Raw genomic sequence first — 280,333 nt, 5'->3', positions numbered from 1 at the left:
AGCCTGTTTAGCTCAATAGAAGTGGCGTTTGCACTCTACGACGCTTGACCGCACAAAGAAAGGATTTAGTGCGGTCAAATCTAGTCGCCGACTAGAGGAAATTTCTCTAAGCCTTTTTTCGACCGGGTTCCCGAGTTAGTCGATCTCTGGCACGGGCTAGCTGGTTTTTTCTCCCGGAAACTCGGGTTTTTCGTCCCGTAAACTCAAGAAAATCGACTGTTGAACCCACACTATTTTCAGACATTAAAAATATTGTGTTAGGGTTAGCGACCACGAGATGGCGGCACTAGCTTACTGCCTTCTTCACTGCGTACCGATAAATCAGTGATAGCCTTGGGGAGGCTATATCTCTGCTTGGCTATCAGTGGAGATTGAACTGCCCATTCAGTCTCCAAAAATTAGATAAGCCCTGCCTAATTCCTATACAGGAACAAATAGGCGTTAGCTGATTTATTTATTTATTTATTTATTTTTGATTTATGAAAGGAATTCATCCAAAGATTATCAGTGAATAGTTTTTCGATTAACTGCTTTTTTGCTCTTTCGATTAACTGTTTTCGATGAATTTTCATGAAACAAACTAATTCACTCACTTACACCTGATAAGTCGACATAAAGGTTGTTTGTGTGTTGGACGGAATTGGAACATTATGAAGCCCAAAGAATTGATCTGAAATTTTTTATTCACTGATTCTTTGACTATGAATTTTCTTTATCAAGTCGTTGTACCTTTTCATAATTGCTAATGGCAGTAATTTAATTTGCCATTAATATTCTTTTTTTACACAAAACAGAATAACTTATAAGTTCTAACGATAAAAAAAATGACAACACATGCATGAGGTCCAATAAAAATTTCCCAGCTCGCACAAAGAGCGTGTAAAGCTGAAACTACATATTGTTGAATTCTTCACTGAGCTAATCCTTTAAGCGTTGCCTTTATTATTTATTTATTTATATTAATCCTGCACACCAGAAGTCACACGGTATATAACACAACAATGAGGAATGTGGGCAAGTGATTAAGGAGAAAGATGGAATCTGTTAGTAAGTTTCTGAAATCTGGGGGTTATACTCATTGGGTAAAATGGTATAGTGAAGTCTGTTCAAAAGAAGAAAAAAAAAGAGGCGGATGGACTTAAGGAAGAAAATGAAGTCGATTCCATATCTTTGAATTTCCCCTGTATATAGATGTTGGACATCAGCTGTTATAGTTCTTACATGATTGTAAAAGGCAAGCGAAGGAACGGTAGTGATCAGTTCAGTGTGACAATGCCCATAAAGAAGGCATAATTCATACAGTGCCTATGAGAAAGTGACTGAACGGAGTCTCTATCAGAAAGATTTCACCTATTAGGTAGATTGTGCTCTTCGGTATATAATCAAGAATTCTCAAGGAGGTTTTGGATGTATATATTTGAAATTAAAGAGAAGATCATTAATGTATAGAGGAAGAGTTTGAGGGAGAGTACAGAACATTGGGGGTACTCCAGCATCAAGAAATGTGAAGAGTGATAGCCGACACCGTGACACGCAATGAACAGGAAGCTGGCAGGTCAATTACAAAGGACAAGAGGAAGACCATAAGATGGTTGCTTGTTGAGAAGGTCTCAATGCTAAACATGATATCAAATGCCTCGAAGAGACCACATGAGTGTCTCCCTGTTTTTCCATGGCCTTTTCGGCAAACCATTTCCGTTAATTATGCTATTGGATGTAACTTTTCCTTGCAGAAAACAATTCGTAATGCCAGTAGTGTAGAAAGACGGGTAGGTTTGCGAGATGGTTCTCATATTCCGCTATTCTAGTACTGTAGAATGAAAATAGCGGAATCCTTATTGGCAATCACCAATTAAGTGGAGGATCTGGTCTCTGGGTAGTGAAGAAGCTAGATGTTGATAGTTTGATTACTGACTTTTATTTTAACATTGAGTATTTACACATTTCTTGCAATGTTCTTCTCCCTTTTATTTGCTTGTGTGTGTGTGTATGTTCTACGATTTTCAAAATGGATTCTGTAAAAGAGGAAAGAGAGTTTGCATCAGATTTTTTTAACCGAATAAAACTTCTTTTGGAACCACTGTACAGGTTGTACTACAGCACCACGATTTTTTATAGCATAGCAGTGAAGGAACTGTGCATTGGAAATTGTTTTTTTTTCAGGCTATGTATATATATATATATATATATATATATATACATACATACACGCACGTACACACACACACACACACACACACACACACATTCACTCATTCTAATTCACACGGTTACTTTTTTTATTAGTCTATCTATCTATGTTTGCATTAAATTTTTCTGTGCTTCTTCGTTTTATAAACAAGTATTTTCCTTACTTGAATATTTACCTACTTCGCACATTTGTAAATTCAAGAAAAAAAGATTCTTATTATAAGATGTTAATGAGATATTTTTGTCCGTACAGAATGTTATTCATTTAAAATGTATTCATTTAACCTTCACAATCTGTTTAATTCGTGTTTTTTTTTTTAATTCCAGTTTAGAGATTTGATTAACTCTGCATTATTTCTATCTTTTTTTTTTTTTAAGTATTTGCCGTTCATTTTTCAGCCATTGTTATCTTTAATAAAAAGTTAATTAACTGAGTAGTTTAAAATAATACTTTTGTGAAGAATTGTTCAGTTTATTTTTGCAGGCTTTATGCAAAACTAGATGAGGTGTTTGTTTGTGCGTTCTTAAACAATGGAAGTGTTTACTCGTACAAGAGTTGGAATCGTCAATAGTATATATAAAATAAATTAATGATTTTTTAAAATATTTTTTTATTGATACCAGCGTTGCTTTTCATTACCTTTTTTTAAATTTTAGTTTACTTGAATTGCATAATAATGCCAGAGTATTAAGTCCTAATGAAAAAGGGCATACCTCAAAAAAATTTCATGTGTCATTAAATGCCATTCTAGTCTAGTCTTTCGTCTAAAAAGGCTCCGTAAATATTGTATGCTTCCGGTCATTTTCAAATTGTTTTAAAACAAGTTTTGACATACGAATGTTGAAGGAAACTCTTGTTTTGTTTTTGCTTTACTCTCCTTTATTTATTTATTTATTTATTTAAACTCTACCACTACTTTTTAAGAAGTCGGGCCATTTTATTCCCGCGTCAGTACTGACAGCAAACATTCCACATTAAAAACACAAATTGCGAAATATCAACAGTCACGGTTGATTACAGATGACCAACTGAAATGTTTCTCTTTTTGCTTATTATAGTATATCCTCATTCTTGATAAATTAGAAAAGTTTCTAGTAAGAATATCAGAGTTATATCACTACAATAATTTGTGTAATTCCGTTTGGTTATATAATTAGATTAACCTATAAGTTTGCCATTTAAATTTCAAATCAAGGGGAAAAAAATATGATGAATGTATTGAAAGACAGACTAGTAATATATTTCCTATTTTTACTTCACTGATTGATCAGAAAGCGGGTTGTCCAAGTAATCTTGGTAACTGTACGTTTCTGAAGGTTAAAACTTGTGCATGCTTTTGAATAACAGAAACTGTTGTTAATTTACATTATTTTCTGAATCACCCTAAAATTAAGCACTGTAATATGACAATAACCGAAAAGAATAAACAGTCGGATAGAGCGAATTAATGACGTAACTAAAATTACTTAAGGAATATCTTCCACGTGATTTTTAAAATATTACATTCATAGTATGTTGCGTTACAGCGGCGCACTCAGGATTTAATCTTGGGGTGGGCGGGGGGGGCAGAGTTGAGTAGACGATTTGAGAATACACACTACGCATTGCATACGACCTATGACTGAGCAGGGATCGCCAATACATGATACCCGTGATCTCTGGCCCTGCAAACAAAGTATCGCCCGAGTATTACTTCGTTCGCCTTGTGTTCAAAACGGCCGTGATTCCCGAGAGCCAGAGGGTATTCCCACTTTATGTGACCATTAATTCATAAGTAGTATAGAAATAGAAGACACGACACAATATAAATTAAAAAAAAAAAAAAAGAATTTTAATTAGGAAAAGATTTTTGGAAAATTTTCTAGTCTTTTTACCTTTTTCTTTTGGGGAAACATGCCCCTTGTCCCCCTCCCTGGGCGCGCCAATGTTATGTTATTACAATACCACACATCTGCGTGCTTCGGATCAATACTTGTATTTTCACACTCCGAGCAATGAAATTATTTTGCCGTCCAAGGACAATCAAAAACATCCAAGAGTCTGGATTTAAATCTATTGATCGGAAAGCGAATATACTAACCACTTACTACTTTTAGCGAAATAAGCTATTTAGAGGATTTATTATTTATTCCAAAAGGCTTGAACTGCATAATCATAATGAACGTTGGAAGTAACCATTAGTTTGTTTAAAAACACAAGCAAGCTTGATATGACATAAGATGGTCAGGAGTTGATTTTTTGTGCGTATATGTTTTAACCTCACGGATACTAAACGAGTGATCATTATGGGTGACTTTAATTATCCAAACATTGATTGGATAGAAGAGAAATCTCATTATAAGAATGAAGAGGAATTTATTGAATTGTTGCAAGACAACTTTCTCAAGCATCATGTGAAAGAAGGAATTCAAGGTCAAAGACTGTTAGATTTGATCACAGCATCAGAAGGGGGATCTCTTAAGAATATGACTATTTTACCACCAATTGGTGAGAGTGATCATCCTGTGCTTTCTTGGTAGGTATCTAATTGTATTGAGGTTCCCATCAGAACAGGTTACATGTTGAACTATAAAGCTGGAAATTATGATTAACTTAGGAGAATACTATTTTTGGTCCCATGGTATCAGTTACTAAATGGGAAAAATGTCAGCAATACATGGGAATCTTTGAAAAATTGCTTAAATGAGGCGGTATCTGAATGTATCCTAAGTGTTCGAAGAACAAATAGGTTGGGAGTGAAATGGATGTGCAACCCTATTAAGCAAGAGATCCACAAGAAGAAGATGATGTGGAAAGTATCGTGAGAATAAAGCTCAGGCTAGAAAAGTAATGAGTATGGTGCCGAAAGCGAAATCGGAGTATAAAAAGAAATTGGCCATGCAAGCTAAAGGCAATCCAAAAGAATTTCGGATTGCCTTTTAGAATTTGCCTCGTGGAAGAATAACTTTATTGTATTCAGATGGTATTCGTGTTCAGAAGCTAATGAGATTGTCCAATTAATGAGTGATCACTCTGCTAAGATATATCAACCAAGTGCATGTAACCTGGTGCGCAGTGTTACTGCTACATTGGATGAAGGGTGAGAGTTGCATGAAAATGAAGTTGAAGAGCCGTTGCATAATCTGGATAAGAATTTGTCAACAGGGACAGATGGAATATCAGCTCGTTTGCTAAAGGATTATTTAACCAATTGGCTAGCCTTTTGGCTAAATAATGAGTCTGCTAGGAAATGATACCACAAGAATGGAAGGAATATATGCAGTTCCATTGTACAATGCGAAAAGCGATGTGTCAAACTATCGAGCTATCAGTATATTTGGTGTAGTGGTGAAGCTTTTTAGAGAAGTTCGTAAAAACTCGCATACAAATATGTATGGGTAGACAAATATGCTACACTCTGCAAGGGGTAGCATTGATTTACTAAAGGAAGGTCACGTTTTAGCAATTTGCTCATATTTTATAACAATGTTACGGCCGAGTTGGATAAAGGGAATGGATACGCTATGATAATGTTGGGTTTTGCTAAGGCATCTGATAGGATACCACACGAAAGGCTGTTGCATAAACTGGAGAATATGGCATTGAAATATAAGCTCTTGCTTGGATCAGTAGACAGACAGATATCAAAAAGTGGTATACGGTGAGTGTGAATCTGCCCGATTTAACTGTACCTTACGGTTCACTCCTTGGGTCATTGTTGTTCAATCTATACATTAATGATATTAGGATGGTATAACAGGAGATGTGCAATTGTTTGTCGATGATGAGAAGATAGGTAGGACAATCAGGGATGTTACTGATATCCAGCATTTACAAAATGATTTGAATAGACTTGAAATTTGGGCAAACAAAAATGACTATCAGTATAATGCGAGTAAGAGTAAAGTTACGCACTTTGACTTTATGAGATTTACAGCGGCATATTATATTAACGGAGTTATGCTACAAAAGAGTGATGAAGCTAGGGATCTCGGCATAATGGTGAATAGGAATTTGAAGTTCAAAGGTTACAAAAGTTGCAAATACAACTCAGAGGATAATTGCGATGTTCAAGCGAACCTTGACATGTAAGGGTAAGGAAGTCATTTTGTTTCTTTATAAGGCCTTGATAAGACCACACCTGGATTACCGTGCGCAAAATTGGTCTCCCAGGTTCCGAGGGGATAACGAAACTGTGGAAAGGGTGCAAATAAAGATTTTATCCAGATTATGGGATTTAGATTATGAGGACAGAGTGCGAGTATGTACAGGGTGGCCATAAATTAACTTTCCCTCTTTGGAGGTATCTATAGCTAAAATTAATACACGGAATGAGACCACATTTTATATTGAGATTTTCGAAGGCATGGGGAGATGAATTCCGCGAAAAAAGATTTAGTACCAAAAGTCGCCGATAGGGGAATTTTGGCGCTGGTGGAGCCAAAAGCAGTCAAATATTTGCAGTAAACGCAGGTAAAAAGGATTATGCAAATTTTACTGTGCGTACGTGAGAGCAGCGCCACAAATTCCACTTAGAAAGGGATTGGGAACGTTCAGGCAGTTATTCGAATGAATGACGAATTGTGCTCAATATGCGTCCTACCTTGTCTCAGCGTGCGTTACTTGTTAAGTTGTTTTACCTTAAACAGTGCAATGCCGCAGCGGCCCTTCGGGAAGTTAGAAGGCTTCATAACCTGCGTGAACGTCCTATGTCAGGTGTAGCACTGAGAACTATGATTAAGAAGTTTGAAGAAACTGGATCACTAGGAGTTAGACCTGGCAGAGGACGGAAAGCAGTGCAAGAAGAGACAGTACACAGAAGTTGCTTCTGTGGTGTTCGACGACACAGGGACCAGTACTGGTCCAAGCGCTCGTGCCATATCTCGCAAACGTGATATGGCTTATGGTACAGTCTGGAAAATCTTATGGAAAATACTTCACTTTTATCCGTATAAGTTCAGTTGTGTGCAAGCACCAACTACCATAAATTATGATTAGCGCATGATCTTCGCGCTCTTATGAAATCGTCCTCTTATGAAATCGTCTTCACAGCCGATTTCATAATAGGACCATACTTTTTTGAGCATATTACCCCTACAGGTCCTGTAACCTGCTCCATTACTGGAGAGATTTATCAACGAATGCTGGAAAATTTTGTCATTCCTGAATTGCAGCAAAGACAATGTTTGGACTCCATATTTTTTATGCAGGATGGAGCACTGCCACCCATTGAACGTTCAGTACAGCGCCTTCTATGCCAGCATTTCAGTAGTGAGGGGGTTATCAGTCAGTTCTTTCCAACGCATGGCCGCCTCGATCTCCGGACATCACTCTCTGTGACTTTTGGCTGTGGGGGTATTTGAAATCCGTTGTGTATGTTGGTGGCGTTCCCAACTTGCATGTCTTGAAAGAGAACATAAAACGAGCTGTTATGAACATTCAATCCGACCCCTTACGCTCAGCTGTAGAGCATGTCGCATACCGGATGCAATTTGTTGTACACAAGAAAGGTCAGCACATTGAAAATCGTGTATGTGGTCTAGGGGACCCTGATTCTGATGAATAAAACATTATTTCCTGTGAGTTCAATCACTACCTTAATTTCTGTCTCTCTAGTAAGTTGTTGCTTTAGTTTAATTATTATTATTATTATCATTGTAACGCGCCACATATCCAGCTGGAATAACATTTTGACGGTGTCGCTTACACCTTCGAAATGTTATTATTCCATTTTATCTACCTTTAATGTAATTATCCGCTTGTTTTCGTCTCCGCCAGCGCCAAAATTTCCCCTACCGGCCACTTTTGGTATTAATTTTTTTTTTTTTTTTCGCGGAAATCATCTCCCCATGCCTACAAAAGTCTCAATATAAAATTTGGTGTAATTCCGTTTATTGGTTTTAGCTACAGATGCCTCCAAAGAGGGAAAGTTAATTTATGGCCACCCTGTAGTATATCATATCACCCCTCTTTCTCGTATTAACTCTGCGTATAATAGGAGAAAGAGGGGGTGATATGATAGAAGTGTATAAACTTTTAAATGGGTGTTATAGGCTGATAAAACTTTTCCTAATATGAAAGGTGGGGAGAGAACAGGGGACATCCATGGAAGTAGAGTTTGTTCGCAGTCAAGAAAGGGGTGATAGCTATTTTTCTTTCACAGAGCAGTGAGGTGAATGGAATAGTTTTCCTTTAGGGGGTAGTGATTTTATGGAGTGTGAATGAATTTAAGAGACGGTATGACAGCTGGTTTCGGTGATTTATAACCTCTCTCGATGAGTCTTTGACTCCCTGGAGGTATCAGATAATAATAATTGTGCGACTCATTGATAACAATATTTTACTTAATACCATACTTTATTTTCCCTATCTGAAATTAAATGGAAATTTAAATTTTGAGATGACGGAAATATAATCTGAAAATTATTGCCAAAAATTTAAATACTGTACCATTAATATAAATTGTATCTAGAAAGTGACGTTATTCGAACTGCTTTTCATGGTATCTGTACAGTGACGCCACCTGGTAACAAAGCAGGTAACTAAAGAACAATATAGCGACAATGATGCTGCAATTTCAGCTTTACATGTTTATTCGCCCTAAAGTAGTGTGACTTTAAAATAAAAATTAAAAAAAAAAGAAAAAAGAAAGAAAAGATGGTTTAGAAATGCTCACAAGATAAGAATCAAAAAATTAAAATGACCTTTGTTGGAAGAACTGTAAAAATATACATTTGCTACTATAAAATATTTAAACTAAAATCAACAGAATAATAATAACAACAATAAAGCTGGATAGAACACGTAATTTGAATGAGAGATATTCGATATTCTAAAGAATTATATTAAATTATAAACCAAAGGGAAACAGAAGACCTTATAGATCTAAAAAAGCAATTAGATGATATGAAACAGATGAAAAAGCATATATCCGCACTAGTGTTATGAAGAATGTAAAATGCATATATTATAATTATATTTATTTAAACTAAATTTTATATTTTTATGTTTAAAATAATGTTATGTCTGTATGTGTGTATGAGAGAGAGAAATTGAATTATTGGTGGGAAGCGAAACAGCTGTTACGATAAAAAATACTTTGGTTTCAAGTAAGCCTAATTGTTATAATGATAGGATAGATTATTTATTTTCATAATTTCCTATGTCTGTAAATGACGTGTTTTCTCAGGTGTCGCTTTGGTTGTTTTCCGAGTGGAAAACTACGCTTTATGAAACTGGTTAATTCACCTCAGATGTAAAGTGATAATGTTTATCTTATTATCACGAGAATCGAAACTAAGATCTTTCGAAACCAAAGAGAATCATCATCACAAAGGCACAAATTGATATAACTATTCTTCCATATTAGTTACAATCCGGGAATGCATATTAAATGCATTTTAAAACGGTAGACATGAATTATGATTTCATTAGTATCTCATAAATATTCATTAAGAAGCTACTTATTCTGAAACATTGCAGTTTAATTATATCTTGTAATTTATCTATGTAACTCCGAGAAGTTCGGTAGTCCAGAAGGTAATTTAGTTATCTCATCGTTTAATAAACAAGCTGCAACGTCAAGTTCTCATGTTACAATATGCAAACAGATCACACTAACTGTAATAAGTTTTACTCTTTTTTTTTTTAATAAAAACTTTTCGAACATTTACGAAGAAAAACATATTTAATTAAAGTATTTAAAACTAAGCACCATGTTAATTTATTTTTCTGTGGTATAATTTATATTAGCTACTTTGTTAACCACATAACAAGAGATGAATAACTTGTAAATTACTTTTTAATTTTCAATGAAATTTGAAAAAAAAAAATTATTTAATTTGGCAGAATGTATAACTAACCTGTCCAATCCTAACTAACAGCTGTCTATCCTTTTCGAAATAAGAGTCATATTTAATTTCTAGTGAACAGACTTGAGGTAAGCTGTTCGTGTTGAAGATTAGTGTCTTATGATAACATTTTCCGCTAGTTTCACAACGAAAAAAAATCTTAATAAGTGAATGATCCTTTCAGGCCCCTGGATATCCACGAAGCAGTTTAGTTGTAAAGACCACTGTTAGAAATCAGTCCAGGACGTGAGGAAAATACAAATGATTTTGGAATGAGGGATAAGATAGCTGGTCTCATACTGAAGTATCAGTGTTTTCTTACGAAAAGTTTAGTTTTTATTTCTAAAATCTGCCTAGAGAAACACCCCAGTTAACAGAACAACACACTGGTTTTGTACACTTGAGGGTACTGGCTGTAATTACAACTGAGTTACACTTAAACATTCATAAACATCATGAATACTGAATGACTTCGAATGGATTTATTTACAATTTGATATAAAAAATAAGGGGGAAGGCTGCATTGTATATAAGGATGATCATTTAATCTCACAATGGAAATTATACTTCAATCTAAGAGAGAAATGTAACCTGGTTTTATAACAGCAACGCTTTCGTTATTCCCACATCATTATAACGCTCTGTTTTGATTTACACCAGCGAGTGTGACAAAGTTATCCACTATATTACTAATTGAAATACGGAAAAATCTTCTGACAGTGTATACAAATGTCTTATATTTTGTTACAGAAATTTTAAGAACATAGTTTTGCTCCTTTTGTTTTCTTGTAATATTTATATAGATTTTCTCTCGATTGTATTATTTTAAGTACTTTGATGCTTATGATGAGAAGAATTGAGTCACTATGCAAACATATGTAACCTTCTTCTTCCTTTTTCCTTCTTTTATCTTGCGATGTCGACGGTTTTCTATTTATTTAACCGCAACAGTACACAAAGATAAGGTGGTTAGCCTATGCCTCCCGGTGTATCCTATATTTGTAGAAGCGTTGAGGTCTCAAGGCCAGTTTTCCTGCTTGTGGGGAAGAAACACTCCAGATAAACTGGGGAGAAAAACCTTGCACTCCACGCCCAAGACCGGCTGACTTGGCTATGGCTGAGAAATATCCTAAGCTCCTGACGTCAGCGACGGGAATCGAACCCAGGACATTCCTTTCCCAGGCATATGGTTGCGAAGCGCACAGCCACTCGGACTCATATATGTAAACTGAACATTAATAGGAAAGAAAAGCGTGTGGAAGAGATTCATAGTGGTGACCAGCAAGGTCATGAGCAGTATAAAGCACAGGCCAGAAGAGTGACTGCTATGGTAAGGAAGGCAAGATCGGAGTATGAGAGGAGATTAGCCGAACGAGCCAAGAGTAATCCAAAAGAGTTCTTTCAGCATGCTGCAGGTAAAAAAAAAATGACCACAGTAGAATGATTTTGAAGAATGTACATTAGGGAGATGACTGAAGCATGTGAACTAGTTGAATTATTGAGTGATCATTTGCAAGAGTGTATCATTCGGGTGAAGATATTACAGCAATAGATACGACAGGGATTAATGTTGGAGTAAGGATTGAGGAAGTCGAGGCACATAGGATATCACAGAATCTGGCTGTTAATACAGCTATGGGTTTGGGATGGATATCAACTTCTGTATTACGAGAATATGGTAGAGACTGGTAGTCCCGTTGACTAGATTGTTTAATCTGAGTCTCGGCTAGGGAAGAGTCCCACGGGAATTAAAGGAAGAGTAAATAGTTCCATTGTATAAAGGTGGCTCAAAAACTGAAATATTAAATTATCGACTAGTTGGCATGTTTGGAGTGGTGGTCAAAGTATTGAGAAAATTAATCAAAGGCAAAATTCAGGAATGGCTGCATAAGAATGGTATATTGTATGATAACATCATTACGTTTTTCAATAAAGTGACAGCTGATGGATGAAGGTAATGACCACACGGTGATACTGTTGAACTTCGCAAAGGCGTTTGACAGGATGCTGCATGGAATCCTGATCTACTGAATGGACGGAAAGATGATAGATAAGAGGGTAGTTGTTAGAGAGATTCTAGACAGTAATTTGTACAGGAGCAGGATCCTGGTAGAAGGCATGTGACCAGTTGCATGCCACAGAGCTCTGTACTTAGGCCACTATTATTTAATTTGTTTATTAATGATATAGGTAATGATATGAGGGGAAATATTCAGTTGTTTGCAGATAATGCAAAATTAGGTAGAGCAATAGTCAATAAAGTTGATATTTTACAGGATGATGCAGTATAGACAAAGAAGAATGGATGTCAATTTAATCTAGCAAAGTGTAAAGTAATGTATTTTGAAGTGAAAATATTTCCAGCTGTGTACTATATTGATGGAACTGTATTCCAGGGAACTGATAAAGCCACGGATTTTGAGATGTTGGCAGATAGGGAGTTGAAGCTCAGAGGACATATTGCAAAAGTGGCTAAAACAGCTTATAGGATTACCTGATTATTGAAGAACATCCTGGACATGCCGATATATTCCTTTTTACAGGACTTTGATAAGACCTCATCTGGATTATTACACACAGGTCTGGTAGCCTGGGTTTCTTGGAGATGTGGACGAGGTGGAGTAGATTCACAGAGTGACCAAGATGGTGGCAGATCTGTGTGATGTTCTTTATGAGGAGAGATTGAAGATTTTTAGGATGGAGAGGTTGGTTGATCAGCTGTTAAGGATGATATGATAAGAGACATATAGATTTGCTTAGGTGAGGGAGGATTATAAGAGTGATGTGGAGGAAATATTTCAGTACATGAATAACGTGCGGAAAATTAGAGATCATCCATCGAAATTTAGTAAGAATGTGGTAAACAAGGCAGTATATTCACATTAGATTTTTTGTCTGGAGAGTTGTGAACGTTTGGAATAGATTGCCGGAGTCAGTTGTGTGTCATTGAATAATTTCAAGGCAAAATATGACAGGTATTGTTTAGATACTTTTAATTGATAATTAATATATTTGAAATGGATTTCCCCCGATGAGTGTATGGACTCTATGAAGGTGCCCATATGTGATAATAATAAATATTAACAGTAATAAAGATGCATTAATTTCGCTGATTGCTTCCTAACACACATCGAAATATGAAGCATAGTTTACATATACGCCATTTCATAAAAATTGCGTTTCTGAAGTATCATGAAATACCATTTAATTAGATTAAAAGTGATATATTTTATGTATGGATAAAGATGCACGGCACAGTTTTCTAGAAATCTCTGATAAAATAATTATTTTCTTTGTTAATTATGGTATATCTAAATTTCTCTTATTTTAAATTACTTATGACAAATATATTCATCGAACTTTACGACACTTGTGCTATAGACTATGAGCGGCTAGTAGATTATTTTGTGAATTCTTAAGTCGCTTCGTTAAAGAAGGGTCGCGTCTTTTCCAGGTTAGCTCAAGTGGGTAGTCAGATATTATGTAAATATTGGAGAGATACTGTATGAATGCGCTCATACAGTTTAGCGCACTGTTTTTTTTTTTTTTTTTTGTCCATAAAAGTAGTTTATCATGCACGCCCTCCATAAATTTTGTAATAATTTATTTTTCGATAAAAACTAATCATCAGTAATTTTTAATCAATCTTCACAATTAGCCATAGCACTGGACGGGCGAGCGTTGCCAACTCTGGCGGTGAATCTGTCTGCAGCGTGAATGTTATCACGCATCCGATATACTGGACAACCTTCTCGAGTATTCCATTTGATGGATATAGTTATCAGCAAGGTCAGAATTTTTATTATTATTATTATTCAGAAAGAACTGGCTCACATTAGCAGTCCTTCCCTCCATTATAGTTAGCCAGTATGTTTTTATTACTTCAATAAAGATTTTTTTTCAATTGAAGTAATTCACACAATGTGTGTTTATTGTTATAGATACATCGCAAACAGGTAGGATTACTAGTACAAGCCATTTACTTAAAATTACCAAATTATCTAGAATTTTTTCGGAATATTAACTCAATAAGGATTTTTATATTGAGACAGGTTACAAATTGTTTATTGAGGGGAAAAAATGAACAACAGGCTAAGAAAATTTTGGGATTGTAAATTCTTATAACAAATAATCTAAGAGACAAAGACGGTGCGAATTATATTATATATACTTATAGATAAAAAGAAAAAATGGTGAAATATAAGTAGCTAAATTAATCTCGGAAATACATTTAACGAAAAAAAGCCCTCTTTAATCTTCTGTCTTTTTTAACAATTTTTTTCTAACTGTTTATTCTAATTATATTTTGCTACTAAAAGTTATGGGACATATGCATATGTGTATATAAACGAAAGATGTTTTGGAGAACATAATTTAATAATCTTCGCCATAATTCTTTCAACACATAGCAGAAGAATTTTTGCCAATTTCTTTAACAAAACTGATGAGGTATTGTACTTCACTCATCCTTGTAAAAGCACAAATTCCACTAATGCAAAAGGCAGCTTTATATCTACCTTAATAGTTCATTCAAGTTCATCCAGCATATATTCGAGTTCAGGTCGAAGGATTTGTACTGGCTGCTGCAATTTACAAAACATCAAGGTAGAAACAATGAATCGTGATTTTTATGCATTTTAAAGCACTATTTTCTTCGTTGAGAGACAACATACTTAGTTAAAAAAACATTCTAAATGCATTGTCCATCACTCCAGCAAGAGTGGGAGACCATGTAGTGAGACATATCGCTGTAAGAGAGCGAGTGTATACTGTCGTGTGTAGGAATGCATACACACGTTTTGTGTGTATGCATTCCTCTGTTAGCAAGGGCAGCTTATGGGCGGCAAGCATTGTTTGACGAAAATTTATTTCGTACACGCTTGCGGTTGCTAGTGTCTAGCAGTTCTTGACATGACGTTTAGGGCCTCCCTCGATGAGTCTAAGGACTCCTTGGAGTTGCCCATAATAATAATAAGTTGGCGTCAAACCCTAGTCAGACGCGATGCCGATGGCAAGACTCATCGGCTCAATAAGTTAGGCCTACCAATTTTGTGCTTGGTAAAACCTGCGCATTTCTACTTCTTCAGTATGTTGCCAATTTATGGACTTCGAAATGCATAATTTCTGCGCAACAGCTCGCAGACATTTCCCCCAAATGATAGAATATCATCCCCTTCCTATTAACCGAGTCTTCAGTCGATATCCCATCCTTCTCATCTGTCTAGGACTGGTTGAATCCCCCCCCCCTAATGAGGGGTTACTGGCGTATTAATGCAGCCGGTTCGCCACTCCTCTGCTGCATCCCCTAAAGGTATTCATGACTGTATCCGTGTGTGTTCACGGTGCCAGTTTGACCGCTTGTGGGATGAAAAACCCTGCTGTTCACGCCCAATACTGGCTAACTTAGCTATGGGTGAGGAAGATCCTTAAGCTTCTCACGTCGTCGACGGAATCGAACCTAGGACACTCCTTCCCCAGGCATATGGTTGCGAAGCGCATAGCCAAAAGACTAACCGCGCGGACTCAGTCAGTATTGGACCGAAAAACGGTGATCTCCTTTGTAAGACATATTAAAACGGAGGATGTTAGGTAAAAATGAAGGACATTACAAAATTTGCATACATATTTCAATCGTAACTATTTTTCTATAACTGAAAAATGTTCCATGACTTTTTAGGGATGGTATATACTAGTATTTAACTAGACAAAATGGGACCTTTTTAATTTTCGCTCAGGTATATTTAAAATATAAATTTTCGTAATTTGCGGGGTTAAACAGAAAAGAACTACTGGGATGACTTTTGTTTTCACCATAACACTTTGATCGTTATCCCCAGAAGCGGATGACAGCAGATGCATGCACCAAATATATGACCGAAATAATCCTACTGGCATAGAAACATGCATTTTCCACACCATTCTGAACAGTCATCCCATGTTTAAGCCTTGTTTTTTCAAAAAGTATGCCAATGCAATGCAGTACAAGAGAAATATAGCAGACAACTCGCTTTCATCAAGAACTCTACCTTCCTTGTGTTTATACTCGAGCCCGAAACAACTGCAAGTAAATAACCAATCTTCCAATACATACTTTGAAAAACAAAAAGCAAGAAACATGCGCATTGTTCAACTGACAGCCAATCCTTTTGGTCTCTTGTTGCCCGAGTAATTAGTCGAAATTTTTCGTCCAACACTTCTCCCATCCTGTCGTACCCAAATAGTTCTATTCACGTCATCAACCGCAGAAAAAACATTAGCTTTACATTTTTTTTCACCAATACACTCATAACTCGTAAATATTCCACAGCCATTCCAAATGTATACTATTTAATGGCTCCTCTGTACTTTTACCAGAAAGAGATCGGAAGAATGTGTCAAATTAGACACGAAAAAGTCTTCTGGTACTAATGGTATTCTTCGATTGTCTTCAAGGTTTGTGCGTCAAAACTGACTCATATGTAATCTGTTTCTGCGTCTTGCTCTATTACCATAGCCTAGAAATTGGCCTATGTTCAACTAATTCCCCGACGAATTACTACCAATCTCTCTCTATCTCACCTCTGTCCTCGTTAAAGTAATAGAGAGAACAATTAGCACCAATTTCGACTCTATTTTGAAGGCTCGAACTAATAAATGACCACTAGTATGGACCCCGCTGTTACCGACCAACAGGAGATACGTCACCTATCTCTGGATAAATACCAAGAAATTGTTTACTGAATCTCATGTGGTTGCGCTCAACATTTCCAAAGCTTCTGACCGAGTCTGGTATAAAGGCCTGTTAAGCAAGCTCTCATGATTTATTTAATTTTCTGAATTATCGCACACTACGTGTGATGGTTGGGTTACTTGTCCTCTAACTATTCAACTAATTCAGGAATTTTACAAGATTCTGCTGTCTGACTCCGTCTTCCTTCTGTAACCTATTCTAGTTGATCGCCAATCCAATATACAACTTTTGCTGACTACGGCACACTGCACCCTCTCTTTCATTTAGACAAACTTTGCGCTACGGAGATCAGCACAGGTTACAGAGCATCAGCTTCTACTTCCTTCACTTCTGATTTCCAAGCAATTCATTAATGGGGTTCAGATAACTTTGTCAATTTATAATATATAACCAACTCATTCCACCGACTTTCTGCACTCTACTAAATCCGTTGAATCAGGAGCGAGTGTCACCCAACATTCCGTAACAGTTTAATTTCAAACTCACAGAAGCTCTTTTACTCCTCTTTCCGCATCTCTGATGCTGGTACATTGTGGAAAATTATCTCTCTCTCTCCATTTATGTTTCTTAAGGAATACAATATATATATATATATATATATATATATATATATATATATATTGAAACTACTGATTTTAAAGATAGTATCTCCATCCCATACATTAGTTCAGTGTCCAATAAATTGGCTAAAGTTCTTAAAAAATACAACATCAGGACGTTTTTCACTACACTCCCTAAAGTCCGTTCTCGTTATAAGCCACCCGAAGCCTATTCATCACAACCTGAAATATCCAGGTGTATGCAGGTTATGGTGCGATTGTAATATTCCTTATTTTGGACAGACTAACAAATCTGTTGAACTACGTATTGAGGAACATAACAGAGACATCTCCTATAAAAGATCACATGCATCTGCGCTATCCAGTCATGTTCTTTAAATCCGAAAACATTTTTCTCTGCAGTGAAGAGTTTGAAAGGAAAATCGTGGAGCCCAGGGAAATCCTCCTTAATCCTGAACATTTAAACAGCAATTTGAGTTACAACATTCCTGATGGCCATGTTGCAGTTCTTCAATACTGGCGTTCACGAGAACTTGCAAGCACGCATGCAACAAATAATAGCGCGTTCGATAGAACGACTTGAAAAACACGTTTTCTGTGTCAATTATGTATTGCATTTTTTTGCCTGTAATTCTCAGTTTTTTTGTAATTCAATTTTTATTATTGTGTTCTACCTTTAGTGAATACCTGATGAAGGCTGTAAAAGGCTGAAACTAGTTGTATCATTTTCATTAAAACTTAATATTTTATCTCGGTTTAAAGTCATTAAATATTTATTTTTTTAAAAAAATGTACCATAAAAGCCGAGTAGAAGCTCAGGAATACACACACACACACACATATATATACACACGCATACAGGCCTTCAAATTTCCTTTGAAATTTGAATTCTCTATATTTTCGCTGTAATAGAAGCCAATGTTTCTATTCTTCTGAAACCTATGAAGAAATACGGAACTTGAAGTATCATAATTTTCACTGGATTAAATCAGAACCGTTTATTTGACGTTTTGTTCATATTAATACAGAAAAATTTTCTGGTGTACTTGACAATATGCAAAATTTTGCTGTTCCTTCTTTAAAAAAAAAAAAAAAAAAAAATCTGGTATATACTGACTTCTTGATTGGTTGCTTTTCTGATGTTATTTAGGGTCTGCTGTTCGCTTTCTGATCGAGTCTTTTCTTAAACATAATCATACTTCCTGGAAACAAAAATAAACGTGAATGCAGTGCAAGACTACAAGGACACAGAAAAGGAGGGACTATTGTTTGACTCAGTTTACAGATTAAAGAAACAAAGGAAGAATAAAAACTAATTAATGCGCAGAAAAAATGTAACGAAATTTGAGAGAGGAATAAAGAAACTGAAAATTACGAAAAATATCAAGGCTTAATGAAACTTCATTAAAAAAAAGTATTTATTTTTATTTTAAAATATCGTATGTAACGAGTAAAAGCTTTCTGAAAAGCTTTCTTATGCAGCTTTCTAAAAAGTTCATGGTCACGAATATTTTATTAGGTAAGTTCCATGTAATAATGTGAATACAGGATTTTTTTGTTTGTTTGCTAGAAGGAGCTCCCCCCGTTAAAGGAGCATCTTCGATCATTTTTCCTCAAATGCGCTAATAATACATCTGCTTCTATGGAGAAGAAACGCAACATGGATTGCTGATTGATAAAGTTGTCATGAAGTATCGTCCTAAATCGCACCCGTTGACTAATCGCTTTTAATACGTCTCAGCATGTTTCGTTTTCGATGTTCATTGATTTTCTTCGAGGTTCGCCCATGATGCCAAACTACATTGAACGGTCATTCTCGATAGTGTACTGATTTTTTTCTTCTTTTTTAGCCTGCTTGGAAATAACTTTTATTGCTTACAATAAATATAACAGTGTCGAATAAGTACAAAGGTCGTTCCGATAATAATGCTTCTATTATGTGTGGTGATGTCAAGGGCAAAAGCACAGGTTTCTCCGGACCTTTCCATGGAATGGGTACAAATTTATGTGAGTGATGTAGGACAGGAGATCTCCTGTGGATCTGATTAGTGATGAAATCCGTACTGGTGGTCCCTAAACAGATGGCGGTTCTTAACGTGTTGAAAAAGCTGACTGTGGATAACCTTCTCTGTTACTTTACACGAAACCAATGTAAGAGCAATAGGTCGAAAGCTTGAGGGTAATCATTTATCGCCTTCTTTGGGAGTTGGTTGTATGTGAGCTTTTGTCCATGCTGGACGTTATTTCAGGAACATATCTCTTGAGCAAAATGGGTGGACTTCCATCAGGACAGGGTGCTTTTGTGGTATCTGGTTTAGCAAGAACAGAGAATATAAATATCAGGAAGATGGAAAAATATTCTATAGATATAGATAAAAAAAAGCTTAGAAATGAAGCAGAGAGTATTACAAAATTGCACAACTGAAGATAAAGTCATTCTAGCTGTCTTGGAGTAATTGCTTTGAAAGTTTGCTAAATGGAACAAGTATTGACAGCATGATGACAGAAAACACTCAACATAATGCAATCAAGAATATATAAAAATACTTTAAGTAGAAAATTATCAAAAAAAAAAAAAACACCTGAAACTTGGAAAGCCAGCTGGAGTGGGTTACATCGACCAGAAATGCTCGTATATGAAGGTATAAAGCTTTACTATAGCTATACCGCATGATTCAGGCTTGGTGAGAAGGTCAAATTCCAGGTGATTGTAGTAGACGAATACGGAAGATTTATGCAAGTATACTTGAGAAACGGCTAAGAAATATTGCGAAAGGGAAGCTTGGAGAATATCAATGGGTTTGGGGAAAATAGGCAGATATCAGAATGTGGTATACAGTGGGTGTAAATCTTCCGTATTCAAGGTGACCGGTTGTGTATACCTCAAGGTTCAGTCCTTGGGCCATTACTGTTCAATCTATACATTAATGACATAAGGCAGGGTGACACATTATGTGCAATTGTTTGCCGATGATGCGAAGATAGGCTAAGCAATCAGTGATTCTACTGATATTCGGCACACTTACAAATGATTTGAATAAGATTTGAATAGGAGCTATTTTCGTTTGCACGAAATTCGGGCAAACAAAAATGGCTATCAATTTAAAATTAGTAAGTATAAAGTATGCACTTTGACGTCATTAGAGTTTCAGCTGCCTATTATATTAGCGGGGTTATGCTACAAGAAACTGAGGAGGCAAGGGATCTTGGCGTATTGGTGGATAGTAATTTCACGTTCAAACGTCACATAGCAAAATTTGTAAATATAACTCAGAGGATAATTGCGATGTTGAAGCGAACCTTGACATCTAAGGATAAGGAAGCCATTTTGCCTCTTTATAAGGCTTTGATAGGATCACACATGTATTATTGTGCGCGGATAAAGAAGATTTACAAAGATTATATCCAGATTATGGAATTCAGATTATGAGGACAGATTGCGAGTATGTGAATTGCAGACTGTTTAACAGAAGAAAGAGGGGTGATATGATTGAAGTCTATAAACTTCTTAATGTGTGTTATAAGATAGATTCTGATGATAATTTTCGTTATATGGGAAGTGGGGAGAGAAAATGGGGGCATCCATAAAGTTTGTTCACATTCAAGAAAGGGAGGGGCAAGAGGTAGATTTTTCTCATTGAGAGCGAGTGAGTGGAATTGTTTGCCTTTAGGGGAGTGAGTGCATCTAGCGTGAAAGAAATTAAAGGAAGGTATGACAGTTGGTTTGGGTGATTTATAGCCTCCCTCAATGAGTCCATGACTCTCTGTAGGTCTCAAATAATAATAATAATTATTATTATAGTTCCTCATCCTAAAAATATCACTTTAATGCTTCCTCCGCTGGGTAATACTTTTTTTTTAAAAAAAAAGTCACCAGAATAGAAATATATCTGTTGATTTCGGAACTATTTTCTCACTTCTGCTTTGATCCATAACCAGAAGTCCGGCGGAGCCAAATCCGCCGAGTTGAATGTTTTACAACTTCAAATCCGATTTCATTATGCGCTACTATTGTCCAATTCTGTAATGCATTCACTCCTGGTAATCCAATGCTCAATTTCAACATTAGTGTTTCCTGACTTATTAGTCAATTTTCAATGAGTAACTAATCATCGTTCTGCTTATGGAAAAAATCAGGTTGCTTGCCGCAGCCCATTTCGTCATCAAATCTTCTCCTTTAAAAAACATTGTAATCGGTAATAAATTTCAGTAGCACTCATATTTCCGATCATTTTAATCGACAGCCACATAAAGTTTAATTTTTCTAAATTAGTTTCAATTTGTATCTATTTTTATTATTATTTAAAACTTTAGATAAGCAAGCCCACTGTAGACTAATTGGAACCAAATATGGTTGATAATAACTAACTTCAAATCACCAATGTGGCAATAAATATAATTATTGGTATAATACGCACTAACCATTCCTATATCTAGAGGGCATATCTTAGACTTTATTATCGCCCTTCTACCAGGAAACTTATGTCCATTTAGGCTGACAACGATATGAACTCCATGAAACACCGAAATTAATATTTATGCAAATGACAAACCAAAATGTTTTTAAGGTCAGTTGTAAAGGTAATACGAGCATCCGGCAGAAACTAACCCCACAGCCACGATTTGAGTCCGATCAACTCAATACCGAAAGAAATCAACATCCCATGAACCATACTACTAACTAATCGACCACTGTGGCCAAACCGATACGAGTACCAAGAATTTCTCCATCGATAAAAATGACTTATCCGTTCCTTCCTCTCTCGCCTTTATTTTTAACACGTTTGTACACAGCATGTTCATCAATGCTAAATTAGCTAATCATAAATAAAATAGTCCGCGCGGTTAGCCGAGTGACTATTCGCTTCGCAACCATATGCCTGGGAAAGGAGTGTCCTGGGTTTGATTCCCGTCGACGACGTGAGGAGAATTAGGATCTTTCTCAGCTATAGCCAAGTTAGCCGGTCTTGGGCGTGGACAGCAGGGGTTTTCCTCCAGTTTATTTGGGGTTTTTCATCCCGCAAGCAGACAAACCTGCCCCAATGAACCCACACGGATACAGTCAGGAATACTTAAGACAGTCCCTTCAGCGATAGATCTGAATTGTCAGCTAATAAATAGGAGGGATCGAGTCTGGTGCCTTACCTCCCCGTAAAAGTGGCTCACGGACGTTGAATCACCATACGAAATGAATGAACCTATTAGCCCAAATACTGAAATCTTTGTATTCGTCAACTTTTCCCGAAGATGGTCCATTCAGTTTACATCCACCTAATATTATCTTCTTCCGAAACGAAAATACTTGCATTTGTTCGCACTAAATTTTAAATAACATACTTTCCTATCTACGATTCCAATCTTTTTTTTTTTTTTTTTTTTGCTTATTCTATAAAGATCTTAGGTCACGCGAATGATTGATCCAACTTCACATCAGGAAAAGGAGAAATTCCGCTTATTTTGTGAACGTAGATCATTTATAAATGTGTTAAAATAAACAAGAAGGATCCTAAAACTAAATTACGTGGTATCCCCCCACCTAACAACGTGGCACTTTGAAGCCTCTCATCATATAATCAACAAATTTTCCACACACACACATCACTAGAATATTAATACCTATTTGGTACGTTTTATTCAGCAGCTCACATACTGAAAACTATTAATGGATTTACCAAAATTCAAATAAATCGTATGAAATCCATTATACTTTATTCTATCCCTCGTGACCTCTACATAAAAAATTAAGCCAGTTTGTCAATCTCCTTTTAACGAAACTATACTGTGCCATACTCAACAACTGATGGCTCTCAAAAATATCCTGAATACGATTCCTAATTGTTTAGTTATTTTGTGAATAATACTAAGTTTATAATTCTCCAACTTTGTGCGATCCACTCTTATGAAATTGAATAACCTTGCAAACTTTCAATCAAGATGAATTATTCATAATCTCATCAACTCACTGAAGATGATTACAAGTGGATTTATTAACCCTATCGAGATATGTAAATAGAGTTAATAAATGAGAGATATCACCTTATCAATCCTAACCTTACAGATATCCTTACCTCATCATTTGCCAACTGATTTAAGATATCGAAAATTTCTAGTAGTTGAGTCTGCTGATATATGAGGTAAGTGTTGATAAAGGTGACTGGACAAGGTCAAGTGTGGTGGAGAAATTATTCACAGCCAACAGGTGGCTTAGGTAGGACTGAATTTATTGACCTAAAAGTGAACTGTTGAATTTATTTACAAATAAGGGAGATGAAATTGGTTTCACTGAATGAGCTTGTTCACCCAAAATTGTAGGAATACGTCAAACATGCTTGAATGAGGATGATATCCAGATGGGAATAGAAATGGAAGGCCACAATAGTTTTGCAAGAAGAGAAAGAACAAGGTGGTGTGTGTGTGTGTGGGGGGGTGCTACTCATGTTGACCAAGGAATTATGTCCATATAAGGTACATATGCGACAGGGAAATAGTGGAAATGGTTTTCATGCAGTAGGATTTGAAATGAGATATTTAGCTGGATGTTACTATATAGCCATGGCATGAAGACGGTGGTGATGAAAAAAAATATATAAGCAACTTACTAATTATCACTTTCCCCCTTTAATTCCCCTTTCAAGCACAAATGTTCGCTGTCACAAAGGGGTTCAAACTATTTCAAGGAAAAAAATATAACCAATCACCAATTCCTCTGATGTTATTAGTAAATCCTAGACCTATCTTCTCTAGTATCTTTTTGCACATGTTGCATTCAATTATTTCAATTATTCCAAAGTTGTGTAAAATGTATCAGTTGTATGATCTCTTTAATTAGTCAGTACTCCCATATTAGAATATCTCATCAATAATACTTCAGTTTTCCACCCTCTGTAGTTCAGATCCCATACTATCTGAAATTCCTGTCCTGAAAATGATACACTGAATGAGAATTCAGTGTATCATCGATATGACAGTCTAAATCTACCCTGAAAAGCAATAATATGCTCTACCTCTTTTACATCTTCATCCTCTTCTGATCAGCAACAATATAACTACTATTATTCACTCCTTGATATCATGAACGTAATTTAAGTCAAGGCTCAGAAATTCACACAATATCCGACTTAATTTCTCATCATCATCAAATTCCTGATATATATCATCAAGGGGCGTACAGGATATGATGGTGCTTAAGGATCAAAGCTATATAACTGAGAGGAGACCTCCACATAGCCTTTAAAGGAATGCGGAGAACCGATCAGGGCTTCTGACATAATGTTCAATCCTCACCTACTCGTGGTGCACCCTGTTAGGTATCTACCTGGATACTGAACAAACGAAGATGGGCTGGCAATTTGGGATTTAGCCGACCAAATTGTATTCTTATTGGCTTAAACCAAAATAAAAAATGACGGTACAACATGACTTAATTTCTTCTGTTACTAATTTAAACCATACAAACTTAGGTCTTTAAACTGCGTACATTCATATGTAAAAGTGTAATATCAAATATACCATTAAAATATACTTTTAATGTTATATTTTGACGTCGCTGTTCCTCTACTTTTAATGAACAGCCATCCTTTATTATTTGGAATGTCCTTCATATCTGCATCGTCACTTGCCATAAATTTCTTTAGGTCTCGTTTTTAAGTCTCATTACGAATTTTATGGCCTTACTCAACTTGACGTATCCATTAGTATTTAGGCGGACGCCAACTACACCAACGCACTTCCCATTTTTTGTAAAAACAAATCTGTTAATTAATTAATTTATGTGATCTGTTATGTGCAGCACATAATTAATCAGCTGCCATTACTCTAACCCTAGATTATTCACCATCAAATCTAAACATATTAATAAAATTTCTCATTTTACTCGACACAAAAATATTCCTGTAGTCTTTTAAACAATCCAAGTTTTAGATTATTCCCATTGACAAAAACCTCCGAATTTTTCGTTTAAGTAACTTTATTTAGATCACTTTACGCCCACGACAAATATACTCCAGTGACCCTCTTGTGATTAACCTGCATAAAACATTCTCGACATTTCTTACCACAGAATATAATGATAGACAAATTCTAATTTAAAAAGTACTAACTTATCATCAAGAAACGGATCCTGATTATTACAGATCTCTTACCCTCCTACCTATCGATTAGTCTACTAGAAATTAACTAGTCCCACGCAATTTGTCATTAATATTATTTATCCCCGAGTTTCCTCATTCAATACCGGAATGCATATCTACTACGCCACTTTCTACAGAATTTGTAAATTCTCTAGATGATTCATCCGCTGTTTCTCTTGTCCCCATGCAATTTTCAGCGGCGAAACAATCCCCACATTGACGGTGTATCCTATTAGCTAATCCAACACCGGATTAGTTAATGGAATATCCAAAGCCCGCAAAGTTTACATTTAATATATTGCACTATCCCAGACTTATTGTCTGCAGTAACAAATAATTTTGAACATTGCTTACAAATAAACCTACCTTTTACTATCTTCTTGCTTCACGCAGTCGGAACTCAACTTGCATGTGAGTTGTCACACTTAGTCAAGACTTCTAGTTCAAATTCCCAGTTACTTACCTCCATCTCTTTCTAGGTTTTCTACCTTAAGTAAATAACACAACTGCAACCATAATATACTGCTTATTTCCAGTCAAAGTTACTCTTGATTTTTTTCTTCTTCTTTTTGTGCTTAATTGGGCAAAGTTGAACAATTTCTGCATTACACTGCAACATTACAGTACGACAGCGAACAAACAAATTATTCAGGAACTTAGCAACTTGTTTCCACGTCCACGCCACCTACTGTGGGAAAGCAAAAAGTCTCTAAACTTAATGCTTTTAAAAGACAACTGAACTTGGTATAAGGCATAAACATTTATTTAATCGTATATCCTACTATCGTTTCATAGAATTAACTGCTGCATTTTGGGAGTGCATTTTTAGAAAAGGGAAACATGGCTGCATAAAATAAACATATGGCAAAGTCTACCCGTTATTTACCAGTCTTATTTGACATAACTTCAAACTGATTCTTAAGCGCAGTATACAATCTTAGCTGGCAATCTTTATCAAGAGGCACTATACTTCATACTCTTTATTCTTTTACACTCGCATTTGTTTCTGTGTAATAGCTTGGCTCGTTCATCTCATTCTAAGAATAGTACTAACAGTAATATACGAAACATTTAATTGCTATTTTCAAGAAACATGTGATCTTTAGGTAGGATTTTGCATTTAATTTTGTTGATCAGGAAAATAAACGATAATGTCATCGCAGAGCACGAAAAGAACGATTTTTAATTGATCTAAAAGTGGTCTAAATTATAAATGATGAGATTCACGTAGATCACTTTGAGCACGGGTCATACAGATAAGATAAAAGGGACATCGTAACAGATCTCAGTATGAAGCCTGTGTTTCCACTTCCCACCCCTTGATTTTCGGTACTGTCAGTAGAAGTGGCGTAAGAATCGTGGGCTTGGTCTACCTGAATGAGTTTACATTTTTAGAAGTCGGAAACAACCGAAGACCTATGAATAGTTGTCTTGATTGTAGTAATAACTGTTAAAATATTATACGACTGTCGTCCTTCTATGAATGACCAGGGCTGGGTCCAGGAAATTAACATGCGTTTTTTTTTTGTGTGTGTGTGTGTGTGTAACCGCTACGTGTGGGTAGCGGTTAATCTCAATTTTTTGCAAATTTGTGGGTAAATATCCTTTTCCCCACCCCCTACTAATTTATAAATAATGTCAAAAAATTAGATAATTTTCGTTTTGCTTTCTGTAGTTCTTAAATATAGAGTTCTGGGACTCATTATGTAAATCTCATTTAAAGAAGTTTACACAGAATACAAGAAAGATATTTTACTTGCTTACTCGTATAGTAAATTTTTCCTATAAAATGTTTAGCTTTAGAGCATTTCTGTTTTAATACTCCCAAGTGTCTGCAATTTATTATTGATATTTCCATTACCCTGTACATGAAGCACCGGCGGATGGAGCAGTCACGTATTTGTTTACGATCACTTGTTTTATTTTAGTTTCCATAGTGAGTTATGGCAGCAGTCTGTTTTATGATATACAAATTCTTCGAATATTCTTGGAGGTTAAGTTGCACATACGACTTGTGCATCTCCCGTTTATGCATAGGATATTGCCTGAAAATATACGAATAGCCACAAGTGAGGTTGGTGAAACAAGTCGGCATAGAATATTATAAGCGATATCCCTAGAAGATTTTTGACTAAACACCTATCTTTTATTTAAAATAGCTATACTGTTTGCAGTATATATGCGTGTGTGTGTATAAACATCGCTGTTTCCAAACTTTTATAATTACGTGGTACATCACTGTACTAATTTTCCCGATTTTAAATCCTCGTTTAGTGTAGTGCAAGTGTAATACTGAAAACAAAACTGGTTTTTATTGTTCGTTTAACGAATTATTTGTTATTCGTTTAACGAATCCGAAGATATTTTGCTGCTTGTTTTCGTTGAGAGCTTTTCAAGGTAATCGACAGGTTATCAACGAAAAGAAAACTTTCGACTGAAAAGCACCAATAAAGGTTATTCGTATCTTAGACCGGATTCGAACTCAGGAGTTCGAATCCGGTCTAAGATACGAATTGATCTTTACAACTGATCCCTTTAGTTGTAAAGACTCAGGTCTTTACAACTAAAGGGATCAGTCGAAATCCACCAGCGCTACGGAGGCTTCCGAAGTAGTTTAAGACCTGTTAAATAATAGACTTGAAAGCGTTATTCTCTTATGTCAGGCTTAACCGATGATTGTTGGAATAGAGGTACGAAGTGTGGCACAAATCTGATTACTTCTTTAAAGATGTGTTGAATAAAGGCTATTATGGGTGCCTATATGAGAAAAGGGAAGGAATTCAGATTCTTTTAAACACACAAATTCTGTTCGAAACTGGTCTATATAAATTACGATGTTCTATCAATGGAATGGTGTCAAACTGGACAGACCTTGATTTTTCTTTTAATGCATCACTGTACTAATTTTCCCGATTTTAAATCCTCGTTTAGTGTAGTGCAAGGCTTCCTGCATTAGTGATTTTGTACATCCCTGAATGTTTTTGTAAAGGACTGATGTCTTTGGGAACTCTTAGGAATCTTTAATAGTTTATAAGCCACCTTGATGTTAAAGTCTTGTAATAAAGATGCACAGAGCAAGTGTAAATACCATCTAACAATGGTAGAAGAATAAATCACGTGTATTAGAACAACTATGACTTCTACATAGCTTTTCGGGGTAACCATTATAAATAGATTACACCAAATCGTCAATTTTTTTCATGTAAGTTTGCTGCAAACTGATTCAAAACAGGGAAGATTAAGTTTTATAACAATTCTTAAAGATGCCAATCCTTTAGATGTGGAGTCTATACAAAGCCTATTTTACGTGGGAAAAGAGTTGCTCATAAAAAGACATGAAAAGTCCAATCTAATTGGACTAACATCACCATATATCTATGGCATATTTCATAGAAGTTATGGCCTGATTCTATAGGAAGTTTAGATATCACAGTCCTGATCCTGTGTCACTGCATCTGTTCCAACCAGCAGTGCGTCACAGCTATATGCTACAGGTCTCTTACTTAAAAACGCATTCCATTAAGAATAATGTCATTTTCCTTTTAATCTTTTTGCATGTATCATTTTGTTAAGCGTCTGTTATTAACTTATAAAAAAGGGACCAGTCTAAAAAGTCACGAAGCTGTCGGTTTGATGAAAGCGTGAATAAATGTAGGCTAGTCACTGACTGTTCATCATTCAAACATTAGGGTTAACATTTGATCTGTTATAAATGAGGTTCTAAGTTGATTACAGATCCATCACCACTTTTATTCGATAAGAGTATTCAGAAGTATCTTACTTATTTGAAGTGATAAATTCAATTAATGGAAGAACCATATCATTTTGAAAACATCAAAAAATTTTATTCTCTGTAAGAGGAGCATTGCACCTACTGAGAATTGCTTAATTGGACTAAAATGAAGAAAACCTAGAATGACCGGAGTAATCCATGATTTGGTATTATTGTTATACATTTGTTCTTCCATGTACATGAAATAATAGCTACCGGGATTCATCATCCAAAGCTACCATTTTCCAGTCTTTCGGTATTCAATGTTGATGGACCTTTTAATGTCTCTCTCTGTTCGCTATAGCAATGCTGGAATGATGGTTTAAAGTGTGCTCTCCTGGCAAGGCCCCCTTGATAACAGAGCACAGTAATTAATTCATGACTATTTACCTTACATGTGATCGACAATTCTAACAGGATAACGCGCCATATCTCAAGTCACGTGTCGTATAGGAAACTGATAATTACTTTACCTTAATGGGTTGGCTCTTCGGTCACTACATTCCAATTCCATTGAACATTTGTAATTTTGGAATGTAGTGCAAAGATTCGTGACCGTTGGCGGAACCGAAGAAATCCATCTCAGCTTTTGGACTGTGTGGGTGTTTCTGGATCGATGCTCAGCAGTATTGTTGGTTCTGAAGGCGGGATAACTAATGAACTTGATTACACATTGTTTTTAAAAACTGCAGATCTGAAAATTAAGGTGGGTATCACAGATCTGCAAATAAGCCTTAATTTTTAGGTGGGTTTGCATATCATAGGGCATATCTTTTGTCTTTTTTAAAACTGTACAATTCGAAAATTAAATAAAGCAACAACAAAAAAAACTTTAGATGGAACACTGTGCATTGTGTTATTGTGTGCTTCCTGAATGCGTTAAAGAATTAGACAGAGCCAAATCAGGGATGAATAAATTGTTATTTGAAGAACAGATACATTCCATAACAATTCGAAATTTTCTCAGTAGTTAAAAGTAATACGAAGTAAAATCTGCATTGTACTCACGAGATCACTTAAAAATATTTAAATGCTCTTACAACCCAAGTTTGCAGGAAAGACTTCATTTTTGAATAAACTGATCATGATTTACTAAAATGTCAAATAGAATTTTGTTCACTTTATTCTAATACAATAAATACACAATTATATCACGAAAATACCACGGCAACAATTTAAGAGATCACACCGTCAGAATTATGTAAATTTTTATATTTTATTAAAATCTTAATTAGATCAGTTACTTGGTACGGTGATTACTTTGTCCACTATTGAAGGGAGTGAATCACTATCATTAAATAAGAGATCGTGTAGGTAAGTGATATTTACAGTGAAGTTGAATGTTTTATTTTGTTTCTACTTAATATGGAAATAAATCTTGCTTTAAGGTGCTTGACAATTAAAACTAAAACGTGTTTATAATGTAGGATTGTTAGTTGGTAACAACATTAGCGACCAAGATTTTAGCGACCAAGATTCTACCAACATTTTCAATGGAAACTTTTTGCATGAAGAAGTCAGTTGTTATGGTTGAAAAACGAATTATCTGTTTCTACGTTTTAAAGTATCTTATTAAAATTTACTGCAAGTTGAGTTGTACCACTGGATATAATTTCAAAAAAGATTGAAACGGTAATAAATACCACAGCTACTGTGCATACTAGTTCCTATAACCATTTTTTTTCTACTGATTAAAGTAAAATTGTGAAATAAGGAATGGTAAAGCCATTGGAGTTTTGATTAGATGCATATTAATGCATCTAATGAAATTACTGCCTTGTCTAAGCATGGTGATATTTACTACATTTATAATGTAATAGTAGTCTTACTATATAAATTATACTGAAAGAGCTAGACTTTCCAATGCTTCTATTTATTCTATGTGGGAGAAATCTAATTTATGGCGACTTTTTATTTCACCAATTTTTATTTATTTTCTTAATATTTCTTAATTATTTTCTTAATAAAACGATTTATTTTCTTAATATTCTATAATTAAGATCTAGCTTACGTTTTTAGGTCACATTATTTTCCATATACCATAAAATCATCTCATACTTTATTTCTGCACTTGGGAATTCTTATAATCTGCTGCATTTAACATGCTAATTATGGTTTGCAATTCAGCAGAGACCGTTTTGCTCAAGGCAACTTTTCCTGACCTTTTTTTTACATTCGCATTGCCGTCATCGTGTAACTACAAAGCCTAATTGTTATACTAATTATTGTGCACTAAGATAATGAGAATGGAAGTTTTTTTATTTCTTATTTCGCACACTTCAGAAATGTAAAGTAATATCTTCTACTATTTTATCTTTCATGTTTATCCTGTCAGTCAGGCTGATGATAGCACAGACCTCTGAAAAATATTTGCTGTTCTCTATACCCTATTCATTAATTTTACCTCCGCAAGGTGGCTGAACCCAAAAGTGTATTCAGAGATTTTATATCCGGAAGAACTTCCCCAGAATAGAAAACAAATTATAAAACAAACTTCTTGTTTGAATAATGGAAACTGATTTAAGCAAAGAATATTAACTAACCTGCTACGTATCTATATAACCAGAAGAAAGAATACTGACATAGTTAAAAACATTATGCACGTTTCAAGGGGCGAAAACGGAAAGACTAAGAATCGGAAGTAAGTTTCTCAAATATTCGAGATAGAAATACCAGATAGAAAGAAACTCTTATACCCACCACAGGGTGGATAATTCAGTTTATAAAATAAAATAACTTGTGTATTCTTATCACAATGCCGTATTTATACTTTTAGAAAAGTATAATTACAGAAAAGATAACTATACTTTTATACTTTTAAATAATTCTACTTTATAGAAAAAAAAAGATGCAGTTTTTTATCCTATAACCAAATTTAAGGACTCTTTCGTTTCATCGTCTCCTGGGTAATCATATAGTAATAATTTGTTACTGTTTTATTTTTAATGCATATTCAGAGAAGCCATTTAAGCACTGAAGTATTAAGAACAAGGTACAAGTGAAATTTTATCTTTGTTGAAAGTGGATAAGGTTAGGAAATTAAGTGTATTCTCCGAGTTTATTTCTTAACATTCAAATTAAAAAAAAAAAAGATTCCTCGCGTCTTGTCGAGATTTGACCCAGACTCGAATCTGAAAAAATGTACTTTCGCCGACGTTTATATGATTGACCGAAAGTTGCATTTCTCTAAATCGTTCTACTCAAGTGAGCATCTCAAATTAGTTTCAGAAAATTTACTTGTAGTTGTATTAACCTACATTCTTCGCAGAAAACAAATATTTCATGATTAATGTATGCTAGTGTAAAATTGTGGGATAAGAAAACTTTATATCTGGAATTAATATAAATTCCTTTAAAATATTAATTATTTCTAACTGATCAGTTCTAGTTTCGAACTATCTCCAAAATACTTCCTTCATTAAAACAATTTCCGCTTCCCGAAACTCGATTTACGAACTGGAAATGTTTCGTCGGTTGAATTTTTTATAGTCAGAATTACACTTATTGCCGGACTTCGCTTTTTACGACGGAGAGCTTCGATTCCATAGACACTTTCTATAGCTGTTAACAAGTAAACCGTGCATTTCTCGAATTGTATACAGTATTTCAACCACTTTCTTCAAAACCCATCAGAAAAATAGCAAAAAATAGTGACCACCTTTCTCCCATTTTCAAACTCACACCCTACTTTTCTTCCTGTTAAATTCATCCGTTATCAGATTAACTCAACTGCTTAGACACTTTGTAATATTAAAGTGGCATTATATTTTAATTTAGACAAATAAGGCAGATATAATTTAAATATTTTATAAGCATTCATTGTATCTATTCTCAATATTTTAATGGCTATTAGTTTTGCAGTAGCAATTCGAAATCAGGCAGATATACTTCGTAAATAATTAAGCTCAACTTTGCTCTCCACTGTGCATAATTTCAATTTAAATTCATTTCGAATTTTGCTTCAAAGAATACCGAGGGAATTAACTGAAATTGTTCATTTCTAGATGGAACTGGATTAACGTCATAGCAAGTTTAATACGACTAAATGCAAAGTCAGTCACAAGTGAATAAATCTCACAGGAGAATCTCGACTAGACTATAACACAAACTTACGAAGATATTTTATGACGCATTCTTATCAATAAATATTAATGTTTCGCAATTCGTGAATGTGTTTAACATTGTCTTAACATAATACATCTGAAAGGGAGACTTGAATTCGTCGATAGTGAATTTAGTAATATAATCAGACTAGAATGAAAGAAGTAAAGTGTAAAACTAACCAATCTATCTTCGAAATTAAACAGAGAATTTGTAATCTGGAGGAGCGAACGTCATTGTGAAGCAAGTTTGTTGAAGTTCATATAAAGGAGATTTTTCTGCAGAATAAATTTAATACATGTGAAAGTTACAATTGTCTGTCATTCTTTAGAATCTCCTACGCTAATCATTCAAAATAATATATATTTTTTCCTTTTCCCGTGGGCTTCAAAAACTTATTTTCTTCGCTGTTCGTTTAAAAAAAAAAAAAGTAACAATAGCCGGTCTCATGTGCATCTGGTAGGGCTCTCTCACCAGAATTCCTTGATAGGATTGAATTCCAAGTGTTTCCAGAGATACAGTTAACGACTGAGCTAATGAGGTTTTCCTTTTATACCGAATACCTATAGAAGACTGCTTAAATGATATTATAATATAAGCATTAATTCGCCTACCTCGTTGCCGAGTGGTTAACGTACTCGCTACAAAGCAACAAGCTGTGAGTTGGAGTTCCATTGTAGATATGGATGTTTATAATTATCTTCTCAAGATAATTACAAACATTGTAATTCACCTCTCAAGCTCATTGGAAGCCAGAAGTGGCTTGAAAAAGTTTCACGTTTGGTCTTTAAAGCAATATTTTCGTACGATGGAAAAAGTACAAATATATATATATATATATATATATATATATATATATATATATATATATATATATATTAAAATAAAAATTTTTATTCATCCGAGGTACTAACGTACTGTAAATTTACAATATTTCGTTAATGGAAATGAGAAAAAAAAGTAAATCTTTTCCTAAAATGTGCAGCAAAATTGTACTGTCAGTCAAGTGGAGAACTTTACAAAGTCTTTATAACGAGAACTTTAATTTACAATGCACCGAAAATTAAATATTCCGATAAAAGGATGTTCTTTTTTTCACCGACAACCATCTGGAATAACTCAAATGATGGGAAGGATAATGAAGAAAATCCTTTCGATAAAAAGCATCTGCTAAATATACCGAAGTCCCCACTCCTCTATCCGCGGTCAACCGAAAATGTTCAATGGAAAATTCCAGTAATAAACAATTTATAATTACATCGACAAAGTGGATATTAGATCCAACATTATTTCTATGCCGAATTTCTAGAAAGTTTCGTAAGTGGACCTGAGAGCTTACGAGAATACAATCATCGGCATCCCCGAGTTTTTTTTTTTTTGGCTAGATGGGTGAAGCAGGAATGCTTTTCATATTCCCTGTTATCTGTAGAAGAAATATAGCTCTGATCATGGCAGGAGTGTAACAGCAATAGCCGAGCCTCAGTTAAAACTTCATTGGCTACAGCATTGCCATCCATACCCTCCCTGGGTACCCATTTTAGCCGCCTCGTACGACATGCATGGGCTAAGTGAGGCTATACTTATCCCAGTCACCACACGGGGTGGCATCCCAGAGTTGCACTTCCTACTTGGCTTAAATAGCTAAGACAATTCGGGGATGCCGATGATTGTATTCTTGTAAGCTTTCACGTCAACTTACGAAACTTTCTAGTTTCTACAAACATTCGGCTTTGAAAGAATGTTGGATCTAATATCCACTTTGCCTGTGTAATTTTACATCGCCGAAATGAAGTCCTATAGCTGTTTCTTTTAGTAATAGACAATGCGGTTGAACCCAGAGGTAGTCCAACACCAGGACAACTCGTTGCAAAGGTGGAGAAAGCTACCCGCAGCTTACAGCCTTTGGGAAATCAGGAATAGCGCGTCGTTCGGAGTAGTTCTCGGGTATCAGATCGACTGTCACGGTATCACAGTGCTTTGTGTTCGAGTTACCCTTATTTTACTTAATGGCCCCCAAAGCGCAAGAGTACCGGATGCTGGCAATTCGGATATGCCAAAGAGAAGCCGTAAATCGCTTCCTTTTAAGTGAAAGAGATGCAAGTTCTCGACTTTATAAAATAATAAATAAATCATTAAAAAAAAAAAAAGTGTGCTGAGGTTGCTAGGATTCCATTTACATTCAGATAACTTTATTACAGTGTAGTTATAATTATTCTATTTTATTATTGGCTATTGTTGTTATTCTCTTAATGTGCCTAATTTATAAATAAAATTTTATCATAGATATGTATAGGAAAAAAACATAGTATAAAATAGGGTTCGGTACTATCCGCGGTGTGCCTTAGAACGTATTCCCCGCTGATTAGGGGGGGGGGGGGGGAGAACTACTGTACTTGAACGCATTTACTGAAAATAACAGCGTGCTACTTATTCTAGCAATTCATCTATTCAAGTTTATCACTCATACGTTATGCATCATCATAGGCGAGAGTAGTCAGTACAAGTGAGAATGAATGCAGGAATATGACGAATGTTGTACCGCATAATGTAATGTTACTACAATCGAATTCTTACCCATGATGCAACAGCAGATTTCGGACTATGTTGAGCGGTGGTGTTGCATTTCCGTCTAGCTTGGCGTATATTGCTAAGTCATTTCTCGGTCAGGTGGTGTATGAGATAAACTACAGCATGCGTTAGTTTTTTGGAAAATATAGCCTCTATAGCTCAGTCAGTAACAGGGATAGCCTTGGAAAAGATCGGATTCGAATCTCTCGTTTAGGACTGGGATATTATAAACACTTGTCAATTGCAAATGAGTTATTAGGATTGATGCAGTAGAGGAATAGCCTTCCCTGTAGGAAATATTTTTCATTCCCGGCCAGCGGAACATACAGTTAACATACACAATATCCTGACGTCAACCTTTAGTTATTTCAGTCGCATTTTCGAACTGCCAACAGAATATTATGAAAGACTTCAGGTATTTATTTAAATATAAACTTATTAAAATATATAACTAAAGAACGCTATTTATTGGATACAATAAATGCTTATATAATAAACGGATTATTTATTATCTAAATAGCAATTTTGTAAATGTGAAAAGACGCAGCGAAAAATGACTATAAAGCCAAAAATTTAAATGTCTCTGACGTGAAGATTTCAAACTTAAACACATTTGCATTTATTGTCACAGTTTTTAAATTTTTTAAAAATTCTTTTAAACTGCCAAATGCAGCAGACTATTTTAAACCTTTTTCTAGTTCTATGATATTTCATGTAAGACAAGCCATTTTCCTGCAAACTTAGTTCATCTTGAGTTATTGTCCGTTTCATACGATGATATTTACTATCACTAATTATTCAACATTACAAAATTTATTTCACGTTTCAGGATACAATCCACTCTCAAACTGCTGAAAGATAAAATGATGTAGAAACTTTTGGAGGAATACTGATTAGCGGAAGACGACAATGAAAATGACATTTCATTTATATAAAGTCGAGTGGAGTACGACAATTTAAGTTGTTCTCACAAACATTCATCAATAAAAACCTATTTTCCATTCGGAAATTTCCCATAAATCAACACCTGTTTAGCAGTGAATTCTAGTACTGTCGTTCAATGATCATCAGATTCATTCTTCTAGATATACATATTTCTTTTAAAACAAAAAAGCAAAAAATGCATTGTTTTCTGGAGTCAAAGGCTGTCTTCTGGTGATTATAATTTGCTTATTTGATTTTCTATAAGTATATCTTGAGAAGGGTCAGAGTGTTGTCTCCCTGGAAATATATAAAAAATTGAAACCTTAATTAACATTGATTATATATATCTGACAATAATGGGTGCTATATAATTAGTAGTGCTATAGGATTAAAAAAAACATCAAGTAAAAACGTTCAACTAATTTAAGGAAAAACAAGAATATGAACCAAAGAAAAAAATAGAAAATTATTTAATATTAAATTAACATTTTTAAACTTAGTTTTAATTTACTAAATTTTATCAAATAAGTAATACAAATATTTAAAATTTCATATAATCTCCTACACCAAAAATATTTATGTTTAACATTTTAATAATTATTAGTGTATTACACATGCATTATATATATCTGCCATGATCAGAGCTTTAATAGCTCAATAACACCCTATCCCTACACTGTCCTCTACAGATAACGGGGAAAATGAAAAGCATTCTTCCTTCGCCCCTTTAAGCCAGTCCTTATAGTCTTTATAAGGACTATAAGGATGCATTATATATTGGGAATTGAGATTAATCGACCGTGAGAAGTGGTGATTAATACCCTGGGAGGGTAATGGATGGCAATGCTGTAGTCAATGAAGTTTAACTGAAGTTCGGCTGTTGCTGTTACCCCCCTTGGGCGATGAGATTCAAGAGTTTTTGAGTTCGCTCTCTTAAGGTTTTTGCCTTAAGGGAGCAATTTGAGTCTCCGGGGACAGTGTTCTTCGGCACGGCCCGCTGAGGGGCTTTGTCGGTGAATTATTTTCTTCGGAATTTGAGCGGTTCTGCTTGGTGGTGGGGGAGGCCGTCTCTGAGTGGAAGCAACGCTGAGATATGGACGGTCTTTCGCCCACTATGGAGTGGCCTAGAGATCGTCCGATTTTTTGAGATTTCACCTTTACTTACATAGTCGGTGATTAATACCCTGGGAGGGTAATGCTGTAGCTAATGAAGTTCTCACTGAGGCTCGGCTATTGCTGTTACCCTCCTGCCATGATCAGAGCTTTAATAGCTCAATAACACCTTATCCCTATATCCCTACATTGTACTGTACAGATAACGGGGAAGATGAAAAGCATTCTTGCTTCGCCCCTTTAAGCCAGTCCTTATAAGGATAAAGATGCATTATATTATTTATATATATATATATATATATATATATATATATATATATATATATATATTATGGCTTAGTTTGTAATCGCTAAGCAGCGATTTTTTCTGAAATTTACGTTAATTGGATTTTTTTCTGAAAAATACGTTACGAAATGTTATTCACTCGTTTATTAAATCAAACATCACAGTTTCAAGAGTTGTTGGGATATTTTTAATTTGGACTCAGGATTATTTTCTGATGCTGCGACTTTGTTAGTCTTATATAAGTATTTTAACGATTAAAATGCTAAGCACACTAGTAGCATATAAGAAATAGGATAAAAAGAAATGCTTCTTAGCTAACTCTTGGAGAAAAACAAAACTGATATTTTCAATGGTTTGTATGCTGTGTTCAGGGCATTTTGAAATTCATGTCACGAAAATGGAGCACTTCGTGCAATAAGACAGGAGCGGCTGCCTTTGATATCTACTTTGTTTAGCATCACGTTTCACTGCTGCAATGTAATTACCAGTCGCTCTTATGTGATGAAGAAATTCGCTATACTTTCCAGAAAATATTTGTGTGTGTCTCCGAATAGTGAGGGGCGATTGTTTAAAAGATGAGTTGCCAAGTTTCTGCAAGGTGGAATTAATTATTTAATTAATTAATAATTAATGAATTATTCTACCTTGCAGAAACTGATTAAATAGATTAATTATTTATCAGTTATGATTTAGCTATTACTTCCAAATAACACATGTATGAATTGATGTGTTCCTGGGGAGATTAGAGGAACGATGTGCGTATTGAGGTTTAAAACACCCAAGTTCGAATCGCATGAAGTTTCTAGAATTTGTCAGCTAAAGCCGAATTATCAGGACTTGGTTTTATTCCACTATATCTATAATCAAGTACGTACAGTTGACATTCATGACAATATATTTGCTTCATGGCTTAAGTTTCCGTGAAATTAATTTCAAACCAACGAATGCATTAATCTAGACATTGACGAACATTCCAATTTGGAATCGAAATGAATGAGAACTTCAGTATGGAATGAAGTAGGAATTTAAGTGTACATGATAAGTGATAATACAAATTATAATTGTATTATAAAAAAAAGTGATAATACAAAAGTCGATGATACAAAGATAGGTAGGGTAATCAGGAATGCTGCTGATATGCAGTACTTGCAGAATAATTTGAATAGGCTGGAATTGTGGGCATGGGAAAATCGATTAGATATCCAATGTCATATTATATTGGTGGGATTAGGCTAGAAGAAAATGATGAGGCTATGGATCTTGGGGTATTAATAGATAGAAAGTTGAAGTTCAGAGGTCATGTGGCAAAGATTGCAAAAGATAATTGCAGTGCTGAAAAACGAACGTTCACATGTAAAGATAAGGATGTTATTTTGCCTCTATACCAGGCCTTGATAAGACCTCACTTGGACTATTGTGCGCAGGTCTGGTCTCCTTCGTGATTCTGATATATTGAAGAGAGTACAAAGGCGAATGTTAAAAATGATACCAGGATTGTGGAATACTGATTATGAAGCCAGATTGGGACTTTTTAGACTGCAGACACTAGCAAACAGGAGAGATATGACTTCTGAAAGGGTCATACAGGATTTCAATTGATGGAATTTTTCAATTTATGGAGGGTGGGGAAAGGACGAGAGGGCACCCTTGGAAGCTGAGAATGAAGCCGCCAAGAAGACTGTGAGGTCTAGATTTTTCTCTCAGAGGGTGGTGCGTGATTGGATTGCCGTTGGATGTTGTGAGTGCAAACTTGTGAATAAATTCAAGAATAAGTATGATAGCTGGTATGTGTAGTATGTGGCCTCTCTCGATGAGTCTGACTCCCTGGAGGTCTCTCTTAATAATAAATTCACTAATTTAAAAACTTAAATTTTTTAAGCATTTTAGTGTGTAGAGTAATTTTTTATTCATTAAAAATATATTTCAAATTTCTTTGTTCATGATATTATCTTGACTGTATTTTCGAATCAATTTTTTTTATTTAATTTTTTAGAGCCAATAATTTTTGCTTCTTTGGAATCTTTATTAGATGTGTATTAAGAGATAAGAAATTACATATAAAACTAAATAAAAAACAAGTTTTTGCAAAACACACATCACAGTGCCAAAAATACCATACGGATATTTTCTCATCACAGAATCGAGAAATTCTTCTTCTTCTATCGTCTTTAATTCTTTTAAGTGAAACAGATTTTATCTTGTTCAATCTTAAATACAGATGTGCAACTTGGTGCTGAACAATTGAAAATAGCTGGAAGAAACTAGCGAGATGAACGTAAATTTTTTGTGAGCACTTCCAACTTACAGAAGCAGTAAAATTGCTTCCGTGTTTTGAGAAGCATGATCATTTTAGTCTCAAAATTATGAATATTACGATAACTGAGAATAGTTCTCCTTTGGCAGTTCTACTCTTCGGTAATCGGCTGGATGTCTCCGGTTAAGCTTAATCATTTTCCTTTGTTAGAATACGAAACAGACAACGTTTACTGTTCTACCACTCCCAACATGAGGCAGTGAGAGAACAAACTAAGATGTGCAGATTAAGCCAGAGCATAAAAATACACTCGCGGGCATTGTATGAGAAATCACTTCACAAACAGTGAAGTGATCAGACAACTCCTTGCGTATTGTACATTTTCTGAAAATGTGCAGTACGCATTGCTGGTCTTTGATTAAACAGTCTTTGAAAACAGTTAAAGGATGTTGGGAAAACAAACCGACCGCCATGGTTGTTTGACAGAGATGTCAAAATTCGGTGAAACTTTAACATAGCTGTTGGATAACTTTGTTAAAGTTTGGCCGAAGAGCAACTTAAAATATTTTCATAAAGATATAGAAATATACAAAAGTTCTGCAAGCAAATAATGCGCTGCCTTCTCTTGTCAGCATGCAAGTTCATCAGTTTTGAAGTTCACGAACATAAGGACGAGGACCAAGCCTTATTTGGTAAATCTAAAAGGTTGAATATTTCAGTTATTTATCTGATTTATTAGCACTCTTGTTGGTAAGTTCGTACTCGCCAAACAAAAGGCAAGTGATTCAGCGTAAGCTGTATAGGTGTTTATATCATCGAATTGTAGCCTTTTGAATATATTAAATCCAGAAATATAACCGCTATACAGGGGGGTATTTCGGACCGGCTAGTTTTAAATAATCTGCTCATCACACCCAAAGGTAGCTGATCTCTCATCTAACTTTGGATCTGAAGAAATTAATGCCTTTGTGTGAACTGCTTAGGAGATTTTAGCAAAGTTTAACTAGGCCGATTTACGAGTGTGTAGGATGTTTGCATCAGGCAAATTAAATTTCCTGCTTCAGTATTATACAATCCAATACTATTAATCCAGCTTGCTAATAGTAATGTATTTACTTTGAATAGTATTAATTTTATCAAAACAATTTACGAAGGTTTTAAAAATCAGTTTAAAAAAACATTAGCAATAAATGTAGCTTGCGTAACCTTTTACAACTTTTGTATGCCGAGGAGCTAATGGTCGAAACAATCAACTTTATGTGATTAACTTTCTGGAGATTTGAAATATTATTTTCTTCGCAATGCCAATTCTCATACCCTTGGGCTAGTGAACCTTGCAAGCAATCAACGAACAAAATGGTACTTCAAGAAAATATTTCTTCCTTCTACCAAGAGAAATGAGTATTTTTTTCCTTTTAGTACATTTTGTATGAAAGAGCATCTAACTTTGCAGCAAAACAATTTCATCTTAACTTCACAAAGTTGTATTTTTATTGTACTGTATTGTATCCATTCATGGTGTAATATTTATGTATTCTTCATGATATTCTATGCACAACACGGAATTTAGCAAGGGATGTGATAAAACTACTTTAAATTATATTAAAGCAATTGTAAATCGGCAAATCTTCGTTATATCATAAAAAAAAGAAACAATCATTACAGAATTTGTTATCAGTTAGTACTTCATATACAATGCAGTATAAAATTCATTTGATAATTTCGTTTCATGGCAACTTTTTTCGTAGGCATTAAACTCCATCTAAATCATAAAATATAACAGTTTCGAGTATACTGCATTATTAAACAAATTACAGCAGATGACACCCTTAGAAATGGAAGAAAATATATAGTGCGTTTTATAATATAAAGAAAACAGAAATAATTATCTTTAATTAAAGGTTATAGATCATAATTTTTATTATTAACACGAAGAGATTTTTATGCATAAGTCTTAAAATCTCTGAAGATTATAATATTGCTGTTAATACCAGGAAAACTATTTATTTGACTAATTTAGAAAAGCAAGATATTTTGAATGATAAATCTCTATTCGAAAATATTAACTTCCATTATTTCCTATTTTACAGCCTTTTTTTAGGGCTATGAAACTCATTTTCGGTATGTAGTTTCCTCCACAAAATTCAGTATTTTCAAGAAAATGTATTTGAAGTTAATGTAATCACGTATTACCTCGAAATGTATTCGTGTAAATGGAACCCCGTCATTTCTGGCAACAGGCATGATATGCAAGCCTGCCTGAGCAATACTAAATAAACGCGCAATAGCAGATTAACACAGAACACGACTACAGAATTTTCCGCTCCCCATACATTGCATTGGTTTTCTGAATAAGGTCCAGCGAAGCGATACGCAACGACATCAAGCAGAAACAAATGAAAAATGAGAATTTCTGACGAAATGAAACATGTTTCCATGGTAACCCTGGTAACTGAAATCGTCGTTATTAACCTCTCGGATTATACCACAGAGCACTAAATAAATATCTAGTAAACAGGTTTTAGAATTCGCCTTAATCTTTGGAGGTATCTGTAGCTAAAATCAATAAACGGACTGAGAACAAATTTTATATTGAGACTTTTGAAGGCACGGGGGAGATGATTTCAGCGAAAAAAAAAAAACATTTAGTACCCAAAGTCGCCGATAGGGGAAATTTTGGCGCTGGCGGAGCCGAAAACAAGCGGATAATTACATTAAAGGCAGATAAAATGGAATAATAACATTTCGACGGTGTAAGCGACAGCCGCGTCACTAATTCCAGCTGGATATGTGGCGCGTTACAATGATAATAATTAAACTAAAACAACAACTTGCGAGAGAGACAAAAATTAATGTAGTGATTGATCTCACAGGAAACAATGTTTTATTCATCAAAATCAGGGTTTCCTGGACCACATACTCGATTTTCAATGTGCTGACCTTTCTTGTGTACAACAAATTGCATCCATCGTGCAACATGCTCAACCGCTGAGCGTAAGGAGTCGGATTGGATGTTCATAACAGCCCGTTTTATATTCTCTTTCAAGACATGCAAGTTGGGAACGCCACCAACATACACAACGGATTTCAAATACTCCCCACAGCCAAAAGTCACATGGAGTGATTTCCGGGAATCGAGGTGGCCATGCCGTCGGAAAGAACTGACTAATAACCCTCTCATTATTGAAATGCTGGCGTAAAAGGCGGTGTACTGAACGTTCAATGTGTGGCAGTGCTCCATCCCGGATAAAAATAATGGAGTCCAAACATTGTCTGTTTGCTGCAATGCAGGAATGACAAAATTTTCCAGCATTCATCGATAAATCTCTCCAGTAATGGAGCAGGTTACAGAACCTGTAGGGGTAATACGCTCTAAAAAATATGGTCCTATTATGAAATCGGCTGTGAAGCTACACCACACGGTTACTTTTGGCGAATGCGGTGGTACTTGCTTCGAATAACTGCCTGAACGTTCCCAATCCCTTTTTAAGTGGAATTTGTGGCGCTGCTGTCACGTACACACACAGTAAAATTTGCATAATCCTTTTTACCCGCGCTTACTGCAAATATTTGACTACTTTTGGCTCCACCAACGCCAAAATTTCCCCTATCGGCGACTTTTGGTACAAAATTTTTTTTTTTTTCGCGGAATTCATCTTCCCATGCCTTCGAAAGTCTCAATATAAAATGTGGTCTCATTCCGTGTATTAGTTTTACTTACAGATATCACCAAAGAGGGAAAGTTAATTTATGGCCACCCTGTATATATTCTATACATGGCTACACTGCAGAAGATGAGGTCAATAACAGGAATTATCCGTACACGATCAACTTTACAAAAATGGAAGCAAGTAGAAATTAATGTTATGTTGGCGATTAAAAATAACTTATCCAGGAATGTATATTAAAAACTAGTAAGGAAATTATTGAAAACCACCTAAACTGGTACATTTCGTAATCACATTTTATATACTGACATTCCTTCCTTTGCATGAAAAGTTTTTGTTAGCGTACTTCCTATAAAGTATTTGTAAGCACTAAATTTCATTAAGCTAGGGAGCAATTATCATCATCGCATCAGTATTTCGAAATTCCACAACTGGTCCTGTTTTGCGCAGCTATTTTATTTATGGTACTAGAATGATGTCAGACTACGAGAAATCTATCTAAAGAGGCCCTTCAGAGAAATTTGTTACACTGCATACTGAATGAATAACACGAGCGGTTTAGATATGGACCAAACCTTGTTAATGAGAATTGCTAATTTTAACCACTCTGATCAAAACTTGCCTTGAACGCTACTGGGAGAGCAACAGGCGTAGGATAATCAAGGCCAATGCTGACGGATAGTTTACGCATTTCGTAAGAAATTCATATCATTTCAGATTGCATCTTCACAAGAAATGAATACAGGATCCTGCCTGAAATGTAGGGGAAAGCCTGAAGCATTCCTTCTCAAAAACTCTGCTAATCCATAAGTAAGAACAGTGAAATTTATATTTAGGACAGTAAAAATCACTCTAAACAAATACCACAGGTTAAAAGGGAATGCTTCCATTCAAAAGAACCATTACTCATACTACAGTCTGAAGTTCTTCTGATTCATGGTAACACCGGTTACATACAGTTGATCCAGTTCACCCATAAACGATCATTCCCACAGAATGGAAGATCCATTCTTCTCCTTACTTCTAGTGATGATGCAACTTCCAGCGACTTTAGTTTGATACGACATAAAAGAACCTTCTGACTAACATCTCAATGGTTGCAGCAAGTAAATCGATAGTCCATACACCGAAGGCAGTAGATGGTAAATCATACTACACGACCATCGAAACATTAACTAATTAAAATGATGTTAAAGAATTTTCCCTTGTTTCGTAAACCAATGTGGTTGTAATACAACCTATCCAGTGATATTATATTATATTTGACATATTTAATACACATTTTATATAAAAATGAAACAAATAAATCATAATCATGCCACTAGTTAGGTTATTATAACACGTTAGGTTTATTCCATAATGAAGAATGAAAAAAATAAGCTAATTTAAAAGAAATGGGACTTTATCTTTAATTGAGTCCAGGAATTTTATTGATTTTAGTTTATTTTTATTTATAAATCAGCTAACGCCTTTTATTTCATTATAGGGAGTAGGTTTTACGTTTTTGAAAACAAGTTAAAATTACTATTTGAAACTGTAATATTTAGTTTTACACAGTTTAAAAAATTATTAACGATTTTAGGGAAACCTGATTATCTTGTGTCTATGGGTCATTTCTACAGATGCTTTTATTTCGTATCGAGTTATATCTACGCAGGCTTTTTAATAAGTAATAAGACTATATTTATACAGAAAACAGATTACCTTTAATCGTCATCATTTACATGGTCTTTTTCGAAGTAACTAGTGTGAGACGCGATGCATTTGTCCCAACGTTGCGTCCACTTCTTAAACACATATGAGAGTCCGTTTTTTGAGAGGTCTTTCAAAACCGCCTCCGCAGCTTTTACACATGCTTTGTTGCTTTCGAAATGGCGATCTCTTAGTGGTTTCTTGAGCTGAGGAAACAGCCAGAAATCGCACGGTGCGAGATCAGGACTGTATGGAGGGTGTGGTAGGATATCTGTGTTGTTCTTCTGCAAAACGTCCACTACACAACCAGCAATATGTGGCATTGCATTATCGTGGTGCAATAAGAAGCCATTCTTCAGCAATGGACGATTCCTTTTGACGTGTTTAATGATAATCGCTGCTGTATTGATCATTGTCTCTGTGATGGACGTTGAAGGTCTTCCCTCACGTTCAAGATCTTCCACATTTTGCCTTCCTTCCTTAAAAGTTTTATGCCAGCGAAAAACACATGCCCTCGACATTGCTTCGTCGTGGAAAGCTTCGCGTATCATGTTAAAAGTGTCCGATGCCGAATTTTTGCAAACGCACCCAAAATTTAATCGCATAACGCTGTTTCAAGGACGCTTCCATTTCGAAGACTGGTCGCACCTCGCAGGCGCGCCGATGAGCGCTTGCGTTTAGTCACGTGACACTCTGGCACATCAGCCCGTATACGCCATCTATCAACCTCTTTTGTTAATACATACAGCAACATTTCTTTATTCCACAGAAATTAATATTGTGATGAATGGTTTCGCCACACTAAAATTAGTCTTATTACTTATTGAACAGTCCACGTATATACAAGAGGATTTTATAGTCGTCACTTTTTGTGGGTTAAATCGGAGTGTATCTCATCAGTAGTGTCGAGGTCCCACTAATATTACTCCTCGTAAAATCGAATGCTGTTTATGAGATATAACGGAAATTAGCACTACTCAGTGTTGAACTGAAGAAGTTGCTCCTAACCTTTGCATGATACTTTTATTTTTTACAACTTAGGTTTTTGACCGATTTAGGGAATCCTACCAACCAAACTCTTTCAATGATGAAGGATGATCATTTCCCTATTGGACATTAACTTGTTGAATGTATGTCGAGTGTAGAGATGGACGGCTGTTTTGTTTCATGCTTTGTTTTTGCAGTGGTTTCTGCATGTAGGTTGGTGTGGTCTCTGGTGAATGAGAGAGTGAAGGACTTATACTAAAGAAGTTTATGATTCTGTTTCTGGGCAGCCCGCCCACTCGCCACAAAAATCACCAGATGAACGTACTACCAGCAATTAAAAAAGTGGGCTTGGAAAATGATACACTACAACAAGTTCCCAGATCATCAGAAGTACCTACATCATGACCCATGTATCCAACTCACCGGCCGATAAATCGGCTAGGCAATGTAGGCCTGCTTAGCTTGACAAAACTGAGTTCATGATGGATATCATGAACCCAACAAACGGATGAATGCAAAGGCATCTTTCCATTCACCACGGAAAGCTGCCTTTAACCGCAGTATCGGTAAAAAAAACAGCTAATTCTATACCATGAAAAGCACTGTCATCACATGTTCGATACCGTAATTTACAGTTAGTGTATGCTGCGTCTTGAGGTTCATAGTCGAAAGTCGTCATACATAGTCGCAGTTTAGCAGTTTATGTACCACCGAGCATAAACTCTCATGCCGTAAGCTGATAGACTGTTACGCTTATTTTTAATTTAGATTAAAGTAGTACATAGTGAGGTCTTCCTTACTTGCCTCTCTAGAATAGCATCATTAATACATTCTCATTACTTTTGGCAAAATAACCCAATAAATAGTCCTTATAAGGACTGGCTTAAAGGGGCGAAGCAAGAATGCTTTTTATATTCCCGTTATCTGTAGAGGACAGTGTGGGGATAAGGTGTTATTGAGCTATTAAAGCTCTGATCATGGCAGGAGGGTAACAGCAATAGCCGAGCCTCAGAACTTCATTAGCTACAGCATTGCCATCCATTATCCTCGCAGGGTATCCATTTTAGTCGCCTCGTACGACATGCATGAGCTATATTGGGGCTATACTTATACCACACCACACGGGTAATAACCCAATAAAAATATAGTGATTAAAATTTATAATAATTGATATTGGAAAAAACATGGTATTAGAACAAAAAAGTGAATTTTATTTTCATCTTTTGTTAAATAAATAACTGAAAAATGATTAATGAAAATGACTCAGAGAATTTTACTGTATAGTATATATATTTTGCTGACAAATATCAAAATAAAAATTAATTTGCTATACGATGTGACCATCATAAAAACCAAACCAGAATTAGATTAAAACGTTTCGAATGACAATTTCTTAACTGTCAAAAAAGCTGATTATTATATACTTTATATCTGGACTACACAGTTAAACTGGACTGATTTTTCCTGCTTGTCTAAATTAAAAAAAAAAAAAAAAGCTAAATAAGCGTTCTTTTCGTAAGGAAATGTAAAATACTATATATCTCATAAGAATTACTAAGAAGATAATGAAGTGTGTTGGTTAAGAGAAAGCAGGAAAGAAAAACAATGAGCAGATGGAAAACAAAGAAAATTTAGAGAGAAATAAAAACCAAATGTTAATTTACCACAATCTCAATAACTGCTGATTTACAAGACTTGAACTGAAACACTATTGAAAAATGTAAACCTGAAGTGCAGGGTTTTATTAAGCTCTTTATGACCTTCATTAAACTATTAACGGTGTAGCCGAAGAAACTCCAATGCGGGGATCCCATCAGAGAGATCTCAGATTTTGTACACATGTACAAAAGAGCACTGCAGGAGTATTACAGCAATAGTTATTTTCTGTTTAGGTCTTCGTATTCATTCCACGAAAGAAAAGTTTGAGGCAAATAAAGGAATAACAGTGTAAAGACTCACTTGTACTTTGTACAGAGTTATTGTATTAAGTTTTTCCTTGAATATAAAATTTGTACTAAAAATGAAGGCAACATCCCTTTCAGAGCTTATCAGAAATAAGTTTGGTTCAGAATTAAGTATTTTACATTAAAGTTCAAGTACAATTATTATGTTTCTCCTACCAAAGAATTTTTTTGTATTGTATCTTATTTTTTATATTATACAGAAACCCTACTCTATAGACCAAACATGGAACTTTTTTTCAAGCCACTTCAAGCATTAAATAAGCGGTGTTGTCTGGCACCGCGCGATGATATTCATCTACCACCTTGACATTCACATATATCCATGCTTATGGTAGAATACGAACTAGCAGCCTAAATGGCAAGGATTACATTAGTAATCCTCCTCAACTATGTTAAAAGCAGGATGCGTCGTTACTTAGTTTCCCTGATTTTTTTTCTGATACTTCACGGATCCTTTTGTCGATAAAGTATTAATTTTTAGATTTTTTTTTCTCTCCCCTAACTTAGCTAAACACTAAGTAAAAATGCCAAATAAAATAGATACATTCTTCGAGCAGAAAAATTAATCACATATTTGTAATATGTGGTTCAATTTATTTGAACCACATATTACAAATATTTCATTTTTTCATAATTTAGTCAATAATTCAGTTTTTATTAACCAAAATAATATATTGGTTAATAAAAAATTGTGCCAATCCTGTTTGGATTTCGGGAAGCAGATTTTCAAAACCTCTAGAAAGAGAATAACAACAACCTGCCTTGCACAATATTAATTATGCTGAAATTGCCTCATTATTATCTGTTAATATTTAATATCTGCACTGCAAAAACAAGCTTCGAAATTCGCGGTTAGGCAGGTGAACAAGTGAACATTCTTAAATTTATGATACTGGTATTCTCAGAAAGTTTTTTAATTGATGACTTCCAAAGATGAATTTATTGCAATACAAATATATTGGTTAATAAAAAATTACTGAAAGCAAAACAGGATAACCGAAGAAATTTCTTTCAAGGTAATAACGTTAATTTATAGCAGTCGCTAAAAGAAGTATTGCTTGGGCATTAATGTACCGCATACATAAAAACGTGTTAATAACTGTGTGCATATGTGATTCCATTCTAATTTACATGATATTAACTAACATCAGAGCTATTTTTATGACTAGCATTTCTAATGAAAAATGAATCAACCATACTGAACGGGAAAAACTTAAAAATAAAGTTTTGAAGAATAGATCGATATGTTTTTTTCTTTGTATGCTGTTATACGAGTCAGTTTTACGATCTGTTAAGGTAGAGATCATAAAAAAAATAAGAAAATATATTTAAGACCTGGATGCAACTATATAGTATTATACAGAATAAGGGGGCAAAACGAAACGCTTTTATCTACGTGATTTTGATGTGAGTGTGCAATTTCATATTTTCAAAGGATGTCGGCTTTATAACAAACACTATCTATATTGGTTTTGTACGCCAAGAAAGTTGTTCTAACAAATTGAGTTCAGAGAGCAATACACAGAAACCAAAAATAGAAAAACAAATGGTGGAAGATCTTACTTACCTAGACAAAGTCTTGGGACCAAGAGGAAACAAAATTTAGTTACCTATACGAGAAAGACAAAGAATAAGAATATCAGAAATACAGAATTGATCAAGACAATTTTCTTCAAACATGAAATGCTCAGAACTGAACTAAAAATAAAACTGAACAAATAAAATAAAAGCATCTTTGGGAAAAAAATGAGTAACTTTTCACTAAAAAGGAAATTTCAAAATGGGAAAAATAATAACCAACGAACTTTTCAATTCTAAAAACCTCACCATTTAATGAACACAAAATAAGAAAAATATAATTAATGGTTGTTTTTAAAACTTGAAACTTCTTTAATTATATTTATTACTTTCAATTATTTATGTCATAATAATTATATTTTACATGGTTTATAAATAAATGTGAAATTTTTGAATGCCTTTTTCCCTAAATTTCGGACCCATAAGAGTTATTTATATTTTATACTTTTGCAAATTTAAGTGACTATTTATATACTGCTAACTTAATGCTTTTGATTGAAATTTGTAATTAATTACCTGTGATATGGTAATCTCAAACACTGTAACACAATGGTAATTTCAGGTGGTTTGTAAAGCTGTTTGGTGATTTTTTTTTTTTTTTTTTTTTTTTTTTTTTAATGCACAGATGAGCAACATGCTATCTTGAATTTAAGAACGATAAGAACCTAGTGCTAGAAAATGATCTTCTAAAATTATATTTTCCTATAAAAGAAAAAAATTAGCGATAAGTTTTATCCTAACACTAATACATTTCCTCCTCTTCCCCAAGAAAACAAACTTTAGCAGTACCACAACAACGAGAGCTTCCAAATAAAACAGCTACTATAAGAGAGATAGTCGAAAGAAGTTCTCAAATAATGAACTCCTGCGGCCTTTGCAGATTGGCAAATCCACAGGGTGATCAATCATCTGTAGACTAACATTTTTTCTTACTAAGCGATCACGCTAGGGCAGGTTTTAAAGAGAAGCGCACACTGTTGCCTTCTGTAGTTGGTGAAATTCATGAGGTTATGCAGTGAAATAAGTAGTCCCTTTACGACATTGTCAGGCCATATACTCGTAGATTTATATTCATATGAAGATCAGTATTATTAATGCTGCGCTAACAGTACTTCATGAACTGCATTTGTGAACACAGTTTCACAATTTGCGAAATGCATCGCCTGCTATATATATATATTTTTCAACACAACTTAAATGTCAGTACCACTCGGTTGCTTCATTGTAAGCAGCTGAGAGCTTCAGACCACGTTCATTTTGTGCACCTATTCTATATAGTATCAATGTGTGCCAAACTTATGAGTGGAAACACTATTCTTCAAGAATAGAACTCCAGAGATATGAGGTGACTCTCGATATCTACAATTCGCTCTTTTCTAAGAAAGAATAATAGGATCGCTGACCTTTTCAAAACTGAAACGCTATCAAAAATTTGGAATTATGGAAGAATATGTGGAATGTATTTTATGACTTTGTGCAACTGTTTACATCCAGATATGGGTCATTCAGGGGATTATGAAGTTATTTAACGTGCTTTTCTTTCAGATTAGGATAAAGTTAATTGACATTTTCTGTCGACTTTAATAAAGTAAACAGAAATATATTTCGGATGAACACAACAAATTTTATACAAGGTCGATTTTCTTTTTATATCATAATTCTATTCCATTTTATGTTATAAAATAATGCAAGAAGGAAACACCAAGTTTTTGAATTATATACGGCTATTGAAATATGACAAAAACATGAAACAATCTAACAAAATATCAATTAGAAGTAACAAAAATTTAGACAAAAGGTATGATACAGACAAGTGCATCATAATATTAAGTTGAGTCATAAATGCGTCGAATATAGTAATATGGATGCTCACACGTGAAAGATTTATGTGGAAAAACAAATATAAGAGAAACTTATTCTTCACTCACGAGTTTTAGTTAGTCCTATAAATATTGACAGATGCTAAGTGAATGTGGAAAACGATAAGCTTTAATAAAGGTGAAGAGGTGAAGTTGACTAAAATACCATTTGAATTTTTGACATTCATTAATTACATTTTGAATGGCGAACTCAGTACACTGAGCTGTGCAACTATGCTGGTTGCTCATTGGCGTAAAATATAAGGCATTCTGCTCTTTCTTTCCAGCAGCAGCAACCATTTTTTGTCACCTTCTTCGCACTAGGAACCGCTACTACCGGTTATACTTTAACAAATCACTGAAAAAATTAATAAATTTCTTCAGCGAGTAGATGGTAGAACTTCCGTATCTCAGTCGGTATAGACTAAGCCCTTTGGTAGGAAAGACCTGGGTTCGATTCTCATCCAAGACGTGAGGAACCTTTATCTGATCTCTTTCAACTAAAGGTGAGTTAGCCGGTCTCATACAAGGTAGGGAGTTTTTACACCCGAAAACTCGGGTTTATCGTCACCCAGAACAGGCAAACCGGGAGGTATAGGGCCAATCATCTTACCCTCGGGACGGTCTCGGTTGTGAAGTCCACGGCTAAAGAATCTCAATGGTTCGTGAAAAGCTTAAGACGGAACAAGACGGAGTAGACGATCATGAAGAATAGTATATGAATAAATGAACCCGAATGGGTGAAAAATAGTGCTAAGATTGGCAAAGTGTCATAAAATGTGCCTATAAACTAAAGAAAAGTGCTTTGGCTTAGAAGCATGAACACTGTAAAGTCAGTTATATTTTTATGTATTCAAAATCTAACATTTTCAGACTATTATTCTGTATTCTGCAGTCTGCGAATGCAGAATCATATTCTGATGTGAATTCGTCTAACCCATAATTATGACGTACCAAAGAAGAAAGAATATGAATGATTATCGCCTCATCTACCATTAGAACTAATGGATAGCTCTAAAATTTCAATGAAATAATAAATAAATTAAGAATAAATTCTCCATTTTCACTAGTTGCCGGCCTAATTAGCTGAATGATTAGTTTATCCGTTCTCGAATAGGCCGCAGATCAGAATCTCGCGGTGTGCATAGATATTTGTATTTAGGTGGGAGGTGAATTTCACCACCCCGATTGTCGCAAGTTTCAAGTAGCTTGAAAGAGTTCCATATTTGGTTTTTAGAGCAGACATTTCGGACTATGTGAAAAAATAATCAATAAAATATAAGAAAAAATGGATAAAATTAATAAACAATGCTTAAACCACTCACGTTAATAACGTGACATAGGTTTACAACCTTTCGTGAGTGTAGGGATAAGGTGTTATTGAGCTATTAAAGCTCTGATCATGGCAAGAGGGTAACAGCAATAGCCTAGCCTCAGTTAGAACTTCATTGACTACAGCATTGCCATCCATTACCCTCCAAGGGTATTAATCACCGCATCTCACGGTCGATTAATTTTTCCTATCCGCCACCTTTCGTGAGTCGGAGTGGCAATGTAGGTTATCAAAACATTTTTGAAGTTTTTATATGGTGTAGGGTTGACTTCTTCATACTGATTACGTTTATTGTAGTTTCTTTTTGGTTTTTTGTAAATAGATTTTTTGAATCAGCTCAAATTACACTGTATACAATTTAAAATGAGCCCTTAAAACATTTCATAGTTAAGGGCTCATTTTTAAATCTGCTAACAGGAATTAAAAACAAAAACACTTTTATACCAGTAGAATAAAATATAACAAAATTAAACAAGTTTGTTATAAAACCCACCAAGGAGCTCATCCGTTTTTGTGTAATCATATATGGAAACAAATTTATTTCATTTTGAATTAGCTTCACTCCTCTTTTCTTAATGCGCTATTGTGTAGTGTAATGGTTTCAAAAATTTATATCGTTGGATCCAGAAGATTAAAATGTTAATTTGAAGAGTAACCATTTCGAAATGAAGCTATTCATCGGAATGGTTTATCATGACACAAAATCCTGAAATGCACAGCCGTTAACCGCACCTACACTGGTGGGAGATCAAAAGCCTTTTTTTAAATCTGACACCAATAATCCTTTTGAAGCGGAATGCAATTAATTTAACTGCACGATGATTAAATTAGTTTATAACACAACGTCTTTACTCTCCCTTCCAGCTTTCAGGTCATTGCACTAACGCATATAAGCTTTTTTTTTCACTTGTCTTTTATGACATTTACGCATTGTTTCTTTTAAATAAATACCGTCACAAAGGGTTGTTGGTACGCACTGTTGATTCTGAAACTCATTTAACTCTGGCATTATTCATAATTGCTTTCTACTCTGTTGTCTGTTATGTAAGCGAAGATGACGCCAATGAAGATTGTTCATCGACATTTTCTTGCTAGTATTATGCTCGGCTGACTTTTGTTTTCTGTTAAAAACAGCTTGTAAAGAGCATGAAGAACTGCCTTTAAATTTAATGATAGTTGGCATGCTTCCTTCTTTGTTGCTTTTATTCATTCCTCATCCTCGGTTACCGATTTTCAATTCTAATAGTTTAGATGAGAATTTCTTGACAAATAACAAACCTACTGTTGAACATTTGTTTCAAGGAAAGAAAAACTTACGAAATACAATATATTCCATGCGAAAATAATTCATCATTCAAGATTAATAATGCAATATTCTTATTCTTCTTTGATGCATCAATCCGAAAATTGGTAAATATAGCAGCACATCACAACATCCTGTCTTGTGACTTCCTTTTCCAGCGAAAAATAAAAGTAATAATAATAAGAAGAATAACCCTAACTAAAATTATATTGCACATTTTGTTCTGGAAATTATTATTGAAATAAAAATCCTAATAATTAACTTATCCAGGCTGATCCAAAACGCTTATTTACGATGAATATTTTTCATATACGATTAAAAATCTCTTATTGGTGGTAAGTTTACAACTTATGTCAACATTAATCAGTCATATCACGTTTTGTTAGTTTGATCTTCCTTTCTGCTGAACAGCAAGGTAACCCTTACTCTTCAAAAGAAAGGAAGGTGACGTGGTTACTAAGATGAATGATTTAGTTTTTGTTTTACGGCAGAAGCAAGAATAGAAGGCTACGAGACCTATGTACTGTGCCAATAAACTGCGTGTTTCTTCTAGTTGGTTTGCCTGCTTTGGGAATGACCTACTTTTTGATGTGAAATACCCTGCCTTCACGTTAAGGGATCGGCTAACTCACCTTCAGATGAAAAACTCTGATAAAGGTTTTTCGCGTCCCCGACGAGATTAATGTGAACAGGAAAACTACAGGAAGGAAGTCGACGAAGATATTACTATATGAAGGGCATTGAACAATGAACAGGTATAAGTACCACACAGATCTTTAGAGATGCACAAGATAGTAATCACTGGAAGGTCACGGCCCACAACCTTCGGAACGGGTGGCACTTGAAGATAATCCTATAAAAATCCGGTACTTTTCTAGCTCATCCGCTTGTGACGAGACTCCTTGGGTGACCATTCAGATAGAATCCTACTGTTCATTTAGTTGGCTCATCAGAAGTATTTCGGTTTAAAAGAATACCATATGGCATCTTTATAATAGGGTTTGCTAAGAAATGCATTTCAAGAAGTTTATATGAAGCTAATTAGCGAATGGTAATGAAACATCGACTGTCTCTCTAAGCATATATGCGTGATTATTTTGAAAATCAATAAAAACAAAAAATTGATTCCGATTCGATTTTTCTTCTGTTTTAATCTTTAATTCTCTTTTTGTGAACCCAGATGAAACTTTTACGCAAGCTAGAAAATTTCTGTAATCTTAATGGTCTTCATAACTAGGTGGAATAATACACGTCCAATATATATAGACAAAATATTGTAATCCCACATTTTATATATAAAATATGATCGCACCAATGAAAAGTTGTAAACATCGTATAATTACCACCGTAAACAGATTAATGGTTAAGTAATCCGGAACTTTACTTTAGAGCAAGGTTTCTGAATAGGAGCTGGAACCTTTTCCAACACATTTCAGGCCTTCAGTAAGGAGTCTTCACCAGATAAAAGCATCTCCCTCCTGAAAATATTCGCATCCATACTATCATTGTGCACAGTCGTTCGTATTCTTTTTCATTGCTTAATAAAAGCAATTCTTTCCTTCGTGTTCTTCAATGCTAATTCACTACGATAAGAATGATGAGATTCTATTAAAAGTGTTTAAATTTTCACAAATATTATGAGAAACTATAAAAGAGTTATATTAAATTAATATTTTTTTGTTGTTTTTGAAACAAACGTGATATAGTATTCCCATGGTAACCAGTTTCAGCTTGGATACCAGGTGGCGCAGTATGACGCGTATTTTCATTCGCTCGAAAGATTTTTTTTAAAATTTCGCTGTATGATAAGGAAAGTTTTATCGTATTGTAAACAGTTCTCGAATCATCCGTTGCTTTTTTACGGCAATACACAGCAGTAGTTATTTAAAAATATTATATGTCGATAGTCATAAATTCATCATTGGTATATTTATATGGTGATACTGAATTCTTAACCAAAGTAGTGAAGCAAGAGATCAAACTAGTGCATTGTTTGCATTATGCAAAATGTTATTTCGGAAGTCGGTAATCATGTAGTACCTTTTACATAATAAGCATTCTTCCAAAACAATTCGCTTATAAAAGCATTGCGAATGCTGTGTTTCTGTAGCAGCCTTTTCCAGCGTTTAGATTCTTATTTCACGAAACCTCTTTCTCCATCGATGCAAGCTGAAATAACCAAGACGATTGCTATGGGAATTACTGCAGACTCCAGATCACTGAGTGCAGTCACAGACAATGGTTTGAGGGAAGTCCTCAGAGAAGCTTTCAATTCTCCGACGTTAAAACTTATCCTGAAGGGAAAGTCTCTCAGATGGAATAGTAAAGAGATGAGAGTAGAAGATCTAAAATCAACGAGAAGATTGAAAAGGCATGTCGTTTTAGTTTTATTTATGAAAAAGAAGTTTCTAAGCAATGAAAGTTACCTAAGTCATAACTACGCGAAAAGATAAGTACATTTTTAGCTTTACTTCTATTATTTGACGAAGTGCCGTTTCTGGATAGAAAAATTAAGTTCTACATGACAAGTTCAAATTTTTATAGACGTGAAGAGTATTGTGTTGGATCAGATGTATACTACGGCCTGCTAATATACATCATTCTCTGTGGTGCTAAAAGAAGGCAGTTTCATGCTCCAAGAATCACTAATATCTTGCTTCAGAGCAGAAATATAACATTGTCGGATGCGGTGTTTGGAGGTATGTTGTCGTCCCTTCGGAGATATCGTTAGTCCCAGTCCATGACACATGAATGTTTCCCATACTAGTATTCCAGCTCTTGTAATTGTACGGTGAAGGTATCTATCGTTTCTGCCACAGGAAAGCCGCACGTTTGTATTTTGACTACCTCTATCTCCCTTCAACAATCCATATCATGTTTAATTTTCTATAAATATTTGTCATTTCAGTTTACAACGAGTGATTAACAGATAGGCTATTGATGAATGGGCCTCGTATTTGTTGGCCTGTATTTTGATCCAAAACAAATATTAAACTCCTTCCAACTGTTCATCAGCTGTTAGGGAGCTGTCGCTTTCCTTAAGTAATCAGAGCAAAAAAAAAAAAAGCTTCATTAAAAATTCACTATGTAATTCAAAATATACTTTTGAATTACATTACAAATTCTGGATATTATGGAATCATCAATAAAATTACATCGATTAAAAATGCTAACAATTTAAAAAGATAGTATTTATCAATTGTCCGAATCTCAATACAAAGAGTTCATCGTTCACTTCCCCCTCCCCAGGAAATTATATCCTGAATCTACTTCCAGTAAGCAAACAGTAAAGACTTCTATGGAGATCAGCATGTAAAGTCAGACGTAGATATTTTTTGCTATGTAGTCAATACATTGTAAAGTTTCTGGAATAAAGAAGTAGGTTATTGTGGTCAGTTAAAGATGATTATAATGCACAGGAATAGAATGGAAAAAAACTTTATTGAAATCCAGTAATAGTAATAAAAGTTGGAGGATAATATCTATACATCAAATGCAACGAAATGCCAGAGACGAAAAACGAACACTTAAAATTCATGAGAAAAACTACTGAAGGTCGTAGAAATATCTACGGCAACACTTGTATTTCTCTCAAAGTTTCAATAGCCACTACAAAAATAGATGACGTAAGCTGGAAGATTACAAGTGGAGCTGTTCGGTGTAATTCATGCTAACGATCACCGACAAGCTTTCAGCCATTATAGAATGTGGCGACTAACGGAATCCCCAGTTATTTTGGAGACAACTGCGGTGCAGAAAATGGGCTTGAAGAGCACACGTCTTCAATGTTTTGAATACGAGTTAATTCAAGATCTGCGGAATATATGCCCTAGACTAGGTAATTCTAAAAAAAAATCAAAACAAAATATGCATAACACATTTGACAAAAGTTTTTTTTTTTTGATAATAATGCGAACAATACCATCAAGCACGAGATCATTTAATATACAGAATCGCTCGAGATTTTCCAATTTTCCCTGAGAAGCGTCTAGAAAAATTTTCTTCGTAGGAGCTTGAGATTGTTTTAGTTTTTATGGAGTATCAATGCACCAAAGTATATATAAATAGGAATATTACCACACACACACACACATTTAGTGTATATCAATGAAATCATGTAGTCAGTTAATTTAAAGATTATATAAATTAACGTTTTAAAGACATCAAATAAATCTGGAAGATATGAAAAAATATCTTCAGCAACGAATAACATCAAACACAATTGTAAGATTGGTGAAAATGACTGTGCTGGTTAAAGTAATGGCGATTTATCTTAGAATATGGTGACTTATTGAAATTGAAAGATGAGTATAATCCTAATATGGAGTTGGGCAAAAACAACTTCTCTCTATGGACCCAGCGTAGAGTGGACTGTTAAAGTTTAACTTCAGGCTTAACTGGTAGAGTTTGTTATTGATCTCCATTCAGATTTTTGCCATTGATAAAATTATCTGCAATCCATGTAGGGAACAAGCAGATGATGGAAACTCGGGGTTCGAACTAACCCAGCTGCCGCATTTGTAGCCTCGTTACTCTTGATCCCGACTCGGACTGAGGTCCAGGCGAATGTCTGGATGCAGCCTCTCTTTGGAATGTTTAATCTGCACAAGAAGTTGCATAATTGAATGCGGCTGTGAAATGGTAGTAAAGCATTTAGTAGCGTCGGTGTAGTACTAGATGTTATAATGTCCAAAGCTTGTAGAAATGCTTTTATTCACACAACACTTACCTTTTGCTTTGTGAATAAAAGCATTACTACAAGCGGACAGAAACAACTTGCACATGCATGATGGTCTGATTTTTTTTTTTTTTTTGTACAGTAAAGACAGCTAATGATGTCGAAGGCGGAATAGGCATTGCTCGAAATGCCCCTGATGCAGTTCCGATAGCCTCAAGCCTGATTATACCAACCATCCACGTGTACTGCCTCTGGAAATAACCTAACCTTGAAAACCATGATTGAGTTTGATCTCATAAGTAATCGATATAAGCAGAGAAATGAACTTCTGTCAGCAACCTTAAATTATCTCGCTCTCTGGCAACCGATATACAAAAGGTAGAAATATCAGTTTGTCGAACCTTGCTTCTGCTGAAGCTGGGGTTATCATTTTTCGCAGTCTTTGCTCAGAGTGAGGATGAGGGCCACCTATGAGAAAAATATAGTTTCTGTTGCTAAAGATCTTAACAATACATTTTTTTAACAATGGAGGTAGGACAAATCCAGAGAAGTACAAAAGAATAAATTTGCTTTTCCCATCATTAAAATTATGCACAAAAACAACTGAAATGTAATAATGTGAATTATCTGACGAGTAACAAGTATTAAAATAAATTAACAATAAATGCAATGTTAAAGATTTAACCTCTTCACATGTTTTCTTAACTAAAAGGATTTGATTCAGTTAAAAGAATCGCATTAAAAATAAATATACCAAACTAAGTTTCAGAACTAATTACAAATATATACACACGCATTGCAGCTATAATAAACGCAGAACAAGAACAGACTGAAGAAATTAATAACGAAAGGAATTACACTAGGTGACTTATTAAGTCCCACCTTATTTAATTCAGTGATTGGTACAAGGTGTAAACAAATGAGAAAATGTGGAATGCAAATTAAAAATGAAAACCAAGAATAATGAATATGCAGATGATATCTTAGTAGCAGAAAATTATTTGTGGTGATAATTAAATGCAGTAGAAAAGAATTCGTTTTCAAAAGATTCAAGGTACCCGTGAAGTAACTGGCTAAAAACTAAAGTCTCACAAATTTAATAACGAAGATATTAAGAGAAAACAAGGAAACGACGACAGTTGCCCGAGATTCCATAAGATGTAAATTAGAAATCGACAACAAATCTTTAACCTAATTTCGTTATGGATCTGGAAACTGAGAAAAACGTCTAATGAAGGAAATATATAAATTAATGTATGATCACATCTGGCGTGTTTGTAGAGTCAAACAATACGAGGCAAACTGTTTACCAGAAACCTATTCCATAAGTCTACAGGTATGTGTGTGTGTGTGTGTGGTGTGTGGGAGATTCTTAATGACAAATGGTCACGACTGTTTGGCATAACAGGTAGAAATATCAGTAATTATAGTTATTTATTAATTATGTATTATTTGGAAAGTGTATTGCATTGCTGATAATCAATGTCTTCTGTTTAGATCTGTTCAAGTTGAATAAAGCAAGTCGGAGCCTTCGCAAAGAACGTACCGAACAGAAGAGATCCGCTTTTAGAAAAATTGCTTATTAAGGTTTTGACTGTGGAAAAGAAAACTAAAAAGGTGTCGATATTAAGATACTGAAGTGATAGAAGCGCCAATTTAGGTAAGAAATCTTGAGACTTGAATTTAGTCAATATTTTGACATATCAAAACACCATAAACTAATTCTCCATTGAAGGTGAAAGAATCCTGAAGGATGGGAAATTTGTGGAGTTTTTGATTAGTCAAGGAACTGCCAGTGATTAAGGATTGAAGTGCAAGTAAGTGACAAAAGATACCAACTTGATTGTGATTATAACTTCGGATGAAAGTATACTCGATTTCGGCGATTTTTTTCTTTTGACTTTTGTTAGAAAACTTTCATATCCGCAAAAATGTATTGGTTTTTCATGCGATTTAAGAAAAAAATTGTTACAATTATATGGAACACGAAATATGAGGAAATGTACCCTTGGCGTTTATCTATACAAAGAAGAATTCCTTTTCAAAAGATTCAAGGTACCCGTGAAGTAACTGGCTAAAAACCAAAGGCTCACAAATTTAGTATATTTGATTTAATCCCAACCTAACCAAGCATAATTACTTCGTTAACTATATGAATTTAGTCAAAACAGGTCATGATATTCATCCACTTAAACTAGAACAATCCTTATAATTTATTATTTATCTTACGTCCTTTTGATGGTACCGCCCACATTTAAGACGATCCTTCTGAATAGCAAGAACCCAAACATAAGTTAATATGAATTCACAAATTAGATTTCATATTTAGTAATAAATTTAATTACTGGATTTAATGAAAAAATTACACTTAAAACTGGTTATAAAAAAGTAACACACACAGTGCATGCATTTTTATCAATGTGTGTGTGTGTTCCCACAAACCCCTTTGGGGGGTGAAAAATTATTAATGAGTATGTTTAAATAATGTAATTTTTGTATATTAAATAATGAACAAAACGATTATAATAACTCAATTTATATATTATTGCAAATCAAAGAAACTCTGAATAACCAAACTTCACTGATCTAACTAATTCCAACACTCGTCCCTTTCCTAAAATTCTAGGTGGGTCGAAAGAGGATCCGTCCCTTATTGATCCAGTACTAGTCGAGTTTCACATACCATTTATCATTCCGCCAATGAATCTGATTGGTCGACAGAGGTGGTAACGTCAAAGAATTCGCAGGACGGCAGTGGATGGTAGCTATCCTTGCGACTCGGGGACCTTTTGTCGTCATCTGATGACCTAAAGAAAAATGATTCGCGAGTATAGCACATGTCGTCTTAAAGGCATTTGTTTAGTATATTCAGGGGTCTTCTATGCACCGTTTATGTGAACTGAGGATTGATTAATGATTTAATTCATACCGGATTCATTTTAAGCCATTTATTGGTCTAAATAAGATTACAGCGATTACCAAGCTGGTTTAGATTCTGAATTTAAATTTTCAATTTTTTTTTTCAATATTTCTTTGATAATTTCATTTATCTCTAGCAATAAGCGTTAATGAGTACATCATTGGCATCAATTAGTATAATAAGTTTAGTTCATGATTTTATTTGGAGTTCTATATATATAAATATAATATATATATAATGCTTTCCATATGAAAACTTTGAATTTTACACAAAGCATGATTTTATACCGATATCTTCGAACTCAATATAATGAACATACATACTGTGTCTGTGCGCACGCATGAAATCGCATCCTGAAAAAATAACCAAATCTCTCAATGATACCAAGACAGGCTTTTACACCTGAAAAATGACCAACGTTTTATTGACAATTGACATTTATGTCTGAGGGGTGAAGCAAGATGCTTTTCATATTCCCTGCTATCTGTTGTGGTTACAGTGAAGGCAAAATTTATGAGCAGTTTACTCCCCCTGAATGGGCTAGGAGATTATGCATCGCTACAGGAGGCTAATATAGCTTTTGGCCTTCTATATTTTATGTCCGTTGCCTCGTATGCTGCAGCTTGCTGAACCAAATCGTTGGGGTATGTGGATGTCTTTAGGAAAAACTTGGATGCTAAGGAGTGTAAAAAAAAAGGGAAAATATAGGGAATATTTGTATCTCTATGAAGTTGATTGTTTCTAACATACCACGGGGCGTTCAGAATCATTCTCAAGCACTTATTCTGCACTCGTTGTATCTTGATAATGTTAGTATTAGAGGTGCGGCTCCAGGCTGGAGAAGCATAGGAGATTATAGGACGAAACGTCATCTGGTATAGCTGCAATTTGATTCCGTTGCTGAGCTTGCTATTTCTATTAATTAGCGGATAGATCTGAGCTATGGCTTTAGATGCCTTTGTTCACGTAGACTTGATGTGTTGGTTGGAAGATAGCTATTTGTCGAGAATCACACCCAGGTAATTTGTTTCTGTCTGTCAGGGAATTTTAGTATTGAATAGTAACACATCTCCTGCAGGAGACATTGGCCTTTTTGAGAAAAGAACGGCTGAGCTTTTCTGGGGGTTGACTTCCAATCTCCATTTGGAGAACCAACCCTTCAGCTTTAGAAGGTTTTCGTGAAGTTTTCTGGTAATGAAATGGGGTCTGAGAGATGTGGTTAGTATTGCTGTATCGTCCGCATACAGGGCCAAAATGGAAGACATCGGATTGTGCGGGATGTCTGACATGTATACAGTAAACAGCAATGGAGCCAGTAGAGATCCTTGCGGCACTCCAGCAAAGATATGGCGCTGGGACGATGTAGAACCGTTGGACTTGTATTGATCTATTCTGAAGATATGAATGGCTTAGATGAACCATTTTTAGTGAGGTACCGGCTGAGATAAGTTTGTGCAGGAGTCCAAAATGCCAGATTTTGTCAAATGCTTTGGATAGGTCTAGGAAAACATCAAGGAAAATAACTCTCTTCATTTGCAAGCCAAAAATCATCATACATCATATCATACAGAAATCCAAAAATCACGATGATGCATAACTCTCTTCACTTGCAAGCCAAAAATCAACTTTGTAACGAGCTGGATAAGTTCATTATAAAGCACAGATTATAAGTACCAGTTATCAGTAGGATCCTTAGATCAAACGTTTTTTATTGACAATTGACATTTATGTCTTTAAGGGTGAAGCAAGATGCTTTTCATATTCCCCGCTATCTGTCGTGGTTACAGTGAGGGTAAAATTTACGAGCAGTTTGCTCGCCCTGAATGGGCATGGAGATTATGCATCGTTATAGGAGGCTAATATAGTTTTTGGTCTTCTATATTTGAATATGTCCGTTGGCTCATATGCTGCAGCTTGTTGAATCAAATCATTGGGGTGTGTGGACGTCTTTAGAAAAAACTTGGAAGCTAAGGATTGTAGATAAGAGAGAATATATGGAATATTTGTGTCTCTATGGAGCTGGCTGTTTCTAACATACCACGGGGCGTTCAGAATCATTCTCAAGCACTTGTTCTGCACACGCTGAATCTTGATAATGTTAGCGTTAGAGGTGTGGCTCCAGGCTGGAGAGGCATAGGTGATTATGGGACGAATCGTCATCTGGTAAAGTTGCAATTTGATTCTGTTGCTGAGCTTGCTATTTCTATTAATTAGCGGGTAAATCTGAGCTATGGCTTTAGATGCTTTTGCACATGCAGACTTGATATGTTGGTTGAAAGATAGCTTTTTGTCGAGAATTACACCCAGGTAATTTGTTTCTGTCTGCCAGGGAATTTTAGTATTGAATAGTAACACATCTCCTGCAGGAGACATTGGCCTTTTTGAGAAAAGAACCGCTGAGCTTTTCAGGGGGTTGACTTCCAATCTCCACCTAGAGAACCAACCCTCCAGCTTTAGAATGTTTTCTTGAAGCTTTCTAGTAACGAAGTGGGGTCTGAGGGATCTGGTTAGTATTGCCGTATCGTCCGCATACAGCGCTAAAATGGAAGTCATCGGATTGTGAGGGATGTCTGACATGTATACAGAAAACAGCAATGGAGCCAGTAGAGATCCCTGTGGCACTCCAGCAAAGATATGGCGCTGGGACGATATAGAACCGTTAATTTTAACTTGCATTGATCTATTCTGAAGATATGAACGGATTAGATGAACCATTTTTAGTGAGATGCCGGCTGAGATAAGTTTGTGCAGGAGTCCAAAATGCCAGATTTTATCAAATGCTTTAGATAGGTCTAGGAAAACAGCTCCTGTGTACTGGCGCCAGTTGTAGCTGGTGATGATATATTCCACAATTCTATGGATTTGCTGGGTAGTACTATGGTGTTGCCGAAAACCAAACTGTTCTTTAGGGAGGATGTTTAGGTCATTTATTGAGGTTTGGAGTCGTGAGAGGATGACCTTCTCTGCAATCTTACCCAGGTTGGAGATGAGACTGATTGGACGATAATTCTGCGGTAAGTGTGGGTCTTTGCCTGGCTTATGTATAGGAATCACATCAGCCAGTTTCCAGGTGGAAGGAAAATAGTGAAGTCTTAAGATTGCATTTATTATACTGGTCAGATGCACTATAGCTTTTCGAGGCAGCAGCTTGATCACCCTACGTTTTTTTATTTTCAACATCAATGTAATTCATATATTTCACATTAGTGAATTATTATGGTGTAGTTAACGTATATTATTTTTATTTATTAAAATTGCAAATATGTTAAAAGTAAAAAAAAATGAAATATTTATTATTTAATTAATAGTCCAGCATTGTTGTATTAAAAAACTTACGAATTATTGAAAGTAAAACATGAAAAAAACACTTTCAATATTACAATGAAATGATAAAATGAAATTTATTGTAAAATATTGATGTTTTCCACAAGATCCGTTTTAGGTTCAGTTTTTTTCCCTTTAAGTTATTTTGGATACCAACAAACTCAAGTAACATTACGAATTATATCTGGGGGATGATCAGTTTTTTAAACAGATTTATTTGCCCAAAAATGCATCTTAATTCCGATTCATTGTGGAAACATTTTATTCATAGTTATGTAATTTTTTAATTTATTATTATTATTATTATTTTGAGTTGTGTAATCTTATTCTGGTTTTAATATTTTATGCACACTTCAGTAAGACTATTTATATACAAGTTTGACAAATGCAGTACTTTCTTTAAGAAATGTGTCAATGTGCATATGTAGAATCATCCATATTTCTGTACGCTTGGCAGAACAGTTTTATTCTGTTAAATTGAATTGCATTTTCATTAGGTATATAGTGTAGCTTGTCTGTTGGTTGCCTTTTACTTGATTTCATATAATTTTAAAGCAGAGTATGAATTCTAAACCGATATTTAACATTAGAATGACGGAATTCTATGCTTTAAGCGATTTCTAAGTTAAAATTAAGAGGTAACTATGAAATGATTATTGGTGCGAAATTTGAAAGGATTCAAACATGAACTCGAATTGCCTCTAAAATTTGATAATTTTAAGTTATAAAGAACACGGCTATTAATAGTTAAATAAGTATGGTTAGTCTAGTTAAAAACAGTGAACAAGCAATAATAATAATAAAATAACTTAGCAGTCATTTTTCTCATAATTACGTCATCAAGTCCAGGAAGCATAACACTTGGAAAGAAATAACATGTCAGAGAATTTTTGGAATTAATATAATTAATCTTAACTATTTCTTAAACAGTAAGAAACCTTCAACAAATCGTTACTATTTTTCAGAACTTTCCAAAGATTAGTATTTTGAATACTGACTCTCTTGCTCTCATCCGGTGCATCCTCTGTGGCTGGTAAAATGGATAACATTTCCGTGTCTGAAACTTTAGATAAAAACGAACCGTCAGTTTATTATTATTATTACCTAACACCTCCAGGGAGTCCAAAGTCATCGAGGGAGGACACCTAATTTACAACTTTCTCTCTCCACAAGCCGCGCCTGCCATCATCTACACCAATGCCACCTACTGCCAACCACCACCACTAGCAGACAATTACAAACATCCATGTCCACGGCGGGATTCGAACCCGCAACCTTTTAGCTGGAGAGCGGATACGCTAACCACTCGGGCAATCAGGCCGACAATTATTATTATTACGTGACACCTCCAGGGAGTCCTAGGACTCATCGACAGAGGACATCTATTCCACAACTCTCTGACTCCACCACTCACTCCACCAACACCATCTACCGCCCGTCACTGGTATTTCCACAAACAATCATAAACATCCATGCTCACGGCAGGATTCAAATCCGCAGCCTTTTGGCTCGAGAGAGTAGATACGCTAACCGCTCGGCCAACCAGGCCGGCATTATTAGGAGGACAAGTATTTTAAAAGCCCTTATAGAATACATAAAATGAAATATAAATCAGTTTTATGAATAAATAATAAAAGTAACTCATTCTTTACGTCTTGTACGCTCAGATATTGTACATTACTAAATCTGTGTATAAGGACTATAGTCAGTGGTGAGCTATAAGGGGCTCGCGCAAGCCCTTTGTTACATTTTTCTCAAATTTGGGAGCCCCTTGTTCTTCTTGTTTAATAATCTTGTAGAACTAGAAAATACCATCGTGGAATGTATACATGCTACTATAATTGCTACTTTAAATTCATATGGATTTTCTGATAACTATATAAAAAATCATTTCATTGCATTTTGTTCTGATGGAGCTAGTGTAATGTTAGGAAACAAATCAGGTGTTGCAATCAAACTTCTACAAAAATTTCGTAACGTTGTGATTTGGCATTGCGCTCATCGTTTACACTTAGCATTAGACGATTCGATAAAAAAAAACATTAAAGAAATAAATCATTTTGAAATATTTATGGATAAGTTATATGCTTTTTTTCATCAATCACCAAAAAATCAACGAGAATTAAATACGATTGCAAAAGACCTTGGTATCGAAATTTTAAAGATCGGCCGTGTGTTTGGACCACGATGAGCAGCTTGCAGTTTACGAACACTCTTGCTTTGTGGAGAAATTATCCAGCTTTATGCAAGTTTTTCATCGAATGATAAATATAAGGGCTTTTTAAACATTTTATTTAAACATTCTCAATTTGAATTTTTAAAAGATCTGGCATTAATGATTGATATTTTACAGGAATTTTCATATCTGTCAGAAGCTCTACAAAGTTGCAATATAAGTATTATAAGGGCTAAGTTAGGCTTTTTTTTTTTTTTTTGCTCGACGATGCGAGCCCTTTGTTAAAATTTCCATAGCTCACCACCGACTATGTTCTTATAGTTCTTATAAGAACTGGGCGATGGACTGAGTCCTTGACTCTATCCCGTCATCTGAATGAAATAAATCTGTGTGGGTGGAGTGTTATTGAGCTAAAAGCTCTAGTCATGGCTGGGTAACGGCAATAGCTGAGCCTCAGTTAAAACTTCATTGGCTACAGCATTGCCATTTGTTACCCTGGTAGTCCTATAAAGGACTCTCCACCACCGACTATAGTTGGATATCGAAAGTTTATGATACGTCTATGTATGACTAGTGTTTCTTTTTAATAACTCCATATTGCACTCGAATCTTTCTCTCCCTTTAATTTTTACTTTCCCTAATTTCATCAAATGTATTTTATAGATGTTTTATAATTATTAAATATCACATACATAGCAGAATATTGAGGTTTTATATAATTTCCCAAATTGTATATCAGCTAAATGGACTATTTACTTTGTGTTTGATGAAAGATCAGTTATCTGGAAATTTATGATGTGGGTTAAACAGTATGCTTGTATACAGATTGGCGACTGTCAGAATATACTTATTCGCCCAGTTATCTAAAAGTAAATATGATTTGAAGTTGTCGATTCTGACGTTCTGTAAAACTTCAGTTATTATAAAAAGATATATTATATATTATAAAAAAGATACATTACGAGTATGAAGGAAAATTTTATAGATAGATTTATATGTGCCCAACGTATCTTCTCTTCACTTAAGCACTTATTTGCAAAACAAATACTCCGTGGGATAGGTTGTTATTGAGCTATGAGCTCTGATCATGGCAGAAGGGTAACAGCAATAGCCGAACCTCAGAACTTCATTGGCTACAGCACTGCCATCCATTTCCCTCCCTAGGTACCCATTTTAGTCGCCTCGTATGATATGCATGGGCTGCAGTGGGGCTATTCGTATCCCGGCAACCACACGGGAATTTTCTTATATCCTTATAAGGACTGGCTTAAAGGGGCGAAGCAAGAATGCTTTTCATCTTCCCCGTTATCTGTAGAGGACAGTGTAGGGATAAGGTGTTATTGAGCAATTAAAGCTCTGATCATGGCAGGAGGGTAACAGCAATAGCCGAGCCTCAGTTAGAACTTCATTGGCTACAGCATTGCCATACCCTCCAAAGGTATTATTAATCACCGCATTTCACGGTAATTTTCTTTTTCTAAGACCATTTTATACAGAAATATATTAACTCTGCTAATAGGTGTCTATATATTATTAGTTAATTTACAAAGTAAATTAAAAAAATATATACATAAAATAATTTTTTAACTTATATTTTATATTACTATTTTATGGTTTAGTTATTTTTATTTTCTTTTTGTGCTTTGATAACAAAATAGATTACAGAAATCCCACAGGAGCTGTAGAATGAATGGTAGAGTCACACTCACAGTGTGACTACCATTCATAACTGTTGCGAGAAAAAAGATTTTATTTTAACTGGATTTAAACTGATTGGCAAATTTTTATGAAGGGATGGTTTTAAGAAGTGAGATTGAAAGTGAATGAAGAAGAATTACTTCAACTTCGTATATGGAACAAATAATAGAATATACTGATATTTCGTATTTTTCTGTCTTTGGAAAAATCGAGCCAATTTAGATGAAAAATAATTAAAGGATATTATCCGTCAACACCGAGTATGCAAAATTGGTGTCTGATATCTAACCAACTTTTAACCTTAATTACATCCAATTTTTGCGTATATATACCGATTTCCCCTTAAGTTTTTTTCTGGAGAAAGACTGGAGAGTTGATGTACATAGTTTTATTAGCAGATTGTTACCACCATTTTCATTGATCCATTATTATTATCGTATGAAATTACTCTTTATCTAACTGATAGAATAAATTTTACCCGAAACTGAATAATCCATGTCGCGTTTCTGTTAGACAATTATAATTTAACTGATGTTCCATTCCAATTATCTGATGAGACCTGCAATTATTTGGAGAATTTATACTGCGAGTACCTCATGCATTTGTAGATTTCATAACATCCAAAAGATCTCTCATCTCTTATGTTCCAGGCATTTTGTCCGTATGTCTTCTCCATCGTATATTTTAATAATATTAGTCCCTTGTCGGATTCAATGGGACTGTTCATATTGCAGGTTTGCGTAGATTTAGTCTCTGGTGTGTCATTACATTCTCTGCTGTGTAATGTGACAGGAGTAGTTTTAGACATTTTATCCTGCGCAACATCATTAATTTTCGTCCATCGATTTGCATTCTCTGATGCCTTACTGCAATTTAAACATGCACACGCTTTAAAAGTGTCACTCAATTTTCAGAACTTAAAACGAATGGCATTACTTTTCTCAATATGGTAACGATGCAACAATGGTGCATTTCGCTGATTCGCCATTCTTGTAAGTAGTCAAGAGCTGTAGAAAAGCGATATATAATTTTATTGATTTAATAATATTTGTTATTTAAAAAATCGTTTAAGAAAAGAGTTAAAGTGGAAGAATTTTGCAAAGTTACAAACGTTTTGCAAACATTTTAATTAGACACCTATTAAAAGTAAGTATACTCTCTATTAATAAGGAAAAAATGCCTAGGTAAAGATTGTAAGCTAAACAACTGCAGTTCTTCAAGTTAGAAAATGGAATAGAATGGAACTTCATGCGAAAAATGATCATTCGCTGTCGTATTAGTCAGTCAGTCAGTACATGCAGTGGTAGCATAGAATATTTAGAATCAAATGTGGCTGATGTCATAAAATTTTGATACGTGCCAGTACAATAAAAGGAAGACTACACTATTCTGGAAAGGGATGTCGCAGCGTTAAAATGGGTTGTGAATTCTTTTCATCACGCATCAATGTATTCTCTGAACCATCTGTTTAAAGTGCACTGCTGAAAAGATTCATCGAAGGATTGTAATTCTATAGTCACGTGGCCGTATCCCCAACAATGCTCAGGTCTGACATGCGTGATGAAGAACTCGCCGTGATTAGGCAATACTGCAATCCAGTACTGCATTTTTCATGACCGCATCTCAAAAATCGAGTGCACTGGAACTGCCACGAAACAGCTTGAAAACTAACGGTAGATAACTCAAGCACGTTTTTGGCTTAAGTGATAATGTTACAGCTGAAGTACATTTTAAATTACTTTTTTCCTATTTATGCACGTTTAGGTATATTTTTTCCATATTTAGTGACAGTCTTGGTTAATAGTCACGTATCTTAGAATCGTTACTCAAAATATTCAAACATGCATAATTATTCACCAAAAAGTTATTCCATATATTTCATTCTTCTTTTGAAACTTCAACGTTCTTGATTTTTCTTCAACCAGTGATAATTTTAAATAACTAATAACGTAGATGGATATGCATCAAGCTATGAAAAAACACATGGATAAGATTTAGATCTGTAATTCCAGTCAGAACTAAGATATGCTATTTAAATGTCAGTTTATTTTTTCCTTGACTGAATTTTATTAGGTGACATTCACACACCTTATAGAAAAGGTATTTCGACACTTACAAAAGCACATGCAACATGCGGTGATTAATATCCTTGGAGGGTAATGGATGGCAATGCTGTAGCCAATGCAGTCCTAACTGAGGCTCGTCTTTTGCTGTTACCCTCCTGCCATGATCAGAGCTTGAATAGCTCCATAACCATATCCCTACACTGTCCTCTACAGATAACGGGGAAGATGAAAAGCATTCTTGCTTCGCCCCTTTAAGCCAGTCCTTATAAGGACTCCTGCGTTCTTGCACAGCTGACAAATGAACAGAATTTTATTTTATTTTTTTTAATTTTTGATTTTAGCGCAATTCTAAATATATAATGCATATTTAATATCAAAAAACAATCTTGGAAAAAATCATAAAAATGAAAAATGCAAGACAACTTGGAATTTCTTATTAAATTTGAAGTACACATTCTACGACACTGTCTTGATAAATTCTGACAAATAAATTTATTCATTTAATCATAATAAGGCAATGATATAAGGCGGTAGCAACCATAATGCAATTCAAAGGAAGCGTTTCCATGCTCTTATTATCTTTGCATCAGTGTGAAATAATTTCCATCATTATATATTTAAAGCTTCTGTTTACATTCAGCAGATGCATCGAAGCTCAAACTGTCATAGATTCAGAGTATCATAGTAATGCCAAGGGAAATTCTGCATGCATATAGAGTAGGTAAGAGGAAAATTGATTTTCTTGCAGTAATTCGAAATCCAATGAAAATTCAGGCCTTGTGATTTTAAAATATAAAGCGTAAATTTCCGTTTTTGAATCTGTATAAGACACCTTCATTTGATATTTGAATAAATTGTTGTAGAGCATTGGTAGTCACGTCCATTTTGTTTTAAGTTTTTCATTATACAAGAAAACGAATGTGTTCAATAGATAACAAATATTATCAGTAAAATCTATTCCATTCGCGATTGACTGTTTTATCATGACCATGACTGCGTATGAGGTGCGCCACCTATTCATAAAAACAAACATTTTCTCGAATAATAAAACCAGCCATTATCAGCATATACTCTTCGAAGCACTCACTAAGAATGCGAAGATGAATTAAGTTGGTGTGGAATTTCCTTCCTTCAATTACATCTTGAAATTGGTAAAGTTTTCTGAGTCTATCTCGGTTTCGTTATTAATTTAAATAAATTTATTTAAAGTAATTATCTCTCGACAGTAAGGTCACTGTAGGATCAAGATAACTTATTTTTAAATAATTTAGGATTTCTGTAATTATACCGCAAGGCGAATGCAACCTCTTCAGCATACCGACGCGAATCCACGAAACTGGGGTTTGTATGAAATTAAATTACCGAACATAATATCCGAGTTCCAAGTAATAAAGACCTTAATATTTCAGACTATTTCAACTAATTATATGCCATTTGCTTTATTAAAAATAATAGTCGACAAAAGAGATTATGTAGCATATTATCTTCGTATTTTATGAATTATTCCGAATTGAAATTATCTGTTTGCCTAATTAAAGACATTCGTGTCTTTGGACTATAATAAAATAAATGCATATCGGTAGTACTGCGTTGATTTTACCTTACGAGGTTATTCCAGAGGAAAAAAAAACGATAATTGTGGTCGCTAGATGGCTTAACTATAAAATGAACATATTAATTGATATTGTGGTAACCTACTGTATTAGATGCAGAATAATTAGCTTATTCAATTAATTCCATTAATTTTGAAAGAGAATGTTAAGTAACGCAAGAAAATAGACCATTTCTCCAACAATTATTTTAGTAGAACAAAGATACTTAAAAATACTGGTTGTTATTAGAAACATATATGATAAATAAAGAAGTATATAACTTCTTATCAGATATTATAATCAAATGAAAAATCTGTTATTTTTTCTACTTGAAAGTTTTAATAAGTAAATACACCTTTTTTATTTTTGTATATAAATAATATATGAAAACTGCATTAAGTTTCTGACTATTATATTCTTGATTTGGTATTTTTTGCTGCCTATCTTTGGTTTGGTGAAAGTGTTATTTTCTCCAACAATTATTTAAGTAGAACAAAGATACTTAAAAATAAAACTATTTCAATTTTATGCCCATTGGGCATTCTCTAATTCGCCAGACAACCTAAAGGCTATTAATTTTTCTACCATATAGGAAACGTGATAACATGAAACGCAATTTCAGAACCTCAAGAAATACTACAACTGAATATTGCTATTAAGTTTTTATTATATATTTTCCTTATTTTTTTTTTCTCGAAATTTCAGCTAATAATTATAATTTTTACTTAGTGATCATTGAAATTTTCAGGTGTGATTGTTACTACACTATGCAATTCACACTGTCAGTGTATAGTAGACCCCAGTGTAAACAGTAAAGAAAATATTTAGATAATACATTTTAAACAGATTGTGTGGCAAAGTAAAACTCATCTAGTACCGGATCAATAGAAACCGTTTTTAAAGAGGAAAAAATAATAATTCATCTACTTTACTACTTGGAAAGGCATGCTATAATTTGGGTAAGAAGGCTGCTGCTACTACTACAACAAAAAAAAAGTCTACATGTAAATTTTAATATTTACAAGAGGAAATCATACTTACTCGGCGAGAAATCAATGCTTTGTCAAATTTGAAAAATACTTACCAGGCGTAGTTTCTGAAAGAAATTTCATTTAAAATGGGGGAACAGTCATTTGGATATATAAACATTGTTTAGTATTATTTCAGTTTAATAGAATTAAATACACCGTGGTTTTGCGTTACAATATTATCATCCCTAAATATATGAACAGCAATTATAATTTATCGTTATTTTAATATCATGAGAATGTTTTTTTTCCCATTAATAGGTATCTTCGTTGAAACCTAAAATACAAATAAGAAGGCTTTGATACCAAATTGAAATTTCTATTTGGTTTGATGTTCAAAGACGAATTTGGTGTTAATACATCGTTTTGGCATGGTATTGTGAATTCCACAATGAACAAGCAAGATTCCTTATTCCCCCCCCCCTTTTTTTTTGTTTTCCAAAGACTAGCGCCATTCACTTTTAAGAAACTACACTGATAAATAAAATATTTAACATTTGAAACCTGTTATTATGGATCATCTTCGGACATTCCGTAGTAAGGTGTCTTCGGTCAGTACCTACAGTAGAGGAAAAGTGGACTATTTTCAATAAGTGCCAAATAAAAAAAAAAGCACCGAATTTAAGTGAATCAATTATTCATTAAAATAAATTAAATTGTTCATATTAAGAGTGCCTTTCATTTGCATAGTTTTCCATTTTACAGCTGGTCCTGAATAAAGCTGACTCCAAAATAGATCCATTGATTTACTAGGAATCCACTTCGAGATGGAAGAACCGACTGTCATTTGCTTGGACAAACTTGGTTATGAATCCGTCTAGGAATTAGAACTCAGGTATAGGTATTGAGAAAAGAGAAAAATCAGTAATATGTATATATTTCATACTATTTTATCAAAGTCGATTTCTCTTCAAATGATTTTGTACTGATTAGTAGTATTCGAAAACGAGGTATAATATTTAATGAACTCCATGAGTCACTAGACAAAGACATCCAGCAATGTAATTAGATTCTATTCCTAATTGATATCACCTTACGGGGAAACAAATGTTTCCTCATAAGGGAAAATGCAATGTAGCACTTATGAAAAATTACGTTTATTAAACGTATATTTCCATAGTGATGATATATCAAATCAACGACCGGACTATAGAAAGTATTTGTCTCGTGATGGTCCAAACGGAAAGAACTCCAAATTTTAGAGATCCTTAGATATTCCTTATTATCAAGTTGAATCCTTTTGTCAATTCATATAATTTATTATTTTACGCGAGAGAGAGATAATGGTGACACAAACTTACGCAACTAAATTCCTCCAACTGCAACGAATGTTCAAAACTTAGAGTGCATTCCTAAAAATCGACCCACTTTTGGCTAATATACTTGTTATCAAATATTTGCCTGTTATAATTGCTTACGTTTGGTACCATAAATTGTCAATTTCCGTTATAAAATAAAATGGAAAACTCGGGATAAATTTTAACAGAAATCCAAAATACCAAATAACTCAAGTCTAGCCACTACGGAATTATTGTCATTTAAAAAAAAAAAAAAAATATATATATATATATGTATACTAAATATTATCTATAACAAAGATTTAGTTAAAAGCCAAAATTTGATCACCTGAATATATTTTGTAGAGATCCAACATACTTTATTATTACATTCAATCCATCCAGAGCGGAGTTGAGAAACATATTTTCACAGCATTTTATCGTTTATTTTCCTAAGAGTAATCTATAGTTGCTTTTTTCTAACTTAAATTTATATTTGATAAATATTATTTAATTTACAATAAAACTTAATACAAGATAAATAGTTTAAAACTAAATCTAGCACCAAGAATTATTTGTAACTAATATGTAATAAATTAAACGGATGTTAACAAAAATCATACTTTCCGTGTGGTGGCCGAGATAAGAATAACCCCACTGTAGCCCATGCATGTCGTACGAGGCGACTAAAATGGGTACCCAGGTCGGGTAATGGATGGCAATGCTATAGCCAATGAAGTTTTAACTGAGTCTTGGCTATTGTTGATACCCTCCTGCCATGATCAGAGCCTATAGCTATATATTACCCTATCCATACATTTTCTTTGCAGATAACGAGGAATATTATAAGCATTTTTGCTTCACATCTAGCCTAAAAAAATATTCTGCTAAAAAAACTAAAATCATACTTTATATAATATAATTTTAACGTGTTAAGTTTTGACGCTTTAAGATATTGTTTACTTTGGAACATCCTATATTTTCAATTAAAAACAATAAGAATTAATGGTTAGGAGAAACAGTTCAATTTCGTCATGATTATCCTAAATACGACTTTATCTGAATAAATTTGCCACCCTTGGTCAGCAATAAATGGAATACGTGGTGGACTAGCATCAAGATCACAAAATGTCATATCATATGTGAATTTAAAGGAAAAAAAAATATTTAAAAAATATTTGTTTTTACTTCATTCAAAGTATACGGTATTATTTACTGAAAGAACAATATCAAACTACATTCGAAATGCAAGTGAACATCAGCCTAAAAAAGATTTTGATTTTCAAGATGCACAACATAGAAAAGACCTGTCTTTTAGTCTATTGACAATTGAGCTCGAATCTTCTATAAAAGGAAATTCATATTATGAGAGGATTAAAACTCTGTTCTCCATTATGTAGTAGTATTCGTAGTGCTTAATTATTGTACGCCAACAATTGCGAAACTCTTCGACACTTCTGCGCATGTCAAAAGAAGGCGAATCCATTTTGATATTAGGGTAATCAATGCGTTTCGTGGGATGATTGTTTATTATTATACGTCGGAAAATTAGCTTTTCTTTTTATGAAAGTTCTAATCCTTAAAGTGATAACTATTTTGCTTGTACAACAGTTGGAAAATTTACGTATAAAGCATGTGATTTCGCGTGTTGGTGACCAATTCGTACATCCTTTATTTCTTTCTCCCATTCGTCATGAATTGACTATTCTTGGCACAAAGCCAAGGTCAGCTATACGAAGTGTGGGCGTACAATACTTTATGAGAATTGTTTCAAGAATAACAGCTTGTGTCCAAGAAGTTTCTGAAGAATACTCGAACCATCTGCGCAAATTGCTAACCATGACACATTGCTTTTCCTTCTTCCTTCTGAGTAGTTGTTCTTCTCGATAAAAGACACTGAGCAAAAATTTCATTCAGTAGACAGAAATGCATTTTCAGATGGATTGTTATTCCATGAGTATTGATGGGACAGAACTGCAGTGCAGAATTGAGTTCATTTCGTTATACAGGGTGTCCCAAAATTCACGCAAGAAGTAATTTTGATAGAAAACACAGGTTTTTAATTTAAAATTGTAATTTCTTATTGATTCATGAAGTATATACAGTATAGGATTATGCATGGAATAGCATATCGGGTAAATGGTCTCCACGGCTTTGCTGGCACATATGCACTCTTTTGTCGAAATTTTCCATGACCGTTTTGCATAAATGTGGCTGAATTTCGTTGATACAGCGCTCAATTTCCTCCTTCAAGTCGTGGGCTTGTTGGAATAAACTTTAGACTTCAAAAAACACCAAAGAAAAAGGTCCAACGGCGTTAAGTCTGGGCGGCCAATTCTGATCACCAAAATGGGAAATTACACGACCAGGAAATGACTCATGCAGTAATTGAATTGTTTCTCGGGCTGTATGGCATGTGGCACCGTCTTGTTGAAACCACATGTCGTCCACATCCATATCTTGCAATTTAGGCACAAAAAACTGAATTATCATATCACGATAGCGAGCAATAATAGTTAATGGCCTTACCAGCTGCATTTTCGAAGAAGAATGGACCGATGATGCCTCCAGCCCAAAATCCGCACCAAACAGTGACACGTTGTGGATGCATTTGTTTCTCAAGAATCACTCGTGGATTTTCTGAACCCGAAATGCGACAATTTTGTCGATTAACGAAGCCATCAAGATGAAAATGAGCCTCATCGCTGAAGATGATTTGGTTCGAAAAATAAGCATCCACTTGTTGTTGTTCCATAATCCATTCAACGAACTCTCTTCGCTGTGTCCGGTCATTTTTAATAACCCTGAACTGTCAGCTGTCACGCTGTCTTTTTTTCTCTCGTTGGCAATACTTTACCGCACAAATGGCGCTAAATTTAAATCTTGCGTGAATTTTGGGACACCCTGTACAAACAAAAAGACAATTCAATAACCATTATCAAAAACCGGTTCACGAATATTGTTTTCCCGAATGATAAAATAACCAGTAACATGACTGAAATGAAATCTCTGGCAATTAAAATGTCTGATGATTACAGACCTTTCAAGAGTTAGTTTAAGGAAATTGCCACTCGTAGTTTGAGTACTTTGAGTTCTGTGATGTTAAGTCTTAACTGGATATTAGCTGACCATTTGGTACGATAAAGATGAACTTTATAAACGCGCTACAAGGAAGCTCTTGTAAAGACATTATGACAATGTCTTAACCCTTCAGTAACCCTAAAGTCTACGAGTAGTTAAATAGTAAAACTGTTGGTATCATACTAGAGTTATGAATGCAGTCTCCGAAGTGTATTTTTAGGTGCAAAAGACATAGGTGATTAGTTGGCTGGCTTCCCTCAAAACATGCTTGGATTGCATGTTTTGAGGAAAGGAAAGCCGTGAACTTTCTATGAAGAATCACCTTTTCGCTTACTTGTATGTTTGGAATAGGCCAAAGCAACTATGACTGAGGCGTTTGCACTATTTGTAATTAGGTGTGCATTCAATTTGCCTGTTTTATGGATGAAAAACCCTGTCGCAATTATAAGGGTAAAGAATCAAACAATTCTTCTAGCACAACAGGAATCGAATCCGGTATTTTTCTAACCTTAAGGCAGTGTTTCCCAACGTGGGCAATTTGAATATTTTTGAGGCAATTAGAAAATGACGTTGCACTCGTCACCGATATACTCAAAAAATTCGGTGATAAATTGTCGATGTTGCAACCCTGACTTTCCAAGAAAAAAAGCTGACATCACTAGTAAATCAGTCAACATAAATACACTATCAAGAACTCTCAGAAGAGCAAAATGATGAGTTCTATTAGAACTTTATTCAACATAAAAGGAACAATGTCATGACTTTCTGACGAGACAGAAAGGAAATACCGAAATTCAACTAGTTTTGCAAAAAAAAAAATTCTGTTGCCTTTCCCGTCGTCATGTTTAGTTGAAAGTGGCTTTAGTGCTGTAAATGACTTGTTAATGAAAAGTCATTTACAGTGATGTACCTCAAATAAAAACTCTTTGCAGCAGTCATCAAGCTCAAGGATCGCATTAACTTGGATTTTATTTTCCAGATTTCAGTTTTCAATTTATGTTTTATAATATACAAAGTGTAATATAAAATTTATATTAATTGTGAAGGTCAAATTAAAAACAGTTTTACCTATGTTCCTTTTTTATTTAAAGTACATATTTATATTATACTTTTTCAGAACTTGGCTGACTATTATGCTAGGTGGAGGGGTATCAAAATCTTTGAGGCGTTAAGGTGAGGCATGATCCAAAAAACGTTGAGAAACACTGCCTTAAGGGCATCTTCGCTTCATACAGATTCAAAGCCGTTCCATCCGTCAGCATATATACAGCAAGAGTCGCTTTAGTTGGAAGAATTGCAACAAAATTCAAAGTTTTTTTTTTCCCTTCTTTAAAAAAAATCTATCCCGACAATTTAGTTTATGAATGTTCGTTGTAAATCTAACTAAATTTTGCACACAATTTGGAAGTGTGTTTATCCTACACAATTATACGATATTTACGCAAAATATTCCTAACTTTTGTAATATTTTAATTAGAATATTAAAAGTTCATCTTTTTTATAGCCATATAAAAACTAAACTGGAAAGTTTCGAAATTTTACCAAATGATTTATGAGAATATAGCCTTCTCAATACAAGTCTTGGACTTGCATTACTTAAGATATAATCTCTGCCAGGAGCCAGCATTAGTCGTTGAGTAGGTTTCACTTGCATGACAGCTGTTTTGAACAGTTCGTTCCCAGGGACCAGCAGAAACCTACGAGAGCAAGGAACGTCCATTCAGTACTACTGGAAGCCCCATGTCAGATAGTTATATTCGTCGTAACTATACTCTCGGTAGGTGCGTAGTATAAAGTTTCATTTTTTTTTTTTGGTTATAAAAAGATGGATCTTTAATATTCTCGTCAAGGTGATTTGCCGTCTCTTTCGGCAAATTAAGATACTGCGTTATTTCATTTGCCGAACAGTAGCTTTTCTGGCTCCATATCTTGATTCTTAAAATTTGTTTTCAGCGATTTGACTATTTAAAACTATTATATTAATCAATTTTTAATTACGCGCTATGTAAAAGAAAACTAATATTTGAAATCGTCAACCAACCATATTTATGAAATTTTCCGGGTGTGACTCACAATAAAAAATTAAAAGTTGTATGCGCGTATATACAGCAATGAAAGGAGTATAGATTTATAAGTATAAGATCGCTATAATATTTCTTTTTTTTTTTTTAATTTTAAAAAATACTATAGCGATCGTTCCTTAAAAAAAAAAAAAAAAAAAAAAAAAAAAAAAAAAAAAAAAAAAAAAAACCTTGCATCCACTAGACTTTCATAAAACAAAATATTTTTCTTATATTTTCCTCTGGTTTTCTGAGCATGCATTTTATTTTTGTAAACTAAGAAGTTCTTAGTTTAATAGTAAACAATTGCATTTCAAACCATACAAAGTATAAAAGCACGCAGGTATGTATACTTGGAAGTTCTGTTTTTAGTTGTACTGAATTAGAGTACATGCGGACAACTTGTGCTCGAAAATAAACAATATATTTACCATTGCATCGGATCCACTACAGTTTGAAAACCACTAATATAAGGGAAGAAATGAAATTGAATTTCCAAGTTAATCAGTCGATATTAGCACAAGTTTTAAAAATACTGTTTGGTTTTCTTTTCTTTTTTAAAGCCCAACAGTATTTTCAAAACAGCGTTATTAATGGGAGAACATTATTGTAATATTTTACTATTTCTGAAAACTTACCGGGTTTGTTTGTTTTTGATTGTATTTAGATTGTTTTGTTATTGTTCTTATACCAGGACAGAAGAAACTTCATGCTAGTAATATTTTTCAACTCAGGTAAAAGACATTTTCAAATTTTACTAATATAATTTTATGTATCATAAAAATTAATATTTAAAATAAAATATAATAAAGTTCTTTACTTAATAATTTCCTTCAATAATTATAATTTTCTTTATACACCTATCTAGGTAATTCATCTAATAAATATATCTATTCATCATATGGCACATGCTTCAATCATTAGTAGAGGAGAATTCGTATTTTTCTTGGTGGTTATAACTTAATGTCGAAAGAATTGATGATTTGAATTTGATTCATGAATTCTGAGAATTGGATAGACTTTGATTTAGATGCAATTTAGGAAATGTAGTGAATTCTGAAAAAGAAAATACGTCATCATTGGATTTTAACGGTAGCTATCCCAGAAAGCAAACTTGTGGAAAACTTTACCAGTTGCATTCGATAGAAAGGAGTGGATTTTGATTGAGATTCGCTCAGCGAAAGGTAAGGTTTCGCTATTAATTTTCAGTTTTAGTAATTGACCAACCGCCCATCAAAACTTACTAGACATAATTATGACCGAAATAGACACCGACGCCCTGATAGAAACACTAGACAAAGGTCTGGCGCTAAGCCTACTCAAAATATTACTAAAAAAACTTTAAGTGGAATGGCCAGGCTACTTGAACCTGTACTCCACAACGAGGGACAATGAGGAAAGCGAGGATACTGCTAATACAGAAGAAAAACTGGATTTGGTGGTCACCCGTGGTCCTCATGACAAAAAGATCCTCAACAAACTGAACAATGAAATTAGAGAAGCACTTAAAGCTCACAGGAATGAAACATGGGAAGCCAAACTAGCCTCTATATCACCCGGCGAACACTCCATTTGGAATATTAAGAAGCCTCAGAAACAAAAACAAATCTCTTCCCCCACTCAAGTCAGACAGGGGCCTAGTACACACGGGCGCAGAAAAAGTTGAAGAGATAGCAAAGAACCTAGAAAAACAGTGTAGCCCTACATACGACAACTTGGACATCAAGCATGTCTATAAAATTCACCTCCATGTCAGACATGCACTAAAACTCACCGACACCTGCAACAACAAATCTACAAACACCTCACCAGCGGAAATCTATGAAGTTCTAAAGAAGCTAAAGCCCCGGCCCAGATGGCATAACAAATAGAATAATTAAACTGCTGTCCCGAAGAGCTGTCGTACATAACATATCATACATATCGGAACATACCATGTTCCGATTTAGCTATTTCCCCAGCTATTGGAAAGTCGTAGATGTGGTCCGAGTGCATAAACCAGGTAAAGATCCACACCTGCCTGAAAGCTATTGACTCATCAGCCTAATCTCAAACGTAGGCAAAATTTCCGAATAAATCATCCACTCCAAGCCTCAGTAAACGAGTTAAATATCCTTCCTAAGGAACAATTTGGCTTTAGACAACATCACAGTACTACTCAACAAATTCATAGGATAATTGAGTACATCACCACCGGCTACAATTGACACCAGCACACTGGAGCAGTTTTCCTCGACATAGCGAAAGCTTTTGATAAGATATGGAACTTCGTATTACTACACAAACTCATCTCAGCAGGCATACCATCAAGAATCGTCCACCTAATTAAATCTTACGTCCAGAACAGACACATACAAGTCAAAATAAACGGTACAGTTTTCGGTCAGAGACGGATCTCAGCGGGAGTTCCCCAAGGTTCCCTACTCGCACCGATCTTATTCTTGATATACATGGCAGACATCCCACACAACCCAATGTCAGCCATCTTAGCACTCTATGCGGATGACACAGCAGTACTTTCCAGATCTCTACAACCACATCTCGTCACTAAAAAACTGCAAGAAAACCTACTAAAACTAGAACAGTGGTTCTCCAAATGGAGATTACAAGTGAATTCCAAAAAGAGTATAGCGATACTTTTCACCAGAAGATTGGCAACTCCCAAGGGGAACCTTTTTCTATTCAACGCCAAAATCCCCTGGCAAACAGAAACAAAATATCTTGGGGTAATTCTAGACAAAAGATTAACGTTCAACCCACACATCGAAACCTTATGCGCGAAAGCATCTAAAACCATCGCACAACTTTACCCTCTAATAAATAGAGAAAGCAAGCTAAATACCAGAATCAAAGTACTCCTCTACCTGCTGACGATCCGCCCCATAGTGTCATATGCATCTCCAGCTGTGGTGTGTAAGGAACGTCCAACTGCATAGAGATACAAACATCCCCTACATCTACTCCTTCCTACTAACTACAGCGAAAAAATTCTTCTCAAAGATCTCTACACACCCCAACGATCTAGTTAAACAGGCAGCAAACTATGACGAAACTGACCTCTTCAAATACAAGAAGTCAAAAGCCATCCTAAATACTAGCAACAATGACTAATCTCCGTGCCCCCCCCCCCCCCGCCAGGGCGAGCTCACAGCTCATAAATCTTTCCTTAAATTCGTCCTCCCTATCAGACAACGGGGAATAAAAGCATCTTGCTTCACCCTTCTGGCCAATGTTATGTTATACCTCAATCAGTTCCTAAATGGTGCTATTTTTGAGCGTATTTGATCTTCAGTTTGTGACCACAACCAGTTATCAGTGAGTCAAGAGACCTGATAAAGATAAATATATTTTGTATGTTGTTCTACTACTTAATATTCAAGCTTTATCGATTATTGGACTGATGATACTTGGTATTCGACCTTTCTCGGTTACTTCATTGATATCTACACTGAAAAAATTCGACTTTGATTTCTACGAGGAACTACTGGAAAGGAAGTCTGTCTGAATCGTTCGATTATCATCCGATCCAGGATTGACAGGTGTTGAAAGCGAGCAGAATAGTGAGAAATAACTGCGGAATAGTTTTAAATTTATGTGGTGGATGTTACGAAAGCTTCGGAAGACAATATGATTATTTAGAATTTAGTTTAGTAAAATGTAGGAGATTATTGTTGATAGCAGTTGCCTCGATTTGTTTTCAGCTAAGTTTGTGGATGTGGAGAAAGCGGAAACATGCACACTAAAGTCACAGAGGAAGTCGACTTTACGTATCGGGAAGCTGAACTGCAGAAAAATCTATGAAAATCAAGAATGCTCCTAGTGATTTGTTGAGTTAGAGGTTCTAAGATCTAAGATAAAATAAAGATCACAACATAATAGAATCCACGTTAGGGACATTTTGATACGAAGAATCAGAGCACATTATCAGTGGTTGTCTAATAAGCAATATACTAATATTGTATTTAAGCATGATATTCTTGCGTAACTTCTTAGGTAGCGCAATGATAATAATAATAAAAAAAAAGATTTTTTGCCTATCCTTTTGCTGACATTTGCCAATAAAAATGTTTCCATTGTCAGCAGAATTAAGGTGAGTGGCCATTAACTTGCATTCTAAATAAGGAACTGCATTACGTTCGATTCAATCAGAGAAAAAATTTTCCATATACAATATCAAAACGTTCTGTTATTCCAATATTACCAAAGATGGTCCGAATGAAACAAAAACAAACTATCGACTATGTTTTGTAAGCATTTGGAATATCGAGTTTCGATAAAATGCATACAGCCGGAGTCTAGAAATAACTTGTGTGCAGACAGAAGAAATGAATTTAATAGGGAAGTACATTTTTTGAAACACACTTAAAGAATGGCTTAGATTCAATTGTTATGACGAATGATATCCCAATACAAAGAATGCGAATACCGACAACGTACATTTTTTTTTATGATAGCCTCCCATTCTTTACTTGTTCTTTTTAAGAGCAATGACAGACCTATCGTTTTGCTCTTGAAATTTATACTAGGGAAGAAGGACGAAACTAGCTGGCGTAGAATGCGAGTCTTTATACACCTCTAGTCCATGATTCCTGTTTTTTTTTTTTAGCTTTCTTCAACGGCAACTAATGATCTAGGAGTCAGTCTCACTTGGAAAATTTTTTTAACATTGATTTTCTTCATTTTTCATAAGTGGGATTTTGATTAAAATATTGAAGATGCTTGATCAGTACCAAACGGCAGGTAATTAAGAGTAAAGGAATTGAATTTAACTGTGTTTCTCCCCAGTTGATTAAGAGAAGTATTCGTAATCATTATTAATAATATCAACGTACGTATCACATTTTTGTGAATCTTCTCAGTTCTACGGTCTTCCACAACGCGTTTGCATATAGAAACTATACATTAGGGTCCAGCTTTGATTGTTCCAATATAATTAACCTTTCGACACTGCCAGTTGTATAACAGGTTTTGTATAACTAATAGCTATGATTTTTGTAATCAAATGATTCCATGTGTAGGCATAGTAAACAGTTAACGATTTATGATTATATTTAAACATTTCGGAATAAAGTAAAAATAATATATTTTAAGTTTTCTAATGATAAAAAATACGTTTCGTTAGCCTTTCTGCTGAACTCCTGATAGATGGGACAATTACTGTAAATGGCAGAAATATTTCTGAGACATCTGAATTTTTTATTAGAAAATGCACAAAGTTCTGAATATTTTCGTCTGACTCATTGCATTTGCATTAAAAATGAATGCAGAAATTCAACAGATTCAATGCTATCAAGACTTATGGAAGCACTTAATGTTTTCGTTTTCTATGTTAAGATTAATGCTAGAATCAGACGAACTAAAAATTTCAAAGACATTTGAATTGAAATATATACTTCTAACTCGGTCTAAACGCACACTAAAGGCTATGAGGCCAATATATTAATGGCGTGTGCGCGTTCTTCTGGCTGATATTTTCTGTTTTGCAGATGTTTTTATCCTATATAAAAAACCCGGCGGGAAATCGAGATCTTTCAGTTGAAAGTTTAGAGTCAAGGTTCGTGCAGTAAGTGTTAGTATCTTCACATTTTAAACTGCAACGAATTAGTAATTTAATATTTTAAAAATACCCTAACTTCTTATAGGCAAATGCTAGATTGTATTTGTAGAGAGGGAAGATTGGTCTAATATTTTATCCCTTTATTATCATAATTAGTATTATTCAAAGTTGCTTTTCTGCTACTAAAAATATACTAATTTTCTTTGCAATAAACGATCCTAGAGTTTCATTACACAAATTTCAAAGAGTTCCGAAAATCACTGTACAAATACTGTTAATTCAAAATTTACCTCTAGTACTTCATTTAGTTGAACGTTGTTACTGCTGGTAGATAGGAAAAATATTAGCAATTTGAAAGATATTTTTAATATCTTTCAGATTGCAGTAACATTCAGATTCCAGTAACATTCTGGAGTCTCGTCGAACGAGACTCCAGAATGTTACTGAAACAATCAGATATCTTAAAACGACTCAAGTAGATTGCAATGTTATTGATCAAATTATTTACAAAATGATATTTGACAAGAGATGAGCGGAAAGAATTAATGTCCGTTTACTGACACAATGAGAGCAGCAGCGCAACGAAAAACATCAATTTTAACTTTGCACCCAGAAAGCATTCAACAAGTTCGCATTAAAAAGAAGTGTATTGGGAGAAAATAAAAGTAAATAAATTTCAACTGAACAGTAAAATTTGACTAATTTCTAACCATTGATATAAAATTCAAAAATTTAAATCGAAATTTTAATTAATTATCAATTCCTGTTGGAAATCCTAGAGTTTTATTTGCAAATTCCGTCAAAGTCTATATCAAATCGCAAGCCTAGTCATCTCTGCAGTAAACCAACAGTTCATCTTTTACTGTTATGTTATATTACTCGTCCCACATCGATTTCAGAATGCTTATAATGCAGTAGCATTTGTAGTACTTGAATTTGTTAAAATCATTGCTTGTTTACGAAGTCAATACAGAAATTGAAGCTTAGTTATCCGCTTACATTTACAGTTAATTGGTTGCATATCACCACCTATGGAGAATCATCTTTTCAATAATAGCTTGGTTTTGGTAATTGATAACTGATGGAAACGTGAAGCACCCGTCAACGTGAAGAACGCCAAATGAATACAAAGGGTGCACAAATCCATCAATGTCTACTACGCAGATGTTGTTACGTCGTTCGGCTTGCGTCTTATCGATTAACTGAGGAACAAGTGAGTTCTAATGGATCAAAAGTTGGCAACTTTTTTTTCCTTCTTAAAAGAAGTGTCAAAAGTTTTTGCACCTAATTAATATTTATTAAAATCAGCATATTGCGAAATCCTCCTCAGCTGATGAACATGTGTGTGTGTGTGTACTGAAAGTTTTTTTTTTTTTTAAGAAAACATGTTTTAATTACACATTTTAAAGAATCTGCGCTGTGTATATGTATGCAGTTCGGATCTATGTAATGGATGAATAACAATAGTCATTATAAGGACTGGCTTAAAGGGGAGAAGCAAGAATGCTTTTTATCTTCCCGTTATCTGTAGAGGACAGTGTAGAGATAAGGTGTTATTGAGCTATTAAAGCTCTGATTATGGCAGGAGGGTGACAGCAATAGCCGAGTCTCAGTTAAAACTTCATTGGCTACAGCATTGCTATCCATTACCCTCCGAGGGTATCATCTTCAACCATCCGACAGGGGGGGAGATGCGGTGATTGATTCATTCAATCCAATACCCTTGGAGGGTAATGGATGGCAATGCTGTAGCCAATGAAGTTCTGAGGCTCGGCTATTGTTGTTACCCTCCTGCCATGATCAGAGCTTTAATAGCTCAATAACACCTTATCCCTACACTGTCCTCTACAGATAACGGGGAAGATGAAAAGCATTCTTGGTTCGCCCCTTTAAGCCAGTCCTTATAAGAATTATAAGGACTGGCTTAAAGGGGCGATTTTATAACTAAATAAAATTCGGATTCCACTTATTAAAAAAAAATGTCGAAATTGAAATGGTGTATATAGAAATTATATAGAATACTTTGATTTGTTTCGTAATATTCCTATCTTCTGTATTCAAAACCCATAAAACATGTATGTTTCTTCTATATTTCCTATATAAAATATTCGATGATGGTATAGTATGACAGATAGCTGCAATTTAAGAGGCAACTTAGCTATCATTGTTTTTAATCGTGTTTTTATTAAAGCATTTTTTTTCGATGCTGTTTTGTTGTGTGATACTAAAATTTCAAACGACTCATTTACAGCCTCACAAGCAAAACACATCAACCAATCAGAATTCTAAATTCTAGCTGACCTGGGTTTTCAATACTTGGCTCATTTTAGAAATAACTTTACAAAAAAGTCATGGATCAATAATATTCAGTCTGAAATAGTTCCTGTAAGAATTACAAATTGGATCTCTAATGATCCTTGTCAGTGCCTCGACCCTATCACTTGCTTTGCGTTACTGCATTGACTCCTATCTTAGGAGTCATTTCATGGAAATGACTCCTACGATATCCTTCCGAATGTTGTGTTTTAACCCCACACGAAGAAAATAGACTGCAGAACTCACTATTACAGACCGTAACACAAGCGTTAAGATTAGGACCACAAGATGGCGTCAGTTATCTACCGTACTCTCTTCTGAAGAGCATTGATTTATTGATACTTCGTACTTACTATCAGTGTTTTAATGAGCACGTTATTATCCATCTTATTCAAATCATTCATAGAGAAAAACTGTTCTTCTGATGGAACTATAAAGCAGAACGAGCTGGATCTAACAGCTGTAAAGGAAATGGTACATAAAAATATCTAAAATATTTCTAAAGAAACTGAATTATGTTTTATTGCGATTCTTTGAGTCTCTGCTGCGTATATCACAGTTCCGTCTACTTGTCAAGAGATGAATAAACGAAAGTAATATTGGATACAGGGAAGAAGAAACGGCGTTAAAAACTGGACATATTTTGGCCAAGAAACAGAGTTATGGCTGTCAAATCGCAACACGAAAAGCATACTCGCACACCTTTGTACGTCCATTTATATAAAGGAGAGGCTCGTGGCTCGTTCTCAATCGGCTTTTCTCAAATGTTGTTCACTTCAGAAGCTTCTCTTAATCCCCTTAGAAATGATTCTAAGTACATAGAAGTATCTGCAATTCCCAAGTGGGCTTTGTTTAGTGAAGTTTTTTTAGTACAAACTAGAAGGCATTTCGAGTACTTTTATCTTTCCGATAACGTAACACACAGGTGGGAAAAGTATTAGAAATTCTCTTCGAGCAGTTCCTACAATCGTTGACGTCTGGCAATTCTTTCACAAGATATTCCAAGAAACATCAAAGAAGAGTGCGCCACAAAGCAAAGCAGTACGGTTCTCTCATTCACTTTTTTTTTAAAGAGAAATGCCACGATACCGATTCTTTTTTTCCAGTTGTAGTGTTCGGCTTCTTGTGGAGAAGTGCACACATTTCTTTTTATCAAATGCTCTGTATCTACACGTAAAGGTACACTTACGAAAATACAATCTGTACGGATTTCGAAAACTAGGCTTGTTTAAATAATGTTAGCGAAATTTAAGTTGCTTTACAATTATTGATGATAAAAAATTGATGTTACTTTATTTTGAAATTTGTTGGTGAACAATTCACGAGCTTAAAGATTGAGTCTACAATCCATTAATAACACTTCCAGGGAATTTGTCAACGAGTTGTGTGATTAGTTATAATTAGCTGCATTTGAGTTAAGTAAAATAAGCAGGGATAAATATTGTTGGAAGCAGAATACTCGGCCTCTAAAGTATCCCGGATGAACCAGAAAAAAGAATATGACAAAATTGTTTAGAAACTAGGTTATAATAAAGCTTATAGTACTTCCTATATCTATGCATATCGGATAAAGCGAAGTAATTGATGTGACTGCGAATCACTAACATTTGTTATAAAACCTGCGAATAGAAAAACCTTAATGATTTATAAATAAGATTTTTTTATTTTAAAGTCATCGATGATACTCGACGCTACAAATGAAATGATAAGAAACATGACGGAGAATGATATGCAATTCTGATACGATTTCTCATGCAGCAAAGTCTAGTCTAGTCAAAGTCTAGACCACAAGAGAAGCTAGATTAAAAAATGGCTTTTGTCATGACAGTATTCACTTTGAATAGTACAAAATAAATAATGGCAATCTTCCATGAATGGGGAGGGAAAAATATCGATTGAAGACTAAAGAGAGTTCTATATACAAAAAAAAAACGTTTTATGCATTTTATTATTATTCGTCACCTCCAAGGAGTCCAGAAACTCATCGAGGGAAGGCACCTATTCTACAACTCTGTCTTCACAACTCAATCCACCAACCACAGCTAACTGCAACTATCATCATCACCTGCACGAACGCCATCTACTGGCCACCACCATCACTAGTATTTTCACAGACAATCACATCCATGCCCACTGCGGGATTCGAACCCTCAGCCTTTTAGCTGGAAAGCGGTCCACTCGACCAACCAGGCCGGCATTTTACGATCGCTTCCTTCCTAAAATTAATGTCTGGCTTGATAAGATTTTTTTTTCCAAACAAACTAAAAGAAAACGTTTGTATTTAAAGAACACTAGCAATATTAAATTAGTACTTGTTTTTCGTACTAACTTACCTTTCCATATCCCCCCCCCCCCAGTAGATAAGCGTTTCTCAAAAGTTCTTCAAAATTAAACACACACGCCAAGAGAGAAAGAGAGTTACCTAATCTTACATCTGGTATTACATGCAAAAAAAAAACTCCATTTCAGACGCAGAATTATAGAATTCGATCAGCATGAGTATAATGCAGAACCAGCTTTATTTAGCCGAATTATAATTTATTCCTCGACATCAATGTCTTTAGGCTCAACGAGAGATTCAAAAAGTCGAATATTTATTGGCCCGTCATTATTATATATAATAGATTAATGCCATTGGGGGAAAACTAGTATTCAAATTTATTTATGTATCAGAATTAAACGTAGTAAAAGAAATTTCCACATCAATATTTGATAAGTGAAGAGGAGATGAGATGGAAAATTTAAATATAAGTTCACATAATTTCAGTTATTTCCACATATGATTACACCGTCATGTTTCAGAAATGATTTGTTGAAGATCATATTCTTCATCGTATTTCTTCAAGGGATGAATCCCATTAGTTTTGCAAAATACTTCAATTATCAGTTTCCTAAATACAGTTGCTGAGTTACTGTACATATATAGAGGAAACCAACCAATATATTGGAAATTTGCAAATTGGGGGTGTGCAGATTGACAGTGATTTCAGTTTGTCAACGACCAAATGAAATTTTCAATGAAATAGACCACGCCCTTAAACTTGAAGGATTATAAAATAAACTCTAAAATCTGAAAAGCTAGGTTAAAGTTTCTCAATACTCGTACAGCATTGAGAAACACTTGCGGAAAAAATGAACCAAAATAAACTGTCTACTTAGCAAATAAGAGGCATAAACTAATTTACTAATTTATGCATAGTGTATATAGCTGACGGTGTTAGCGCTTCTTACATGTGAGGCAAATTTCATCATTGATTTGTTTTATATCTTTTTGAAGAGCAAGAAGATTTTAACAGAGAAAACGTTCTACGATTTAAAGAAAATTAAACTCATTTAATATTTATGAAACATTTTTGTTGCTTTCATTATATTGTGACGGTTTAAGTGCAGAGGTGCTTGACGTATACGTTTTTATTTTAGCTATTAAAATCAAATATTTGTGCCGTTCTGATGAACATACTTTGCAAAAATACACTAGTAATGAAACCCCACTCTTACCAAATTCATAACAGTACATAACCCACTGCAAAACCATCAGTTATTGTTCCAATTATTCAGGTTTTTAGATTTTGGTGTTTCAGTTTTAGGATTTCATAGGAATATTATACTTATCCTAATATAGAACAATATGTTTCAATTATATGTGCCGAAGTTGTGTAAAACTAACATTATATGTACCTTTATAGTTCATATTAAGTTCGTGTACCAATTTCTTGTAACACGAAATTAAAAAAAAAATTACATTGTTGAAAATAATTGATGCTAGCTAAAGTACGTGTTTTTCTCAACTAGGCTCATTACATAAGCGGTTGCGTTCCCTACATAATCTGAAAGTATTTCTTCCTTCGAATGTAATGGGTGCTTAGCAAACCTGGCTGTATTATTTATTCCTCTCTGAAAAGAAATTTGCATCTTGGATTGAATTATTTTTACTAATATTCCTGCTTTATTAGAAGTAGCTTGTTTATCGGTATAGAATCTTAGTGAAAAACAACCAAATTGGTCAATTTGTATCGTGTCGAATTCGATAATTTCAGCCAATACGATAAACATATCTTTACTGGCTCTTTCTTTTAAAGTTACACGGTGATCAGCATTCATATTTATGAATTTTGGGACACAAAACACACGTGTTGAAAATATATATTTTACAGATTAATAATAAAATAATAACTTGACGTTTCGACCCTGGGGTCATCATCAGAAGGATACATGTGTATAAGAACCAAGCTACACGCTGTTGCACTCTATACAGGTAAATTTCAACTACGTGGTTAACTCATATTTTTTCTTAGCCTGCCCTCTAGTAATTAAAAAAAATTACCAATAAAAACAACAATAAACTCTGCTAAAGTCCTCATGTACTAGGATTCTTCTGGAATTATACAGTTCATATTGTTATATTACGATTATCTTCTGGATTTGTACAGGTCGCTATTGAATGTTCAGGAGAGGAAAAAAAAAAACACTTCACCAAGACTTCTTGTATTGAAAATTTTCCTTGTGGTTGCTATGAAGGTTGCAGATGGGGCCTTCACATTCTTGGAATGGTTAGACCATCATTTTTATTCAAATTTTGATTATGTTTGAGCATTATTTCCGCTCGAGGTTCGAGTGAATATTCAAGGAAGCTTGTGAAATGCTCAAACATAATCAAATTAATCATAATATAACAATATGAACTGTATAATTCCAGAAGAATCCTAATACGTGAGGACTTTAGCAGAGTTTATTGTAGTTTTTATTGGTAAATTTTTTTAATCACTAGAGGGCAGGCTAAGAAAAAAGATTAGTTAACCACGTAGTTGTAATTTATCTGGGTAGAGTGCAACAGCATGTAGCTTGATTCTTATACACATGTATCCTTCTGATGATAACCCCAATACAGGGTCGAAACGTCAAGTTATTATTTTATTATTAATCAGTAATAATCTTTTCAACAAGTGTGTTTTGTGTCCCTAAATTCATAAATATGAATATCTTTACTGGGATAAGGGTGAGGAATGCGCTGATTGGCATACACTTCAGATGTGCCAATAAAATAATAATTTTCCAAATTTTTTTCCAAAGAAATTTTAGAGCCATTAGTTATATATATTTATAATATATCTAACAATAAAATTACAGCGTTAACTATTTTTTTCATGCTTGGTGCTCTTCTCCACCAACTTGGTTAAATACCAGCACACGTTGCTTTTTGCTGGCCTAAATTTGCTTGAAAAAGTTTCATATTTGGTCAGATAATCAAATAATCTCGAAACCAATAGGTGTGAAATGAAACAGAAGAACTTTAGTATTTCTGAATAACTTTCAGTGTTTAGAGATTTGCCTCGTACTTGTTAAGACAATTGGACGCATTATTACATAAGTACATACACTATCTATCAAGAATTGTCCGGACACTTTAGCAATTTACAATTGATACCAGCAGGAGAACTCAAATATCTGGTATGTCCACCTTTGGTTTTTATGAGGGAGGCTTTACACCATTGAGCGATAGACATTAGGTGGAATTTGTCTCCATTCCTTCATCAACACAACACAGAGTTCAGTGAGGTCGAGGAAGAGTTGCTCTGGACCTCATTCACAGCTCCAATTCGTCCCACAGATGCTCGATGGGATTGAGGTCATGACTCTGTACAGGCCAGAGCAGTCGTTTAACACCCATCTCTTCATACCATTCCGTAACAACTGCAGCTTAGTGGCATGGAGCATTGTCGTATTGATAGTAACAAAGGTCCGTTCCATAAAAACTCTACAGTATAAGCAACACCTGATTACCCAGAATATCAAGATACTGAGCTGTCTTCATGGAACCACGGACAAAGACAGTTGTCCCATTCCAAAACAGATGAATACACCCCACACCATTACTCCTCCACCATCAACTTTACTGTGGGTACAACCCTATTGTAACAAGCGTTTTCAACAGGCTGCTTCCACACCCTGCCATCAGACTGGAAACAGGTGAACCTTGATTTATCGCTCTAGAGTACCGTTTTCAAGCTAGTCAATTGTCCAGTTCATATGCTCTTTGCTTCAGCCCAGACGAGCCGCCTTGTTCGTTGTTGTGATGTTAGGCTTGTGTGCCGCTGCTCTCTTCCATGGAAATCCCAGCAAATGGAAAGCTTTTCCTACAGTATTAGCTCACCATGGTGTTACTGGTTCTCTGGAACTCATCACGGATGGTCTGTGGCGAATTTTTGCGTGCCACTCGTATTAACACATCATTTTAGGCAACCGCCTGGGTGTTTTCCTGCACTAATGATGCCAGAACGTCTTTGAATGCTTCAGTTGAACGGCAATGGCACGTATGGACATGCCACCAATGTGACAGCCCATGATGATATTTCTCTCCAAGTCACTGAGTTCACGTCATGTTGCCATACCACCTGTATTCAAATGTTACGATGAAATACTGCTTCCTATTGTGTACACCGGTTTTAATGTTATTAACAAACCTGGAATGTCCGGTCAACTATTGGTTGATAATGTATATCAAGCAGTTAAATTTAGGTACGCTGATAAGTGCGGTGCCAATTTATCTATTCTTATTATATGCTTGGCCTATGCTAATATAGTGGTTCTGGATACTAATGAATTTCTTTACAGAAAAGTAATTCTTTTCCAGGATTAAAAGATCCTTTTACGTGAGGAGCTAAAGGATCTTTGTCAGACATAGCCAAGTTAGCCGGTCTTGGGCGTGGACAGCAGGGTTTTTTCTCCCCAGTTTATCTTGGGTTTTCCCTCCAGCAAACATGTCCCGTGAACACACGAGCTACAGCCATAGGATATACCTGGAGGCATAGGGCAAGTCACCTTATCCTCGGGACGGGTACGACTTAGAAGGGCTCAGGTTAGCCTTGTAACAGGCCAGTAGGCTGCGTAGAAGGGAGAAAAAAATCCTTTTTGACTATTTTGCTGATAGTGAATTGAAATAAAAAAAACTGGAAGAAAGCCTTGAATGGAAGCGTTATTCTATAACCTCAAGCCAGTTAGAAAATAATAAGTAATTTCGAAAATAAGCATCTGGATATAAAATAAAGTGTTTTACTATATATATAACTCCACACCCATGACAGTGTGCTGTAGTCGGCAAAGTGGTTAGGGTGAAAGAAAATCTGTGTTCATGGCGCATTGGCCTCTGGGAACACAATGTGAGGAAGGTTTTATTGAGGACAGATTTAGATGGAGTGAAAGTAGAAGAAAGGTTGGTTCAGCAGGTGTGAAAGCAAGCATGCCTGATATCGACCAGCAGTGAATCGTCTGTTTATATGTTAAAAGGAACACTTGAGTTAAAAGGAATATCATCCAGTTCAGCAGCACCCTACCTATTACAACTTCCATTGAAAAGGAACTATGAGCAAGTGATGAGAGTGTTCATCAGGATTACTCCCTTTTAGGTAATATCGAGCATTCTTTGGGAATGTATGGGTGAAAAGTAACGTCTTGAACAGACGAAGACAAGTCTTTTGGAGTTTGAGATTATGAATGTGATGATGTGTTTGTGTAAGTAATAATTACGTTAGCCTAAGAAGCTGTGATCTTGAGTGGAGATCTGAATATTACTCAAATAAGGAAGAGAGATTTTTTTTTTTTTTGCGTGACCGTTAAATCAACTAGGTTGTCATCCCTACATGGAATATGATAAGGTCATCGTTTAAAAATAGTTATGGAATATCTTGAAGTATGAATGATTTAAATACTGCAAGGTCTGTGAAATTGACACCAACAGGGTATACCATGATTATCACAAACTATGGATATGATGTGTGACATGCGATATATAGGAAAAAGAGCGTGCGCAAAAGTACACAGCTCTGGGATTCCTGCGGCATCGATGGGAAAAACCAAAGAGCGAACACAGTTCCAGCACAGCAGAAAGTGAACGACCACAGAGGAACCTGGCGACAGTTGCAAAAGACGGAAGACAGACTGTGACATGATAGCTTGGCGGTAATAGTTGCGTTAGGCCTATTCTGCCCTGGAAGATTTGAGTGTCTACACAAGTTTCCTTAAACCATTTTCCTGGCTTGTGTGAAACGACATGTGATGTTGGTTATCAAATCTATGCAGAAGATCAAGAGTGCCGTGGATACCATATTCGTGGTCCCTGGTTGGTGGGCCTACAGGTGGCAAATAAGACAAATGACTTTCTGTATTGAGAGAGCAGATGAAGGATTAAACGACAATTTGATGCTTACTTTTCCTTTTTTTTTAGGGGTGGGGGATTTGAATAGCGATTGTGTTCATGTTGTAGGAGCAGATACCTATGATAATTAAATGACAGTGAAGATGATATAATTTGTGGACTAATTCTGGAGTATTTTATTGAGGCGAGGTCGGGGGGAGGAATGATATCAGAACCGGAAGAAATGTTAATTTCTAACTTTGGCTATTATCTTTTGATTTCGTGTTGATGAAAGACCAAAAGAAGTATGCAGTGAGATGTTCTTAGTACAGGTGAGGAGTAGTCTGGCCTGTAGTATGATTCTTCTGCCTATTGTTGCTTGTTAATTGGACATCGTATTCTTCAATTCTTAGACTTTTGGAAATAATCTGAGATAAATAGGGACATAAGAAAAGGTGTAGAAAAACTTAATTTTGAAAATATAAAAAAAGAATTTATCGAACCAGATTTATTAAAGTAAGATTACCTGTATAGGGATTCTTTATCAAGAGACTTCTAGGAATAACGTACTTTTTGTTTGTGAGAAATCAATGTAAAGTATGAACTGAAAAAAAAAGTTTCTTGTCTGGAAAATATGTTACTATTTACTGTAGAAGAAACTTGTTAAGCATTCTTCCGGCTGCAATTACTGGCTCCTATAATTTAAATTTCTCATCTTTTAAAATTGTGCTCAAATAATCGCCATCTCATCTCTTTCCTTGAGTGAAATAAGACCTGATCAACCCATTTAAGGTGTATTTTAAATATCGCCAATTGAAATTCATATCAGTGTCAGAAATCACGACCACACTTGGGAATAAACTAAACCGCACTTTGCAATTAAGAGCACTTAATGAAAACAGTGTAGAGTTTTAATAGGTGACTCGGAATCGTGTCGAGTTTTGTAAATGGCAATTAGATTCTCCAGAGTCAAATTTGTCAAAATTACCGCGAAATTAGGCTGAGAGCTCTCCATACACCGTTCCTACATAACATTTCGGGCATGACGGATGACTAGTTTTGTATTAGATAAGTCATTTATATTGAACTTTTAGATATTAGAAAATAATTCTACGGCAATTTCTCATTTTTTGTTAAGTACTTTTTGAAGATCAGGAACACTAAAGTAAAAGTAGAAGTTAACCGGCAAAGGTCGAAATTGATTTCATAGTATACCAGAGAACATAGCTGTGGGATGAAAAACTTATATCTGCCTCCGACCAATCACATTTATTAGAAAATGTCTTAAGGGTTCAAAACTGGATCTGAACTAGGTTTTTCATCCCAAACAGCTGCTCCGAATGGAAAAAATTTCCATTCTTTTTTTATTTATTCTGGAATTTGACACAATGTAAAACAATTAGTGAGCAATTGTTACATTGCAGCAAAGCCTGTACATATTTGTGTTCTCAAGGCTTAAAAACATTAAATCAAAATGCCATACAATCATTACATATTTCAAAATAAAGTAATTAGGCATGGTTTTCTTCATGCAGATTTAGTTTTCTTCCAAAATAATTATAACTTGGTACTTAAGTTAGCAATTTAGAACATTTTCGAGATTATGATAAGACACTTCAATTGATGCACTCCAGCTTTTCTATGAGTTTACAAACTTCAACCCATTCCCTCCAGCCTTAGCCGAGTTGTTCCAATATGAAATTTCGATAAATTTTGATTCTTTGTGCTTCTTCAAATGGTTCTAACGAAAACAAAATTATTATATCGAAATTTTTGTACGGATTCAGAAACACCAAATTTCAGTAACTTATGTCTAGCCAGAATACTGGAATAACTTTTGTAAATAAGGATGCACTGCACAGCTGCTTCCGCATTTTGAAAAGATAACTGATAAATATACAACCGATTAAGCAAACTACTCTTTATAGTTCTTTGAGTGGAATAAATTTGTCAGATATGTCACGATAAAGGAAATATGGAAATCGAAAAATTGTCTCTGATGAGTATAATGCTGGATTGTATATAAACAATTATAGGAAGGTTTAACCTTAATATCCATGTGGCTGAGTATCGAATGAGTATTCTGCAATGCAAAGGTTTTCATTGTTCCACTAAGTCCGAGGATAAAAATTGCTTGAAGTATTTATTTATTGTAATAATTCAATTTCATTAGCTGAATGATCTGAAATGTTGAGTTTTATTTTCTCACTATAACCGAAACTATTTTAATGATAAGTCAAACAACACAATACGTCTGTTGTCTATATGCCAAAAAACGAATCTAGATGTCGCTGCAGCAGAATGCCACTAGAAATTAAAATTTTGTGATTGCTTAAAGCACAAATCATTTCTGTTTAGTGTTGCTTATCCATGGACACTCCATGAAATTTTAATTATGAAGACAAGTCAGTTTCTAGACCGTTGCTGTTAAGGCTTTTGGAGAAGAAAATTACTTCTGATATGCAGTGAAGTAATGCTCTGTATACAGCTTTGTTACCTTATTGCAAAATGATAATTATTTGTCGAGTATTCTACAACATTCATAAATGCGACTGCTGAAACACTAATTAAGACTTACAATTTGAGTCATCTTCTCCCAAATACGATGCTCCTAATTGTATGCTAAGATTCTAACGGTTTTTCCATTGTTCATTGTACTTCTAGTAGGTTGTTTAATAATTATTTTCAAGCTCCGGTAGAAACCGTACTATTTTTTTTTTTTAAGTCTGAGCAAAGAGGAGATGCAGAGAATGCTCTAGTTAATTAATTTGGGAATATTTCGGGTCTTTTTTTACATTTAGGCGATGCAATCAAATGTCCGAAAATCATTTGAAATGCTTTTTGATGAACTGTATCCCAAGACGTGGGAAATTAATTCTGAATACAGTGATTCATGTGTGGCCTAAGACTTACCCGACATTAGTTCTCAGAATATGACTGCATTTTGTAGTTGTCTTAACAAATTAGCGGAAATCTATACGAAGAGATTAACGTCTACTTCCAACTTTGCAGTCATCGGAATGTGGGATCGAATTCATGACACGGATTTTAGTCGAATAGCGAGAGGCCATTTCTCTGCTTACCAGAAGTGGCTTCAGAAAGATAATAAACGCAATTTTGTCTGGCATCTATAGCAGCGTAAACCTGTTTTTTTGTTCCTTAGTCAGCGTACGGTATTAACCTGTTATTGTCTCTCAAATGTTTTGTGATAGGGATTAACAAACCATCTATTTAACATGCGACTGTTTCAAGTTGTAACCTTTGACGGTATGTGGCATTTGTAGGTGTTGCCAATTTACAGTTGTTATTCAAACCCTTGGAAATTACATCAATGACTTTTGTAGCATTCATAACGATGTTAATCTTTATCGTGCTTCCAATTCTTTCACCATTCGTATCCTCAATGCCCGCAAAAAATATTTGCAACTCCACTTTTATAAAAATGCTCTCCTTGACACCAATCGCATTTTGTGTTGCAGGACGAAAGAATAGCATGCATTCTAAGGAAACTGTTTGTCTGCTTGCGAAAGAAAAATCTCATAAGCATAGCCCCAGTCAGACTAAGGCGGTAATAATGAACTGAAAGCGCTCGCGAAAAATTGCTGTCAAGGCGGTAGCGTAAGCGAAAACAACAATTCTTCTAGTAGCTTGTTTGGAATTATTCTAAAATGAAAATAACTTCGTGTCTAGGCGTAATTTTTTTTTTCTATCTGAAGACCTTAGAACAAATGAAGAGGGAAAAAATGAATCTTTTTTTTTTTTTTTGGCTGTGTGTTTATTATTTGCCATCCATTTCATACGAAGACGTACTTAGGGATTAATTGAACAATTTTTCAAGAAAATATATTTCCTGCAAAATAAATTAACTGTAACTTTTCTAAATTATTACATGCTCTTCTAAACAATCTGGCTATATAATCAGCAAAAATTTAAAAGATTAATTTTTTTAAATTTATTTTTATAAAAAAGTAAACAAAATTAAATATATTACATTCATAAATTTTTCTAATTTTAAGTCTTCTAATTCAAATGATCGAACCTCCCGTTTATTCACGAAAAGCAAATGAAATCGTATATGAATATTATTTATAAATTTAATTAGTGATAACCTTGGAGGGTAATGGATGGCAATGCTATAGCCCATAAAGTCCTAACTGAGGCTCGGCTATTGCTGTTACCCTCCTGCCATGATCAGAGCTTTAATTTAATAGCTCAATAACACCTTATCCCTACACTGTCCTCGCCCCTTTAAGCCAGTCCTTATAAGGACTATAAGAAGACTTATATTTGTTTCTCTATTCTCCTCTTCTTGATGGGATCTCATGTTGAGATCCACGGGTCTCTTGACTGCTAACTCGTTGTGGATATTTCTGGCTGTATCCCGTATATATCCCGACTCTTTTCCAGAGGATTTCAGGTTTGTATTCATCTCCAAAAGGGCATTCAATCGGATTTAGTTTTATTTTATGAACCAGTTTGGGATTACTATGTCAGGTAGTCCACAGGGATGGGAATGTTTTTTAAGAATTCGGATAATGATCGTACTAGTTCATAGTTTGTGCCACGCTCTGCTCCTGGACAAGTGTGCACGTAGTATCAAAATGTAATCAAACTGGTGCCCCGATTTGTCAGTGCCTGATGCCAGGTATAGTTACGTCAAGGTTCACCTATGGGATTAATCCCATTCCTTAATACTTCTGTAATACAGGGTGTCTACAAATGTTTACCCTGATCATAATATATTATAACTCTTCAGTGGACACTCGAAATGGAACACAAAGTTAGACCTAAATGCATAACATATAGAAAAAAGTCAATGAACAGCTTTAACATGTGCACCGCCGGTAACACGTCAAAGAGGTGTAATGTCCGGTGACCTCGGGGGCCATGGGATTGGACCATCTGTGCCAATCCAGAGATTCGGGAATTCTCGATTAAGACAATTGCGAACATCACGAGACCAATGGGGGGGGGCTTCGTCCTGTTGGGAGATAACATTTGGTTGCATCTCCTGTAGCTGAGGAATGGCATAATTAATGAGCATGTCTGAGTACACATTTCCATTAATTTCTTTTTCAAGAAAGAATAAAGGGCCAATCACTCGATCATGCATTAGTCCACACTAACCACAGAAAACATTGAGTTTTGGACTAGCTCGAATGTGTTCTTTTATGGCATGTGGGTTTTCAGATCCCCAGATCTTTACATTGTGTCTGTTGACTACTCACGTGAAATGTTGCCTCATCAGAGAAACAAAACACGTTGCAAAAAAACCATTATCCTCATCGATGCGGCACAAAATGATTTAGTAAATTTTTTACGCCTTGGACAATCATCTGGCTTTATCTCCTGGACAATTTGGACTTTGTACGCAAACAATTTCAAACGTTTGCGTACCACAAACTGGTACGCAAACGTTGGCGCAGTAACTGGAGATTTTGTTTATGCTAGCCACAGAACACATTGGGCTTTTTCCTGAAGCCATTTTTAAAGAAAATCAGCAGCAGCGCTCCTGGTGGCAAAAGCAGTATACTGAAGATACCAGTATGGAAACTTTATGAGTGCCCAAGTTTACCTGCAACAAAATTTATTCAGTTAGTTTCATTGTTAAAATATTATAGCCAGTTGAAATCAGGGTAAACATTTGTGGACACCTTGTACATTCATGGTAATACTGTCCTGTATTGAAAATTATACTTCTCGAACAGGATGCTCTGCTTAAGGCCTGAAGATGAGTTCGATTATTCTGTGTGACAGTCGGAGCAACTATAAGCCCGTTATAAAGCACAATCATTAAGTTTTGGACGGAAGTCACGTGTGAAGGCTTTTCCGCGTTTACGTCATTGGAGTCGGTTATTCACTAGAACTCTCAGTGTCTGCATTATCTAAATTTAGATAATGTAGATACTGAGATAATGCCTGCGTTAGTAATGTTGATCTCTCTAGTTCTGTTTTAGTATCTAGAAAAACTTTAATAAAAAAAACCCTTACTAATTTCAAACAAGGTACAGTGGTATCTCGCTAATCTGAACCTCTTTAGTCCGAACCACAGTTTTGAAAGAAAAAAAAAGTTTCATTTATTACGTATTATTATTTTGTGTACTATTAATAATTAAGGATGTAGCGTTCTCAGTTGTTGCTGCTTGGGGAGCCGTGGAACATGAGGCAATTCGAGCGTCATGGAAAAAACTGCGGTCTTCTAGAATTTACCAAGATAACTACGGTGATACACAAAAAGAGGAAATTCAAAACGTGCATAATTTGGTTAAAAATATAAATCAATATGTTGGAATTTTACAAACAGATGTTACGGAATGGATTACAGGTAGAACCGAAAGTGAATTCGAAATCAAATCAGAAGCTGAAATTATAAATATGACGCTACAGAATGAATTAGAAGACGATGATGACGATAAAGAATTCGAAGAAAAAAAGTAAACTATGAAGAGGCAAATGACAGTCTTAATATGTGTAGAGAATGGGCTAAGCAGAATGATACGCCATTCCGCAAAATCTTGTTGCTAATGCAGCTCCGAGAAGAAGCATTCGAAAAATGTTTAGCTTCCAAGAAGCAAAAGAAAATCAATGACTTTTTTTCTAAGAAATAAAATCTTTTTTTGTGTTACTTTGTGAAACTTTTTTTTGTGTTGTGTACAAGAAAGTGATTTTTTTTACGCAAGTTAAGTTATGTACTTCAGTATGCAATTTTATTAAATCAGAATCCTCAACAATACAGGTACATACAAGCTAAATATTTTACTAAAATAATCTTGTGTACTGTATTATTTTTTGTTTTACATTACAGTACAGTAGTTTTTTTATATCAGTTAGTTCATTTATTTACAGAATTAAATTGATGCACCATTAGAATCTGATTATTTTTTTATTTTTGACGATAGTTATTATCGTCTCTTGGAGGAAAATTCACTAATCCGAACGAACACAATTAGTTCGGATTAGCGAGATACCACTGTACTATCGTTTCCTATTCTCAAGTAGTAGCAATTAAATTTAGGGGTGTGCAATTAAGAAGTTGTAATAAAATGTTTAGGAAACCATAAGAGAAAAATAACGCCAGAAGATCTGTATTTCACTTTGATTTGAAACAAATTGGATAATAAAACGTTGAAAAATTGTATTTCTAACTTTTACATGGAAACTTTAATTAATTGACTTTATTATTAATTGACCTTTTAATTAATTGAAACTTTTATTAATTGACCTGTAAATTAAAAATTTACAGGTCAATTAATATGTGGGCACCTAATAAAAGAACATACAGGATCATGTGAAGTTTCGCATCACAAATCGGAAACTAGACTACAAATAAATACTGGAAGAAATTTGATTCCCAACAATCTATTGAAGAAAACTCAAATTGTCAACCTATATCCACACAAAATCTGAATGTTTCCCTCTACGGATACAATATATAAGAAAACAGTACAGCGATTTAGGATAAACGTGTTTAGCTAGTTTTAGGGTCTTGGACATCAAGAGTATTTGTATAAGACCATTCATGACAACATACAATTACTGTTGACTATAGGTCGTAACATGTTTGTCCTTTCTCTTAATGAGTAAAGTGCATATCGTTTTTCTTTCACCGTCGAACGACCTTTCTGCTAAGAAATATAACGCGAATGACCTTTCTTTCTCGACCCATGTTTTCTGTTCTTTCATTTCTTACTTAATGCGCTATATTTGGATAAGATCAATAGGTGGCGCCAGATGGTTCTCTGCATTGCTTTCCCATATTTAGAGTTACAGATTATGCAGAAAAGGGTAGTTCTTTTCTGGTGTATTAATTAATAGTTTTGAAAGATTAATCGATTGTAATAATGGGTCTAGAAATATAAAATTACTAACAGTGACTGATTGGACCAAATTTCAGATAATGTGCAAAATAAAAATAAAGTAAAATGGAAAGGATGATTCGATTTAAAGAATTCATTTTAAATTAAATTTAAAGTTGAATTGAATTTATAAAATGTTGCAACTCTGTTAACTAGCTTATTTCTACTTAGAAATGTTACAATTAAAAAGGCGGTGTTACAGCAAACTGAAACTAAACTCGACCCAATGTTACTTTTAATGCGTAAGAACTGGAAATTTAAGTGAAAATTTGTCAGCGCTCGTGTATTTTTTATTTATTAAAATAAAGCGATTAAGTTTAAAGAATCTAACCCTCGGAAAATACACAAAAGATTATCTGTAAAAAATATTTAATTTAGCATTTCAGCAGAACGAAAGCACAGACATAAGAGCTATAAGCAAATATAATTCATTAAGCTGCAACTAGAAAAATAGAAACTTAAGGGTCATTTCTAAGATTACATAAACACTACAAGATTAAAGTAAAGAAAAAAAAAATTACACCGCTTCACGGGAATGCAGTTAAAGAACCAGTGAAATACATTCCTTTCATATTGCACAATTCAACATGAAACTGATTTTTAACATCTGGAAGTTTTATTTAAAGAATCTCTTGAAATAAACCGAACTATACTCCATCCAATCATCTCACGTACATACAATTCTAAAACCCAATATTCTTACTGAATGTCAACAAAGAGGGAACAGTCTCATAAAGCCAGTTTCTTTGTGAAGTGATCTCGGTTATAAAATCTTGTTACTGTTATCCTCTTTGTAGTCAAGCGGCGGGCGATCTTGTTTAGTGGAAATGAACAACGCTAGCGGTAAGAATTCTACCAATCAGACATAGAAGAGGTTAAATTCATACAATAAATAGTGCAACATTCTTCCGGAAAAGTAATCTAATAAAATGATTCTGTGAGTCAAACTATTATCAGTATGAAAGTAGAACTCGTATAGAGGAGTTGGTAGTCTTTCTAGCTGTGCTCTAATTTCAATATTTTCATATAATAGAACAAGGCAAATAGCGAATGAGGTGAGTAGGATGTTTTCTCGCTATAGCTTAATAAATTTACTTCAAATACTTGATCTTAAAAAAAATAATTAAGAGCTATGTATCAAAGAACACGCAGTGTTTTAAAAATTAATGTAATGAATTTATCTAAATTATTAATAAGCCCTTTTGGTCGGACAGACCTGGGTTCGATTCCCGTCCACGAGGAGGAGTGGAACCTTTATCTGGTCTCTTTCGACTAAAGATGAGTTAGCTGGTCTCATACAGAGGTAGAGGGTTTTTCGTCCCTCAGAACAGGTCAACCAGCCCTGTGAACACACACGGATCTACAGTCATAAACACTTAAATTCCCATTAGGGGGGTTCAACTCGTCCTAAAAAGGGGACGGGGGAGTCAAGGGAGGAAACTCCATACGAATAAATAAATAAACTAAAATCTCTATTAGAATTTCCAAAAAGATATTGACACTGCAAAGATTCCGGAAAATTCATATTCTAAAGAGCTTAATTAAAGATGTTAAAATAGAGAATAACTTTTAGAAACTAAGTTTCTCTCTATATTTGGCTATAAAATACAGCTGGGCTCATAATATTCTCCATTCTTTAATAATTATTAATAAAGCTTATGGAATACTTTAAATACAGTATTGCAATATAGTCTTTAGAATTGTGCAATACCAACAATATGACGAACGGTGCCAACCGCCGTTCGTCATAGTGTTGGGGAATATTGCACGGGGAATACCCCCCGCTCCCGAGGATACCCGAAACCGTGGATAGTACAGAACCCTATATATACCTATGATAAAGTTTAATTTATAAATTAGGCAAAATAAGAGCTTAATAACTATAATTACAATAATAAAATAGTACAGTTTAATAGTATATATTATTTAAGTTAAGGGATATTAAATCCCACATTGTTTCATAGCCGAATACTATATAAAGTTTGGCGAGTCCAAGTGTAAGCAAATACCTGGATAGTGTAACATCTCACCCAATTGGTAGTGCAACACTGAGGTATATATTATATAGTATATAGGTATATTAAGTATATATTATATTTAATAGTATATAGTTTAATAGTTATAATAGTATAATATACTGCAATAAAAGTCATTTGAATGTGAATGGAATCCCAGCAACCTCAGCATACGTTTTATTTTATAAAGTCGAGAACTTTCACCTTTTTAAAAGGAAGTACTTGACGGCTTCTCTTTGGCATATCCGAATTGTCAGCATCACTACTCTTGCTCTTTGAACCATTAAGTGAAATAAGGGTTACTTGAACACAAGCACTGCGATACCGCGACACTCGATCTGATAACCGATTACTACTTAGAACAACGCGCAATTAAAAACTTATTTCTGAAATTTGCCATTTAATATTATCGGACTGAGATCGACCGCGGATAAGGGGAGAGACTGCGGTATATAGTTATATTGCTATCACTTTCATCGACTTTGGTTTATTTTAGCGAATCTCCAGTCTGTTTGCTTGGTGGGAGATTTTATCTCCCTTAACCAAACAGTCATTAGTTTCAGTTGTTGTAATGAACTTATTAAACGCACTGCATAACTCAAATATCCGTAGATTTTGATTAACTTTAGTGATAGAAAAAGTTTAGTGATTGCTTTACAAAAAAAAGTATGCAACACATGCAAAAACTATTAGAGTTTAATTAATCAAGGCCACGGGCTGCTTTTGCCGAGTTTCACGTGAACGTCCTCGTCTTCAAAATTCCTTGCAGATCAACTTGATTCAAGCTTTTTAACCAGATAATCTAATCATCTAAGGAATATCTAAGTTCGTTCTCTTTTTAACAGGTTAAGCATTAAATGTTTGATAAAAATTAATTGCTATTAAGTTATATATCGTATATACATACAAGAGAAACGTTATCATAATAGAAGAAAAGCGACGATAGTAAACACAATGGCTTTAGGCTTAGGGCTTTTATAATATTTAATTAGGGCTTTTCTGAAGGAACAAAACTTGGGTTATTAATCACAACTTCTGTTCACAATGAACGGTTGAAATATTTCTAATATGCACTTAAAACCTAATAAACAAAATAAGCATGTCGTGATGCAGTTCACTTTTCTATTCTAATTTCATTGACTTTGCATTGCTAGGCGACAGCAAGTATTGCGATAGGTATAAAAGGTCGCCTATAAACAGAACACTATAGAAATTAAGCGAACTTTTTTTTACCACATATTAAAGAATTCAACTTCAGCTTAAAAGATTAATGGTTAGTCAGTTGTGGTCACCCATAAAACATCTAAACGGACCACGTCTTACAGCATTCGCAGTGTTCATTAAGCATTCACTTAATATATGAAATACGAACCTTGACTAGAATTTTTATAAGAGGGCTTTATCATCTAATATTACTGTAATCTATGTAGAGAAGCATTAGCAAAAAAAGAAAGTTCTTTCCATACCAATAAAGGTTCAGCTCAAAGTTGTTACTTAGAATTCACGTGCGCTTGAATAATGCATCTGTTATCTCCCATAAACTTTCACGCCACAATTAAGTTCGCGTGATTTATTTAGCTTCTATTTTAAAATCGTCTACACATTTCATTTGAAACAATCAATATCTGATTCATTAAGACCACATGAAAAGCGCCGAGCATATCTCGTGGGCTTTAACCCGGTTGGATATTTAACATTTGAATGAAGCCGAGGATTAATCGAGATGATGGAATTGTCTCGTTTTTTTAAACATCTTTATTAATGGCTAATTTATATTTCAGGAGAAATTTTCCTCATTCTTAAGATTCTTGCAAGTGAAGATGGAGCCATCGCAGCAAACTGATTTGTTACGTTTTTTTATTATACTTTACTCAATTTCAGATTACTGAACACAAATTGTAAAGGTCTTTTTCAGGGGGGGAGGTTAATACTATGTAGTATTTTTATGATGGGAATTCCTCACTTTTAACGATTGAATTTTGCTTGCCAGTTTGGTCAAGAAAATCGACTTTTGAATTTTCATAGGCGAGTTTGTTTTTCAAAGGAAAATAAAATGAGTATTTAGTATCTGAGAGATTTTTCCTTCCCATCTATTTTTGGAAACAGACCAATTATTCAAAGATAAATTCTTAGGGGAAAAAAGCGTACATGAAATCTTCGCAATTCTGAACACAGTGATCACAGAAATGTAGGAATATCACTGAAGAAATTAACTCCATGTACAGAAAATATCAGTTATGCAAAACCGTAAACTTTTTTTTTAAAAAAGGTCCCTGTTAGATTTTAAACTATAACCTGCTTTTAATTCTACACTTTTATTCGTGAAATGTCATGTAGGAACGTAAGTACTGATTCTGGTATCATTTGTTACTTTAAAAAACAAATATAGCGAGATTGTCAAAAAGCAGCACTGTTAAATTAATGTGTACAGAATTTTTCATGATTTTGTTCTTATATATATACAGGATAAAATGTGCAAGGAAAAATAAGCAAAAAAACTTACATATAACATCGGTTAAGTCTACAGGCTGGTGCGGCTTCATATGGAAGAGCGCTGAAATCAGGAGGAAACCAACACTGACAACAGGAAAAGTCAGCGGCCGCCTGTCTAAGTTCTCTATGCAGTACCAGAAGAAGAGTAGGATTAACAAAGGCATGGACAAAAGCCACATGAAGCGTAATCTCATAGGTAAAAGAGGGACTAGCCACTCCCGGTTGGATGAGGATGACTACAAAAAGAGGTCCCCAAAAGAGTATGTAAGCTACCAGGATGATCACAAACATCTTCACACGTCGGATTCCTTCCTGCTCTAAACGATGAATGTAGCTCTGAATGTGCTGCGATTCGCATAGCTCGCGGTCAGATCGCACGGATATCATGGTTGTCACCAATCCTGCAATGCGGAGCGCCTCCAAGTTGGATCGTGTCAAATCCTTGTACAGCTTCCGGAGGTGGACCCCGGTCAGCACAACACATAAGACATTCACGGTCACCCAAAGAACGTTGAGCACGTAGTGACGTACGGGACCGAACACCATCGGACATGCATTGACTTGACCTCCTCCATCTCGAGATGTTGACAGGGCTCCACTGAGGAATGTTGGTCCGAGGTTTATCGTGAAACTAGCAAACCAAATGATAAATAATCCAAAAACAATACACTGAGGGCTGTCCAGGACTGCATGATTGTTGTCGGAAGACCCCGTCCATAGTCCCTCAGAGCCGGTGATTGAAGCTTGTTCTTGATCTGGGAGCAAGGGTGCGTCGTTAATAACGGACGTTAGGATGTTGACAGTAGATACGGTGACTAGCAGAAGGAAAGCAGTTTCAACAATGGAACACCTTGGCAATCGTTGACACACTAGAACACTGACACCTAGTGGCACAAGAAGACTCGCTCGAGCACAATCCACCAACCCTTGATGAAATAGTAATCCTTGAGACCATCTGCATATAAAAACATTAAGTATTAATTGCTAGCGTACTTCACATCAGTGCAGTGAGACATAAAACTTAAAATAGTACATAACAAATCACATACACAAAGACATTTACAAAAGTAACGTGAATTTACTCCTTAATAAAAATATTGCCATATCTCCTTGCTTATGATAAAAGTCCAGTTTATACTCTTGAGAAAACATTTCGATAAGAGTTCCTCTTAAGATTTCAGAAGCGACTGAATTGCAAATGGTATGAGAACTTAATATTTTTAAATATCTTTAAAAATATACTATATTCACTATACTTGAGAAAATAACTTAGAGGTTGACTATGATTTAAATGGATTAACGCAGTTAGGAATGCTTTAGATGACTGATATGAAATGTACGACCTGATCAAACTAGATATTGATAAACAATAGATCAATTTGCAAACAAGTTGCTGATAGGAAACTGCACACTCGCCCTATGTGCAGATATATAAGCTATTATTCTATAAAACATTATTGGATCTCTAATAAAATCTATTATTCTTTATATATTTTTTCAAATATTCTCTTAAAAGCTTAGTAAAATATATTACCACTAATACATTTTTTATAGTTTAAATTTACTTAATTGCCAAACATTCAGCCTGGAATAGCAGAAACTCAAATATTAACGGAAGAATACTCAACTCTTATACTACTTCACGAAACATAGCAGTAATAGGACCCACAGAACCCACACACTACGGAGCAACCGGACGTCCTGATGTACTTGATATAGCTATATTAAAAAACATAGCGCACAGCTATCAAATACATGCAGTCAACGAATTAAGTTCTGATCACAATTCCATCATATTGCAACTAGGCACAACACAAGATTTAGCGGAAAATACCTCCACCTTTATTAACTGGAAACAACTTCCCTCAGCCTTCCAGGAAATTCTTGGCCCAGTACCACATATAATATCCACTGAAGACATAGAAAAAGCAGTAAAAACCTTTGAAAAGCAAGTACTAACAGCAGTATGACAGGTAACACGTACAACCAAATAAACTCCCAGAGGACATAAAATGTTTTATCTGAGAGAAAAACAGGTTAAGAAGAAAATATCACAGAACACTGGATCCCATAGATAAGCAGGCAGTTAACAGAGCTAAAATCCAGGTTCGGTATGCCCTAAAGGATCACCGTAACGAACTTTGGAATAACAAAATACACCAATTAAACAGAGGATCAATCATTGTGGAGAATGATAAGATCACTTCGTTCAAAACGTAACACGCTTCCCCCAATCCAAGGAGAATATAGAGTCGCCTACAGTGATAAGGAAAAGGCAGAAGCATTTGTAGACAGCTTAGAAAGACAATGCAGTCCCAATTATGTCAATGTGGATTTAAGCTTCATAAGAAAAATCCACAGTCAAGTGCGTAAAATAACTCAAAACGCCTCACTCCAATCCAACAACAAATCCGTTTCACCAACAGAAATATATGACATCATAAGAAAACTAAACAACAAAAAGGCTCCGGGTCCAGATGGTATAAGGAGCAAGGTGCTCAAGCTACTCCCACGTAAAGGGATTATACATCTGGTAGCCATCACCAATGCCATCCTTCGGCTAAATTATTTCCCAGAGCGATGGAAGCTTGCAGATGTCTTCCTAATTCCAAAACCTGGGGAAAATGCATATTCCACAGAACTATCGGCCTATCAGCCTTCTGTCATGTGTAGGCAAGATAGCCGAACGCGCTATACCAACACGGATTCAAGAAGCAACAGATAACAACCAAGTCATACAAGACGAGCAATTCGGATTCAGAAAACAGCATTTTATGACCCTCCAAATTTACAGAATCATTGAATACGTCACCCAAGGGTATGAATGGCACCAACATTCTGGCGCAGTCTTCTTGGACATAACACAAGCATTTGATAGAATTTGGCATCATGGTCTAATTTTTAAGCTACACCAAGTAGGAATTCCAATACCACTAGTTCTACTTATCAAATCATATCTCAGTAACAGAAAATTTAAAATAAAACTGAATGGAATCAGATCCACAGAAAGGAGAGTCATGGCAGGAGTCCCACAAGGCTCTCTGCTATCTCCCCTACTCTTCTCCATATACATGGCGGATCTCCCCAAGTTATCCCCCATCCATCACCGCTCTCTATGCCGACGACATATCATAGCCAGATCCCTCTGTCCACATCTGGCCACAAACAAGCTACAGAGAGCAGCCAACGAATTAGAGGCCTGGTACACCAAATGACGCATTGCCATTAATCCAGGAAAAAGCTCTGCAGTACTTTTCATCGGACATAAAGCAGAACCGAACAAAAGCATACAAATGTTTGAAAAAATCATCCCTTGTCACAACTCTACCAAATATCTAGGAGTTCATCTTGACAAACGCCTAAATTTCAAGACACACATAAATAGTATCTCCACCAAAGAAAGTTAGACAATAGCACAATTATATCCACCCTTGAATAGAAAGAGCTTCCTAAACATAAATAACAAAATCCTCCTCTATAAATCAGTAATAAGACCACAACTCACTTGAGCATTACCAACTTGAGGACACACAGCTAAAAGCTACATCAACAGATTATAGACGATCCAGAACAAATGCCTAAGAATGGCATTTAATGCCCCATGGTTCATGAGAAACCTCCAGTTACACCAGAAGCCAACCTTCGAGATATCAAGACCTACATGACAGGCATTGCAGAAAAATTCTTCACAGACAGATAATCACCCAAATCAACTAATTCAACAGGAAGCAGACTATAAATCCTCAGATAATTTCAAACATAAAAAGCCAAAATCCTCCATCGCAAGATAAAGCTAATACAGCTTACAATGCTCACAATGAGCGGGTAATTTACCCACAATAATCCTCTCATACGCAAGCTAAAATCAGATGAAGGGATAAAGAGTCAAGGAGTCGGTCCATCTCCCAAAGAAGTTCAGTTGTAATCGTTAATGTGCGAGCAATTTATTCACACAAATGCGGTATTTAGACATGTAATCTTAGTTATAGCGAATGTAGTATGAATTCATTGCTATTCTATTATACTGAGATGGATTATACCACTCGTTTATCTTGGGTATTATAAGGAAAACTGTTTCCGGCTGCTGTTAGCTGGTTATTTGGATTCCTCCTTTCTGATTTTGATAACACTACAAAAAACGAACGCTTCCTGTTCACCGATGTTTTAATTTTCGGAATTTACTTTTATTTTCAAATGATTTTAAGTATGCTAAATTATACGTATTGAATCATTAAGTATTCGTAATATTAAAGTGAATGTTACAGAAGCTCAGGGATATAATCCTTTCAATAATAGAAATCACTCAACTTAATTTCCTGTATGTATTACACTAAAAATATCGGGTTGAACAGGTAATACCAAACAATCCGATTTTATGAGCATTATAATGACATCAGCTTTTAGATGTCATCCTGAGGAAGTAGTTGGCTGTTAAAACTAACATTAAAATGTAACGTTGTAATCAATGCATAGGAAATTCCGTAGGCTCCTTTGTGCTCATTAATATGCAAATAAATATTTTACATTATTGTATCATAACAATATCTTTAACATCCATGTCGTTTGCTTGATGCTATGATTCCTCACCGAAATAATTATTCATAATTTGCCTCAACATTATTTTAAGTAATACACATATCGAATTTATGATGCTAAACCTAAGTAATTATATATATTAATCCTCCTTTATGCATGCACTAAGTGCACACACATTACCCATTTGTCACAGATAACTGCACTTAGCCCTGACCATTGATATTTGTATATATAGCAAAATGTCCATACTATCCCGAATTTGAAGCAATTTACATGAACTTTAAAGGTTAGTGATCCACATTATCGTGCATCTGCAGTCCTGATGAAGTAATCATAGTTGACGTCAATGTTTGATCATTTTTGAAACATGTATGGTGGAGCGTTGCATTTAATGCAGCGCTATGTTGTTTTGTTGAAGGATAACCTATATCCAAGAACAGTTAACAAAGACTCTAACGAAACATCAGTTTTTTTATCGTTTTATTTTTGCTCTGTACTATACAGGTATGAAAGTCAAGCTTAACACGCATGCGCAGGAATTGCCTGTTACGTTGTCCTAATGTTTCTATTTACAATTAAACTAATTCTCTTCTGATCAGTAAAATTAGCCACAGAATAAATTACATTAGTTATTTTTTGTTTTTTCAAATGAGCATTTCCGTGTAACGGAAAAGCAACAACGGATACAACTAATTTCCAAGTAAAGAATATGAAATCTTTTCTTACAAGAGAAATTAAAAGGTGATCGATACGACTTAATCTTTGCTAATGAGAAGCTATAGAAAATTCTGCCGAACACAACTGCTTAAAGAGGTATTCAACCGAAACTAAATGGGCAATGAGTGCCTTAAACAAGAGGACTTAATTGTGAAAATATGATAATTAAATTTGATTACAGTAAGCTGTTATTGATTTTCAGTTTAAGTAAGGAGAAAAACATAGTGCATCTATTGGAAAGGATGTTAAACTCGTTCAAATTGTAATCGTGACTGTTCTATTTTAGGGACTTCTTCCGAGAGTGCACGTCAACGCCCGCACCTAACTAATGCCTATATGAGATTTCATTTAACTAATGACAGTGGGTAGATAATTGTTTGCAACTTCTTCAAGACAGCAATATGTCACAGGTTACACTATTTAGTTACAATTGCTTCATGATGCACTAACTTGTCGTCTTAGTAACCACAATCAAGGAAAGAAATACATGTTTTGAAGCTATTTTGAAATTCGTTTACAACAGCTATCCCCTTGTTTCATAGCTATTGTAATGAACTTATTCAAAATTTAATTAGCTATCGTATTATTTCATACCATTCATATTATCGTACAATAAACTTCTCTCAAAATTTAATTAGCTAGCGTATTATTTCATACCATTCAAATTATCGTATAATAAACTTCTCTCAAAATTTATGTAATAAATAGATTAATTACATCGTTAACATTAACATTTCTGGCTAGATGGGTGAAGCAAAATTGCTTTTCATATTCCCCTTTGTCTTGTAATGAAAGAACTTTGGATGGAGTGTTTGTGAGATATATGCTCGTCCATTGAGGGCAGTGAAGTTAGTTGTGTTCAGCTGAACTTAATATAGACTTTGGTCTTTTATATATTTGTCCTTATAGTCCTTATAAGGACTGGCTTAAAGGGGCGAAGCAAGAATGCTTTTCATCTTCCCCGTTATCTGTAGAGGACAGTGTAGGGATAAGGTGTTATTGAGCTATTAAAGCTCTGATCATGGCAGGAGGGTAACAGGAATAGCCGAGCCTCAGTTAGAACTTCATTGGCTATAGGATTGCCATCCATTACCCTCCAAAGGTATTAATCACCGCATCTCACGGTGGATTCCTTCCCTACCTGCTCTTTATATATATATATTTATTGCATCTGGATCAAATGAAATTGATAAGAGTGTGTCGTCTGACATCTCTAGAGAACCAAAATTTAAAAATAAATCATATTTTTAATACTAAAAGAAGCCAAAACTCTAGGATTACGATGGATTTCGATCCGAGTTTCGTACTCGGCTGTAGAATAATACGGGATTTACCATCTCCTTTAAATCATATGTTTTGTTTACATGAACATATAAACCATATAGTCCCCATGGGGGCTTGTGACTTGCAGGCATGGGCATGGCTAACCCGGGGTCCCATTGCTAAGTATGATCTACTTCAAAGCTTTTGGTCATACTTTTCCCTAACTCTTCCACTTCCTGATTATACCCTCACACTAAAATTGTTCCTAATGAGGATTCTTTACTTAAAACTTTCTGTCTGTCTCTTTTCTTGTTTACTAACCTCAGGAGGAGGTCCTCCATTCTCCCTGAAGCTATTAGAGTACTCGAGGGCTAGGGGTGTTTCCTCCTATTTCAACTAACCACTAATAGTTATAGTAGTGGGCAGCAGCGCTACTTGTATTAACCACCACATTACATTCCCAAGTAAAAGCAGCAATGGAAGTTAGGAAACAAATCCAAAGATACAAACCAATAAGATGAAACCTTGAAAAATTAAAGAGTAAAGAAAGGATACCAAGAGGTAACTGAAAAAGGTTTAGAAACTCTAAAAGGTTTAGAAATCAACAAATTCTGCGAAGCCGAATATATGAGATTTTTGAAAGTCCTTTTTAGGACTTCCAGGGTAACAAATGGCAATGCTGTAGCCAGTGAAGTTTTAACTGAGGCTCGGCTATTGCCGTTACCCAGCCATGACTAGAGCTTTTTAGCTCAATAACACTCCATCCACACAGATTTTCTTCATTAAGATGACGGGATAAAGAGTCAAGGACTCAGTCCATCGCCCAGTTCTTTTAAGAACTTTAAGAACAAATTCTGCATTTTTCAATAATTGATTTGATGAATTTGTAATTAACTCTTAATCATATTCCATTGGTTTTAAATATTATTCTGACTATTTATGTTTTCTGGAATGTTATGATCAGTTGCCTCTTGGTATCCTCTCTTTACTTCTTTACTTTTTAATTTTTCATCTTATTGGTTTGTATCTTTGGATTTGTTTCCTATGTTTCAGTTCTGTTTTCATTAAGGCAAGGTTATGGTCACTACTAATGTCGGCACCTGGATAGCTTTTGCAATTTTTTATTTGGTTTCTGTATCTTTTCTTGACCAATATATAATCTATTTGAATCCCCAGATGTTTGTTCTTATAAGGACTGGCTTAAAGGGGCGAAGTAAGAATGCTTTTCATATTCCCCGTTATCTGTAGTGGACAGTGTAGGGATAAGGTTATTGAGCTATTATTAAAGCTCTGATCATGGCAGGAGGGTAATAGCAATAGCTGAGCCTCAGTTAGACCTTCATTAGCTACAGCATTGCTATCCATTACCCTCCAAGGGTATTGGATTCAACAATCAATACCCCAGATGTTTGTTAAGTTCTTAAAAGAACTGGGCGATGGACTGAGTCCTTGACTCTTTATCCCGTCATCTGAATGAAGAAAATCTGTGTGGATGGGGTTTTATCGAGCTAAAAAGCTCTAGTCATGACTGGGTAACGGAAATAGCCGAGTCTCAGTTAAAACTTCATGGGCTACAGCATTGCCATTTGTTACCGTGGAAGTCCTAAAAAGGACTAAGATCTTCCCTCTATGTTTGTTGATTTCTAAAAGGTTTAATGTAATTTTAATATCGATATTAAATTATGGTGTATTATTTTATTTAACAATTAATATTAAAAATAAATTAATTTTTTTAAACTTAATTAAAAATTTTATTTTTATAATTTAATTTAATATCTAATTTATACTATAAATATCAATGTAGCTTCTGTAACATCTCTACTCTAAATTGGCAGAAAATTATACATTTAGATTCCAGTCGCCAACCGAAGAAACTATCAAGATTTTCTTAAATCCCCAATTAGTCAATCTTTGGCGAAGGTATATAGTTTTTAGAGGAAACTTGAATTTTTTCTTAAAAAGAAAAAAAAAAACTATCATAGAATCTATTTCACATCTGTTAAACGCTAGATCAGGAACATAAAATGACAGTTATCATCTGAACAATTCTGGTTGCTTTTAAATGGACTGGAAATCCAGGGTTTTAAAAGATATTTCGGAGTTCCTCCTGCTACCTTTACAGAATATAAGTGCGAGTGCATTTATTTACAGCTTATTGTACTTAGTCTCTTAGGTGCTTAACTAGTCACTGGATAACTAGCTATAAATGTAATGTACTAAAAAAGAAACACCATGTTTTAAAAACTATAGGTTCATCTCTGATGCTGTTCCACTTCATTTCCTCACAAGCAATTTCTACATCCTGGCAACACATGTTGGTTTTATTTGGGAGTATGTTGAAGAAAACGTATAGTTTGATGTTAGGATCATCTACTCCCATTTAACTACATCCGACGTTTTTTTTTTTTTGTAATTTAGGGGGACTCCACTTTTAGATTTTAGATACTTTGGATACTTTCTTGTAACCATTAAAATACTATCCTAATGGACTCTCTCTCCTTATACAGAACTTTGATTTTATCTTTTTACATTTTATCGAGTCCTTATATATCTTCGTGTGTGTTGTGATTTCTGATCTTTTGACCATTCAGCACTATCGATTGACAATAAAACATTATTCGTATGTAAGAAGGAAAGAGTAAACAATGCAGAACAAGTATTTGCAGGTAATGCTGGCCATTGCCTCAATATGTAATTTGTTTTTAGATGTATTAAAAAGTAAAGTGTTTTTAATTATAAAAGTTATTTTTTTTTGTTACGGAATAAAGTTTTAGACCTCAGTGTATTGTTATGCAGCATCACTAAAGTGCACACACCCTTTGTTTCCACGAATAAGTCTGATATGTATTTATTACATGAAATGTTACTTAAAGATCGAATTGTGCTTTAAAACCATGTATATGATATAACAAGACCTTGACAATCCGTGACGTATACAGATTATGAGTTCATTTCTATGAAAAATGAAGGATGTTCTGTCGCTTCTGAAAAAAAAAAAAGTTTTACTTCTCCCTGCAAAAGCCGACCGTGTTGCCATGGTTACTTGCAAGAAGATAGTTCCCCTTTCGTCCTGAGTCTGTCTGTCTGGCGCCGCAAATAGTGTTATTAGTAGGTGGGCACGATATATGCATGTCCATTCGTCCCCACTGTCCGCTGTGCAAAGAGTGCCTGCATTCACCTAACTGGCTGCTATCCTGCTGTTCCAAAAACCTGAATCCTTGCTTATGGCCTTTTAGGTCCCTTCTGAAAGATTTATAGTCAGATAAATGTTGCAATATAAATGCATGGTGATGATCCGAGACAATCTTGAAAAGTTTATTTTGCAACAGAATTGTCCAGTGACGTCATTTGTTAACACTAATTCAGTCTTGAGCCATGTGGGCTGTGTCGTTTGTAAAAAAAAAATTGAAGAGACCCTAAAATGGTTATATATTAATATATATAGAAAAATATATTAATCACATGATGCTGAAAGCCCTACGTTATTTAATATCTGAATATTCTAAATCAAGATTTATCGATTACAACCGTCTTCTCTAACTGCTGCCAACAACAACAAAAAAGAAACTGTACTGGTTCAACTATGTACACACATCTGTCATTTAGTCAACCTACTTTTCTATTAATCCGTGTGATGTACGATATTAAAATGCAGTAGTTAACTCTATAACAGCATTTTTACTTGTACAGGATAGTCCATAAGTCACGAAGGTGTTTAAAATATGAATAACGTTTTTGGTTATTCATTTCTTTATTTTATTGTTTTCACGTAATCTAAGGAACATTTGAGAAATTAATCACGGAAAAGATCACAACCCAACAACAAACCAAAATCGTACAAGTTTACTTTGAAAATCAGTATATGATTATTATTAATTGGTCATCACGTTCTCCATATCTGACGGCTCCGACTTCTTATAAGGTTACCTGAAGGAGAAGATGTATGTGAACAAGCCCCAGACAATCTAATATCTGAAGAAGAACCGTTGGCAGATATTAGGGCCCTGCAGCCAGAATTATTAACTGTAATGGAATATGACGTAGAAAAGACAGGTCTTTGTGAAGCCGAATATAGAAAGCGTTTACATGTGGATTTTCTTAACTAATAAAAAATCTCTGGGTTCTGTATTTAAGGGTCGGATGATCAAAATTAAAGTATCTCTGTTTAAGGCCTTGTGCCATCTAATTATCCATATGCTGCGAAATTTTGGAGGAATGCATTGTGTCATACGAAGCAATATCTTAGGGGGGGGGGAAGTAGATCCAAAATTCACTATCAGGAGCGTTGCTAACACTAAATTCCCGTCTACAGTGATGGCATTAAGTTTGTTCCAACGTGCTTTGCGCGTGAAGATGTACTACCTAAACAATTGCAATGCTGTTGCTGCAATCTGCACATTTTGTCGCCTTAACAAATGTCGACGAGGTGCACTATCGCTATAGTGCACCTGCAACGAAGGAATAGTCGTTTAGTTAGACCTAGCAGAGGAGGCAAACCAATCAGTTTCCAACAAGTGCTGTTGTGGAGCAGGCCATGAATAACAGCATTGGTTCATGGAGTGCACGCGCTGTATCAAGGCACGTGGATGTTCCTTACACAACTGGCTGGAAAATTCTACATAGGATTCTGCATTTATATCCATTTTATATACTCCTAACACACGAGATGCGCCCGCAGGACTTTCAAAGTCGACTGACATTCGCTTAACATTCTTTGTCAGAATGAAGTTGGACGCTGCGTGGCCGTGGATGATTTTGTGGGGGAGATGAAGTTCACTTTCACCTGAACGGAGCTGCGAATACTCACAAATGCTGAGTATGGGTTACGAAAAACCCGCATGCACTCCAACAAATTCCTTTGCATTCACCCAAAGTTACTGTCTGGTGCGGGTTTACAACTTTGTTTATCATTGGACCAGTCTTCTTTGAGGACATTCGCCAGTCGAATCCTGTGACCTGCTCATTTACTGCCGAGAAATACGCGATATAATGAATAATTTTGTTGTCCCACAGTTACAGCAATGTCTACAAGGATTCAATCATTTTCAAGCAGATGTGGCACCTCCACACATCGCTCCGAACAGAAGGTTTTTCGAGAACGTTTCACGGAAGCCAGAGAAATCAGTCGTCTGTTTCCCACTGCATGGCCGCATCATTCACTTGATCTAACCCACTGTGACTTCTGGCTCTGGGGATTTCTCAAAGACAGGATTTATCGGGATCATCGTCATAACTTGTCAGCGCTAAAAGACTGCATAACGCAGCATATGGGCAACATCAGTCGCGAATAGCTAGGTTCTGCGGTTCAACACATTGTGCAAAGTGCAGTTTGTAGCATAGAGGTAAGGGCAGCTCATTAAACAGTACAAACTGTGAATGTATATTGGAAGTGAATAAGAATGTGTTATTTATGCCTGTGTCACTTTCTCCTTACACTCACAGACAAATTACTACACCTATATTCGTTACATAATACAACACCCCTGAGGGTACATTTTGGAATTTTTGTCATATTCGCTTCGGCCTGACGCATAATATATTCCTGCAAATATTTCGCAGCACACGAAGCAATAGGTGGCGCTTCAGAGGGCTTTAAAGAGCAATACTTTAATTTTGATCACGATGTATGTGTTAGCGGCAAAATTTGCACTTCTATACTCAATAATAAAACGATAACCAAAGAATTCTTACCGCTTACTATTCTTGTAAATCCTTAAAACAGTTATGTTAATTTCCTGTTAGTTAAAAAATTAAGTAACAAAGTATGTGAGCCTACTTGAATTTTTGTCTCACGGCATCAATTTGTTAAGAATTCTGAAGCTATTGTATTTGAGAGTGATGTCAGACAAAAGGGCCTATTCATGGCTTATGAAAGAACCCATTTTATTCCTAATTCGAATTCTAGTTCTTGTCTCCTCCCATGAAGGTCTCAATGATTTGGAAAGTCTGTACGACAAATAGAATTAAGAGACGGTGTGGTGTTGCAATTTAATTATTATTTGGTAGTTGCTATGTCGGCTCAGATCTTCATGGCCTAATCATTCAATCAACGGTAACTAGGCTATTTAACTGGAACTGATTAATCTGATAATTTCAGTAATAATGTTTCTTGCACACGCACATCATATAAATGAAATCCTGCTATAAGGAATAACTTCCTCAGTTCGCTTAGAATGAAGTTTTGTTAGGTTTCTCAGAGACGTTTGTTTTCTCTTCCTAAAGCAATATTCATGTTTTAAAAGGTTTTAGCGATGAAAGTTAGATTATTTTTAATGTTTTTGCTTCTTTGCAACTACTTTTGTATATATTAGTTTTTCGCAATCACGAAAGAAAATATACTACGGCTCTGTTTTGTGTTTTCTTTAAGAAAAAAACGAAAACGTCGATTTAAAAATTTATGTAAACGGAGCAGCCTATATGAAGCGTTATAAATAAAGAAAACACTTCTATAAAGGAAGAACAAGCTAGTATTGAACATCGATAAATGAATCGAATTTAATTACATTTATTTCGTGAACAACTGCACTTTCAAAGAAGACTTCGCTTCTTCCATCTTTTATTACTCTGAAATAGCCTAATGATTTATATAAAAGAAAACAGATTTTTGCGGTGAAAAATAATTAAAATTCAAACACTTCAAATGAAAATAGTTACATTTGAAAGTCTACATTCTTGCATACTAAACGCAGTCCATAACTTGTCATCTACTAATTACGTTTAGGAGAATGCGCACTGCGTTCATTCATTGATGGGATGAAGTTTGATATCACTTGACAAGGGAAGTAGAAAAAAATCATAATTCATGACCCCCATAATTTGGCTATCGCAATATATTTTAGTTGGAAAATTGTCCTCTTATTAAAAGAAAGTAGTAGTCTAAAAGGTCATAAGTGAATGGAAAAAGAGAACCTCAGTTTAAGTTCGTATTTTTAGTTAGGAAAGGTAGCGAAGTTTGTAACCCTCTCACGCAATGAATCCAATTGTTTAATGTTATGAAGAACTTTATAGGACGAAAATATTGGACGAAATTTCGTATTCGACAGGCGATTTTCAGTTGGTCTTATTTTATATCCTGTGACCGAGAATTTACATTTGACGTTGAATGATTTTTTTTTCAAACTTTTCATGAAAGTAACAAATAATCAAAGTGAACCATAAAAATTATGGTTTACAAATGTTGCTTTTTATACGGATTCTATTGATGATATATCACTATTGTATATATAACATTTAAAAAAAATTAAAAATATATATCTTATGAGTTAAAATTTAATTTAATTAGTAAAAGTAACTAATTTTTAAATATACTTTTACATATTAAACGATAAACGACTACTAATTAACGACTGAATTGCCTATTGCCTTCTTATTTTAGCAAGTCAGTACTTGCCGTCAAATTGGACTAAACAAAACAACTTAAGTACATTTCAAATCAGTTTTTTTTTTTTTTTTTCCGATGCCGTTCAAATTGGAGATGGCTTATTATGTAGTTAAGATTATCAGGAGAGTAGCTGCTCGACAGGATAGACAGACTTTGCTAATATTTGTGCAACAACGCTAAACAGAAGTTAAGTATCTGGTCAACACTGCGCTGTGAATATGTTCATTTGAGTCTGCAGATCAGCGGTGTCCAACTACGCGTCCTTTTGGAGCCATAATAATTCAGTAAGACTCAGAAGAGTCTTTCTCAGAAGAACCCTTCACCGATGCAATGGTATTAGGATGAGTGTGCGCATGGTGAAGCTGTAACGAGCTTGTAAGAACTGCTTTTGACTAATTACACACCTAATTTTAAAGAGAATACTAAGAAAATGGATAGGAGGGCCTCTACTAGTACACAACTAAAATTTGTTTCGACTTATTCTAATTGTTCAAAGAAGACTTCATTTAATGTGTTTCGAATCGAACTTTTTTATTGCAGTAAATTTTATTGACCCTGTTTTTCTCTCTCTTCTCTTTTTATTTTGTTCCTCTTTTTTTTTGTTGTCTCCCCTTCTCTTTTTATTTATTTTTTCCTGGTAGATCGTGAAGAGCCACGTGATGTATGGACGCAAGCCGCATGCGAACCACGTTGTGGCTACCCCTGCTATTGATTCAACAGCCATAATTGCAAATGCTCATGCAATGCATAGGGATCACTTAGGCATTATTCGTTAAGGCGTGCTGTGGATTTATATAAGTTTAGATGTACGCCATGGTGATGAATCTCATATTCAGTGGCTATGCTCTTCTCTCAGGACTGATTACGCTTATCATCATCTATCGTTCCTTTCCAAGCGTATATATCCCGCCACATTTATGTGATGATAACTGTACTATATATATATATATATTTTTTATTTTTTTTTATTTATTTATTTTTTTTTTTCGTGTATGGAAATTTATATGCAAGTCTGATGTGTGCTATAGTTACAACTATAACGCATGTAATTTCTACAGATAACTTCCGCTAATTGCAACACAAAGATAGCGATATTAATGCCTTTTTTGCCGAACTGATTTCCCACACTGTGAATAAGATCACTATATCCGTACACAACTCTCCACCGCGTGATAAGATAAAGAGTTATGTACAAAGAAAAAAGCAATAGTCCCAGCATTTATGGTTGACAAAATATTCGTGAAATACGCAAAAATACTTATAATCTCGTTATTAATGTCTTAACTGATTTGAAGTTAAGCAATTGAGATGTTTAGAAAAATATATCAGAAATGAACTTTGGCAATCTTTATCTGTATGCAGGTCTCAAAAGAAAAGACTGTTTTCATAGGTCTCATACTCAGATGGTGACCTGGGAGAGAGAAAGTCCGAAACATTTGTGATTTGTGTCTATAATTCCATTTTGTTGGAAGATCTAGGTTCGACTCCTCATCTAGATGTCATAATGACTTTTCAAATGAAAGTTATCCGTTTACTCCAGGAAACTGATTTTTCATCCAGTAAATCAGATAAACTGCACAAAAAATGCCCAAGTAACAGACATCCACGAGTTTTAGTCTTAATTGCTGAGACTGAAATTTCTAAAAAACATCAACATCGAAAACTTTTTTTTTCGGATCTCCAAAATATTAACTGGGTCCAAAATCATCTAAAAATATCGCTGATCTTCACTTAATCTTAATGACTATATATTAATCATCACCTTTGTATATTGACTTAACTTAGTTCTGTCAAATGAATATGGTCATTTAGTTACTCATATCTAATTTTACATCTATGTAATAATCGCTTTGTTGATATAGTATTTTTATAGAAATTTTTATCTACTGTGCCCAGGGAAAATATTGCCTCGAAAGCATTGGTGCTTTCGAGGCAATAGAATGATTTAAGAAACGTAAGGCTCAGGGCTGAGTCGTCACCCCCTGAAAATGGTGAGCACGCATTTGTCAATGCATGAAACCATTGTCAATAACTGCATCTTGTCATTTCATGAAATCATACATCATGATCCCAAGATGCATGTGAAATCCCAGGTAGATCTAGCGCTTAATGGTATGTATATATATATATATACACACACACACACACACATATATATATATATATACCATTAATATTTTTATTTTATTATTTTTTATATATATATATATATATATATATATATATATATATATATATATATATAATTATGTTTTACGTAATTATAAAAGGGTTTTGCAGAAAAATGAAATTAACTTTTATCCTCAAAATATCATTATTTTGAACCATCCGTGTCCAGATTTTGTTATTTCTTTTGCGGTACAAAATATAAGACACAATTAGCAACTGTCATACATTAATACTCAATTAACAACATAAACATTAATAAGAGACATTTTCACAATTTAAAATAGTTATTTAGAATTGACAATATTTATTAATTTGCTTCTTCCTAAGTATCTTTTTATTACTTAAAAATCTTAAAAGGCAAAATAAGAACGCTTTAATGAAAGTGGAAAAAATGAATAATGTCCGCTACTAAATTTTAAAAGCGCATCGGAAAAGCATATTCATGCGCATGCGCTATTGATAAGGTATTAATCATCTGTCAACTTGATCTTGAAGTAGTAGTTGTTTACAGCTCAATGGACTAAGTAGCTTGGAACAATATCTTCACATCGAGTTTAACGTGAGAAAAAAGGGAGAAGATAATTATTTATGGAAATATCGATGTTGTGGGCGTTAATGGCATACCAACACGATCTTTAGATATAAAAAATAACTTTTGACGCTTCTCTAACTTTTTTTTTTTTTTTTTTTTTGAAGTTGTAAATGGAGTTTTATATTCCTTTCTACCCATTTGTTTTTCTTTCACGAAAATTTTGCACTTGTATGTAATTCCAGTCATGTCTTGTAGTGTCTTCTACCGCTGTCAAATTTTTAACATAGAATGGAGCCTTGAGGTTATGCATGATCGACTTTCCAAAGCATAAAAGCTGGAGATATGTGTGTGTGTACACTATTACTTGAAGCCATTTTTCACGACATGGTAACTTGACAGTAGCGGAAATGGAAACGTTCTCGTCAATGATTATTCACCTGTGGCAGAAACGTAAGGCACAACTTGAAAAAATATTCAGACAGAGAGAGAAAGCAGAAATGGAGCAGTAGACAGTAATGAAAATAGTAACGATAACATAAGAAAATAATCGATAATAAACGTGACAGAAATAGTTCTGTATATTTGAAAAAAAAACTGAATGAAAACATGAAAAGAAAACCCAGATAAAGCTGTTTTTCTCCTTCAACTATCAGGCAGAGATGAATTTAATACAATGATTAGCAAATTTTACTCCATTTTTTTTCTTCTTTGGAGTGGCCAAATAATATATGATAAAAATACTGTTAATGTTTCCTTAAAATGTTTTCAAAACAATAAAATTAGGAACCAAATATGCCTTTTGCTAAATATGGCAAAAATGTCACCACCACCAAGCAGTTTTAGTTTTTCAAGTACGTTACTCATTAGAATCAACAAGGGACGAGCTCTGTGGTGTATTGAAAACGAGGGTGCAACGTTTTTAAAAGGGTAAAAATATATATTCCACCTGAAGACGTGACTAAGAACTGCCGATGATTCAGGATGTGAATAATCTGCCCAAACTTAGTACTAGTTTGCTAATTCGCTTCAAGATATGTTAGGATCTTAACAAAATACATAAATATACGCATATAAATGAATGTTAAATGCCTTCCTAGATTATCGATTATTTCTGAACTCTTAATTCTTTGTCAAGGGTTCAAAATTAGTGTGCTGCATTCAATATATTAAAACTCATCTTAAAAAAGACTCCCATTTCAAACGTTAAAGATTATTCTGAGAATCTGCTATGCAATAAAAATATTATCTGATGAAAATATACATTCAAAAACGTCGTAACTGCAATTCTACGTTTAAACGAACAAATTCCCCCATTCAGTTACCTCTGAATTGAGTCACGTTTGCTGGAAAGACCTTTGTTATAATTCCATCTAGGACGTGAAGAACCTCTATGAGGACTTTTCAACTGAAGGTAGGTTAGCCGGTTTCATACGAAGGTGGCAGGGATTTTTCTTCTGGGAAACTCCTTTTTTTCGTTCCGCAACCAGGGCAATAGAACCCACAATTTACAGATGATATAATACTTATAGGCATAGGGCTAACCAGTTTATCCTCGAAATACGGTTGCGAAATCCAATGACACTTGGAAGGTTGTGGGCGCTTAAATGCCATTAGAACCATTAACGTTTACCTTTGACTTCCCGTATTTCGCTCGATATTCTGTGTTTTTACTCAATTTACTTTTACCTAGCTATCTTGAAAATACCTTACGATTAGGTGAAATAATGGATTAAAATATTCAGACTTTGTATTTATGTGTTGTTAAGAGACCATTAAAGTTCTTTATTAACTAACGTTAACGCAACATTACTTGTCACACCTCTCAATTATTGATAAAAACTCAGATTTCAAACGCTTTCCACCCATTCACAATGCTCCAAGCAAAAAATAGTCTTGAAGTCCTAGTAACTACATTATTACACTCCCTTTCCTCTAGTCATGTACTAAAATATATACTCTATATTCATCTATAAACCTTTTAGTAATTCATATATTTTTCATATTCTCTCTTATTTGGCTATCAATCAAATTCTACATTAAACAGGCCACTTGCCATCTTCGTCACTCGCTTCCGGATCCACTCCATTTTCTCATTCGAAACCCAAGTAACTAGATCTGTGTCAAGATATGGCCTCAGCAAAGCCTCATGAAAATAAAGACCTTATGTCGGCTTGTCAGTATGTTCTTCAATAATCGAGTGATCATATAAACTGGCCACCTTTCCATTTTCTTATTATTATTATTTGACACCTCCAGGGAGTCCAAGGACTCATCGAGGGAGAGCATCTACTCTACAACTTAGTCTCCACCGTTAAATCACCAACTGACCGCAACTACACCAACGCCATCTACCACCGAACACCACTGGTATTTCCATAGACAATCACAAACATCCATGCCCACGGCGGGATTCGAACCCGCAGCCTTTTTGCTAGAGAGCAGATACGCTATGCATTCGGCCAACCAAGCCTGCTATTTCGTTACATCTCAAAGTACATAACATTAAAATTTTCCGCATTAAACTGCCTTCTGTCCTCCTTTGCCATACTTTTTGTCTATCTACTTGAATCCCTTTGAGGGTTATATATCGAGTTGAACGATTCCACTACCCAATTTTGCATCATCAGCAAAAACTACATATTTATCTTTGTTATTTCCTCTTCCATAATGAGCAAATTAAGTCATGTTTTTCTTATCGGCATTCAGTTTTTATAGTGCTTTATGTTTTTCAATTTTTTGTGTTTTATTCTCTTTCCATCGTTTGTCCATTACGTATATAATTTATTATTTTATACAAGGATTTCACATTACTGTTTTTCAGTAGTTTTTAGTAATGATCAATTTATGGTTATTTCAAGAATTTTCCGTTTTAAAGAGTTGTTAATTTCTTCTTGGTATAATGGAACAGTTTTATCATTTTAATTGCACTAAGTTCCATTTCCTTTGTTTTCTTATTTTCTTTCATTTTTATCGTTGACATATCTTTTAGAGATAATTTGATTTTTAAACTGGCTGTTGTGAGATATCCATGTGCGTTTGGCACTTTTTTGTTCTTGTTAGGTGCTGCATATAATTTATTAAATGCTCAATGATCTCATCTTTTCGTTTCTTTTCCTTAAGAAATAGTCTTTTAGCTATTATAAATGAAGAGAAAATTTATGAAAATTATTTCAAGTTTTCGAAATAATATTCTTTCATGAAAATAAAAAATAATATTTTTTATCTTCGTCATATTGATGAAGATAAAACGGCAGTAGTAAGCAAAGATTAAATTGTATGTGCACATCACAATGATTCAATATGTATACTAATCAGACAGTGTCATTAAAACAGGAATCAAAACAGAAATATATGGAGAGTATTCGCATTTTAAGTTGTAAAACCGTTTTTCAACTATTTTGCTGCTTGGATAAGTTAAGAGAGATCAGAAAGGCCATCCAAACAACAACAACAACAAGGCGAACTTGTAGTATGCAAGTAATAAGAAGGAAACTCAAAGAATGGTGTGTACTTTATATTTTTTTGTTATTGCACGTTTCTCCAAATAAACGTAGCCGAATCCTCGCTATTGTATTTTGTGCATCAATGCTTGTTAGAATTCAGTAATCCAATATATCGAGGCTCAAATTCTTTCTTTCTTTTCTCTCATTCGTTCGATACGCTACTCTTCATTTTTCCCGTTTCATCACAAGTTGTATGGATATCGAAATAAGTTAGTTTACAAGAGAAAACAAGGTCAATTTAGCAGTTATTAATATGAAAAGACCGAACCGGTGTTCCGGTTGAAATAGCAATCGATGTTCGCTCTTAGAATACAGACCCTTTATTCCGAATTTTTATCAGTTTATTCACATACATAAATTTAAAATATTTATTTGAATCCTCTGTCGCTGCATATTCAGCACCGTGTTAGGAGAAGGCAATCAAATTGATCACTCCTGAATGCATTGCTCAAACTGGACAGTCAGTCATATTCGAATTTTAAACAAAAAAGGGAATAAAATGGAAATCTCGACATTTTTGAATTAAATTTATAAGCATGTTATTCAAACAGTTTTAAAATGCTATACTGGTGTCACCGCTGATTTGGATGAAAGGCCATTCGCTTATATTAAGTACTAAATGAAAATACAGCAAACAAAGTAACTTGGTTGAAGAAACGTTTGATCTTGTTTCATGAAAACATTCTCACTCCCACTGATATTTCACAAGTATATGATTAATTTATTAATTATAGAGGTAAATGATCTTTAATTTACATCGCTGAACATTCTGCGTATAAATTTTGTATGATCTTTCGTCTCGTATCTTAGATACACTGAATCTTGAGCTTATACATAACTGACGCTGGTTTATCTATTTTTTTTCCCTTATTTGGGAATTACTGTAGGGATTCCTCCCCACAACGTACGCTAGCAATGGAATTATATATTAGTGTACATTAGTTTATAAATAAAACTAAACCAGTTATACAGATTGAAGGTTTACTTTTTAATGCCAATAAACTTCTCTAGGTTAGCGATTTACATTCGCTCCTCAAAAAAGCTTATAACTGAAACTGCTTTGATGGATCAACTGAGAAATACGTAAACTGTGATGAAATAAAGGGTAGTAACGTAGGAAAGATATATCTTAAATTTATCCTGTTGTATGTTAACAGAAAAAAAATTTCAAAATTAGCCATCTAACACGAGTCATTTAAAAAAAAAAAAAAACTTTTAATTTTAAAGTGTGGTTATCAAGTTACTGGGAAAACATCGATCAAATGTTCAAAAAAAAAAAGGATTAACAATTAGTTGGTGTACACAATATTTTGCTGGTAAGGAATGATCCTGCTTAATATTCTACATGCGCACTTTCTCTTTTTTACCCATCTCCACAAGCTGAGATCGATTCTCCGGAACATGCGATGCTAAAAGCATTCTAGAAAGCCGCTTGCTTACTCTAAAAACACGTTTAAGAATGCAGAGACACAGACACACCCATGATTAAATTTTAAAGTTCTCAAAAACTAACGCGAACTCACAAGTCACATAAATCGCAATTTCGACAGGGAGCTAAGCACACCGATACACGTTGGGGGGCATGTGCGTGCGTGCACGCGCGACTATAAAGAAAAATTTTCATATACAGATATATAAAAGTGTGTGGGGAAAAATCGAATAAGCCACTTTAAGGCTATCATTTATTACAGCAATAAACAATGAAAATACGTGGGAAAATTATAAAAATTGATTACATGGTTGTGGTAACTTTGTATATATATCCTCTGTGGTTCAGTCAATAACAGTGACTGAACAGTTGGTTTCAAATCCTGTCTAGGACGCGAAAACTTTCGCCGATGCCCAATTTAACGTCAGGTCATCGGCCTCACAGGGCTGTAAGCGGTTTTCCATTCAACAAGCAACTGGTCAGAGAATACATACAACTGACTGACTGTAGATAGTATTAGCTACCCTATCAGCGCACTGAGTAGGCTTCCATACAGGCTAACTCGTTGAAAGGCAATAGGATGGGAATATATTTAGTTCCATATTCAAGAGCAGAGAATAAACTGCCAAAGTTTTCGTTGCACATGAGCGTTTCGATAACTAAGTTTACAATTCCTTTGGAAAAAATCTGTTATGGATTAAGAAATTAGCAAATATTTGCTCCTTCACACTAAACACTGTACTCTTAACTGAATCTTCTATTACTATTAATTTTTAGAACAGAAGTTTTAAAAATACTGAACAAATATCGATTAAAAGAAAGTCTTATAAATACTACTATTGTTTTTTTTTTTTCGAACTTCTTCGAAGCCTAGCAAAATCATCAAATATATTTTCGCTAGTTGGCTATAAAACGATAATGGATATTTATTATCCTTTCTTTTAATAGTTTTCTGTGTTCAAATTATGGAATCTCATATGTCCTCAAAGTGACTTAACACGCTTTTTTATTAATTGAAACTAAGAACGTTGCATTTTAATTAAAATGTTTTTAAAATTAAACTGAAAAACAAAAAGTCTTTTTTAAAATAAAACTGAAACTGCTAACTCACACCGTCTTAGGGGTCGTTTTAAAACAATCAGCAACATTAGAAATATGTTAGCGCCCATTCCAAGCACAGCTATGGTGAAGAGAACCACAGCTTCCGTTGTCTGCGCAGGATGACAAGTTGACTTCCCTGTGTGATTACTGGTGTTGAGGGATCCCCAGATACGAGGCACATTCATGATCGTCTAAAATATAGAGGGGAAAAAATCAGTACATTATTTACCACTCAATAAAAATGTTAAAAAAATGAAAAATTCATGACTCTCTCTCTCGCTATTAAATAATAATCATTCAAGACAATTTTATAACACTAATGAAAAATATCAAACTTATGCTTTTATTTTAAATTAATCCCTTCTATAAATATGGCAGAAAATAACTCCGTGAGCTAAATATTGATCGAGAATGACTAAAACATTAGGTGTTATAATGGATATTTTTTTACAAAAATGTTTTTTCCTTGTACTCAAATGCACCTGTTTAAAAACAAACGACAGTTTACAAAACTTTTCATCCTCTAACTATACATAAGCAAATTCTCATCTAGATTAGTTAAAAGTTTCCGTTTGCAAACACTGAATCCATTTTGACCATCACTTTCTTAGTACGTCATGGTACTCCAATGATTTTTCTTAATATATAATCACCCTAACAACAACAAAACAACGTTACTAATGAGATGGGTGAAGCAAGCATGCTTTTCATATTCCCCTTTGTCTGGATAAAGAATTTGGTGATGAGATTGTTTTGAGCTTTACGCTTGATCTTTGTGGGCTGTGGGATTATCTGTGTTCATCTGGGAGTAGAATCGACTTGGGTCTTTTGTGTTTACAGTAAATTGCTTCGTTGTAGTTGGAGGATTGTTTGATTAATGGGTTTTGGTGCGTGCTTGCCTTGAAGAACTTTTCAGCAAGATCATGAAAGGAAGAGATGTACGGAATTCTGGTCTGTCTCTCGATGGATCGGGTTATTTCTAATGAACCAAGAAGCTTACAGAATCATCCGAAGGCACTTATTTTGAATTCGCTGTAGTTTTAGAATATTTGATTTTGAGGTATGGCTCCACGTTGGGCAGAGGTCGGTAATGACAGGACGTATCACCATCAGGTATATTAATAATTTATTTTGTATGTCTGTTTTACTGCTGTGGGATAAAGTTGAGTTATGGCTTTGAATGCCTTAGTACCAATGAGTTTGATATAGCTGTTAAATCGGAGTATTTTGTCGAGTTGTACTCCTAGATATTTGGTTTCTGTCTGCCATGGAATCTTTTCTCCAAAAAACTGGATGCCATTTTTGAGATAGACTTTCCTTCTGAAGAATAGTATGACAACTTTTGTGAGGGTTTACTTGGATCCTCCAATTCGAGAGCCATTTTTCCAGTGTAGAGATACTTTCGCCTGATTGCCAGATGGGGCTGAGAGATCTTACTAGTATTGCCATGTCATCTGCATATAGGGCTGTCATGGTTGCCCTTGGGTTTTGTGGGATGTCCGCTACGTAGCTTGTGAACAGTAGGGGGGGGGGGGCAAGCAAAGAACCCTGTGGAACTCCTGCTAGGATTTTGCGCCTTGATGAGATAATTCCATTGATTTTCACCTGCACGATTCTTTAGTTGAGGTATGCATTGATCAGCCTTATGAGATTTTCGTATGTTTGCTTTTGTGAGTTTGTAGAGAAGGCCTTGATGCCAGACCTTATCGAAGACCTTCTCAACATTTAAAAATACCGTGGGTGTGCAGGTTCCAGTTAAATCCATGTGTGATGTGTTCCACTAGCCGATGGATTTGTTGTACTGGGCAGTTCACGACGAAAGCCAAATTGTTCATTTGGAATGATTCCTAGTTTTTCTGTTAATTTTCCTAGTCTTCAGAGGATGACGTTTTCAGTTATTTTTCCTAGGTAGGAGAGTAGACTGATGGGTTCGTAAGTTTGAGGGAGTTGTGGATTCTTTTCTGTTTTTTTTTTATCGGTATGATATCAGCAGTTTTCGAGGCTATAGGAAAGAGCTGGAATGATATTATTGCGTTAGTTATATTAAATATATGTACTATGGTCTTTCGTGGGAGCATCTTTATGATTTTGTTGGTCATATCATCTGGACCTGGAGCTTTTTTTTTGTATTTAAATGCTTTATGGTATTATTTCTGCTGGAGTAGTGTGAGTGATGCGGTCTGAGTTGTCCTTTGTCTTAAGGTGCGCTTAACTTGACGATGGACATTATAAATGAGATTAACATTTAGGTTATCGTGCGAAGGTCTGCACTGCTCCTCCAAGCTATCCACTAGAGCTTCCTCTTTTTCCTTATCGGTGTGTGTGTGTGTGTGTGTGTGCCATTCTGTGCTTAGCCTGCATGGAAGGGGGGGGGTAGGAGCTGACATTTGGTACGATGGATTCCCAGATTGTATAGGTGGGGCTTACACAGCCATTTGACCTCATGCACTTTTCACCAAGAGGGGAAGAAAGTAGCTTTCGAGTTGGGTCAGCCACTGCAAAATCGTCATAAAACTAGCAAGTTCAGTTTTCCAAACGACTTAAAATGCAATTAGGTGGCAAAGAAAGAATTTAATATTAGCACAGCTGAGAACAAGCCGATCAATAAAATCACGGAGAAATTGGCAAAAGGAAAACGTTAAATCCATATTTATAAATAATAATCTTCAGCTGTGCAGCAATTGCGAAATTAACGAGACATCTCCGAAAATAAGACCAATATATTAAAGTAATATTCAATTCTAAAATATAAAAAGGTGTCTTTATACGATTTATATTTTATTCGATAATTTCAAGGATATACTAAGTTTTTATATCTAAACGTTTACAAATAAATCAAACATTTATGTATATAAATTGTAGCATTTATTAGCAAAAATTATCCGTATTTAGTTTATTATATTAACAAGTAACATTATAGACAAAAATATAGCAATATCATTACAGTGAAATGTTTGAAGCAAAATTATATTATATATGTTATATTTTTCCCCAAATTTAGGAGTGCTTTTGATAAAAATATCTTTCTGTTATGGAAGTATAACGTAACATGGTTCATAGCTTTCTAAAGACGCTACTTCCATGGATATTGACTCCAGAGAGAGAGTTTAAGGGCCTCCTTTTAGTTTGTAAGAAATTGTTTACGTCTGAAAGATTCTGAAATTCTGCCTGAGGGAACTAGTCAACATATCAATAATTCGATTTTATCCTTGTAGCTTCGTAAAACTAACGCGCGCTTTATTTCTATTCCCCACACACAGATGTCGATGCTATGCCGCCTTCGAAATTTACTATCATAACGGTGTTATCTTATAAAGGAGCCGTGTTAAACATATACAAGTTATTCTATTAATATATTTGCAGTATTTTAGAAACAGTGAGATTTTAAAGTTGGTATATCCAAATACCAACTATGTGTGTGTGTGTGTGTGTGTGTGTGTGTGTAAAAGCGTCATGAAACTCTAGCAAGTTCAATTTTCAAAACGACTTTTGAAATGCAATTAGGTGGCAAATCAAGAATTTAATTATCACAGATAAGAACAAGCCGATCAAAAAAATCACCGGGAAATTAGCAAAAGGAAAAAGTTGAATCCATATTTATGCGAATAATAATCTTCAGCTGTGCAAAAATTGCGAAATTAAATTAACTGTAATAAAGAAAAAAAAGGCTCATTTCACACTAATACAAAAGAAAAACATTGCGATACATTAATAAACTTGTATTATTGATGTTCGCATCTAGGTACGGTATTACTGCACAATGATAGGCTTCATAATAATCTATCTCGTACCTAGCACAAATAAAAGAGCAATTAGTTATTTGGAAAGCTCCTTATGTTTAATTCTAAGTGGTCCTCTCATAAAAACACAAAAAGGTCTTTAAATGTCAAGTGTTTAATATTAAACACTTCTCAACATCAACTTCGGTATATTACTGAAGCCAACCGTTCTAAACTGCTAGTTACCTTTCAGTCAAGGAATACGTTTGAATCCATATTGGCTTAGATGTTTACCTTCTTTAGGTGATCATTTTCATTTCTTAGCACAAGAACACCATATCTCTTTTACCCAAGTCCTGAAGTGGTTGGTAAACTATTTCGTATGCACCAAAATAGTATGCACTGTACGATTTGTCGCGTCAATTCTTGGATATTGGTCGGAATAAATATACTCTTATAGTTTTCAAATCTTTTGTATAAATCTTATATTCCGACCAATATCCAAGAATTGACACGACAAATGGTACGCATACTATTTTCCCCCACCAATACGAATAAATGCATTTGTTATCGATCGTTATAAACAACTTTTTGAAAATGAAAATATCAGGAACATCGCCTCATGGTGCATTCAGTAAGAATACCTTTTGATTGGTAGAGTATGGAATCGAATCCAGTCTAAGAAAGATATAGAAAATTAAGATGTATTTATTGGTCATATACGGAGTAGCAGGATGTTGCCTCTGGAAAGTCGAGGTTTCTCTCCTAAAAACAGAATAACTGGCCAGAGAACCACATGCATAGATTATTATCAAAATGAATTTATATAAATGTAAATTCTCGTTCTCTTAATTATAAATGTCAAATTCGATGGTAAAGATTTATTTTCAAAATATTTATAAAAATGCATTACCTATTTACATACTCATCCAAATTTAAAGCTGTTACTTCGTTTTCTTATTTGAAATTAAAAGATAATATACAAAAGAATATTTCTTCCAATACCCTGCTGTCAGATACAGATGGTATCCTCTGGTATTTATTTAGAAATGAAATCTTAAGCTAACTTTAAAGTTACTGTTAACAAACATCGTATCTTATCACGTGATTTTGCTGCTTTTAATTTTGTGCCTGCTGTAACGTTAAAACTACAAGATCGAAGTAATCTTGAAGAAATTAAGGAGCGTTTACTAAAGAAAGGATTTAGGGATGACATTAACAGGAATTAAAATTGAAGAAGACGGAAAATCCATCCTATTGTCCGAGTTGAACTCATTTTCCAGATCGCATCAGGCAGAAGCATTTTCTTTCAAATTCAACAAAATCTTATCTTACACGAATTTTCGGTTATTTATTTGCGAACTACACTCCATATATTTAAATAACACAAACACTGCGGTATTATTTGCACAGTTCGTTTCGATTTAGCATTCTTACATTGTTTTTTATATCCCTAATACTCCGAAGTTTCCTTTAGAGATTTCTGGATGCCTAGAAACGCTTTTCTACATCCATTGTCTCATATGAATCGTTTTATGAACCTAATTCAGAAAGCAATTTCCCCTTTTTTTTTTCAATAGCATGGATAATAAATGCGGCAACTCATCCCACCGGTACTCTTTTATTTGTCCCTTGAAGTTAAACTGCACTTTAAAAGCATTTCTTTAGTTAATGATACCAGAAAACAAACTTTAGGTTTTTCAGACTTATTAACGAACTTTTAGCGTTGTTGAAGGTGTTCCAGTTGTCTCGAATTTCTTGGCAATGATTCAACAGCGCTAATTTAAGCTACGTTAATCCTGTCTCTAAAAAGTAAGCATCCAAAATAGCGTAATTTGCCTGCATAGTTGCCTTTCATAAATCTTGAAGACATTAAAAGACCATTTACCATTTTAAACGCTCTTTTCCTTTATTTGAAACAGTTAATTTGATTTAACACATTTTTTTTTGTTTGTCCTTTTCATATTCTCGTGACGAAGTATCACATCCAATTCCCTCGTGCCTTGTTAGTTTCTTTTAAAAACGGACCACGTGGATGCTTTCAAATCTAACAGACGAATTTTTTTCCCCATTGTTTTCAATCCTCCATTGTTTTTTCACGTGTTATTCTCCCAACTGCAGTGTTAATTACTGCACGCCTTAACCTTTAATTAAAGAACACAACCAGCTTGGCGCCACGCTGGAAAAATCTTTATTTTCTTTTTATTCTGTCATAATTATAATGTTGCTACATTTGTTTCGTTACCATCCACCACTAGGACACAATAACCACCAAGTCATTATCTAGACTTCCTCGTTGCATAAGCTTCTTTTTTGCTTAATTTTCCGGTACTATTGACATTTACAAGATGTCCGTAGAAGCAATTGAACTCATAATTTACGAAGCGAAGAGCAACCATACAGAAAATGCAAACTTTAGATGTCGTGACATTAACTGTTTCTCAAAACAGTTATATTTCATCTGTAATTACTGTTATATAGTGGATGACAGGATACTCATAGCTGTGTAGGAGAATAAATCCCGTAGCAACGATGAACAGAATTTGCTAAATGCCTAGTAGTTTTCATTTAATCTTATATATAGACAAAGGAAGCCCTATATACCATATTTTGGGAAATTCGTTATTCTTTTTTTGCATGTTTATCAAATATAGATGGCTAAATTTGCAGTGTAGGGATCTTTAATTCATTTTAGGTTATAACAGTAATTGTTTGCAATTTAAATCATTTCTAGATTTGACTTGATCAGGAGATTTTGTTTCTTCTAGTGCTCGAAGCCAAATTATAATCAATGATGATATTTAAAAAAATATTAAAGTTTTATAAAATTATAAATTTAATATAGAATATAAAATAGTTATATACTTAAATTTTAAAATATTTTTAAAAGTAAAATATATAAATAAAAAACAAATTAAGACAATTTTATTAATATAATTTGGAAAGTATTTAAGATCTCTTTTGCTATATAACAGCGGCTGTTTATGAAAATCATCTGTTCCTTTAAATTTGGAAAATAGTCAGATGGAGCCAGGTCTGGGGAATAGGAAGGGTGAGGCAGACACTGAAAGCCAGTTATGTATTGTCTGGTGGGTTTCATGAGCAGTGTGAGCAAGTGCCTTGTCCTCCAAAAGCAACACGTCTCTGCTGAGCTTCCCGCGGTGTTTTTCCTTCAGTATCTCCAGTTCCTTCAGAGCTGTTGAATAAACTGCTGCTGTAACAATTTCACTCTTTTTTGAGGTACTTTGTATGGATTACACTATCCATATCCCAAACGACAATGGGAGGATCCTTCCCTGCTAACTTTTGGGTTCAGAACTTCTTTGGCCATGGGGAACTTTTGGGTCACCGCTCCATTGACTGTTGTTTGGTCTGTGGGTCATAGTGATGAAGCCATGTTTCTTCATCAGTCAAAATACGAGCCAAAAATGGTACACCTAATTTCTCAGAATGATCCCAAATCCCTTAAAATTACATCACACGTTCTCTCTTTTGGTCGGCATTCAAACATTTCGGGACCCACTTCGATGAGAGCTTCTGCATGTCCAGATGTTGATGAATAATAACCTCAGCTCGTTCCCTCATATCCCCAGTCTTGGTAATGTTCTTGGCTGGTATTCGTCTATCAAGTAGCACTTACATCGATGTTTTCAGGTATGATTGCTGTGGAAGGTCTTCCTGACTGGAGCATCTGTTGTCTCAGGATGCCCAAATTTAAACTTAGCCATCCATCTGGAAACTGTTGGATATGCTGAAGCACCGCATGTTTTCAAAACCTCTGACATTTTTATATATTCTAAACGAAAAAGAACAAATTATTACTATTTGATGAAACATGGGGTTAAAGGGTTTTAAGATATGTTCTTTCGCGTGGTTAAATCAGTTGCTTTATCAGTTTTGTTCTAGATGTTTATCAGAACTTCTCCCCCCCCCTTGTAGTTTAGAATATCCAGCTTTCTGAATGAGCTACCAGCTGAAGTGCAAATTTCCAACTAATTCTATAGAACATTAGTTATTTTACACTAATGCAGAAGTAGCATAAAACAGTACTCGAAAAATCTTTAACAGTTGCAGAGAATTATACAAACATTGTGCATCTCCGATTTCCTGTATGAAAGCAGCTATGTTTACATGGAGTGTTGTTCCTCTCACTCTGAACTTTTAAAGTAAACTAAGATGTGCTGCTGTAAGGAAAATAATCGCATTACTTCACGTTACTACCAGTCTTCGCAGCCATTCATCCTCGTTAAACTGGCAAAATTAGGAGCAGGTGTTAAGATATCTTTTGCAATGGAAGAGGCTTCGAAAGTCTCATGAGGTAAGATTAAGAAAGCTTTGAACGGAAATTATGAAATAGTATTAAGGGAGTGTACTGTAATAAATGCAGTTACTTTATTTCCTAATTTTCAGGGGAGTGTAATTAGCATAAATATTTTTCTACATATTCAGAAAACCAAGATATCGGATAAAAGTAAACGTCAAAGTTAACTGTTGAAAATATAGCAACACCGAGAATAAATGAAAAATTATTAGTGTGCCTGATATCCATATTGTATACGGCTCTAATAAACTGCTAGGTAGGCAATCATCGGAAGGCTTTTCACACAATGATGTGTCGACACGTATTTTACTGTCCAAATATAAAAGTTTAGAGGCAACATCTAAATTGTAGCTGTGCCTACGGTGATGCATATTGCTTCGTCACCATAATTCTTATGTAAAAATGTCTATTATAGGATTATAATTTTTACCTTACAACAAAGTCGCCGGTCTAAGATTAATATACTTATAAATATTTCAATGAATCGCTTCACTACCATCCGAGTAGACCTTAATATATAATTATTTTATTTACATCTCTATGAACGTTCACTTTCCCATATAAAAACCTGATTCAAATATTTCCTGAAATACCCATGATTCAGTCGGTTTATGGTAAACTGAACAATTTATTCAGATGGTTCACAATTGGTTCTATGGATTAGCTTTGGGATTTATGAGTTGACACTGGAATATTCCAGCATAGTGGAAGCAGAATGATGAAACGGGAGAGTGATATAGTGGATTCGTGGTTGTTAATTAAATAAGTAATTTTTGCTAAACTGGCGACTCTGGAAAGATAATTTGAAGAAAAAGAAGGGATCGTCCACAAGAAGTGAAAATACCGGTTTGTGGGCTATCAGTTAATTCCATGGAGACATCAATTTTTAGAGGTTTTATTGCGCGTATCACCTGAATATACACGTGTATAAACACCTAGGGGGGGGAGAAGATTTGGAGGGCATGTTGCATTTACTAAAAATGCAAAAAAAACCAGGATAAAGTAGGATAAGCGGGTAGATGCTGTATATTGTGCTAGCGCACGGCCTTATTATCTCTATATTTGGAGATAATAAGGCCGTCGCCAGATTAGATCGCGCCCCGAAGCAAACAAATATGGCCCCTGATGGATTATAAGACAAAAAATATAAGAAAATCTCCAATTGCTATTGTGTTTTTGTTACAAGAGAAACATTAATGCAGAACGATTACATAATATTAATTAAATGTTTGTTCTACGGGGATATCGCACAATAAAACTGTTTATAAGCTCTTCTAAATTTAAATTATAAGCTATGTCCGCCTCTATCGATATAGTTCCTAGACCATCTAATCCTTCTTAGGTCATTGCAGTTCGCAAATAATTTTGAATCAGTTTAAGCTTGGAAAAACTTCTTTCCGCACTTGCTACACTAACAAGAATTGTTAGTAGGGACTGCGCCTACCGCAATATGGCTGAAGAACGCCCTTATTAAGCCGCGCCGTAATGCAGGCTGCCTCTATGCTACACCCTGTCGATGGAACTGTAGATAATACTAATATCTCTATATTAGAGATTAGTGTAATGTTTAGTCAGCAGCCTGTAGGTAATGCATGTCGGCTTGTATTCTGTCAGTATCGAATCACATGATTTTGTCAGAGGGGAAGAATTTCAAAATATACATTAGAAAAGAAATTCTACTGATGTTTGAAATTCTCAGCAGGTCTTTCTCAAGAACTGAAAGAAATGAGTATTTCTAAATTCAGAAAAAAAAAAAAAAACACCTTCCAGATTCTTTGGTTATCCAAATACAGAAGAACCTGGTTGTCGAACGACTCTCATCTCTAACAAATCGGTTCCCGAACATATTTTCCGAACAAAAAACGCACCGGTTTCCTAACAGGCAAACTGGCAGGGCTGAGATGTAAGACGGGAGAGCGTCGGTTACGCGCGGCCTCCGCTCAGTGCAGGCACCTGCTCGAATTTGCAGTGCTTTTTCTTGATTTTCTTTGTGTTTTGTTTATTTTAAATAAGCCACCATAAGGCAGAAGAGGGAAAGTGATAGCAGCAAAGCAAAAAGAAAAGTTGTTAGAACCACGATAGAGGTGAAAAAAAAAAAAAGAAATCATATCCAAACAGGAAAATGGCGTTCTTGTCTCGGATCTCAAAAATAAAGAGGCAATCAAGGGTGTCTGCTATGTGGAGGACTAATAGTAAGGCTTGGGTAACCAGGCAATTTTTTATTTAGTGTATCCATGAGGTCTTTGCCCCAAGTGTGAGAAAATACCTTCAAGAAAAAAAATTTGGCAATTAAATGCCTTCTTGTGATGGACAATGTTCCTGCTCACCCTCCAGGCTTGGAGGACGAATTAGTGGAGGAGTTTGATTTTATCACAGTGAAGTTCTTGTCCCCTAACACAACTCCTCTAATCCAGCCCATGGACTAGCAGGTCATTTAAAACGTTTAAGAAACTCTACACCAAAGCAATGTTTCAAAGGCGTTTTGAAGCGATATCTGGCAGAGATTTAACAGTCATAGAATTCTGGAAAAATCACTTCAACATCCTCCATTAAGTATCCTTGACAAAGCATGTGTGCAAGTGACTTACAGGACCATGAACTCGGCCTGGAGGAAATTGTGGCCAGACTGTGTAGCAGACAGAGACATTGAGGCTGAGTATGTTGCTATTGTCCATGATATCATGACTCTGGACAAAAGCATGGGATTGGAAGTTGACAATACTGATGTGGAGGAGTTAGTGGAAGACTACAGGAATAAGCTCACCACAGAAGAACTGGAACAACTTCAGAAGGAACAGCAAAAGACGGAGGTGGAGGAAATGTCTTCCTACACAGAGGAAGGAAGGGAGGGTTTTCCTAGTTCTTTGATCAAAGAAATGTGTGCGAAATGGGGTGAGGTGCGAAGTGTTGTGAAAAGATATCACCCTGACAAAGCTGTAGCAACCCGCATCATAAATCTTTCTATTTAAGTGTTTATTCTTTTCGTGTAAGATTTTATACATTTTCATTGTTTTTGTATACGATTTTATGCATTAAGTACTATTATAAAGGTTTAAATAAGCAATCATTTGGGGTTCGGGAACGGATTAATCCATTTTACATTAATTCTTATGGGAAAATGGTTTCAGGTTTCAAACAAATCGGTTCCCGAACAGCCTTCAGAAATGAATTATGTTAGACGACCGAGGTTCCACTGTACTCAAAGAATTCCATACTGAGAATCAGAAGCTAAACAGGAAATTAGATCTTTAAGTGTAAAAGGAATTAAGGTACATTTGAGGTTTGAATCAGATTGAGGGGGGGGGAGTTCTCAAATTTTTTTTTCTCGGTACTGCCAGGATGCAAAACTAATTCATTTAAATCCACACCTTAATTCTAAATTTTACTTATTAACTAGTATAATTAGAAATACGTCTCTCTTCGGGTGAAATACAATGGGGGGGGGAAGAGAAATGCATTTAGAATACTCAAGACATAACTCACATCGTTGCACGAAATCACTTGTGGTCTGGTGCAACTCCGTGCACTAATTACAAATTTAATAAACTAAGTTATGTAACCACATTAAATCAGGTGTTGCCTCATGCTTTATGATTAGATGGCTTATTAGATCTTACTTCTGCTAGAAATAACGCTGAACTTTATATGCGTATTCAAATGATGCTTAATGAATAGTAGCTGCTACTATAATAGAGATACAGTGTCTCACTTCTTAACAAGTGAACTTTTTATCGGAATATATCACAGCTTCATTAGCATTATCAACTCTAAATTCCTATTTCTATCTAGTTAAATCTTTATTTACGTAGTCTTTGAAAAATAAAATACATCTATATTAATACTTGATACACGTTTCATTTTTATTACGTTTACCTTAGTTTACCCAAGTGGTTTAAAAGTGCACGCTGGCTTTCTCGTCACCAAGATTTATTATTATTGCTCTTTTGGAGATGACAGCTTCTACTATAATTTATTCATAAGAAAAAAGAAACTTTTGAATAATTAAGTCCTATCACAATCCCATTTCCTATTGAATAATAAACGAAATGCCTGCGATTTTAATAATTAAAACTCATGGCTTCGATCACTCATTTTGGCTATTGTTTCAGTATAACTGCTGTGAATTCACTTGTAAATTAATTATTCACTCTGTGCTTTGTTTGTTATAATTCACTCTGTGACGAGCTTAAATTATTCATTCTGTTTGTGCACTTATCAATAATTCACTGTGCATATCGCTTCCCTGAGTAAATTACCTTCTGGTGTGAACCAGTTACTCATTTAGTCTTATGCATCCATAATGCAGGTTTTATTTCTTCTGTGATAAATAATTCACCCTGTGTGTGCGTCTTCCTTCATAAATAATTCATTGCGCGATTTTATTAACGAAAAAAGAAAATATCAAGCTTCTTAAAACTTAGTTATTCGTAGAGGATTTCATTGTGCTTGTAATTATCACTCCTGAAGCAATTTGCGATGGAGAAAATGTTGTAGCCTCCTTAATAATCTGATATTGATCGGAGTATTTTTTTAAAGTTTTTATTATTTTTTATTTATTTATTTATTTTGGTTTTAGGAAGTTTTATATCAATGCAAAGTTCGGGTACATTTTTAGTTTCTTTACTCAGTAATTAACATGAACAAAATTAGATATTTAAACATTTCTTATGTACATAAGTTATTCACCTTTCAAATGTTTATCTTTATTTTGTCTTCCCTAATTGCGTGAATTAAGATCTTTTTATTTGAACAAAAACTCGATTGAAAGACTAGTTACATACATTACTCTTATTCAGATAAAAGCTGTAGTTCATTTGCTAAATATTATTGCTTTGATGTTTTGAAAACTCAGAAAACGAAAATAATTAATTGGATGTTTGCTGCCTTGACATTTATTTAACGCATATTTGTGTATAAACAATGTGCTCCAGCTTGGGTTAGAAATAAAGGTTACCTGTCTACTTTTATCTATGAATGGTTTCTCTCGTTTTTTACTTATATAATGAATGGTTTTAAATATTATAGTGAATAAAATTCATTGTTATCACTAAAAAAAAGCAACTATTGATATATATTAACACGTTCTCGTCTAACAGTTAAATTTGATGTATTGTTACTCTGCAAATATACAAAGCATGAATGTATTATTCTTACTGTATTGTTAGCTATCACTATGAGAATCAGTTATTTGTAAGAAAATAGGACTATATGAAGGGCAATAGTATTTGATTATCCTTTCACACAAAACCACAGGTAAAAAAGAATTTTTGAGGTATTTCACGAAGAAATAGTTTCAGATTTAATCTTCATGACGTTCAAAAATATGGCTTCATAAAGTTAAATCCAAAGAAAATTAATGTAAGAAAAAATATTGTAAATAAATCAATAACTAAGAAAATTAAAATGATTTTCTTTATAAAAACCTTAACATTATAAATATGAGCAATACATCTTTCATATGTCAATATGTGCAATTAATAAGAAATTATAATTAAATATTTGATTGGTTATCCAGAGGGGCGGTGATTAATACCCTCGGAGAGTAATGGATGACAATTCTGTAGCCAATGAAGTTCTAACTGAGGCTCGCCCTGTAAGCCAGTCCTTTTAAGGACTTGATTGGTTATAGAACAGATAGGATTTAGTCCTTTTTAGGACTTCCAGGGTAACGAATTTCAATACTGTAGCCAATGAAGTTTTAACTGAGGCTAGGCTATTGCCGTTACCCAGCCATGACTAGAGCTTTTAGCTCAATAATACCCCACCCACACAGATTTTCTTCATTCAGATGACGGGATAAAGAATCAAGGACTCAGTCCATCTCCCAGTTCTTTTAAGAACTTGATTGGTTGTACCCGTGTGGTGGCCGGGATAAGGATAGCCCCAATGTAGCTGATGCATGTCGTACGAGGCAACTAAAATGGGAACCCTTGGAGGGTAATGGATGGCAATGCTGTAGTCAATGAAGTTCTAACTGAGGCTCGGCTATTGCTGTTACCTTCCTGCCATGATCAGAGCTTTATAGTTCAATAACACCTTATCCCTACACTGTCCTCTACAGACAACCGGGAATATGAAAAGCAATCTTGCTTCGCCCCTTTAAGCCAGTCCTTATAAGGACTTGATTGGTTGGTTTTCTATTTTAGGAACTAGAGCAAGGGCCGTTAATAATACTTATTTAAAATCAGAAAGACATTGGTACTTGAAATATTTTATAGTCACGTTTTATCGAAAGATAACCTATTGTCTTGTACTGTGGCCGTTCATTTTATATTAAAATTACTAGAACATTCTATAGGAATTCGTGCACTATCCAGCATTTAAATTTCTTACATAATTTGCTTACGATGAAAATTCCTCCCCCCCTCCCCTTAATGTCAATGGAGTATGCATGTACTGTATATCAGCAATGACAATTCTGTTAACATAGCTCTTTTCTCTAATGGTTTTACTTCCAAAACCATTACTTTTGTGTGGATGGAGAACTAAAATTAACCGACACGACTTTCGATTCCTACTGATTTTCTATTTATTCTTCGGAACATTTCCAAGGAAAGCCATTTGGTTTGTTTCCACACGTTTTTCGAAAACAATACTTAATCTTTTGCGGAAACATTCCAGCAACCAAACAATAAAAGAGACGATTTTACAATTTAAATATTTGAAGTTTCTTAGCAGTTGACTTCAACAGTTTGAATAGTTTTACGATTTTTTTTTCGATTATTTTCAAATCGTTCATTGGTTCTTGGACGACAGAAATAAATACATCATAGGAATCGATAAGAAAACTTCTTAGGTTTGTATCTGTTTCACATTAACGTTTTAGTCTGCTGAAACAAAAAAGCGATACAGGAAAAAAAAATCAATTACTTTGAATCTCGTCATGGTAAATAGCCCAAGTTAGCACGCGAGGATGTGTAATCGTCTGTGTTAATTGACAATTAGACTGGCTAAATTAGAGCTATAAACATTTTTATAAGCATACTTGGCAACAATGAAAATATTATTGGCTTACTTCTTCAACGCTTTTAACAATGAATGAAATCAACTCTGTTAGGAAGGGAAGATGAAATTCTCAATGATGAATTAAACAATGACTACAACATACTTTTCAGTGCCGGATTAAACCTTGTGGAGGCCTGTAGGCAGTCAAAACTCGCCCCCCCCCCTTCGCAAATTATCTCCTAATACGTTTTCAATGTTAATTGTTGGTTGGTAAAATTAAACTAAGCACGTCGGCCGCTAGATGGAGATGACCATCACTAATGTACATTACACGTATGTAGGTTGCACCGAAATCTTTTACTAGCTGACAGAAAATGAGCTTTTAAAAGAAACTAATGCGCACCTGATGTCTATGGTTTATGTACTTTAAATTGTTAATCGTACATTACATTAATACAGTATTTTCTCTATAGTCTTTAATGCAAAGTTTTCGTTTCTTTGAGTTGATTCATTTTTTTCTATCTTTTGGAAATAATTTAAGAAAGCTTGATTGTAATTTTCTTTCAAGATCAAATCAAATTAATATTATTTTGATCCGTTGTCGCGGGGCTCCTAAACGACATGGGGCCAATAGGCCTGTACCTACTCTGCCTATTTGGTAATCCGGCATTGATACTTTTCCTGTAATGTTTAAAACTAAATCAAATACGAGTATAATATTTTTTATAAACCAGTGATTTTTCGCTTAGTGAATAAATTGGCTGAAAGACTCCATTACTGTGGACGAAAAATATTTTGAAGTAATTTTAATTAACATTTTTACGCCCTTGCAAAAGAGCATTGCCAAGAACAAATTGCGTTCGGCGAGTGATTGTATTAGTAAGAATAAGTGGGAAAAACCTAATAATGCTTATTATCATTTAAATATATGTTTTAAATAAAAATTGAAATAAGTCTTTTGCTTTCAATTATTTTAAAATAAAAATGACAAAGAAAGAGAAACTCACAATACACCAAACAAATTACACGATATGTTGAAAAGATTATAATAGGATCGACGTTGGATACGTTGGAGATGAAGGTAATAGATGGCAATGCTGTAGCCAATGAAGTTCTAACTGAGGCTCAGCTATTGCTGTTACCCTCCTGCCATGATCAGAGCTTTAATAGCTCAATAACACCTTATCCCTACACTGTCCTCTACAGATAACGGGGAAGATGAAAAGCATTCTTACTTCTCCCTTTAAGCCAGTCCTTATAAGGATACCTAACCATAGCTTGGCTTAGGTATTCCAAAAAATACTTGCTAATGTGAAGTTTGCAAGCAGAATGTTCACGTTTTAAGAGTCCCAGTGATCATATTATTATTATTGAAAGCCAACGAATTACAGATAAATTATGAAGGAAATTTTTATTTGAAATTTTTCTGTTACTCATATTGCTATTATTAAGTGGTCCCAGTGACGAAAAAAGCTAAGAGACATTTCAAAAACTTGTTTAATATCGAGACAACAACCGGGAGATCCTTGGGACACTAGCAATTTGAACTATACCGGAGACCGAAATATGTGCTTATGTCAACTGCGCTAAAGTTTTTTTTTTTTTTGTACTTTATAAGTTGTCTATCTCGCTGTACATCCAATATACGTTCAGCTCGGTATATTGGAAACAGCCCCGTGATCCTATTTTACAATGACGTGCTGCTTTTATTAAAATTACAAGTCTACTTCAGATGGAACTCCTGTCAACGGTTCCAAAACGGGTATACTTTACTGAGGGTGCAATGCCGTCACGTGCTGTTTTATAGCCGTTATTTATTTGAAACCTGTCATGATTTTCTTCGGGAAGCGCAAAGAATATTGGAAACAAGAAAGAGCAGTTGTAATGGGCAGTAGTTATCAAATGATATAAATAATGCGCACGTGGCACTTTTATGAGGAAAAGATATTTATTTTCCGGGCCAGTTACTGCATAATGACAATTCCTGGCAAAACACTGTTTCTGAAAATTGCTAGCCGTTTCTTCAAAAACGGAGGATAACTGCATTAGGGTATTACTGTGGAACAAGTGCATTATCCGGCTGTAGTTGCCAAGATAAAAGGAATGCGGCATGGAGGTTCATTATTGCTATTTATCTGCCACATCTTACTACATCAACCCTAAAATAGGCTGTCCGTCTTAGACGATATGTTGTCCCATAAATATTTTTACGACCAGCAATATCTGAAGGCTTTTTTTATTGCTTTATTCTTGTTATACAAATCCTGAAATTCTGCTACCAGGCGAGACACAACACAAAAATATCGAAGGCGTGGGCTATGCTTTAAAGAATGGTATTGCGGCACAAATCAGTGGGCATGAGAACAAATATAGACTGACGTATCACTTACAGTAAGTATCTAGGATTTTACATCACGTTTAGATAGAGCCATAAAGTCAATAACCCTAAGAGATTTTTCACTAATTATTACTCATAAAAGGCGCTATACTGTGCTTTATTTCGGTGTAAATTAAATGGAAATATGATATATTAAAATCCAACCTTACATCAATGTCTAAGCACGTATAAAACTATTTTGCAAAGTTTTGAAAAAAGAGCTTATGACAATACAATCCTTATCAGGACTGGCTTAAAGGGGCGAAGCAAGAATGCTTTTCATCTTCCCCGTTATCTGTAGAGGACAGTGTAGGGATAAGGTGTTATTGAGCTATTAAAGCCCTGATCATGGCAGGAGGGTAACAGCAATAGCCGAGCCTCAATTAGAACTTCATTGGCTATGGCATTGCCATCTATTACCCTCCAAGGGTATGAGTAATCACCGACTATGTAAGTAAAGGTGAAATCTCAAAAATACGGACGATCTCTAGGCCACTCCATAGTGGGCGAAAGACCGTCCTAATCTCAGCGTTGGTTCCACTCAGTGACGGGCTCCCCGACCATTGAGCAGAACCGCTCAAATTCCGAAGAAAATAATTCACCGACAAAGCCCCTCAGCGGGCCGTGCCGGAGAACACTTTCCCCGGAGACTCAAAGTGCTCCCTTAGGGGAAAACCTAAGAGAGCGAACTCATTTACCCAGGATAACAGCAACAGCCGAACCTCAGTTAAACTTCATTGGTTCAGCATTGCCATCCGTTACCCTATATGGGCATCTCATATAAAATCAATCACCACCTATGTAAGTAAAGGTGAAATCTCAAAAATACGGACGATCTCTAGGCCACTCCGTAGTGGGCGAAAGACCGTCCTAATCTCAGCGTTGGTTCCACTCAGTGACGGGCTCCCCGACCACTGAGCAGAACCGCTCATATTCCGAGGAAAATAATTCACCGGCAAGTACCCCTCAGCGGGCCGTGCCGGAGAACACTTTCCCCGGAGACTCAAAGTGCTCCCTTAGGGCAAAACCTAAGAGAGCGAACTCATTAACCCAGGATAACAGCAACAGCCGAACCTCAGTTAAACTTCATTGGCTCAGCATTGCCATCCGTTACCCTATATGGGCATCTCATATAAAATCAATCACCGTAATGTGTAAGTAAAGGTGATATCTCAAAAATATCGGACTATCTCTAGGCCACTCATTCGTGGGCGAAAGACCGTCCAAATCTCAGCGTTGGTTCTACTCAGTGAAACTCGAGTACCGAGTAGAACCGCTCATATTCCGAGGAAAATAATTCACCGGCAAGTACCCCTCAGCGGGCCGTGCCGGAGAACACTTTCCCCGTAGACTCAAAGTGCTCCCTTAGGGCAAAACCTAAGAGAGCGAACTCATTTACCCAGGATAACAGCAACAGCCGAACCTCAGTTAAACTTCATTGGTTCAGCATTGCCATCCGTTACCCTATATGGGCATCTCATATAAAATCAATCACCGTAATGTGTAAGTAAAGGTGATATCTCAAAAATATCGGACGATCTCTAGGCCACTCATTCGTGGGCGAAAGACCGTCCAAATCTCAGCGTTGGTTCTACTCAGTGAAACTCGATTACCGAGCAGAACCGCTCAAATTCCGAGGAAAATAATTCACCAACAAAGCCCCTGAGCGGGCCGTGCCGGAGAACACCTTCCCCGGAGACTCAAAGTGCTCCCTTAAGGCAAAAACCTTAAGAGAGCGAACTCAAAAACTCATCGCCCAAGTGGGTAAGAGCAACAGCCGAACCTCAGTTAAACTTCATTGGTACAGCTTTGCGTTGCTATCCATCACCCCCAAGGGCATTAATGAACCAATCTACCGCATCTCACGGTCGATTTCTCCACCCAAAACCTATGACAATACAATTCGCGGCTTTTGCACTAATGAACTTCCTTTATTATAAATGAAATTTGGTGTTTTTTAAAATAGGTGAAAACTATAAAATAATATTTTAAACTTCAAGTTTCTACATATATTTCACTTTGAAATAAGGTTGAACTATTTTTTTTATATATTTTTTTAATATCTGCTATTTTTAACAATTACTTTAAATATCATTTTTACTAAACGTTTACTGTTATTACAAAACCTTGTACTGGTTATTATTACACCCACCGCGAGTGTCAAATGTTAATTATATATTGCAAGAGAGTTTACTAGTTATCAGTTGATATTTCAATAACATCCTCGCAATTATCATTTCATCATTTAAATAATATTTGATGTATTTATAATACAGTGAGTTAAAATTGCAAAAACGTATTCTAAACTATTTAAATTAAACTTATCTAACAGATTTTATAAAGAAATGTTAAATTTAATGGGAAAATGAATTATCCTTTAATATAATCCAAAAACAAAAAAGAAAAGTAAACAAAATCGTAGTTGTGGTAGGTACGAACGATTTAACTGGCGATAAGTTCGATATGAGAGAGGTAATGAAAGGTTTGCTGAAAGAGGCAACAGTGAAGAGTAAGAAAGTGAAAATCGTTAGTATTTTACTTCACTATGATAAAAATGAATTAACAAGAAGGGCTATGATGGCCTCGATGCGTAGGCTATGTAGAAGGAATGGATGCGAGTTTTTGGATGTGTGGAGTACGTTTGAGGGAAGATTGAATTTGTATAAGAGGGAAGGCTTACACCTGAATGGGTTTGGCATCAGGATGTTGGAAAAACTAATAACTGGTATGAGACCTAACACAGAGTTAGGGAAACTAAATTATAAAGGGAGGAATGGTGTGAATGTATGTAAGAGCGACAATAGTATATAACTGTGTTAATGACGGGAATGGACTTTGTCATTGAAATGTTGACGAGGCGAGAACGATTTCGGGTTTGTGTTCGTCCGGTTCGGACCCATCATGTGTGTAAATATGTCTACATGCGTAAGACATTAAAGAATACAGATCTGCAAGTTGTCCAACTGTGTCAGGCAGACTGCAAACCAGAGTATACAAAAGAAAATGCAGGTAGATTATTTTGTCTGTACACGAATGCTAGGAGTATCAGAAACAAAGGGGTAGAGTTTGTTGCCTTAGTCAATATGTTGCGACTTAAGATTGTAGGAATTAGTGAGACCTGGCTATCAGAATCAGACCTACTAACTGGTATTGAGTGTCATAGGTACAGTATTTTTAGGAAGGATAGAGTGGATAGGAGAGGAGGAGGCGTGCTGCTAATGATATTGGATGACTTAAATCCAGTTAGAGTTGAGACCTATGAATGTAGTAATACTACTAACAATATTTCATGTGGCAGTGAGTTTGAAGCCATCTGATGTGAGATGGAATATAGCGAGACAAATTACATAGTGGGGTGTTGTTACAGACATGGTGGATCGGTTGCTGGTGATGAAGAAATGCATCAGGACTGATGGAATATCAGCACGTGTGCTAAAAGCGTGTTCAACTGAACTGGTCATTCCTTTGACCAGGATGTTTAATATGAGTCTCAGAACAGGGAAGATTCCGCAAGAATGTATGGTAATTGCATTGTGCAAAGACCGATGTATCCAACTATCGACCAATTAGTATCTCAGGAGTGGTGATGGTGAAGATTTTGGAAAAATTGGTTATGGGCCAGCATTCAGAAATGGTTTGAGAGTGAATCTCTACTTTGCAATGAACAACATGGGTTTACTAAGGGAAGGTAATGTTTTAGCAATTTGCTCACGTTCTGTAACAATGTTACCATTGAACTAGACAAGGGGGAATGGATACATCATGATACCTTTGGATTTTGCTAAGGCTCTTTTGACAGAATACAACAAATCAGACTGCTGCATAAATTGGAGAAAATGGGTTTGAATTATACAATATTAGCATGGATAAGAGGATGGCTGACTGACATATATCAAAAAGTGGTATACGGAGGATCTGAGTCTGCAAGGTTTAAGGTAACAAGTGGTGTACGACAAGGATCAGTGCTTGGTCCACTGTTATTCAATCTGTACATTAATGATATTGGGAAGGATTTGATAAGCGACATACAGTTATTTGCTAATGATGCAAAGATAGGTAAGGTAATCAAGAATGCGTATCTATTGTATAACCCATATGCTGATATGCATTCTTTGCGTGATTTGAATAGGCTGGAATTGTGGGAATGGGAAAATGGGTGTCAGTTTAATACCAGTAAATGTAAACTCATTCACTTCGGACTGATTAGATATCCAATGTCGTATTATATTGGTGGATTAGGCTAGAAGAAACTGATGAGGCTAGGGATCCTGGAGTGTTCAGGGAACATGTGTAAAAGATTGCAAATACAACTCAAAAGATACTCGTAATTGCAATGGTGAAACGAACGTTCACATGTAAAGATAAGGATGTTATTTTGCCTCTTTAAAAGACCTTGATAAGACCTCACTTGGACTATTATGCGCAGGTCTGGTCTCCGTTGTGATTCTGATATATTGGAGAGAATACAAAGGAGAGTGTTAAGAATGATATAAGGATTGTGGAATACTGATTATGAAGACAAAATTTGTAGAGCAAACAGGAGAAAAAGGGATGATATGATTGAGACTTACAAACTTGTGAAAGGGTTTCAATTTCAGGATTTCAATTGATGGAATTTTTCAATTTCTGGATGGTGGGGAAAGGACGAGAGGGCATCCTTGGAAGCTGAGAATGAAGGCCGCCAAGAAGAATGTGAGGGACCCGATCACGCACCACCCTCTGATTTTTCTATCAGAGGGTGGTGCGTGATTGGAATGGATTGCCATTGGATGGTGTGAGTGCAAGCAATGTGAATGAATTCAAGAATAAGTATGATAGCTGGTGTATGTAGTATGTGGCCTCCCTCGATGAGTATCTGACTCCATGGAGGTCTCTCTTAATAATAATAATATAATAATAATAATAAGAAGAAGAATAATAATATAGCGCCATCTAGGAAATGTCAACACTACATAATGTTGAAAGCAATAGAATCAGAACATTTTTTCGACCAATGAAATATGATTAATGTATACACAGGATATTTATGATTACCAAAAGCACATAACACTACACATTTCGAAAGATTCTCTGCGATACTTCTTCAACTAATCGAATAGTTCGTATCTATGCTAAGAATCGTTGAATCATTTAATATGGACCGGTAGAATTATTTCATCATCTCGAGTAGAGTGCTATATTTACTGACGTTGACAAATACCGATGGTAGCTGTTTTTTTTTTTTCCTCCTTCAAGTCTTAATGTTCTTTGGACCTAGGTGATGTGAAAGTTGGCATCTCTTCAAGATTACAGTCTGCATCACACAGTCCTTCATCACGGAATTCACCTATAATTTCCTTGATGTATTTCAACATTATAAATGTATTTGAGCATCATATTATAAACACTGCGATCTTCATTAGTAGCAAATAGGTTTTATCAGATACTTCGATAAATACACTATGAACATAGCCATTTGTGAATTCCAGCTTGTAAGCAATACCATCATAAAAATGACACTCATCCTGCAGATTTCTAATCCTCCCCTTAAATTATACAGAGAATTACTGATTACAGCGAATGAGATACTCATGTAATGGACTTAGTGAAGAAAGTAACCAAAATGTGCGGGGATTGTACTAGAATTACATCGACAACTAAGGCATTGAGGGAGAGTAGTATGTCATGTTTATTGGCTATATAGATCTTTGGCCAGGATGTTTATTTTTAGGGAGGGGAAAAACGAAGTTTTAAGAAGGAAGAAACCCGTAAAATGGTAAGGGTTTAAAATTATTGTAATTTGGAGAATAGTAGAAAATGAATACAAAAAGAAATATATACTTATTATACACCCGAGCAAAGAATGGACACAACAAATTAGAGAGACCGCGGGGGGGGGGGGAATAATGAACCTAGGCACAACCAAGAAGTCCCTCTCTTGATGTCGTCAATACACCAAATTTTCTTTTATTCCTACTGAATAGTCTGAATTTGTATTTTATTAATCGAAGTTTCTGCTAAGAAAATTAGATCGGTAAAAAAATCCTGTTAAAGTATTAATATGAAGTTAATTCTCATTTCCATATTGTTAAAAACGAATTTGGACAAAACATATTCCAAGAAGGAAATTTAATTAAGAGAATCAGGAATATAAATTAGTGATCAATTCTGAAAAAGAAAATATAAATGTCAGAGAACAATCGTTAGTCATATTTTAAGGTATTACCCATCTACAAAGTATTTTTTTCTGTCTCTAATATAATATTCATAATTAACACATATCGCGAAAATGCAAATCTTAATAAACAACATTAACCCTATTATTGTGCTGACGCGTATTTAATAACTCTGCCTTTCGTGGGTCTCAGATGTCCCTGGTGGCAGAAAGTTAATTTTATTATCAATACAAACCGTGAGAATAATTACGAATTCTTAAAATGAGATTATATTTTTCTTTCCATAATTTTTAGAAACGTGAAAATAACCAGTTGGCTTTCTGCCAAGAAGTAAATTTTCACGGAGCAAAAAACAGGTAACTTCATGAATAAATGATCAAGTTAGAATTCGTCTGCTAAATCGGTTTACACCATAACATTTCTGAAACAACCTATGAATATTTTATGTTTGTTTGCGTTAGAATACCATTTTCAGTAAGTTTCCAGAGAATTCATTTTCCGAGGCTTCAGTAGAATAAAAATCGTATTAAGTATCACAGTAAATTATATGACGCAGGGCATTTCTTAAAATTGAAACCGAAACATGGATTTTTATTGCATATGTACAAGGATCGAAATACACTAAATAATGTCTGATAGCCAATTGAAGCCAATACTGCTACAAGCTATTCAACGTTGGCTACAATCATGCAGATGCGAAAAAAAAATAGGGCAATGTACATATAGCGAGATGAGAAACAAAATTTGTGTTTAGTAGAATGATTAGTCATCAGAAATAATACAAAAGGAGATACAAAACAAATATAAACCACTCACACAATAGGGAATTCATTTTCATTAATATTGGATGTATTTCGTGCACCCAACATATGAATCCCTAAATTGTGTCATTCCACAAGTGCGTGATGGTAGTCATGATGGAAAGCTGTTTACAACAAATTAAGCAAATAAAATGGAAATATATGAACGTGAGACCTTGATCCGAAGCCAACACTTCTTGAAAACAAGACAGTTATTAGCATCTAACCATCTGATGGTTGATAAATACTATCACCAGCGTGGACTATCATTAACTCAAGAAAAAACTTAATTAGCAAAGGGTTGTTGAACTTAGTATAGAACAGGGATTTTAATTGATCAGTATGCGTAATAAGAATTACTTCGATGACTGTGTATGTTATAATTTTCCTTAATACGTGATATTTTTTCTATTAAAACAGCTTTTTGACGATGCAGTCTGAGTGTGCCTCCTAACAGAATTAAAAATGTTAATCAGCCGATGTCCCTGTGATGAATTAGTTTATTTGTATTAGCAGCCAAAATAGTTTTCGTGAATATTATTATTCATGGAATATTTTAGGTATTTATCTACTCAGTTCTATTTCATTATTCAAGTCAGCTTTCCAAATATATTATGCGTCACTCTCAGGGATCTCAAAGGAGCTTCCGTAAGCAATTACTTCGAAAATTATCTATCAAGTACAGCAGAGGTAGATGAAGAAGCGGAAACTGTACACTAACTCGCGCTTTAAAAACCAAGCTGACACCACATTGTCAGTATGGCATTCGACCCTGAAAAAAGCTGTTTGATATGGTTAAAAAGGACACTTCCATGTCTTTTGACAAACAACCGGAAAATACAAGAGATTAGACAGCGTAAACCAGCCTTTGATCTTTCTTGCAATGACTTGTTTAGAGATTAGTGGATCTGCACATCCGCTGAATTTCCACATTTTCTTCAGCTTGGTCGGATTGCGGCTTTTTCTGACAGTATTTCAATAATGGACAAATATCAAACTAGTTCTTGTTAAATATATTTTAACAAAGACTAGTTTGATAATAATGATCTTTTACTGTTTTTTTCTCGCCTCATTACATTCCAATATACGCAAAGAAACCCAACAAGTCACTTGCAAAATCAGATATTAAAGAATATATGCATAGTTGATTACAGCACCTACCTTTGACAGTTCCTAATACATTGCGAAATCCTGTATAAGAGCTTAGACTTAAGCAATGAGATGTGTAATTTCTAAAGTATTCTACTTCCTTGGCAGGTGTCTCTAATATATTGCTTAAGACCGATAGACAATGCATATGAGCGACCGATGTGCACGATGGTTAAAAGGTGGAGCCAACTGTCATGGACACCTCTCATACAGGTATTACGCCTGATTAACGAATTCTTGTTGGCCATAAACTTAAGAAAAAAAAACAGGCTTTTTTGTGAAGAATTTAATGCAGTGGTTGTTTCTGCTTGGTCAGCACGCGATTTTATCAACAAACCAACCATGTTTTTTTTTTTTTTTTTTTTTTTTTAATCATAAACTGGGTTATCTGGGAAAGAACGTTATAAAAAGTTATTTTTATGCCAAAAAAAGGATTTTAACTCAACGTTAAGAGGGATACAACCAGGAGACCATTAAGAAAAATAATTATACGATGACTTAAAAAATCACTTTAAATGCAAATAGCAGATTTGCATTTATGCCTTCAGCCTTCAAGTGCTTTTGTGTTACAATGCCTTGAAAGCTTTAAAATTTACAATTTTGGCAACCGATAAACCGGAACTGAAAGGAAGAAAAAAACGAAGAAACAAATGGAAATAAAAGGCATCTCTGAAAGAGAAAAACAGAACTAGCCAGAATTGCTTTTCTCCGCGAGTTTTTATCTCTAACGTGGCGACTTTACTCTTCCTTCTATTCCTTTACTTTCCATCACTGCTCATGAACTAAGATTCCTATCGATCTATACAATCAATGTACGTATAAATGCCATGGTTCTGAGCAGGACAATGCTATTTATACAACCTCCAGAAACAGCATCAGATATCTTAGTTTGCTGCATTGAATTTTGAATGTTTTGTAAAGCAATGCGGAAATCAAAACACCTGGTGGTATACGAGAACTTCGATTATTTCACGCTGCACTTAGATGATTACGAGATGTTGAAATTTCTGTGAAGATTGTTCGGATTGTCTTTGAATTCTTAAGTTGTGTTTGTGCTGGTTGTTGTATGATTTTTGAAGTACATTGATCTGTTTATAATGATGGTTTCGTAACGTCATCTGTTTAAGTCTAAATCTGTTTTCTTAAGGCAACAGATTATTACAAGAATTTCTATTCGACAAAAAATAGACTAAGCTGCATGTTTACTTAGTTGATTCAGTAGCACACAAAACTGAGATTAAAATAATTAAGTTGAAATCATGTTTTCTGGATAAGCCTGAAAGAGTTGTGATAAACATGTAATACATTAATATCACAGTGAAGTGCAGAGAAATGGGAAAAATTTTACGAGAAACAGTTCTGAAAAAGTTTACAGTTAGGTAAAAAATAAATATTCACCTACCTTGTAAGTAGGTGAATATTTATTCTTGTAAATTTCTTGGCTTCGCATTTTTTCCTGTAATGTTTGTTTGCAAGTTGAAGAAAGTGGGAACAGAGAAAATTGAAACACGAGGAAAAACAAAAAAAATATAGCCTGTAGTTAAACTATGAAATGAAGAATGGTATTATAAGAAGTTTTTTATGAGGGGATGGCACAATATTACATGCCAGCTGGTATATGAAAATTCGTCTGTAGGAACAGCATCTATACCATAAGCAGTAATGAAGACTATCAGGAAAATGAAGAGATAAATGGTGAATTACTTGGATGGTTAACTGAACCATTCCATTATAGAGCTGATTATTACAGTTAATAGTTGTTAAGCTGCAAAAGAATGCCTGAAGAGAACGAGAAAAACAGCCACTTTATCTTTTTGCTAAGGCTATGTTTAGGGAAAAAAGTGACATAACACTATTTTAAGCAGTCAAATTTCCACATATGGATAATAGTAATAATAATAATAATAATTAAGATAAAAAGCCAAACGGCTAGTAACAGATGTTCACATACGCTTGGATTCGCCGATAGTTCTTTGGCATGAAACTTTTAGATCGTAGTTTTCGATCTCAGAGTTTCGCATACTGGCTGTAAAATAAAATAATAAGGGATTTTATCCCCTTAATTTTAATAATAATTATTATTATTATTAAGAGAGAGAGACTAACTATTTATCTAAATAAGGAATTTATTATAGAATGTCAAGAATTTTCCCCAACTGAACATTTCAAAAGAGGAAATTCTTGGCTGTGCAAGATTACACCGTGAATTTTTTTTTTTTTGTTTGGTATTTTTTCTTTTTAAAATTTAATATTGATAAATGATTAAATTCGTATTTTGATATTAAACTAAAAACAGCTGTAAAATTAAAATATAATAGAAGAGATTGATATTGCATAATTATGTCTCAAAAGATGCTAAGGCATGCAAAAGTTTACTTTGAAGATCTGTGGGTTACAGAATTGGTTGATAGGTGGAAAAGGGGTGATATGACTGAGACATTCAAATTACTGAAAGGTTTTTACAAGATTAATTCAGAGGAAATTTTTCAGAACAGGTCTGGTGATGGGAGAACTAGGACTATCCATGGAAACTGAGCAAGAGTGTAGTCAGCAACGTTGTTAGAACAAGGTGTTTTTACTTGGGAGTGGTGAATGAGTGGAATAAGCTGCCAGAGTTTGTTGTGGATGCCATGACTGTAAATGAATTCAAAGCAAAGTATGATAGATACTGTGCGAATGCCGAATATTTGTTCTTGATATGATGTTTAGGGCCTCTCTCGATGAGTCTAAGGACTCCTTGGAGTTGCCCGTAATAATAAAAGGGGAGATTAATACCGCATTTTTCTTTCTTAAATAGCTGGTTGTGTCATGCCAAATAAAATAACACTTTGCCGAGATGATTAATTTGTCTGTCGCTGTACCACCGATGTAGGTGTGTAACATTTCAGGCGCTTTTCGTATTACTGATCCTGGCGGGGAGGATAATTACAATTTATCCCAGACGGATGCTTCAAGAAATCTTTTATGCTTTTTCTCAAGTAGTTTCGACAAAACTGCCAAAAGAAACGTTAAGATTTTATAAAGCTCGCACTTATCCTTCCCTTTTGTTTTAACTCCGTGTCGACAGACCTCGCACGTATCCACTTTTGGCAGGTCAGACAGAATGATCGCATTACTAGTTTCTTTCAATTTGTTTCTGGTGATGTACCACTCTCAACTTTGACTTTCTTCTTCAGTGGAGTATCTTTATAGTTTCTTCTTCATCAATTACCATCGTTCGAAAGGATACCCTGCCAGCACTTTCCTCTCCAAACACTGCAATTGATTATTGATTATTCCCTTGTCGACTGGTTAGTAGCCTGTTTTATATCAGCCAAGGATTTTCGAAATAATATTAAACTAAAGAAAGAAATAGAAATGTGATCCTATTAGGAAACGGTAATCGTTATCTAATTAACGGAGTTTGCACTTATCCTCTCTTTAAGGTGGAATTAAATGAATAAAAATGATTGCCCAGGGTGAAGTAGTGCTATTAATAATGCTAAGAGCTTACGTTCAAGCTAAGGATTTGTACGTTACCTTAGAAATATTTGAGGACTGGAGAGGTATTTTCGAAGCATTTATCAGCCTTGTTACTAGATTAGATTTACACAAATAAGATCGTTACTCCTAAAATTTGCATACCAGTAGTCAGAAGATTAACAAAGCAGAAAATCAATTACATTCTTAAATGGACTTGTTTGGAATAATTACGTCAAGCTATATTTTATTAAGAACTGGAAATTGTTTTCATTTGTATTTGCTAATCTGTTTGGGTAATTACTAATTCTCTTCGTATTGAATAAATAAATATTTAAGAAAGAAAAATGCGGTATTAATCTCCACAATACGGTTTCAGGGAAGGATTTAATTAATTTCGATTATCATGTTCTTAAGAATTTCAATTAAATAGAAAAGTAGCTTTTCTATTTAATTGAAGATAAAATATCTTCATTTTTTATATGAAATACTTCAAAATATTGAGTATTTTGAACTAGCTGATAAAATACTAAACTGATAAAGTCCTTATAAGGACTGGCTTAAAGGGGCGAAGCAAGAACGCTTTTCATCTTCCCCGTTATCTGTAGAGAACAGTGTATGGATAAGGTGTTATTGAGCTATTAAAGCTCTGATCATGGCAGGAGGGTAACAGCAATAGCCGAGCCTCAGTAAGAACTTCATTGGCATTGCAATCCATTACCCTCCAAGGGTATTGGATTGAATGAATCAATCACCGCATTTCACGGTCGATTGATTCATCTGTTTCAAAAATAAACTGATAAAGAACTAGCTGATAAAATACTTATATTTTAAATAACAGAACAACAAATTGGTGTGAAGCACATTCTTTATTTTTTTTATTTTTGAAAGTAAAGAAAATCAATAAGATAGTCTATTTATTAGTAAAATCAATGCAAATAGGCTGAAAAGTATTGCACTCAGCTTCAACATTCATTGGTTTAGTTGCCATGTAAATAAACGTAACCATCCTAACTATTTGTTCTAATGTTTCGCTAGTGTGTTATTATCCCTAACGTCGTGTACTACATTACATATTTTAAGCACATCATCAGTATTTAGATATTTCTCATTTATAATTCGAATATTTATTTAGTTGCAACAACTTTATGGCTTATATTTCAAACCATTTGAAATATAAGACATAATATAAAATTCTATATAAATAGGAACCTTATTTTTCTTTCTCTGTAAGGCGAATAAAATTTAATCTAGAACGAGGTTTTTGTGGTTCATCCATTTGCTACCTTCTCTTTCCTATCTAGCATTGTCAGTGTTCGCGCCACGTGAAAAATGGCGGTTTCAATTGGCCTTCTACGTGGGACACAACGGGAAGCATGAAGATAATTTAAGCTGCCAACTTTAGAACACGTTGTAATGGAGTTTCGGAAAGTGTGTTTGCAAAATGCCATAAAAAGTAATTTTCTAGAATATAAAAGGGTAAGAGGATCCCTCATAAATAACCCTGTTCACTGGAGCCATTAATTATAAAGGACTGTCATGATGGCTACACGAAAACTTCCGTCCAACAAACAGTGACACTACTCCTGGGGACGTAAAACAATACGGCAGCAATGCGGCCTACGGCAAGCAAGTACTGGGGTTTTTATGTAGTATTCAGGGCATTCTGAAATACTTTTGGTAAGTTTTCAACAGAGAAGAAACATGAAAAGAACACGTCTTTGTTAGAAGCTAGTGAAATTCTTTGTTCGATCACCGACAAAAAGTCATTGAATTTACTTTAGTCAGTTAATACAACCTTAAAATTGTGTATGTCAGGAATATATTCTAGGTACTCAGCATTACTCTCATACTTATGGAAGATTCTCCCACATAAATTTCATAACTTTCACCGTTCCCTGAAATGTGTGCACTGCAATATTTGAGATCTGCATACTGAAGTAAGTTCTTTCATGTTTTTTCATCGGGCTTCAAAATTTCAGCTACACAACAATCCAACCGAGTCTTATCGGCAAGTAACACGTTTTATATTTCTAAAAGGCGCCACCGAATATTAATAGTGTATAATACCGTGAACCTACAGCGATCATATTTTAATAGCCTTCCTCTTTCTATTGATGAACTATTGAAATTTTTTTTTAATTCTAAATTCTCTTTACACTCCAGTAAATCATAAGCAGAAGTATGTTTTTTTTTTTATATTTATTTATTTATTTTGAAAGAGAGGGTAGCTATAATTTCAAATTTCGTTAGTGATTTAACTAAAATCAAACCGAAGCAAAGCAATTAAGGCAATGAAGACAGTATGTTATGTTCTACGGTCTTTTTTCATTTATCAGATCAGTGCTGTGTGTGGGCAAGAAGATAAGAAAGGTGGAATCTATTTAAATTTTTTTTTTTTTTTTTTGAACAACTGAAAGTTGTATTTTTTGGCTGAGTTTCGAGATGTACCGTGAAAGGGTATTGGTTAACTTTTTTTTTTTTTCCTAATGATTTGAAGAGAGTGGAGAAGTAATAGTGGGCAATTCAGCAGAACGTCTCAGAGATGGATTAAAATGGGTATATGAGAGAGGGATCGTTAATTAACCAAACTGCCCTCTTCTTGATGCTATCGAGTAATCCTAGAGGATTTTGGTGAATCGTCCAAAATATAGGAGCATTATTCCATTGTTGGGAGGATTTCGGATTTGTCTAGAGTTAGCAGCTGTGCAAGTGTGAAGTGTCTTTGGCGAAAAAGTACACGTAGTTTCTTGCCTGCTGCAGAAGCTATAGTTGAAATGTGGTTGTGCCAGGAAAGATCAGAGATGCAGGTCAATCCAAGAAAGAAAATCTGATCGTGTTTGAATATCTCAGTATTGCTGAAGGTAAGGTGGAGGGATGCGAGCTCTTTCTTGCGAGAGATCAGAAGGGACTCAGTTTCGGTGGCATTAAATTCTACAAAGTTGTCCTTCCCCCATTGGAATATAGTTAAGAGACCGAAGTTTAGGACATTGGTCGAGGTGGATCTTCAGCATTCTAGTACTTGGGCACTACAAGGTTTGTCAAATTAAAAGGAGAAATGGAGCGTGCTGAATGACAAAGCTATGAATATGACGGAAAGTCTATGAGAGAAGGTCATTTATATATAAGAGGAAGAGAGTGAAAGAACAGAACTCAGGGGTGCTTCTGCATTTGTGGAGAAATATGAGAAGGAAACCATCCACCATAACACGGAACTCTGATGATAAAGGCAGACCAAGGATGGTAGTTTGCTAAGTAGGCCCCCACTAAGCCAAACACGATCAAATGCCTTTGAAATGTCGAGGACAATCACTCAGAGGTGTCGGTGAAAGCTAGAAGTTCAGGTGTAGATTGCGAATGGAGGAATCCGTACTGTGTCACTGATTAGTTGGTTGTTGACAACGACTTCGTCATTTTAGAGAGAACAGAAGCGAGAGCAATTGGACGGTAGTTCATTAGTAATCGTGTTTGTATTTATCGTGTTTGTTTAGGACGGGCTGGATTGGACCTGTTTCCATGTTGTAGGGTAGATGCCAGTTGAACAGAATAGATGGGATACCAGCAGGTCCAGATGCCTTATGTTGAGGTTATCAAGAATTCTTAAGATTTCTTTCTGGCGGAAGGCTATAGGTGACACGTAAAGAGCAACTCTTGGTGAAGTGGAATAGAGTAGACTGATCTCTTCCCAGTTCAATGTAGGTATTGGAAAAAAGTGATTCCAATAAGTCGGAATTGTCTTTAGACAATTCCGACTAACTGAGTGCAGTACCACCAGGATGTGAAAATCTTGGAAACCTGGATTGATAAAAGACCAAAAGGAGCGACTGCGATTTTTGCACTATGCAAGTTTGCAGCATTGGGAGTACTCAAAATCTGATTTGGATTTGATGAATCTTCTGCAGCTGCGAGCTGCCGTATAGGCGGAGTGAACAGTGTAGTTTCAGGTCTTGAGCGATTCGCGTTGTATTATTAATAGAATGCCATAAAATGAAATGAAGGGAGAGAGGAATAATGAGGGAGGAAAACTCGAAAGAAGTAACGAGGAAATAGAAGCATTTTTATGATTATGGGGGGAATCAAATAAAAGAAAGGATCAATTTATACAGCGAATTTACTAAAAAAAATAGCAATGATAAATAAGATTAAGACATGTTGAAATAGCATATATCCTGCTAGCTTCGAAGCTGGAGTAAGCTTTTACGAAGAGAGGGATTAATACAACTTTTAAGGATAATGCTGAAGGTTTTATTAATTGCAGTTTCTATGTTTTTATCTCCACCACGTAAGGTTTATTTGTAAATATACAGTATAATTCGTACCGTGGGTGGGTAAGGAATTTTTCTCAGTTCGATTAATTTTATACATATTTTCTAATTTTTTTTAATAGTCCTATTGTAACCTATTGGTTGGAGAACGGATGTTCTAATCACTCGGCGAACTAGGTTGGCATGTGGAGTAGATATTATCTTTTGGTTTATTAAATGCGTTGATACAACTTCCACAATTCGTGTTTTAGCGTTGTGTGAGATTTCGCGTATTTAAAGTGTGTGGCAGGTTAAGCACTGTGAGAATGAAATGCTGCCACACTAAACTGCTTGAATTATCACATATGGTTGTGTGAAGTAATGTGGATCGTGTTATGTGTGTGTGTGTTTACTGATACGATAATTTATTGAAATAATTTAACAGTATATAACATCTTAGATTTTTTTTAAGAATTGTGCATAGGGATTCGATTATTGATTAGTGTATTAGTAGGCCTCCAAAGCACAATCTATATATTTAATTTTTTTTTTAATAAATTGTGTCTTTTACGCAGACTGTTATACCATACCTGAATTAATTCATGTATTCATTAATTTTTTTCGGTAGTTGGCATTAATGTCTTAAATGGAAGAATTTTTGTGGAAATGATGCCGAGTTTGGCATGTGGGTATTTTATTTACATTCTTGGGTAACAAAGAAGAGATTTTTTTTAATGTAGTGGTATGTTTGAGAAGTTTTTATAATCAATCCTTGATTACAAAGCAGATGCGATATCCACTAGGCCAACTAGACCTAATATAGCAACAATAAAATCACCAAAAACCAAGCAGGACATCAATAAAAAATAGAACCTTTTAACATGAGAAATTCATTCGCTACAATTTTTACAAAGGAAACGATTTACAAAGGAAGGTTACAGAAACAAAGAGGATACTCGGTATGTAATGGAATGTTTTTAGTAAAGTTTCTCCATTACATCATCATAATGATGCATCAAGCAAGAAAGTAAAAAAAAAAAAAATTAAATTACTTTTACTAGTGATACGTGAAAGGGAAAAAGCTTACATACTGAAATGTAAATTAAAATATTTACGAAAAAGAAACATCTCAGAAAAATGAAGAGTAAGATAAAACAATAGAATTTGTGCAGGAATTATTCAGAAGCTTATTGAGAAAGACAACAGATCCAATCCGTGGCGGAATTAAGCGTAAACAATAGTCACTTCTCCAGGATGTATGCAACCGCCAGCTGTGTTTCGTCTTGCTCATAACTTTTCACTACAAAGTGTGTTTGTCAGAGATCTACCTATCGACCCATTGTTTTATTTTGTTTTGATCCATAGACATTGTACATTCAGTCACGGCATGTCTCCTGACGACGTATTATAATAATGGGGTTATTGTTCCTTCTCTCTGCTGAGATCATTTCCGGACATATGCTCGACTCACAGCACGCCTCAAAAGTGAATCATAAAATATTACTGCAACTGACGACCATTTGGCGGAATTTTGGCGTTGATGTCTGCACGCGACTTATTTGTACCCAAAGAAAAATGATGCAGCAGTTCGATAGCCATGCGTAATAAACAGACAAGGGGTGGAGGACATTAGCGAATTACGTAGGTTTTTTTCTGTGTGACATTTGGACAAAAACGCTTGGACGTTCATTGAAGCACACGTTAATGGGTTCTTTGAGCAACACCGCATGCCGAATCACTGATCATGTGATGAAAAAATAAAGTTTTTTTTTGTTTTATTTAAACAAAAAGTGAGTTAAAAGCTTTGCTGGTCAGCTGCATTCCGATAGAGCGAATATATTGTTGCAAGTAGCGCCACCTATTCGACATACGTTTCATTTTTAAGTCTTATTCTTCACCTGCTTGAAAAAACGGATTGGTAACCTTCTAAAGATGTATATTTTATTAGCGTTTGTCTTGAGGATATTCGTTTATGGATGTTTTTCTTGTTAATCAATTTAGCTCTGACTTATTAACACAAATCGTCCGTATCAGGTTTTAAAATAAACATTCTTGGAACAGCTTACTATAAATAAGCTTCTCAGAAGAGATTCAACTCAAGTTGCTAATAATGCGAATGAATGAGATTAAGATTAGCTTCATTGAATATCCCAGTGTGAACAGGACTACGGCAAAAAAAAAAAAAAAAACATACATTGCGAACTGTTCTTGCAGTTCGAATGACTTCATTATTCAAGAAATTAATCCCAGATGCATATTTCCTTGAAAGTGCCTTTTAAATCTCTGCCTATATAGCTCTTAATGACTAATAAAAGAATGTCTTAAATGATCTGTCTGCTTGCTTACGTCACCACTTCAACCAGAATTCAATTCGGTGTTAAATATAACTACTTCTATTATTCAAAAGGTATTTGGAAACAGAACCCACTTATGAATTCATGGGCTATGGTCCGAACCAACAATTCCTTAAGTGAACATTAATCTAGATCTGTAAACTTGTCCTAAGACACAGCTTGTTTAATTTCTAAAAGATCTTTGATGAGAAAGATCCCTTTTTACTTACTTATGATAAGGAAAGGATCGACCTAATTCTTCCAGTATTTTCGATTTAGTATTCCTGACTATTTCGATCATTTTTTTCGCTGAAGTTAGTTATGTACTTCGCTGTATTACTAAGTTTCAGGCAGCGATACCTGTCATCTGAAAATGACAATGTGTTTCTTTTAACAAACTGAAGTTAACTTTAAACTGTAGGCTCAGCTGCAAATTAATCATAATGAAATCGCTATAAGGAACAGAAATATGTGATGTTCCTGAGTTTAACTAATAATGGATTCAGTTCGCTGAAACTAACATTGATTTAACAATCGGTTGGATGGAATCTAACGATCTATTGAAGCGTTGTTTTGTTTTTTGCAACTAAAACAGGCCAAAGTTCGAATAGTTGAGGAGAGAATTTAACTTTTCGATTAAACCCAGCTAACTCAGTTTTTTGAGAAAATCTCAAAATCGCACCAAAGAATTAGTTTTTTTTAATGATTTTTGGAAAATCTTGACGGTTACATTTCTTAAAAATATTTCTGTCAGGTAATTTTACCCTGACATTATTGAAGTGTAAGAAGAAGCGTAATGACAGCCTAACTGCTTACCACAGAGCATGATCCAGCACCATTTGACACTTTCGTTTAATGTCGCAATTTCTACCGAAGGAAAATGAATTTTTAAACCTGTGTTACCCAAGAGACTTTTAATTGCCTTGAAGTAGGTATGCGTACATCTCTTAAACTTGAAGCGTTTGAAAACTTTGTTAATTAACTGGGGTAAGAGTCGCTCCCTCTCTGTATGTGTGTGTGTATTTTAGGATTCACTGACCACACTCACATGGGCATTGTAAGCAGCTTTCCTTACAGATAATTAGCGTTTGTTTGTAATTAGAAAACTCGTGAACCTTCCTATTTCTGCCTTGCTCTTTCTTTTACTTCCCCCAAGTGGCGCATGAGACAATTGCATCGCGATAGCAATAAGTCAACTTATTAAAATATTCTTTTTTCGGGTTTGTAGATTAACCAGGTTAAAGGCAGATCTAACGCCTAATTTCTGCTAAATTAGCAGAAAAATGCTTCGGCAGGCTAATGGGTAAACTGCCCCAGCCGAAAGATGATTAGCGCAGACCTGTAACTTATAAGAAATATATACTTAAGAAAAATGCACTTAAGGTAGTCACAGAATGCTTATTAATATTCTAGCATGCAAAATTAGAGATTCATACCCATTTACTTAACGTAAGGCGATCAGATACATTATATTGCATTTTGAAATATTGAAAAAAATTTTTTTTAGCTGAGTAAATTAAGTTTAGATATGCTTAAAACTTATGCAGCTTGCTCCATCTTGACTCCGAGTTGCTTCAATATATTTCACAATACCTATATACTGTGATAGAAGTTTCTGTTCACTGCACATGTACACAAGCGTTACTTGTACACCCTGTTAGTGTACAATAGCTGCACTTGCTTCTAATTTTTGAACAGCATGACTTCTAAAACACAAGCAAATATATCACCCAACTATATCAACGTATAAGTTATACAAGAAAAACCATAAACATGATTAAGTGTTTATTATGTACTTAAAATGATTTAGGACTATATTACCGACTGAAAAAAGATGCATGCGTGGAAAGTTTGCTACCAACAGGCTACTGGATCGAATCCCGTTGTCATGGTAGATAATTTTGGTTTTAGGCTTATCTGACGCATAGCCATCCATGACCTTAATTGCATTATAGGTTTTCTATCATCTTAGACTCGGATTTATAAAAATTAAGTACTTGAAAAAGTAACTTGTAAAGAGTAAAAAAAGAAGATGGATAAATCACTCAAAGTTAATCACATTAGCCCTTTTTATGTTCTTAAGATTTTCCTGGACTGCTTTAGAAAATCTTTGAGAAAATTTATATAGCCGAATGCAGCAATTTTACACACTGTTAATACTAACAGATTTTAAGAAGGACCGATCAGGCTTTCTCTTATTGAATTAGCGTTGGATGCATTTCCGTGTTACTCAAAATTTTTGCGCGTTCGAATAAAATATCCAGAATATCTAAAACATCTTAAATACACTATAATTGGCGATAAAATCAAGGAGTATTTGAATGTATTAGAATGCATTTCTAAAAACAAGAATTCCGGTCCATTTTCAAATAGATGGATCGTACCCATAACGTTCAATTGACGTTATGGAAACAGGAAATTAGTCAACAAGAAAAAGAGGTTTTTATTACCAGTATTTACAAAGTCTCAAATGCCACTTTTGCACTTCTTTCTCTCTCCGACTATCACTATAGGTTCATATACAAATGCATACTTGTCTTCACTCTTTGAAGCTTAAACTAGCTTCAAGAATTACTGTGTAATCAGAGTAGAGGATCCAAGATAAGATTAATTACCAACTGTAAGGTAGATTTTACAAATCTTCCGTTGGTGATATTTGACTTTAAGAAATAAAAGATCCGAAACATAATATGATATTCTAGTGATAATCGAAACAAGGAGAATACTGAACTTCGTTTCAAAAGGTAACTTTCTTAAAGAGGTTGAAGCAAAAATTGAGAGAATGAAGAGAGTCAAACATTTGCTTCTGAAATAAAATCAACGAAACATATATGGTATATCGCTTTTGCTCACCACCCGGTTTGTTTTGTGGGGGGGGGGAATTATCCTGGAAAGGTGACTTTACCTCCTTAAGCGAACATTTTAGTTGAAATGTCTTGAAATTCTTCATATATTAGAAAAGATTTGAACCCAAGCATTTGGCAATCATTTCTGACTCCGTTATCAAGGTGTACGTTTAGAGATTGGGAAATGTTAGAACGAATTTCCATCCACATCTCAAACAAATGTTTTCAGTCGTATATCAACGAGACAAGCTTTGTCTCTCATTCCAATAATATATATATATATATATATATATATATATATATAATTTATATGATGTTTTATTTGGTTCGAATTCTGCCTAAGACGAGAAGAGGTTTTCAACTAAAGAGAAGTTAGCATCGGCCACATATAGAAGTCGTGGGTAGGTTTTGTTCCTAACGCACAGAAAAGGCACCACCTGCCAGGGAATAACAGCAGTTAATGGACAATATACTGGCCTCAGAGCTTTAGTTGGTTCAGCCGTATTTCCCATTTTTGCGTATATTTACTAACGCTACATTTAATTTATTTGTTGTTTAGATAACAGAACACTGAAGTGTAATAATAGATTTCAAATAATTTTTAACAATGAAATTATTTCATAGTACGATTACGTCACACTATAAGCAACAGTGGTAAATAAATATATCTCGTCTGGCAATTCGGTTTTATATTATTTCTGTACTGAGACTTCGCTGCATTAGATGAACCGTTTATTTTTGTACACCGCTGGATATTCTTGTACCAGAGGACAAACGAAGCGGAAAATCAACGGCAGATTAAAAACGAAGGGAAAAAACTCAGACATAGGTGCTTTATCAAAGCGTTCTCTTTTCTAATTAAATTTTTCCCTCTAAGAAAGGCGGATGCCTTCAGATATCCTACTTCCTCATTCTTGTGGCTTCCTTTTTTAAAAGAGACACTTTAATTAGAAAAGAAGGCGGAGTAATGCTAATCAAGCAGTGCAGAAACAATACAGAAAATACCTTTATCTCTCTCTCGACATCCAATCGTGGAATTGTAAGAGGGTTTTGGACCTTTATATTTTTCATTTGAAGTTACCTAACATCGCAAGACTCGATAAAGTTGGGGAGGCGTAGTGATTAAATTGCTTGATTTAAGGATCAGTAATTTGCATTATTTCCATCCAATCGCGAGTCGGATCACAGTGAACGTTTTATCGATATACGGAGCATAGCGGCAACTTAAGAAAATAAAATGATTAAAATCTTATTTTACATTAACTAGGGTGTTTCTATGTATTGGATATTAAAAATAGCTAAAAATATTGTATATGAATGAATATAAAGTAAAAAAAAAATAAGTTTTCTGCAGAAAAAAATGAAGTACATCATTTAATGAATATAAAAAAAAATTAAAAGAAATATACTAACCTCGAATTCTTTGGATACGTTAAGAACTAAATCCTCCTTGGGTCCTTTCGTGCACATACCGACCACTGAATTAGAAACGTTTATGCAGATATACGTAAACGTATATCTGCATAACGAAGTGTATATGCAAAACACTTAGTTATATGCTCACGTGTTCTAGGCAACTATTTAAGTGTGTTCTGGTCGGTTAGTAATCGTCAATAGGGTTGATCACAATGGAAAAACAAAGGATCTTTCCGAGTTCGATAAAGGACTTATTGTGGGTGCCCATCTGGCTGGAGACACGATTTTGAAAACAGAGCTGACTGGTTTCTTAAAAAGGTGAGATATCCCTGGTGTTTAATCAGTGGAAAAATAACCTATATTGCTTGTATAAGAAGCGTAACTGTGGTCCTAAGACAGTGTCAGGAATGAGATCGCCGTCGTCTGAGAAGGCTCTCGGACAAGCAGAACTTTCTGTGTGCATCAGTTGACCGAAACATTTAACGAAGGCTGTTCCCGACCCATATCTCATCGAACTATGCGCAAGGAATTAAGGAGGATCGGTATTGGCAGACGCATGCCTATATGGAAACCACTGATTCAGTGAAAACCCGGAAAGTTCGTCAACAGTGATGTCAGGAACACCATGACTGTACCCTTGAAGACTTAAAAAAAAGGTCACGGGGCGTGACAAATAACGGAATGCCTTGTTCTGTACCAACAGTAGGAAGAGAGTTTGACTGTAGTTTCATGAAGCTATGAACCCAACTTGCCCTGTAAACACAACTCAAGGTTCTGGAGATGGAATCATGCTGTGGGATATGTGCTGTTGGTATTCAATGGTTCCCCTGATATTGGTGGAAGGTCGGGTGTCCTCCAAGGAATATCTGGATATTATTGCGGATCAGGTCCATCCTGCAATGTTGACTTTTTATCCAGCAGGTGATGGTTGTTTAATGGACAAAAATGTTATTGTCCGTCGTGCAAGAATTGTTTGGCGAGCATGACAGCTGGCTTCCATCATCTCTCTGGTTACTACAAAACCGGGCTCTGAACTCCATTGAGAAAGTATGGGATATGTTAGCAAGAGATCCGGGAGAAAAGTGTTCTTCCGTCAAATCTGAGCCAGAAAAAGGACTGTCTGGTGAACACTTGTTATGTTGCAGATATAGATGAATCCCAACACCTTGTGGAATTGTTGAAAGTTTTTTTCCCACTTGGTTAGACTAAAAATTATATATTTAGTTTAATCCTTTATCCAAGTGTAAGCAAACGAAGTTTGGCCTGAAGTATCTTCAGGACTAGAGCAACTCGCGGCAAAGGTGGGCTAAATTCTGATCACTTTCCTTAGTATCCCATAATGCATAGCATTATACATGTCCGTAAGAAGATGTGCTTTGCATTATGGGATACTAAGGAAAGTGATCAAAACTTAGTCCATCTTTTCCGCGAGTTGCCCTAGTCCTGAAGATACTTCAGGCGCAAACTTCGTTTGCTTACACTTGGATAAAGGATTAAACTAAATATACAACCTTGTGGAATTATGCCAAACCGCACATGTGCTGTAGTTCGGGCTAAAGAAGAAGGTTTTAAACAGAGGTATCGAAGAAGGTTTCTAACACCGTATTAAATAAAAGTTTCTAATTCAGTGGCCGTTGTGTATATTATATAATTGCAAGATTTTATTTCCCCCCCGTTTTTTGGAAAGAAGAACACAAATAGGATAAAATAGATCGGTTATTTTTTAACTTTAACCAAATACGTTATGGAATCGGCTCCCATGGTGGCAAAATTTAAAAATATAATACTGATTATTTTTTGATACCCCATTTCAGGCCCCTTTCTTCCTGGGTCCTGTGCCTGTGAACCTGTTGCACCTGCCTAGTTAAGGAACTGATCAATATATATTTATTTATTTTTTTTTTTTTTTGGAGTAGTTAAGAACGTGATCTCCATAAATCCTATTATTTTTGCATAAAAATATATATTATGTATATAAGGAATATGTTTGTATTTCATTAAGTAATTTGGCAAATTTGGTGGATCACCTATGAAAATATCTGTTGAAAATGTATACGTAGGAGCACGTGATTTGATTGAATGATACGCTAGAGAGTAAAGTCGTCCATTAACTGATTTATTTTAGAGGGGCATCGAGTTTTTTTTTTTTTTGGGGGGGGGAGACTTTTCATATCGTACATAATAAAAATAAAATAGTGAAAAGTTGTGATTGTAAAAGTGCAGATAACTAAATTCGATGGTCTTAATATAGAAAATTAGTATTAACATAAAATTAAGAGACGTAGAAAAGTAATAATGCAGAAGATACAAAGTGTGACATCTGAATGATAGATATGTTTGAATACAGCATTTTACTTCCTTATATACTAGTGTTTTTACTTCCTTATATACTAGTCTTTGCTTCATAATATCCTAGGGATATTATGAAGCAAAGACCGCTGGCCGGTTCTGGAGACTTCGATAAGCATTACAAGGTCGATTTTATCATCTTTCACTCTTCTCAGTGCGCTTTTAATATTCGAATCCTACCCACAAGATACTTTTATATCTTATGGAACATTAGTATCGTGGACAGGCTACGTATTAAATACTGTGGAAACCGTGTTGAGTCCTAACATTTTCTTGTCTAGCTTATTATTAACAAAACTAACAGTATCACAAAAGTTTGAACAGGTTACGAAGAGACAATGCACCCGTGTGAGATGCATCTTGTGTGAAAGCGTGCTACTTGTACTCCCAAATTATGTTTTAGTCTCCCGATCAGTTATGAAGTACTCATTTGGTAGCCTGTAAAAAGTAGTTAATCACTGAATTTGTTCATCTACAACAAAAAACGAGAGTTGCGCATTGTCACTCAATACTCATACCGTAAGAGAATTTTTCGAAACATCAAACAACTATACACATTTATATATGCACAGGAATAGTATTCATGCTCTATCTTGGCCTTTTTTTCGCGCACGAAAGCAAACAATACCTTATTGAAAAGGTAACATTTTAATTACGATGTAAAATCATTATAAACAGCTCCATCTATCGGAATATTCTAACTTTGTATGATACTATATTTTATCTCATACATAAATCGGGTAACTTCACAGCAAGAGTTAATTTACACGCGGTGGAGTCATCCTTTATGCACGGTTTTAATCGTTCTCTCGAGAAGAATCAGTTACACGTGAATGTGAATTGTGGATGAAAATGATACTCGACTATCGTAAAATAATATTTTAATGTATTTCATATTATCACTTTGTATATACATTGCCTAACTTGTTTTGTTTCGTTTTTGATGATTCCCACTTATATTTAAATTTATATTGCAATTCCTATTAAATTTGTGGCAATTTAAAACAAAATCTATAAACGGTGATAATTATTAACGATAATGTGCGTTACGAAACATCAAATATAACTATATGCCACTTATATGCACAATGATAAATTAAAAACGGAAATCAGATATTTCAGTATGAAAATCAGAGGTCATTCATACCGTTAGGCAGATTCAACTGCATACAACATAGATATTTACCTTTATAGCGCAGGCCGCCGAGAAAGAACTATACAGAACTAATAAATAGCGTTATTGGATAAAAAAAAAAGAGAAAACATTACAGTTGCTGAGAATAACCTAATCTTTTAAGAGACATACCTTTCGATTTGTTGGCAAATATTTCTCTTTCAAATTAAAATGTCAATGAATTAAGGTGTGTCTTTAACCGAAGGATACTAGACGGGTCGACTCCTTGCTGAGTACGACCAAAGAGATCTCGCGTAGCTGCAGATAGTATTAGTTTTCCGGTCTCTTCTCAATAAAAACAGATTATAGCCATGGGGTGTCTTTCTCACCTTCCTTGACCAAATACCATTTAGAAGCTTTAGAAACTATTCATCTTCAGTGCTGTCTCTGGACTTAGCATAGAGTCGACAAAGATCATACAATCTTTTATTATTATTATTATTATTTCGGGCGACTCCAGGAGTCCTTAGACTCATCGAGGGAGGCCCTAAACATCATGTCCACACAACTATGCGATTACATTCTCACAGTATCTATCATACCTTGTCTTGAACTCGTTCACCGTCATAGCACCCACAACAGACTCTGGCAGCTTATTCCACTCATTTACCACTCTAAAAGTAAAGAACCCAGCTCTAACACCCCTGCTAACCACACTCTTGCCCAACTTCCATAGGTGTCCCCTAGTTCTCCCACCACCAGTCCTGATCTCAAAAATATCCTCTGAATGAATCCTATAGAATCCCTTTAGCAATTTGAATGTCTCAATCATATCTCCACTCCTCCACCTATCAACTAGTTTCTGCAACCCACAAATCTTCAACCTGTTCTCATATGGTTCATTCCATAGACCTGCTATCATCTTAGTCACTCGCCTCGGGATCCTCTCCACCTCCTCCCCATCAAGAAGGAACCGAGGTGACCAAATCTGGGCACAGTAGTCGAAATGAGGTCTTATCAAGGCTCGGTACAGAAGTACAATAACTTGCTTGTCTCTGCTCGTCAAGGTATTTTTCAACAACCAAGTGAGTTGATGAGCTGATTTAGCTACTTTTGCAATGTGCCCCCTAAACTTCATCTCCCTATCCACCAACACTCCCAAGTCCCTGGCCTCATCAATCTCTTGGAGTACAGTTCCAATTCTTTTGTTACAGTTCTTTTGTACAGTCCAGTTCTTTTGTTAGTAAACATGTTTTATCTATTCAAGCCATTTTAATTTAAATGTTCATTCCAATAGTTATGAGACTCCTGTGAATCGAACAGCCTTTTCTATTATGGTTTGGATCACTTCAACAAAAGTTTGAATTATTCTCAGAAAATGTAAATAATGTCTTTGAAACATATGTTTTGGCAGATGCCATGGCACATGGCATCCTGTGCCATGAAGGAATTCATCGTTTCAGAAGGGGGGCACAGAACAACAGATGAAAATCTTCCTTTCTACATTTTATTATTATTATTTTGTTTTGAATCTGCCTTATCACTGAAGAATAGTCTCATTTCATCTCATCATTAAAATTATGTATATAGATATCTAGTTATTCAGTGCTAGATGTACTGCTAAAAGCAAGTGTTATCTATTTCTTACTTTAAGATGTAACAAAATTAAATAATTCAGCAGAATATCGGGTATCAAATGATTATAGTGATTTCAACATTAGAAAAATGAACTTCCGACACAGAAGAATAAATGTTTACATAATGTAATTACTTGAAATACTTGCCGTTCCTCTTTAAAATAAAAATACTTTGAATCCATACAGGGGAAAAAATTGAGGCAAGCGTAATTTTTTATTACACTTTCAGTGCACACAATCGGATATGACAAACAGACAGTCACTGAATATGAGCTATGTTTGGCAAAAAATTCGAAATTTTATAAATGTTGAACACACGCCTTATAAATGGAAATCTTCTGCTGCTCATGTAATCTCAACAGCGATGAATCTTTACTTACAGAGCAGGACAAAAGAAGTTGTTGCTTGAAAAGCTAGCTCGTTCTGCCACAACCTCTAAATACGCAATTCGCTTATTTCTGGATATCGACTTACATTTTTATCGCACATCGAACTCTCGTCACACTGTTAGATCTATTTTCATGCATTGCTGCTATTTAAATCTCTTCCAATTCTACAGCACGCATCGCTCCTTTCTACTTTCTCCCAGCTACTATCAAATTCTATGTTACGTACTTGCAGAGTTGATCTTAAAATCTGCTTTCCCTAACAGCTCACCTATTCTCTGCATCTACTATGGACCGAAGTCTAAATCCATTATGTGAACCGCATACGAAAAAAAAGATTATCTTTGCAAATTCTATTCTATATCCCTCTTGAGAACTTATCTTCTCCCAATGATGAGATTGACAATAAATAACAGTAATCGTCTTCCTTTCTTGCATTTCCGTTTCTTTAGTTGAGTTGCTGGCAACACTTTTTATAATAAGGATCTTAGAAATAGCATTTCCCTTCCTGGAACTGAAATATCTTCTTTCTAAATTCTCCTGTGTATGCGCCAAACGAGTAAATAAAATAAAAGTAGATCGTTTGGTTCAAGTACTGCACTCTGAATTTTGTTCCATATGTAATGCAACAAATAAAATGGCCAGTCCAGGTCTTCTACAATCCATTTTTTGTTTCTGATTAAGCTCAAAGGATTTAAACTTGGGATGCACAGACCCCCCCCGCATGCGGCCCTCCGTTGATTTGCTGGCGGCCCGCCAGCATTATTTTAATTTTGTGTATTATTTTAACTTTAACAAGTTACACGATAGGTAATTTTTAAAAATGGTACATGCGCAAAGCAAAGTAGCTGTGACGCCACGATTGCCTGTCTACTTACGATAATCGGTTAGTAATAATGTTGACAAATTTTAAAATTCGTCTATTTGTCATATGAGTATTTTGTTTTCGTAGGTGCGGTTGCTACAATTATCACCCCTAGGAAACGATAAAAAATAAATTCTACAATGGATAAAGTAGGGCTAAGTAGGAAACGCAAACTACAGGATGTACAGTTTTATGCAGTCGTTTAATAATATCGTGTGCTTGATTTGCAAAAGTGCTGTAGCCATACCAAAAGAATACAATATAAGGAGACACTATGAAAGTCTACATTCTACATTTTCAAATCTACCCGAAGAACTACGTAAACAAAAGATTTCATTTTTGAAACGAGAATTGACAGGTCAGCAAGTGATGTTTACAAAACCTATTCAAGATTCGGAAATCGCAGCAGAAATAAGTTTTGAAATATCTCGCCTTATAGCAAAAAGGTGTCGACCATTTACAGACGGAGATTTCGTTAAAGATTGCCTTGAGATAGCTGCTAAAAAAATTTGTCCTGAATCAGCCAAAAATGTTGACAAAATTAAGTTAAACAGGATGACTGTGCAAAGAAGAATTACTGCAATGTCGGAAAATGTAAAGGACCAATTAACATCTTATTCAAAGAAATTGTTAATATTTGCACGTGGAATAACACAAGAGTTTGAGGTAAGTGAGGAGCTGATTGGAATGAGTTCATTGTCAGATCAAACTAAAGGTAATGACATGTTCACTGGGCTTTTGGAACAGTGTTCCAAAATTGATTTAGATCTGAAAAAATTATCAGGTATCACGACTGACGGAACTCCTTCCATGATAGGAGCTAATTCTGGATTGGTGACATTATTGAAACAGCATTTGGGACGGCACGACGATGAGTTGATACAATTCCACTGTATAATCCACCAGGAGAGTTTGTGCCCTAAGAAACTTGGATTTTAACATGTCATGAAAGTTGTGGTTTCAACGATTAATTTTATAAAACCCCGTGGCCTTAATCACCGACAATTTAAAAAGTTTCTTGAAGGCATTGAAAGTGAATATGGTGACTTAATTTTTTACACAGAAGTGAGGTGGCTAAGTCGTGGACAAACCTTGGAGCGGTTCCTAAATTTAATTAATGAAATTGAAATCTTCATGACTGAAAAAACAAAAACCTCCCTGACATGAAAAATCCGGATTGGTTATGTGACTTAGCCTTTCTGGTTGACATTACTAATCATTCAAATACGCGACTTCAGGGCAAAGATCAATTGGTTACTTAAATTTACGGCCACATTGTCTTTTCAGTGGAAGTTAAATCTATTTCAAATCCAACTGAAGTCAGGGAATTGCATCAATTTTCCTAATTATAAGGAAGTTTCTGAAAAGTTCAATGTCAACTTCAAAACTGTGTATGTTGAAAAGATTGATAACTTGATATCAGCCTTAAAGAATCGGTTTTCTGATTTTAAAAAAGTGAAACCATTGCTAGATTTATTTAGCAATCATTTTGCTCGAAAATGCACCCGAATCAGCACAGCTTGAACTCATCGACATTCAAAATGATGAGAGCCTGCGAAATAAATTTAACGAAGGCAATTTATTAAACTTCTATCGTTGTGTCGATAAAAACAATTATAAATGGTTGCTAGATAATGCGTTAAAATGTAAAATATGCAAGCCTCTTTGACTCAACATATATTTGTGAACAAACTTTTTCAGTCATGAATATTAACAATTCGAAAATTAGGAACCGCTTGACTGATGAAAATTTAGAATCAATTTTGCGGTTGGCTACTACAAAACTCGAACCAAATATCAAAACAATGGTCAAATCAATGCAATGTCACGCATCAAATTAAATTCACTTACTTTTTATTACCTTTTTTGTAACAATTATTATAGGTATAAAAAAATAAACAATAAATGGTAGATAACTTTCAAGTTTTTTTTTGGCGGCACTCCCATAAATAACAGTGGAACTATGCACCCCTCGGCCTTAACAAGTTTGTGCATCCCTGATTTAAACCATTCGTAGAATCACCACTTTCTTCTTTACAGGCCAGAACTATGGAGAATTTGATATTAACAATGAATGTCAAGGAATAAACTTTGCAATCTAAATATGTTTTGCATTTTACTAAAAAAAATACAATGTATGTAATTTTAAATTAGACCCTATCCTGATATAGTTAAAAAGTAATACATTCTTTAATGTGTCATTATCATTTAGTCTTTATTATTGAAATTACGCAACCTATGCACTAATTTTTCTATTAATTATAATTTCAAAATTTATTTCTATTTTGAAGTTATAATCAAGAGTTTACTAAGATTCCTATAATTGGCATAGTACTGTTCTTTATGCTGCAGAAAGGATGATATTCATTATATTTATTTTTGTACCATTGTTATTATTTGTTGGTTAGTAAGTGCCCAGCATACATACTAAATTTCGTCTTGATAAAAAAACTAAGTTGAATGCAATTATTGAGTCTCTTAGAATAGTATGCAAACTTTCAGATGCCGATCTGGTTGGCATATCAGCTCTCCAGCCAAAAGGCTGCGGGTTCGAATCCCGCCGAACAAGCAGATATAGTCGCACCATTCACACAAAAGTAATCAGAGAATAGTTTTCTAGAAAGAAAAGATTGATTACAGAATATTTATGACCTAAATGACTCGCTTATTACACAATCAAACCGGAATAAAGTAGTAAGTTACGAATACTTCGAAATATGGCGACCATATACAACCTCCCACTACTATCCTTGTCTTATTTATATAACTTCGGGTTAACTTGGAAAAATGAAATTGTAATCTTATGAGTCAAAAATCCCATATAATAATGTATTCATACTACAGAGTTCATTGTTTCTTGTAGAAAGTTTTAGTTGGTAATGATGTTAACCATTTGTTTCAACGAAAGAAAACTTGTTTTTATCATTACTATAACCCATTGCACTTGTCGATATTTTATGTTCCTATCTGATGTAAAATATATCGGGTTTCTCCGCTTTTCAACAAGAAATGCGTCTAAAAATAACACGCATTCGAGAATTCTGTAATCAGAATAGAGAAAAAAAAAACAATCACGTCAGTATAATGATGTTTCCTAATGCATTTCTTTATATAATGTTTAGAAAACATTTTTGGACAAACACGGCGTTTTTTCATAAAACTAGATGTTGAAATTCGTAAAAAAGGAATTTATATATCAATCCCAAAAGTCATCTACCATATTAATGCTAATTTCTTATTAAACAGCTTAAAATAAAAATATTCAGAGTTAAGAATTGCAATTAACGGACAAATCTTAAAACAAAATTAGTAGAAATACGTCTGGGCTTCATACACCCAAATAATGCGCACAGAATACTTTAAATTATTTCACCAAAATATTTTGGGAAATAAACTACTATTTGAGAAAGTTAAAGGATTTTATTTGAAGAAATTGATCGAAAAACACAATAAATTTAAAACAAAACAAAATTAGCCTTTAATCGTCTGAATACATTTTTAATTCACAGTACATACACGACTTTAAGATTTTTTGGGAAAAAGAAATTTATATTTCAGACAGGTATAACTTTTGCAGGCAACGAAAGTAAGACGTACTTCGTCTTCACAAGAACGTGCATATCCCAGTTCACAACCGTTTAGCGTATACCCAGACGGCGCAGCAGACATAAATCTTGTGCAAGATTATGATGCCAAAGACGACAGTAACGGAAATGATTTGTAACAGCGGCCCTACGATTGAGGTGGTGAAAGAAGCGTGTGGTCAGGCAGAAATAACGCGACATAGCCCGAATATCCTCGAGTCAAATTGAAGTTAGGTGATGTTAAATATAGAAGAAATATAGCGGCCTATTAGTATTCCCTGTCCTGAACTATTAAGCTTCGATCAATTGGTTTCTTATGATAGGAACAGATGCTAAAATGTATTTGGTGTCTCAGAAATTCTTTATTTTTTAAAGTAAATTTCAAACTTTAGTGTTACTTCTGATAAAATAAGTATAAATTATATCTTAACATTTTATTTTATAGATTACGAGGAAAATTAATGATTCAAGATAGCTTAATTTTGATTTTCTAGAAAATTCTGCTAGTCGTTTACACTAAGTTGACTATTGTAAGGATACATATGAGGGTGTTCGACTCCCTTTAAAGTGAATCCCCTAATATTAAACGGAAGTTTCCTCTTAAATCTATTTTTCTCCATAAAATAACGAAATCGACTGGTGATTGTTTGAACTTACTGGTAAGTTCAAGTCCTTTCTACCTCTTTCATTATTGATTGTCGTAGTTATTTTTCAATGAGATGGCGACGGTTGTTTATAACATTAAAAATGAAACGTTTCATAAAATTATATTAATCAGTCTATAGATCTAAATACATTATATTTTTACGAATGAAATATGATAAATATAAACAGAAGTATTTGTAGATTAAACAAACAGTTTCGTTTATATAAATGTTATATAAACGAAACTTGCTAAGAAAGATGCCAACCTTCCAAATATTTTTGCTCAATCAATTTGAGGTTTGTTCCTTCTATAAGCGCTTCTAGTTTTCCCTCAGACTCAAAACGTGTGTGTTTATTATGATCATACTATTTTTTCCAAATTTTTCGCCAAGTCTGTCAATGTTTGAATTACTGATATGGGTAAAGTTCTACCTACCATGAACAAACTCCTCTACAGTGATAGCAAGTCTAACAGAGGGGGCGAGAGAGAGAGAGACGAAACAATTGAGCTATTTTCATCCAATTTAGTGGAACGAATTTATATTATAGTAGTCTATAAATGGTAACAATGTTTACGTAAACTGTTCGCAAGGTCACGCAAAGGAAATTGTTTTCAAAAGAATAGTTCCAAGATCCAGTTATCAGAGAGGAACACAACAGATCACACGCAAATATAAAAAAGCAAATTTTAATTTAATTTACATTTATATTTCTTTGTACAAACTTATATTCCAAACACAAATGATTATGTTTCTAACCACTACACATATTCAGCGTATATATTCTAATAATGCTAGCCTTTGACAAATAGTTAATAGGAAACAATGTGCACAATTTTTCGGCGATTTCTCCCCCCCCCCCCCCACTCGATTAATTATAGCCCCTTTTCCGATGAAAAAGAATGTCCTATTTATACGATCTTGTATCCTATCCGAACTATTCTATGTACTTATGGAATCAATGCAGGAGCAAATTGCACCATTAAAAACTAGTAGGATAGACTCTCCATCTAAATCTAACAAACAAAAACTTTCAAGTGACGTGTCTCCTATTCTAACTATGCAAGCAAATAGCTTAAATCATTCCCCCAAGAAAGACTACACTTATACATGAATTTTATTTTTCCTATTACACTTTCCAGCAAAGTTTTTCAGACTTATTGGTCTGTGCTGTCCGGTTTGGAAGTAACGCCACTCCTTTGTCTTAGCAGATAAATAGATCGATGGACACTCACGACAGTAGGCTTCCTATTTTGTCAGCTATTCTCTAGCTTCTTGAGATGCTCACTCAAGTGCATTGCCTCTCAAGACGGAGCTATTTGGCATCTCAAGTAGGCTCATATGCGATGGATTTTTTCTCATCTTTTCCCCTATACTTCATTCCAGCAGCTCATTAAGTTTTAATATTTGTTTATACTACATACACTGACTGAATTTTAAGCCCATTTTCCTGATTTTTTTTTTTTTTTAATTTTCATTTGAGAGAACTACCGCTAAGTTCTTGTAGCTTTGATATTCATGTTTTAGGAATTTCGTAATATTATCCAATCTTTAGGGAGTATGTTCTAATGATTCTAGTTAGTAAAACAGTTAACTTTATTCTTTCCACTAAGTCATTCTGGAATAAACTTAAGTCACGTCTCACAGACAGGAAAACTACGAAAACACGCCCTTACAATTTTTTTTTTATATTTTTGACTAGATGGGTGAAGCAAGAATGCTTTTCATATTCCCCGTTATCTGTAGAAGATAATGTATGGCAGGCATGTCAAACACGCGGCCCGCATGAGGCCCGCCTACAAGTAACATACGGCCCGCCAAACTTTAAATAACCCATATTGTAACCAATATGATCATTTAACTTTTGACAACGCCGAATTAAATAAACATATTTAAAAAATTAACATTTCCACTTAAGATTATTTTATACGCCAAACTAATCTGCAATTTCTAAAGGAAATAATGTTTTATTTGTCATTTCAAAAAATCTTGTTACACCACTGCATAAATATCGAATTTTAACGAGCAAGTCTACGTAAGCGGCTACATCCGCTGATCACAGCAATTGGAGGCTAGTCGTCAGCAAATTTCAAGTAGTAAGAACGTGTAGTGTTTTCTTTATAATTAATAAAGAATTTATAAAAATAATGTCAAAACCTTCAACCAGTATGAGTAAAAAAAAAAAATAAATTGAAGAACATCGTAGTTTTCAAGAAAAATGGGAGATACAATATTTTTGTATCCAAAGGGGGTGGGGAATGCCTGATATATAGAAGCTATTGCAGTTTGCAAAGAATATAATATTAAAAGACATTACGATACAAATCATAAAGAAAACTATGATAAATATGTTGCGAAACTTCGTGAAGATCAATTGTCAGAATTAAAGTTGGCACTTCAACATCAATGAAGTGTATTTACCAAACCAATTGAAAATAAGAGCTACGGTAAAAATCAGTTATTTGTTATCACGTTGAATTGCAAGAAATACGAAACCATTCACTGAAAGGAAATTTATTAGCGAATGTATTATTAAAGCAGTTGAAGTATTGTGTCCTGATCAATTAAAGAAATTTAAAAATATAAGCTTATCTCGAAATACCATTGCTAGCAGAATTTATGATATAGCCGGGAACTCAAGGAATCAACTAAAATCAATAAGTCCAACATTTCAGAACTATTCTCTTGCAATTGACCAAAGTACAGATGTACGGGATATCGCTCAGCTGGCTGTTTTTATTCGTGGATGTGATATGAACTTAAAAGTAAGTGAACTTCTAGAAATTATTAATATGCATGATACACTGGAGTTGATATTTTTGACGCCCTGATGGAAGTTGTGAATGAATACAATTTACCATTTAAAAAAGCTAGTTTGTCTTGCAACTGAGGGTGCTCCTGCCATGATTGGTGTTGTTAAAGGAATTGTTACATATTTAAAAGAAAAATGCAAAGAACAAGGTAATAATAATATTCAACATTTTCATTGCATTATTCATCAGCAAACAATATGCTCCAAAGTTTTAAATATTGAACATGTCCTCAAAATGTCAGCAAAATTGTAAATTATATTCGTGCACGTGAACTTAATCATCGCCAACTTAGTAACTTTCTAGATATAGAAAGTGAATAAAGCGATCTACCTTATTATACAGAAATTAGATGACTTTCCGGTCATCAAGTTTTAAAGCGATTCTTCGAATTGCTGGACGAAATTAGCATTTTTTTTTTTTTAGAATCGAAAAATTATGAATGTGAAATATTAAAAAATGATCAATGAAAAAAGGACCTGGCTTTTTCAGTTGATATTACAGGTCACCTTAGTCAACTTAATCTTAAGCTACAAGGCAAAACATCAAGCAGTTACCATGTTATTTGACAATATTAACATTTTCAAAGCAGAAATTATTACTTTTGCAAAAACAAATTCAAAAAGAAAATTTATCTCATTTTCTTATGGGATAAGAATCCCCATAATTCCAATTTACAGTTGAAATTAATCGAAATTCAGTGCGATTCCGTAACAAAAATATGGATGTTGGAATTCCAAAGTTCTATAATTATTTATCAGTCGATCGATAGCCCAATGTGCAATTAGGTATTTTATCTATGTTCAGCAGCACATATGCGTACTATTTTCAACTTTAAAAATAATAAAACTGCGGAAAGATCAAGATTAACAGACCAGCATATGCAAGCAATATTGAAAATAACTACAATTCAACCAAATTTTGAAGATAGTTAATGAAAAACATTGTCAAGTTTCTTCAAAAATATGATATGTATAATTTTATTTAAATATATAAACTTTATATTTTATATATATTTTTGTAACATGGTTTGTATTTTGTACTTATATACTCTAATGTTAATATTAAAAAAGCTGTTTCCTCTTTATTTCGAGATTTGCTTTTCTGTTGCCGCCCGCGGCTTGATGTAGAATTCTTAATTTAGCCCTTGGAGGTAAAAGAGTTTGACATGCCTGATGCATGGGTTGGGTAATATAGGGTTATAAGCGCTGATCATGGCAGGAGAGTAACAGCAATAACAGAGCCTCAGTTAAAACTTCATTGGCCACAGCATTGCCATCCATTACCTTCCCTGGGTACCCATTTTAGTCGCCTAGTACGACATGCATGGGCTACTGTGGGCTATTCTTATCCCGTCGCTCTTGAAAGAACTTTAGGCAAAATTTATAATTATATTCTGCAAATATTAAAAAGGTGTACGCAGTATTTTATACAGTTTTGGAAAAATAAACTGTAATTTCTAATTTTAATAAAATATTTTAATTGATTTTAATAGAAATAAAATTTTTGTAGACAATAAATTGGTATATATTATATTGCTTTAGAATGAATTCGGCATAATATCTAACTGAACGTACAATGCAAATACCAACATTTACATCAACAATTTCACGAGATTGTGAGATAAATGTCAATGCATTTCAAGGAAACCGTCCATTTCTGAGTTTAATTATTCTCACGAAGTCTTAAATAAGATTTTAATTGGTCTCAAAAAAGAAATTTTATTTTAATGATGCCTAAGGTTCTTTGAATTGCGATGTATGGCACGAGTTAAATAAACAATGCCTATTGTTCTATTGTATTCTTCTAGCATTGTTTTCCAGTGCAAAAGTCTTAGCAGCAAAATCCCCATAATGAGATCAAATATTACTTATTAAAAAGCTGTTCAGGATCTGTGAATCGATGTCAATAAGTAGACGAATTTTTAGCTAACGGCATTGCTGAAGAGATTTACTTTGTATAATGAGGCCGTCTTGAATGAAGGCAATTAATGTAACCCACTGTCTCTTTGCCCTATTGACATAATGTGCTCCCTTGGATCACTCATACAAGCTAGTATTAATTGGCAACAATCTGTTGCATCTCAATTAATGCTTCGGAACAATTGTCTGATCAGATCATTATGTGGTGACCTAATTGCAATGATTGTTCACAAAAGTGAGACATTGTCACTGAAATACTTCAGGTTGGTTATATATTCAACATCTCTTTACTCTTTATAAAAAAGATTCAACTTCAGCAATCCCATTGTTTATTGTTCGTAAATATTATTTATTTCGAAAATTTTATATGTAATTATATTAAAACAACTAACGTTCTTTAAAATATTGAAGTTTTTCCGCTTTGGTAAAGGACTGAAACAAGAATATTTTAATGATATCGTAAAAAGCTTAGAAATCTAACATGTAGAATCTTTGTTTTACTGCAGTGAATGAAGAAATGTACTAGATTTTAGAAAATACTGAAGCTTTTGAAAGATTTGGTGATTGAAAAAAAATTAATATTCCAGAAAAATACAAATTTGAAAATATAAAATGTTAAGTTTTATATTTTCACATTTTTTACAAATAAAATTCTTTTATTTATAAAAAATTATTTTACAAATAAAATTCTTGGTCGAATTTAATTTCTAATTCTTAACAGATTAAATTTTAAAATTGAGCTAACATTCACATCGTATTAAAAATCGCAAAATATTTAGTTAAAAGGTCATTCCAATGGTACTATGAACTGGCAGAATGGTTAATTGAAGACTCTTCACAACTTAAAGTCCTTTTTTTAGGACTTCCAGGGTAACAAATGACAATTCTGTAGCCAATGAAGTTTTAACTGAGGCTCGGCTATTGCCGTTACCCAGCCATGACTAGAGATTTTAGCTCAATAACACCCCATGCACACAGATTTTCTTCATTCAGATGACGGGATAAAGAGTCAAGGACTCAGTTCAACTACCAGTTCTTTTAAGAACTATGAACTGACGAAGAATGAAGCATAATCGACCGTTCCCCGTATGGTTGGCGGGATAAGAATAGCACCAATGTAGCTCATGCATGTCGTACGAGGCGACTACAATGGGTAACCATGGATGGCAATGCTGTAGTCAATGAAGTTCTAACTGAGGCTCGGCTATTGCTGTTATCCTCTTGCCATGACCAGAGCTTTATAGCTCAATAACACCTTATCCATACACTGTAATATACAGACAACGGGGAATATGAAAAGCATTCTTGCTTTGCCCCTTTAAGCCAGTCCTTATAAGGATAAGGACTATGAACTGGCGGTTCTCCATTTATTAGTCCTTCTGTGAAATAAATATGGAAAAAAAACAACTTCAAAATTTGGTTACAACAAAAGAAAAAAAAAATACATGACATCAAAAATACATGATATTTTTGATGAAATAAAGGATAATAAGACTAATATAATAGACACTAATCAATAAAGAGAAAAAACATTATTTGATCATACGTTAATATGATATGTGTAGTGACTAAGCACAACCAGTGATAAACGAAAAACAATTCTTTTAAGGATATGAGTGATTAGGGAGCATCAGCAAGTACTCCAAAACATAAAATGAAGAGGAACATGAGCGGCAATGCGCATAAGGTCTTACTTTTCTGTTATAACTTTCCAGTTTGAAGTGAGTGAGTGTTACTATTCGCTGAATGCGTCGTAGTTCTAGCGACCGACGTCTAGTTAGCAAATATGCTTTCCCTGAAGAGTCTGATGTTTTGCAGATAATTCATTTCTTTACATTCTTATCGTAATACTCCAGAATATAATTGAAGCAAAAAGGTCTGAACTTATACTTAACAATGAGTAATCTACTTGGACGAGACTTAAAGTACCCCCCCCCCCCATGATATTGATTAGGCGGTTGAGCGAGAAGTTACTGATCGACGATGGCAATGACAAGCGTTAGGAATAGAATCAGACAGCTGAAAACTCGGTCAGTGACGATACACTACAACAAAATTGGACGAAAATAGGTATCAACCGTTGACACAACTTAAAGGTTCGGAGAAAGTCCGGTGGTTTTTATATCTAAACAATCCGAGAGGGTTTGGCATTAAAACTTGTCAACTAAGCTCTCGTTGTATACAGTTGATCATCTGCAACTGGGCTGCAAAAGTAGTCTTTAGTAGCCGTTTTCACGCAATAAGCATATTTATATTCCTAAGTAATGATGGGGGTTACTTATGATGCAATGCTCGACTTCAAATCCAGTCCACGTTTACTTTAAACGCGTTGCATTTCTATGTCTTATTTGACAAATCGTTGAAATTGTATACAATTTCAACATTTCACCTTATATTAAATTCCGATTTCTAAACTAGTCTTTAGCGACTTTGTTCTGCCATAAAAAGGAAAAAAAAAAAACACCTTGAAGATTTTTAATGCATATGTTGATGCTTTTTTTTTAAAGACTGGTTATACATATGGAAGGTCGATTTTAAAGGACTTCTATTTTCGTGAAGAGAAGAAATTCTGGACGCTTCCTTGAAAATAAGTTTCATTTTACCAGTTTGTACGCTATTTTTCTACTCTGATTCCAAATATTGAATTTTTAAGTAAAATGTTTCGAAATACAACAGCATAACGCCACTGACTCAATATAGTTATATTTGGTATTTAGAATGATCTACGTAACCAGGTATAGACGAAGCTCTGGCTGAAAGGACTCAAGTTCCAATACTATCTAGGATGCAAAGACCCTCTCTGGTCTTTAAATGAACTAGCTGATCTCAAGTGGTAGTGGTGGCAGAATTTTCCTCTTTGAAAGTCGGGTTTTTCATTTTTCAAAACAGCAATAAGACACGTAATTAGGGCATAATACAGATACGATTAAGTGCCCTATTCATAAGCATTAAGCAGATTTATTAAAGGTCGAGTTACTTAGCAGTGACAGGCCACTTAACTTAACACGAAAAAGATGGAATTGTATTTAGGATATACGAAAAAATAAAATTATGCCCCCTCAGTTCGGTTTCATTTGAACTGTTTTATTGGCAAAATTATTCGTACTAGTTTTCATAATTCCTCTTTGGTATATGGAATTAAGCAATTAGAACATTATGATTAACAAAATGTAATATTGTTCTTGTCCATCTTTCACCCAAATAACGTTAACGTATTTAGAAAATCTGTGGGCATTTTCAAGTTTGAGTTGAATGTGAATTTCATTTTATTTATTTATTTATTTAGCAAATTATAGCGTGTATGCAAAATAGAGAGGCTTAGGTCAGCTAATTGTTGCGATACTGAATGATGCGACTACAAACAGTCTCCAATTATATCTTTAATTATTCGCGAACACATTTTGTCTTTCAATAATGTTTGACGTTAGCATTGTGTGTGTGTCGAGTGCGTCCACACATACATTGCTTGATATTTCTTTTACCTTCGAATTAAATCGTCGCTTGCTTGACATTTACTTGCAACGTTCTTTCATTTATTTTAAAAGAACGCATTGAATCATTCCTACACATTCATCTTAGGTGTAAGCGAAATATCATTTATGCAAAATATTTGCCAACAATGTCTTAGCAGTCACGCGCTGAATAAATAAACTTGTTCACTTAATTCACGAGGAAGAATGCTGTGCTAGTGGCTGCTTGTGCGCATAGTGTATTGTTGTTTGCGAGCCATTGTTGTTTTAATCCTTCCAGTTTTGTACGCCATTAGTTTAAATGTAAGCTAAAAAGTTCCAAAGATGATTCGTTTACAAAGAGAGGTTATTTAGATCAATGCAAAGATACGAAAAGCAATTTATTTCATATAGAAATAATACATCAATCTTAAGGACGCTTCTCAAAACTGTTGCCATTAAATCGCCTCATTCAATACTTTGTTTTGGTTTTCCCATCCTGTCTGTGTGCTTTTGTTGTACGATCTATTGTAGTCGAAGTTATTTATAACTGAGAAAATCTTCTTGAAGCCTTAATTTTGCTTTAATATTTTCATAACATTGCCATTTAAACTATCAGGAGCTGCATGCTATTCTGTCGTCATTAATCTTCAAACCACTGAGAATTTTCGTTACTTTCAATTTGATTGCCTGACTCTCTGCGAACTCTGACATTTTACTATAAAAGTCTCGCGAAGTAATGTGTTCACGTAATTTATAAATCGTCTACCGTTTCTTTTCAAAACCATTTCGATTTGTTATGTTGGGACTGTTTACTTTCTCATTTCGCATAAGCGTCCGAAAGACATTCTATGTTGTACTATAGTCCAACATAGAATGTCTTTGTATAAAATAATGGAAATGTGAAAATTAGACTGCTTTAACTAATATCAGCTTAGAACTATTGCACTGCTGGAATGTTATCATAGATAATTTAATCTATTCACCAATTCGATGAATGGTCTTATGTCAGACGTAAGGTCTATACGGCTATTTACGGTGTCTAGCTCAATACTCACAAAACAAGTCACAATTTCAACGTAGCACCATTAGTTCGTTTATTGTCTATTGCTAACAAAAATGTAGTCAAAAATGAGGGAAGAGGGGACAGAAAAATTATTCATGAGCAGTGGAAGATGGACATCTTTCACTTGCCATCGAACGAGGGTTTTGTCAATAGGAAGATGGAAAGTTAGGTCTTTCCATCTTCCTATTGAACGAGTTTGTCAAGAATGGTGGAGGATTGATGGCAATCATCTCTCCAAATCTTTAGTTGTATGCTTTAAAATTGCCATTTCTCTCTTCACTCGATATACATTCTTAGATCAATCGGAAATAATTCCTACAATTTCTTTTACACGTTTGTATCTTAGAGTATTTAATTGCTATCCTAAAGTTATTACACTAAATACTTGCTTCATTATAAATATCAATTGCAAGTCTATTTTGGAAGATTGCCATGGCCTTTTGGTTACGTGCAGTAACCAAGCAACGGCGAAGCAAGTGGTTCAATTCCCGCAAAAAAACACTACTTGCTCTTTCAATATATGGGTGCGTTATAAGAACAAATAGCTATGTTACTATTTATAATGAACACATGCATTGTAGTTTAACATGCGAGTGTTAAACGACTGTCCACTTCCTATTTAGTGGTCTGAAAAACAGATGAACCTTCATGAGTCATGACTTGACTATTAAAATAAGCTGCCTTCCAATGCGAGAGAAACAGTAATTTGTTTTCTCATATCATTACTAGGCGTTCTGAATATACATTCGTAGCTGACGTGTCTCCAAGATGCTTATAAACACTACCGTATTGGGACTAAAGCATGTAAAAACAGTATTGAATGACAACCGAAGTGCACGCTGCGTATAAGAGTGGATCAGACTGGCAAAGAAGTCCATCATATTTTCACTTTTTCTCTTCTTCAGAAGACATCTTTCTTTCTCTCTATTTTCAATGGTATACTTATCACAGTTCTCAAAGCCTTCAGCTTAATTTGTAGAGGAGTAAAAGTTCTGAACTCAGTATTATGCAGAATGGTATATCAAGTAGCAATACAGAAAACAAGCATTTTTTGTCTTTCTATTGAAATATTAAATGCTTTAAATAATGCTGAACATACGAGGGACTCCCAGAAAGTAAGTTCTGTTTCTAGATATTTTCAATGCAGCGCTACGATCGAAATGGTGCGCATGCGTGCTGAGTTTGTTGATTCCTTAGCAAGGTGTTGGTGCCATTTTCAGATATTCTCGCAGTGCGTATGCTTTTAGGCGTATGTGTGTTTATAATGTCTAAAAAAAAATCGAATCGCCCGCCGCATGTGAAATTAGGTCAGCTATCCCTTGAATGCGAGGAACGTTAAAGCAGCTAAAATTCATCTGCAAATTATTGAGGTTGTTTTTTGATTCATGACAACGCTCGCCCACACACACGGCCGGCGTAACAGAACTCGCCACCTTCGGGTGGAAACAATTCCATCATTCCCCATATAGTTCCTGACCTTGCGCCAAGCGACTTTCACTTGTTCATACATCTGAAATATTTCCTTGGTGGCCGGCAGTTTCAAGATGACAAGGTCAAAGAAGCAGTCAATACATGGTTTGCATCACAGGCGGCAACCTTCTACGACAAAAGTATACAATTCTTGGTGCCTCGTTATGATAAGTGCCTGAACAATGGCGGAAATTATGTAAAAAAGTAATGAAAGATATCTACTTTAATTTTCAATAAAGTTTTTTGTAAGTATAATTTTGTTTCTCTGACAGTCCCTCGTATATTTTCCTATTAAAAGTTATGGGACTCGTATAGATATAAATTAAGCATGTCTGTTGATATAAACAGTGTAGGCCTGCCTTTGATCATAAAAATTGTTTCAGCACATGGCGAAGCGTCCGTCTAATGTTTAAAAAATTGTCAAAATTGCGATTACTAATCTCTAATTCAAATCTAAAAAGTCTCCCTTCATCAGTGGAATTTAATATTCAAACGTCTTGTGTTCCATTGTGTTCTGATTCATCGGGCACATGCTCTATCGAGTTTATGGTGGCTCTGTGATGGCCCCTGAAATGTTTATAAAATTCTCTTGAAACGTATTTATCATGTGGAAGACGTAAAGACTAATACTATAAAATATTCAGATACAGGAAACACAACTCTTCAGAACACTGTACGACATAAATCTATTACATGCGCAGTAACCAGATAGATACTAAAGATACGTTAGTATCCAGACTGGATACTAAAGAAAAGAAAAAAGTTCTTAGCAGGTCCTTTATACTCAATAATCTGTTGCCATCAATCCATGATCCTGATTGTTGCCGATGAAAATTAACGATGGGTATTCGACGCTACAGTTCTACCTTGAAATTTCATGGCATGTGTGAACTTTCAAGGAATAATGCTATGTTCATCGTTGGACATATATGAAAATGTCTTTCCACTTAACGTCGGTGCTTATATGTCCCGAAACTCTGTGTTGTTCCTAGTAGCATTCTTTTTTCACAGTCAGAGTGTCCATAACTTTTGGTAGATAGTGTAATTTGTTGGCTTATCTTAAGAAATTTTCGATGAGAAATTTTCTAACATTTAGTATACCTCTTATTTAAAATATTATCAGGAGACAAAGCGATAGAAAAGATTCTTATCAAAATATTTACTCTTCTGAGAGCTGCAGCTTTGGAGTGTCAATATCTAAATCTTTCTTCTTCAAATCTAAATTAAACTTTCAGTAATCAGACTCTCTCTCTCTCTCTCTCTCTCTCTCTCTCTCTCCTCCCAAGAGATCTGTCACTATTCATTTCGAAGAAATAAGCTATTTTTCATACATTCGCCTGTTGAAATTCTTCCATCGTTATGGTAAAATGAGTTTTCTAAGATTTCTGCACAAATTCTATTTACTTGGTTGGTTATTAACATCTAATAAAGAAACGTGTTTTGCGTTTCTAAGATTTTGTATATTAAGCAGTCACTGCGTATATTTTCTTTCCCGCAGTTGCTTAATGATATGATCTTATTAGTATGTAATTCAGTGCCTGAAATACTAAACATTCAAGGAATCTTATCCAAATGTTAGGTTATTGCAACCGACTATATTATTGACTTCTGCTTAAGATTTCTCTCGGTATTCTATCCTTGTTCATTATTGCTTCTTCTGGGATTGGTTGAAGAAAAAAAAAGATTAGGAAAGTTAATCTTTTTTGCAGTTGATACCCATAGATGGGAAGATGATCGGAGATGAATTTCCAGCCTTGATACTACCCACACATAAGCTTGGAAATTATTTCATTCTGCATCGCTGATACATGCAATAACTACTTTTCTGGATTCCACTGAAATCAGGTACGTGAAATACTTCCAAATCGGAGCTTTATAATCCTCACTTGATTGCAAAAGAGACTGGATACGAATCAATAATCCAAGGCTTCCTCTCCGTCCCGAATAGCTAAATTTAAGTGAAAAAATAATGGACTGACATGATACGTGAGTGATGCCACCAGGACAGCCTGGCTTAATTTAATCTTCCTTTCCATGTACAATGCGATAGTATTATGCCAAAATGACGCTATTTTCATGCAGCTCATCACCATTATTATGAACGGAACTGCAGCTCATGTAAACTAAGTTTGTCATAATAGGGCAGCGCACAAGCCAGGTTTGCAAAATTTAAGCCAAAATTCGAAACGAATAGACAACATTAAGAAATATCAAATACAAAACTTTATAAAAATCAGTAGCATGGTCAGGCTTTGGAAGTGATTCCCGTTGATGGAAAACTGAACTATTTCCCTCTGGTGCCTTCCCTCTCGAAAGTACTTTACACAGTTTCTTGCGTACTATGAAAAGAATCGAACCAATTCGATTTCTCTTTGATATGCGTTATCAATTGCACAACGTCTGCATTAGCTACCCAGAAGCAAAATAATTTATTTTTAGTAGCATGTTTTGTAAAGTTGGCATTGGTTTAATGAAGTAGAACACATTATGGGTCAAAAAAAGAAAATAAAATCCATCAGAATATCAACCAATGCTAACTCAGAATTCTGAAGCTAATTCAAAGCTTGGTGTTTCCAAAAATTAAAATGTAGTCAATATAGTGAAAGAATTCTCTGGAAGACAGGAGTCATTATAATTTTCCTATTTAACTTTGTAGACATTCTGTTGTTCCTTTAGTTTTCAAATAACGTTGACAGTTGTTCAAAACTAAGCTCTTCAAATGCCCATTTACACCAAATTCTTATCTTCATGCAATCTAATGACAGTCTCAAGCAATTTTCTCATGACTACATTAAATGAAAAATTTAGCCAGAATTTTATTAGTTTTCTATTACGCAAATTCCTCAGATGGTAATAAAAGATTACAATCTGTTTACAATAAATGTAATTTCGGATGGAAATTACAAATATCCAGTATTGGAATTGCTAATAACCTATACTTAGAATGCCGAAAACTGTGTGGATGTATTATAAGCAAATAAGTGCTTTTCGGAAACTTTTGAGCCTAAAGTAATAATCGATTACGACTTTGCAAACCGTCAACATTAGACTATAAAAAGAATGTTTTAATAGTAACTTCATTGCGATTTTATGACCCTTCTGAAGTAGGGCATCCTGTTTATCAGCATACTAAAGTAGAAAGAATGTACGTGTCTACTTCACAAAATAATGTTCACATGTTCGGACTAAGTGCAAGAAGCATCCCTGACCTCGTCAGAGAAATAAAGACTTCAAAAGATGACGCGGTTTTAATGGCTTGGGGGGGGGGTGTAATGTTGGAGAAGATGCTGTTTATTATGCCATGCTATAGATAGCAAGTAGATACTCGGGAGGATTTAATGTGGAGAAAAGTTAAAGAGCAGCTTATGATCTTAAGTTTTGTCCAAATATTTGCAGATGAAAATCATTTTCTAAAGCCTTTATGGCATGTAGAAATACGCACATACTGGTTCAGAGATGCTAAACAGACTCGGTAAACAATCCCCAATCATCAAAAATATAATCATTTAATAATAGGATTTCTTTGCCGATAAAGTTCGATCCAAACCTGCAAAATGCGTACTTTGCTGTAGAAAGTGCTGAAAACAAAGTGTTATAAAAAGAAATTTACTCAATACTTATTGATACTAAATTTTTCATTAAAAATAGTTCTCCTATGCCTGATGTTATTAAATCGCATCTTTTACATTTTTTTATAAAATATAAAATATAATTTTTTCATTCAACTAAGAAAAATATCTATGCTGGCATATAGTTCTACACAGCTACTTAAATTATTCAACATTTTGATCTACTTTTAGCTAAATATTAATGTTCAGAGAATCATTAAGTACATTTCATAAAAGTATCGTTCAGATGCACTTTTAGGATACTTCATTTGTAATAATCATTTTTCGATTATCGTTATGCAGAAGCAGTATTTCTGTCATGTATTTCAGACCGATAGGAAGGAATTCTCGATATTAAATTTCAATTTCTGTTTTGGACAGAATTACACAATACCCATTTAAGCCAACAAAAATAACAAGGAGAGAAAGGGATAATTTTCTAACATCTATAAGCAGTTATTCCAATACTAATCAATAATGCAATATGATTATTAAAATAAAAAACTACGGTGTTTTTTTTTTACGATAGCTATATAGCATGGATCTTTAAATGTTTTATGTAAATTACGGATTTAGAAAAGGTTGCTGATCCTCTTTTTTTTTTCTTTCAAACTCAAGGTCATGGTAGCATATCTCCAATTGTGTCTTGATTAAAATTCAAAGTTAAGAATCGTGAAATAAAATTTAATAAATGCATTACGATTAAGATTTATATGTAATCTAAAATAAAATTATATATTAAAATTTTAAATTATTTTATTCTTTACTTAAATTTATTATTTTCATAAGTATTATTAGGACACCTTTATGTTTTATAATTTAATTTTATATTAAATATTGGAAAAAGTTCGCGGCATTTGTATTTATTATGTACTTATGTCACTTCCCTTCAACAATGACAAAGTAAGTTATTGGAATTAGTAAATCAATCGTTCCCGAGGAAATTTATTTTAAAATTAATTAAAATTTGAAAATAATTTTCTATGCATTTTTTAAAACTTATTTTTAATATTAAATTTTTAGATTTTGAAAGATAAAAACGTTAATTTGACGTAACATTTTAGATTTGTGTAGAGGCTCTTTTTATACATTAGAGCAAAATAGAAATAGTAAATCTGAAATCATCTTTGCTATTATTTTAAACTACAGGCAAACCAAGTTAAAATAACTTTACGCATTATCTCAAAGAAATAAGGAATGAGCTGAACAGGTGTATCAGACGACAATAACAAAAAAAAACAACAAAAAACTTAAGATTAAGAAAGCAGATACTTAGCTACGCTTTTGCTTTCTTAGTAAAATCATCTGCATAAGTGCGCCGTGTTTGTGAACTAAAAAACCCAGAATAGTGTGAATAATACTTCACATGCCAAGATTACATAGTTTGGAGACAGATAAAAAATACGAGGTAATTTTCTTTTTCTGCTGGTATTTGTAATTCAAATAAAGGGATTGCGAGGATGATACCAAAATAACCTGTCAGGAACACATTACTTCGATCAACGATGTTCTGTATTCCCTAAACGGAAACAGAATTAGACATAGAATAAGAATTTCTTCGCTTTTCAACATACTGACAGTTTGAAACAGAATTCTGTTTACATAGATACCAAATGAAATTTGCATTTTTCGATTTGCATGACGCAGATTGCAACAGTAGTAATTGTTTGAGAATAAAGAAACAGCAGCTGTATCAGTCTACACGAGAGCTGCCCAATGAAAGAATTGAAAAATGTTCATTTTGTTTTTCTCTTTCTGAATACAAACAGCTATTTTCATATTTTAGCAGTATATTCTTACATTTTTTTTTTTTTTTTTGAAACGTTTGTTCTCTTGAGTCGATAGGATTGCTCCTCAGCCGAAGAACGATTTTCTTTATCGTGTGTAGCAGCAAATGCAAGTCAGCCGAATTATTCAAGAGTACTTCCCCTTCACAAGTTGAATCTCTTTCCGCTTCTAAATGTGTCAGTTTTTATCCTTCGACTGTTTCTAAGTGGAACATTACGTTAAAAAGAGAGGTTGATAGATGACCATCTCCTTTCTTGTGCGCGTTGCCCGACACAGCGTGTCTTTTTAATGATGACTAGGTGTTAAATAGTAGGCGGATACGGGCGAATTCACTAAACTGGGCTAAGTGTTCTCTTTGCGTGTGACAAGCACAGCACATTCTTCTGGAAAGAAAGGGGGTGAATAGAGATAAACTAGTTAGTTAGATTTCATGTATTTGTTACAAGTTTCTTTCTATGTGATTATTTTTAATTTGAGTTAGCTTTTTTGATAGTTATTTATAAAAACCTCAAATCATAAAGTTTTTTTTTTTTTTTTGGCTAGATGGGTGAAGCAAGAATGCTTTTCATATTCCCCGTTGTCTGTAGAGGACAGTGTATGGATAAGGTGTTATTGAGCTATATAAAGCTCTGATCATGGCAGGAGGATAACAGCAGTAGCCGAGCCTCAGTTAAAACTTCATTGGCTACAGCACTGCCATCCATTGCCCGCCATGGATACCCATTTTAGTTGCCTCGTACGACATGCATGGGCTATAGTGGAGCTATTCTTATCCTGGCTACCACACGGAGAAAATCATAAAGTCCTTAAAACGATTGGTTAGATGGGCGAAGCATATTCCCCGTTATTTGAAGAGGACAGTGTAAGGATAGGGTGTTATTGAGCTATATAAAGCTCTGATCATGGCAGGAGGATAACAGCAATAGCCGAGCCTCAGCTAAAACTTCATTGGCTACGGCATTGTCATCCATTACCCTCCCAGGATACCCATTTCAGTCGCCTCGTACGACATGCATGAGCTACAGCGGGGCTATTCTTATCGCAGTCACCACACGGGTTGTGAAAATCATAGACTGTGACAGTCATGGAAGTAAACCTAAGGATATCCGAAAAAATAAATGGTGTATAATGAATATGATTTAATTAAAGATTAAAATTCAGAAATAAAGTATGAAAATAATTTTACTGAATATAAAATTGAAATTATATTTTGAAATTATTTTTAGTATTTACGTTTTGTATAGAACAGAGATCGGTATTGCTTATAATTAAAATGAGTGAATACTGCAGTCGTTAGATGATATGAAATCTAGACGAATAAGTTTTTTCTCAAATAATTCATTGTTGTTAGTCTCTCAAATGAGTGGATTTTTTTTTCTCCTGTTGTATTTCCTCTTTCTGTCTGGAATTAAATATAGCGGAGTATACTCTAAATGACAATTCATTTGATAGCAAAGAATTGAAATACTAGGCTTTAAATTAATATAACAGCGTGATTAACTCGAGACGGAATGATTATGTAAAATTATTAATGAAAAATTATTTTCGTTTAGTAAATTCATGTTTTAGTTCCATTGGTGATACAGATGCATATATCGAATGACAAATAATTTTTTTCGTGGCTGGTTTTTTAATTTGCTGAACCATTAGGCAAGCTTCAGTTTCCCTTATATATAATTTGACTACTGAAATTGGCCAATTGACTTTTCTGCATAGTACTGAGCACCAGTGAGAATTTTTCAACGTGTAGCTGCACAGGTAAAAGTTTATAATTATTAGTGGTTTCTTTGTACTAATGTTCCCACGGTTATGCAGCTTAAAAATTTAAAATCTTTTTGTTGATGTGAAGCTAAATATACGAGTTAATTGTTCATATGACCTCAATTACAACTTTATCCAAATCTATAAAAGTGGAATAGAAGGGGATGAACATTGAAAATGTAGACTAATGTAAGGATATGTTTTTCGGTAAGAAGTTGAATTACGATAGATACATAGTGAAAAGGGAAAAACAAAACAAAACGTGACGATATAAAGATAGATATTTCGAGTTAATAAGTGCAATAATCACGTTGAAAGAAAAGCTCAGAAACTGTTTATTTATTTTTTATATTAAAACGCTTCACGTGTAAGATTTGTCAGGCTAAACATGTATTATTATTCTCAACTTAGTTTGCCAAAATTTAATGTATGCCTGCTAAAACAAACTAAAAAAAAAAACGTATTCGGTATACCCATAGCTATTATAAGGGTCACAAAGAGATTAGGACAGCTAAGAACATCTATTAAAGTATAATGTTCTAATCTATTTAAAATGCTCTCGAATTAGTTAATAAATCTTTCCTCTAAACCATGTTTCTATGTACTATATTTAAAAATAAATCGCTAGTGAACACTTTGTTTTGCTTAAATTCACCGAACTACTTTTATAAAAAGATTAAAGAAGTGAATGAATAAAAACAAAATAAGTATAATACCAGAGTATCTTTATTATCAATGTTCAATAACGAAAAAATCGCGCGCGCGCGAGCGTGAATAATTCCCGTGATCCGGGAATCATTCTCGCGCAGAGCCAAATGTAAAATAGATATTCAAGTAACGTTAGCAAACTGCCGAAATTAGTATATGTATCAATTCGCCTTATGAATTGTTCTCTCCACACTTAACAAAAATGAGCATTCAGAACGAGTCCCGATATATGTTGAAGGCGTTTTACAGTCTTGAACTATCTGTGGAAAAACTGCATGCCAAACTCACGTCCATGGCCTTTACTATTATTAAGTGGGAGGTGACCTCGCAACCTCTTATCGACATGCTACAAGTGGCTCCGTTTTGTAACATCTGACGTCCCCAAATGAGGTCAGATCATAATTTAAAATCTCAATTAGATTCTTATGAATTGCACATATAAAAAAGTAAAATATGATCGGATTATTGTACTGGGAAATAAAGAGTATGATGGTAATCTTAATATTTCTCATCAACATATGATGCTATGCGTATTAACATGTCTTTTATATAAACTACGACATTCTCTTCAAAATATGAAGTATGAAATATAAACCATTATATCAACAAAGAATAGTTATAGGTGCAGACCGTTGCTGGTTAAAATTTGCGCCAAATATTTTCGTTACGATTCACATCCAAAAAGCATAATTTATCACACAACTGTTGATTGCTTTATAATTTCTATGCAATCAAATTTTACTTACCTTAGTGACGGTTTGTATCTTCTAACAGCAGCAACAGAGGCACGATATTTGCCTCCCGATAGACACACCACTCACTTCCCATGCTACCGGACAATTGGCAACCACCAGCGACTTTCCGGCTGCTGCTAAACCATCAGCGGAGCGATTCCCCTCTCACTCTTATGAACGTCTTTTCCGGGGCTGCACAGCGCAGACTTGCAACAAAACTCGTTCTCTCTGTTTTGTGTGTGTGCCGAGACTGAGATCGCTGGCCTCGACTACGATGCCACCACAGTAGCTGCGAGTGTCGCAGTACACCGCGCAGTGTCATTGGTGAGCGTGTGGGCAGAACTGTACGATGAATGAAGGCCCGTAGGCTTTTGCTGCTTGAGCAGATGCGATAGAAGCGAGAGATAGACAGAAAGAGAAAAGAGACAGAGCCACTCAATAAATGTTTTCATATTTCGAGTGTCCGTATATTTTCTAGATTCGATCATAAAATTGAAAAGGTAAAAAAAAAAAAAAAAAAAATAGGGAGTATGCGCAGTTGATAGCATCCCCTTATTTTTCCTTCATGCCGAATTACTGATAGTCAGTCTTACTACAAAAGTAAGGTAAATACGGATGATTAGCAGAACATTTTTTCGTTCGTTGAAACTTCGGCTGTTGAGTGAAATGTTTTGAAATTTGGCGATAAGTAAAGATGACTTGCAATTCTCAGGGAAACAAATTTAACAGCGAATAGGAATGATTCGCTTGGTGAAATAAAGGATTGTAGAATAAATTGAATTGGGAAATGGACCACTCTTATTCAACTTCCTTGAAAGAATGCTGGCTTGCTCATCCGAACAATCTCCGTGTTGCAGCTGGCAACTTAAGTTGCATGCTTCCGTCGAAAAATAAAGATTCAGAATAAAATTCGAATGTAGAAATTGTGTTGACTCACGGAACTGCGAAGTACGTTTGTTTGATTCTGTATTTTGAATGTATACTAACACAAGAAAGGCTAATAACGCATTAATATTTTCAAGATCCTAAAGAGCCATTTCAATCATCCAATTACATGCGAATATTTATACGAGTGTAACAATTTGATGGACAGCTATTTCTATTTTAAAACAATATTTTTATTTCAAATCTAAATGGCTATATATTTGTGGATTACACTAATAAAACAGAACTTTAAATCTCGTAAAATGTGAATGTGGGTGGCATTTTCATAAAACACCAGTTCTTGCACTGTTTAAATATTCACATAAAATCATTTCAGATATCCCCTGTTTTCTAATGGTATTTTTTCTGGTCAGGGTTATTGGCAGAAAAATGTTAAGGCGTTTAATATTGCTATTGCTCTAATCTGTTTATTTTGGCTTTCCACAAATAATGTAATTCAAAATTACACTTCGATATTTCTGCTACTTGACTATTAGAAAAGTATAGGGAGGAAAAGTTATTAGTTTTCAGAAGGCATGGAAATATTACTCATTTTCTAGTGTTTTTCCCCTTAATTCTAGAGTAAGTACTTGCTTACTAAGTTATGACGAACTTAACGTTATATAGTTAAAATTATCCAAAATGTTAAATCTTGTATCGTGGGAGAGGTACTTAACTATGGGAACTGCATTTACTTCCATCATAGGATCCCAAATAAAGACCATTAGGTTTGATTCTAACCTCTGACTACGGAACTTTTTTTCCTGCTTGTTCTCAAGTTAGTCTATCTTTGATTGTCAACCACAGTTCTGCCCCTCCAAGAATGTTGGTTTTTAAAACTTTGTCTCAGAAAATCGACTGCAGAACTCACACTATTACAGACAATAATTCAAGTGTCAGGATTAAGAGATGGTTCTAGTTATCTGTCATACTAGCTCTCTCGAAAGCTATGGTTTTGTTGATAGCTTGAGTTCGATATCAGTAAAGGCTTGAAGAATGCTTAGCCGCTCTAATTTCAAGACGTTGGTTAGCATTAAAGGAGCACTGCTTATTACCATTGAAGAATAAAAGGTGGCAGACGATTAAAGATACACATTCTATGTTACACATTCACAAAAAATAATGTGGCAAAATTCAGGAAAGCAATGCAAACACACTGAGTAACTTACATAATTTAGAAGTATAAAATTACTAGAAAGTTTATATTGGTGTATATAAAAATCTACAAATAGAGATCCAAAAGTTTAAAGAAACACTAAATATTTGATTTTATTCTAATTTAATATTTAAGTCCTAAATTATTACATACAAATTGATTATAGTTATTTTAAGACTAGAAATGACTGACAAATTTGAATAACTATCTGAAAACTTAATTTAAATACAGTTTAAACATTCTAACTGAATGAAAATGGTTGTCAGGTTAAAAATAAAAAGAAGTTAATTTTGGAATATTTGGGAGTTGTTTAAAATTAAAAAAAAAAGGAATCCCAAAATAAAGTATAAGTATCTTGGGTTTTTTTCTTTTCCTTAATCTAATGAGAATGATTTACTAATTTGATTATTGCAACACCCAATATTAAATTAAATAAAGTTGATTAAAATAGTCATTCACAATGGATCATTCCCAGTATGGGTTTGGAATCAATCGACCGTGAGATGCGGTGATTGAGTTTCAATCCAAAATCCAATACCCTTGGAGGGTAATGGATAGCAATGCTGTAGCCAATGAAGTTCTAACTGAGGCCCGGCTATTGCTGTTACCTTCCTGCCATGATCGGAGCTTTAATTAATAATTAATAATAGCTCATTCCCAGTATGGTTGCCGGGATAAGAATAAGATTAGCACCAATGAAGCTAATGTCGTACGAGGCGACTAAAATTGGTGCCCAGGGAGGGTAATGGATGGCAATGCTGTAGCCAATGAAGTTCTAACTGAGGCTGGCTATTGCTGTTACTCTCCTGCCATGATCAGAGCTTTAATAGCTCAATAATGATACCTTATCCCTACACTGTCATCTACAGATAACGGGGAAGATGAAAAGCATTCTTGCTTCGCCCCTTTAAGCCTTATTATAAGGATTATATATATATATAATATATAAGGCTTAAAGGGGCGAAGCAGGAAAAGTCGACAGGACTTATAATGGTAACGGATGGCAATGCTGTAGCCAATGAAATTTTAACTGAGGCTCAGCTATTGCTGTTACCCAGTCATGATCAGAGCTTATAGCTCAATAACACCTCATCCAAACATTTCCTTCAATCAGATGAAGGGGTAAAGAGTCAAGGACTCGGTCCTTCTCCCCCCCCCCAAATATATTAGTGTCAGCAACAATATAGTATTGTTTTGTAGTTTCCATATTATTCATGCAGTCTTAATTAAAGCACACATTGAATAACCGTACTGCACCATTAACGTATTTTATCTTTCATACTGAACTATTTCACAAGTGGTTGAACTACTCCATTTCATTTAATTTTCCTTGTGATTTCCGATTGCAATACCTCATTCTCTTAAAGCCAATGGATCTTACTCGGCTATCAAAAGAAATAGTTTTTTTTTTTTGTGAAGATCACAGTATTTCTTGATGATCCTCGATTCCTAAATTCGAGTAATAAAAGTACTCGAATTTATTAATACCCGTAATAAAATTACTCGTATTATATTAGTACTATATTAGTACTAATATAATATGACTTTTATACGGGTACTAATATATACTCGTATTATATTAGTACCCGTAATAAAAGTACTCCACGAATATGATTCGTGGAGTACTTTTATTACGGACATTTCATCGTCCTTGTTTTTAAAAGCCACCGGTTTTATTATAATTTCCAAGCAATTCCGATACTTTAAAATTCTGTTTTACCGTTTTCTGAATACACATCGAAATATTAATATTTTCAAATCCTAACAGCCGATTTTCTCAACCTTAAATGAATATTACAAGCTAAGCTTAAGACAAAAAAAAAAGATCAAAATGGCTTAGAGAAGTGATCCATTGCGTTATATTTGCCGTTATTTATTTATTTATTTTTTTTTTAATCTATAGATTGAAGTTTACGTTCTTATAAGACATGAGGTTTCGCTAGCCCTGTTGGCAGAATAGATAATGTATCCTCTGACCAATCAACAGGCTTTGGGATTCGCAGAACGTCTACTTTAGGCATGGATGTTTTGTGAATGTTTTTAGGTGTTAGAAAATTTTCATTTTCCACTGAGAGACCATCACTACCACCACGCCTATTGGAGCATGATGTGACAAAAAAATAAAAAAATAAAAAATAATAAAAAATCATGATTAGCCACCAGAACAAGATGTCTGGACAATCAAAATTTCTTTCTCTCTCAGCACTACTATATAGGTTTTCCGCTTCACATAAATTGGCATGAAGTTTACTGTTTGGGCCCCTCACCGCTAACACTGTAATTTAGTGATTCCTTAAAATGTGGCATATATTAGAAATATAATTTTTATCACAATAATCTTACTGAAATAAACTTATGTTATGAAGAATAAAAAATATCATTTATACTATTTAAAGTATAAGTATGTTACTTAAAAATTGTATGCAAAATTTATCTTTAGCATTTATATACCGAGTTATTATAAATCGAAGACTAAAACTAATTTATATTAATTAAAATAACAATAGACCTGTGGAAGTAATCCTGTGGAAATGACATCTACAGGCCGCCCGAAGAAAGGCATTCTAAGTTCGATTCCACTCCTTGATTACAGGTACTTTTTCTAACCCTTTCTTCGACCAGTTCCAGAGTCAGTCGCTGTCTGGCAGGTTTTTCGTCACGTTAATTCAAGGAATTCGACCGTACGCACTATTTCAGATAATATATTGCTTTAGGGATCACGAGATGGCGCCACATGTCCACTTCTCTTCATTGGATGCTGTTTAAAATTAGTGAGTTGTGCCAGTCATACTTGATTAGTTATGGTGGAGACTCCATCCTCATTAGTCCCAATGAATAAAAGGAGTAAGCGGATTGTTTTTTTTTTAGTATATATATATATATATATATATAAGTATACATATTTAAAATAAAACATATTTGGTTCCGGTATTGGTACATAAGTTTGACTTCTCTCCAGCTATTCAGAATTACTGAAACAATCAGAAAAACATTTTGCGATGAAAGAAAAAGTACTTTGAAATTATAACAGAAAAAATCGATTCATCCTTTACAGAAATAAGACATTTGGAATTGTATTTTCATTTATGAGCTTATAAAAGTACAATTTCGAAGTATTAATTTGAGAATTTTAAAGACTTTCTCCCCTTAATACCACAGCAGAACTTGCATAATAAAAAAGGAATAAAATGCGAAAACAAAGAAGAAAATAACGAAAGGAAACATTTAAGAGGTCTGACGCCTTAAAAGAACAATTGCATGGCAGTTGTGCAGTTAATATTCAAGCAATTTCTTTGAATGCTTTGGAATAGTTTGATATCGTTGGTATATGCGGTGGCTAGGGACCTTGAGAAATGGAATGCGTTGCTGGAATTGATGAAAGGCCACCAACAGTGATCAAGATAAATTACCGAAAATAAAAAGAAATGTAGACTAAGCGATTTCTAGATGAGCAAATGATTAACGCAGTACACTTGAGCACTGCAACTTAAAGATCAAGCACTTTTCCTTAAGGTAAGATTTGTGTTGTACTTCGCAATTTTTTAGTTTAGGAAAAAAAAAAAAATCAGTGGGAAGTAATGAATGCGGATTTTTGAACTTTGACCCGAGATAAATAAAAATATAGCCTAAAATTCATTTATGGTTTTTGAATTTGAAACTAAAGGCCGAATTAACAGTTTTCAGAGGAAGTTGAAATTCTCTCCACCAACACAAGTGCAATATTACACACCCACACACCTGGCAGACACATCGTCTAGGTGAGAAACCTCCACAAAGGATTTTTAACTGGAGGAGAATTATTTAGTCTTATACAGAGACAGTTTTGGTTTTCTGCATATAAAGATTACTTATGCTTATTTTGTAGCCTCCGTTCTCCCATTATTAAATAGTCCCAAGGAGATTGCGTGTAAAATATTTCATTAATCTAATTTATATTAATTAAACATTGGTCATTCGCCATGCTATTATCCGTCCTTCTAGCAATCATATCAATTAAAAGCTGAAAACTAGAATCGCTTGGCATCCCATCATTTACAGACGTTAGTCAGTAAATGTGGCCAATATGATTGTTTTGCTTCACATTAATTAGGGCACAGTGCTTCTACACAAGACAATTCATTTGACTTCCTAGTTTAAGGCCGAAGGCAAAACGTTTTAGAAACATACACTACGAAGGAATCTGAACCATAACTATTACTAATTATGTTTCAGCGATAATTTCACCAAATCTAGCTGTTTGCCTCTCCTTTGATAACTTCCGAAACCGCAAATTTATCTCCATGAAATTCTGTATGAAGATCTAGATACTGGGGTTGTCCTCATTGAAGTGTCGGAGATGGTAGACATGCTTTGTTTTGAATTTTCAATTCGTATTTCACTTCTTGGCATTTCTTTGTAGAATCTCTCAGAATGTTTAGGAATTTCGTTAATATTTAACCTTTGAAAGAATAAAATAGTCACGTTCAATTCCCGCATCAATTTTGCAAATACGTGTGCGTGATGACCGCTCGCCATAGACATGGTTTTTTTTTAATTTATATATACATCTACCCAATATATATAAAATGATAAGCCGTTTGTGTAACGTTTTTGTGTCACGTTTTTCTAAGTTATTTGAAACGTTTTGAAACACAGGGGAAGAACCGGTCTACCAATCCGGAACTCGGGGTGGTTGGGCGCCGTAGGTGCAGGTCCCTTTCGAGTCTTCGAAATTCGAGTCATCAGAACTAAAGGAGAACCGGCCTACCAGTCCGGAACTCGAGAGGGGTTGGGAGCCGTAGGTGCCGGAGGGGCGGTACCCCCTTTCGAGTCTTCGAAATTCGAGTCATCAGGATTCAAGGAGAACCGGCCTACTAGTCCGGAACTCGGGGGGGGGGGCGCCGTAGGTGCCGGAAGCTCCCTTTCGAGTCTTCGAAATTGAGTCATTAGAATTAAAGGAGAACTGGCCTACCAGTCCGAAACATGGGGAGGCGCAGTAGGCACCAGGGGGGGGGCCTTTCGTGTCATCAGAATTCAAGGAGAACCGGCCTACCGGTCCGGAACTCGGGGAATTAGGCGCCAGGGGGGGGGGAACCCCTTTTGAGTCATCAAAATTCAAGGAGAACTGGCCTACCAGTCTGGAACACGGGGGGGGGGGGGTTCAGCGCCGTAGGCGCCAGAGTCCCCTAGCATATATATATATATATATATATACTTTAAGCAGTAGGAGAAAGGATTAAGAATGGATAGTTAAATCGACTGCAAGGGATAATCGGTAGACCCAGAAGGTGATGCTTCCCATGTCTGTTTCCTTGTTTATTGGTTGGATTCCTGCCAAATTTTCATAAAGAAGGACGATATCACCATCAAACCTTCGCCTCTTGCGTATTTACAATATCATAGAATGTCTCAGACTGAACTAAGATGACTTGCTGATGCACTACTAAACCTCAGACAAATCCAGTATATCGCAAAATCAGGCCAATGCCGCGCGTGCGTGGGTGTGTACATATACAAAAGGTACTTCTAGTAGTATACGACTACAGTATGAGGGGAAAAGAGTTGCTCCTTCATTATATAACTTCATAAAATTTGCCTGATTTTGCAATTGTTATATATTTTCTATATATTAGTTATATTTATTCCGTCTAATACAGCATATATTCAAGGGTAATATAAACAATATACGCTATACCTGTGTATTGATTATATTATAATATGATTTCAATAATTATCTTACTACAATGGTTGATTAGATATGTCCCCAACAATTTTTGATTCCTAAATGAATTGTTTAAAATGTGAAAATGAGACCTGATAATAAAGTAAACTTATATAAATTAAGTGAATATTAAATCAAACAATATTTCAAAGCCGAATACTGAAACTATAAAAGTTTCGTATTGAAAATTGACTAGAGAGCTTGCCGAAATATACTCGCCGCCATACTACGAGTTGCCCTAGCCGAACCTAATAGGAAGCAGGCATGCTAAAAGCGCCCGTATATTCGTCTCCTATTGGTCCATTTTGATAAGGTTTCACTAATCTGACAGTTTTTTCAAACTCATTGGTTTTCGTCAGGGACACTGTTTAAGTAAAGGTCTCTCCTTTACTTAAACAGTGATCTCCCGAAACACTTCCTACAAGAGACCGAAAAGATCGTCCAACTCAGCGTTTTTCTAACCAGAACCGCTCATATTCCAGGGGAAAAGCATTCACTGACAAGTCCCCTCACAGGCCACGCAGGAAATCACTCTTCCCGGAGATTCAAAATGCTCTCTCAAACAAAGAACCCACGAAATCTAATCCCCCCTTACCAATTTCCATGTTTAAGTGCGGAGTGAGATCCTCCGGAGGATCAAAATTCAGAAACTCAGCGTTGTTCCCCTCAATAACAGGCTCACCCTGCCACTGAGAAGAACTCTGAGGACCGGTTGTCTCTACACCACCGAGCAGAACCGCTCATACTTCTGGGAAAAGGATCCAACGAAACAGCCCCTCACCGGGCCATGCCGAAAAACACTTTCTTATAAGAACTTTAACACTTTTCCCGGAGACTCAAATTGTATTTTCCGTAAGTGAACTTTCGATCGGTGCGTAAAGTATTTACTAAAATAAAGAGCTAAAATGCTTTAATTCGGTAATACAAAATAATATAAATTAAGTAGATATTAAATCCAATATTATTTCCAAGCCGAATACAGAAGCAGAACTATAAAGGTTTCTTATTAAAAATTGACCAGAGAGCTTGCGGGAATACACACTCGTGTATTCAATTCGAAACTTTTATAGTTTCTGTATTGGGCTTTGAAATGTTGGATTTAATATCCACTTAATTTACATAATTTTGCATTGCCGAATTGAAGACATTTGGCTCTTTATTTTAATACATAAAGTAAACTGTTTTTTTTTTACGACTCGCAATAGAGTTTCATCATGCAATGTTGAATCTCGCAATGTTTTTACATTTCTTGTTCAAAGGTTAAGTAAAGATAGGTTGATGAGAGTCTCACACATTTTAGTAACTATTTAAAAAAGATAATTTATGTATCTTTCTATAAAACTATGTAATGTTTAAAGTTATTAAAATTTCTTCTAAAATATCTTAAGTTTAAAAAATTGTTATTGCTAATTAGTTATATTAATAAACCTAATCTCTTCATGTACCTTCCTCAGTGAAAGGGTGCAACACCATGTCCTTCCAATTCTCTCTGTTGGTGGCTTTCCTTTTTGTTTCTTCATAGCCATGTGATTCATCCTGTCCATGATCTTATATCTTCAAGCCATGTCCTTCGTTTTTTGCCTCTTGGTCTTCCTTTTCCCATAATTTTTCATTCTAAAACTGTTAGTATCCTCTGTCCTGCTGAACTTCTTAGTATATGTCCTGCCAATCTCTTCTTCATCTGGATCATTTCCTGTAATAAAGATCTCTGAGTTCTCATTCTCTGTAGGACGCCTGTATTTGTCGCATGTTCTGTCCATGGGATTTTCAGAGCTCTCCTATAGCACCACATTTCAAAGGCCATTATCTGTTGCCTTACTCTCTTCTTGAATATCCAGGTCTCACTTCCATATGTGAAAATTGGCCACACTAATGTTCTTATCATTCTTTTCTTTGTCTCAATAATCACAGAACTTCTGAGCAGATCTTTATTTTTCCAGAATGCATCTTTAGCTATGGTCGTTCTTATTTTTATTTCTTTATCTTGCTTTCCATCTGCAGTAAAGTAGGTGCCTGAATATTTGTATTCTGTTGTATGTTCAATTTTCATATTGTTTATGAATATTTCTGACTCGGATTCGCTTTCTTTTGAGATTTTCATAACTTTGGTCTTTTTTGCATTTATATCTAATCCAAATTCTTTACCTTCTTCAATTAGTAGCTGCAGTAATTTGATTTTGTTTCTGTTATTAGAATGGTATCATCAGCATATCTAAGATTGTTGTATTTTATACCATTGATACTAATTCCTATTTTTTGTTTTTCAATCTTTTTCACCAATAAACCTAATAGTTATCTAAATTAATTTCAAATAAGTATTATCGATTTCTTTTTGTTTATTTGTGGAGTTCATGCTTCAGTTATTTTCAAATATTCAGTTATTTTTTGAAGTTATATCTTTAGAGAATTTAATTAAAAATTTAATTATTGAAAAATTAATGACAGAATCCATCGTACCGTACTCTATATGAATCAGGGAAGATTGGCATGTTACTGTCTTTGGAATGGAACGTAAAGGGTATAGTTTAATTTTCAGCATCACGTGATGAAGAAACAAATGATCTCCGTAAAATCTTCACGTGTACAGCAGTTAGCACAGATCACACGCCTGCAGATGGCTCTGTAAAACCATATAAGAATCAAAATACAAAATCAGAAATCTGACCATTTTTCAAAACGGTTAGATTTCGGGGGGGGGATGATTTTTATCCTTCTACAGTATATCTCCATAATATAAGACGGGGTCTTAAACAACTGCAAAGACTAGGTTACACGAGACTACAAGCTATATAATAATCATTTCTTTTGATGAACTCTGTGGCACAGTCAGAAAATGATACGGAAAAGATTTTTGTTAGAGACCAAATACGAGAAACATTTTCTATTTAAGACCCATCCTTAACAAGAACAGCAGTAGACTTGAAATGTACGGAAATGACTCATATCAGAAGTGAATTATGATTGAATGTTAAAATCTTTAAATCATGAAAGCAGTACACATAGTGAGAATAGAAAGTGAAGTATTCTTTCCTGTTAAAAAAATAAAGAAAAAAAAATAATTGGAGGAACGCTTGTAAATCAAGGGTAGCTTATGCAAGGATGAACTTCCACTGCGTATTATAAAAATTCCACAACGCATTGAATAATCTGCTACTAATTTTCCTCAGCTGCACATTGTTATCCATTCCCAACCAAAGATCGTTTTGTCTGGGTGACTATTACAAGTGTTTGGCTAACAAGAATGTTTTTCTTGCTATGCAGTTTGGCTCGTTTTCTCTTTGCTAGTAGCTTGTGATAGTTGAATGCTATTTTACTGTTATAATCTTTTGAGACACTAGGGCAGTCCTTAGTGATGTAACCCTTACTTTGTAAATACGAGAGTTGGATTTCTTTAGACATTTTGACTTCAAGATATTATTTTGCCGATTTCATGTACATGTATGATTTTTCCGCAAACGGTTGGAGAACACGCATTAAAGGCATATCACCTATGAGTACATCGTCACAAAATGCGAAATCTTTTTAATTGATATGTTTCTTCGGCACATTAGTAGCCTCCTTCCATACTTAAAAGTCCATAATCATAGAAGAAATGAATTGTTACGCATTCAAAATCGATTTCCCCGTATCCTTATCTCCATGATCTGCATCTTTCTGTACGAGTTGAAAATCCAAAGTAATTCAGCAGTAAATTCCCCTTTTCCCACCCTCTGTGTTTCTCTACTTCACGGCCTCAGATATCCGATTTATATCACGTGCTCTTTTCTTTTATTCACATTAGTCGATGATCAATGAATATGAAAGACAGTTCTTTAAATATTTAATTTTCGTAAAAAAATTACTGGAATGGATGTGCAGCAGCCAATCTTTGAATACATACTATCACACACATCAACCAATTTATTTCGAAAAATTCTGATTAAGATGTTTTAATACAACTGATAAAATATGAGGCCATAAAAGAAACGGCTTTTCCAGATCACATCACCAAGATAAGAAATTTATCCTATTGTTAAGAAAGAAACTGAAGCAAACTTTCAACGGGAAAACATGAAACCTATTATCTTAACAAAGACGAAATGAGCCTTATAAATAAATAAGTGGGTTTGTTAGAAAGTAACATACGTTGCGCAAATTTGCGACGACAGCGTTTCATAATTTATAATAAGAAAGAAAAATGCGTGTGCCTTCGCATGTGCTAATTTGTAAAATTGAATCGTGTAGACAAATTTCATTAGAGGTCCCGAATATGGATACCACGTGTTAATTGCAGAAGTAAGTTTTATCATTTTACTTATCACTAACTTGTGTGAAGTTTTTGCTATTTCTAGAGGTCACTTCGTAATGGTTCTTCACAAAAATTCACCTTGTATTTTTAACTTCCGTCGAATGTGCCACCAAACTAGCATACTTCAGAAACAAATCCAAAAATTAAATGTATACACCATTACCATGTATGCAAAATCCTAAAATGGACTGGGAGATGGACTGACTCTTTATCCCTTCATCTGAATGAAGAAAATCTGTGTGGATGGGGGGTGTTATTGAGCTAAAAGCTCTAGTCATGGCTGGGTAACGGCAATAGCCGAGCCTCAGTTAAAACTTCATTGGAGAACTACAGAATTGCCATCCGTTACCCTGAAAGTCCTAAAAAGGAATGCAAAATCCTTAAAAGGGTGAAGCAAGAATGCTTTTCATATTCTCCGTTATCTGTAGAGGACAGTGTAAGGAGGTTTTATTGAGTTATATAAAGCTCGGATCATGGAAGGAGGGTAGCAGCAATAGCCGAGCCTCATTTAGAACTTAATTGGCTACGGCATTGCCATCCATTACTCTCCCTGGGTACTCATTTTAGTCGCCTCGTACGACATGCATGAGCTACGTTGGGGCTATTCTTATCCGATATATATATATATATATATATATATATATATATATATATATATATACAAATTTCTTTTAAATCTGAACTTATACAGTTTTACTTTTAGTAATTAATAGGTCTAATACAAGATTCTACAAATTTATTTTATACTTAAACAATTATAAATTGAAATTTTGTAACACTTTTTAAAACTAGCTAATTTTTAGTATTAAATTTTAAATTTTTGAAGACAAATGTTCATCTGATGTAACATTTTAGATTACCACTATCTAAACAATAACTACACCAAAGTAAGACTGGAAAGTGAATGTATTTATGTCTGTTAATTACGCGTAAACTTTAACTGATGTAAGAATTGTATTTAACACAATTTTGAAGTTGTGTTAAATCTTCTAACGGACTTAAGGGATTCAACATGAAAATTGAAAAGCGTGTTTCAATTTCCTTGTAGGATCGCTCAGATGTGTCTCCATTATTGATACTTAATGAAAAACGAATGCCAACAATAGATAAATGCACAAAATGACTGATGCAACAGTAATAGATTAATATTAGAAAGATTACAACGGAAACTCACAAATACCACTTATCTAATTGTGTACGCATGCTTAAGTTTGTTAGTAAGCTCATTTCTATTTTAATATTAGTTCTGGTTCGTTTGATCTGATAAGTTGGAAGCATTGTTGACATTACATTAATTGATGGAATATGGACGAACTTTGATCAGATTAGTTTGAATAAATCATTTGTTACGAAACTATCCCAGTAGTCTTCAGATGATTCTCAACGATCAATGCGAAATAGTTAAAGATTAATTGCATGAGCACATTGGCTTGCATTTATTATGGAAATCGAGATAGAATTCGTCTTGTTAAACTACATAATCGTCAATTTCGGCTCCAAGTTGAAGTTCTTTACTATTTATATTCCAATAATAGTAAGAAGAAAACTTCATTAGAAAACTTGAGTAGCTGAGGCATGTCTCACTTCTATTCAAACTCTCGTTACCAAACTTTATTCACAGCTCCCTTTGTCGTGTTCCTTATAGTGAAAATAAACAAAATGTGGTTTATATGTCGTTCAATGACGGATTTCGGGAACTTCTGAAGGATAACCTTTGAACAGTCCATCGACCAAATGCGCTGTAGGAGACAGCGCTCTTGTTCTCATCAGTTTCTCCCGAGTGAATTCTGCGCAGTGCTCTGTCGACGCAACAGCCAAAGGTCGTGATTTTTTTCCCCCTTTGTATAATCAAGATGATCAATCGGAAAGAAACCAGCAATTCGTGCAGTCTGTGTGTTTTGGGAATACTAGTTCAATTCGTGATAGGTATGACGACTTCGCATCGAGTCTTTTTCTCTCCATAAATGGCTGCAGAGTCGCCGCATTAAAAAAATGACATCACGTGTCGAGACAATACCGATCTCAAGGTAACTGAAAAAAAACTTTAAAAAAGTTTAAAATTACTTTAAATATTCAAGTAATTCTGAATAACTTAGCAAAACACAAATTTTATTCTGCAACTTTTGTCATCTACTATAATCTAGAGTGGTACGTAGTGAATAAATGGGTAAACCATTTATTCAAGATATCATCAGTTGGGCTCCTATAAAAAAGGATTGTGTTTTGTAGTATTTATATATCCGAACGACGTTTTCGAAAATGAACATATTAAGTATAAATTCTTATTGCTAGCAATAATGATAAATAAAATGATATCTTCGAGTAGCAACATCGACTATAAAAATAAACATCGGTAATGTGGAAATTCTTTTCCCTTATTGCAAAGAAAATGTTCGTAATATTCTAGTAGTGCTCCACGGTGATGTTATATTTGTAGCTCTGGTCCTGCGTGATGAAATATCTGGAGAGAGTGATGTACGAGATACATAACTGCATTCTTCAGCTGATATGAAAACAGACAAGTATTTTTGATTCTACCCCCCCCCCACCTGCTGAAAAAAAATAAGCATTTATTTTTCCATTTTTACTTTCAAGAGCCAGCCAGAAGAAATATTCAAAATTGCAATTCCTGCAGCATTCTATAGCATTCTGCAGAATATTACAAGACAGAAAAGATGCAGAATATTTGGTAGAATGAGATAATATAAAAGTATCAGAAACAAACATTTTTAGAAAACTAGATTATTAATGACTTCCTGAAAGTGTACATGCATTGCAAAGAAGCTAATTATGCAACTTCCTGTTTTGACTTTTCTAATACGCACTGTTTATTTCGTAGGTCACATGAGCAGTTCTAGAGAAGAAAACAGCACTCATGTGAATTAAGAAATGGTGTGGTAGTAAAGTGTTTGAATGTTTGACAGGAAATGTGTTCTCAGTTCACGTTGTTTTATGGGGGGGGTGGAAAGATGCTTAAATATATATATATATATATATATATATATATATATATATACACATACATACAAGGGGGCTCATCCCCCCCTGACGCCTACGGCGCCCAACCTCCCCGAGTTCCGGGCTGGTAGGCCGGTTCTCCTTGAATTCTGATTACACGAATTTTGAAGACTCAAAAGGGGATTCCCCCCCCCCGGCGCCTAAGGCGCCCAACCTCCCCGAGTTCCGGACTGGTAGGCCGGTTCTCCTTGAATTCTGATGACTTGAATTTTGATGACTCGACACTCAGGGAGTTTCAAATAACTTGGCAAAAACGTGACACAAAACGTTACAAAAAAGCTTATAATTTTATATTATAGAGTAGATATATACATTTAAGATATTTCAATGCATATATATTTATTTTATTTTTTTTTTTGCACTAATCTCTATATCAACATGCATCGTATTATGTGCTATTGCTTTGGGTCTGTTTTACAATTCTATCTAGAAAGATTAGCGGTAATTTGTTTGCAATCTTTTCTAGTACACTTAATGAACTTTTCTCAAATATCTGCAGCAAATCAAGCAATTCTTCATCTGATTAGAAAAGTATTAATTTAAAAAATAATTCAATCTGTCGAATTTCAAACTTTTTTTTCATTGTAAATGCGACTGGGAGATCATACAGAGTTCTTATAAGCATTTTTTTGTTTTGTTTTGAATTAAAATAAATGAAGCAGTATTAAAGAGAAATCTTAGAAATTGAATCACACAGATTACAAATTCATGTTCAGAATTTCGTAAATTTTTCTCATTAAGCTTATACATTTGTAAATTGGTCACGCCAACAAACCAAGCATAGTAATAGCTGACAGGATGGTGGACTAATATAGTCTAGCATCTGTTAATTTGTCTCTTCTGCTATCTTTAAAAATTCATTTTATTGTAGACATTTTATCCGAATAGTCAATTGAGAAATAATAAAATCAGTATATAAAAATTTGAACTAAACCAAACATGATCACCTAATGATGATGTGCCTTTGAAATTCCAAATCGTGCGAATTAGAATATCAAATAGCCAAGAAGTTTAAACTGTGAAGATCTTTATCGCAAAGAAAACATTTCAATATAAAGATTTCGACGTGCGATTCTTTTGGGTCATGTTTTTAATACCTTTAACATAAAAATGCATGTATGCTGTCAACATCATAAGAGTGGAGGTACTTCCAGGAGAGCTAAAACTTGAAAGGATAGTAAAATAAATTCTTTACAAAAGCATTGTTCTAAGTTATTTTCCTTTTAATAAATAATACTTCCGCTTACATACATTCTGGATGCTAAGGCATTAACGAATACAGAAACAACAACGCTTCTCTACAGGCATGTTAAGAATATCCCACGGTCTCAATGGAGGGAATTCATTTATAAGCGTTTTTCTAATAAACAATGTAGTCGGACTCATACGGATGTAGTATACAGTTTTCTCTTTTAAAACTAGCCAGGAACATACATCTCAAGAGACACGCTATATTCAGTCTTAGTTGCTCCGATATTCTCAATCAGTCTATCTCCAACTATAGAGAGCACAATGCGCCATCATCCCGAACTACTATTTAACCTGGTTATTAAAACATTTAATATAGTGGCACAGAATTGTTTGAATCATTTATGATTCGTTAAGGGTAGTAGATATAGTAAAGAAAATAATCATTTGGGAAGGATAGAAGTCATAGGTATTCATGTGTCGTTAATAAAAGAAAGTCTATAGTCTTATTGAATGTTTGTCACCTACGAGACTAGGATTCGAACCTAACTAATTTCTACCAAAAGGGGTATTTGTCCTTCTTCGGACTGCACGCGGGAAGTATATTACACTGATACTGCTGAGAATTGAATTGCCTAGCAAGTTAGTGTTCATTAAATTTGCGTCTCATCAGTCAGAATTTGATGTGTAAGTTTTCTAAAGTTATGGTTTACCAGTTAACATTATTAAGGAAATACAAATGAACGGCCAGATACTAATACTGAAGAGCGAATCTACTATATAATACACAATCTAAACAGTAATAACTAAAGTTGATTTCTTTATACTACTAAAACGTTAGTCACTTTTTTGGGCTATATTCTGGTCTCCCATTTCTCTAGATGGACAACCAATTGATGCCCCCCCCGCCTACTTATACCCTTTCTTTCATTTTCTCTGCTACACAAAGAGAAATCACCTCATAATTATAATTATGCAAAGCTTAAAATCGACAATGTTAATCAAAAGCGATTTACTAGTAAGTGCGATTCCAGCTTTAGTTTGAGATGAATTTTATCTCACAGTGTAAGACTTCCCCTCTTGCTTATTGGAAGCCTAAATTGGGTAAAAATTAAAAGTGAGTTTTAAAAATTAAAACCCACTTTTAATTTTTATGCAAAAATTAAAAGTGGGTTTTAATTTTTGCATAAAATTTTGCATAATTTTATGCAAAAATTATGCTAAAAATTTTTGAAAGAGAAAAAAAATCAGTGTGGAATAATAAATAAAGATTGACTGGAAAAAATAGAATTTTAAATGCCCTAGTAATAATAGGAAAAGAAAATTAAAGACCTGATGTATACGTTTTCTTCAATATTAAGAAAACTTCAGATGCTCCATAAATTCATCGCCAACTATTTCCTAACATCTAAAGAAACTAATTCCTGCATACGGTCACGAAACATCAACCCACCTTGCTCTTGAAGAATCTGGACAGGTTGACAGAATTGGTTTGCGACATGATAAATGCCTCCGCAATCAAGAAAGAATTTCTTTGTCAGCGACTTTTGTAATTCAGCGATGTTAGAAAAACTGACGATAGAAACCAAAGATTAAATTTCGCTGACTTATAAGTACGTTGGTTTTAAAAGTGCACAAAAAAAAAGAAATACATAAGGATTAAGATATATTCGACCGTGAAAAAAATAAATATATCCAACAGTTAATTTACAAGTTAAGTTTTGATCGTGTAATTTAACAAAATATTTCTGAATATTCGTTTCTATGACTACGATTTACACGTCATTATATAATTATCCCGCCAAATAACGTTTCTCCAATACTTACAAAAATTAGTCAGAATGCCCAGACTGTTCGATACCCGCTTTGCAGGTAATGTTTTTTGTTTCATGCGCCAAGCATTAGTTTATTACGATCGCACTAGATATTTTTCTACATGCTGACCATTTTCATCTTGAAGGCTAGCAGTAGAAGCATTTCTCCATCAGAATATACATTTTCTCTAATTCAACGTCTTGCTTCAAAAAAGCCTGGCCATTTATTTTTCCCGGAACACGGACGCCTCAACTTTTCTCAGATTACTTTTATGCCGTTCACTTACAGACGTAAATTATGTTAAGCCTATCCTAGAGCACTGGAACACATTTTGTAAGCATGTCCTACCTTAGCCAAACACATTGCTGAAGCTTTTCCAGGCAGTGGCGCCATCACCTTATTTCTCTTTAGGCCAGGTGCAGAGAGCTTCTTGCTCTGTCTCGTGTGTATATGTGATGAGGTTTGGGAGGATTCCGTAGATAACGTCCATTCCTCTTAACTTAGACCACTGCTTTTCTGTTGATATACACACTTAAGCGATTTTTTAATGTACAAATTATACATTTTTTTTAGCTGAAACTTGTGTTTGAACAAACTACAGTTGTTTTAATCCTCTTCAACCGAATTCCTGTTTACTTTAATTTAGCCTTTATTTATAAAATCTGACATTATTCAACACTAAAAGTTCTTCAAGAAACGATATTGCAACGTAATTAAGCAGATAACAATAAGAGCTAATCTAACTATTCTAATTTCTAGTTTCTAATTCTAGTTTCGCAAGATTTCTGCTTGTTATGCCAGTGCTATAGTAACCAGACAATCGAAGTAAGCAAAGTATCCAGAAATGAAGGAAATAATTCATTATAATTGATTTTTTAAATATAAGTTATTGCAGGAGATACGATAATAACACCAAAGAATTTCTAATATGCACATAATAGTAGATGGATTCTCCGGATGTTAAAATTTCTTCATAACCTCTTGACATCTTTTATTGAGAGATAAAAAAGCCAGCAACCGTTAGTGGTAATGGAACAGACCGTCTATTGAGAAAGTTCTTTAAGTATTTATTCTAAACATAATTTTTATGCACTAAACTATTTTTGTCCATTAAGCATAAACATAAAAGTAGCTTGGCAAAAAATTCCCACTATAATAGCAAACTTATCATGGACTAGAGAACTGGAACTCGTGCCAACGATGGATTCGTTTGGCCGATACATTAGCTTTGTTCTAGGAATAACTCAAACTTTATTAATAAAAAGAGTTCCTAAAAGGTGAAACATACCTGTTAGTATAACTGCTTACATTTTAAAAAAGGAAATCAAGAGACTAACCATAAAGAAAAAGTGATAACCATTACCTCACAGGAGTTAGAGTAAAGAATTTTCTACTCAAGTTCGTGCGGCTTTACAGTTTTTTAGTAGCAGAATGATTCGATATATTTCTTTAAGTTCATGGTGAATACATATAATCGACTTACCTAAAGCCTTTCTTGTTAAATTGGCTTCTGTTGGACCGTTGCTTCCATGCGGTTATTTTATCAGCAGCTGTATAACTTAATGATACTTAACAGCTGAACTAATCCATACAATAAAATAACTACAGTACTCTAAATTAAATGGATTCTAAAGAGAATGCGCGAAAATGTTTCATTGCTAGTTATCCATTGCTTATCTCAGTAATGTTTATGTAGATCGTAGATGCAACTTTGGCCTATTCAGAATTCCTTAAGGAATCTTTCTCCTAGAACAATTATTCGACTAGCTTTTAGTGTTAACAGTTCACTCACTCCAAAATCCTTCGATCAGTCTTTTCATTTCCAAGCATCCGCAAACTCAGTAGTTTCTCTTTACGAAGCTTTAGTACTGCTAAACCAAATGAGAAGGTCTCGGTTAACGTCAGTCCCAATGGGACGGGATTGTAGCTTTGTGTTGGGGTTTATGTATCCTTTTCCCCTGATATTGAATTCGATGTCGGGGATAATTGTTTTTCGCGTAAACAACCATCGAAGATTTATTGTCTCTCACTTAAAAGAAACTTCTACAATCCTTTATTCTTGACATGATGCACATTCTTAACGAGAGTTTAGTTATCCATTACATTCTGTGGAAACAAATTTAGATTTGAGTTTGAGAATAATTATAGGCGCACTTTTTTCTTCTCCAGAAGTACTTCTGCTTCTAAAATCACTCATTAAAAGTTGCGTTAGAAAATTAGGATGGGTGAAATTTTTTTTATTTCCAATCAAATGAGATGGCAGCACTATATGCAGCTTCAAGAAAGGTTTGATTTTCAAGAAAAGAGATCATGCAACTCACATGAGACGTCTAGCTATGTGTCAAGATATATGCTGACAAATTGCGGCCTTTACTAGAAAAGCTGTTTATTAACTGGATTATTGTGGTGCTGATACTATCATAGTGATACGTGTACGAGTACTCTATTGTTTCGAGGATCACCACTCGTGACTGAAAATAAATTCTACTAAATTCTATGTAGTTAGCAGACGACAAATTTTAGCGGTAAATTTGGAACATTAAAAATAACTTTGTAAAATATTTTAAATCGGTAACTAAATTATCTCATCCTGGTATGTTTTAAAGTAGTTAGCCATAAACATGTATAGATAGAAAATTTTTAAAATCTGTATCATTTATTTTTAAGATGTATACAGGCACAATAATCGAATTTTGGTATAAAAAATAACACATTAATCGAAAACACTAACTGGAGACGCATTAATCAAGAGTTGCTTTTTTTATCAAATAGTTTAAATTACTTAAAGGTAATTAAATTAGTTAAAATTATCTGCACGTATACATGCATTTTATGAGAAGGTATAATGCTACTATCATTACAGAAGTACACTTTTATTCGGGGAAATAAATTTTCATTAACCATTTACTTTTGAAAAGGTCATATAAATTTAGCCTTGTTAGAGGCTGTTGCTGTCTACTTAACTGAAAGAGACGCCTTAAACGAGGTAGTTATCTTATTATGAGCTGCAGTGCAAGATTCCTTTATTATCAGAAAACTTTACAATTTGCATAAGGACATCATTAAGTTCTTTTAGTGGAAAATCCTAAAAGGTAGTGTTCTATATTTTACACGAGACCGTTTTAACAGAATAATTATGGCACAGTAGTTTCGTCGATCCATTCGCTGTATTTTTATCTTATTGAATAAACGAGAACGAGTTGCAAATTTCGACATCATTAATCTCACTTAAATATAGTAGACAATTTCTTTCGAAAAACGTCGCGAATATTTCAGTAGCCAGAAGATAAATATCGCAACGAATTAACTATTTATAAATTCTAAACTTTTTTTTTCGATTATTTCTGATATTAACATTTAAGGCCCAAATTAATCTCAGCCACTCATGTTTATACTACCTCCGTTCTGTATTGACGTCACTATCACAACAATTGAAACCATCTACTATGAGTCAAAGATGCGACTGGGTGGTAGTACCATACTGACTAACAAGGGTAGATGTTTCCCGAGAAGTCTAGTTACCTCATTTCTCTCTTAGATCTCAAACAATTTACGTTTGGAGATTTGGACTGGGTAATTATTCAGTGAATATTTTCATTATAAAAGGCTGCAAGACCATGAACTTCCTAAGTGCAACCAACAAACCTTACAAAAAGATCGATGAATGGCATGGGTCAAAACACAAATCCGTTATTACAATGGGAATTAGTCCTAAGGAACGAGTTACAGTGTGGAGTGTCTTCTCGTAGTATGGATTAAGTCTGCTAGCCGTACTTCATGAAATCCTGACTTTGAAGAATAAACAAAAAATAATCGGAATACTGCACTGATAAGCACGGACTTTAGACACGAACTTAATCGGACATCGGTAGGATGAATTTGAATGCAGAATTACGGCAGTTTTTTCTTTTCTATTAGAGGTACTCATTACCTCTTAAAAATGAGTACAGCACAATATCAATAATTAAAAAAAATCATTACTCGCATTTTATTCTCCACAGGGAACAGAAGGAACTCACTTCCAAACTTATACAAATTAGTGGTTTTTCCACCCTCTTAGCAATCATAAATACCAACAGTTCAGAATGTTCAGGGCAAGAACATACTAAGACAACCGCGGTGATCTCATGATTTTAAATCCAATACGGATTTTTGTGTGAAGCAATGAGAGTTCTGTGATCGATTTTTCTGAATCACAAGGCTACACTGGCACCTGTTCTATACCATAATTTAAATCTCCGAAAAGAAACAAAAACATTAAAGCATAATTAAGTCCTACACCGTACGTTATCTATCTTAATTACGTTTCTTTATTAATCTTCTACATTTTACCTTGAAATTTAGCTGCCCTAAATTACTCTTCATGTTTCCGACTACTTCAGTAACCAATAACTGTTTTTGTCAGAAAACTCCATTCTTAAACGACTTAAAAAGAACCGATTACTTCGAGATTAGTTTTCACTAGTACGAGGATGTTTTTCTTTTTATTATACCAGTTCCGGTTTGGAAACGTCGCAATAAAACCCAGTGATCAAATTGAAACCTATACATTGCAAGCACTACTGAAGATGTCATGGAGTTTTTTTTTTATTGAAGTTAATTGAATAATGGTAGATCCCTGTCTATATTTCTTCTTTAGCCATAGTGTGTAACGTAAAAAAAACTAAGATTAAATCCATTAGTTTCTTCAGCTGTCCAGGAAAATAGAAAGTTTCAAAGCCATATAAGATAGCAGCCTAACATTTGTCATTAACTTTGAGGTAATTGTGAGTAGCTGTCAGCCTGTGTTCTTGTCATCATCACTTCACTAATCTTTTTCCTTTCTTAAAACTAACATGCTTATTTAAAAAAAAATGATATCGTCTACCTTCTTGTAACTTCATTCGACTGCTTTATTTCCTAAAATTCCTTTGTTCCCTCCCCTCTGTAATTCATATCTTTATGGGCTTGTTTATGTGTTTTGTTTATGTTGCAGTATGTTCGTTGTAATCCAATTAATGTAAATTTGGTTAATTCTATTTAGTTCTTTTCAATTATATTATGGAAAAATAATTAAAAAGAAACATATTTCAATACTTTAAATATTTTAAGTTTCCTCAAGTGTATAAAATTCTAAATGACAACACTTATCAGTCACCTAATTGTTCTTTTAAAACTTTTTTAGGAATAAATCGTTCATTAAATAATTGCGTTCCCAATAGATGTTTTAATTACGCCAATAATTGCAGGCTGAAAATTGCCCAATTAAAGAAATTAATTAAATATCGCGCCCAATACTTTACTTTACAATACCTTCGAAAGATGGAAATTTTTTATAGTCACGTATCGTTAATTAATCAACTTCAAAATGAGAAGAAAATTGTCTTAATTACCATCATTAAAGAATTCACAGTGCAGTTAGCTGGATATATTTGAAAGTACAAGACAAAAATAAGAAGCTGGAAGAAATGTTTTAATATCAGTTATTAGTAATTGAAACACTATTAGTCATTTCATTCGCATCATCTAAGAATCAATATCAAGTATTCTACATCAAAAGATTTTTGGACTTTTAATCAAGACTCCATGTAACCAAATACATGAACTGAGCTCTTGACTCAAAGTGTTTCATTCAGCTTTTCTATCGAATCCTCTGCGTGATCTTCCCATTAGCGCCGAAATCTAACTTTCTTATAATTTAGATTTTGCATAAGACAAAATTATTTCGATTTTAGCTATACTTAGACAACTTATATCACCTTAAATATGCAACAGATAATCTATTGTGAAATCGGTTGCACCACTGTATCTGTAAAACCTTCATACATGTTGCTGTCATCTTTGCGGCAATTCTAACTAAAGTGACCAGTCCTTATAAAAACTCAGTTCCGGATGTATCTTAAAGTGTATCAATCAGGCACTTTGTATGGAGACAGTGCATAAGATTTCAACTGTAGAAGGAAATCTTAATTGATTTAATTATCCTGTCATTCAAATTCATATTTAAATCAAATACTCGATTGAATTCAAAGATTTTGAGAATGTCCTGCCTGAGTGACCGAGCAGATGGCGTACATACTCGCTATTCACTTGATTGTGGGTTCGAAAGTCTGCATGTTAAGAACTTTTTAGATAGTCGATTTTCATCGCATTGTAGGACCACCTTCTTGCTAGCTTACTGAAGGCCTGCAGTTATATGAAGATCCATATTTAATCTCCAGAGCAGAGTTTCTGTATTATGTAAAAATACACTTAAAAACAAAATCTTACTCCCCCCCACACGCTACTAATGTAAATGATTGTAAAACTATTAATATAATTTTACAGTCACGAGAAGCTAGGAGTCACAAAAATAAAAATTCCATGATTCTCAAAAATATTGACGTTCAATTGATATTCTTCCTTCGTTCGGGAGCAAACAATATACATTCTCTTTCTGTCATGCAGACTAGTGTTTATTCCTGTAGGGAGAGAAGTAAAATGTTTCCACTTCCTGTGGCAATATTGCCGTTAGTATCATTCCTCATCGTTCTTATTGCGTCTTTAAGTGTTCTTTTGAAATGTCATTTCGGCATGATGCGTCTGTTTGCCATTGTTTTCATTATCCTTATTCTATCGAATCTGTATGATCAAGGACCAATTTACTTTCCTTGTGGGAGTACTTTCTTTCTCTCTCATATGAGAGAGAGAGAAACTAGATATCGCCGAGACAGCATTTTATTACAATTTTAATATCCCAGAAGTCAGATCTGAATTTCATATATTATATGAAAGGATAACGGAGTCGCCTATATTTCGATGGTGTGTTGCACCGAAATATCTGGATTATTACGATTCATTTTTAAAAATCGATATTACCATTCACCTTCTCTCTATCTTTGAATATTTTTCTTTCATAACAGGAGTGGTATTCTCGCATGAATCTTATCATGGGCGGCTCCTGAAAGATGAGCACAAACTGAAGTTTCAGAAGGAAAAAAAAAACTCTATAGTAATTCCAAAGTGAGGCTTCTATCATTTCAGAATTCTTTACATATTTACAAATGGGATGCAAATGAAAAAAAAAAGTGCAATCAGGTCGGTTGCTACAGCAGGAATAAAATCATCAATTTTACTCTCACATAAAAATATTTGTAATGCACTTCCACAAACACCATATGCATCCCGATACCAAAGTGTTTCCGATGCTCACATGCTAGCTACGTCAATATCCATCGTGTTCCGAGAGAATGTAGAAACTGCTGAAGTGTATGATGCAAAATTCTTCCTTAAAATATTCAGAAGCCCAATAGTATTAAACGCATTCCATTTAAATACTTTTATACAAGAAACTGTGGATAATGCATTATTTCACATACTGATGGAACTTCACAATTTTCTAGATTTTAATATGTATGCACAATACATCTATTCATATTTTGCTATTAAGTGATCTATTATGCATTTCAAATAAAATAAAAAATAAGTTATTGGCATAGGGTTTCATTAAGCCCTTCAAATCTACTTAAAATTCTTTTAGTTATTTTATTTAAAGTTAGTTGATTATTTAGCTATTTTAACTTTATATACTACGAAGTATTAAACTTCTTTCGAAATCTTATTCTAAGAATAAGATTTTGAAAGCAATTGAAAATCACTAACCATTCAACGAAAGTTTATGCCATTTGACTACTTTTAGCTTGATATTCTTTATAGATAAAAAAAAAAAATGAAAAGCGTGGAAACAAAGGAAAATATGGCCGGATTGCCTATAAACAACGATATTTCGTTAAATAGTAATTTGGTTATGAGAAAATAAGGAAATATTCATAAGTTAGTGAAGTTCCATCGCGTGAATTTGATTGAGAGACAAATATACATAAGAGAGAGGATTAGCAGACTAGCTATTTTGAAAGAATAGGAAGCACAGCTGGGCGAGACAAATTATAATCCAGATCCCACTTGGTAATTAATCATGTTAACCAATATGAATTTATTGTCAATCACACTGAACTGTTATGGCTGAAAGATTTAACATTGCGTGCCGGACAGAAGCGATGTGTTCACTTTCGCTGGACATATCCTCGAACGACAGGCTATTGTAGTGTCTTCATTCTTAGTGGAAATCACTAAACGTTCAATTTAAGTCTTTCAGCAAAATAATAGTCATCGAAATATCTGAAGATAGCATGGTGTGGAAGCCATAATGATAGTCATGACATCTTGGAAACTAATCAACTGATCTTCCCCAGACATGGTCAATTTACTCATCTGAAGAAAAGTAATTCTGCAATAGACAAGAAGCAGTTATGATATCAGTTTTTGAGTATTCTTTCGCAATAATAAAAATGATTTTCACTTCTGTTGCCAGAGCAACTGTGCTGTCTTTAGCAGAACATACGATAATTTATGACAGGGCAACATCAGGCATCACATCACTTATGCAAGCTATTTATACTTGTCACGTTTGAAAGTTTATGGCTTCTGTGTTCTTTACTTATTCCTACTTTGTTGTGTGTATATGCAAAGTACCTGCATTTCTATACCCTGGGTAATTTCAATTGCAGGTGCGTGATCATGCATAAAACGTGGCTAAATTAAAAAGGAAGATGAGGAGTTATTATGGCTGGCATATTAAGAAAGTAATAGTGTTGATAGAATGTAAATAATACGGGCTTAGTGTTTGCCTGAATGTTTTCTTTTATTTCCGAAGTTACTTGGAGTACAGTAAAGGGACTCATTTATTTTAGTTTGTTACATTTGATGAACTCTCTCTCTCTCTCTCTCTCTCACACACACACACACACACACACACACACACACACACACACACACACACATTGTGCGCTTTTTCACCTTGGCATCGTTCATTTCTGAAATAACTTTCGCTCTACTCTCAGCACCACTAACCGCAACTATCTCTTTAATCAGGGAATGTTTTGAGTTTGTCTAGGAATGCTGTGATAATCTAACAATATTAATATTCAAAGGGAAATTAAGTTCATAAGGAATTTCTACACTAAATGAAAAGCGTTAATAATAGTAAGGACAACGAACAATGTTTTAACTTTTCCGGGAGAGCTTACTCCAAAATTCTCCACTAGGAGGCACTCGTCTACCGAACTGTAAAATCAAGTTTTGCTTGCGGTATCGTAAATTCTATGATTAAAGAAAGTTAATGCCAACCGCCTCTATATAAATATCTATTTATTTATGATATAATACGAATTTAAGGATGAAGAGTATGCAAAGATGAACATAGTTCATCCACACATGCTCAATTGAACATAACTAAGTTTAAACTTCACCATTCTAAAGTGCTTTTTTAATAAATTGTTTAATAAAGCATTTATAATTTCAGAAAGCATCCTACTTAACAAAACTCTAACCACACGGAACTGTAACATTTAATCATACACAGATTAATTATTTTGTAATCCCAAAGGATTCTTTTAGATATGTTGCATAAAATTTCATAAGTGCTTATTAACTGTCTGTATTCCAGTTTTGATTTCAAATATTAGAGCTTTCTATTATATATCACGAGAAGAAAAAAAATATTATTGGAAAATGGATTTAAAATTTTCATTTCTGAGTGGAATATATGATAGTTCAGGAACCTATTTTAGCGTAATTTGGCTAAACAGTGATTTATATTTTACTCTGGTATTCAACTCTACTCTCGAAAACAGTCACATTATGTAAATTCTGATTCCATGTTGTCATTTATATCTCGACAAACTATCGAGATGTAAATGGTACGTTAATGTCCAATGGAAGAGATACAAAATCGAATCATGGTGACAATTTTAATCAATGCACGAATATTATCCAGTTTTCTCTTCCATCATTTAAAGATACATAATGCAGAAACAGTTTTTATAATAACACTATTAATAAAAAATACCCAGGATGATTACAGTAAAAATTAAATCCAGTTACTTTTCCCATTAATCCTGCAGCAAACAGGAAAAATTAAATGTGAAATATTTTAAATATTTCTTTATGCAAACAGTACAAGGATGCAGTTTATATAAAAGATTAAGGTGGTTACCGTAATTCTGAATATTTTAAAATCATTCTGGAGAATTTGCTCTGCTTTAAAAGATTTCACCGTTTTGTTTCAACATATAATACAAGCAAATTCACTAAGCTCATTTCCCTAGAGTAATCCAAAATCAGCCATATTAATATCATTTAATATTATAAAATTATTTAAACGTATCTTTGAACAAAGTTAGGAAAACAATTTAAGAATAATTGATCAACTTTATTAATGTATTTTAAGCATAATTCTATAACCATGAATAATCTAACTTAGAAAATTTTATTTAATTACCTGCGTACGTTTAAGTACGTTCTTATTTAATTACATAGTCGTTTCGTGTTCATAATTATCAGCAAGACATTCAAAGCTGGCATACTCACAGAATAAATTACTGCGACTGCAGCGATAAAACTATAACCGAAATAAATATTTCAATTTATATTTTGTAGGAATTTCAGTGACAGAAAACTACACCGCTCATTGGAATATTTCTAGGAAATGCTTTAAAAGTGTTTAAATCAACTGATAATGATAATAAGTTACTTTGCAATTTTACATTGTTTCATTAATGAAAGTCTTGTAATTTCGTTCTTTATACTGACCTAAGAGCTGTGAAATATTCCTAAGTTCTAAATTGTCTTAATGTCCTAGCAGGAAACAAATAAGTCTGTAGATCGATAATTGGTATTGATCTATAGACTGCTCAATCTTCGTTCAACTCACAGTTGAATGCGCTATAACATAAAGGCTATCAGCATTCTTCATGCAACTAAACTCGTTCTTTATAAAGGCTTAAATGAAGGCTCACTTTTTGCGCAGCAGGAACACCAATCATGTAGGCCGACTCATTCTTTGTACAAATGAAAACATTATTTCTGCAGGCTTAACTTAATTTTTTGTGCAGCTGAATCGAAGTTTCATATAGGTTTTTCCTATATATTACGTTATTATTTTCCTTGATGTAGTGATTTTTCCTATTTTTTCCTACCAAGAACGAAATCATAAAGGCTAAGTAAAGGAAATGTTTATCATCCATGAGACATATGCTTTCCTTCGTAAAAAGCTTCGCATTTCCTCTTCAAGAAGGTTATGTAAAAAACATTTCTCCTGTGATCCCGCCTTAAACTATGCTGTTCAAATTGAGACTATAAATCTTCTTGGGAACATCTCCGGTCACTATTGAAAGATATTCAACGGTGGTGATAAAAAATGGCCATTTTATCTTCTAGAAAAGTGGTGGCTTTAAGTATGACAGGCTGCGTGTCATTTTTTAAAGAAAAATACCATGTAGTCAGAAGGTTTTTCACGTGGAATTTAATAACGTTTTCCACATAAGAAAATATTTACGATTTATCATTTCTGGAAAAACTTATTATACAGACAAAAAGATTCGGACGTGCCATTAGGATGTTTTGTACTGATATCAAAAGAAATTTGACAAATTATAAAGAGCATGGTCTTTGAACCTGTTAGGAATAATAGAATTCAGGCAGCGATTTACATCTCGACATAAAATTGAAAGAAAGCATTGGAAAAATAAATATCTAAATAATCTATCTTATCATTTTAAGTATGATTGATTTGATTGTGACGGTATGATTGTTTTGCATATACTTTTGTTGCTTCACTCCATGGTATTCGTAATGTCTTATTGTGTGAGTTTGCTTTTTTATGTTTGCTACCGTCTATTAAGGAAATTTATTAAAACCAGACATATCATTTCAAAAATACAGAAGAATTTCAATTTAGGTGCGAAATAGTCTAATATTTGGTTGAATCCTCTTGGGCATAACGAAGCTTTTGAGCTAATAGTTACAAAAATTTAAACATATAGATAAATCCTAAGTACATGAAAGCATTTACTTTTCTCTCTGGCGATTTATTTCTTATTTCAATTTCTAGTGATTACCAAGATTGAATCTGAATCTATTTCGGTACAAGAATGTTGGTAAGATTCTTGATAAGAATTTTGCCAGATTCTTACCAAGTTTATTGTGAGTATTTAATTGATTAAATAGCATTCGATATGGAAATTCTAAGAAAATAGATTCATGAATTTATTATGAAAACGAATGAAAAAAGATGAAGTTAATTTCCCAAATACTTTTATGAATAATAGTATTCCTAACTATTTAGGCTAGTGTGCGAAGTGTTATTTTCGTTTATTTTTCCTATATTTACGAAGGGAGGGGGAATGAAAAGTTCTGATAACCACCTAGGACAAAAATGATATTAAAGCAACTTGTATAACTACAAGAAAGAAAAAGAACAAAATTGTTTAATTTCAAAACAAAATTCGGTAAGACATGTTTTTTGAACTCGGATGTTTGTTGACTAACAAACATACGAAATTTGCAATAATTAGTTCTAACGGCGTTTACTAGGTGTGAGAGTAGTCAGTTTGTTTCCGAAAGTTATTGTATTGTTTTTATTTAGTTGATTCTAATCAAAATGCTTCTTAATTAACTGAACGCCATAAGGGCTGTGTAATAAGTAGTTGTCCAGTCATTCGCTCTTTCTTGTCAAATCGCATGCGCCAGTTTTAAATTGCTTAGTACAGCAAAACCAGTGCACTGCTGTAATCGCTCTCCCACACGAATGCATATTAAATGAGGTTATTGTGTTCGCGAAAGCTTTACACAATTCCTAACATGCACCCACTCTCTAAATCAAATTTATTCAAACAGTTTTTCAGTTAGCAATATCTTTAAAATTTAATATAATTTTAAAGATTATGTGTCCTCTCTAATTTCCAATAATTCGTACACATGCAAATAGGAATAGTTCAATAACTCCCTTTAACAGGAACATGCCATCACATCGTCACCTCTGAATTTCATAGTTGTAGTTATGCACTCTGATATGAGATGTTCAGAGGACATCGGCCATACCCCCTCCCAGTCTTTCTTCTCCGTAGAGGGTGCAGCGTGATTCATTGCTCCATAATATCGCTTTTCAATCTTCCATGTACACTGTACATCTCTTTGCACCATGCTATTTGCCCATGGGAGTGCTCATTGACTTCTTTTCAATCAGTATATGTTCATATTTAGCAACTGCTTAAAGTATATTTGGTGTGTTTAGAGTACATTTGTATATTTGACATTGAAATCCACAAAAATATGTTGAAATTTACTATTTGCAAAGAAACTATCTTCAGTAATGCAACATGGAATATTCAACTGATTCATTGTATATAGGATAAGAACAGATCTCTCTATTCCAATAATGCAAGCAGAATAACATGTTAACAGGAAAGAAAAGGGTTTTTTCTTGCACGTTGAAATGCATTCTGACTCTTCTCTTGAGAAAGAATCCCTCAATTTAATTTTTATATACCATTCTGTTATGTAAAATTCCTAACATTTTAATCTAAAATTCCCAACAATGTTGGAACCATCAGTGGTTCCAACATTGCCTAACGTCTCCATAATACCGTCCAAGCATTATACTATTTCGTAATTCTAGGATACGTTAATTATAAAGGAAGTATATGAATTGTTTGCATTTAGTTCTAGCCAGTTTGCTTCTTTTACGAGATGAAAAATCCCAGATTATCAGAAAAAAAACTACCCGCTTTGTGAAACTGGCTAACGCATCTTCAATTGAAACATTCTCCGATAATTCACGTCTAGGACACGAAAACGATTAACCGAGGTCTTTCCAAGGGTAACGTTTCCCTTATATATGCTTAAAATTCGTATACGGCATTCGCCCGAGAAAAACTCGTTGAGAACAAACACTTGTTGCCAAACAAGTGTTAAACTAACCTTTACTTACTGTAAAAAAAAGAAAAAACGATTGATTCATTAATTATCATTCTAAAACAGAATTAAATATTTGTTTTTCCCCTACACTTACAAAAAAAAGTATATATATGAACGAAGTGTCTCTGCTTTAACTAATTTCTACCACGGTGCTCTCCTCTGTTTCCATGACAGTTAACCAAACGAAACGTAATAAAGCAATGCCGCATGTTGACTGAAATAAAACCAAAACCACCACCTGAATTTTCAATACCAGTAATGTTAGATATTCCATAGACTTTGTGATGTTTTGTAGATTAATATCTCCATTTTTTAAAATTTGATAAAGATTATGGAAGTAACTTTACATGACTATGTATCCAATTTCAACATATAATCAGGACATTTTATAGTTTAAATCCTAGTTTATCAAGAAAGCGATTCTGTTTAACAAAAAATTAAATTATTTCATAATATTTAATTCCATAAATATTTTGTTGCTACAGAATGTGTTTTTTTCCCATCAGGTTAATATCTTCAGAATTTTAAAATATCTACATAATGCACTCAACTCCATTTGTATCGATTTGATATAGGGAATGGCAGACTCTTTACAGGAATTTCACCATGACCCAACATACGTACAGCGGAGGTAGTAAAATCTCTAGAAAGAATTCTAACCTCCCGATCATCGCCATCTGCTCAAAAAACATGCAGTTACATAATACCTAGTACCTGAATCCCATTAACAATAAGTATCATTATTATTAAGACCGCCAGGGAGATATGAACTCATCGAAGGAAGCCACGTCACTTGCACTAGCTTTTCTTGAATCCATTTCCACCACATGCACTCGCAATCTTCACACGGAATCCATTCCGATCACCCAAGTGAGAGAAAAATCTCGATCTTGTTCCCCTTCTTCGCGGCATTCATTCTCAACTTCCAATTTGAATTTTAGTCTTGTCCCCATGTTCTATAAAATGAAGAAAAAAAAATCCATTTACTAGTACTGTATTCTATATGACCCTTTCAGAAGTTTAAATCTCAATCATATCAGCCCACCTTCTTGTGTTGAGTGGTGTGTGCCGGCCACAAATTCACAATCAGTCTTCATATCCTGTATTCCACAATTCAGATATAACACTCACCTTTGCACTCAAGCTACAGTATTTGCATCGCCATACAAACCAGACCAGCGTACAGTAGTCCAATGTAGGAAGAAACAAAGCCTTGGAAAAAGGTAAAATGGCTCCCTTTTGCTTTCATGTCAATGCTCGTTTCACTATTGCAGTTATCCTATGAGATGTATTTTCAATCTTTTCTGTGTGCCCCCCTTATACTTCAACTTACTATCTACTAAAAGAAAAGAATCCCTAGCTTGTTCAGTTTATTTTATCACTGTAATATGATAATGAATATCTCATCACACCAAAGGTCGTGACTTTACATTTACCAAACATTGAACTGACGGCTATTTTCACATGCCTACAATTTCAGCGTATTCAAATCATTCTACAAAGAGTTCGCAACTTAAAAATGGTCACCTGATAGTTTGTTATAATCAGTGTTTATTATGGCTGTTAGCACGTGTTTTCAGGGAGCACATGTTTGGCTACTGGTGTGCCTGGAGTAATAAAATGCTGGTACCATCGTGCATGATCAGCTAACTCATCTTAATCTAAACAAAGAAAAACGTTTCCAAAATATTGACGAAATTCAAACCCAGATCATCTCCGACAAGCGTATTTCACATTATTCTTATGACTGCATTATTGAAACATTTTCCCATTTTACGGTTAGACAATTTATAAGAAAATTCATTAAAACAGAAAGTATGAAATTTCTTCACATCTCTCTCTCTCTTATATATTTCCATTTACTGCTTCAATTTAGATCTAATATTAAGAGGAAAACTATTTGGGAGGGGGGAGGACACGCGTATCTTCGCATTCCATTTGAAAAATAACTCCAAGTCTCTTTTTCCTATCTTCTTATTTAATCTCTACGATTCCGTGTAGAAGATTTTAGAATAAATAACTGCGCTGAGATATTTTAAAACTGGAGTCCTTTCATTCATTGTAGTCATAGAAAAATCTCCACAACTCAATTCCGGAGTTAAAGTTTCAGCAATGATACGAAGATAAAGAGAGCTGATGACACGAAGTACGAATTGGCACAGTTAATCAGCACAGATTCCTTTGTCAAACGTTCTTTGCACCCCATTGGATTTATTTCCAGAGTAAGTAGTCTTAAGGATGGATAAAGAATCTGACTTTCTGCGAGTCTTAAGTAGTTCACTCTTGGCCATTTTTCATCCTGATGATACACTTTAAAGAAGGCTAGAAGTGGGTACTCGAAAAGGAGCAGTCGTATTGATTTTGTAATTTATCTCCACGTTAGGAACAAAAGAGAAAAGAATGAATATATTTTCGGCTTGGCTACAAAAAGTTCTAAACGTATGGTAATATGACAGGGAATTTAAATTTTAAACTGGATTGTGGTGAAAGTAATCACATTTTAGACACATACCCTCTTTTGGTGTCACTCAACTATAGAATTATATCACTAAGTCTGTAATGTTACTTCCGTTTCATTTTGTAACTCCCGATCAGCTGAAATAGCTTTCTGATGTGGAGCGAAAGAATCAAAGGAGAAAGATGGAAGAAAAAAAATGGGGCAAAAAAAAAACTGAATTCGTTCAGATAAGGAAAATTCTGCAATAAATATTTTCTTGAGGTAGTACTGAAAAATATGACAAAAAAGTTTTGTAAACAATAATCTTTGTTCAAGATGTAGTTGGTTTAAAAAATTATATTTTATTAAAATTTAGCAATTAATAATGTAAGGCAAAACAATTCCATTAACAAATAAAACAATTTTCATCCATCAAACAGTGGAATTTTTAAACTTCCACTCTATGTTAACGCGACTTAATTATATGAAGTGTTTCATTTAATACCACTGAAATATTACAATCGTTAAGAATCAAAGCTAGACTGCCCCTCCTTATGTATTTCGTGTCCCTCAAAGGGGGTGGAACTCCCCATAGGTTGATAATCACTGTGTTGAGCGAAAGAACAAAACTTAAGGTTTTTCATGTGATGGGCGGTAGCCACAAAGGAGAAAAGATGAAATAGACATGTTACAGTCAGGTGTTGCCCTTCATTAAGATTGCATTCGGAGCACAAACCGGCGTGCAACAAATTTTGCCAAATCTTACCAAACTTTGCCAAATACCTACTAATGAACTTTTCACAGATCAACTGTGAACAGTTAATTATAGGGATTTGGCAAAGCACGCACAAAGCTTAATAAAAGTGGTTAAGGGAGGAAATTTTGTAGTTTCCTGAAATACTTTATAAACGTGTTGGAAGAGATAATACGAATGAATGTGCTGGCATATTTTCTGATCTAAAAATATTTGCTGCTTTGAATTTAAAGCGAGGTATGGGTGGTTAGGCATTTTAGTAATAAAAATAGTCAAACCAATCAGTAGCAAATAAAGATATAGTTAACAGATTTGTGGGAGGATTATGTTCTTACTTTCCTACCGTGTACACCTGCTTACTGCTCACTTTTGGAAAATGCCAGAAAGAACAGTCAGCATGAACTCTAATTGCTACGGTCAAGACATTGGAAGATCGTCTAATGTTGATATCTGGGATCGAATATATCGGAAACTTTATTCATAAAATAAATAACTACTCGTTATTTATTATGTCACAAGAGTGCATTGAACGAAGTTTAAATTTCCAGTGATTTTAGAATGAAAATGAATCGTGTGGGTGACTTGCGAAAAAGTTTAAGATGAGTATGCGAGTTATCACTTTATAGATTCAACAAATTCATCAGCATATCGTCGTAAACCAGAACACTCGTAGTACCATATGCTGAAGCTCCAGTATTTTGTGGCAAACCTGTGGAGACTTGAAAAAAGGTTGGGAAGAGTTGAGACAGATAGCTTTGGCAATGCGTTGTAGATTGGGAAATGGAAATCTTTGGCAGCAGCATAGAAAAGTTGTGGTCACAAATTATGTCCAGTACTTTTAAGCCTGCGACGCGTGCATGGACTGATTTATTTATTTTCATTTAAAAAAAATAATTATAAACATTAAAACACGGAACTAAAACTTATGTGAATATTTAAATAAAGGTAAAGTTATACTCAAGTTTGTTTGCCAAAAAACCCAGGTTTCTCTTTATTTCCCGTTTAGATATTTATTCTGATAATATCATCTACCTAAACTCATAATGAAAACATTGCTTCAAAAAGTTCTTCAGGATGAGTTGGTAACTCGTCCTGAATTATTCAGGACGAGTTACCAACATACATACCAACATCCATTGCATATCCTCGTTGTGATATGCAATGGATTCTGGGGAAATAGCACAGCTTAAATTACTCATTGTAGCTAGTAGAAACATGAATGCCATCTTTGTTGTTTACTGGTCTGTTATCAAGTGTAACGAGTTGCTGTCACGCTCTGAAAGAAACATGCTCTGATGAGACATAATTTTACAAAACACGATATGCATGAATTGTAATTCCATCCAATATATCTTCATTCCATCCATGTATTCAAAGAAAGGGAAACGATTACAACGCAGACAGAAATTTGTTATCATTGAGTGGAAAATGAACGTAATAAATTTATTTCAGACACGACGGAAAGAAAACATTAAGTGAAAATGTATAATCGATTAATACAAATAAAGAAATCGAAGAGAATCTCCGTAATTATAAACATTATATTATATATTGAAGAAGCCTTTTTGTGTCTTGAAGAATAAAAATGCAAATATTTAAATAAAAAGATAAACAGATTCTATCTGTTCAAGTACATCCTTTAGAATGTACGTGAAAATATAGATTACGGAAGGATTTGCAAATAAGTGCAATTAATGCTAATATAAAAAAAAAACATTAAAAATAACTGGAGAGAAGATATACGAGGGTGGTCTGAAATGTTCTCGGCCTAACAATGAAAAAACGAATTTATAATAATTTTGAATTTTTTATTTTTCAACATATTCTCCCTTAAGACTGATACATTTATTCCAGCAATGCTCCAGCGCCATTATCTCGTCCCTGCAGTGGTACGCAGTAAGATCTGCAAAATACCCTCTCTACAGCTACAATCGCCTCTTGATTCGAAAAAAAAACTGGGAAGAGATAGATGTCAGAGGGAGCCAAACAGAGGTTTGGCTCCCTCTGACATCTTCCAACAATTCATACTGCAGATCCCTTAATTTTTCCCATTGCCAAAACACCTTTGTGGGCAGGTCCATTGTCCTGATGAAAGATGATTTTTTCTTCTGCAAACTGGGCCTTTTCTCACGAATTGTTTCGTCTAGTCTGGTTAAAAGATCGGAATAATATTCCCCGGTTATTGTTTTACACTTTTCAAGATAATTAATAAACAAAATACCTTTAGCATCCCAATATACCGATGCCATGACTCTTCCTGCTGATGGAACCGACTTTATCTTCTTTGGCGCTCAACAACCGGCTTCTGTCCACTCTTTGACTGCTGTTTGGATTCTGGTGGGTAATGGTAAATCCAAGTATCATCCATAGTAATAAAAGTAATAAATCGAAGCACAAAATCAGTTTAATTCTTGTTAAAATGCTTGAAGCACTGTTCAGAGATTTTCATGCGAGTGCGTTTTTGATGTACTGTGAGCATGCGTGGCACCCATCATGCTCAAAGCTTTTTCACATGCAATTCTTCATGCAAAATATATCCTACACGTTCTTTTGAAATGCCTATAGTCTCAGCAATTTCACGCACTTTGACTCGCCGGTCATTCTATACCATATTGTGCACTTGATAGATGATTTCCTGCGTTGTTGCACTTTTTGGACGTCCTTCACGTGGATCATCTTCAAGGTTGGTACGGCCACGTTTAAACTCGGCAACCCATTTCTTAATTGTCGAAAACGAAGGAGAAGAGTGCCCATAAACTTTTATGAACTTCGAATTAATTTCTTTTGGACCTTCTTTTACAAAGAATTTTATAACCGCTCGATACTCAATTTTATCCATTTCAAAGGATAGACTGTATCCTTTAAATGGATAAAATTTTAGCTTCAGACAGCTGTATAAAAAGCTACTCCATAGAATCGCTTGCAATTTCACATGGATGTTATAATAGATGTACCAACTTAGAAAAAAAAATTCCCGATAGTGTTTCCATGTATAGTCGAAGCCGAGAACCTTTCAGACCACCCTCTAACGGGTGGATTAGGGGAGACAACTAAGGAAGTTAATACAAAGCTGAAGGGAGAATATACAACAAGACCTACGAACAGAATCAAAGAGCAGTCTTTTCGATGACGAAACAGGTTTATAATTTAGCACCAGAGGCAAATGACTGCCATCAATAATTTTTATTCATTGGGTATCCAATAATTTGCGAAAGCGTATGGGATGAAAAACCTACATGAGACTAGCCACCTCTCCTTTGAAAACTCCCTTATTAAATACTTTTTCCTTCCTAGTTGGGATTCAAAGACAGATCTTTCCAACTAAAGAGTATCCGTTACATAGTATACAATTTAAAAATTTTAAATTATCCAACATTAACTTATCCAGAAATGCGCTGACTACTGTACAGAGAACTTCATATTAAGCAATTATCTTCGATCAATGGATCTTGAACATTAAAGATTATGGTCAATTACGGCGTTAAATATATTCCCAATATCTATGTATTTGGGCTGCTCTGAAGTAACACTGGTGTTACTTCAGAGCAGCCCAACTGGTGATGGCCAACTCCTATCACCATTGATTGCAACTTACTCTTCATGTATTACAGATTTATAACATTTCTTCAGAATTAATTTATACTCAAATATATAAAATATATATTTAATACAAATCTTTAAGCAATCAAAAAACGTTCATTTTTAAGGATGATGTTGGGTAGAATGTTAGCTAGCGAGTAGTATTTGAATAAAAATAAGTTCTTTCATAGTTAGATTCGTCCTTAATTATTGAACAGTCCTTTGACTTCTAATAAATAAGAGCTGTCGTTTCTCTACAAGCATAGTTCTCGCTAATAATCATATATTCCATTTAGCATTATCTTTAATTCAAGGCTAACATTTTTGCTACAAGGTAAATTACTATCAGTTGAGAAAGTGATCTCAAATTAGAATCTGGGTTTGATCGTTATCTTGTTCAGGAATTATGTGCCATGCAATTAATTCTTCTCTCATTTTGCCAAGTAGTGTAGACGGTTCAGTACAGTGATGAGGGAAAATCTGCTTTCATGATCGATTAACTCGATGACACATCAAGTAAGGAGAAGATCAAAGAATAAACAAAACATAAGAATGTTTGCAACAAGCTTTCTCCCAGTTGAATATTCAATATGTAATGAGAATACGATATTTTCATAGCATATCAAGCAACCTTGAGCGAGGATTGCTGAGTTTCGATTGCCTCATAACAGGGATTCAAAACAACACTAATCATAGACATCATTCTCGAAACCTCCACTCGTTTGGGGTGTCTGAATATTGTTGCAATAAACAATACTGCTGATATGGCACAACGTGTTTACGGTAAGCAGTGCCTCGAATTCCCTAACAAATAGCAATTATATTTCTCAACATTTCCTACCTTCTACGTGCACAATTTTCACAAAACATGAAAAAAAAAAGTTGAAGTCAGGATAGGAAATTTGCTTGGAACTAGTATAAAGATTTCTCCAAGCGTTTTTGAAAGATGTTTACTTAGTGCGCACTAGATGCTAATTATTACTGGGCTAATGAGAATAAACTGATTTCTCTTTAAATTAAGAGAGTAATACAGGGACATCTGTTGGTGTTAGTAGGTACGGCTAAGGCTGTGAGTTAACCATATTTTTGTCCGTTAACCGCACCTGTTCGGGAAGTTCTCTTGTAAAGTTTCTTTGCATCATAGAAGGGATATTAACCTAGGGGTATCAAACCGTACTCCATCGTCGATACCGACTGAGCTATAAAGGCTCGTAAAAACATCGAGACTAGTCTGTAAAGCAGTGGCGGCCCGTACATAAGCACTGCGACACTGCAGCACCCCCAAGGAAAAAACGAAAACATTAAATTTTGTTTGTGTTTATAAATAATAACAATGCTTACAACAGTATATAAATGCAGTACAACATGTTAAAGGGTACAGCATATGTGTTGACATTGATTGAATAGTTAATAATTGGAATTGTTCGATTAACGCTTTAGATTACAAAACAAATGCATTGCGATCTAACGCAGATATTCGTTTACGCTTACGTCATTCCCACACTGCTCAAACGCAGTGTATCTTTAGTATGCTTAGGCGACTTATTTCTGTGACATATGAAACGTTTATTATTGGCGCGTGTTCGTGGTTAATTATATTTTTTAAATCTTATTTTATTTTGTTAAAATAACATAATTATTTATTTATTATAGATACAAGGCTGAATTATGACGAGTGCCACTGTTGAAAATATGAAAAGAATTATGTTTTTTCGATTATCGTTACACGAAACAAAAGCACTGCGATCTAACGACGATATTCGTTTGCGCTTGTCATCGCTATTGATACGAAACTTTTATTATTATTGGTGTTTGTTCGTGGTGAGGATGAAATATTTTTAATAAAGCAATTTTTTAATATGTAAATTTATTTATTAATAAATTCGTTACTGATTAGGAAAAAAAGTTTACTGTTTTTCATTATTTATTAATAAATAAATAAGTAAATAAATAAATAAATGCAGCACCCCCACTTAAAATTTTCTCGGGCCGCCACTGCTGTAGAGCATGTTCAAACTCTGACATATTGAGCAAAAATAAATGACTACCGTTTTTTCTATCTGAGGAATGCCTATGCATGGCAGTTGTTTCGTAAACAACTATGTTCGCCGCATCATCCCAAATAGAATGGGATGTTTTGTGACACCCATAATCTTCAATCACAGTTAATCCCTTCTATGAATATTTGGTTATTATATACGGAAGCATGTATGCTGACATACGCAAGATATGATAATAATGCAATTCTATCTACAATGGGACAGATGTAAAGAACAGATCACTATTTTTTTTTTCAACCTTAGTGGGCAAGCGCTCTGCATAATACATGCCATGATTTTTTTTTTAATTCAAACCTAAATTGAGTAGCATTCATAACTCAACTTTTCAATAACATTTTGTATACAAATATCAATCTATTCAGAGTTCTCAATTAATTCGTCGAATGTTTTTTGTAATGGAAAACATTTTATAGCAATACTAAACACGATACAACTTTTAATACAAAGTTGAGCAGATTAAAGATGGTATACTAAAAAAGAAGCCAACATACCATTCGATTTTAGAGAACTGTACTTTCTGGAGAAACACTGAAGGCGACTTGTCCCAGACGACATTTGTACATGTAGATACTTTCAAGGAAGACAGAAGGATAAAGAATTTTCTAAGAGATGACCAAGAAGATAAACCAGAATGACATAAATTTAAGTAAAAAATAACATTTCTTATAGACATCAACAGCAAAAACAAAAATCCCTATGCATTCGATCGGACGCATATTAAAAGTTGTATATAAAAATTGAGACAGTATCTCAACTGACTTGAAATGGTGACTTGAATTTAAGTATTGAGACTTGACGTCGCTGTTGTTCTAATTCTGTAACTTAGTTATCATCGCATTATGAAACTTCATCATTAACTTCGTAATATAATGCTTAGTTCTCTTGGATGCCACGCTATTATCTCTTTTATAATTATCTGGCGAAACTTTAAGGAATAGGTCAATTACTTTATAAAGTATGGGAAATAAATACATGCAGAAAGGCAGAGGTAATATTCACAAAAAAGCTTTGTTCTTAATAGACTCGCCGTACATCATGATAATAATCCGAAAAAAAAAGCGATTAAGAACGTTTAGCTGAGTTTTAAAATTTCTTTCCTATCAATATTCATATCATTATATCAGGTTATAGTGTGCTTCAGAAAGACAAGTGTACATTATAATATCATGAAGTTTTACAATGTTGTTCAAGAAGATGCTGCCATAAATATTTAAATAACTGTCATTATGCGAAATTTTCAACATTACTACTTTTTTTTAGCGATTTACTAAGCAGTGTTTTTTTTTTTTTTAATGGTTGTTTTGAATGACTAATGACCACCACAATGATGCACAAAAAATATCTTTCAGTGCAAAAGTAAAGCAGATGGTTCTAGATATTTGTCGAGTCAAAAGATAAATGTGCAAGCAACTAAGTAACTCGAAACGTATCCACCGAAAAGACACTTCTTTATGTTAAGTTGTAACAAAAAAGGGATCTTTCCGTTTTTGGATTCACCATAAACCATCTACGAGTGCTTGTCCGAGATGCCATAGACATTTATTGTAAAATACTTCGAAAGATATTCATGTTTATATATTCTTAGAACTAACTATAAAAATTACTGTATTATGAAAGAACAAAAATTTAAAAAAATAATTTGTTGCTTTGGTCAAATATTAAAATATCATCTTGACAAAAAAATTACTAAATTCCAAAACCAATCATTGGCTTGCCACTTTTTATATACGCATTAATTATTCTCATTTAATTCATCCTTATAAGGACTGGCTTAAAGGGGCGAAGCAAGAATGCTTTTCATCTTCCCCGTTATCTGTAGAGGACAGTGTATGGATAAGGTGTTATTGAGCAATTAAAGCTCTGATCGTGGCAGGAGGGTAATAGCAATAGCCGAGCCTCAGTTAGAACTTCATTGGCTACAGCATTGCCATCCATTACCCTCCAAGGGTATTGGATTGAAAATTCATGCAATAACATGAACGTTAATATTTTTCAGTATAAAAATCAAAATTTGGTGTATATTTAATAATCACGTAAAAATTAAAAATATGACAAAATTATCTTATAAAATATTACTTATTATAATTACTTTTGTATTGTATATATATAACTTAGGAATACTCAGAAAATGTGTCTACTACCATGTGTAATTTGTGTAATTGAAAAGAATATAATCCTTTGTAATGTTCATTTTGATTTCACACAAGGATTAAAGTAATTGAGGATTCCATATAAGCGTATGTTCCTAAATTTATTAACTAAGCCTGTTTTGTCCCTAAAGAATCAAATCACTTCCAAATCGGGACCGTCCTAATGACATTGAATGCAACGTGGATAGTTTGCCCTTTAGACTTATTACTCAACAGACCACATGAAACTCCGTAATCAAAGTTAATCTGATTATACATCATTTGCAACTGCTTTCATCTGCCATTTAAAGCGATTGGATATTTATTCCCCTGTAAGATTGATTACGCTTCCGGAATGAATAGCACAAAGCTTACTTAGAATAAGAGGTTTGGAAAGGAACACGTCCACCGATTCTATCTCGTTCTTTTATGAATAGAAATTTATTTCAGAGTAAGGAGACACTGACTGTATGTTGCTACTTAAATTACTATTATTAATCGACAGTACGACATCTCTCAGTATCTAGGTTAGAGTTACTCCAATCAAATTAATTGACAATATGGCTTCATAACTTCGGCTGCTTCGGTGATGTTTAACATTTCATGAAATATTGGTGTAGAAATAGGTGTAGAAACTTAAAACATTGAAATGATTTAGTAATTACTGTATGTATCATTGTTAAAATATCGATTTTTATTTTAATTTTTATAAAATATCAACTTACATTAGCCGTTTTAAGATTTTTTTAAGTGTACGGGATGCAACGTTTACATTTTAATTACTTTTATACATAATTATAGGTATGAGAAAAAGTTTTTTTCTCATTGCACTGATTTCCACACTTCGCCATAGTTTTTCCACTGATGTCGCATTATAAAAGTATATATTTATGAAAAACAGTGTTGAGATCTATCTCCCCTACCACTGTTGAAACATCAGTGCACTTATATCTAACATAAAATGTTATTAGCTGTTTGTTGATTGTCGAAAGATAGATAAGATTAGGCATGTGACATGAAGTACTTGCAGAATGATTTGAAATGCTGGAATTGGTGAAAATTGATATCATTGGCATTTCTACTCCCCATCGTATGTGGAGATATCTAATAGAGTATTATATTGGAAGAATCATTTAATCCTATCTATACAAATGAAGTTACACCTTTGATGGACGGAGATTGGGATTCACGTTATCAGATAGGAAGCTTAGTTTTCTCAGGCACATGCCATGATAATGATGCCTTGCGTGCAGACAAAAGTTTCTTACTGTTTAAAGTTTAATTTTTTTTTTAAAAAAATATTTTTTAGATTAATCATTCATAATAGTTCTGAAATACTATTTTCAGAAATGTAAATAAAAATGTCAGAAATTAAATTCCTAGAATTCTCAAGATCTTTTAAAAGTGAAAGGGGTTCAACTCTAAAATGTCTTCATAGGGCAGAAAATAAATCTCAATTTTTGGGCTTTATCGATAAGTTTTTCAGTTAAAGATGACAAGTTTTGTCGATAAAATATACTTTCTAGTCGAGGTTATGGCCTACGTTTCTCTCACTAAAGTTCTTCTTATTTTATAAGTGATCGAAAAAAAAAGGTAATGCAGTTTACTCAAGTATGTTTAACTGTAAATTCATGTGGCGATAAATAAAGTCTGCTAAAAGAATGAAATATTAGAAGTCCTTTTGTTCTATTAATTAAAAACGTATTCATACATAAACAAAATGGCCTCGGATTAGTTTACAAATTTGAGCTTGTATCTTGTGATAGCACTCAGAGGCTCACCTCGTATAAGATTGGCTAATTTTCATTCACTTGAGTATCCTAAATGAACATTCTCTTCAGAGAATGTTCATTTAGGATACTCAAGTGAATGAAATATAATGTGAAAAGTACGGTAATCGTATAGAACGAGATTTAAACCAGGAAGCTAAAGAGGTTCCGGTCCATATATACTGTCAATGAGTAGTACATTACATTCAGCTAAACTGATTTATGTATAATAGTATAAAGTGGAAGCACAATTTAAACCTGTTGGGCGAAACCAACCACGCGTATTACTCTACATTTTCACCATAGTTGCCATCGGATACAAGTGCGTGTGTTGAGACGCCTTTACACTGGACTTTGTCTCGATATTTGGGGTAACAAAACATTGTCACAACGGAACTCGTCTGCAAGAAAGTTGTACTTTTATAAATAGTGCAGTACTCTTTCACGCAACATCTGCATTATTTTTCCACATTCAGCGGGCCATTGAACATCAAATCGCAAGCATTGAACTTCATGTACTCAATATTACGCACTCGCATAAAACTTCAGAGGTCTAATTTTAAGTTATGGTTAGTTTTAACCTATATCATCCTGATTTTGTTAAATACATGCATATTTGCATATTTCTATAGTGCTGGCATCTTTCCAAATTACACGCACGTAGTTCTTACTTTTTTAATAATTCCAAATTCTTATCTTTTGGTTAGCCGATTCTCTGTAATTTTATGTTAAGTAATGTTCAAAACTAATTTTCCTACAAAAAATCACGAATTCTTTAGCATTCTCATCTATCAATTCTGTTCTCAGTTTCTGAAATGTTTTTTTTTTTTATCCTCTCTTGTAAGGAACCTTATCTCTATTTTGATTTATTATTCTCAATTTTTGTGTCATCAGGCAATATAAATCCACTTTTCAACTAATGCATTCGTTAGTTTTTCTTCTTAGGTGATAAAACATTCTGATGAAATATTTCTGAAGGCAAAAGAAGTAAATATGAAGAGAAGCGGGGGTAGATAACAGTAACTTTCACTTGAATGCCTCTTATCAAAGACATTAAGGTAAATAAAATTGATGGAACGTATTCAAGATTGGTAAATAACAACACAGATCGTATTAATATTTAAATGAAAATATTTGATATTTTTGAAAAATACTTTCAGAAACGTTTTAATATGGAGACAGATAAACTAGTTATATTGTTTAAAATATACTTAGAACTATAGATCTGTCATCGATTGAAGACCGTAATGTAATGGTGTTATATGGTTTTAAGTTCATAGTATATTATTTCTTTACACTGTAAGTTGAGTCTGTCGTAAATATGCAGTATTATATTTTATTAAATTTGTTCATTTCATAAATTATAGATATGGACAGGAAGATGCATGCATCTCTATTCTTTTCAATATACTGTACTTATTTTTATTCAAAATATTTTGTGCTCTACCCACCTCCCTCAAAGTCCATTTTAACTCCCTCTGCTGTATTTCGTGTCTGCCATAGTTTGCAACTACATTCCACTTCTCATAATTCAATTCTAGCAACATCTGCTAATGATAATCATCTCAACAGAGAAGAATAATTACAACATCACAGGTGGCACGTTCTCCGAACACCGTGCACTGCTTCACCTCCGTGAATTATACAAGGTTAGTTGATATAAGCTTCCCATTTTCATATTCTCAGGGGAGTCTGATCAATAATACCATCCGGATTATTCACAGTCACGCACTAACGGATTATTTATAAGCAGCAAATATTAGTTTTTAAATGAAGATGGAACAGGCAGGCTGAAAACTAAAACGACTGATTAAATGTTTGCCAGTGTAATGGCACTGAATGTAATAAGTAAAAGAGAAGAACTAAAGCAAATGCGAATTTCTATTAGGGAGTAGCTATGAAGGTAGAGAAATGTAAAATTGCGTTGACTTTCCTTATGCGCGTGTTCTAAACTAGAAACTCTGAATTGATTTCATTTGCATTTCTCTTATTCTCTCTCTCTCTCTCTGAATTTAACTGCCGAGAAAACAGATCGAAATGAATTAGCTGCTTTTCTTCGTAAAGGAATATTGTGATTCGAATGATATTTGAATAATCGGCAAATGTGAAGCTGCGCTGTTTTCTCTACGATAGTAACCATCACGCACATGCAACTAGCAGGCGTGCTGTGAAGTATATCGAAAAGCATGCACACATTCATCGCTATGGTCGGTTTATTAAGCTTGAAATGATAAAGAGCTCCGAGTTAATTCAGAATGTTTAAGGTTGAGAAAGTTGTTAAAATATAAATTTATGCTTTCAAGCAGATCTGGACTCTGTTCAGAGAGTACGTTCTGGACAGAGTCCTTCATTCTGAACAGATGATTGACTGAAGGGCTGTGCTGTTTAGCGAGTAGAGATCCCTTATGGACCATATTCGAATGGAAAGAGCCAATCAGTTGACATACCAGAAACTTGTGAATAGAATACAAACTAATGTAGTTGCACAGCAAACAGAATCGTAGGTTTAAGCATCAAGCTGGAGGACATCATTCAGTTTTCGATACCAAACCAAATTACTTACGTTTATCATTTTCAAGTTGCTTAATTCAAATGCGGTTACCTTGCAATGATAGCTAACATTTACTGCTCAATTTAATGGCTATCCTTCAGTGTCATCCGTGCATTTCAATCGATAAGTATAGGATTTATTAACATTTTCGCACAATCCATATAACAGGATAACTTAGTATGAAGATACACGATTTAAACATTTATTTGCAGCTATGTGTAAATGATATTTTTACAATAAAATACAATAAAGAACAATATAGATGTGCGTTAACCAACTAAAATTTAAGCAACTATATAAGTTTCTAGAACAGATAGGAGTTGGCTGCTAACACAGACCCTGGAGCTTCACATGCAATGTAAATTGCTAGTGTCCACTTATCATGGTACTAATATTGTTTAGGATAGGACTGGCCTTTCCATGTAATTCAGGAGTTTTCAGACGCTCTATGACGTCTTTAAATTTCTTATATGTTTATGACAATTTAAATGACCCAAAGTTGTGCGGTTTACTAGTCCCTTTATCAGATTCACAACATACATGGTTGAATGAAATGTAAATGTTCAGTCCTGAACAGTTACTAAGCTTTTTTTATATATACTGTATTTAAAAAGTTTATAAAGACATTATGATGATTATTATCTTTTATATGTAATAGGCAAGCAAACTCAAGGTATCGTCCAAATCAAAGAAATTCACCCAAACATTCTTGCTAATACTGCAAGCATGTTTTTTTGTGATGTTTATTATTGGTTGTTTGAAAAGTACGCGAGTGTTTGGAAGAATGCTGTATTTTTAATATTAGAGTATGGCCTATCATCTTATTGGTTGATGTAAAAGTTGTTCAGCACTTCCATTCCATTCCTATTGAATCAGTTTACATTCGTTTGCTATCTTAAAGCATCAAGACCATTCTCATGCAGTAAGATAACATTGGCACATCAAAATATTTTAATCCATATTAATTATAACCATTATGAATTATTTGACTCTTGGCTGCATAAACGTTCCGATAACACCATTTTTTTGCTTATAAAGTGTGATATTAGTTCCACCGATAACTAAATTTTCTTATTCATCCACGAATTATATACCTTCGTTGGTCTGCTCAGACAGGCGTAATATTCTATTCACACAAGAGCTCGTGCACGTAGGTCTCCTTTTGTGCCAATAATATGGTTTTCTTTCGGCTCGCTTAACAACAATGCTGACATACACGCCCATATGAATCTGCTGTTACTATGAACGCTTTAAGCCTTCCAACGAGGCAAATAATTAACATCAGAATCACGTTCTTTGGTTGCACCCGACTAACTAATCTCAAAGCGCGCGGCAGGAACACAGCAATCGAAGCAAGAGTATTGTTAAGGTGACAGAGTGGGTTCTGTAGTCCATATTCGTCAGTAATCTCACGCTTTTGAAGTTGTGCCGTCTCCAAATGAGAAAATAAACTGTGCAACCACGCCAAAAGATTTAAAATACAATTGGATTCCGACAACTTCATAAATCACTATACTGCATACGTTTTGGCGTCCTTTTGTCCTTAAACATCCGTAAGCCTCTTTATTCGTGATTCAAACTCATCTTGCTAGAGAATAAGGAGTGAATATACACGATAACGCCTACTAGAGACGCCAGTCTATTTTAACTGTTTTGAGTTGACTAGAAGTTTGCCAAAAATCATTGAAGTAAAAGTCTGGGCATTACTTTGGCATATCTACACTATTCTATCGTAAGTTCGCGTTTATTGTGAACTGAATATAAAATGGAACGTGAAAGAGCTCGTTTGAAGAGCACTTAAATTATAAAGATGCTTTATACACTCATAATACTGTCATTTTTCAACGAATCTCACTGCAGGAGAACTTGCTGGGGAAGTCGATTTATTTATGGATTTCATGGCAGAACTATAAAGTTACCCGATAGAAATAAAATACAGCAATAAACTTTTATATTACTTGTGTTCTCACTGCAATATTCACGGTCTTCAAATCTGTGATCAAATATAATAGCTCGCAATGGGCGCTATTGGCTTCCAGATAAGTTTCGAATTTTCTTGGATTTCACCATGAAAACTTGTATACAGCGAGGAGAATTTTTTCTATTTAATATTAAATTCCCTCTACACATGTGATATTTTGTCGAACCTGAAGGCTTTTTCTGAATGGAGAAAAGTACTGCAGTCAAAGAACATTACCTAAGATTTCATCATAAGTATTAATATTAGTTAAAAAATAAAACGGTTAATTCCATATACGCATACAGATTAGAAGGAAAGAGAAATTAGGTTCGCAATGCTTTAATTAAAGCAAGACCTAATAATTCACCCTTCCTGAGATGTACCCGCAAGGGATGTACAGCTACTGTGACAGTACTACATTAAGTACTACATAAAAAAAAATATCAAAGTGGCATCAAATGCCCACTTTGATATTTTTTTCCCATTCTGTTTACGTGATTATAATTATAAAATACAGCCAATACATGACTGGATCCAAAACGAAGAGAAAGGAAAAAATCATAAAAAGAATGCAGGATAATAAATGGGCAACTGGATTCCAAAGAGAAAGAAAAATACAAGAAGACCACGGAAAACATGGTGGATTGACATTGAAAGAGGGACTACGAGAATTTATGCTCGTTAGTGAAAAGAAATATTTTTTGGTCTTTTCCTTCCTGATTTTCATGCCGCATTTATTATAGTTATTCAAGGTTCGAAAATCTGGAGACTTGCACCGAATGTGTGTAAGAATAAAGCGTCAGTTGCATAAAGCAAAGAGCTAAGTTGGATATCTTTGATTCTAGTATAAGGAATAACACCGCTTTCTTTCGTAATACGATGAATTTATATGAAGAATAAGAATAGCGGTAGTGTGCACCCTTCTTTTACATTAATCCTACTGTAGAAACATGTAACATGTCTTCAATGGGAAGTGGAATCGTCCAGTAGGACGTGGAAGCTTGGAAAGCATTGGTATGGAGCGACGAATCACGCTACACTCTCTACCGAGCAGATGAACGTGTGTGGATGTGACGGATTCCCAGTAAACGCCTCTTACCAGAGTGTGTTGTTCTAACTAGAAAATTTCGAAGTGGCCGTGTGATGTTATGGGTTTCCTGGTTTAGTCTCGAACCGCTGTTTTTGATGCCACGAACACATGGAACTCAGAGGTAACTGAATATTATGGACAATGCATTGCTTCCTATTTTGTGGCGATTCTACAAAAATGACTATTGTCTCTTGTGGGAGGATGTCCGTCCCACAACTGCCTGATCCCTAATTACTTCCCTATAGGAGGAATGGTTCAAAATTCCTCTTCATGGCTATCATTTGCTCGTAGAATATTCACCGTAGGATTGCTACAGCCATAGCAGCGAAAGCAGGTCTTACATCTGACTAAGGCGGGAGTCATGGCTGTTTGTTTCTCATACTATGGCGTCCGTTGACCACTTTCCAAGCAATGTATCTGTCGTCAAGTGATCTTGACAATTAGTTTAGCACTCAACTTGTTCTTTTCAAATTTTCTCTTACGCAAGTTTTCTAAACCCCTTCTCAGGTATACGGCCTTTCACATATCTTACTAGGAACACTCCAATAAAGAAATTCCTCTATAATTCCAACATTCAGCCTTATTCCCTTTATTTCATCGTTATCTTAAGTTTTTAACGATATATTTATTTCTTTTATATACTATTTCCTCCATTTCTAATATTTTCCAATCCTCTCCAGAAAGGTCTGCCACCTTTCTGATATTTATATTCTATATATTCTTACCGAAGTTTTTCGACTTTTATTTAGCTCGTTTTACACAGATTAGCCCTCAAAGTTTTCCTCTGCCTTTTAGGACATCAGCTGACCTATTTGCTAGGAGCGTTCGGGATGTTTTCTTTTCCAGGACTGCTTCTCCGCCTGGTATTACTTTTTGTCCTTGCACATAACGTCACCACCCACCTCCCTAACTGAATCAATGTTTTTCTGGATGTGGACAGCGAGACTCCAAGGTTTAATTTTTCATGAATAATATACATGAGTGTACAATTTTCTGTAAAAGCTGCTGAAATTTTAATTTTTTTTAAAAATTTCTTACACATTATTCTTTCTATTATGAAATTTTCTTTACCCTACTTAAATGATGATCACTTCCAGTTGTAAATCCTCTGAACACTCGTGTATCCTGAACCAATATGAAGATATCACTATCAATGATGGCATGGTTTATGAAGCTTTTCTCATTTCTCGTATCTAATTTCTATGTGAACTGGGACACATCTTTATGTTTGAATATGGTATTACTAAAGCCTAGTGCGTATCCAAAATAAATTTTAACACTAGACATTTCAAATCCCGATTGTGCATAAATGTATACAAACATTATCCCCAGAAGAATAAATGAAGTAAAAATACATTTTGCTAGATTTTAAATTACTTAAAATCCGAGAATGCTGTATTATTAGAACTGCACAAACAATTCATTGAATGAATAAGTTCATATTTAAAGAATGTGTGTAATTTAAATGGTTTATACATTTCTAGATTAAATACACCATCATCATATGCATCAAGGATTTAGGCCTAGCATGGCCTGTTCCGCCTTAGAAGTCATCGTTGAATCGTTTAAGAGGACGTCCTGGTTTTCCTTTTCCTAATGGCTTGTAGTTTAAGGCTTGTTTTGGTAATATTTCTGTTTTCATTCTTTTAACGTGTTCCATCCATTTATGTTTATATTTTTTAATTTTTTCTATTACTGGTTCTTGGTTTAATTCTTTCATAATATCTTCGTTTCTTTTGTGATCAAATAGGGTATACTTTGCAGTTTTTCTCATAAACTTCATTTCTGCTGTTGTTAATCTTCGTTTGTCTTTTTGATTTATTGTCCAGATTTCGCTTCCATACATTAAGACCGGTAAGGCTAATGTATTGTATACTTTTAGCCTGGTTTGTTTTTGAACTAGATTTGGTTTAAATATAGAGTTAATTACACCTGTTATTTTAAAATATTTTGTAATTTTTACGTTTATATCTTTTTCATATGTGATCATACATCCTAGATAGTTAAATGAATTCACCTGTTCTAAAATCTTGTTATCTATTACTATTTTAGTTCTTGCTGGATCTTGTCCTTTAAAGGCCATAGTTTTTGATTTTTCCGTTGATATTATCATACCATCATCTTTGGATATCTCATTTAGATTTAAAATAGCTTTCTGTAAGTATCTTCAGAATTTGTAATTATTATTTGGTCGTCGGCAAAGAGGAGAGTGTTTAAGTTAACTGTAGGTGAAAGTTTAATTCCTTGATGTAAATTTGTACTCCATTTTATTATTATTTCATTTAAGTAGATATTAAAAAGCGTTGCCGAGAGGGGACATCCCTGTCGGACCCCCTTGGTTTATCTCTCCTGTATATGATAGCTCGTGATTTAATCTTATTTGTATTTGATTATTTTCATATATACTTGTGACAGCTTTTAGGATATTATTTGGTATTTGTCTTTCTTTTAATATTTTAAATAATATGTTTCTTTTAACTTTGTCAAATGCTTTTTCAAAGTCAATAAATGCAATATGTGTTTCTAAATTATATTCTCTTCTTTTCTCTATTATTAATTTTAGGCAAAAGGCTGGAATTAAATGCACCATTCTCTATTTAAATTGATAGTGTTTACTTAGTGCTGTTTTATAGATGCTGTTTAATATATTACTATGAACGTTTGACGTGCAATTCATATTTGAAAGGTCCGTTTTTTTTTTTGTTCCATATAATATAACTTTTCTGGACGGTTCACCTAAAGGTGAACCGTCCAAAGCTATCAAGCTTCCACACTTGATAGCTATATTTACAGGGGATCCAAGCTTGGATCTATTAATTTTGGATCAATATCCAAGTATAGCAATCTTAAGATAGCATGTCATGACACCAAGTTTATGACGTGTGCGAAAAACGAATTGTAGCGACAGATCAAAACATCAAATTTATGGAAGGAGATTAAGGGATTAATAGAGAGAAGTTTCCTGAAAACATTAAACAATTTCCGAGCAGTAATAAAAACTGATATAGCCTCCCGTATGCGATATCGAAAAGACCAATAACATCTTCCTTATCTGCTGCCTGTTTACACTAAAACCTCTACTGGTAAATAACGAAAGTTTTAAATTGGTATCGGCATTAGTAATGCGAAAGCCTTTTCTCAAGGAAAGTGGCTCAGTTATTAAATAAATCTCTTGCTAAAGGATTAAAGAAATCAAATCACTTAGACCGCTTCAATTACGCAGTTCTGAATGTAGTGTTTAGAAACGAGGAGATAACGCAAACCAGGAGTAGTGGAAACAACAATTTATGTTGGAACAAATACGCACGGTAGCGACGATATAAGATAGCGCTCATGAAGATCAGTCGACTTTGAAGAAAGTTACTGAGAAAATCAGATTCAATTAGAGGAAACTCATTTTAATGCATGCGTTTCTTGACAGTGTGTGTGTGCGCCCGATGTTGAAATAAATATTACAACAGCACTATTTCAGAATTTGCCCACACCACATACAATTTAATATCGTATAGTCTTTAGTATTGATCACGTTTTTCTTTTTCTATACATGCTCTCCTTCAGCATCATAATGATATTTTCAACCATTATTTCCACATTGTGTGCAAAAGCCCATGTACCGTTGTTGGATGCTCTAATTTGGCTGCCGCATCCAACTGCAATTCATGACAAAGGATGAATCATTGGGTTCAAATCGAGACTGAATCTGCATTGTATATACATCTACGTTAATCATTTCAAGTACTACCAGAGGTTCGATACTTACCTGGGCAAACTCGATCGGGCCATTAAAACCGCTGCATCATACCAAATGTCACAGTTGGAATATTACTCTGGGGAATAAACTATTCCCCAGAATAAAATAATCCCCAGTGTGAGAATGTTGTATGTCAGATCCGTTATTCACACTTGACCATGCAAATTTTAAGTATGCCACAGCTCCATATCATAGCCTGATAATACTTTTCAGACAATTTCAGTGCTGCTCATTTTTATTTGGAGTTATCTTATGCGCAGCTGTTTTGGAACAAAAATCGAGATTGTGTTACTGTATGCCATGATCTACCACGAAACTCTTGGCGTAGAGATTCACATCAGGCTGTTCAAGTAATCATGCTACTGTTAAATCAATATCACTTAATATCCTGGAATTTTACGCATTTCTTGGCTCAAGTGGAATTTTTTCATTTTTGCATTCCTGTTGCATAGAAATATTGAGTAATTTGTTTTTGCAATTATCTTAAAATCCTATGATAATATATATTTAAATGGCTGAGTTCAAGTTCTCATCTACAGGGTGGACTGGGGGTACATCTGTTTGCCTTATATAGCAGTATATATATTGATCATTTTAAAAACGGGGCATCCATACTTATTTCCATATTATATTAAGCATAGCAGCACAATCTTACTTGAATATCGCCATTTACGGTAGAAAGACGGAACGAAGTCTCGCTGGTATTCTAACCAATCTAAAAATAAGATACATCAATGCCATCTGGCAATTGACGATTCCAGGAAAGCAAGTATTGCTTGCTTCCAGGAGATTAATTACGCCTATGCGAAAGTAATCTTTCGTTTGACTGAAACACTATCTGGCTAATCGAAGTTCGAAGGAGAATGAAGAAAAATCTTAGTTTTCGCAAGAATATGCCATTCCAGGCAAACACTACTTCTACTCATTAATTAAAACTGGGAGTAAAATACATTTAAGTAGAAATTCAACTTGACTAATAGCCTAAGTAAGCAAAGTTTCAGTCACTAAACAAACACGTTTCATATTGAACAGTGTAAATAGAACTCACCACTCACATCTTTAACATCGTAGTTTATGTTTAAAATAAATTAAGGAAAGAATAACTTTTTTGTTATCAAAACTTATAACATTCTGTAATTACTATAAAAACCTGTTCAATGATTATTGCTTACTACCATTTAACTACAGTATTCTAGTAGCAGCACGCTATAAATTTAAAAGTAATATTTTGCCCACAGCATTAGAGATAACTATCCAGCGGAACATACATAATTCTAGCAAATAATTGTTCTTAAAAGCAAGTGTTAATAGCCATGTATTAGAAAAATACTTTGGACCATTTACAAGCAATTATTTAATCGCTGTGACCATTAATGAACACACCATTAAGTTTCATATTCACGTGAATCCCATGGTGTATCAGACCATCGTAACAGAGCAGGTACGTCAAAGAGTGGGTTAAAGAAATGAGTTATTTATTCAATGCTTTACTCTTGCATTCCTTGCTTACAGTTGTGACCCATGCTTTCTATATTATGCTCTGTTCCGTTGACTATTATTATTATAGTTTCATGATTCGCATGTGGGATTTCTATTGGATTCAATATTCTCTATCAACATCTACAGATTTAGTTCGATCTCGTTGTCTATTTGAAACATCTCCATAACACGTCGCAAATTGGCGACTTGTGTTTAATGTTATACTCTGCAGAAACCTTAAGATATAAAAAATAAACGTTTCAGAAACGTGTCTATTCAGATAAACTGTCACAATCTACCCGTAATTACCAGCATTTTTAAGTGTAAAAGCAATGCGTTTTAAGGACTGAATTCGAATAGCAAGGCTTATTGAATTCTAAATATTTTACATATTTAAAATTCACACTGATGGACTATTGTCAAACTTTGAAGAGAATCTTTTTACTAAATTCTTTCATTTGACCATAGAAGTTTTTATACTTTTTAAATATCTTTTTAGCATTTATTTGAACAGCGAGGAAATTTAACTCACAATAATAAGAGACTTCTAATAGCAAAAGACTATAAAGCGTAAAACGAGAGAATTTTTTTTTTCATTTGCATAATAGTTTTGCTACGGTATATTTATACCAAACCAACGATAAAATCACTTAATATGAATATAAAAAGCAGCAATGTTGTATGCCATCATTTATGAGCACATTTGAGAATTATTTTCAGGTGTTGTGCATCTCTGGAGTCGTATCAAATCAGCACTAATGAATAAAGCACCTGGAAAATCATTCTAGAATGAAATTGCAGTTTCTCTTCAATAAACGAAGAGACGCGCTGACACTGTTATGAAGCCAACTGGAATGGAGTAGATTGAAGAGAAATATCGCCCAAGAATTATTACTCTGCCGACAAAGTAATTTGAAAATTCCTCGGAAGTAGTTTCACGTGAAAATAGAACATCTTAGCTTATCTAGAAAAAGAGATAAAGTTGCCTTCGGCGAGCTTGTAATATCCTTTATTTATAGATTAAAATTGCTTGGCAGGAGTCTTGTTTTCAGAACAGAAATGCAAAACTCTTGTTGTCGGAGTGAATACAGCGAAAGCTTAACTTATTAAGAGACAACTTGACTTTACAATTGATTTCCACTACCACGTTTCTCTCCATCTCTGGCATCTAAAGACCAAATCGATAAATTCAATAAAACACGACAGTTGGCGCGCACATATCACGAACAAATAACTTACTGAACTCTTCTTAACTAGACTACTTCGTGCATTTGGTTCCTCCTCCTCTACTGTCGCGACAAAGAGCTACCTTAAACGAAAGGATGGTGGCATATCTTATCGCTCTTGTAGGCATGTATGCTCGACTTGATAGTCCTTCTCAATAGCTAATCAAGCGTGTAGCCCGCGGGAGCCGAAGTGAGCTTTAAATGACTGCAGAATGACATCGGGTCGACATTGTCGATTTTTGCAACCAACGTTACTCAACAGCAAAGGTAGGGAACATTAGCGGATTACATCAGTAGCTGTTAGATTATTTCATATAAATTGTTTAGACGTCTCCAAGGTTATAACACAAAAGACAGTGCCACATACGGAAAATCGTATTGAAGTATAGCCCACAGTTAATGCCTTTAAAATGTTATAAACTATATGTACATCTACAGGGTGTTCGGGATAAATTTGACAGTTTCGTAAGGAAAAAGAAAATCTTCTTTGTATCTATTAAATTTAATGAATTCACAAAAAAACATTACAGGCAGAGTTAATTACAATACTATCAACAAGATTTACTCAAAATAACCACCATTAGCATCGATCACAGCTTCAATTCTGCTTCGGAACCTCGAACAAGCTGATGCTACAGTCTCCCTGGGAAGGGCCGCAAAAACTGTTTTAATTTTATCCATTAACTGGGCTTTTGTATTACTGGAAGTGCGATTGGTGTCTTTTTCAACTGCGCCCCATACAAAATAATCCATGGGGTTAAGGTCTGGGGAGTTTGGAGGCCAAACATTTGGACTGGTGAAGTCGTAGAAATTTTCAGACAACCATTTTTGACTTTTCCCAGAGGTGTGGCAAGGGGCCGAATCCTGCTGCCATACATACGGCCTACCATTGGCTACCCTTGTTATCCAGGGCTTGACTACAGTTAGCAACTCCACGAACAAAGCCCGAATTCCAATGCCAGGGTTCTTCAACACCTGTTCCTGCAGATTTGCGAGGAATTCTGCTGTACGAACGCAATCAGATCGTCTGCTAGGGATCTTTCTTCTTGCTACATCCTCGTAGTCACCATTGCAAGTCTCTAGTTCATGCCTGATTGTTTTTACTGTATTCAGGGAGCATTGGGCAGCAGTCGTAATATCCTTATTTTGATGGCGGGCACGAATCATCATGATGCAAGTTATTCTCTTCCATGATTCAGGTGGGTTCCAGCTATCCATCCTTTCTGACATCTTGTATATGAATGAAGAAGGGTCCAAACTTTTAAATGAAGAGAAGTGTGTGTTAATACATGTAACTTACGGAAAAATATAATTAATTATAAATATGTCAAATTTATCCCGAACACCCTGTATATTATTACTGAAGCGGAAATGAATTTAAGATTTCATATAACACATCGAAAAATAGGGAAAACTTAAATGCATTATCCCATTGTTAAATAAACTATGCTAATCTATTTATTAGACTAAACAGAACAAAACTGTAATTTGTTTGTTTTACGTTTTGAATGATTCCAGGACCAACTTTCTGTTGACAATTATAATCCTTGAAACTTTTGCAAGATCTTGGAATAATTCATCTACTTCTCGGTTGATACAGTTTGATTTTGACAGTTCCCCATTGTAAGATATCACATCGATTTAAGTAGAATGAGTTAATATCAAAATTATTCGAAAAGCATTAGTGTCCGAATATGCTCATATTAGGAAAGTAATCAAATTTTTAAATACCAAAGAAACGATAGGTAAACCCAAAAAAGAAAGCAAACCAGTGTTTGTCGGTTTTATTCTGATATCAGTAATAATTTGTGGAAAAACATTCTTGGTGACAGTAGTAACCATAAATAATAATACAAAATGTCTATAGTCATGAAGGGAAGTTTTTGGGAGATTCATGTCATTAGATGGCTTGGGAGAAAGGCAGACTAGCGTCTGAATAATGTACAGCTGAAAGCCGCAAACACATCATCATGGATCAAACACGAATATACACATACCTGGCGTGTTAAAGAAGCGAAGTAATTTTTATAATTTACCAGAATGCGCGATATAAGTGCACTCATTTAGTGATGCTCATGTTAAAAATAAATAAGCTTGCTCGGTTGATAAGATAATTCCTATTATAATAAAACATTGCCAGGAGATTTTAGGACAAATTACCAGTAAAAGGTATTTAATATGAGCTGGTTTATTTGTAACTCTTTCCACGCACGTGTTATTATTTTCTTGCAAGCTTTTTTAGGCCTAATATCGTCTCGAAGGTTCGGTATAAGCACGTGACTAATACATCTTGTCTTACCGTATGTCTGCACTTCTTATTCTCCCTGGAAACTACAAGGGAAGACGGGGAAAAAAGCTAATGTGCCTGTCAGGAATGTCATCTACAAATGCTATCGTCGATCCAAGCGGCTCTGTCAATACAGAGTCGAATTTCAGTGTACAGGCATACGGACGACAGCGCGACTTTCTCTGCCTTCCTTGCAGAAAATAGACGAGTTCGAAAGATATTTTGCGTTTAAGTCAGCAAAATCTCCTGAAAAAGAAAAATGAATCATCTCTTCTGTCTCAGATGGAAAAAATGTTAAAATCGTGAAGATGGTTTTACACTTTGACGTCCATTAACTTCTCTAGATTGGCATGTTTTTGACTGAAGGGTATTCCTGCAATGTTACAACGCTTGTTGATTATTCGGTGTTGGGATTTGGAAGTTGTGGTTATAGTTCGTGAATAGCACACACAATTTCTGTTTAAAGTGCGAATGAAAAAGAAACAATTTGCAGTGATGGAATAATTATGTCAGTTACTTGTCTGATACATAACCAAAATTAATTACATAATGTATTATGTTTCGTCCGCCTATGTTAGTTGGTTTTTCAGGTTTTTTTTTTTTTCTGAAAATATAAATCAACACATCAATGGAATATTTTTCTTTCACTTTTGAAAAAAATTCACTCTTGATTTTGAATAAAAGAATACATTTTCCTTTCTGTTCATTAATATATTTGATTTTCTGCTCTAGTTGGCCGAATGGTTAACGTATTCGCTCTCCAACCAACAGAAATGGGTTCGAATCCCGCCGTAGGCATAGACTGTTTGTAATTGTCTTTAGGTGGGAGATGAAATTCATCACCACCGTCTTGCTTATTGGACGCTCGAAAAATTCCTTGTTTGGTCTGCCCGTAATCCTGCTCTAGTTGCCGTCTAGACCAACGTTTACGGATTATTATTACGTGACGCTTCCAAGGAGACCAAAGACTCATTGATGGTGGGCGCCCACTCTACAACTTTCCGGCTCTACCACTCAAATCCAACTGCAACGAACCGCAAGTACCATCGTCATCTGCTCCAACGCCATCTACCGCCCACCACCACCACTAGTATTTTCACAATCAAATCACATATAAATTATGTAAAATTTTTTTTTAAAAAATACAGAAATATATATAAAATGAATAAAAACAGGAAAAAATCCTTAACCTACCCAAGGTTCTAATGTACTAAAAATCTTTCGTCGTGAGAGCTACATAAAAAATGAGACGGATCGGCCATTTATAGAAGCAATAAATAATCACAGATGAATTTGTGTAGTTATAGTAGTTTTGATAGACCGTTATCAGTTTTGGTAATTTTATTTTAATGATAATGTAAATATTTACATATATGATTATAGACATGGTAGTATACTACAATAACAGATCAATTTCGTTTTTTTATTGACAAAGAAAATCGGAAGTTTAAATGAAAAAAAAAGAGTAAAAATACACAATACGTGAGAAACACGAGAGAAGACAACAGTTTATATCAGTGCTTCTCAAACTTATGTAAAGGTCCCTTTGGAAAAATTAAAATATTTCACTGGCCCCATCGAGAAAAAAATCGTAATACAGACATTTATAATATTTATATTCAATACAAAACATACACAGCGAATATTATAAAACTCAAATGCAAATATTACATTTTTAGCATCTTACATACACATTTGACATGGCACTGGTATTTGTTTCTCACTCTGCTTCATTAATATCTTCACGTTATGAACTCAGGCTGAATCTTTAATTTGGCTTCGTATCGCATATTAAAGAATTGATTTAGATCTAGCTTATCAGGGATCTTATTCTCCACATGTTTTCATTCAATGAATGTATTATTTAGGAGTTTAGATGTGTAAAAAAAATCTTTCTTCACTTCCTTCTCTCGATACATTGGTTTCTGTATCGAGAGAAGGAAGTGAAGAAAGATTTTTTTTTACCCATCCTATGCCCTTGTTTGTTCGAAATGGAAAATAGCTAGCAGAAATATTAGCTGCATTCTGGAGGGAGAGAGTCAATTAGCTTGAGCAGGGAATATGTTAGAAACGAGTTATAAGTTAACTCATACTTCCCGCACACATGATATAGGATCTTCATATATTATTAAACTTAGCCAACGATTCCTTCATATTTTCTAGTTTCATTATGAATTGATGCCAGTAATATATATGCTAACCTTTGCATAATATTCAGCATCGTCTTGTCTCTACTAAGCGGAATTCTAGAATACGATTGATCTTCGAGATAACCAGCGAAATGGACTTTGATTATATCTGTTCTCCTTGGTAATTAATCATTTCTATTACTAGCCTATAACATCTCTAATACAATATCTTCCTTAGTTGGTATACATCTAATGTTACACTTACCTGCTCCCTCATTACAGTGGAAATCGATCAAGTTCATAACTCAGTGTAGCAACTGTCTAATAGAATGAAATGTGAGATGATTTTCTCTTAGAAACTGAAGATTTACGTAATAATCTCAATGGACTTTTACATGGAATTTAGCAGTGCTGATTAATAATGTTATATAAATATATAACTGCATATTTGGCACATAAAATTATTTACTTTTTTGAGTCGGAAACTCATCTGGTTTATGAGTGGAGTGAAAAGAATATTCCCATTAAATTTTCAACATTTTCTTATAAATCAGTTTTGCATGTTGGAAGGTTTACTTCCAACATGCAAACATTTGCTGAAGTCCGTAGGTTTAAAGAAGCCTACTCGAAGTGTTTGCTATTAGTAAAACACAAATCACCCAGAACAAGGACATCCCACTCTTACCGTTAGTGTTAATGCTTAAAGTCAATTAGAGAACTTGGTGGCATAAGTATTTTTAATCAAAATGTTTCCTGTATAATGATACTGTTAATATATTCAAAGAATTGTTACAATATGTAAGAGGAATCACAGAAAAGAGCGAGTCGATTTATGATAAAAATTACTACAAATTGGCATGCAGTCACTTGCATTTTGTCTCAACAATCAAGGTTGCTGTCATAGTGTTCTCAACATCTAAGTTAAGTCTTCACAATGTCGAACTATCCTACTTAAAACTTCCGTATTTCAGAATTCGTAAGAAACATCAGGTACACGATACAAAATGAATGTTACATAATTTACCAAAAACCTTCTGGGATAGCAGCACGTATTTGGATTTCCTTGGTTCAGAAACTCAAGAAAATGTTCTCAAATATATTTTCCTTAATGCATTCTCAAACAAAGGAATAAAAAAGCCTGTGAGCTACTGTATGAAACTAAGATAAATGTAAAAATAGTTGCCCATTTAAGAAACTATTTCAACATTCACGTCTCATGAAAATATAACGCTTTTATCATATGAAATATATATATATATATATATATACACACACACACACACACACACACACACACACACACTAGGGGGGCTGCGCCTACGGCGCTCAACCCCCCGAGTTCCGGACTGGTAGGCCGGTTTTCCTTGAATTCTGATGACTCACACTCAGGGTAGTCCCTGAGTTTCAAAACGTTTCAAAAAACGTGACATACAAATATGACATAAAAGGCTTATCATTTTATATATATAGGGTAGATATATAATAGTATATTACATTAAATATATATTCCACGATATACATTTTCTATTATGTTATAATGTATTAAAAAACATAATTCACACAAGAAAAAAATCCAAAATTTTCAGCAATTAGAAATCTATATATTGGAGCCAAAAATGAAAAACATAACGCAAGCAATTCAAAAACAGAAAAGTAAACGAGATTGCAATTGTAGAAGGTACTAACGACTTAATTGGCGATAAGTTCAGTATGAGAGAACGCATGATAGGGTTGTTTGAAGAGACGAGAGTGAAGAGTGAGAAAGTGAAAATAAGTATGATAACCCTGATATGATAAAAATGAATTATGGAGGGCTATGATGGCAAATGATTCGATGAGAAGGCTGTGTGAAAGGTATGGATGCGAATTTTTGGATTTGTGGAATGAGTCTGAGGTGAGATAGGAATTGTAAAAGAGGACGGCCTATACTTGAATCAGTTTGGCATCGGGAGTCTTGAAAAACTAATAACTGGTGGACCTAACACAGGATCAGGGAAACTAAATTAAAATTGGATGAATGGTGAGAATGTGTGTGTAAGAGCAAAAATGTTATTTAACTGTGTTAATGACGGGAATGGGCATTATCATGGGAATGGTTAACAGGAAGGAACGATTTCGACTTTGTATTCATGAAAACATGTGCAAAGGACCCATGAAACGTGTGCAAACATGTCTACATGTATTATGCACTAGACAAGATTAGAGATCTGCAAGTTGTCCAACTGTGTCATGCAGACTGCAGACAAGAGAACATGCAGGTATATTATTATATCTGTACACGAATGCTAGGAGCACCAGAAACAAAGTGATAGAGTTTGTTGCCTTGGTCAGTATGTTCAGACTTCAGATTGTATGCATTGGTGAGACGTGGCTAACAGAATCAGACATAATAACTGGTATCAAGTGTAAAGGGTACAGTATTTTTAGGAAGGCCAGACAAGGCAAGAGAGAAGGGCACGTCCTATTGGATGACTTGAATCCAGTTAGTGTCTAGACCTATGATTGTAGTACTACTACTAACAGTATTTCGTATGGCAGAGAGTTTCAACTATCTGGTGTGAGGTGGAATCTTACGAGATCAAATATATAATGGGGTATTGTTACGGATATAGTGGATTTGTTGCTAGTGACAGTCTAATTATCTAAATATTGATTGGGTAGCAGTAAAATCCCGTGAGAAGATCGAAACTGAATTTATTGAGCTGTTTGAAGAATTTTAATTCTTCAAATAAATCTATTGCATCTACATCAAATGTAAAATATCTTGTTCCCCTAATACGGCTAATGAGCGGCCTTAATTAAGCGGCGCCGAGGCAGGCTGTCTCTTTGCTACACCCTGTCGACGGTATTGTCAGTAATTTACAAGATTTGAGGTACGTAATGGACAATCCTTCACGAATGACTAGTGAGAAGTAAAAGCAGGGCGCGAAACAGAAGCAATGGCAGGTTATTAAGACGTGCATATGATTGGTGCGGTATTAACAAAAGATCGCGCGACCGAAAGATAAAACAAGCCGACAATTGCGTTGAAATGTTAACTCTCTTCAACCGAATTCCATAATATGTCCGTCCCCCAATCTGCTTTGCGGGATGGGGGAACGGACTCATACGCATCTAACTAATAACAATAGTTTATAGTTAGATACTATTTACCAGTGCAACATATGGTTTTGCTTGAATCTATACAGCATAGTTTCTGTATGAAGGGACATGTGATTCATTAATTGTCGAATTTATCCCAGTTGCCTCTAATTGCACTATTTGTAGAGAAATTTATTACACAAACTGCTCGCACCTTATTCACTGACATAATAAAAGTACTTGTTTTTCTTGCCTCTGTGGTACAATGGCTATTGGGAAGGGTGTGTTGTTTACCGCGGGGAGCAAGTTACTATCGCCCTGATGTGAATCTGTTTAATACTTTTGGTCATGTGCGAGGTATATGCGAAACTTTTTAATTTCTTTTTTTCGTCAAGTAAAATCAGAGTTGCGAGTTATATTCGACTAAGTATGGTATTTCAACTATGGATAAGTACATTGGTACCTTCTTTAAACGAAAAATTGACTGTGGTTTCTGAAGAGAAAGAGGTCTGTAACGAATCCACAGAAACACAGAATTCCCATCAGTTGCAATACGATAATATTAATACATTGAACGAAAGGAAAGATTTGACGACTTGCTGGAAACTCGACCAGCGGATCGCATTCAAAGGTAAATGCAATTGGTTATTTTGTAAGGACGGTGGTTTGGGAGTGTGTACCATGTGCAGAAGTACAGACCCTACGCACAAGTTCTTCATATCAGGATATTCAATCAGCATCAGAGTGGATAAATGGATTAATACATATTAAAGGGGGAAGGGTCTAAACAAACCCCACCAGAATAAATAAATAAATACATTTTAAAAAATGTTGCGGCAATCTAGCAATAGCCTCACAGATCCAAACACAAGCACTGGATTCATAACCAAAGTAATCCTCACTGGAGTCATACATTCCAAGACGGTACAAATGAAAAACCAAACATACCATTACTGGCTCAAATCAAGAACCCCATCTTCCTTTAGAGTTTATACCCAAATTCCGAAATAAATGAAAAAAAAAAAGAACAATCAATGCTTCCAAAACAGAGTTCGAAAGAGCTCCATTGCATCATCACCTACAAAAAAAAGGCCAATATCCTGGCCTCACACTTTGCTTCCAGTGCACGCATAAATGACAATGGCAAATGTCTCCCAACCATTCCGGATTCCCATCATACAATGCCCAATATATCCTTTTGCCAGAAAGAGATCAGCAAAATTAGAATTGGTGTGCAAACCTTCAGGACAATTGGAGGAATCCCTGATGGCGTTCCTCCAATTGTCCTGAAGGTTTGCACACCAGAACTGTCTCCTATCCTAAGTCACTTATATTAACTGTCTTATTCCACTGGTATCTATCCCACAGCCTGGAAATTGGTCTATATTCAACCCATTCCCAAGAAGGGGGAAAAGGCACTCCCATCCAACTACCTCCCCATCTTGCTCATCTCAGTCCCGTCTAAAGTAATGAAAAAAAAAAAAAACACCAATTCCCAACTCATACACTACCTCGAAACTACCAGTCTAATAAACGCCGCAAGTATGGATTCCATCGCTGCCGATCAACAGGAGATCTGCTCACATATGTCACCATCTCAGGACAAACTCCATGGAGAAGTTTGGCGAAACTCAAGCGGTTGGACTTGATATCTCCAAGCGGGTCTGTAACAAGGGCTTACTAAGCAAGCTGCTATCGTTTGGTCTATCTCAAGACCTCTGTAGTTGCATTGCCAGCTTACTGTCTGGATGCATACTATGTGTGGTTGTTGATAGCTCCTTATCCTCTCACTATTCAACTTATTCTGGGATTCCTCAAGGTTCTGTCCTCTCACCAACCCTCTTCCTACTATATATCAATGACCTACTTCAGCTTACCTCCAATCCAATACATCGTTTTGGGGATGACAGCACATTGCACTCTTCCCTTTCTTTTGATAAACCTTACTCTACAGAACTCACCTCAACCTACAGAACAGCACACCACTGCCCTCAATTCAGACCTCCAAGCCTTCTCCAATGGGGTGCATATAACCTAGTCAATTTCAATGCAAATAAAATCCAGTACTCTCTCATTTCTCATAAAAACGAACCATTTTCTCCGAATATTATTTTTGACAACACCCAAATTTCCAGACAATCTGAGATTTCTCTTCTTGGGATTACCCTGACATCAAGCCTCTCCTGGCATAAACATATAACAATCATTGCATCCTTAGCTTCTAAAAAACTAGGATTTCTCTTTCTCTCAAGAGTTACTTCACCACTGAACAGCTGTTAACTGTGTACAAATCACAAATCCGCCCAACCATCGAATACTGCTCCCACATATGGGGTGGGACCCCCAAAAGCTCCCTCAAAAATGCTCGACTCAATACAGAGGAAAGAAATCAGACTTATTAATGATCCATCTCTTACCAACTCACTCATCACTTTCGAACAGACGATCGATCGCTGTACTATGTGTTTATTACAAATATTTCCATGAAAAATGTTCATCCGAAATAGCATCGATAATCCACCACTTAGTACTATGCTCGTTGGAACACGCGAAGCTGCTGCTCAATATCCCTACACAGTGCACCTTGAATTCCACAGAACAAGTCTCTCCTTCATCATTGCAACTGCTGTATTATGGAACAGTCTTCCGCTTGGTGTGTTCCCTAAGGAATACAATATACAGTCATTCAAATCCAATGTGAACAAGTACCTTGTTTCCCAACCTATACACGGTACTAATGCACTATAGGTTGATCTACCAACCTTTAGTGCATGGGCTCAATATAAACAAACATTTATGATCCTTACTTTAAGGGCTCCAGAGCTCATTCGTTTAGAATTTAACCACTGATTTGGCAGCACGAATAATCGACAAAATACACATACCTTTCTACGGGGTTGTAATTAAAATATACTTAGAAGATTTTTCTGCTAAGTAACATGAAATATTCATCAAGTGGAAAAGAAACTTGATTGCACCCTCAAACGTTATCTAGTTCGCCATTACTGAAGACTTCACTTTGCTGACTGTGATATCCGATCGTGACGTCACACATTTGCAAATAAGAGAATACGACGCATGCTCTTGATTTTCTTCAGCAAGATTTGTCAAGTTCTCTGATATGCGTCTCCGACTAAAAATTACGAATAATTAGCGAAGTGAAATACTAAATACAATAGACCTGGGGAGGGAACCTGTGAACTTAGAGGAATATATCAAATGACTTAATAATAGGACAAATGTTGCAAGTCATCGAAGATAATAAATATATAGCGACACTTTAAAATTAACAATTCTCTTACTGTATATAGAGACTTTTTTGTACGTCTGCAAATGAAGAAGAATGGAGTCCATTTTTTTCTAAGCAAAGCAAAAATAAAGCGAGATAATTTTGAAATATTGTAGATTATTATAAACTGATGAAGTATTTAAAACCAACATCGGTAATGAGAAACAGTTTAGTTCTTAGCATATTAGAATAGTAACTTTGTTGATAACTTCAAGGATATTGAGATTAAGGACTATAAATTTCCTTCTTGCATTCTTTCAATAACCTCCGAAATCGGACAGCAATAGATCCAATGCTACTGTGGAGACTAAGCAGTACGAACCGTAAGGTTTTACATACATCGATCCAGTGGCTGTCCTTATAGAAGTCCACAATAACAAACTTTCCAAACATTTCTCAATTAAATACGTCGAATAGAACGCGTGGCATCTTAACGGGAGGTGGAAATTACACGTAATTGTTTCTTGAGTAGGTTTCCCCATCTGCTGATAGATTTCTCCAGTCTCAAGTAAAGTGAAACATTAATGAGCTACGTGCTATCACATCCTCGTGTGTCCAACGTGATTCTATATATTCTTACCGTGTACGTTGTCTCAGCCGAGTATTGTAATATCTTTCCTGTTCGATACTATCCATTTCTGGCAATTCGCAAGTAATTCTATTGCCTTCGCGTTTCTACCAAAATTAGTTTTCCGCCCGGTCTCGCGCTTTTACATATTCCCATCAAAACTTACTTCTATCACCGTCGTAGCGGCAGATTTATACATGAGGGTTTCGATTTCGTTGCCTATCACATTGTAACATCTCGCCAAATAGCACAAGTCGGGATAAAACACGTCCCGCTTCGTTTCAAGTTATGCGTTTCTAGACGGCAATGCAATCTGTTACTCCCCTTGGTTACCTATTTTGCAAGTTCCCCACAGGATGAATGTCGTATCGACTTTCTCGAATGGAAAAAAAAATGAGCCAGTACGTTACTGCTTTAATAATTAATTGCAGATAGAAAACACTGAAATTTGGAATTAATCCACTTTTTTTCGATCCTAAGTTCGCCAGTGCTTTTTTTTTTTTACATACTTCCTACTACATAAACTCAAAGAGAGTATGAAAGGCAGTAGAAATATATAACAACAACAACAAAAAAATGCAAAGCTGCATTTTATTCTCAACACATACAACTACGCACATTTGCCAGTCGGTTTTGGTTCTCATGTGTCCGGTCTGGTGCTTTTAAATATACCCATGAAACTATACACTTAAAATTGATTTATTAAGATTTGACGTTTGTCCATAAAGTATCGTAAAAGAATCAGTGGAATAATTGAGCTAAGTTTCGACAAGTCGAATCATCAAATTTTATTTCATCTCGAAGAGAAAAGGGACAAGTCATTGAGCATGTTGAATAAACATCACGAATACTAATTTGTCCCCTTTACTCCAATCTCATATTCCCACAACAGTTGGCAGCTATGTTTGATAATAACACAAAATTCAGATTGTTAGTTGTTGTTTTTGTGTGTGTGTGGGGGGGGGGGGACGATAGATATGCCAAGGGATCAGACATTGGTTGAAAGACAGCGTTATATTTGTGGTAAAAGAGCTGCGGCAGTAACCATAGTTCGAGTGTCACACCACACATTTTATGGTACCGATTTTTTACGTCAGGCAAAACGTTTGGATGAGTCCGTCGAAAGTTCAACACCGATATGTGTATATTTAGAACCTCTGATACTAATGCTATATATTTGTGTTGGATTAATAAATAAGGTGATGTGGTTAGGGCTATTTTAAGTTAATTTGAATTCTGGCCAAAGCGGCTAAGACTAGTAAGGTGTTATTTATGGCCGTTTTGACTAGTTTGCTTATTTTACAGAATGAAAAACTACAGATTCCTGAAGAAAAAACCCTTTCGTATTCGCCTAAAAATAGGCTAATTGACCTTCGGCTGAAAAAATATGTGATCAAACTATGCAAATATTATTACTCATAACATTTCATTGCAATTATATAAAATCTTAAAAAATAGAGACATATGCAGAAAGATAACTTTCTGCATATTTCTTTGTAGCAATGTTTTCTCAGGCTGCACTTCTATCCTTTTATGGTTAGGAGTTACACGCACACGTATATATTTGGTATTCAATAGAAAAAAAAATGAAAAATAAAATTGTACATGATCTCCATCTTGTTCTCATTCTTGGATAAAACTATCTATTGCTATTTCGCAAGTGTTGTCAAAAATGAGGCACGTAAGAAATAATTATAATTTTCGATTAATTTGTTTGATTCCCCTTCCCTGTAATTAATATTTCACTGTCATACTTTCAAATAACATTAAATCAACATTAATAAGTTAAAGATTGCAAATAATCATAAAGACCCTTCACAGACATTTTGACAATAAATATCCGAATTAAACCAAAAGCTGAAAATGCTTAACCATCTTGGAACAAATGTTTACGTAATTTGCTACAAGCAAATAAACTGTAATCGTGGCTGGCGTAGGCTTACAAATTTCCTCATTTAATCCTTCTCTCATTCAATACCGCCTTGGCGGGTTTCTTTTCTAAACTAATGCTAAACTTGATTATGACAGCCAGTCGTGAAAATGCGTTGTATTCTGTTAGGGCATTGGGTGACAGTAGCTTTTTTTTTTTTTTTTTTTTTTTAAACAGCGATCACACAGCAGATTGGACTATTTTTCGAAATAGTAACAAAAATATGATTTAGTGAAACTGAAGCGAGCATGAGATCCTAATAAAAATAACAGGATTAATAGAGAGGATTCATCTGTGCTGATCATAAAACAATCCGGCATCAGTACTAAGTATTCCATTTTTAGAATGGATATTTGATCACAAGACGTATGTGCAATGACTCTCTTCAGATTGTCAACGGCAACTTGAAGTGTTGCTCTTGAAAAGTATAACACTAATTATCGCTGCTCTAATGCAAAGCTGTAAATGCAGATGTTAATAAAATTGTCACTATTAATTTGTAAAGCGTTGAGGTCATAATAATCATGTGTTATACATATTGAATTCAGTCATTTTCATAAATGATTAATGATAAATAGAATGAAGATGGAAATTGTGCAATATTCTTAAAGGAAATTTGCATGGCTAAATTTTTCTTAATGGACTTTTCATAAGCGACTTAAATCACCGAAATGTACGTGATTTAAGTCGCTTATGACTTAAATAAGCGACTTAAGTCGTTGTCATAAATAAGTCGTAAATAAGACTTAGACAAAGAAATGAAATGAGTGATTAATGATGTTGAGGACCTTGATATTTCTCAGTGATTAAAAATCACTTAAAGATTTGTAAAAAAAAAAAAAAAAATTGGGTTTTAGTATAGTTTATGATATAAAGGTAAAATTCTGATATATTTATTGTCCAAGTTTTGTTTGCAACTTTTTTGCACAGTTTGTCAATTAAAAAATTAAAGGGTTCTCTTGTTAACTGAAGGATGTTATTATGAAGAACAAAGTGGATGAACAAAGATTTACATTTCGCGAGGAAAATAAACATCTGCTTAATAGAGACCCCAAGGACGCTTCTCTAAAGGTAGATAAGTGCTCCCACCATAAACTAAAGATATCAAGATCAGTTTTGACTAGATTTGTTAAACATTTTCGAGCGTAAAATATTCTCCTTCTATTAATGAAGAGCTTGCCTGTGAATTAAGAAGATACCGAGAAAGCTCAGATTTATTTGAGTACAAGTTAATAAAATAAAGTAAGACAAAGAACTCTTGTAGCAGATGAGACCACGTTTCCAGTTAAGTGCCTCAGTAAATATATATAATGAAATTGTGCGATAAATGAATGCTCAGGTAGCCCATACGTTAAAAATTGAATATGGAATGAATACAAGCGAGCATTTCTGTTGGTAACTGGAGAAAGAAGCGAACTTTCCAGTGTACAACACTAAATATTTACTGAAAAATATAAACAATAAAAACAAAGGTTAATTTAAACATTTTTTATTCTGAAATTATTTATATTTCTCTTAACTTAGACTGGTGGTGAAAAGGGATGGATTATGATATAAATTATGTATCTTCTTTGGTTGGTTTGCATGAGGAAAAATGATAGAAATGCCTAGAGTGAAAATCCTGCCGACCCCAATTATTCTTCGTTTGAAAAGTCTTTTATTTAGAAAAACAAAACAAAAAAACAGTTCAACGGAAGACTTCAAACCAAACTTTAATAGCCCCCAGACTCTTACGCGAAAGTGAAGACCCACTCCCACCTTTATATATCGTGTATGATTTAAATCAACTTACTATAACTGAAAATTGCTGTAGAACTTGTCTGGAACATTACATACGCCCTACGCATGCTATATTACAAAGCATTGAGACGGTTTCCACAACTCTCATTCTGAATTTATGTTCATCGAAAAAAGGGGTTAACGCGTTAGGAGAGAGGGGATACATTTATAATCAGGTGAACCGCATGCGACTAGTCATTTTAGATGTTCTGCTATAATTTGCTCACAACCTTCTCTATGAACACGCCGGGGGATTGCATATTCAGAAAAGTAATATTTTCTTACTTTCGCTGCTTTCCTCATTATGTCAACAAATACCCTGTTCAGTAGTGTTTTCTGGAATTAAGGCAGACATGAGATTAGTTAAAAGAAACTCTTTGTTGATTGATTGGAATTATGGTTTATCTTAATGAAAAAACGAAGTTTATGGAAAGGTAAAATCCATGCAGTATTCTGTATGACATCAAGTTATAGGAATCAAAAGAAGCAATACAGCCTATTTGTTGTTTTATATACTTTGAAAATTGAGGCTTAGAGTGAATATAGAAGCTAATCTGCATTCTCAACTCAGAGATTTTAGCGGTTAATATTAATCCTCAAAAACATTGTTTTATTTTTATGTTAAACAATCATTAATTAATTATGAATATTATTATTCATAATATTCATAATTAATTGATACTTTAAGATTTGTAAAATCCACAACAGTTTGCAACTGTTGAAAATCTTTGTTATTCTCAAAGTTTAGAAAAAAATCCTGCAGTAAAAAAAAAACATCCCTTGTATTATAGGGTATCAACATTAAGGCCGAATGGGTGAAAATCTTGATTACTATTAATAGTAGAATGAATAGTAAGGATTAGTAAAAAAAAAAAAAAACTATAGAAAATATTACATTTACATATAAAATACTTCGTGTTTTTATAACCATTTGCTAGACAATCCTGGGTGTTTTTTTTTTTTAATATCTTTAAGACACTGTTTTTATTTTAATTTAAAAACGAAAAAATATTCAACAAAGTTACGTAAAGCTTACATTTAACGATCACATTTTTTAGATTAAAAAGAAATCTGCAAAAAAGTAAATTCGTGTGGCTTCAGTGCACGAACAGGTGAAAGTCATTACATCGTGTAATGTCAGCAATGTGTTCGAAGACAAGAAATATAAAGCAGAGAAAATAATCTTTTGTAAGTCGCGGAATGAAGCAAAGTGAATGAAATTAGTGTTGTGCTTCAGTCTCAGCAAAGAGAACAGGAAATTAATGTGACGTCAAATGCTCCCACAGACCAATGAGAAAGGGTAGATGGATTCGTTCAGTGTGGAAAATATCTTCCATATCTTACAAGAGCGGCGAACTGGGCTACTGAATAGATTCTAGTCTTCTGTTTAATTCGTTTTTTTTTTTTACACGTTTCCTTGTAAACGACATTATTGAGACAAGTCTTAATAATGAAAGAAACTCATATCTTTCTTCCTTGTTCAGAAACTTGTCGACGGCATTAAAGAGAAAACAATGATTATTCCAAGAAGACAATTTTCTTGTAGAAGGCATTTCCATAAAAATTATTATCTAAATAAATGGAAATTAGCTAAAAAGGCCTGGAAATCGAAGCCAATGTACATTAAAATGTATTTTAAAAGTTCTAGTTAGTTTGATCAAAATAAAAATTCATTATTATTATACATTTATGGTGATAATTTTATTATCACCATAAATGCATGGTGATAATAAACCACAGACCTTAGCTTAGTATTAGATATTAGCTAAGACTGTTCTTGAGTTTTTAACATTCTTTGATATTGTGGATAACCGAAACATAACTAAATCACTTTGTTGGAACAAATTAAAACTCTCATCTGATTACTGTTGATAACCTACGATATCCACATTAACTTTATGGTTTTCTATTACTCAGTTTTATTATGCACTTGGAATAATATAGTAATAAGTCATTCTATTAATACTAATAAATCTAGATCTTCGAAGAGACTATAATTCCATATAATCTTAGTTACTTAAATGTAATCAAATTTTAATTAGAGTAAATTTGAAATCCCAATTTTCTATTATCTTGTTAAAAGGATTCTTACTTTAGTAGCCTTTGATGAGAAGCCGTAATAAGAAAGGATTATTAATTATTCTTATTTTGTTTCTCTCTGGAGAGTCCTGGAATTACACATGAGTCTATAATATGCAATGAAAACTCGCAGCCGTATTACTATTTCGTGACATGTATCATGTCTCTTACCATACCATGAAATCATCCAATTATTTCATAGCTAAATTTCATATTCAATATACGTCTCGCTTGTATGACACAAAATCCTTCTATATTAAACGACTTGGGAGGGCGAATTCCTAAAGTTATTTTTATCTCTATATAGCCGAATGATAAAACTTCATTTATAAATAATTTCGGATCTATCCCAATTTCCCCGAGTGTACAGTGAACTAACAGTGATTGGGTCATAACAATCATGTGGTATGCACGTGAGCTTGGTAATTTTAATAAATTGTGACTGATGACCGAAAGGGCCCACATTAATAAACCAAATTTGTATAGCTAACTTCTTTTTTGTCAGGGACGTTAAAGACATTATGGAATGAATCAGTATTTTTGAGTGTAAAATATTCTCAGTCAGGAATAAATAAGTTGTTTCACTGTGAAAGCGGAGGATACCAGCCAACTTCACATTTACCTGCGTACCAGTTAATAATATAACGTAAGACAAAGAACTCTTGCATCAGATGAAACCACGTTTCCAGTTAAGCGCCATAGTAAATATACATAATTGAAGTGGTGATAAATAAATACTCCGATCTCGCTTACATAGAAACAATGGAAAACGAAATGAATGCAAGGCAGAGCACTTCTGTTGGTAATTTTAGACTTGTTCCAGTGCACAGTAATAAATATTTAGTAGAAAATATGAACATTAACACTTTCATTGCCAAGCTGAAAATTGGAATTTCGTGTGGTGGCCAACTTTTTTTTATTTCTTTATTTAGTTAACGACGTCCACGCGATAACGCGTGAGCGGCCGTTTGGTGAGAACTCGCACCGCGCGATATCGCGTGATTGGCAATGAACGTGTTAAAATCAAACATATAAAAGGTGGCAAATCGTTGCCTGCTAACTACCGGCCTATCTCACACACCTCAATCCTATTTTTCTTTCCGATAGGCGGCGCCCGTGAATAAGTTCCGTTAAACTTGTGCTCCCGAATTTTATCGTAATTGCAAGTATCTTTTTTGCGCAAAATAACCAGTAAACCGAATACAGAGGGCACTAGGGAGCCAATTACTTCTACACAACTCGAAAGTACCCATAGTCCTTCATATCAGTTATTTTTACAATTAAAAAAACAGCCACATGAAATCTCCCGATATGCCTACCGTGTGAAGTAAAGATGGCGGCAACAAAGGGTAACAACGAAAGATGACTTCGAGCCACGTCAGCGTAGCGCAGCCGATAGCCAACAAACCGAAAGACAATACGAAGTGCCGCAGTTGCGAAACCGAAATTACCGAAAGGAAAAAAGGCATGTCTTGCAATTTCTGTTGCAACTGGCTACATACTTCCTATGCGAAAATAGATGAATCGGCACTCAAGCTTTATATCGAACTGAACCAGCCTTTTTCTGTTCGATGTGCCTTCCTTCTGTTAAACAGCTGCTGAATCTAGGCAAACAGTCGAAAAACTCGAACACCACCTTAATAACACGACTGATACTTTCTCGTTCAAAATCCGAAAGTTGAAAACAAAGCTCGAGATACTCGACGATCTGCGGCCGATCGCAAGTGCATCTGTACCCGGTAACGAACCCAGCCATTTAATCGCATCAACGGTACATGCGTCGCTCGAGGCCGAAAACAGGAGACTCAACGCCGTTATTCTGAACTTTCCAGAGGAACTTTGATCCCAGGAATATCATCAAATGTCATCGTTTCTGACCCATAAAGAAAACAAAGGACGGAACGAACTTTCCACGTCTCGCGAAAGTGATCTGTGATACACCGACAAACACATCCAAATTAATAACGGCGATAAATGGCAAGCTAGAGGGCAGTTGCTCTATTTGCGTGTAAGTGCTCGACCTAACATTTGCAGAAAGGGAACAAAGACGCCAACTCCAAAGACAGCTAGAAGAAAAACGTCTAAATGGAGACAACAGCCGGACCATAGACTACAAACAAACCAAACTAGTGCAAAAACCAAGTGACGCCACTAGTAGCCAACAAGGAGACCAGTATTAAGGCACTGCATAGGAAACGTGCAAGACCCATGTGGTCAAAATCCACGGTCTCAACTTCAACCTTAATAGTGTTCACTATCTATCATCTGCAGTCAACCAAACCCCACCTACTCTTCTTAACAGAAACTCAAATTTCACCTTCCCCGGCACTATCCATCTCAACCATCCCAATTATACACTATTTAACTCCTTTTGACCAAAGGGTGGTGTGTGTGCACATATATCCGTTCTGACATACCCTGTATGCCTATACTGAAGCTCAAAACAGATGAAAAAATTATCACTGATTCCAAAACAGAATTTGAACGGGATAAAAGCAGAAAACTTGCAGCATGTCCTAGCAGCAGTCATGCCTTTTGGTTTCTTGCCAAACCAATTGGTCACAACTCTTGCCCTACACTACTCTCACCCCTATCATACCCAGAGGGCTCAATTGCAACATCACCCACAGAAAAAGCTAATCTCCTGGCTTCACTTTGGCTCCAATGCACGCATAACTGACAATGGTAAATGCCCCCTGTCTCCTTTTGCCAGAAAGAGATCATAAACCTGTTGTCAAAATTAGACAAAAAAAAAAGCTCCTGGCCGTGATGGTATTCCTCCAATTGTTGTCCTGAAGGTCTGTTTGTGCAGCAGAACTGACGCCTACCCTATGCTGTCTGCACACACACTCTCCTACTCCACTGGTATATATCCCAAAGCCTGGAAATTGGCCTATACTCAACCCATTCCCAAAAAGGGTGACAAATCGTTGCCTTATAACTTCCGCCCTATCTCACTCACTTGAATCCGATCTAAAGTGATGGAGAAAACTATCAATTCTCAACTCCTACTCTACCATGAAGGTACCCAGCTATTAAAGGACCACCAGTACGGATTCAGCTCTCATATATCCCCCATCTCTGGACATATGCCATGGAAAAATTTGGCGAATGCCGAGTAGTTGCACATGATATTTCTAAAGCCTTTGACCATGTCTGGCACAAAGGCTTGCTAAGCAAACTTCCATCATTTGGACTATCTCAGGACTTCTGCAGATGGATTACCAGCTTCCTGTCTGGACGCACACTATATGTAATGATAGATGGCTCCCTATCCTCCCGCTATCCAACTAATGCTGGGGTCCCACAAGGTTCAGTTCTCTCACCGATCCTCTTCCTTTTGTACATCAATGACCTACTTCAGTTTACCTCCAACCTAATACACAGTTTTGCAGTAGCACATTACACTCCTCCATTTCATTACACCCCTCCCTTATCTTACACAACTCACTTCAACCCACAGAACGTCCCTTAATTTAAGACATTCTGCGATGCTGCTCGGATAACCTCGTCAAATTTAACGCTACTATAACCGAGTTCTGTCTTTATTTCCCACAAAAAAGAACCATTTTCCCCCAGTATTATTTTTGATAACACTCAAATTCCTAGACAAGATGAAATTTCTCTTCTCGGAATTACCATGACATCAGGCCTCTCCTGGCATAAACACATTACAACCATTGCATCCTCAGCTTCCAAAAACTAGGCTTTCTTTTTCGCTCAAGACGCTACTTCACTTCAAAACAGCTTTAACCTTATAGAAATCGCAAATCCGCCCATCTATCGAATACTGTTCCCACATTTGGAGTGGAGGCTATTAAAGCTCCATCAAAATGCTTGACTCAATACAGAGGAGAGCAATTAGACTGATAAATGATCCATCTCTTACCAACTCACTCTCCCCCCCCCCCCCACACACACACACATTTTCACATACACGTTTAGTCCGCAATTTGGATATTCCACAAATATTTTCATGAAAAATGCTCATCTGAAACAGCATCAATAATTCCTTCACTCTGTACTGAACCCACTGGAACACATGCAGCTACCTCCCAACATCCTTTCATAGTATACATTCAAACCCACAGAACAAGTGTTTCTTTTCATCCTTCTTCATCCCTGCTACAGCTGTACTGTGGAACAGTCTTCACCCCGATGTACTTCCAAAGGAATACAATATACAGGCTTTTAAATCGAATTGTAAAACTCGATGTAGCTTAGAAACACCAAAGCGTTTTACATCGATTTTTACAGAGGTCAAGTCTCATGTTACAAAAATAACCTTATTTGTCTATGTATTTTATGTTAGATATTACTGTAAATAACCCTATGAGAATTAATTGAATTTACTCCTTTAACAAGACTATTTTTGAATGTCAAAAACAAAGCAATGTTTTGCCATTGGAACTATGTATAATAGCGATGTATAAGAGCACAAGAAAGTTGTTTACGATTAAGTGTGTGGTACAATTGTTTGCGAGCTCTGTGCGTGAACACCTTCAAAGTTAGTATCAAGAGATCCGCTAGTTTTAGAGAAGTTTCCGCTGCCTGACAAGACAAACAAAAATAGACTGCACAGAGGAGACGAAACAACGGGTCAGCCTTAACAAAATGATCAAGGAGAACAGCCGGTTTCTTCGGGGTTTACAGCCCTTGGTGCAAAGTCCCGAGAAGGCGAAAATAAAAGGGGACTGAGCCGAACATTGAGAAAAGATTCCAGTTTCCAACAGAGAAAAATAGCCAAGGTCCAGTTACCGAAGCAGGAGAAGTGGAGCGCTGTTACGGAAGAGAGCCAGAGGCAGTCGGTGGAGAGCCAGAAGCAGTCGGACCCAGAGGACCAGACTTTACGGCGAACCCATGCCAGAGTAAAAAATGGGAGAACAGCAGATGTAAATACCTAAGCCAAGTGTCGGTCGGATATCCTAGTGCTGCGGGAAGTCAACCGAAGCCAAAAGCCGCAAGCGATCTTCAAGCCTGTATGCTGAAACTTCTTGCCTGGACTTTTGAGTACCGGGAAGATTGTAGTCCAAGACCCACCAATATTCTGATGAAGCATTCCATCCCCCTGAAACAAGACCCTCCGGACAGAAACCTAAAGCCTGAGATGAAAGAAAAACCATAGAGATATTTGATGCAGGGCT

General features: G+C 34.7%; 1 protein-coding gene across 3 annotated transcripts; it reads right to left on the bottom strand.

The window, feature by feature from the left end:
• Positions 1-36,966: 36,966 nt before the first annotated feature.
• LOC150094397 (uncharacterized) lies at positions 36,967-201,617 on the bottom strand. 3 transcript variants are annotated; one of them, XM_090412293.1, is made up of 5 exons: positions 201,412-201,617; positions 131,753-131,931; positions 109,120-110,064; positions 62,203-62,326; positions 36,967-37,101 (listed from the first exon to the last, which is right to left on the bottom strand). In XM_090412293.1, exons 2-4 carry the CDS (start codon positions 131,923-131,925, stop codon positions 62,209-62,211), a joined length of 1,236 nt encoding a protein of 411 aa, XP_090268419.1. In that variant the 5' UTR covers positions 131,926-131,931; positions 201,412-201,617; the 3' UTR covers positions 36,967-37,101; positions 62,203-62,208. The 3 variants fall into 3 exon arrangements, with proteins under 3 accessions (XP_090268419.1, XP_090268420.1, XP_090268421.1); XM_090412295.1 differs by lacking the exon at positions 62,203-62,326 and adding an exon at positions 50,336-50,378 and having other exon boundaries at positions 37,058-37,101; XM_090412294.1 differs by lacking the exon at positions 62,203-62,326 and having other exon boundaries at positions 37,053-37,101.
• Positions 201,618-280,333: the final 78,716 nt, after the last annotated feature.

Source organism: Typopeltis vanoorti, chromosome 22, assembly GCF_054136105.1.
Source record: "Typopeltis vanoorti isolate ZY-2024b chromosome 22, IOZ_Tvanoo_1.0, whole genome shotgun sequence".
Taxonomy (NCBI): domain Eukaryota; kingdom Metazoa; phylum Arthropoda; class Arachnida; order Uropygi; family Thelyphonidae; genus Typopeltis; species Typopeltis vanoorti.
This window is presented reverse-complemented; position numbering and strand designations above follow the sequence as displayed.

Bases quoted from the DNA above. Each gene is read 5' to 3' on its own strand.
- LOC150094397 (XM_090412293.1), bottom strand. From the start codon at position 131,925: ATGAATGTGCCTCGTATCTGGGGATCCCTCAACACCAGTAATCACACA. The intron at 110,065-131,752 runs GTGTGAGTTAGC...TTTTATATGCAG, and splicing joins TTAAAACGACCCCTAAGACG to ATGGTCTCAAGGATTACTAT. The intron at 62,327-109,119 runs GTAAGTTTTTTT...ATTTTTCTTTAG, and splicing joins AGACTTAACCGATGTTATAT to GTCATCAGATGACGACAAAA.